The sequence below is a fragment of the Archocentrus centrarchus genome, chromosome 21, assembly GCF_007364275.1.
Source record: "Archocentrus centrarchus isolate MPI-CPG fArcCen1 chromosome 21, fArcCen1, whole genome shotgun sequence".
NCBI classification, from domain to species: Eukaryota; Metazoa; Chordata; class Actinopteri; order Cichliformes; family Cichlidae; genus Archocentrus; species Archocentrus centrarchus.
In genome coordinates, this window is record NC_044366.1 from 21,935,564 (window position 1) to 22,220,823 (window position 285,260).

Below are 285,260 nucleotides of genomic sequence, written 5' to 3' on the forward strand. Positions count from 1 at the left end.
AGCGTAATGACGCATCAGTGTGTAGATATTGTTTAATCTGGGTCAGTGAGAGAGTTCGCACATGTATTAGTGAATGAAGAATAAATGAATGTACAGTGGGCACAATCTATTCAAAAAAGAAAGAACAGAACAGTTTTTTAAAAGGAACTGTGTAGGAGGGTGTAGGAAGTTATCCATTCCTGTGTGTGTGTGTGTGTGTGTGTGTGTGTGTGTGTGTGTGTGTGTGTGTGTGTGTGGTGTGTGTGTGTGTGTGTGTGTGTGTGTGTGTGTGTGTGTGTGTGTAGCCTGCATTGATTGTTTTTGTAACTAAGCCTCAACTGACTTAACGGACCTCATATTCATTCCCTGCTCACACATGCTGTTTTCTCTGTTCTCTGCTTCCGTGACACAAACACAATCATGCTATGCACACACACACACACGCACACACACACGCACACACACACACACACACAGTATGTCTTAGCTGAATAGAAATGCCTGCCATAACCAGTGTAAGTTGTTTTACTGGCAAAACAAAGAGCATTGGAATGTAACCCTTATTTAACGAGGCAAATCCCACTGAGACTCAGTTTCAAATGAAACCTGAATAAATAAGCGTTTAAGTACGGTACAGCAAGATGCTGAAGAACAATAATATATATATCAAAAGGCATTCAAACTACAACAGGCAGAAGCATAGTGAGAAAAAGGCATAAAAGATATTACAGAATTAAAACAAGCATTTCAAAGTTTAGATCTGGAACTGACACAAAAGCTGCCACAATCTGCATTGAATTATGTTGCGACTTCTCTGATTGCAAAAGCACAGATGTGAATAAAGCTGATTACGGTAAGCATTACATGTTTAAGGGTGTTCCCGGCAACTGCCAAAAGCATGACCGCGTTGTGTTTATTCCTTATGAATGGGAGTTCAGCACGGGAAATGCCAACACTTTTAAAAACATGACAAATTCTTGGTATTATACAATACAATGATTTAAAATTTCCCTGTCTCAGTATTGGAGATGAACCCTGTAGGTGAATGACTTCAAGGCAGTTTGGCGTGGCTTTCAAACTTGCTGGAACTTATTCAGCTATAACCACTCTCTCTCAGTTCTCACACTCGGTGTCTGCTACTTTCAGTGAAGAAATTACTGGACATGTACCTCTCTTCCAGCAGTAAATCAAAGCACTGAGTCTCAACACTCTCCTCACACAGGGGCCAGCTTAGCATTTCCAGTTGGTGTTAAATTGGGTGTTAAAACAACAGGAAAGTTAAAGATGTGCCTTTATGTTGATGTAGCTTTGTAAAGTAACTACTTGAAGAATTGATTATTAAGGCAGTTGTTTATTCCCAGCTGTATCGTGCCTTCCACGTGAGTGTATCCCTGCTAACTGGGCTACTTTTACCTCTCCCGTTACTTATTAATCGCTCCCTGGAAGTTTCATTCTGAGCACTTATACTTGCCATTAGAGGTGGCAAAAGCACAGATTCTTCACTCAAGTAGAAGTACAGATACTTGTGTTAAAAAAAGACTCTGGTAGAAGCTAAAGTACAAAGTAAAATAAGTAGTAAAAGTAGAAAAGGTAAAAAAGGAGAGGCACTTCAAAATAGCTCTTTGAAGGACATTTATAGCAGCTATTTTTGTGCAAAGATAAATGACCAGCATCTTCATTTTCTGTCATGATGCAGCTGAGCGTGCTTTTCTCTGTCACAGATATATCTGTGCTTTGCTTTTTTCATCTCATCTCTCTTTTGCCTCTTTTATATCAGTTGCACACAATAACCACAGATGATGGATACACACAATAGGATTGTATTTTATGTCTTACTGTTCCTTTTTGTTTAGGTTCTAATCAGTTCTAGGTGAGGGAGGCACGCAGTGACACAAAATAATCAGCATCTCCTCTCAAATGCCCTAAAACTAAAGGAAAGAGTCTGTTTTAAAATGTAAGGAGTAGAAAGTAGAGATGTTTGTATTAAAATTGAGGGAGTAAAAGTAAACAACTATTAAAAAAATAAGTAGTTAAGTGGAATACAGATAACTGAAAACTACTCACTACTTCCCACCTCTGCTTAGTTTGTGCACTGGATCTCCTCCACTAAGTAAAAACGGTGACCTTTCAACTTGAACAACTTTTCAGGGAAGTGGCTGAATTTGCAGTAAGTCGCATGTGGCGAGCTGGGCGGGTTGTGGGTGAAGTCTGTGTTGGTGTGGACAAAAATCTTATGCCTTTACAATGCACTGTGAGAGGGCACAGAATAGCGTGATGACATGTGTCGAACTTTGATCCTTGACATCAAAGTTGGGTCAGAGTTTTAGCTGCAACGTGCTAAGCCAAACCATAATCACAAGCATTTACACAACAGCCTCACAGCAGGGGAAAGTTGAGCTGCTCTCCTGTGGTCCTGTTTGGCAGCGGGGGCAGATTACAACAAACCCATGATTACCCCGTCAGCAGCGTCCTCGGCAGCTAAACTCGTGTGTCTGTGCTCTCCATATGTCTAAGACTAGAGAGATGGGTCCATTTATAAAAAATTCTCTCTGTGTGCAGCTCTCACTGCTTTTGTAGTTCCTGCCTCAATCCCTGTGGTTAGGAGTTTGTGTTCCTGTTTGCACTTCCAAGCTGTGTTAACCTACTGCTGATACAAAACTTTCCCTGCTGCTGCTGCTGCTGCTGCTTCACAACTTTGACAAATTTTTTCCTTTGTTTGAGAAATGCATGCTTGTATAGATACGTTATTTGAAACGCAATGTCTTTATCACTGATACTGTATGTTTATCACTGATGTGTGTGACATTGATCAAACAGTGGTATCATCAGTGCAGGTGAGAGGCTTAAAAACTCTGATAGAATTAGAATAGAATAGAGTCTTTGGCTTTGTTTGGTTTATAGTACACTGAATAAAATCACAGTTATCTGAAAGGGGCTGCAGAAGTGACGAGCTTTTACTGTGATTTGTGACTAGTACACCCCCCAACGTGTCATCAGAGTAAATACTGCTACCTTGCTGTGAGGTGCAGTGGAAAAATACTCAGTGCCAGTGGAGGCTGATTGTTTGTGGCAGGTCATAGCATACCTCAGCTTTACTACCATGGAAAAACACAGAAAGTTAGTGACTGTGGAACTAACTGCTTTGCTCCTTTTTCTGTTATTTTTATTGAAGGAATGCAGTTGCGTGTGTTAGCTGTCTGCTCTGTTAGCTTGTGTTCACAAATTAGTGCAAAAAAGTCAACTCTTTAAATCTGTCACCATCATTAACCCACTGAAGGAGAATGAAAGCACATGAATCCCCAGCAATCAAACACAACTCAGTCAACTGTAATGAGTGTTTAAGCCTGTGTCCCATAGTGACATACCCCCCCCCCCCCCCCCCCCCCCCCCCCCCCCCCCCCCCCCCCCCCCCAAGTATTTAGAAAACATGCAGGACCTCCACACCCACCTGTGTTCACACAAAATCCATGCTATATCTTGACAAGTCTCTAGATAAATGAATCAGAGAAAACGTGCTTTTCTTCTCTTTAGAAGTAAAGGTCACACTTTCTCCCTGATGCAATCAATTACCAATGATCACTTCAGACACATTTAACAAGCATCCCAGTTGAAGATACGGAAATCAGAGTGTTCTAATTTCTGTAGAGACATGAATATGTACACAGGTATGGAGGACAAGGTCTTGAGGGTCAAAGTGGAATCCATGATTCAGGTCTCGTTGTGGGAAAGATCACTTTAAAGGTGTATTTTAGGTCTTTCTGTTACATTTTTAACCCACATACCATAAATCTTGTAGACACCGACGGACAGAAAAACATAATAAAAAAAAAAAAAAGAGGAACATTGCAATGTTATGACAGTGTTGCACATGGATTATAGATTTTTTGTTTTGCAGGCACAAGTTAAGTACAGACTCTAAAGCTTGTAAAGCCAGGCGGTTTTCTGGAAAAAGACATAATGGTTATGCTGGTTACCACTAGTTAAGCATGAGCTCAGCTGCTGGGCTCACATAACATTAAAGGTCAAGGTTTACCACCTCAGTACCAGATGCTTCAGCTGTGCAATTGAAGGCTTAAGGGGTCAGACTACAACACCAAGTGCTTTTGTGTTGGACATCTTTGTGCTGACCCTCTGACCCCTGCCAGTGACAACTTTTTGACAGTGTAGTAGGAAGGATGGGGCCAACCATTTCTGTCATTTCTGTCATCAACCAGTCACAACAGCTGCTTGTATTATTAGTCCCAGCATCAATATAGCCAACAAGCTTCTTGCAGAAGCACAAATTTTAGACAAATTCCTTGTTGTTACACAAGCAAAAACTCATGTAGTTTGTTGTCTAATTTGTCCTGTTTTCATAAATGTGCACATTTAGGCATTCACTCATACCCACTCTTTCTGTCACTCTCACTCACTGCTACCAGACTAAAAAGCTGCAACTCATGGCAAAAACATATGAGAAGTGGCTGAGCATAAGGCATGTATAAGGGGCAATTTTATCACCAAGTGCGGTCTTCAAACAAGCAATCTGTTTACACAGTATGTGTGTCAATGTGATAATTAAAATAATGTATTACTATGTGCAGTGATGGCGTTACAATCCACTAAACTCCTGCATATGTGTATGTGGGACTAATTTTAATGAAGAAAGAAAAAAGAGAGATGGGCCATAAAGTTAAATTATGCATGTAGTGCAATTAGCCAATCAAGTGTTTAAATTAGATGTTGATGGTTCTTTGTCACAAATGAGAACACAGCACTCTCAAGTTAAAGAGGGCTTTCCCCAACATAAAGAAAATCTGAGATACACGGTTACATCTGCTTCGTGCACGTGTTTTCCATCCCGCTAACGCAAAACAGTAATCATGACATACACTATGGTTGTTAATGCTTTTGTCTGAATGTAGCCTTTGTTTTGTTTTTTAATGATGCCATTAGAAGGTTATTAGCTTGTCTGATGTATTGCTTTAATTACATCCTCATCACATTCAGCAGTTGTAAACTTGCTCACCATCTTTGCCATTATGTTTGAATTAATTTACCTTCATTCTAAAGAAAAAGAAAAAAAAAACCACCGGGCATCCCCATTTCCATGTTAGAGGCAACTAAAATGTTTTTGTTTCCATGAAAATATCACATTAAGTCAATCTGGTAAATCACAGTCTAAATACCTGCCTTAGGAAACTGTCAGCTAAACTGCTGTAAGATAAACGGCTTCTGAAACACATGGTCTGAAGTCCTGAAGGCTAGAAAATGGCTTCACTTGAATTAACTGTTTAAAACTACAGACTGATTTAAGTGCAAACAATCACTAATTCATCAGTGTCACGCAAAGGCACATGATTTCATTTTACAGCTCATCTTTTTGATCCCACATTAAGACTTTTTAAGAAGACTGATCTTGTTTTGTTTGTTTGTTTGTTTTTTACTCAGCAGTAATACTTTGGTTTAGGTGTTCTATACAGTGTTGTGAAAAATAAAGTATGCCCTCATTGTTTCCATGGGTATTAACAGGGCAGCAGCCAGGTACTGCTAATTAAGTAAAATAGAGTAAGCGATCATTAGGGAGTGCGACCGCCTCTACAAAAACAGAAGTTTTGGCAGTTTACTTGTCTGGAGTATTTGTGCTAACTCTGCCACAGTCTTCCCAGGAGTAGATGTGCCAATAAATTCATCCCAAGGTCAGACCGTGCAATGCTCAGAGAAACTGCAAAAAATCCAAGGGCTACATTCCAGACTCTACACGCCTCAGTGTGCATTTTAAATGAGCATCAGAACTGAACCATAGAGGAATGGAAGAAGATGCCCTGGTCTGATTCAGTGTTTTCTTTTACATTATGCGTATGGCTGGCTGTGTGTGCGTCACTTACCTGGAGAACACCTGGCACCAGGATGCACTATGGGAAGAAGGCAAGCCAGCAGAGGAAGTGGGCTTTGGGCAATGCTCTGCTGGGAAACTTTAGGTCCTGCCATCCATGCAGATGTTACTTTGATATGTACCACCTACCTAAGCATTGTTGCAGACCGTGTGCACCCTACACTCTACACCCTACACTCTGCACTCACTGACTACTTTGTTAGATACAGCTATCTAATGCAAATATCTAATCAGCCAATCACATGGTATTCATTTAACTATGAATACGGTACATAGTCAAGACAACCTGCTGAAGTTCAAAACGAGCATCAGAATGGCACAGAAAGTGATTTAAGTCACTTTGAAAGTGGTGTTGTTGTTGGTGCCAGATGGGCTTGTCTGAGTATTCCAGACTTCGCAGCTGCACATCCATGATGAGAATCTTCCATTCCATCACATCCCAAAGGCACTCTACTGGGATGAGGTATGGTTACTCTGAAGGCCATCTGAGTACAGGGAACTCCCTGTCATGTTCAAGAAACCAGTGTGAGATGATTTGAGCTTTGTGACATGGTGGATGATCCTCCTGGAAGCAGCCATCAGCAGATGGGTATGCTGTGGTCACAGCGGGATGAACACGGTAAGCAATAATACTCAGGTAGGCTGTGGTGTTAAAATGATGCTTAGGTGGTAACAAGTGGTTATTTGAGTTACTGTTGCTTTCATATGTGCTCAAAGCAGTCTGACCTCTGGCAACAATAAGGCATTTTCCACGTAGAAAACTGCCACTGACTGGATGTTTTCTCTTTTTTGGCCCATTCTCTGTAAATCCTAGAGATGGTTGTGTTTCTGAAATACTCAGACCACCCAGTCTGGCACCAACAACCCTGTCACGCTCAAAGTCACGTAAATCACCTTTTTTCCCCCCATTCTAATGCTCAGTTTAAACTTCAGCAGGTTGTCTCAACCATGTCTATTTGCTTAAATCCGAAGTGCTCAGGGCACTTTAATTTTCTGATATTCTGCTTGTGATGACATCATCTAAAAAAACAAAAGAAACAGGGAACTCAGACACCCCGCTTGAGGATTGTAACAAAAGAAAAGCAAAAAAACAAATTGTCTCAGAAACATGTAGAATATTCCAGCAGTTATCAAGGAGCAATTTCCTGTATTCACACATTCTCCAGCATTATATGCATGACGACAACAGGCAGAAACTAACTGACTGATGACAGTTTTGTTTCTTAAATTAATTGTTATTGCTTTGCTATGTTATTACAGTATTATGAATAATTTGTTCAGTGTCCCTCACATACACACTGCAGCGGCTTGCTATCTAATAAATTGGATGTTGATAGAGTTTGCAATGAAAATCTATATGGAGAGAAACGGATTTGCTGGAAAACACACACAAGGGCACACAACCACATTAACATACATGCAAACAAGTCAGTGTATGCACGAAGTCTTTGCTAATGAAAGAATCACTCATAACGTATACCAGACATACATATGCAAATATATTCATCCAACACTCTAGAGAGGGTGTTCAAGCAAAGAATTTAAAAAATGAGAATATTTGCTTTAATGTTGCATTAGAATTATTAACATGAAGGTGATATGTAAGATCACTGGCTGCACTGCACACACAAAATCTAATGACTGCACCATCACATGAATATATCATGAGGTTCACACTGAAATTAGACGAATGGCGTTTAATACCCATTCCTTCATCTTTCTCACTTCTCCTCCCCCATTTCCTCTCTTTCCTCACCTCTATTGCTCAGAGGCCTGCAGCTCTTAAATATTTAACATATCAGAATTATCAGCATCCATCTTCCTTTTCTATACAGTGAGCTGGACAGCTTTGCTTGAACCCACTATCCATACAGAGAAATAAGCCATTTTTGCACGTTATCTTTAAACAGTCTGGAAGATTCAAAGGCATATTTATCTCAGCATGTGGTGGGTGGAGATCACAGAAGACCACATGTGTGTAGTAGGGTAAAACATTCTGTCTGCCTGCCTCCTCGTCGGTGAGGCTGTCTGTGTGGGTAGCGGCTAAAGGAGTAATGGAGTGATTGTGGAACCATGGGGGCGGAGGACATGAGGAGGTGGACCGACTTACCAGAGAACATAGGAAATATTGTGCTCAGGTGCTGGACACCCTCCGTGGGACAGACAACTTTGACTGTCTCCAATCTGTAATACTGATACTGGTGATTCTGGTTCATAAAAGGCATCCATACACATCAAGGGTATCGTGAACTGTAGCAAAATTTATAAATCTTTACTATAAATGTGTGGTCCGAGATTTTTTTCATTCCTTAAAATCTGAGAGAAAAGTAAAACGGGCTTTTTATTTTAGTTGAACCACCTTTTAATTCTGATATGATGAGGTGATGATGATGAGAAATGCTTTATTTAGCCTATATTTGGGAACTTAGTTTGTTACAGCAGCTGAAACAAAAATAATAGTAATAATAAGAAGAAGAATATCTGGCAGATGCCTCACTGTGAGACAGCCATATTCTATTATAGAGGGTGAAATCTGTGATATAAAAAATTTCCTGTATTTGTCCTTGTGGCAGCAGAGCTGAACCAATCAGTTAGGGAAGCTGGTCCGCTGCCTGTCCAGTAAGTTTCCGGTCTTTTAGTGTCACCAGCTCAGATGCTGTTCCCCAAGCAGACCACAGTAAAATGCACAGCACTCGATAAAACCGAGTGACACGAAATCTCGGCCAGCTTTCTAAAGAAATGGAGCCTGCTCCCCTTTTTATGTATAGCCTCAATGTTGGTCTTCCAGTTCAGTCTGGACTGGTTGATCTGGTTGCCCAAGTACTTGTATTCCTCCACATCGACATCAGGACAGGTGCTACAGCAATCCTCTTCCTTCTGAAGTGGATCACTATCTCTCTGGCCTCATTCACATTCAGCGTCAGGTGAATTCTCCCATACCACTCATCTTCCTGCCCATCGCTAGCACATCCAACCACCGCAGAATATTTTTTTCAGAAAGTGGCACGACCCAAAGTTGTACGGAAAGTCTGAGGTGTACAAGAAGAGCATGAATGGAGATAGCACAGCCCCCTGTGAGGCTCCTGTACTGCACATCAGCACATCAGACAGAGCACTGTCCAGTCTCATATACTGTTTGTCAGGTAGTCAGTAATCCTTGAGATAGTGGATGTGTTTTTGTGAAGGAATCCTGTGCACCAGATATTGAACTGATCATTTTTGGTGATCATTTGCTTTTAACAACACCAAATGTGCACAGCTATGGTTTTTGTCTCTGTAAGGCAGTACTTCAACACAGAATGTCAGTTTTGCAAAACAAACTGAGGAGAAGTGTGGCCTAATAATGAAGGTCATAGAGTCTCCAAAGTCAGTAGAATTCATCTGCTCTCCACCGTTTCATTGCAATCCGCCCAATTGTTGAGCTATTTCCAAAGTGAACTGTCTAACTGACATTGCTATCCAAAAAATGCCTCAGTGAGCCACATCATTGCACCAGATGGTAACGTTATTTGCGAAAACCATAATACCACATACTCCATCAAAACTTTCACTAGCAAACAAAAAGTTTGCCAAAAAATGCAGTGCACAGCTGTCTTAGCCTTAAAAAATAAATATTTATAACCTTTTTTAAAGACTTACATCCTCACTAGGAGCCAAAGAAAAATGTGGTAGCTGGACAGATTTTTTCTTTTTAAATTAACACATTGCTGATTTTAGTCTTTATGTTTAATTTTGCCAGATTTGCAAAATTATTTAATGATTCTATGATCTTTTAAAGGCATTTTTAAAGACACACTATTTAAGTCAGTAAATAAAAATTATGGAGATGATTTCTTGGCAATAGGTATGACATCCTGCAGTGTGGTAAATGGATATGGGTTACAGTATCCTATAAGCCATATCCATTTACCACTGGACACTGGATCATTTACTCAATAATAGCTTCATTTATATGACCATAACTAATTGATGAGACAGGCCTAATTGTGCATTCAGCACATATCTAGATTTCAGATATAATGATTTTGTCACAGAACGAAGAACAAGCTGAAAACTAAACCCCATCTGTGGCTTTGACATGAGGGGGCAGGGAGCCCGAGTGTCACATCATTGATGCTTTCTTTTTGTAGCCACCACAACACTGAAAATGTCTGGTGCCATTCAGAGTTTATTTGAACATATGCAGTCAATCTGTGTGACTGGGAGATGGGTAGAAAATGAAAGCGAGGTCCGCATATCTGCAAAGGATGAGCTGGCAAGACATACAACAGGACAGGAAATGCACGAGAAGGCATATGGTCAATGCATAGATGCGCTTATGTGCAGAATAAATTACACACTGAAGAACATATAAAGGGAAGTCATTAGTTATACACTGGACACCTTTGGAATCTGACAAATAGTAGTCTCGCAGGTTGCAGCCTCACGAGATGAGTCCTGACACTGATAGTGTGTGAAGGGAGTTTTGATATGCAAGAAATGAGGTGGCTGATGATCTGAGCTTTCATGCGTGATGGTACTCAAAGAGGAGTTTGCCACCATCTTTCACAGCTTCTTTATCAGCAGCATTGCCTGCATTCGGTTACACTCTGTCAACCTTTAATGAACACAGACTAGACGCAGCATGGGTCTGTCACCATCACTTGAGATCATTTGCGAAGTTGCAGTCAGGATATGCTTATAGTTAGTCAGGCCTCTCATGTGCTGGCAAAACAATACAGAAAATTGCTAGATAAAATAATTGGGTCATCTAATTGCCATTAAAGGATCAAATTTATCTTTGAAACCACCCATTTTTAAACAAGAATATCAGGATTGATCATTATGATGGTAAGCCTGATGACTTAATTTGTCCTCAATAAATTCTGCAGATTACAAAAAATGTGTGTGTGGGTGACAAAGGACACACTAGAATTCAAACTGACGCACAGAAATGAATATCGGCTTAAATGAACATGGTAATTCTAATCAGCATTGCCCCCCCCCCCCCCCCTCCCAAAAAAAAAATATGGGAGGGATTAATGGAAAACAAATAGTCCTCACCTGTATATACAGGCCACCTGTATATATTTAAAGCTAGTATAATCCATACAAACACCAGGTACTTGGCAAAAAAAAAAAAAAAGCTCATACCTGCAGGTGTAGCAACAGGCGTGTGCGTATACATGTGTGGAACGATAAGGGTAACTGGGTCAGTCAGTGAATCAAGTCATCGACAAACTATGTTGTTGCTTTATGTAACAATTTTGTCATCTGATTGAGATGCACTGGAATCAGTGGTGGAGTCTGTAAACATGGAAGTTTCCACAGTTAAAGGCCAAAGGTATCCTTTATCTCTCTGGAGGGGGCTGCAGTTACTGGTCTCTTTATAGCTTTCCCCTCGTGGCCTGCAGTGATGGAAAAATGATGGAAAAAGACTTATGGAACACAAATATGAAATGCCCAAAGCACATATGCAAACACAAACAGAAGGTAATTGAGAAAGGCAAAGGCTTATATCCTTCACACTCGCTGTCACCAACAGGGCTTCTGTATGCGATTGTGTGTGTTTAACATGGAGTCTCCTGAGATGCTGAAGGACAGCCACGCTGTGTAATACTGTTGAGCCAGCATGTGTTGCCACAGTGTAAGCACATTTCCTGACGTACTCAGACCACTGCTGAAAAATAACTAACTCCCATGAGGGTCCCCACACAACAACTGTGTGACAGCATTTGTGTCTGCAAGCGTACATGCGTGTGTTTCAGTTGATGCAGGTGTTACTCTGGCTTTTACAGACACTAATGGAAAGGCCCATTTACAGCACAACAGGCCTAATAGTATTGTAAATACTTGGTCTGCTGGTGTAATGATAGCTTTGATCAATAATTTAGCAGCTGCTGAGAAAATCCAGCATTCTGAAAGAGCAAACAGTATTGAAGGCCAAGCCATCAGATAACGAGGGGCACAACACACTATAGTATTGGACTCAGCTGATTTTGTGTCCTGTGTATAGCTCTACGTTCAATTTCAGCGCAGCCTTTAATCGGTGTACAGCGCATTAAAGTGAAAAACATGCTTTCGTTTAACTTTTTTTTTTTTTCTCTTCCTAAGATTTGCAGCAGTAACACACATAGCCATTTTATCCATTGTAACTGGACTTGCATTAGTGGGCGCACATTTGTTAATGGTGCTTAAGGTAGATGAAGACTTCACTCATCGTGTAAATGAAGCAGCCAAGTTAATAAGAGATCGCGCAGATAATATTAACCGAGGTAATTTAGCATGAAACACTGTAAAAGGTTATTAGTAAGTACAATATACTGCTGTATATTTTTTGCTGCTGGATAAATTGAAATGAAAGGGATGCTGTGATCTCTTAAATAGCCAGTGCACACTGGGCAGTAAGCCACGACCTACACCCCAACCTTTTACACTCTAAGCGACACTGAGACAGATGTCAGTGCCACATATAATAATAATAATAATAATAATAATTTCTCCTCAGCTTGTAGTTGAATTATCATTAGCTGATCATTTACATTGTGACGCGAAAAGGTTATGAATGCTGAAGATTGTGTTACAATCATTTAGTTTTACCATGAATGAAATAAAGATCATAAATGACAGTGAGAATCTCAGAGTACTATGTGTTTATATATCTCTATCTATCTATATATATATATATATATACACTAACACACACACTAGTCATACATATAAAGAAGGAAAAAACTTGTCTTCCATCAAAAATGTAATTTTAACTGAGTCTTCACGCACTTGGCTGCTAATGTTCACACATCTCCCACAATCTCTTCTCGCACTGGGAAAGAATAGTACCTAATCACTATTCCTCGCTGGTGTGAAGACTGGACTGTACAGAGTGTACCTTTTTTCCTCCTGTCTGTATAATCAAGGAACAAGGATGCATCCATCAAAATTCTGTTGTCCCCATTTACAAGGCTTACTTAACAGATCAGTTATTTCATGAATCACCAGGCGTCCACAAAAACATTCCTCTGCATATTCTGCAGCACATGCAGCACATAGAGTTTAATCCGGATCCAGGTTGTAATTGGAAGGAATACAATCTCTTAAAGTGGCTTATTTGGCCATGTCTTCCTTCTTGCCTTCATTCCTGTGGAGATAATGTCCCCCTTTTTGTCTCACACCCACCTACACTATGTCCCATCCTCTGTTCCCTGTGCTGGACATGGGCAGTCCATGAATGCCAACCATCTGATCATACTGATGGTCCAGAAGGGCCAAACAGACCGTCCTGTGCTGACTGCCAGTCATTTTACACAATAGTTGTCCTGAATGTTGCACTTCTTCCAAGTAAATTCTAGCATACTTGTGACAATAGCTTTCAGCATTTTAGGAACTCACTTTCCTGCCAAGCATAGGCCGCATACAAAGATAGACATAGTGAGGTGTGATGTCACTCACTGATTTGTTCAGGAGCTGGTTTAAAGCTCTGATTTGGCAGAATCTTTTGGAGCCAAGATCTTTGAAATAAGGAGCACTTGAATGTGCCTTTTACACTATGGAAACCAATGCTAAGTCTGGTCTGATATTAAGTTTGACATGTGTAAAGGTAATGCAAGATAGTTTGATCATTTCCTAACTATAGCCTATGCTTGTGACTCAAAAAAGTAATGCAGCACACATTTTTAAAGAAGTGATCCATTCCGTTACTTATTTACTACATGAAGAAAGTGATTTGTTACAATCAGAGGTGGGACATGACAAAGTACAAATACTTGCCATACTTTCATAGAATTTTCAGGTGTATTTTGCTTGAGTATTTATTTCTCTTTTCTGTACTTCAAGAAGAAGGAGCAGTAGAATAGAAGTACAGAAGAGGAGCGAGCATAAAGGGAGTGACATTTTGACATGTCGAGTATGTCAAATGCAACATTTCACACAGCTCAGCAAATGTTATAAACTCACAAACTGTTTCTGTGCAATTTGTCACACAGTGTGTCTGCTAGCTAAATGTACAGGTGCTGTATTTCCCAGGGAGAGATAACTTCACTCAGAGATGGAAAAAGGATGTCAAAAACAAAAAGGCCAGGACAGAGGAAGAGAGGAAGAAGCTAGATTATTTTCAAGACTAAGGACTGCTCAGTGGCATTTAACAAACTGGAAATGTAAAGCTTACATGTAATATTTTAAAGTTTTTTGTTTTTTTAAATTCCCTTTGTTCTTCTTTGGACTTTTTGCCACCTCTGGTTACAATACTTCCTGCATTACTTTTGAAATTTTTCACAACGTGGTCTGAGATGTGCTGTCACATACAGTTGTGGTCAGCAGTTTACATACACTCATCATCACTCATCTTTCAATGATTTCTTTGAACTGTTCAGGGTGGAATGATTATACAGCATACATCTTTAATGACTTAAACCAAAACAAAACAACAACAACAAGAATTAGGTGCATAAGTTTGAATTTGTTTGGGATTTTCTCTAATCCACACAGGGTCAAAACTATGTATACAGACTTAAATATGTACACACGCCCCCACTAATATTTGGGTAAATGACTCTTAGCAAGGTACACCTCAACCAGATGCTTTTGGCAGCCACCAACAAGCTTCTGGTATAATTCAGGCTGGATATTTGACCACTCTTTTTGGCATAATTGGTAGAGTTTATTTTAATTGGTTGGCTTCCTTGTAAGCGTAGTTTGCAAAATTTCACTAGGACTGAGGTTGGTGCTTTGTAGGGTTTAATATTTTTCCCGAAAATGACATGAATCAAATCCCGGGAAATGACGAGCCATTTCCCGGGAATCCCGGGAAAAAAGTTTATTTATTTATTTATTTTAATTAGGCCTTCTGTAGCCTGTGTCGGCCTTAACCTATTGTGATATTGTAGAGGTAGCTTTCCAGCTATGTCCTGTTATGCCCAGTAGGGGGCAACGTCGGCTTGATTAACGCAATAAAACCTACATCTCGACATTCGAGTGCTCGAGCTATTCGGTGTTGTATCGTTCCTCAACACTCCCTTAACAAATATAATTCGAATATTCCTCCATTGTACATGGAATTATAACAAGCTATTTTACAACTGCTGGTGCAAAACAATACGGTTCATCTCCACAGCATTGCTAAAGGCTCAGCCACGCTGTCGTGGCGACATCTGTTGCACTATATCTCCACCAGTGGAACGCTGTAATAGTCATTGAAAAGTTAACTACCGTACTACACTATAATATGACATAACACAGGGCCTTGAGTAATGCACTACGACTTGCTCATTGCCATTCTGGCAACAGCAAATTTATAACCCTAGCGATGAGGGTTAAAGTAGGTTCGCTGTGAATCGTCAATTGAAAAACTGGCCAATCCTTATAGCCTAAAAAATATACATTTTACTCAACTCCATTTTAAAAGCGAAATATGTTAAAGCAATCTATTTCATCATAATTTCTTCACACATTAGGCCCGCATCCTAATTCATGATTGTTAGTAAGCGGCTGCAAACGAGGAAAAGAAACACTCGAAGTTAAACAGATATTTCTTTATTGTTCAGGGCAGCCATATTTTATAGGCTATATAATGCAATATAACAATATATAATAATATAAAATTATATAATACAAAATACCTTAGGGTAAACACATTGCCTACGATTTCAACAAATTAAAGAGGAAAAAAGTACAACTGTGTAATACCTCTATTAAAACGCTTGAGATGAAGGCTGAAGCCTTAAACGGAGGCTGAACGTGCCTGAAATGAAGAGTAATGCTTTTCGCATTAAACGAACCCTTCTCTCAATATTTCCTTAAATTTAACTTTCTGAAGCTTTCTTTTCTTTCTGAAAGTCAAATCGACGCGCGCGACTTTTTTCCCGGTTTCCCGTCTAACGTTTCCCGGGAAACGGGAAATGGTTCTGATCGGATTTCCCGGGAAACCCGGATCCCGGATCCCGGGATTAAACCCTAGTGCTTTGGGAAGGCTTTTCCAGGTGTTTGATGTTATCCTGGTTTATCCATCCAAAACCAGTTTTGATGTGTGTTTGGGATCCGTGTCCTGTTGGAGCATCCAGTTGTCCTGAAGTTTCAACCATCTAGCTGTTGATTTGAGGTTAAAGCCCCAGAGCATAATGCTACTGCCACCATGCTTGACTGTTGGTACAGTGTTCTTAAGTTTGAAAGCCTCACATTTACTCCTCCAAACATTACCCCTTGTCCGTGTGGCAAAATAGTTCAATCTTTGTCTCGTCTGACCATAAAGAACAGTTCAAAGAAGTCATTAAAAACTACAAATTACCATGACATTCATGCCAGTGATGAGTGTATGTGGACTTTTGACCACAGTTAGCACTGGCAGTTAACGCTTAGGTTTTGGTGCTAAAAACCTGACTCTTCACTGCATTTGTTACCTGCTGAAAGTCAAGCTTAGTCTGCCTGGCTGGGGTCAGCACGCACTCCGCTTTAACTTTATTCTGTGTGCGAGGCTCTTCGCTTCTACCTTTGTAGTATGTTGTATGTTAGTATGTTGTCTTTGCAGGTGCAGTTTGGCCTCTTCAGAGATGCTCTTTTCATATACTGCAATAAAAATTATAGAAATGCTGGAAAATTGTAGACCACTATAGTAGTTTTCTCTTCCCTTGCTCCATGCAAACTGAAATCAGCTGATGTGCAGCAAGTGCCAATTTTTTTTTTTTTCTATTCGCCCATTCTGTAGATAATCAAAGACCTAAGATAACCATCTTCTGGCTTTATATTAAACGAGACAGGAGACCAATCTTCTAATCCAGCTCTCCACAGTAAAGGTATTGAGTGGATGCCAAACTTGATGTAAGCCTTAGTTTTGTCTGTTCATCATTTCTTCTTTTGTGTTTCAGTCTTCAAATGACAGTCCTTTGTCTTTTTGTTCAGTTCTCATGGACAAGTTGTGGCAAAACATGTAAATGAGTAAAAGAAAACAGGAGTGTAATGTGGCTCCATGGTGCTTGACGCGTTCACCAAATAACCCTGATTCAAAACCAGGAGGAGACTCCTCAGGGAGCTAGTGTACTCCTATTGGCAGTCCCAAGCCTGGATAAATGAGAGGGTTGCACTGGGATGGGCATCCGGCATAAAATTGTGCCAAAACATGTGGATCCATCTGCTGTGGCGACCCCTTGGGAAATAACGGAGCGGCTGAAAATATCTAGAAAGGTATTAAATAGCACTATTTAATTTATAGATCTGCAATAAATCAAGAGTATGGTAGTGAGGGAAGAGTTATTTGAAATGTGTAAGAGTTATTTAACTGAGATGAATAAAGATAAAAGACAGATTGAGAGAGTACTGGAATGCCTCCCACAATTTCACTCCCACTCTTCCTCTTGTGCCCACGCACTCTCTGTTACCGTGACGTTCACTCTTCTTTTTTACTCCTCCGCTTGACTGTGGAGGCGTACTGTTCTCCTCTCATTCATACACTGCCACGCTATTTCCATATTTCTGAGTGGACACTGTGCATTGACTTAAAATGTCTGTGGAGGAAGAGGAAGAGGAAGCGCCATGTTTGGCTCCATGTGAGAACATCAGATTTCCGATCATGCTGAGATCGTGATCAGACCTCACATGAGTGCCAGGCTGTACAGATGGAGTTACATTTCCAATAATCATGCTGAGAGATGAGCATGTCTGTGTGTTGTGGTGTACATCTTTGCTGATCTCATGGCTTACTGTGAATTCGGTTCAAGAAAATATAACCAATTACCACAGAGCTTTTTTTTTAATGACATTAATAACAACTTATGGTAAAAAATACACACAAGCTTGACAGTCATCTGATTATTAACCTCTACAGGATCCCAACAGCACATTAAACCCCAAATTCTGTACACCTGAGTGTGAGGCAAGATGATTGATTTCCCAAACCTGACAGACTTATACATTAGTCTCACTGCATTGCAATCTTTAATTAACACCACATCCTCACAGGAAACAGAAAAAGTAGTTGTGGTGATAACTTTTGACAGTGGGGACTTTATCCCATGGTACATTACTTTTTGCAATGTGTGCACTGATCGTGGAGAGGATAACAGCTTAAAGCATCCAGCACTAACCACAGCTTGCACCAAGCACAGTCAAGGAGGATCAGGCCTCTCAAAACCTTATCCTCTTCCCATCTGAACCAGCTGTCAGTAGGAATGAGGGAAGTGTCCGGCATTTCAAAGCATTTGCTGGAAAAATGGAGCTACAGAAGGGTGGAGGCATTAAAAAAGTGCTAAAGGTTTACACCTAGACCTTAAATGTGATACTGTGCATGATACTTAGCAATATGATAATTATTAGTGTCATTGGTATTATTGGACTGAGATGTTTGAGATTAATGGTGCTACAGATGCCTCCATAGTTATCCATTTAACTGTAAACATGAAAAACTTGACGGGTCAAAGTAATTACAAATCATCAGGGCGTTCTTTCAGTTTTCATGCCCTCATGTTCCAATAATATGAACACATGGCTTACCCTTGCCAAGACTCTGCCTTATTTTGTCTTTAGGTTAAAATATTTAGCCATAGAACCACTGATTCCTGCTAATACACATTATAATACTGCTGCTTGTTGTTTATTTATTGGTCCTCAACAATACTCAGGTAGGCTGTAGCATTTGAACAATGCTCAGCTAGTACTAAGGGTCCCAAAACGTGCCAAGAATACAGCACCCACGCCGCCACCACCCTGAACCACTGAGACAAGGCAGGATGGATTCATACTTTCATGTTGTTTACGCCAAATTCTGTGTGGAGAATTTGGCATGAACAACAGGACTGTGTGTTGAGTTTTCGCTTACAATGTCATTATAATTAAGCTGGGTGTCAAACAATTCCTGGCATAGCTCCATTCAACTTCCACCTGACTGGAGGTCTAATCAGGCAGAGCAATGAAAACAACTCTGCGGCTTTTAGCAAAAACACAATCAAGCTTTTCAAATGTCTTTTTGTAAGATTTGTGTGAGGGTCCACCCAGTGTAGAGCTGCTAATAGCATCAGCAGTCAACAGTAAAAAATTAAAAAAATTAAACAACAATAAACACACAAATTTGATAGAATTTACTCTTACTTGCAGTTTTCATCTTGCCAGTAATCACTGGCACTTATTCTGCTATAGTGTTCTCTTTCAACTAAAATGCTTCAGTGTTTGCAGGCACAGAGAAAAGAGAGAAACATGGAACAGTCCTTAAGTCAGTTGTTGAATAGTATTATATTGTATCCAAGAAACAATTACAGTGTATCCACATTATTTTGAGTTTTACTGAGTTCTTATTTTCAGCAGGGGGAAGGTGCAATCATCCCATCTGTAGCCTGCAGTGTTATAGAGACCTATATTCAAAATCAGTTTCTGGGACTGTACTGTTTTCTCAAAATAAAAACTGAAATCCATTCTAGTTTTTGGGGAAAGGCAAAGAATGTTAAGATGTTTACAGTGTGTCCATATCATCTCATCTCACCTGCATGGCTTTTGTTTTGTGGCATATGTTGTGTTGCAAGCTAATCTGTATTTGCCTAAGCTCTGGTCAAGGGGTGGTAAAGGTGTTCAACTCTGTCGCTAATCCACTCAAGATTTCAAGGTCATGATGATACAAACCTCCCTGGCAGGTTCCTGAACTGTACAGAGATGCTGAAAAACATGACATGTGTTAACATTTCCGTATTAAAATGCATCTCGTTCACTACAACCTCATGTGAGCAAAACACTGTCTCCATAAGGAACATCACAGACATGGCGGAGTTTCCACTGGCACAAAGCCCAGCTCTCTGAAGGAGATTGTAAGTCTTAAGCTGGGTCTCAAACAGTGTTAGCAAACAAGAAGTAGTATTAAGAAACTTAATGGGGTTAGTTTTGAACTCTAAAGCCCCTGAGCACAGCTGATTACCACCCCCAACCACATGACACTGACTTTGTGTGTGTAACTCTGTGCATGTGTGCGCGCACATGTGTGTGTATCTATATATTTGCATATGAATTACAGTGATTTATTCTTTTCATTGATAAATGAATGATTAAATATGAATGTTTCCCACGCTCAACAGAGTCTTCAAAGTTATCAAATAAATTAAATCCAGTCAATACCTTTTAATAGTGATTGATAAATAAAAGTGAAATTTATGTTAACTTAGTTAACTTTACGGAGTTAAATGCAGGAGAATCCATTTTTACTCTTTATGTGATGCAAAATCTTATATAACTTTAAATAAGCATTTATTTTAACAATTCAAGGTTATTAAGTATTTTGCTTTTTTCAAAATGCAACAAAATAAAAAATAAAAAATCTGCCATCCTGTGATTATCTAAAATCAAATGCTAGTCTTACTCGGCTAGCCAAAAATTCTCACTTGGTTATATCAAAAGCCCAGTCACTTCTCTTGAATGAAGCCCTTGGCCAAAGATCACATGTTCATAGATTTTGTAGCAAATAGTGATGGTCCTTGACCCATTGCTCTAAGCTGTGCCCCTCATTTGACCATCAGACCTTTCAGTGTGGTGACTATCGAGCCCGACTCCCACCTGAGTGACCTTGCACTGATCGGTCGGAGGTCAAGGCCCCACCTGACATGTTTATGAAGATAGCCAGGGGTCAAGGGCTCTGTTTGTCTGTCTGGTGACAAGAAAGGAAACAAGGGATAGGATTCCGGTAATAAATGAAAGACGAGACCTGAGTTGAAAGGAGGGGTTATCTAGTTCTCTGCAGAACGTATTGATCCATTTGTGTTTTCGTGGGGTGAATGGGTTTGTTGGCCACAGTCCCTGCAGAAGTGCTGAGGTGGTGGTTGCATCACACTATAGAAGAGTTGCTGCAAAGGCTGCCCTTAATTTATTGTTTATGATATGTCTAGGGTCAGCATTTGCTGCCTGCTGTTGCCTAGTGACTAGTAAAACAAAATGAGCTTTTGAGTCACACATACGGAGAGCTTTGAGATAAAAAATCAACAACCCAAAATGTGTGCTGTTGCTTCCCTCTACTGGCATTTTTAAAGTACTGCATTAGAAATGTTTGCATTTACTTTGGAAGACAAAGCAAAAAATAAATTAAAAAAAATGAAATGGGATTATTAATAAAATGTTCTACAAATCATTTTATTTAAGGAATTACACAGTTTGGGATGTGAAATCTTAAAAAGTATTTTCTGTTCTTGTAATCACTTAAAATCACTGTTAGGAGGCTTGCTTTATGCTGGAAAACACTTCTAAAACTCTACAAACTTCATTGAGCATTTTATCACAACTAGGGCATATACTTAAACAGAAACAGGTTGCAGTCAGTGTACAGTCATTGCCACAACTTTGCATATTTCAAAAGCTCTTAAATGGACACAGAAATGTCCCTTTCAGAGACATTGAAGCTATTTCAGAGGTCCAGAGAATGTTTGAGGTCCAATAGGCTTTCTAAGATCAACATATGCATGAAATTTTCTCCAAATGCTGTACATTAAGAAATAAATCTACACAACTCTATGCTAAGAACTTTTAAAGCATCTTAACCTGCATAGGCACTATATATCCTTGACTTGACTGTGTAACCATCACATCATGGAAACTTGGATCCATCTATTTTCTTACGCTTATCCAATTCAGGGTCGCAGTCGGGCTGGAGCCTAATGCAGAGAGGCGGGGTACAGGTTGCCAGTCTGTCACAGGGCTAACACAGAGAGACAGAAAACCATTCACGCTCACATTCACACATAGGGCCAATTTAGCATCACCAGTTAGCCTAACGCCATGCAAGTCTTTGGAGAGTGGGAGGAAGTACTCGGAGAAAACCAACAGAACGACTCTCCGGTCTTAAAGAAGACTAAATAAACACGGAAAACAAAAAAAAATTCACAAAGGGGAACAGTCAAGTAAATGTTAGGCTTCTATACACGTGCATCTCCATAGGATCAACGATGATAAGGATATGGTTCAATTAATGGGAAAAATTCTTGGAAGCACAGCTGTTATAAAAATGTTTGCACAAAGAAAAGATACAGGAAGGATTTTTTTTTTTGTCTAGTTCTTTGTGTGTGTCTGTAATGTTAACAACAGGGTTGTGTAACAATATATATGCAGACATTGTAGCACACATGCCATTTCCAAGCCACTCAAATACATATCTCTCTTCCTCTCACACAAACACACTCAGACACAGTCACACCTGCTAATGCTATTTCAGTGCTATTTTGTATGTTAATAAGGCAATGGTTGTCACACATTAACACATTCTTTTTTGGATATATGGCATTTCAGATAAACTCACATCAACACAAATCTTATAAATAGATGGGCTTAATAACACACAAAGTAACTCATTAATAACCTGAGGCGAGTACGTTGAACTATGTTAAAAAGGAATGCATCGTATTTACAACAGAGTGATTGGCATATATCTGTGTCTGCAACATTATGGTGGCATAAATGGCAAGCATCTGTAACCAGTGGTAAGTCCTATCTTTTACATTAATAGGTTTAACTAAGGTGTGAAAATATATCATATTGTGTTGCTATATCTTGGAAACACTGGTAGGGAATGAAAATAGAAACGATGAAAAGGAAAAGGCACACAAGTGAGATTCAATAGCACCTGACTGACACAAACAGCCCTTTCAAAATGAACACCAGTTTACCAGTTCAGGGGGCATGTCAGTGCAGTGGTAAACTAGGTGCCACTCCTAACTTGCTGTGGTTGTGTGTTTCTGCATGGAGCAAACAGCCACTTGGTCTCTGTGTTTTGGTTTTCAGTCTCTGGCCGTGATCCTATCATACATGCCATGCAGGGCAATAGCACCATCCTTTAGAAAACAGGAAGTAAAGCCAAGTCGATGACATCAACGCACGCCTTATTGCTTTCGCAATAAAATGGGGGCCTCTTGTATTGTTGTTTATGTCCTCTTCATGCACACCTGACAGCGGCTTATGTGTGTTCGAAGGCTGCCTGCTTTTAGTGTTGCTGGGACAGGTTTCCTAGAAGGAGGCAGAATTTAAAAAAGCATTATTTGAAGAAAATGTGATGATGGCAAAAGCTGACATCGCAGTGATTTTATCAAGAAAAAAGGCTGAAGAAATGCAGTGTCTAATTGTGAGAGTTCAGTCTTACGTAAACATCTCATCGTCTTCAATGGTAGCGAGCCAGAAGCTGTAGGAGTTGGCGTAATAGTTGCAGGTTCCACGACCGTGACACTCGATGAATGGAGCACTGCGGAATTCCTCCAGACAGGAACCGGGAGAGGCCAAAGCCTGGCCTGAGCCCTCAGCACCAGCACTGGTGTGCTACAAAAGCATAAAATTTTTTTTTATGAATTTTTATATCTATAAAACTATGCATAATGGAGTTACTGTTCGATTTACTATCTACAGTGAGATAAAGTCTTTTATGTCATCCCACAACAGCTGATGACTCTGTTAATAACACTTCTGCACATCCATTTGTCAAATCTCATATACTGCCCTATTTAACCACCTTTAAGCTTGTCCACAGATGCTGTTGGCTCTGCAGGCTGCTTTGCAACCCACCTTTACCCCAGCTCCTTTCAGTTCACGCTGTTTCTCACGTAAACAATGTCATTTCAGTTATTGTTCAGGTGTTCCTGCTGTTCTCCTCATCACTGGCTTTCCATGTTCATGACTTCTTCTTCTTTTGGCCTCTCCCTTTAGGGGTCAGCACAGCAGATCATCTGCCTCCATCTTACCTTATCCCTAGCATCCTCCTCTGTCATACTAAACCTCCTTCACTATATCCATAAACCTCCACCAACCTGGAAGCTCCATATCCTTTGCCCAGTATAGCCACTATCCCTCCTCTGCAGATGTCCAAACCACCTCACCCTTAGCTTTGTCTTCAAACTGATCACCCTGAGCTCTCCCTCTAGTTTACTAATTTCATAAAATCTTAACATCTTCAGCTCTGCCACCTCCAGCTCAGCCTCCTGTCTTTTTTGTCAGTGCCACCATCTCCGAAACATACATCATAGCTTGTCTCGCTACCATCTTGTAAACATTCCCTTTCACTCATCCTTCTATCACAAATCACCCCTGACACTCATCTCCACCCACTCCAACCTGCCAAATATAAATTACTACAAATGAGAAAACAATCCTTTTTTGAGTGAAGTGGTACTGACTGCAATGAATAATATTACAGTTCATAATGGAGTACACTGAGCCAGCACCCAAGGAATTCCGCTTGAATTCTTGATTCTCTGTAGTCAGCAAAAACAGATGGCATAGAAAACAGAAGTGCAGCCAGTGATCAGCTTCACAGTCACTGGCTGATTCATCAGTTTGTGTAATGCCAGTGCACAACACAGTCAGTAAAACTTGCACTATTCATAATTACTTTTCTAAAAGGCTCCTCCATGTCTTTGCATTACTGATTGAACTAACACGTAATCTGTGTTTATTAAGGAGGAATTACCAAGAATGCTTGTTGTGTAATTTCAGCACTTTAGCCTTTACCGCTAACCATTTTCCAGTTCTCTGAAGTGTTTCTGACCGAATCTAAAACCTCTCACTGAACTCAGGAGACATAACAATGTGGCCATGACTTCTTCATCCAGGGTGAACAAATGTATTCCTGAGAGACCACAGCTGTCTTACCATAACAAAGGAGTAGCCGATCCACAGAGAGTCCCAGCCTTGAGGGCACGGCGGGATCATAATGGTCTGACTGTGAACTGCTATCACCATGGCTGGAGCTTCGCATACAGCACACCTGTGCAAAAATTAATATGAGAACAGCACAGTATGTCTCACCAGTATTATACAAACATGAAACAGAGCAGTGTGCAAAGAAATTGTAACTTACCTGCTGATGAAGGGTTTAATACTTTCACCAGTGATAGGTGCCATGCTCATAGGCATGGGCTCAGGTGAGGTGAGCCAATAGGAGTAATCATTACGGGAGGCAAAGTTGCACACATTGTTGATATTACAGAACAGGAAGGGCATGGGGCTAAATTTTTTTAGACAGCTGCCTGCCGTACCTAAAATGCAGAACCAAAAATTACAAGTCAGCCTATAAAACTGCATTCATCCTCTTTTTCTCCATGTCCCTTCTTTATATTGATTCTTTTCTTCCTGTTATATTATCTCACCTAAGTCTTGTCCATGAGAGCGTTCATTGCCCTGTACATAGAGTAAGGAGTAGCCATCATATATGAGGGAGGTTCCCTCAGGACACAGGGGAACGTCCACTGTTTGGCTGTGACGTGTTACAAGGAAACCATGATCCATGGACGAAGGGCCAGGTGGACCCACTGGACCTGGAACACCATCAGGTCCGGGTGGGCCAGGGTGTCCTCTAGGTCCTAAATATACAAAGAAATCAGTAGAACCAAAAAAGTGGCAGCACAACAAGTGTACCAACTCCTTATATTAATCATTAGGAGCCTCTCACCTTGTGGCCCTGGGAGGCCAGGCTCTCCTTTGGCCCCGTGCTGACCATGATATCCAGGGAGACCTTCTTCCCCTTTTAGTCCTGGAAAACCTGTCACACCTGAGAAAAATAAACAAAAAAAATGGTACGGTTATTAAAATAGGTGTAGGTGAAAGGCAAGCAGGAGTAATGTGTCACAGGGGTTTAAATGGGGCACACTTCTGCATAAGCATCACCTTTATCTCCTTTCTGTCCAGGGAGCCCACTTGGCCCCTGAGGTCCAGGCAAACCTTCAGTTCCTGGGATACCAATGTCTCCTTTTATGAAGATTTGGGGCCCGGGTGGACCAGGGGGGCCATCAACACCTGAAATAAGACATAAATGTATAATTCAAAGGCATGAAGCTTAGGTGTAAGTTCAATAAGGCAGATCCGAAATCACTCATCTGCCTACTTTCCCAGGTGTTTGGCTGCTTCTCTGTTTTACATCAATCCCACTTTCCCACGCTGACCGACTCAATGCTGACTTCATCACTTCTAGTCCAATCATCTCTCTGCCCACCAGTCGATCAGCCTCCGCTCAGTGTATTTAACTATCACTGCTCATCTGTCATTCTCCCTTTCAGACTTCTTCATGCAACCCACCTCCTCCCCTTCTCCACCACCCAAGAGCTCCTTCCAAGCCTCCATCTTGGTCTCTACTACCACCAGGGTCTAGACTCCGGTGGGTCCTGCCCTAATTCCTATCTCTACTGGGAATGCATTCAATGGGCCATCACCATCTAATTGCCAAATAGATAATTGTATTTCTTATCAATAAATCATGTTCAATTTCTCCTAATGATCTCTCCTTATTGAAATTTCTGTTATTGGTGTTTTTTTTTTAATGTCCAGAAAGTTATCACATCTGTGGTGATTGTGTTAGTTAAGTTTTTTCATTCTTTTATTACCTTTTTGGCCTGGGTATCCTCTGTCTCCAGTTTCTCCTTTAACGCCAAAATTTCCAAGCTCACCTTTTTGGCCTACGGTTGAGAAAAGTTTGTTTTATTATAAGTATTTGTATAAAAATACATAAATTTCTTCCCATAATTGCTTGAACATACTGCCTATGATGCATAAATATAACACCCTGGATATATTCACCTGGGAAGCCAGTTACACCCTGTAATCCTTTCTCTCCCTTCTGTCCATCAATACCTGGAAGGCCAGATGGTCCCTGTATTCAAAAAACATACATATAGCTGCCATTGTAAATGTAATCTCTCATCTGAATGAATATTATCTAATGTTTACAGCAAAAAAGAACAAAAAAAAACCCAAACTCAAATGGAAAACTGCCTTATGACTTACAGGAAATCCAGGTTGTCCAGGTTCACCCTTCTGTCCCGCCTCTCCCTGGAAACCAGGGAAACCCTGATCTCCTTTCTCTCCCTTGTTGCCATTTCTGCCTGGCAATCCAGCAGGTCCTGGGAATCCTGGGGATCCTGTTGGATAAAGACAAAGAGGTTGGTTTTTTTATCTCCAATACGAATGCATTCAGCATTTCTACGTAAACACTTATCACTTGTGACAGCCTCCTTACGTTTGTGCTATATTTAAAGGTACAGTGTGTAAAATCTCATGGCTAGATGTCAGTAGATTGTAGATTGCAGTCACCTGAGTGCTGTTTTCTCACCCCTTTCAATTCAAGTGCATAATCCCAGCTACAGTGGCTGCTGTAGGACAGACAATTGTTTCTGTCATTCATCTGCAGTGAGTGTAGGCTGTCAGTCTGCTGTTTACCAGCTGGAAGAGGCTTTGTGAAAGGAGTCCGATGTCCTTCTCAGCCACTGTATTTAAGATGGTGGGGCAACATGGCAACTTCCACAAACTGTTGCCTGTTCCTGTGTATTTCTAATGGATTAATTCTAAGTTTAAAAGAACGCATCAATTTGTTGGAAGATGTAATTACACACTAATCAATGTATATTTATGTGTACATTCATTTTTTTTTTATTAAATAACCTAAAAAAACTTACTTACTGCACCTAGCAACAGGTTATAAGGATTACATGACTGAGCTCTTCCTGTGTGGCTACACAGTGAAAGAGGTTAGCTTTCATCTTGGGCACAGTGGTGAGGAGGGTGACGTAGTAGCATTCTCCTCTTTACGACACCTGCAGCTCCTCAGCAGGAAGGATGTTTCCATCACTTCCCTGCCATACTACTTTAGGCTTTGGAGAAGCACCTTGAGCCTCACATTCAGCAGCACCCTGTCCTTTGTGATATTCAGGATCCCAACAATCTCAGTCTTTCGAGGTAAGTTCAATGACAAGTTTAATGTTGAATTTTTGTTTTTGCTGCAGACGTGGAAAAACGCCGGTGTAATCGCTACTGTCAGCCACCTTGGTGTTTCTGATGGTTATGGAGGCATTACCAAACTCCAGCTTTATCTGGAAAATGTAAGACATCCTCTGAAATGCTCGTCTCGACCTAGAAGGTCATTATTGTAATGATAGCCTTCATCATACATAAACACCTCCTGTTCATAGGATGCCGTTTTCCTCCGGCCAAAAAGCTTTTGTTCAACACTCTGCTTGGCGCTGAGAGAGCAGGCTAAGATGGCGTCACTTCCTCCTGGTATAACCACTATGATGGTTCGACCATGGATCAAAAACACTCATGCCAGAGTAAAGCTGTCATCTTCTGAGCTTCCACAGGAGAGAACTGTGGCTCAGGTGGCAGAGCAGGTTGTCTACCAATCAGACGGTCAGAGTATGACCCCCACCTCCTCCTGTCCATGTGTCGAAGTATTCTTGGGATACTGATGCATCCATTGAAGTGTGAGTATGTGAATGTTAAATTAAAGTGCTTAGGTATGGATAAAAGCACTACATGAATGTGTGTGTGAGACTGGGTGAATGATACTTGTAGTGGAGTGCGCTCTAGTGTGCTCAAATTGAGTAGAAAGGTGGTATATATAATTACCAGTCCATTTACCGTTACCATAAGGTAAAAAATAATCAGCATGTTATTTATACCTGCTTCTCCAGCTTGTCCGGTTTCTCCCCGCTCTCCTTTAGGTCCCTCTAGAGAGAAACCTGGGAGACCCCGCTCTCCTGGCTCTCCCTGAGGTCCCTGTGGGCCTTGAAGTCCCTTGTCACCTTTCCCACCAGGGACACCTGGAATACCCGGGTTGCCAGGAAAGCCAGGGCCGCCTTTGTCTCCTGCAGAGGGGTAAAAAAAAAGTAGATGAAACTTTTCTGACATCCATCACCTGAAGGAATATATAAATCAGTGTTGTAAAGGCTCTCACCTTTGCTGCCAAGGTCGCCAGGTGGCCCAGGCAAACCTATGCCAGCCATACCTGCAGAAAACGGTAGAAACATCATTTTAATACATTAAAGTTCCAGCTGGTTTCAATCACTTAAATTGTTTCAGGATGAGAGTGTTTCCTTTTTATTTTTGACAAATATATATCATTAAAATACAATTAAGTAGAAAAATTGAGGTTTCAAGTAAAAAGGGAAATATTCTGATTCTGATTCTCTCTATATAAATACCTTTATACAGCAATAACTGGCATGTTAGTTTTTTTGTGCATGACATAAAGTACAGTGAGCCTTCCATGTTCAGAAGTTGTAGCTTCTCACTGTAGGGCTGTAATGGTGTTTTAAAGTAGGCGTATTTCACTGACATTAAAAAGTATTGATTTTCTAATTAATGTGGTTTAGGCTGCAGTTGTTTCACTGTGGCCCATGTGTTGGTGATGTTGTTAGATCCCACAGGTATTTTACCTCTGTGACAGCTACTCCGTTTCATAGGGTCCTGATCACATTTTCAGCGGGGTATTACCCTCTTCTGAATGCTGTGACACTACTTAAGCTGTGGCGGGGTTACTCGTCTGGTTCTAACCACTAGTAATCCTAACCTCTGCCTCGCTCTCTCTATACTCCGATGCCGCCGGTCAGGAAGGCTCACGCAGCCGACCCCGAAGTACAGTCCAAATTAAATTTGATTAGAAATCATACAGATTATTTGTTACATTCCGTAATCAATCTTCATTTTATATAAATCAGAATTATGATTGTCCACATAGTATCAGGTACAGGCCATCGAATAACCAAGATCTCAACTTCAACCCACTTCATTTGACATGTCTAAGAAATAAAAGTTAAAGTAACACCCTGCGTTAGCAGTCAATAATTGCTCTCATTGAATTTTATCACTTCTTGTAGTGCTATGTAGATGCTCTCCCTTGAGTTACACTATACTGCCAAATGTATTTGTTCATCTGCCTTCACACACATATGAACTTCAGTGGCATCCCATTCTTGATCCATAGGTTTTAATATGAGATCAGCCCACCCTTTGCAACTATAACAGCTTCAGCTCTTCAGGAAAGCTTTCCACAAGGTTTAGGAGCATGTTTATGGGAATTTTTTGACTGGGTTGAAGTCAGGACTCTGTGCAGGCCAGTCAAGTTCTTCCACACCAAAGTCATTCATCCATGTCTTTATGGTCCTTGCTTTGCGCACTGGTACACAGTCACGTTGGAACAGGAAGGTGTCTTCCCCAAACTGTTCCCACAAAGTTGGGAGCATAAAATTGTCCAAAAAGTCTTGGCATGCTTTCACTGAAACTAAGCCCAACTCCTGAAAAACAACCCCACGAGGACGTCTCCTCTGCTCCAGCGTCTAGTGGCAACGTGCTTTACACCACTGCATTTGACGCTTTGCATTGCTGTCAGTGATTGAATACAGCTGCCTATATGTGTGTCTGTGTGTTGCAGCCCTGCAACACACAGCTTGCTTGCTAACCAAGATAGAAAGTGTGATAACTCAACAACTTTTTATCCAAATTAGGTAAGTTTTGGTTCCTAAAAAAAACCTGGTCACAGCCACAATGCTAAGGCTGATGCTTCAAAATCAGTTTTTTTGCTGGTGTTGAGAAAAATTGATTTAAGGCTCTTTTCTTTCAGTGGAGGGAAACAGCAGGGTGTCTGCAGCAGGCAGTAAGGCTCTTGTCTTTCTATGCTCAGTCTCCTCTTAACTTCTTACGTACTAACCTGGCTGTCCTCTCTCTCCTGGGGATCCTGGGATCCCGTCAATTCCAGGATCTCCCTTCTCTCCACGTGGACCAGGAGGCCCCTGCAAACCACCTTCACCTGGAAGAGAACAAGTATACACACCACAGGTTTCAGTGTGTCAAATTGGAAGAGGCACAATTTTCACTTCACTCACTGTTGTTTATCTTTTTTTTATGAGTTTTTTATCAGTTTATCTTGAAACCCATAATTTAGTCACAGGAAGTATATTTAGTATTTCTGAATATACCTCATGAAAAAAGGTCAAGCACGGTTACCACCATTTGAAAGCTTTGAGAAGTGGCATGTCCACTTAACTGACACACAAATATCACACCTCAGTGATTACTTTTTTTTTTACCCAAAATGTATTCTACAAGATCATCTCAAACCTTGAATAAAAATAATGTAATTTTGCTCTAATTAAAATGTGGACATAGGTGTGACCAGCTTGTTAAATAATCCTCTTACTTACCAGGCCGGCCATCGTTACCAGGCTCTCCAGCAGACCCAGGAAGTCCAGGGCTACCCTTATCCCCTGGTCTACCTGCTTGACCTGTACAACACAGAGATCACAACACATCTTAAATAACAACATTTATGATTACTATACCTTGGGTTTACTAGGTTAACAGAATTAAATTGACAACAGGGACAGAAATCTGACCTGAATACCCAGGAATTCCTTGGTCTCCCTTGGGTCCCGGCAGTCCTGGCTTGCCAGGCATACCCTCTTGACCTTTCAGACCCTTTTCTCCAGTTGGTCCTGGGAGTCCTGGCTCACCAGTCTGACCCTGTACAAATAAAGCAGTAAACAAGAATGCTAATGAAAGCTAAGAAAGGGAAGTGGTTATTAACATTCAGGAACTACTCAGACTACTCAGAAAATGTTTCTCCTTCCACCTCTGCTGGGTGTCAGTTAACATCCTTTTAATTATTATGTTTAATTATATCAGATGTGTAGCGGACATAAGAAACAGAGTGTGTTGGTTATGTCATCTTCATACTTTTGACAAATAGTGCTGAAATTATAGGAATGTTTGGGATACAGAACTAAGAAGCTCTAACTATAAACCACAGTAGCATTTTTTTAAAATAGAAACGACCAAAAATTGAATTCGAATTTTTTTTTTATTGAAGGACTCTTGCTAGAAATGCTTATCAGAGGTCTTGTCTCCCAAATGAATGCATTTTGTAAATTTATCTGCTTAAAAAAAATATTTTCAACATACTGTACTGCTGAGTTCATACCTTTATTCCCGGAACTCCTGGGAGCCCGATACCTGGATCACCATCCGCTCCCCTGTCTCCTTTAATTCCACCTTCGCCTCTGAATCCAGGATGTCCTGGTGTACCTAGATCTCCTTTGGTACCCTTTGGACCAAGTGGGCCTTCAAAAGCACACAGAGGAAATATTTGCATTTAAAAGAGATGTGTTTAATTTGTAGAGATATTATTAGTCACTGTGTAATATAACTTTAGGTTTTCCCCTGCCTGAAAGTGTCTCAATAAAAGCACCCACACATCTGTCTTTACAGGACAATACATGAATGACATTATGTGAATACATGTATTACATGCTTGCATCCTCACAGTCTGTGTGTTATCCATGTGCCTCTACCTGGTATTCCCATCTCCCCTGTTCCACCTTTTGGTCCAGGTGGTCCCATACTGCCGGGCTGTCCGGGTACGCCAGAGTCTCCTTTGTCACCTGAGAAATATCAATAACATTACAATAACATCTGCTTAAAAAAATTACATATATAAAATTAGTACAAAAACACAATTTAAATTGAAGTTCGGGCCAGGCAAGTCACCAGGTTTTCCAGGTGATCCAGGTTCTCCATCTTTCCCTGGCATTCCAGGCTCTCCTTGAACTCCAGGGGAACCCCTATCTCCAGTGCTTCCAGGGAAACCTGAAAGAAAAAAGGAATTCCTTAAGCTATAGGCCAATATATAGAATCAAAAACTAGTTTATTTGTAATCTCCACAAAGGCCAGCATGTTGTTTTATACCTGTGTCTCCTTTGTCTCCCTTTACTCCCTTCATGTGCTCCATGTCAACATCACTCATGTTCCCAGGAGGTCCCTGAAGACCTCGCTCTCCTCTTTCACCTTTTTCTCCAGGCTCTCCAATATCGCCTCGTGGTCCAGTAAAACCAGGATCGCCTGAGAGGAATGGTGGGAAAGAGAGGTTTTTATTGCTGCCAAAGAACCCATGAAAAGCTTAAATTGTGACACTAATAAGACAAAAATAATGAGTTTTTATTTTTGGCATGCCTCACCTCTTAGACCAGGTGATCCAGGTGTACCCCGAGGCCCAGTAATTCCTGGTACTCCTGGTGTTCCCATGAGCCCCATTTCCCCTTTCGGACCTGCAAATTATAAGGGTGAAAAAGAGTGATAACAATTTTGAATAACCTCAGTGTATCTACTTCAACATGATTGCAGCAAAGATGTAAATTTTAATTTGTAAAATATTAAAGTAATCATTTTTCTTCACAAAAACTCACCATATTTAAAAGGTATTGAATGGAAAAAAAAATAGGAAGACACTCACAAACCCAAAGACACTGAAAATCCAAGAGACTGTTTGTCTTACCTTGGTTTCCAAATGGACCATCCCTGCCGGGTAAACCTGGAAATCCTGGCTGTCCTTTATCTCCTGATTGTCCTGGAAACCCAGGGCTTCCCTTTTCTCCCTGAGGCCCCGGCATGTCTAAACCAGGTGGACCTGGGTAGCCCTTTTCTCCCTTGGCACCTTCCCTACCTGGACCAGACACACAAATAAACACAAGTGCGCACACACACAGAGTATAATTTTACTGATTTCCACTGCACCAACTACCAGTCACAGAGAAAACTCAAGAATGCATTGAACACTAAATACAGTTTTTCCCAACAGACATTTGGTTTGTCATAATAAGAAACTGTTTCTCACATTAACAAGCTTTGTTCTGTTCCAGTGTTTCAGCTATACACAAAATACCAGGTTTGAACACACTTGTGTGTGTCCAAACTCTGGCCCTGTACTGTAGTGGTGTCAGAACAAACTAGTAAGCACAGGACTTTGAAACAAGTGAAAAACAGGCCTCGCTTGTGCTTTTCTGTGACATGCTACAGAATATCTACCATAAAAAAATATTAGTTTTATCAGTTTCTGGTCTGAGTTGGAGCTCACCATGAGGTCCAGGCTCTCCAGTTGGGCCATGTGGTCCAGGAGGTCCAGGGAGTCCTTTTCCTGGAGCACCAGGTTTGCCAACCAGTCCAGGAAGTCCCGGAGGTCCCACTTCACCTATTTTTAAAAAACAAAAAAAATTTGTAATCTTTGTAGCAAAGATGGCCCTTCTTGGCATCAACAAATCCCAAAAATGATTTAGAGCAAGTTTGTTTTCCTGCAACACCTTTAATTCCCTGAAGTCCCGGCGGTCCTGTCTGTCCTTCTCGTCCAGGAACACCAGGGAATCCAATATGACCCTTCTCTCCCTGGAAGCCAATAACGCCTTGGGGGCCTTGTGAACCTTTTGGACCCGGAAGACCTCGTCCAGGTTCACCCTGCAATTTATAGAAATAAGTACTGAATTGCAAATCTGACACAAATTTTCACAAAAAATCACATTGAAATTTCTCATGTTATTATAGCTGGTAATTTTAAATATATATATATATATATATATATATATATATATATATATATATATATATATATATATATATATATATATATATATATATATACACACAAATGGTGTCAAATACAAACCTTTTGTCCAGGTGGACCGGGTAATCCAGGCAAGCCATCCTTTCCTGATTTTCCCGGATCTCCTGGTAATCCTGAGTCTCCTGGAATTCCGCTGATTCCTACATTGATAAACAAAAATTTTTCTTGAGTTTTGTATTCACGTGCATAACCTGTATAAATTTCACTTCACTACACTTAGAAAGGAAAGTTGTAGTAAACATTGTGGAATAACTCACCTTTAGGACCAGGTGGGCCTGGAAATCCAATTCCAGGATGTCCTTGTTCACCCTTTTCTCCTGGAAAACCTGGTGAACCTCTGTCTCCTGGAAAGCCTCTGTCGCCTGAAGCCAACAACATATTGAATAGTAAACTAAGCAAATTTTTTTTACATATGTGAAATTTCTAAATCACATTTTGCTCCTCCCCTGGTATTACAAAATTAAGAACAAAGAAAGGAAAAAAATTGGGGATTGAAGTCGAACGGAAATATGTTGACTATGTTGCTCACCTTTAAGTCCCTCACTGCCTTGTTCTCCTCGTGGTCCAGGGATGCCCTGAGGACCAGCAATGCTCACACCTTTTCCTGGCTCACCTTTTACACCTGGTGGACACAAGGTATATATTATCAGCAGGTGTGCATATGCGCTATCACTGTCTTGTATTTCAGAGCTCATGCTTACCAGGTGGTCCAGGTGGTCCAGTAGATCCTGGGTTCCCCTGACTGCCCTTCTCTCCCGGCAGTCCCGGTCGGCCAAAGCCAGGCACACCAGGTGGACCCCTCTCTCCTTGAGGGCCAATAGGACCAGTGTCACCATTTAGTCCACGTTCACCCTTGATGCCCTCTCTGGCCTGAGAACAAGATTAGTGAAAAGGTATGTCACATTTACTTTGATTTTAGACAAATTAGCAACACATTACAGAGAGTGAACACATCACTGAGAATGCAAGAATCTCAGGAACTAATTTCAGAATGATAACTCATGTGAAATAGATCTTTATGTAAATGCAGAATTTGTATAGTATCATTTCTCACATGGACGTTTTAGGTTTTTGTTAGTAATGGATTATTTTCGTAATCACTTATCTTGGTTGCTCCGTTTGCTTTGCTTCCAGTGTTGTCAGAATGCAATGATGTGCAAATCTCATAAATGAATATTTTATTCACAGTAAATGGACTAGCTCTTATATAGCGCTTTTCTACTCAGTATGAGCACTCAAAGCGCTATTACAACATGTTTACATTCACCCATGCACTCCCATTCATACAAGCACTTCCATGTTTGCTAAGCTAAGTGCTTTTTAATTAACTATCATTCACACGCATTCATACTCCGACGGGACGGTCGGAGAGCAACTTGGGGTTAAGTATCTTGCCCAAGGATACATTGGCATGTAGCCTGGAGTAGCCAGGAATCGAACCGCTGACCTTCTGATCAGTAGGTGACCTGCTCTACCTACTGAGCTACAGCCACCCCAGTAGAACACAGAAAGAATACCATTTTCTTTTTCAGAAGTAAAGATGGGTAGAATTTACTCAATTTGCAAAAAACTGCATCTACAAATTATGGAACAATTTCAGAATAATTTTTCTCAATGTACAATTGCAAAAACTTTGAATATCTCATCATCTACAGTACGTAATAACATCAAAATTATGTCTTTTTCAGGGAAGGCCTTACATATCAGCAAGACAATGCTATTACAACAGCATGGCTTTGTAGTAGAAGAGTCCATGTGCTGATCTGGCCTGCTTGTAGTCCAGACTTTTCATCAACTGAAAAAATTTGGAGCTTCATGAAATGAAAAATACAACAAAGAAGACCAGGAGTGTTGAGCGGGTAGAACCCTAAATCGGACATGAATGGGACAACATTCCTCTCCCAAAAATCCAGCAACTGGTCTCCTCCGCTCCCGGATGTTCACAGATTTTTATTAAAAAAAAAGGGGATGCTACACAGTGGTAAACACAATCCTGTCCCAAATATTTTGAGGCATGTTGGTGCCATTAATTTCAAAACTAGCTAATATTTTTCTTGAAAGGGTGCATTTTCTTGATTTAAACATTTGATATGTTTTATATGTTGTAGTGTGAATAAAATATGGGTTTATGAGATTTGCACATCACCATATTCTGTTTTTATTTACATTTTACACAGCAGCCTAACTTTTTCAGAATCAGGTTTATAGTTCAAGCCCTGGCGTTTACTGTTGCACAGCAGTGCACACAGTTACGATGAATCACGCCCTTCAACTTAGAAACTGTAGCAAAATGCTGCACAGTGTTTTACACTGAAAGTGAAGCTCATGTTGTCACTTACAGGTTCTCCCTTATGGCCAGGAAGGCCTGGGGGGCCGTCGTTTCCTGGTAATCCATCCAGCCCTGGCTGTCCAGGTAAACCATCATGACCAGGCAAACCTTTGTCCCCCTTCAGACCAGGAGCCACAAAAATGTCCCCTGGCTCTCCAACAGGACCGGGGAGCCCTCTCAATCCAGGATTTCCTTGAACACCCTGCACACAGGTTAAAAAAAAAAAAAAAAAATACACAACTCCTCCTGCTCTATTTGCCTCAGTGAAACTGTAAAAAAAAAAAAAAAAAAAAAAAGAATCATTTCATTAGTGTCTCAGACATTATTCTACTCACAGGTTGTCCAGGCTGTCCAGATTGTCCAGGAATACCCTTTTCTCCTTTGCTGCCTGCTGTACCAGGAGGTCCTGACAGGTGAAAATGGACATTGTACATGCTTAGCTTATTAAATACTCAATAGAGTCGGGAAAAACAGAAGAAAGGAATGGTGAGATATATTTTGGACTACCACAACTGTAAAACGTTGAGGTCAGAAACACCCAGGAAACCAGATAAATATTCAAGAATACATATAGGGCCATATGTTTTTGGACAAGTACACTTTTTTTTTTTTTTTGAGATGCTCCGGTCTGCTAGGCCTTTACTGCAGCCACTATCAGTTGATGGTTGTTTGTGAGTCTCTCTGCTTTCAGTTTTGTCTTCAATGACTAAAAAGCATGTGCTGTTGGGTTGAGATCTGGTGACTAACTTCGCCACTGAAGAATATCCAATTTCTCTGCTTTGGGAACTCTTGGGTTGCTTTTGCAGTTTGCTTTGGATTATTATCCATTTGCACTGTGAAGCACAGTCTGATCAGTCAATCCAATATCATAGCAAAGGGTGTAATACAGCCACCTATCCACTCCAGCAAATCATGTGGATGTCACATTTTGCCTGTCCTAGATGTGAAATGGACACACAACTGAAGTTGCAGTAACTTGCACTACCAACAGGGTGTGATATTTTATTTAAAGCCAACAAGCTAGATGGCTAATATGTATGCAAAAATAGCCTCCATACACTTTTGGTGTCATCTTTTGTTGTTATTCAACAATATTTGTAATGTAGTATCGATTGTATGGCTGAAAATAAACAGAAAAAGCAAAAATTGCTAACAGTAGTCCAGAGACACAGTGGCTTTTGGAACACTGGGAATGTGGTGGCTGGATGTCACCTTTTTTTTTTTTAATTTGAAGTGACCACATTTCACTCACCTCTCTCTCCTTTAGGGCCCGGACTGCCAGGTAATCCAGGTGGGCCCGAGCCCTCACACTGAACACAGGTATCCCCTTTGTCACCTAAAAGGGTGTGCAGAAACTGCAATTTTAAAAAGTTATGGTTTCCACTGGTGTATATTCCAGCAGCCCCTTAGAGACAGACACGTTTCTATTGAATCTAAATGGCTCCATCATCAGTAACAGTCGTTATCCCTACCTTTCTGTCCTACTTCGCCTTGTAACCCTGGAGGTCCAGGTGGGCCAGGATTCCCCTTCTGAACGTCACAACTAATAACTGGGCAACACACACACACATTAGGTTATTAAACCATTGGCAGATACACACTGTATTGAAGTTTCACTTGTCATTTATTAAAATGATAGCAGCATTCAAAGATCAGACATACTCGGTGGTCCAGGTGGTCCAGGAGGACCAGGGGCTCCTGGTTGTCCTGGAGGTCCAAAGAGAGACTCTCCTTCTATACCTCTTTTGCCTTTTTCACCCACATCTCCTTTCTCACCCTTCTCTCCACGAGGACCTTCAATATGCTGGCCTGAAGTACAAGACAGGAAAGTCAGTTAGTCTCTTCCTGAGATTAGTATGTTTATGTATGAGATATGCAGAGATATGTTCATATGAGATATGTTTAAGTATTCATTTATTTATTTATACCTGGTGGACCTCGCTCTCCCTGAGGACCAGGAAAACCTGTTAAGAAGAAAGCATCAAGAAAGTGGAAAACCTGAGTGATCACAGATGAGCATTTTTGAGTTCATGACTGTGTGTCTGCCTGTGTGGATATGTTGACATATTATGGCATGCTTTTACCTTTCTCTCCTTTTAAACCTTGGGAACCAGGAGGGCCAGCTGGGCCAGGTAAACCACCCTAAAATTGCACAATGCCAGGGTTTAAAAAAGGGGTTTAATATTTAAGTTTTATGGTACTAAAATCTATGTACTATAGCTGATCCCACATCATTTAACAGCTAAAATTATGTTAATCCCGACAGTGCCATATCTACTTTACAAGGTAACTTAAGCTAGTTATCTGTCTTTTAAAAAACTTAATAAAAATGGGTCTGATGTTAAAAATAAACTCAAAATAGCCTTTATTAACCCCGTCACACTGACACAGCACTGAGTGCACTTCTGCATCGCTGTAGCAAGGTGAGAGGATAAAGTGCTAGACGTTAACAGAAGTATAATCTGGCAGATTAAGCTGCTCTTTAAGTCCATTGTATGAGTCAAACAAACATGCAACCCCTTAGCCAGTTACACCTTGACCAGAAGCCTTTGGTAGGCCTTGTCAAGTTAAAAGGCAATGTAAAACCATTAGCACCATTTATTAAAAGATTTGGGGGGAGTGTATGTACATGTTTGAGTCTGTATGTGCACTGTTGACCCTGTGTGGATCAGAGAACATCGAAAGAATTTCAAACCTGTGCACGCAGTTATTGTTTTTTAAAGTAATTAAAGACAGATGCTCGTTCCACCCTGGAAAAAGAACAGTTCAAATGAACCATTAAAAAGCCCCAAATTACCCTGATATTCATGCCTATGATGAGTTTATGTAAACATCTGACCACAACTGCAAATGATCTGTTATCGTGTCTAAAGATTGTACCTCCTTATATGGAGATCTAAATACTATTACAAAGACTGCTCTTCATACTTTAACTTGTGCTAAAACCACTAATTTTCCAATCCCAAGAGCAGGACCTTCGTCAGAGCTACAGCCCTCACTTCAACTAATCAAGGGTGGCAGGTTAATTTCAGGAAATGCTGAGCTCAGGGCCAAAAAGACAAGAAATGACACAAAACAATTAACACTGGTTGATGTGAGAAACTAAATGTCCATAAAAGTTTTGTTCTGTGGGTTAAAAGTTGGGTTTATCTTTATATACAGAAACAAATCAACATTCAGACATTCAAAGATTTAAAATTGCAGCAGCACTTCTCTCACAAAGAAGTTGGTTAAAAAAAAAAAAAAACAAGAGTCAGGACATTTTAAATTGAAAATTCCTCATCTCTTACATTTATCTAATGACTGATTGATGCAAATCATAGTGCTCTATGTATGAGACGGAGTCTAGAGTGGGCTTGTCAGTGGCCCCTAAAACCAGTTTCTGACTTCTTCATATTCTTACTTATTTACTTTCTTAAAAAGTGAAAAGAGGAAGGAAAGAAATCACTTACATAACCAGGTGGTCCCTTTTCTCCTTTTTGACCCTAAAACCAGATGAAGCAGTTAATCAATGTGTTCATAAATCCCCTTAACATAAATTAATTTTCAGATTAAAGCAGTAACTATAATATCAGATTAGCTGGAGTATTTACCTCTAATCCAGGGAATCCCGGAGGTCCAGGAAAACCGCTTTCTCCCTAAAAGAGAATATCTTGTACTTTAGCAATTTTATGTTATGTAATAAAAAGAAACAGCATTTGGTTATTGTTATAAGTTATTGTTACCTTTTGCCCATCCTCTCCATCCTTCCCAGGTTTACCCTAAATTACAAAAGCAGACACTCATGTTGATTGATTTTTGTTCTTCCTAATAATGTAACTCATACATTTATATGAAGCTGTACATGCTCAAAACAAATACACAAAGAAATCTTGCTTGAAAACAAGCACACTTTTTTTGTAAAGACAAAACAGTTTAAATATTGTACAATTATACCATCCAGCAGACACACTGATGATTTGCCGCTTACCTGTGGCCCATCTGGGCCAATATCGCCTTTGACATTGTGGTGATGAGGGATGCAGAGGCCCTGAAAAGTAATCAGGTGTCTCAAAACAATATAATAGAAAATATAAAATAGCATTCAGAAAGTTTTACACCTCAGTATTTGAAAGAAAAATACTAACTTTGTCTCCTTTCTCCCCCTGTTCTCCTGTGAACCCCTTCAGGAATGAAAACAGAGGCAGATTCAGAATAGACAACACAGAATCCAAGTTTTTTTTTCATATTAAGCAATGATTGATTGATTTATAGGTAACAACTGATCAATATCCATGGAGTGGCTAAGTACCCGTGGCCCAGGAATGTAAATTGTTTCAGGCGTTCCTTTCAATTCTGCTGCTGGAGGTCCAGGAGGGCCGGGTGGGCCTTGAAATCCTTTCTCACCCTGCAGGGAGAGGGCAACAAGAAATAAGATCCACAGACAAATACCTACATACACACGTGACTACAAAAACAGAGCATCCTCTGAAAACAAAGTATCTACAAAATTTAACATTGTAGAGTTCTTACAATTGATAATATACTATGGAAAATCACTGAAGGCCACCTACACATTACACCTACAGCAGCTGTTCGGCCATGAAAATCCATGCCATGAAGCACAGTTTTTGTCCTGACATTAATTCAGTTCCATTCAGATTAATTTATATAGTGCCAAATGACAGCAGCAGTCACCTCAAAGACTCAGGGAGCTAATGAAGAGAAGGGAGAAATATGATCTCTGTCTCTTGTCCCTGTTTGTACTCTTGCTGCAGTATTTGGGATTAAGTTGTGGCTTTTCAGAGATCTTTTAGAAAAACTTGGACATTATAATAATGAATTATAATAACCCAGTAATAAATGCATGAAATTGTTTTTCAACATTGCTCTGAGACAGGATGTTTCTAATTTTAGAGCTACTGTGCAGATGAAAGAAAGCAGTCCAACATTTTCATTTAATGTGGGTATTGAAGGACATATCCTGATTAAATGATTTCTTACAGTGTTACTGGAGGCCATGGTAAGACCAGAGTAAGGCATGCCTGAAATTTAATTGATTTGTGTCATCTGACTTCTGGGTATAACCATATCAATGAAAATGTATGCAGTGTTTTCTAATGATATTGTATGTATAATACACTCAGTATTAGCCAAAAAGAAAAAATGATCTAACAAAACAAGTTATTTTCATGGGAAAAAAAATTTAATTTAAAATTTAATTGTTGCAGCCAAACATCTGGGGTTAAACAATACTGAAAGCATGGCACCCGTTTACATTTTATTAAGCCTGAAATTTATGCATGTGTATGCCTTGATTGACAGGTGAGGTGGAGCTTTTTGAAACATTTTTAGTGAAGTTATTGGATATTTAATATGGCTCACTGTGTAGTGTAATGTTCTAAGTCTAAGAGTACATGAGAGAAGCTTGTGCTTCCACTTCAGTGAGTGAAATTCTAGTTATGCTTGTTAGCACTGGTGGTGCTCCAACCTGTCATCTAAATATGGCTTTTCTGGCTTCATAAAGCTTCAAAGGGGGTCCATGAGTCCATCTTTGGGCCTCTGAAAATGGAGGACTGTGTATAAAAATATGTGTAATTCCTAAACAGCTAATGCAATAATTTTGTCAAACCCCCTGAATTAAATCTAAAAAGCTGTACTTCAATCACATCTTGATTGTCACACATCAAACAAAAACAAAAAACTGCAACAACATGAAAAGACTGCGGTAACAAAAAGCCTAAAAAAATAACATCAACCAAAAGACAAGCCAAATGGTAGGGCAATAACTTGCCTGTGTGCTATGTAATTGTTTTTCATTAACAATTCACTGAATTTGAGGTGTAATAAGATCATTTTTATAGCTTATATACTAAATAAAGTGCTGAGCTTGCTGTCATTTTAAAAATTTACTTTTTTGTTTCATATTTATTTGAAAAATAAATCTTACCTTGTCTCCTTTTGCACCCACAAAGGCCAACTTGTCATCCTATAAGGAGGTCAAAAATGGAATCTCATGCAATTTCTTAGAAAGATGAGGATTTTTTATTGTTACATTTTCATTGTATACTTATTGGTAATCTCACCTTCTCTCCAGGCGGGCCAGGAGGGCCAGGATCACCCTGTCAAATAGTTATTAAATTTGTCAAATAAAATAAGATTAATAATATATTTAGCAGCCATTGCAGTTATTTGAGAATCTACAAAGATGATGTTTTTTTAATGGTGCTTTACATTTGTATATTTCTGATCTGGTTTAGAAAATTAAGTCTTTGACTGACTTTGTAGGATGATGAGCTGCACATCACTGCGCAAGTAACTTACTTTGGGCCCTTGATAGCCAGGGGGTCCTGTTGGTCCAACAGGTCCAGTGAGGCCAGGTGGTCCCTGGGAAAGAAAAAGACAAGTATGGGAAGAAAATTGATTGTATTATCTCGGGTTGTTACCGTTCCTTCCAGCACACAAAAACACATGACTGCATGTTCACAAACACACGTGCAGTACGCACAGGTCTGCCAGGTGTGCCAGGAAATCCTTTGTCTCCTTTCATTGGAACAATTCCAATCACACCACCAGGATCACCCTGCAGGACACAAAATAATAGTAAATGGTTTGATAGTACACATGTCTTATTGAAATGGGTAATTGGAAAAACATAAATTTATTGATATATATATTTAGAAACAGAATGCTTGAAAGCTTCAGAAATTTGAGCTTACCTTCATTCCAGGGATTCCTGGTATTCCCTGACAAGAGAAGAAAAAAACATTTAGAAACATTGCATAGTTGTTTTGTTCAATTCTTTGTTGTTGTTGTTCTTCTTTTTTTGTTTTTAATCTTGCTTTTTTGTTTATTGCTGTATCATGTAGATTTCCTGTACTGTAATTTCACTCTTATGGCTGTGATGTTAAATTTAGTTAAGGAGCCCTCTGAAAATCAACTGGACCAATCCCAAAAATGCTTGGATAAAAACATTTCTTCTGAGAAATCGCTAGTTTTTCACTATTGGTGAATGAACTGTGTGCTGGTCAGAGGCAACGTGGCTGATCGTCAGTGCTTACATTCGGTCCTTGAAGACCAGGAAAACCAGGAGCGCCATCTCTTCCTCTTTCTCCCTGAAACACAAACACAACAGAGTCAGAAACCACAAGTGATGTGAAAATTATATGACAAATATATAAGTATATGGCTTACTTTTGTCCCATTGCATCCTGGGATACCAGGTGGACCAGGTGGACCATCATTTCCATTGATGCCCTATGAATGGAGGTGCAGAAATTGATGGTTTTGAAACAATTATTAGTCACATCTTTTGTAGGGACAAAGTCCCTGAAGCTTCCATTCTTTACTGCTGTAATAAGCAAACTTCCCACAGATACCGTCAAAGTTAGACATGGAAAAAGAAAAATCAATGGCACCATATAAAACCACGATATTTGGAGGGGAGTACTATCTGGTGGGTGACTGCACGTTTCACAGCCATTCAGGGTGAATTTACTGTTATTGTTGCAGGATGTAAAATAGGAAGCAAATCAATGCAACTTACTGGTAGTCCTGGGTTTCCTGGGAAACCTGACAGACCAGGAGGACCCTGCAAAGTGATAAACACGTGAAAGGTTTACCCTCTCATGACAACACGACAACTGCAACATATGCAACAATGTTGGGAATACAAGTGTATGCCATATTATAGTGTGCAACTTATACTTACTTATGCTGCAATATAATTTTAATGGTTAGTTACTCACCCTCACTCCTTTCAGTCCAGGAGCCCCAGGTGCACCCAAATCTCCCTGAGAGGTTAAAAACATATATATCACAGTTAAAATAATAGAAAAACTTTTTTTTTTCTGAGAAATTTGTTTTGAAAATGACAAAATGATTTTGTTTTATGAATTAAAAATATGGGAACTTTGTTTTTGTCTTTCAAATTGAGCATTCATGGGCTGAGCAACATTACGTAAGCCACGTCAAATTAAGGTTAATTAATGTTACTAAAGGCATTTACATCACATGCTAACTAATCAGCAAATGTTATGACAGATAACAATAACTGGTTGGTTGTTTGTGAAATAAAAATGCAAAAAAGTGTTGGTTCCATCTTATATAAAGATTTGAAGCTTTTTTTTGTCCTACATGATTCTGGGCTGAATCTATTAGAATTAACAGGTTAACGTGTGGCAAATATAAACATTTTCACATTTAATTTTTTAAAAGCAGAATAATACTGCACATACTAACCAGAGGAAGCCCTGATGTCTCTCAGTAAAAGTTTGTACTAACCTTGGGGCCCATCGGCCCTGGAGGGCCCTCAGGTCCCTGCATCCCGGGGAATCCCATATTACCTTGAAGACCGGGAAACCCACGCTCACCCTGTCATGCACACAATTATAGTACTTTTAACACAAGGACAAAAAAACAAAACAAACAAAACTTCTGAATTTAAATTATTTTAAAGATGAATCCATTTTAAAAACAGATTTCAAGACATTTTATAATTTAAATTAAGTAAAATTATAATTTAACTTAATTTAAATAACCAAATAATAAGTACTAAAATTAGCTTTAAAAAAAATGCAAGCCACATTGTAAACCACATTTTCTATCATTACAGTAGCTGTCAAGCCAGTCAACTGTCTTAAATCCTCACAGAAGGAGAACTCAACAGAGTCAGTGAGAGGGGAGCCAGTTTATGATGACAGGGAAAAATCAAGATTTATGGTGCGGTGTTTAGCACTGTCACCTCACAGCAAGAAGGTTGCGTTTCAGATCCCGCCTGGGGCCTTTCTGTGTGGATGTTCTGCCTGTGCCTGTGTGCATACCTAGGCTTCTTCACACAGTCCAAAGACATGCATGGGATTAACTGGTGATTCTAAACTGATTTTAGTGTGTTTTTAGCCTGTTTTTATGCGTTAGCCCTGCGACAGACTGACAACCTGTCCAGGGTGTACCCTGCCTCTCACCCTATGACAGCTGGGATAGGGCTCATCTGTATCCAGTGAATGGATACAGTATTGCACTAATATATGTTGAAAAGAAACACAGATCCATGCATCCATTCTCTTCTACTTATCCTTATAAGTTAATTACATTCATGCCATATTTAGACTCATGAAATGCTTTTCGGTGTGTGTATTCAATCCATTTAGTCCACCTGTAAGAGCTTATTTAATACATATTAGTATATATTAATAACATATTCTCTTCGGCAGCACCTTAAAAGTAACCAAGAAAAAAAAGTAATCCAGACATATTACACTATCTGCCACTAGATGGCAGCATTGTTTCATCGGGGAGAACCTTCACAGTGGAGGGAGGGATGTGCAAAACAAAAAAAGGCCCCAACTATTACCAGTGATTTCCATCTCTGACCACAGCACCTGTCTCACATCAGTCAGGAGAGAACACATGCATGCTAAACACTAGGAATCGTCATAGGGTTACCATAGCAACTGCTGCAGTGCAGCATCAGGAAGTGATATCATTTGAAATAAGGCTCATATGAGACTTTGGGAAGGTTGTTTGAGGCCTTTCAGCAACTTTCAAAACGTGCTTTGAATCACAGCGATTGGCCGGACTCCACAGAACACAACAATCAGTACATCTGCTGTTGTCGCGCCAGCTGAACGTTTGGCTACTGTTGATGTTAGAATGAGCCTTAAAAGGCCAGACTGTTGCGCTAAGAGGATTGATAGCACTCTGCAGTCCTCTGATAAAACTGAGCCAATAGTATGCTCACACAGCACAAGCTACACTGAATATCTGCTTAGTAAAGAAAACAAAATCTGCCCATTATTTTATTTTATAATTATTTTTGTTCTGAGAGACTTTAAAGAATTTTTAGACCACAGATACAAATAATGTTAAATCAGGTATATCTGGATTTGGCTCCAGTTGAAATACTTGTTAATGGGGTGAATTTGTTTTTTCCTTTGGTCATTCACAGTGATTTTGTGTGGAGTTAGCACGTGCTCCCTGTGCCTGTGTGGGTTCTCTCTGGATACTCCAGCTTCCTCAGACAATACAAAGACATGCGTGGTAGGTTGACTGGTGATTCTAAATGTGAATGCAAATGATTTTGTGTCTCTATGATGTAGACCTGTGATGGTGTGATGATCTGTCCAGGGTGTACTCTGCCTCTCACCCAGTGTCAGCTGGGTTGGATCGATGGATAGAAAAGTAAATGTCAGTTTCTTATTTGTTTTGAGATTTTCCTTATTAAAGGTAATTAAACTGAGAGAAAACAGTGTCTAAGGAGCTCTCTGTTAAGACAAAAAGTACACTCACTGGCCACTTAGTAGTTACATCTTACTAGTACTATGTTGGACCCCTGTTTACCTTCGCAACTGCCTTAATTCTTTGTGGCATAGATTCAACAACATGCTGGAAACTCTCCTCAAAGATTTTAGTCCATATTGACACAGAGTTGGTGCTCTAGGTGTTCTATTGGACTGGGATCTGCTGACTGTGGAGGTCATTTGAGTACAGGGAACTCATAATCATGTTCAAGAAACCAGTTTAAGATGATTTGAGCTTTGTGACATGGTGTGTTGTCCTGCTGGAAGCAGCCATCAGAAGACGGGTACACTGTGGTCATAAAGGGTTGAACATGGTCAGCAACAATACTCAGGTGGGCTGTGGTGTTATAAAAGATGTTCAGTTGGTACTAAGGGGCCCAAAGTGTGCCGAGAAAAAGTCTCCCACACCATTACGCCACCCCCAGCAGCCTGAACCACTGATGCAAGGCGGGATGGAGCCATGCTTTCACTTTGTTTACACCAAATCGTGGCCCTACCATCCAAATGTCAAAGCAGAAATCGAGACTCATCAGACCAGACAATGTTTTCCAATCTTCTGTTGGTGAGCCCCTGTGAATTGTAGCCTCAGTTTCCTGTTCTTAGCTGACAGGATTAACACCTGGTGAGGTCATCTGCTGCTGCATTCAGAGAGGCTCTTCTGCATACCTTGATTGTAACAAGTGGTTGGTTGAGTTACTGTTGCCTTCCTATCAGCACAAAGCAGTCCGGCCATTTTTCTTTGACCTCTGGCTCCAACAAGGCATTTTCACCAGGGAAGAGCTGCCGGTCACTGGGTATTTTCTCTTTTTCAGACCTTCCTGTATAAATCCAGAGATGGTTGTGTGGGAAAATCCCAGTAAATCAGCAGCAGACCAGCCTGTCTGGCATCAACAACCGTGCCATACTCAAAGTCACTTAAATCACTTTTCTTCTGCAATCTGATGCTCAGTTTGAACTTCAGCAGGTCAACTTGACCATGTTGAGTTACTGCTGATATTTGCATTAACATGCAGTTGAACATGTGTACCTAACAAAGTGGCTGGTAGGTGTATCTAATTACAGAAAAACTGTCTTGCCCAAACCATCTAATATATAACTTTTTCTTGTTTCTGCTCAGTGATTAACACTAATACCAGAGTGCTGACAGCTTAAAGGCTCACAGCCAGTTCTTGGGTGGTGTCCCCACCACTTGTGCCTCTGTGGCTCAAGGCTCTCCTCCATCTGATGGGAATAAGAACTTCAGCCCAGCTGTGTGTCTGGACATGCTCTAATTCAAACTGGTCTTTGTTCCCGTCCTGGTCTCTGCACCGTGACTGAGCCCTCTGAGCTGACCCCATCATACGCAAAGAGAACCATTGTCATTTGTTTCTATTTGCTGCATTCACTGCATCTGCAAATGCAAACTAATGTGAATGCATGACATCAGGTGAAAAGGAAAAGGAAATATACATAAAGATTTATAGACAGAGATAAATGGAAAATCCAAGTTAAAATCTTACCTTCGCTCCTTTCACACCACTGCAGTCACAGTTTCCACATGATGTACCACAACCCTGAGGATAGAGAGAAGAATAAAAATGACCCCTTAAAGAAAAAACAAAACACTTAGAAACACATAAGTTTGTGAAACTGGGTGCATCTTAGACTTTTTCTGACTACTGAGGGGCCTTTTAATTCAAATATATAGACAGCCCCTTATTGCTAAATAGTCACATGTATTCACAAGTTCGTTGCTAACGCTGTTGTTTGGTGTGTGCAGTAGATTTGATTTTGCTGAAATGAACTGCCAGTTGTGTGAAACAAACTAAAACAGTAAAGGCCTCAAAACCCACAATTCAGCTGAAAGATGCCAGAAATCCTCACAGAAACTGCAGATTTGACCATTAATTATCTGTGGGTTTCTTAACTCTTCCAAACTCACTTTTAACTAATTAAAAAAAGTTGGTTGTAGCAGCTTTAATTTTACTGATGATGTTCCTGACACTGAACAAAGGTCAGGTTTCTTCTAAGCCACATCAAGCATTCACCAAGTAGCTTTGTAAAATTATTTGCTGGCTGTGGGACATCAATGCAGCTGGCCTCAGCCCTCCACCCCCACTACGCTTCCTCCTCCCTGGGGTCTCCAGAGGCCAGAGCCTGGGAACTGGCCTGCACTGCCTTGGCTCTGTCTTTCACTGCTCCTCTCTTCCTTTTCTTCCTATCTTCCAGCTGTTGCTAGACTCACGTGTAAGGCGCCCTGCCAAAAGCCTGTCAGGGTTTTGGACCAGCTCTGCAGACTTGGGGCGAGACTACACAGCTACTCCACTCTCATGCATTTCTGGCTGTCTCTCGCAGTCACAACAAATAAATAGCTCTATCACCATTCCCTGTCCAACTTTCAACCCAACATTTAGAGTCATCTTTCTCTATTTATTCTAATAGAATTCAATATCCATTTCAGCCATTTGTCTGCATCATCTCACTCTAAATCCATAATTGGCCCTGCAATCATGGGAAACAGCACTGTGAGTCCCATCTGCCCGCCTCAGTGCACTTGTTCTCTCTACTTGCAGTGCATTGCATGTGTGGCCTGCAATTCCTCACTGCTCTCTAAAACACCCCCCCTCACTCCGTCTCACTTCACCACTTCTGTTTGCTGCAATGCTTTCTGCCACACCACAGGAGAACTTAACAAACACCTGCTTTAGATTGGATTAGTGTCATAAGACAAACATGGGAAAAGAATATTGACTCTAAGAATGATGCACATGTGGGTTTTATTACGGCAAATCTGCTGGCTCGCACGAATGAGGGTTTCTGGTGCTGGATTAACATGACTTTTTTTTTTTTGGCAATTCACCAAGGGAGCTGAGGCATGCTAATGCAGTGGCGAAACACACTTGCTTATTGTCAGCACTGCTGATCACAGCTGTTCGTGGACGCATGTTCTCTCATTCACCTGTTGTTCTCTGTCTCAGAATTTTTCTGTCTCCAGCTTTTAAGTCATAACTTCTTCGGCATACACTCCTGCACGTCGGAGTCATGACCAAGAAACCCAAGCTTTAAACCATTACTCAAAAACCAGTGAAAACCACCCTGTGATATCCACTGCTGCATCTCCAAGCACCGCACAGGAATATGCAGGTAGATAAAAGTGGTGTGTCTTTGCTTTCTCACGCTTGTTTTTCATCTACACCCATTGTGCATCATCATTAACCCAAACATCAGATGGAAATGATGGTAGAAAGATCCAAAGTGACATCAGCACAAAAAGAACACCTTTGAATGACTGTAAGCACAGATATCACGGCTGTCTGATTCGGTATCTGCGCCTCAGGTATATATCATAATGAGGGCTCTGATTATCAAGCTGGACCACAAGATAGAAACCACATCACAAAGATAAAGGGCGGGGGAAGCCAAACTAATGCGAAAGCCACAAGACGGAAGAAGCATACAGACTGCAGTAGAATAATAACAGTAGTACTTAACATAATTTATTTTGTGATGCATTTTTATTTATTTCAGTCTTTTAATTTTATGCTTTTTTTTTTCATTTTATGTGCTTTTGTTGGAAAATATTTTAGAGAAACACTTTCAGCACTCCATCTGACAGTACAGATCCTAGATCACTTTTAAAAGGGAAACAGCCTCCACAACAAGATCACAGTGTCTACATTCATCTTTCATAAACAGTACAGATATTGTAGGGATGCATCAGTCTGGCAAATAGCAAAGGTTTGGATGTGTGATTTTGCCTGATCAAGAGAGTGTGACCAAATACATACTGAAGATTAAGTTACTCTGCAGAGGTAGAATGATCCTTCACAGAACAAACAGATGCAGGAGGAGAGTGAGGCCCACCAGCAATAAGTGTTAAGGTTCACTGTCAAAATCCGGCAGCCGGTGTGTCACTGAGCTTTGGAGAAGAAATGTATGAAATTCTTCACAGCAGACAGCCTCACGTGTCTCTGGATTCCTGTTTATGCCATTCCTAAACCTGGATGGCAGGCTGCAAACTGTGAAAAATCATTATGCTGTACCCTGGTAGATTGTTTTTTGTAGATTGTCTTTGCTGGGCTATGATAGATTTTTTTGTAATTGTTAACTGAAGACGTAATGAGCAGAGAAACGCACTGTGTTACATGTCATAGGTGCTAGGGAACACACAGTGTCAAGCCTCTTCCCAGAAGGCCCGATGTTTCAACAGCACTTGCTCGATATCTCTGACATCATTACGTACGCAAGTGAGAGACACTGAGACGAACCTGTGAGAGAGGAAGTGGTGAGTAATGTTTGCTCTAGAGATTAAAAGCCTCTGTGAGATCCTGACAATAACACAAACCCTCTCAGCGTAAACCAGAGAGCTGTTGCTAAAACAGTAGAAAAGCACAAACTGCAACAAGATAGACTCCAAGGATCAGGCTTTTAAAATTCTCACTGCCTCTGCCTCTGGCTCCTTTATTAGATGGGGCCTTGCATGTTGTCATGGAATTGCAGAAATGTTTGCATGCTGGCATAAAAGATTTGAAAATCAGAGCCTGGAACCATCATTTGACATGGTCCATTTCATAGCTTCTCCCAGGCTTTTGATCTTATCTCACAATTGTCCTCAGGAGTTTGTGTAAAGAGATTTTTTTTTTACATGTGCTGATGTAGATTATGTGATACAATCTGAGTCTGCATGTTCAAAGAACAAACTTTCATCTCTGACTGTTAAGTTTACTTGATTTGCTGTAATTGTCAGTCTCTTGGTGTAGATGCTGTTTTTTGTTTTGTTTTGTTTTTTTTGTACTGCACTGATGTTGAAACCTTTACTGAGCCCTTTACTAAATGATGTGTCATTACAGGAAAGAATTTCATAACTTTTCCATAACCAATCAATGCAGCATGCCATCTTAACCACACTGCATTAAACGGCATTCCTGACCTCACATTTCTCATGAAACACTCCCATACAGACTCCATACAGACATCTTTACTAAACACTGCGAAAAGGATAAACAGTGAGTGAGAAAGGGAAAGAAATGATTTGTATAGTTTAAAGTTTGCTTTGCACAGCCAATGCTGTTCTTCAGTCTTCTGTGGCTTTTGGACTCAGAACCTCAGCTCTTCCTGCCAAAGTGGGCAAATCCACATGCACTTCACTCAGCATATAAACATAACAAGTGCACCTCACTGCTTACCAAAATCTTCAACTCTTTTACAGTGCATTTAAGTTTTAACCAATATTTGCACAAATCTTACTGAACTTTTTTGCAGAGGTTCCAATAATGGTATTGCAGCAGTACTGAGTATTACCTCATGAGGGCAGGAAAATTCCTATCAGTGCAGTCCTCCACACTGACTATACATTCACAACAGCTGTAACAGTTTCACTGCATGTCTCCTTCCATGTTAAGGGGAACTGAAGATCACACAAACATCTGGTCAGTGTCATCTACAGACCTTTTTTTAAACGACGTGACATTCCCAGCACATTCCTGCCATAACCTCCCACCTCCAGGGTATTCTGGTGGGGCTGAACACTGAAGGAGGTTTTGTTGCACACACACACACACACACACACACACACACGCACACGCACACACACACACACACACACACACACACCTGTCGCATCAAGACATTAACAACATGGAAGGCTGTTTGCTGCTTTTTTCTTGTTTTTGGAACACAAAATGCAAGTTCAGCAGCGTGACAGTGTCGGAAATAGTTTGACTGGAGCTCTTCCCACTCAGTTATCTCTTCGGCTATGTGGGAGCAGAGAGGAGTCTTCCTTCCACATTGATATGGATTTCACTGAGGGGCAAAGCTGATAACGCGGCCGAACATTTTGCTGTTACTCTCATAAACTTTATCTAATTAGATTGTCGCAACATTCCCGTTAACTTACTTCATACGAAATTCCCCCGATGACTTACACCACATGGTCCTACACTTGAGTTGCAGTTGGCATGTTTTTCGTCATGGCTAGTATGGTGACAAAGAAAGCTGTAATAAACAACAGCCCCAAAATCTCTGCGATCTATCCTGCCACCATCCCTCTGACTCAGTTATTTTGCAACTGGAAACTGAAACTGTTCCACTTTTCAACCATTTCAAGCTAAACAGCAGCTGTAACATATGAGGTGAGTTGCATCACTTGCTTTTGTATTTATATTCTCAACTGTGTTTGGGGCGTTTTTGACTGTTTGGGTTTTGGCTCCTCTAATTACTCATAATCACATCTGATGAGGTGATCTGGCTTTGTGTCACAACAGTAAATATTATGCAACATTGTGAAGATGTTAACATATCGAGGAACTTTCACATAAACATCTTTTTTTTTTCTTTTTTGTGAAGCAACCAAAATAATCAGCAGAGTTGCACAAGACATTTTCCCCCCAAGACATTCGGTGTGCTGAAGTGAGTCTGGAGAGAATCCTCATTATGAGCCATCAAACGGGATCCTCCTCTGTGTCAGTCAATTCACCACAGTGGCATTGATGATTAACCTGTGTAAGCCACCCAGTAAAGATGTGCTCATGATGCTAAACCACAGATCACTGCTTCCATATGGAGACAATTAGAATAGTTTTACTCCATAAAGGTTGGTAGGAGCTCACTTGGCAGCAGGGCTCATTAGGCAGCACTAAACGAGACAGTTATGGAGCACAGAGGGTTACAATCAGAACAATGCTTTGGCCAGAGCTGATTTTTTTTAATGTCATGATAACCGTACAAAATTAGTGTCTCTGTGGTGTGGACTCATCTTTCCTGTGGTTTTACCTATTTGTGTTTCTTGTTCATGGCGAGCTCACAGGTGCTGTTCTCTCAGCATTCCTCAGCTACACAGGTTGAAAAGAGAGAGAGAGAAAAATAGAAACCGAAAAAAACTGAAATAATAAAAGAGATGAGTGGAGGAGGATTGATAAGCTTTTTTGGCATGTGCTGGGTTTGAACTGTGCTGCTCTAACATTCCTGGCCTTCTCTGGTACTGAGTCAAGGATGGTAGAATAGAATAGTGGAGGAGGGGAATTTTCTGTCTGACTGCCATACTTGGAAGACGAGGCTCCTGGTGCAACTTGCTCTGTAAACAAGCATGTCTGTGTGAGAGCAAGTTGCACGAGCACAAATTCAAAGAGCATTTTTTTGTTTGTTTTAAATTTGACGTCAAAATTACATTTTTAATGCGTAAAAATTCAACTTGTGCAATTTTGTAGATTTAAATCAAATTAGGCATATAAACTTTCAAATGTAAATAAATTATACCAAGTAATCTTAATCTCCCTGCTGTCCCACATCTAATACTTAATTCTGCTCAATAAAGTGTTTTATACTGTGTTAAACAATGGTGACCTCATTGCATTATGTTCTAAAATATCATTTTTCAAAAATGCTTCCTGTTCCTAGATGATGCTCAGTTTTTATACTTATTGGGTCCAACTAATCCCAAATAGCTTATGCTCAGTTTTTCTTTGGACATTGGCTGCTTCTTCACTCATTTTCACACCAGTCCTTGTAACTGAGCATTTTCACAGGAATGTTTTTTCTTTGTCACTCAACACTGATGTATGAATCATTCAAATATAGAAAAAGGCTCCTAACTCAGGTGTTGTTCAACCCAGTGTTGTGTCTACACATAACAGACAACTTAGTAAAGAACCAATTTTAAACTGTATCTTTAGGACCTGAGAGATGCATCTAACCCTTCAAGTGATCCATCTACTGTTCACTGAAGCCTCATCAGAAATGGTCTCAGTGGAAGGGTGGCTGTCAAGAAGCCATTCTTAAGGAATGGAAACAGGAGGTAAAGGCTGAGGTATGCCAAATTAGACAAAAACTGGACTTAGAATCAGCGGCAACTGGTCTGATGGAGCAATGAATCCAAATTTGAATGTTTTTACATCTAAATAGTCATCAATATGTACAGAGGAGGTCAGGAGAAAGGTACAACAATGAGTGCTGGCAGCCATCTGTACAACATAGTGGAGGCTCTGTCATGGTTTGGGGCTGCATTTCAGGGAGTGGTGTCAGAGAGCTTGTCAAAATTGATGATTATGAACACAGAAAAGTGCTGTCAGATTTTAATTCACCAGTCAGAGCCTTGTTAGAACAGTAGAAACTGTTTTTTCCTTATATACTGGATTTCCACCTGTGTTTGCATATGTGTGAATAAATTACTGCACCTGTTTCCCACTCTGATAAGTCAGATACAGCAGTGATCTAGCCTGCTTAAAACAGCTATCAGTGTGTTGTAGAGTTTGTAGAGCCCATTTTGTGTTCATAATTCAGCTTAAAAGTACATGAACAGAAACTTAGAAGAGCAAAATCCCAGCTCCGGAAATAGGACACTCTATAGAGAAGAGGAATAGATTAATAGCACTCACAAATACATATATATATATATATATATATATATATATATATATATATATATATATATATATATATATATATATATATATATATATATATATATATATATATATATATATATATATATATATATATATATATATATATGCTAAATATGAGGCTACAGCAAGCAGGAAGTTAGCTTGGCTTTAAGCTAAATTAACAAGGGGAAACATCTGGCTCAGTTAAAAAAAAAAATCCACCAATGAGCACCATCCATACACTACCACTGCTTTTCCAATTCAGGGTTGCAGGGGGACTGGTGCCTAAGCCAGCTGCCATAGGGTGAAAGGCAGGCTACACCCTGGCTAATCTGCTAACCACTGGAATAACATGATGAATTTGAACTCCAAGGCGAGTACTCAGAAAAAACCCACAGGAAGAAAAATGCAAACTCAGAAAATCATCAGCCAGCCAGCAGGTCCAGACCAGGAACCCTCTTTCTGTGGAGCCCCAGTGGCGCACTGCACCACTTTGCCGTGCCACCCTAAAAATGTAGTCCATTTGTTGAATTTGAAGGAAAAAAAATGGATAGAAGAGTCAAAAGCTATCCTGTCTTTAAGGTAAGTTAAGTTAGCAGGTGACCATCATATATGAACACATTCCACATGAGAGAAAGGCAGTAGTTGAGAGTCATACCTGTAGTCATATTATATTCATGTTCTGCAGTAAAACAAGGCAAAGTTTTCTGTTTCCTGTACTTAAGGACTCCTGCAGTGCTTATTAGCTGAGACCTGCCCAATGTAAAACATGTCCTGTTCTGGCTGCAGGCAGCAGGTATTAATCTGCACCACAGAAACAACTCAGGGCTTCTGTAACCAAAAGCAGACGCAACTGCAGAGACTAGTTCTCTCTCTCTATCTCTCTCTCTCTCTCTCTCTCTCTCTCTCTCTCTCTCTCTCTGTCTCTCTCACACACACACACACACACACACACACACACACACACACACACACACACACACACACACACACAAAGGCTCAATTATGCCTGCGCAAAAAGCCAAACGGATAAACATACACACATGCAATGGATGCAAACAAAATGAGAAACAGACACTGGAAGGTCTGTGAAACAAAAAAAAGGCAAACGTGATATCACATCCCTGAGTTCCCAGGGAAGATCTGAACAAAAATACATAAAAATGACTTAACAGTCAAGTCTTTGCTGGAAGACACATAGGCACACACAAGTACAAGTACACAAATGCATAAACAAACATTAGTCAACACACCAGTCAGCTGTTACTCTGTTAGATGCACAGCCATGTGTGATCAGGTGTTGAGAACAAGAGACCTTGACAGGTGCAAGTGGTGATGTTTTATAGTTAAGCATCTCAGTCCAGAAGTAGATCTATAATCTATGATAATTCAGTGAAGGAAAACACCGTCAACTCTGGACAGAGTAGCAAATATAACTCGTGCTCTGGGACTTCAGAAATTAAACGTGTAAGGACACATAAAACATGCATTATTAATAATACTGTGCAGTCCTCTTCACCCGAGCAGTACCAGCCATCTTGAGACCACCTGGGAACTGTCACACGCAAAATTAACTCAGCAAATGGGAAAATTGCTTTACACAATTTGTCAGGCTTTGCTGATTGCAAAAATGTTGCATGTGTGTGCGTATGGGTTCGAGTTGCAGATCTCTGTGCTGATCACTCGCTGCATGTGTTGAGAAATCAAGATGTCCTTTTTGACAGTTTTATAAATTATATTAAAGCCAAACACCCACGAGGCCTGCTAGTTCAATTAAACAATGCTGTAAATCGCTTCATCATTCCCAAGCCAAACTAAGCGGGTCATCTTTCACTCAGCTTCAAATCTCAATCTTAATGCTTCTAACATATCCTATCCTGTATCCCCGCTGTAGATTGCAAAGGTCGCTGACCTCTTTTAATCAGCTAGTCGACAGGAATTTCATCTTGACCTGTCACATGACCCAGACAGGAACACCCAAATGACCTGTAACCTCTGGTCCGGCCATTAGTGAGGATTTAGATGCTCAAACAGAACTTCAATACAAGGGTCATCTTGATAAATCAGCTCTTCCTCAGTGTTTGAGTGTGCGTATTAGGGTGTGAATGTGGATGAAATGTTACCTTGTTAGAAAATTAAGCCTGCTAATCTTTGTTAGAGGGGAATTTCCAGCTCTAACTGCTGCACATACACACTCCAGCACTCCACCTCTGCCCACAAGCTGGCTCTTTGTTGAGGAAAGAGGACACTTTTAGCACTCAAATGCAAAAGATTATGTGGCACGTTCATAAAAAAAATGAAGCCTGAGAAATGAGAAATCTGGCAAGGTAACTGTGAGATCTTGTTGCAGTTTTGCTGTCAGCCAGTGGGAGAGAAATGTGTTTATGGTTGCTATGCAAAAGCTCTGTTCATGTGCCCACACATCATTGGTCTGGGCAGTTACTGCTCCACACAAGTTAACAGAATAAATTCCTCTACAGTCCCACAGGAATGGGATTGGTCAAACATCCACAAACATCAAATCAAAAGCTGCGCTTCTTTTTGTTGTTTTTCTCAGTTTGACATGTCTGTGCTCTGGAAATAAAATATGTAGAACAGAGTTTGCACTTTTTCTCCAGCATATCTGCTGTTTAACCAGTCAGCGGAAGAAACTGGTCGGAAGGCGGTGATGAAAAGGGTGGCAACAATGACTCTTTTTTTAAGATGTTGTTATTCTTCAAAAAGGAGCCAATTCAGTTCATGCACATTTCAGCTCTGCCCGTGACTCCTCTGTGCAGCGCTGGACACAGGATATAGGCTTTGGGAAGCCATTCTTTCTCAAAGGAGGACGCCAGCTTCCTTGCCTTTTATGCTCACAAAGACAAGAAGGGGTTGGGTCACCATTACTTGTCTCTCAAGAGCGCTCTGGTATCTGGGAATAACGTCAGCGCGTGACATGCAATGACCTCTGTGACTTAGGTTCCACTGGTTTCATAGCCAGCGTGGAACATTCTCACACAAATTAGCATGTATAAAGAACAATTAAATAAATAATTTCACCCCATTGTCTTAAAGTTTAATAAGAGTCTTGTGAAAATGTCAGTTCTATGAGCTAACATCAGCTGCTGTAGTGATATTAACATGGTGCAATTGTGCACCATGTTTAGCATGTTGGCATTCTAAAATTCACTACATAAAATATACAGTACTCTGCATAAGACTCAAGCCACTCCTGATTTAATTATAATTTGCTTCCAAGGAGCCGGGGATTTTTAAAGTGTTCTTGAGCAATAATTCTCTGGGCTTTCTGAAGGTCTTTCAAAGTTTATCTTTTGACATTGGCTGCTTTTTCACTTATTTCCACTCCAGTCGTTGTACCTGACAATTTTCAAAGGAGTTTTGTTTGTTAAGTCACTTAACGCTGACCTATGAATCAATCAAGCACAAAAAAAAGTCACCTAACTCAATGGATGAACCAGTGTTGTGTCTACACAGATTTTGATCCACCATGGAATACCATCTGAGCTTTGAATGTCCTTCAAGAAGCCTGGAGAACTATTCCTGAAGACTACTTAAAGAAATGACAAGAAAGCTGCCTCAGAGAGTTCAGGCTCTGCTGAAGAATAAATGTGTTCATACCAAATATTGGCTTTCGAGCCTATTAGAATTGTACAGGCTCTGTTTTTGCCTTATATAACACAATTCCATGTATGTTTGCATATTTCAGTATAATCGCTGCACCTATTTTCCATTTTCCTAGCCAAAGAAGTTTCCTTCACCTTCCTGCTCTCAGCGGAGGTGGACGTGTTTTCCTCTTCTCCCCCAACCTCTTTATCTACCCCTGCTTTGCTGCTTAGAGCGTCTCTTCACACATCCCCAAACTGGAAATTAAATTATGGATCTGGTCAGCTGGTCTCTCAACACTATTGATGATCAAATTCTCATCATGAGGAGATTGGGAAAAGGAGAACCCTCTTTCCTCTGGTCCGACTTACATACCCGGCTGGCTACGTTATGGATTCCCATGGAGGATGGAAGATAACGTGCCTGGATGTACTGTCGATTGTGGACGTGGTATATATTGGTTTATTGATACCAGGATTTCTCCTGATTGGACTTGGAGATACCTGGTTTATCATGAAGTTCTGGGCAACCGTTCGGGCCTTAGTAAGGCTGCCTATGAGGGATGCAGAGCTGTACGAACTCAATCTGACTCGGTAGAGACTCAAGAGAGACTTAGTAGAGCGGAATCGAAATGGATTAGATCTGGAGGAGTGCTTGAGTGTCTGTTTCTGCACGGCAGAGTAGAATCAAAAATTCAGACGATTGGATTTTTCGCCACTGAGAGGTAACCAGAAAAACTGTAAGGTCTGTCAGCAATCAGTTATGACAGCCTGTACCAAAACAATTGCAGCATTTGGAATTTGGCTCCCAGATGACCTTGGATGGCCATGTATCTAAATCGTCTCCTGGAGATGTTATGTAAACAGATGCTCTACACCCCTGCTTGTCCCATCTTGTGACCTGTGTGAACTGGTATCCTGGGGACCAAGGCTGACTATTCCATCTTATCATGAACTGCTAGCCGAGGAAGCTTGCCTCCACAGTACCCTGGCTCACTCGTCTCTGCTGGCACAGCCCCTCCCCTCCCCACCCTAGTGCTCCCCATGCTGTTTATGTGCTACTACGCTATTATGCAGAGGTTTTGTAACCTCACACTGTACCCCCATTGTGGGGCAAAATATTACTTTTTTTTTTCTCCTCACAAATCCTATTGTTCGCTTTGTTTCCCTCTTTGTAAAACGGCAGCGCCTCTGTATGGCTGCAAGGCCGCAGGCACTTATCTCCCCTGTTTGTTCGATTTGTCTTTTTGGATCGGTGTTCTGAAAGTTCTTTTCATTACATGTCTGACATGTAATGACAATAAACTGATATATTGATTCTGATCTGAAAGGGGTGGCTTTTGCACAGCACTGTCTAAAATGCTGGTGGTAACCTGGTGTGATGGTTAGCACTGTTGCCTCACAGCAAGAAGGTCCTAGGTTTGAATCCACCTTAGCCCGGCCTTTCTGTGTGAAGTTTGCATGTTCTCCCTGTGTTTGTGTGGATTTCCTCCCACAGTCCAAAGACGTGTGGTTAGGTTAACTGGTGATTGGAAAATGTGAGTGTGAACGGCTGTTTGTATCTCTCTGTGTTAGTCCTGTGACAGGCTGGCAACCTGTACAGGGTCTACCCCCAACTCCACCCATGACCCTGAAAAGGATAAGGGGAAGATGATGGATGGTAAGCCAGTTCATGTTGCACGTATTTTGGAAATAAACCCAAGCATTAGACAAAGTACAGCCCTTAACAAATTTATTAAAGCACCTGTCATAAAAAGAAGAAAACACAAATGTGTTAGAAATCTTAAAAAAAAAAAAAAAAAACTTGATTAAAACTGACAACTACTGAACTGACTGAACTGAATTAATGTTTTATAACCAGATTTGAGCTGGTGCACTGGACTTCTCTGAGACATCAGAAATGAATCAAGCATAACCCTAAACCACTAGAACAAAATGTTCTGTTCATGAATGCATGTAAATAAACTGTAATTTGACATCTTAATCAACAAATATTAATGTGCTTTAGTATTTTTTTTTCTGCTTTTTTGTAAAACAGTAAATTTGAAAATTCATGGATAATAACAATAATTATATTTTACCATTAAAAATATCATTTTAATTACAGAGATTACACATACTGGTGGATTAACCATTACAGAAACATAAAAATATGATTTTGGTAATAGCCCAAACCCTTAAATTAATTTACTATAAACCTTTAAAATGTTGTCAGCTGTTTAAAAGCTCATACTTGCAGATGGGGACCATTTACTCAAAAAATAAATAAATAAATAAGCAAGCATATTGTGTCCATTACACCCACCTGCATTATATTTGGACATTGATTGCAACACATTTCAACCAAACTATTAAGGTTGAATAGGTTCAGAATACAAAATATCATAGAGTAAAAATGGTATTACAATATGCTTAACCAATGTTGGAATTATGAGGGGTTTCTTTGAAAATGTTGTTTGTAAGGAGTCCCTAGCCCCTAAAAAGTTTGAAAAACCATGCACTAGAAAAACGGTCAAGACATCACTAAAGTTGCATGCTTCACATAGCATGTCAACATTACTGGTCCTCAGTAACACAAAGGGCTTTGCATGATACACAATGTATGCATTAGAAAAAGAGGAAATTCCAAGGACAAGAGAAAGAAGGCCTTTATCGCTGTACTTCACAAACTAATGACTAGCTAATGAGGCCCATTACCATACCATACACTTCATCTGATAGCCAGATAATAGAAAGAGTTTCTTTCTATTGTTCTTTTGCTTCCTTATCTTCTATAACATCATTACATCCCTGCTGTTTGAACACAGGGAGAGATTGCAACTAACAGATTGTGCCGCCCTGAGGCTTTAAAGATGTGGAACCCTGGCAACAGATCTGACCTTGTATTTGTTAAACTGCCCCTGCGCGTTGAGAGATTGGCATATTTCCCCTTCTCCTAATGTGAACCACATCATGTGGCCTGCTTATCTTGTTTGATACTCAAATTTATCTGATTATGGCCTTTTCTGGAATACTTCAAGAGAATAACAGCTACAGTGACGTCTTGTTATCCAACAATATGGGGGAGCTCAAGCATCTGCAACCACATAAAAGGGCAACACAGGAGACGATGAGTAACGCATCTGCTCTTCCAGGAAAGCAGCTCAAGGCTCTAGGTATGGATACAGGAGAACTCTGAGGTCCTCCGCAGCTGGATCTGCTATTTTGATCAATCCCCCCTGAATCTTTAATGCCATAACCACTGAGTTTTACCACATCTGATAAAACAACAACAACAACAAAAAAAACAGTAACTCTAGCCCAGTTACAGTGAGAAGACCAGATGTAAATAAAAAAAAATGCATCACTGTCAGATGTCAGTGTTATGCTCAGCCTACAGAAATGTGATCCACTGATCTACTGCTCAGACATGTTGAAAGGCACCACACAAAACATAACCCACATTCTGGAAAGAGCCTTACTAAGTTAACATATGATAATGGGACAAATATGAGTATGTGCCTCTCTCATCTGCACTGAGATTAATCACTCAGTCCATCAGTTACTCCACCCACCACACAAGCTGTTTTCCTGTTCTTCTCTTATTGTTCCTAACTCTCATTTGCACCCTCAACAGAGGCCTCTGCTGGAGATTTTTATTGGGCATGACATCAAAATATTTAACCACTGCAACATGCTGCATTATATCAAGGAAATAAGTTTGCTTCTTCTTTAAAAAAAAAAAAAAAAGACAGCAAGCCTACAGGAACTGTTTTAAGTATGTTTTCCTCTTTGTTTTTGTTTTTTTTTTTTAATTAAAGAAGAAATACTTTATATCTCTAAGAACCTGTGGGTGGGGGATTAAACAGATTATTAAACCTAAATATTGAACAGCACTAAAAACTAATATAGAAATATTGGTTCATGTAGATGTTGAAGGGGATGTAAGGAAAAAGCCAGGTTATCTGTAACAGGAAATTTTTAAAAGTATTCATTGATACTTAAGCACCAAAAGAAGCCCTAAATCCCTTATATCCCCCTGGAGAGGGAAAGTGTAGGTTATCATAGAGGAAATGACCTGTATCTGCACCACAAACCTGACCAGCTGTGACACGTCTCAGCCCATTTCCCTCAATTATACAGACACTTCCACACATTTTTTAAATTTCCCCTTCTCATGTGGAGTATTACTCTGACTGAACTGATTATATTTAGGTAGGCTACATTAAAATATATACTTCAACAGGCATAGGCAGTCAAGCTTTAACCTGACTGCAAGCTAAAACGAGGAGTACCCATGATCATTTATTTAGCTATGAAACTCAAGATTTAGATAAAGAAAGCAACATTTTGTCCCAAAACCAGGAGCAACTGAGTGTGCAAACAGTGCCTGTCATGCAAAACCAATATATTTTGCCAAAATCTTATCTGTTATTTGCAACTTTTTACCACTGATCTGCTGACAGCAGCCCAGGAACACTCAGTTCTGTATAAAATAAACTGCTAATGTGAGCCAGTCCTGATGAGATCTTTATTTGATTTGGATGGATTTTTTTTATAAGAACAAACATATCCTATCAGAAACTGGAGTGAACATAAGAAGGTTTTATTATAAATATATCTGCTGCACATGAAGATGGTTCATCACACAAAAAGCAGATAAGCCGCTACATGTGTATTTATATTCAAGAATAAGGGGGAAGCTTGGTGTGCGTGTGACTGTTTCCATCAAGATCCTGATGCATTTTTACACATGCATACATTTTCTTAAGCTTCCCTACAAAGGTGAGGCCAGAACAAGAGTAGAAACAAGTCAGAAATCAAAATAAAAACTTTCCTTGATCCAGCATCTGAGATTGGTGGGTGAAAACAGTGTATGAAAATCATGATTCTCATTCTCAGAAAAATGTTAATTTGTTGACAGAATGATACAGATGGCCTGTAAGGGTTCCTTCAAAAAAGCCAAAGATATTGGCCCAGACCAAACTATAAACAAATTTTAGTCAGTTTTAGCTGCTTTGCTGGTAATGAAATTAACAACTGGTGCACTAGAGGGGCAACAGTGAGACAACCCCCAAAACAGGAATGGTTTTTCACTGGTGTTTTTTTCACTAGTTTTGAATTTGGTTAGGGTCAGTGTCACTACTGGTAGCATGAGGTGATACCTGGACCCTACCAAATTTCTACAGGTAGTCCACCACCTCCAAGATGGCATATCAATACGTGCCATTGCCATAAGGCACATCAATATGTGCCACTGCCATTGCCATAGAATGTCCCCACTGCTGTCGATAGCAATGGGGACATTCCAGGAGACTGGCAGGGCCATAGAAGGACTATAACCTATGAGCAGGACTGGTATCTGCTCCTTTGTACAAGGAAGAACAACATGACCTCCAGCAGGCCACTGGTGTGAATGTCTTTACAGACTTTATGAGGGTGTACCGAGGACTCGACATCCTCTATTAGGCTCTGTGCTCAGTACCCGGCACTGTGGAGCCCAAATTGCATTTGGAAATTATGTTTCAGTCCATCCAACACCGCAAGGTTGCACCTCAGACTGTCCAGGAGCTTAGTGATGCCCTGGTCCACCATCTGTCATCTTATTAGGAGCATGCGCCGACGCTGTCAGGTATGCATACAAGCACGTAGGGGCAATATACAAACTACCGAGTACCATTTTGAGTAGCTACAATGAAATTCTAGCAAAATGGACTAGCCTGCTGCATCATTTTTCTCACTTTGATTTTCGGGTTGTCTTTAATTTCAGTCTTTGTAGGTTGATCATTTTCATTTCAATCAAATGATGTGGCATCCCTTTGTTCCTAACACATTACCAGTCCATATCAGTATAGATATCTAACATGATTTTTTTTTTCGCCCATTGAGATTTCAAAGTGTTCCTTTAACACTTCTTCTTCCTATTGTTTGAGCAGTATATCTTTATAGGACTGCATCAAAACTGGGAAAAGTTGGACTGGTGCATCTCCATTGATGACTTGAGTCTTGCATCTGTCCTTTGCGCGCTAAAGCAAGATACAAATGCTTATTTCCACATAAGCAGTGGTAGCACCAGTTCTGTATTGGTGCCTTTTAAGACTCAGACCACATTTTGACTGCAGAACATTAATTAAAGGTTTAGATGGAGAAAGTTTGGGTAACTTCTATGGGAAGAATATCACGGCAATCTCCAGGCTGCATCTGCGATTCACTGTTGAGCTTCATGCGATAGCCACTGTCGCCAGTGACTCCCACTTTGGGAGCTGCAGCTAAATCAGTAGCAGCTTTTAGGCACCAGCATGAGTCATTTTTGTGGAAATTAGAAAAACTAGTTCTAGATTAGGCACCAGTACCATGCCAGTGTGAAAGAGCGATAAGACAGAAGCTTGCATAGCCAAAAACTAAACAGCTGAAGGAAGAGAAAGTCAACACTCCTTTGGGATAAGACAAATAAAAGCCATAAATCTAATGATATCATCATCATTGTCATATGCTGGACAATTTGGCAGCAGAAGGTGAAAGTTCAGGTCAAGGGCCAGAAAGTGAGACTAAACGATTTGCTACAGGGTATCATCACTGACTCCTAACACATTCCACCACTTCTGGGGCTCATAGCCTTGTTATCATCTCCCCTTAACCTCGATCACTCACCACCTCCCACCTCCCTGTTAGACAGACATATCCATTACACCATCTCTCCCCAAACCTCAGATGACATTTATGACTCACCAATTTCACACTTACAAGGCTAATTGCACTTTCACCATAGCAAGAACCTCATGGAAGTAACCAGTCATGTTGATCCTGAGGTAGTTAAAGTGCATAAAGTATTAGCATGGGACAATAAAGTGCCAAAATAAGTGTTTTATGTGCCAAAAGTAAACTGAAGCTGTGACAAATCTTAAAGAATAGCCTCCTTGATGATGCTTGGACCACAGGGAATTGAAAAGGGCTTTTCCATGCTTTGCCAACTTCTTAAATCCCCTACTCACATGATGCAGGGAAAGCACACACAGAGAAACACACGCATACGCACATAAAATAGGGCATACTTGCTACAGTACTTGAGTAAGGAGGTCAGGGGAGATTTTTCTTTGCTATGCAGAGACGCCTGTCAAAATAACGGAACGCCAACATGATTGCAAATCTTCCAAATGTAGGCATTTTTACAGCGCTAAGGCCAGGGGTCAGGCAGGTTGTGCCTTCCCAGGGCGCAATGCTTGGCTGGTGGTCAGTCAGCGGCAGAGTCAGCTGTTGTCTCTGTGGGAGAGGAGGTTGGTCCACAGGATCGTGCCTAGACAAAACTACATGCTTCCTTGTCGGCACTTTGGGCAGCAGCACTCCCAGATCATGTCTCGATCAGGATTCTTAGCTTTCAACAGAAAAAAGCATTCCTCGGGCAGTATGAGGATTAACAGCTCTAACTGTTGCTTCCCTCATTCATTTTGGATTCAGGATGATCCTTATTGGAATCCTGTCCATAGCCAATCCAGGAGATGGAACCATGACTTTCCCACCACTTAGCGTGTTTTCCCAATCCCTCCATCGAACATCCCACACACAAACTCTCACTCCAGGAATTTGCTCGTCTGCCCCTCTCTCTCTCTCTCTTCCTCCTAATGTTCCTCAAGGAATTACCGATGACTCACTCTGACCAGATTAAATGACCGCCAAGGGACAGAAACTCTCTTTTTGTTGATAAACAGTTGAGCAATTCATTCCAATGCGGATGAAAAAAAATGACAAGTAAAGATCTACCTAGAGGGGAATATCAGCTTGTTGCTCAGTCCTTACAGGAGAAACGGTCACTGCACCATTTCTAAAGTCACCCTGACCCACTCTCAGCTCAGACTGTAACATGAACATGTGCATGAATGCATTTGTGGCTGACTGCGTATACTCACTTTAGTCAGGAGTTTTCACTAATCGTGAAGGACAAACAGGATGCTCTGATAGTCAATCAAAGTCACATCTTAATTTGTGGAGCCAAATAGAGATAACCACACGCACACAAAAAAAGCATGTGGACATCAGCAAAGACACTGTTTACAGAAAGCTGTTTCCTCAAAATGTTTGCTGATATATTTAACCCTACTGACAGGGATGCATGTAGACCCCAGAGGTATATTTTGTCATTTGTGACAAGGTTTTTTTTTTTTATCTTTCCAATTTTTTATGACTATACCCATCAGTTTGATGTTTGATGTCATATCATTATTTTTTGTTTCTGCTTTGATTGGTGCTTTTTAAAAATACAAATATTTTGGAGTCCCTGGGGTTCCCAGTCAAAAACACCCAATGCCGCCTATGCAGTTCTAATAAATCCATCCATCCATCCATCCGTCCATTCTCTTCCGCTTATCCGGGGCTGGGTCACGGGGGCAGGAGCCTAAGCAGAGAAGCCCAGGCAGAGAAGCCCAGCCTCTCCCCAGCCACCTCCTCCAGCTCATCCGGAGGGACCCCAAGGCGTTCCCAGGCCAGCTGAGAGATATAATCTCCCCAGCGTGTCCTGGGTCTACCACGGGGCCTCCTCCCGGTGGGACATGCCTGGAACACCTCACCCAAGAGGCGGCCAGGAGGCATCCTAATCAGATGCCCGAGCCACCTCAACTGGCTCCTTTCGATGTGGAGGAGCAGCGGCTCTACTCTGAGCCCCTCCCGGATGGCCGCACTCCTCACCTTATCTCTAAGGGAGAGGCCAGCCACCCAGTTTTAATAAATGAAACTATTTATTCAGTTAATGTTTACTGTGGGTCCTAAATTAAAGCATCCCACAGTACCAAGAGGGGGCAGGTCAGTCATTTTAAAGACCGAAGACTCCATTGCTGTATTCATCATTAGGATGGAGAACTTTCCAGAATGGAAATTATCAGAACGTTGGAGAAATTGCTGGATCCACCTGAGACAGCTGGGTTGAGCCCTGCTCATGCCACACAAGAAAAGGAGAGCTGATACTGCCACACTGCAAGCCCCAATGACCTTCTTTGGAGACATCAAACTCTCTGCTATAACTGCCTGTGGTGTGTTTTTAGATTTAGTTGTTTTTTGCTTGTTTCCTGTCCCTGTACTTCCATGGTGAGACCTTGGGTGGAGGGTCAGGGACAAGTTGCTGCCCCAAGTGGAGGAGTTTCAGTAACTTGCAGTCTTGCTCACAAGTGAGGAGAGTGACAGACAGGTTGGTGCATCGTCTGCAGTTACTGGGGTGCTGTGCTGGTTTGTGCCGTACCCTCACCTATGGCCACAACCTGTGTGTAGTGACTGAAAGAATAAGATTACAAACACAAGTGGCACAAATGAGATTCCTCTGAAGGGTTTTTAGGCTCAAAGACAGGGTGAGGAGCTTGGTCAGGAGAGGCTCCCGAGATAGAAATACAACACAAATAATGTTTACTTGAAATTACTAAAAACTAAGTGATACCACTTTGGATAAAAGCTCCAAGCTGAATTAAAATGCAGATTTATGTTTTACAAAATATGCAAATTAATTGTAACTTTGTAAAAAAAAAAAAATGTTCTTGATGACATTAATCACATAACTAATAATACCTTGAGGAGAAATAAGCATTGCTTCTATTATTATTCTGCTATTATATATTCTTTTTGAGGTTGATTATTCTTGGAGTCTCCAGGGACCCCAGTCTGTATCTTAAATATGTCGGTAGGATGCGGGTTAAGTTGGTATCGGCTTCATTGTTCTGGATAGCAGATCAGGAAATCCTCTTCCTGTTAACTGTGCAGCTTTTGATGGATAAATGCCCTGAAAATATAACAAATTTCCTGTTGTGGAACCTCTCGTGAGCAATGGGAAAATATTCAAATCCCACCATCAAATCCAGAGCGTTAAATTACTTCAATTTCATTGATGTCATCTGATCAGTGACAAGATGTTCAGCCAGATATACACCTCCTCAGCCACCCGCTCCTCTGTCCAGATGTTCTGTGTTAGTCTCTCATTTGTGCTTCCAAATTCAGGCCCACAGTGGATAAAACGTGCACTCTGCTGTTTTGTTCAACTTGATATATTGGCTCCAACATAATACACTTTTGTCCCACATAGCTCCCTGAATCAAAGGTCAGTCTGAATGAAGGACTGAAGATTAAGCATGATTAATAAAGTGGACATTGACTGCTTTGGAGATAAAACATCCGGAGAAAGAAACATCACAACCAAACTTCTTGGCTTTCTGTCAGGACAACCTGGATCATGAGCAATATGAAACTTAGAGTAGGTGTTTCTGACAAAGTACAGCTTGAGGACAAAAGGCAGATGACATCCTCACCATAATATTTGGAAGCTTTCATTAGCTGGCATCAGGTAAACACAACAAACCAACAAATGCAAGCAGAGTTGAGCAGAGCCTAAACAAGTAAATAAATAACTACACATAACAAATGTTAGAAAGAAAAAAACATTGGCCAATATATAGAAATATCAGATTATTAAATTGCCAAATACTGAAATTAGTCTTAAAAATCCTGTATTGGTCAGTTCTGACTAAAAGTTGACAAAATGATCAAGCCAAGCTCCTTGGCAATGTGCTAATTTGCTCTAAAACATCCCATTTAGATCCATCCATCCATCCATGCATCTTCTTCTGCTTGTGCGATAAACTAATTAACTGCCTCTTCCTCCTCATATTTAAACTTGATAAGAGTTTCCTCCCACTCAGCTGCCAGTGTAATAGATATTTCTGCTGGAAACGCCAACTGTACTTAAAAATAAAGCCCAGATAGGGCAGGCTTTTCAGAAGAAGCTGAAAAATGTAGCATAGTTCAACAAAACTTCCAACAACAAAGCTGAACCTCAGCACACATAGACAAAAAAAGAAATTCTTACAGGAGATTCATCATATAGCTATGTTTTACTTCTCTATGGTGCTGCTGTAGTCTGCTAAGCTCATTAATTATCTACTTTTGAACTGATATTTATCAAACATTCGTTCCTGTGAAGGTTTAATATTAATGTCTTGATGCGGTTTTGTTCGGCTCATGTCTAAAGCCCTCTTTTCTCAGTACAAAAGCTCTGTGTTCACCATTGTGAGGAATGCACCGTTTCAATGTGTCGGATCATTTTTTGGTGACAGTTCACACAGTGCAGTGTTTTAATCAATGTGATTTTAAAATGCAGTGTCCTGTTAACATTCTTGCAGTTCTGCTGGGTCGCCAACTACGTTAAAAAATGATGATGATGATGATGATGGTGACAAAGCATATTTGAGAAAATATGTGCAAGATTGGGACTCATCATTCTGAGTAAAGGGACCAGCTTTATGTATTAGCCCATCCCTGTCTGAGTGTCAAAGCAACAAATCATTATCATAATAATGAGAAACTCTATTTTATTGGTAGTTCTTCCACCGCGGTGGCTAATTTTCATTTTCACTAACGCCAATTTTTAAAAATTTTTTAGAATAGCTGCTGTAGATATTGCATATTCCTCAGAGGTATAAGTGGACAGTTTAAAAGTTTCCCACCAGTTTTTTTTCATGGGATCAAGCAGCTCTTTAAGTCATTGTCTTCTTGATGACTTGTATATTCACTTGTAATAAACGCCTCACTCAAGAGCTAACAGGGATGTCTAGGAAAGAACAGTTAGTCTGGTTGTTGGCTGTCGAACTAGACCAGAGCACAAGAAAAGACCACAAGACCATTAAAAACTGTCTTTAATGGATTATGTAAACATAACATAATCTCTTTTTTTCAGTGCATACACAACTCTGTCTCTCACAGCCTTCATCTTTCTGTAAGACTCACAGAGGGACAGAGAAACAGGCTCCACCCTTTCGCTCCTCCTCAGACTTAAAGGATGTTGGAACTCAACTCGTAATGTTTACTGCAGAGTATGAAGGCGCTCTCCCGAAAAGTATATTTCTGATAAAAATCACCACACGCTCAGAAAGTACAAACAACTGGCAGCAAAATCCCAGTGCCGGTGAAATAAATGTTTGTAAAACGGATAAACACAATAAATGGAGTGTATTAAAAGGCGAGATTGGAGATACGGCTGTGCTGGTTGCCAAAGACCTCACAAGTCTAATCCTTATCCTTTACCAGAGACAGAAGATACTTAATCTGTAAATTCATCCAAAAATGTTGGAGAGTTTTCCTCCGCTTACCTCAGCTCCTGTCAGATCCACACATAGGTAGAGAGCCGCCAGCATTAACAGCGCGCCGGACGGTAACAGCATCGTGGCTGTGCGCTGTGGAAGCTGTGCGCGCAAAGTTGTGCAGAGAGTGCCGCTTGTAACGCCTTCGTTCTTCAGGTAATTCAAAGCTTATCGGCAGCACACGGGCAGCAGTTTGGTTGCATCTTTGTCCGAGGCGTTGTGAGACTCTGATCAATGCAACTTGGTCTTGTTTTTGATGCACCACACCCCCCACCCAGAACGACCACCCTCGCTCATGCAAAGGGTTTCCACCTTGCTGTTACAAACACTCTGACTCTTTTCGGTAAGGAGAGGGACAACGCGACACACTTTTGTGCTTTTGCAAGAATATTTGAGGAGGTTTTGGTGCCACAGGTAGCTGTTCTGAAACTTTTCAGACCGGGAGCCAGAGCATCTCTTCCCTCGCGGTACCCATTTCCTTCGTCTAACCATCGCACCAGTACCGGAGTGACAGTAAGTTGTGTATTTTACTAAACTGAAACTCAAGTGACAAATGAATATGAAATGAATATTCCTTCAGAAGGGGTCAGATATACAGACTCGTGATTAACTAGTATTATTAACGTTGTGCGTCTCTGCTCTGCCTCAGCTCGAACAGTCATGCTGTAAAGTGTGCTCCAGTGGAACTGTGTGGGACTTGAGTTTGCGGTTCGCATGAGTGGGACCATGCAAGAGCAACAAAACAGAGGACAGAAAAATCTGAGGTAAGCACAGTGTGAACACAGCGCATGATTACCACATCATTCATTTATCAGTATTTTAACTCAGCATTTTTTTTTTTATGAACAGGCTGCTGCTTCTGTGCCTCTTCGCTGCCATCCTCGTCTCAGGAGCGCACGCAGTAAGTTTTTTTTCTCCAGCGAGCTTTCCATTTCTCATTGTGAGCTTTCATTTGACACGTGCAACCTGTTGAGAATTAAAGCATGAATCTGACGCTGAACGTGCCTCCGGATTTGGAGTGTCGTGGTTGAGGCTGCAGAAACTCGCAGACCTCAGTGTGTGAACGGTGGGCGTGTCAGCGCGGGAGGGTTTCTCCGATAGGAGGGGTCTTGGCAATAATCGTTTTTTAGTGGAATGACTCATGTTGCAATTTTACAAGTTTAAATTGGGACAACTACATTTTGCTTTTGCAAAATAAATAAACAGAAATAGGATATATTATGGGTATGTGTTATGTTTTTCTTGAGCCCAGATTGAGGGGTGGGGTCATGACCTGTGCAAGCAGGATGATACTGTATGTTGTTGAGCTTTAGGGGTTTAAATTTGTCACCTCGTGTGTGTACATATTACAAAGTCAGTAGTAGATAGGCATTCATCCTTATATTTTATTTTACATTTTCTTGGATCCAGCCCGTCTCTTGTAGCCTGGTGGATGTAAATTTGGACGACATGCATTTCAATGATTTCTGGCTAAGATTGACTGTATCTGTGAGTTAAAGATATAAGTCCAATTTTTATTTTTAATTTTAACTTGATGAAATGCACACACACACACACACACACACACACACCACTATAGCCCATTAAAGATTTGTTACTTTTTTGGACGGTCAGCTCTACTACCTGATTATTCCTCATGTGAATAGTGGCTGTGAAGGCACCCCTTCTTAATGCCACTCTGCTGTTAAGAAATCTGGATCAAACTCCACAAACCTCACCCCCTGCTAGAAGTTTCCTGAAACTAATGTGAAGTTTCATCAGGCTTAGCTATGCAGAGCAAAAACTGTGAGGTCTTGATGGGGAACATGACATGAATGTGAGCATCCGCCCATTTGCTCTCTGATCAGTGGAATAGTTCCATGGATCCTTTTTGGACTTCTACATGTAGCCAAAAGTTTGAGGTTGTGCACACTGCCACAATAGTGAGTACAGCTGCCAAACAAGGAGAAAGAAACTCTTTTTCATATTGTTATACTCCTGATCATAGAGGTGCAAATCCTGCAGTCTGCACCTGCCTCAAGACACGGGCAGGGAAACCATCTTCACACTTTAACACACCTACAAGTGAACACCATCACTTAGAGTTTAACTGATGCTTATAAGATGTTGTATGATGATGATGTCTGACAGAGCCAAAGTAACAGCCCATAAAAATGGTCTGTAGTGTTTTATTACTTTTCTTTCTCCAGATCTTGCATGGGATGCTTTATTTTTCCTTTTGCTGTTAAAAACCCGACTTCAAAGTCGTATTTTTAAAATCTTAAGTTTAACCTTTAACTTAACCTTTACTTTTATCTCTAAGTCACTTTTGTATATATTTTGGAAGGGGTCTGAAATCCAAAATATGTTCCTTTATTGGAGGAAGACTCAATTTTTTTTTCACAGTTTTAAGTCCATCTATCCACTTCCACTTATCCTGTTCAGGGTTGCGGCGGAGCTGGAGCCTATCACAGCTGACATAGGGCGAGAGGCAGGGTACATCCTGTACAGGTCACCAGCAGGGTGTCGCAGGGTCAACACAGAGAGACAGACAATCATTCACACCTATGGGCAATTTAGAGTGGCCAATTAACCTAACCCCAGTAAGTGCATGTCTTTGGACTGTGGGAGGAAACCCACGCGGACACGGGGAGAACATACAGACTCCACACAGAGAGAGACCCGGGCCAAGGTGGAATCAAACCCAGGCCTTCCATAAGGTATTCTAACTGTGAGGCAGCAGTGCTAACCATCGCGCCACTGTGCTGCCCTTTTAAGTCAATAAAATATAATTGAGATCAGTATCTCTTTGAAATCTCTCTCAAAATAAATAATTCACAGCGTTGTAGAGGTATGGATACATAAGATATCTGATCAAGTGCCTCAGTGTTACAGTGCCTGAGGGACCACTTGAACTGCAGTAAACAAATTAATGAGCTGCTGAGCCGAGAGTTGAGACAAAGTTAATGTGTTGAGATGCAAAAGCCTGGCTGGTGAGTGGTCACGTAGTTCATTTTTGAACAGCAGATTGTGGATTAAAATCAGAGTGAGAGCAAGCTTTCCCTGATTAAGACACACAACGATTTAATGAATTGCGTTTTCGTAATTTAATCTTAAATTTGACAGTTATAAATAGCACTTTGACTGACTTAAGCTGACACAGCAGATTATTTCTTAGTTGAGTAAATCTAAAAAGCCTTTGTCATTGGTTGCCGTTTTAAATTGTTTATCAACACCTTTGGGATGCTGAATCCATGCGCACACTATTTGTGTCCACCACACCTATGTGTTTCTTTTTGTTTCAGCTGGCGCATGATGTCAGATATTTGGTGGTTATCTGAGTCTTTTAATATCAAACTCAAGGCACGCAGATAAAAGGTTATTTTCTCGAGTGATGAAAAGGCCCAGTTGTCTTTTACTTTTATCAGATTTGTTCGGGGCTCAATTGGAAGCGTGTGACACAGCTCGGCTCCTCTGTGTATTGTGAAGCTTTTTCTCCGAGGCAGGGATGCTGGGATACAGTCAGCTAATTTTAGTTTGCCATTATCCATGTGCTCTTTGCAGACAAAAAAACTGAATAAACAGTTCGCATGTGTCGTCCAGATAACCTGAGTAAAAACAAAATCTGCTTGTGGCTTGAAACCAGGAAATGTTTTTTGGTGAAATATTTCCATTACAAAACTTGTTGAAAGCATAATAACGAGTTACTGTCAGTAGCTATAGGCTGTAGGTAATTACCTACAGAGGTGGTTGAAGACATTTTACATCTTTACAGGCTTAGGGGGAAGTTACCAAATGAATGTCACTCTGACGTTTTCCATCTGACACAGAATTCCCCCAAATCTCAACTGCATCTTGCATCTGCACATGTTTCTGGTTAATGTTGTATGAAAATGTTACCCTGGGGACTGTTTCACTCTTTTATATAAAATTACTGTACAACTGATTCTCACCATCTGTCTCCATGTTACATGTTGCACTTGGAATTCCCAGGCCTCTTAAATCTGTAATTCTCAGGGTATTTTGTACATGAGAATTCATTTGTTATTCCCAGAATTTTCATGTTTTTCTGCTTGCAAATAAGAGGGTTTCCTTAAGTCGTGGCGTGACTAAAGGCAGAGTTATGCTAAAAAGACCAGCAAATATTATATTCAGCGGTGCAGTGAGGTGAGCTGTACATCACAGAGGAACGTGGGCGTGATATAATTTGACATGATGATAAAAACATACATTCTGAGAGTCTCTCCTGCAAATCATTTATACCACTGCATGCAATTAAAGGAGTGCATCACTTCCCATTCAGTCAGTAATAGCTTCACCTTCAGAGCAGACCCAGTCTACAAAGTTTTCTGATTGTGGAGATGCCATACAGTAATTTTGTAACCAGAAACAGTCAGCCAACAAGCATACCTGCTAAGGATGCAGCTAACAGTTATTTTCACGATTCATCATTATGAGGTGTAATCAAAAAGTTCGGCCCTTTAAAAATAAAAAATTTTGCCTGATAGAAATTTTGCTTCTCTCATCTTTTTTTTTTTCAGGATCATCTTCTCTTGCACCTCTGGGAAATTTTCAGAACAGCTGCTATTTATAGATCACTCTGTAGAAGTCCTTTTATGCTCCCGTGTACTTTGTGGAAATGGACGAAGTTGCAGGGAAGTGAATCTGGAGTCAGTCCAGGTGGATTATTAGCAGGCACAAGAATTCCAAATTTCCAAACCAAATTTGTTATTTGCTCTCTGTGCACATGACATACAGTTCAAGTGATTAATCATGGACACTTCCAGGGAGTGATCTAAAAATAGCATCTGTGCTGGAAGCTGTTTGGACATGCCTGAGATGATGATCTTGAAAGGGGAAATCAACCAAAATGAAACCAGGTGTGGTTTGTAACTTTTATGGGCCAATACACATATTTTTTTTAATCACATCTCATATTTGTTGCTTATTTTGGTTTGTTTGTATTTTGGTTTTCCTAACATTCTTTACGTTTCACAGATATTAGTTAACTAACATCAGTGTGTGAACACATAGCCGCAAAACCCCTTCAAGGTAGTCTCCTTGGGCCACTCAGCACTGCTTACAGCGCAGCTTCTGCTTTTATATTTCTCCCTGGAAGTCCTGTTCTGTCCAGTTGCATCTTCTCCGATGAAGTCAAAGACAGCCCTTTTCAACTGGAATTTCATTTTGTGGACGAGAACAAAGTTGCAGGGAGCCAAATCTGGCTTGTGGTGAGCTGCCACTGCCTTATGGTGGCACCACAGTTGGGTTGTAGCTGGAGACTCTCATGATTCCCAGTGATCCTCAAAGTAATAATCAAGTCACTTTGGCATAAAAGTTGATGTTACCTCCCTGCATAAGTTTGAGGTCACATGAAAGTGGCCAAAAACGGGACTTCTGAGAAGTGATCTGGACGTTGTCCAGAGCTGCACAGGGAGATAACCTTGAAGGGGAAATTAAAATTGAAATCAGGTATTTTTTTTCTTTATGATTGCACCTGAAAGCTTGTCAAGCTGTTACATTTAAGAGGCAAAATTTTTTGAATCTTTGATTTAAAATGACTGGCATGATAATTATCAAAATGCCCTTTAAATTCACATCAGGAGAGACTGTTGCATGTCTGTTCTGTTATTTGCATTATTTAATGCATTTCTGAATATCTTTGAGCAACACATCTTTTTTAAAGCCTACTGAGCCCTATCTCATGGCCTTCCATGTGGATAACCTCTATTTTCCTTGTTCTGAATTCTACATACTTTGGTGGGAAAATTAAACTTCCAGATTCGTGAGAGCAAAAAACACGATTATGTGGGCAGTCACTGCCACGACCCCGGCTTTGCACATGCAGAAAAATATTGTGCACAAATTCCTTTTATCCATGTCTGTTGGTGGAATAAGGAAGGCAGTAATGTTAACAGGATGTTTAAAATACAACCCTTTGAGAGGGTATATTTCCAGTGTGTTTGAGTATATATTTCAACATGTGATGGAATTCGGGGGTGATCCTAGCAGAGGATGGCGTGATCGTGGAGGAGACATCCTTGGCCGCAGATTGCTGTAGTACCTGGAGGCCCGGCAGCACGGTCTGCTTTTCCAATTACCGCCTCTCTGGCTAAGTGGATGATTTGATAAATGTTGTTTCTTCATGTGCTGTTTTGGCAAGGTATCCCACACGAGTGTGTTTTAAATATCCTTAAGAGGATAGGAAATATATGCAAATGATGGAAATATAGTCCACATTACTTACACAGTCATGACAGTCAAGGAAGGTTTTAAGCTTAGTATAAATGATTGCTATGCGAAGGGGTCTTTGGCTGAAAAACGGACACGTGACTGACCTCTTAAATGTGGTTGTTTCACACGAGAGGAAGGAGGGTGTCCAGGGCAGGAGAAGATGTCTGCTTGCGATAAGGGTTTGAAAATATGGCTAACACATCCACTGCCAAAATAGCGGCTTTGACATAGAAAATGCCTGGTTGTAACAATCGGGGGAAGAGCCCATTGTGCTGGTATGCAGGAAGCCACAGCCTCAGATGAGAAGTCCATGTGTGGGGCTTCCCTGTCACTGCTGTGTGTGTGTGTGTGTGTGTGTGTGTGTGTGTGTGTGTGTGTGTGTGTGTGTGTGTGTGTGTGTGTGTGTGTGTGTGTGATGTGTAATAAAAGATTGAAGTAGAGGTGGCAAGCGCATTCACACTCTGAGGTGCTGGCCCTGCCTCAGAGACACAGCTTGTGACCTTTCCGCCTTTGTATGGTGTGGGGTTTGCGTTGACAGATGGACATGTGCGTGTGTGCTCACGTGTGGGTGGATGTAGAATATGTGGGTCTTTTGTTTGCTTAAGTATTGTTTCCTCAGAAGTAGACTTTGAAAAATGTGACTTTGTGTTGGTGATTGTTTTATTAGTCCTTGCTGTTCTGCATTGCAAGCATGAGGAAAATTCTGGTACACTTGGCTGCTTGCACCACTGGTGTACAGTTTTCCTCCTTAAACAGTCATGCATGTGCAGTTTGGAACAGTACTCAGAGCAGAGCAGTGTGGTAGACGATTACGAGGACAGTAAATATGTCTGAAATGGTTTTGGAGTTTCTTGTGGGGCAGCGAAACATGTCTTAAATTAGTCAGACAATTTGCCGTCTCATTGGCAGGATGCGCTAGCCTAATTTTCTTTCTCGCATGTGCATGTGGGCTGTGTTTATCTGTAGCCTTAGCGAAGTTTGATTTTATGGGAAACATCCTGAGTTCAGAATTGTGTGAAGAGAAAATAGATTATCCAGAGAAGCTCTAAACAGGAAAAGGAAGCCGGGTGGAGCTGAATGTGTCGGAGTTTCTTTACAGCCCTACTGGACCCCACATAGTTTCATGACTCTGTAATATATAGTCACAGCATAAACTCTGCCCTGTTCATGCTTTACGTTAAGAATCAGGCAAAAGAGGAGGGAGTGTGAGTTAGTAGTGTGATTATTTCATGTTAAATAAAATAGCTTTGCTAAATCAAAAAAAAAAAATGTTTTGAAACTAATTCCAGATCCCAGAATTTTCTCACTCTTTATACAGACTTAAATCACAATTCATTGGTAAAGTTGGCTTCAAATAAAGAATCTTTTATTTCTTAAATATTCATGTGGTGATCCAAATTTTGAATACTGTTCCATGTTACTTCACTGTGCTCCCTCTTATCTTTAGTGTGACTTCCCAGAGCTCCTATGAAACCTAAGAGCCCTAAACTGTGGGAAATTGTGAAATGACTTAAAGTGCTCGCTTACTAAGTATACAAATGCATATAAAAGTCATCTTATATCGACCCTCGGTGCTTTTGTAGGCATACCAACTTTTTAATTATATTTTTGTTTGAATGATGGAAAGTTCAGTATACACGCCAAACTACAAGTAGGGATACTGGTGGTTTGATTACATGGATAATGACTGTTCATGCTTCATTTTCATTCCCAGTCATCTGTGACAGCCTGCAGACAGACACTACTTATATACAGTACACTCTACAGTGTTTGTCTAGACTCGCACACACAAGCTCACTGTCACTCTCTATTTGTCGGATTTTCTCACAGATCTGCAGTAGCATTTGTAAATGTTTTTTTTTTAATTTTTTTTTTTATCTCAGGAAAAAAAGTGTCTCCAGATGCCTCCAATATGTTTATTGTGGAAGTATATTTTAAGATTTCTTTAAGATAAGAATTATGATTCTGCTTATATAAGACCATGCCATAGCAGAAGCTGTACCATAAGAAGACTGGAAAGATGTTTGGATATAAATTCATTGTGGATGTAACCTCTGGAAAATCCCTATACACTATGCATGGATCTGCCCCTGTCCTTTGCCCTTACTCTATCTTGCAGTGATTAATGGAGGGACACAGGGGTCCCATCAGGCTGTGCTGAAAGAATTCTAAAACCTTCGTCCTCCCAGCATTCAGTCCCTCAGTATAACTCTGTCCCAAACTTCCTTTTATAGCCTCATTCAGCTCCTGGTTTTTATCTCCCCTGTCTTCTGTCCCTTTGCTCTCGCTTCATCTATCCTTGAAAGGGACCTTTGGCAGGCAGTGTGTCCTCCCGCTTCCTCTCTGGGCTTGTCTTCTACACATTTCATCTCTCACCCCCTTGGGTCCTCCTCCTACACACGCATCACTGGTCGTCTGTTTTCTCTCTGTAGAAGTACGTCTTCTCAATGAGCTCAACTGGAAGAACTGTGTCCACTGTGTTTATAGAAAGAACCTAACACGTGCTCCTTTCTCACAAAACCCATATGCACTATATTCTCAGAAGTATTCACTCACTCATCCAAATCATTGAATTCAGGTGTTCCAGTCACTTCCATGGACACAGGTGTATAAACCAAGCACCTAGGCATGCAGACTGCTTCTACAAACATTTGTGAAAGAAAACAGTTGAGTTTATTTCTTTAAGAGCAGCTAAACTGGACTTAACTATATTTATACTAATTTAGAATGAGGATACTGACTAGTATCTTATCCAAATTATTTTTTATGTATTTTTCCCTACTAAGTATTAGTACCAGTTATCACAAATCCAGTTTTCTGTCTCATGTATGTATATAATAACAACCATAGCATATTTTTGGGTGGGCTATGTTTTCATGAACATAAAATCTCTTATGGACCTCAAAGAGATTTCATCACCTTTGGGATGAGTTAGAGTGGAGACTGTGAGCCAGGCTTTCTTGTCCAACATCAGTGTCCGACCTCACAAATGCGCTTCTGCACAAGTGGTCAAAAATTCCCATAAACACTCCTAATCCTTGCGGAAAGCTTTTCCAGAAGAGTTGAAGCTGTTGTAGCTGCAAGGGGTGGGCTGACACCATATGTAACCCTATAGATTAAGAAAGGGATGTCACTCAAGTTCATATGCGTGTGAAGACAGACGAGTGAATACTTTTGGCAACATAGTGTATAAGATCTTATATACTGTTAGATTTGATTCATGGGGGTTTATTTTGGAGGGGGATAAAGCACTCAAGTGTAGACTTGATCATATCTTGCAGGTGGTATGAGGCCATCCATAATAACATAACTATGATCTCAAGCAGGGGCCATCTCTCACTGGTGTGCTTTGCACATTTTTGTCTTCTGGAAAAGAGTCATACACCATTAATTTCCATCCCAGCTGTGGTGTAATTGATTAGACTGAATTATTTCATGTCATGGGAAGAATGTTAACAAAGTTAAATGCGCACTTTGTGATAACATGACCATGTCCAATTTTGTCTGTCTCTCTCATGCCCTGTCTGTACTTTTTTTTTTCTTTTTTTTAAAGATCACTGCCATGAAGTTTGGCTCAGATATCCATAGTTCCCAGAGAATGGACCTGTATCATTTTAGTGATCATCTGACTTTTCCCTTACTGACACCATGAGGTTAAAATCTGTGTCACTGCACGAAATGTTTCAAAAACTTGTGAATATACTGTGATGCAGTTTGATACTTGCATTCATAATTGTAAAGTATTTTATAATTGCTTGATTTTACACTTATTAATAAAGATTCTCTTCAGCTTCTGCTAAATTATGAATTGGCAGAAGCTACAATGTTACACATATAACCTGTTTTTAAATACCTGCTTAGCATTTCATACAGTGAACAGACTTGGAGCAGGCAGCACGAATCCTGGATCTCAGTCCTCATCTTGATGACCTTTTCTCATGCTGTGGTCATAGTCTGCTCATAAAAAGGTAGAAAAACAAACTCTACTGGTGTCGTTCCTCTCAAGTCATGACACTACAGCATGGATCTTCCCATCTGGATGTCATTGGTGTCATTTGATGAGCAGCATAACTATCAACACAACAAAGTCTGAAAGGCTGACCTGTAAGCACCAAGGTCCAGAACAGAAATTGGAATAATCCCAGGTTGATTTAGCTCAGTGTGTAGCAGGAAGCCCTGATTAGAAGTGTGGCCCATAGGGAAATGGAGTCAAGCCCGTGTTTGACCCGAGGCCAGTTAAGGAGAGGGAAGGTCCCACTTTGTCAGGCCCGGAGCAGAAACCAGAGCTGTGTTTACACTGGAGCCCAGCCACAGCAGCATAGTGGGAGTTTGTCCTGCTGCTTTCAGGTCCCCCTGATTCAGGTCATGTTCTCCTTCACATCCTGCTCTCTGCTGAGTGATCTGGCCCTCTGCATGTCCTTTTCACTGCTCCATTACTTGAATTTCCATTTCTGTGGCATGCTTCTAAAATCAGTCAGTCACACATTTATTAGTTATAATACTGATTCCATCCAATGCATTCAATCCTTTTTTGCTTTCTAAAATCCTTTTTCACTTTCTCGTATCCAGTGGTGCTCCTTTTCTTGCATAATCAGGATTCCAGCAATTGGTGAAATCCAGGCAAAACAGTTGACGGCTATTTGAGGTTCCAGATGTGGCTCGCATTGAGAAGTTGATGATGGCAGGTTCTGATTCTGGAGTAGGATCTGGATTTTCTGTGTAGAAATGCACTCGCTGACTCGCCCTTCTTTTATCTGTGGCTTTGATTATATTGGCTCTCTCTTGTAGTTGGTGCTTTTTGAGGCCTTCTATAAAAAGTCCTCCTGATTCTTAAATCAGTGCCCATTTTCCTAGACTTTCTGACAGACTGTAGTTGCACTACACAACTACTACTACTACTACTACTACTACTACGACGACGACGACGACGACTATAAGAAACATTGTGCGTTTCTCTCTTTTACAGTACTACTTCTCAGTTTTTGTCCCATCTGTCTTTTTGCTCATTGTTCTCACAAATCTGTGATGCTAAAATTTTCCTATTTTAATTTTCCTGTTCTGTAGATGTATATGCTCTCTGGAGGCTTGTGAGTGCACACAGGCATAAGGGGACTTCAGCTCTGCAACAGGAAGTTGATGGCAGGACAGGAAGCACAATTAGCTATACAGAAGTGATAATGCAGACAAGCTATAATGTTTATCATGGGGAAAAAAAGCTGTAAAAGTCTATTATGACTGGGACATAATTGTCCTTTTGGGACATTTGGTGTTATATCAAGACATACCTCTGTTATCACCAGACCAAAATAAACATGGTAATGTTTGATGTTTTGATTTTCCTGCTTCTGTATGTGATGTATGCATATGTGTTTGTTTTACAGTTAAAATCTGATTATTTGATTTCAGTGCTGGACTATTGTCGGAAGGCAAAGCTCCACAGGCTGAATAAACTCTGGCTTTTGACACGCATTTTGTGTCAGGTCTTTTGTTAAAAACAATATTTTAGTACTGCGGTAAAATTTAAGTCAGTTTTCTTACACTGGAGATCAAGTTTTTGGAATGAAGCAATATCGTTCACAATTTTACAGGCTCATAATGTGAGGGAAACATACAGTGCGTATGAATCACACAGCCAGACAGCAACAACTGCCAGCATTATCTGGTCTCTGACTCTGTTTGCTTTTTTCTTTTCAGCCACTTATGTTAAAACCTTCCCAGTTACAGCCACAGGGGTTATTTGGATATGCATCTTTTCTCTTTTTATCCAGTGACTCACAAATGTCTTCACCCAGATTCTTTTTCATGTTGTTCTGGATTCACCGACATTACAGGGAGGCTTCAAACAGTGTTGGAATGAATCAAGATATTGTTCAGCATCTCCCAACAGGCCTTAGCATTAGCTGGAAAGAATCAGCCCACATTAACAGCGTTTTAAGCACTTCCCGAGGTTTAAACTCTGAATGCATATGGCAGCACTAACAAAAGTAATTTGATTTTAAATAGTTTAACAGTATTTGGATTGCTGTAACAGACTGATGAAATGAAAGCAAGAAAATGCTAACAAATTAAACACAAACAAATGTTGTGCTACTGTATTCTGCATTTGAATTACTTTTAATGTGATTGTAAGTCTACAGCCAGCCTGCTAACATTAGCATCCTAATATATGAAAGCAAATGAATTCAAAGAAGCTAATAAAATCGTAAATTGTCATCAGATAATAGACAGTTTTTGACTATCACGTTTACCCGCATGCAACCAAAGCATGCTCAAATGTGATTGGTCAGTAGAATTCTGACTATAAACAGAAGCCACAAATCTTGTCCTTTGCCAGATTTTACATATTCATATGTTGATACCTGTCTACAGAGGCTGTGACATAACCAAAGAAACTACAGTTCAGCCTAAGGAATGAATGGACAAATTATTATGACATTTAGTTCAGTGGTTGTCCAAACATTTTGAGTTAAGTCAAAATTTTGATATTAAAAACCCTAAAATGTCTAGCTTAGCTCTGCCTGGCAAAATTTTTTTGTTTGTTTTTTATTTTGGCAGAAACAAGCTTCCATACCATGTAGTTAACATGACTCTTTTGTTATTTCTCTGGAACTGAAGTTTCCTTTCAATTTACATCTTGGTTAGAGTCCGACTGTATCGGCTGCTATTAGCTGCCTATACATGTATATCTGTATCGACATTTATAACAGCTGATGACATTTAACTGGTAAAAAAGATATGGGAGAAACACAATGTGAGTATTGATTATGCATAGTTTGTTTACCAGAGGGCACTCTGCAACTTCCCTGTTGGCAACATAAGTTTGTAACGCCACAAAATTCCGAGCAGAGTCAGGCAGAGAGTAAAGGGGTAATCCAGGACTTCTTGTGACAATAAAGCAAGACTGCTTTTAAATTGCATTGTCATATTATCTATTAGGGAAATCTGTTTATGCCTCATGTGTCTGAAAGAACAAAAACTCAGCCGATATTGCGGAATATCAGATTTTTAAATTACAGAATATTGGTATCGGTCTTAAAATTCCTGTATCAGTCAAAGTCTACTCTTGATTCAAAGGTCATCTCCAGTTTGCGTGCTTGCAAAGAATCCTTCACTTAGATGGTTCTCAACTGGCAACGGGAGTATCACAGCACAGATATAGTTCAGATATGCATAAAGGCATATCACAGTATTTTTCCCATCACAGATTCATGCAAACTTGTGTCCAGGTGTTTCAAGTTCACGAGTTTGCACTTTCTCTTTGACGTCTTCATCATTAGTGTGATGAATGGCAGCTTTAGCCTTGACAAATCATAACAGTGAGAGATTAGACACTGTACAAATGTATACACACAGACACGCACCAGGGAGCACACACACACAAGTAGTGAAAGCGCACAAATTTCTATAGATGTGCTCTTTTCTAGGCCAGGTACATTATATATAATCTCTACCCATAAAGGTTGCTATGGTCCAAGTTAAAATATATTGCATTGCAGTTTGTTACATCCTCTGAATTTTAACAAAATGATGCTGCAACAAAAGGTGGGAAGAAGAAAATAATTTTTCTTTTTCTTTTTTACATCTAAAAAGCATGATTCAAAATATTACAGCATTCCTCTAGCTACACTCTTTATGAGAAGTAAAACATATGCAGGTTGTTTGTTTCATTTCATGAATGCACTCTATACGCTGACGCTTAAGGTTTAAGATGATTTGAACACGTGTTGTCTACAACATCATACAGTACATGTTGGTTTGTACTTTAAGAGTTTGGTTTAAAGTGGAATACAAATGTACATTATGCAATGTATGATGGTACCTTGCTAATACAGCGAGTTCTTTGAACATATCTAAAGCACTCAAACTAGTCCTGCCTAGCAAGCCAGTCAGCTAGCTGGTTAGCAGCATCTGAATTTTCAAAATAAGAGCAAGGGGTTTGTCCACTATAAGTAGACACTATAAGTTCAGGCTTTGGAGAAAGAGTACACAAGAAAAATAGGCACTCTCCATCCAGACCTGAGACCATGCAACCCTTGAAAGAGTGTACAATGTATGATCTTTGTCTTAAAGGGTTTTCTTTAGGAAATTTCATAATATTCCGAACAGCCCAGAAACTCAATTAAGCTGCTTTATGTTTCTTTTGTTCTTTAAAAAAAAAAATCAGCATTAGCATTTTCATTTGTTTTCTCTAGTCTACCCCTTTCAACCCCAGAAGCTGATAATTCACATCACACATATCTGTGCCAATTACAGCAGCTCTTTGAGGATCTAACAAAGCAGAAAAGTCCTTACAGAAGGACTGTAGCATCTACAAAGTTCAATAGTGGGTTCAGACACTTTGTTCCTTGGCCAAGGTCAAAGTGGAAAGGTCAGATTAAGAATAAGCAAAGCCCTCAGTGTGTTAAACATCTCACAAGTCAACCTCTTATGACCCTCATGGGAGAATTTAGTTTCTGTTGACTTTTCTGGTCTTGGGAATCTTCATTACTGTGATCACAGCAGCCTTATTTTACACCTCTTTCTCCGTAGTTTTCCCATGTTCTCCTTATACTGTGTCAACACCAGTCCCAGATCAAACACTCATCCTGCAGCAGTCTGTGATCTCTGTTCACCTGACACCTCACGTGAAACAGAGAAACCAGCTCAAAGGGAATTTGCGATTTTATCAAACAAAGTCTTCCTGCGCCATCAGCTTTGATTTGCTGATGTTTAGATGTTTTAATGAAGTTGTATCGATGTGACAAACAAGTGTGTTAAACATTTTTTATTTACAAAATTTCCTAACAAAAAGAAATTAAGTTCTAAGGGATTTCTTCCTTATCACACTCACTCCAGTCAGTCATTCTTTTTTTTACCATTTTTTATTAATGTTTTTTTCCTAATAACACTCTGTTGTCATAAGATGTTTCACTGAAAAATATGCCATGGAAGAAGTGGAATGTCCAGCTGTGTACTGAATCAAATCTGTCTGTGTTTTTAATGCCTTTTTTAGCTGCATGGAATCCATTGAGGTTTGCTTTATGCAACCATCTATACTAGTTTATGGCTTTAAAGATTAATTCATGGGGTAAAGATTTACAAATTGTTTAACCTTGTAGAACTTATTAGTCCAGTCTGTATTATCGCATGAGTCACGTGGACTGCTGATTGTTCTGAAATACCACAAATCAACCCCTGATCCTTGTGGTTTGGGAGGTCTTCCGTCTTGCAGACTGGAGGCCAAAGGCCTAGTTTTAGTCTCAGTCAGAGTCTGACATTATTTCTCTCCACATTTATTTACAGTTTCCCTTCAGTTTGTTTTGTCTGTATTTTCCTTCTGCTTTTGTCTTGTCATCATCCTGTCCTCCTGCCTGAGTTTCTTTGTTGATTCTGGCTGCTTTTGACATTCACAGGAAGTGCTAGGAAGCGGTTTTGTCTGTTGTAAAATGAACGTATACAGTACACGGAAAAACCAAGACCGTGGTGAATCAGGCTGACCACATGTGGTCCACACAAACCAACCAACATCATATCTGATTGAGCTGTATGATGGTGGTTCAGTATGACTGACTGGAGGCCACAACACTCACCGTATAATCAGCAGCGTCTTTGATAACTGATTATACTATTTACTGTTACAGTTCACTGAATTATAAGGTTTGGTGAAGCCTGCATTTTAAAGGATCTGTTTTCTACTTTCTTTATAAAGTACAGGATAAGAAGTGATAAGGAAAAAAGTTTATCAACTGGCAGAAGATTAGATTATTTTTGTACTAGACATAAACAAACACAATGAAAGGAAACGCTCACAAATACCTCAGAAATCTGAATGAAAATAATTACCTTTCTAAGAACTATCCTTCTAAATGATACAATATGATATTTTTAAACCATATCAATTTCTAAGTCTGGTTAGAGGCTCGGCAGATATTAGCAAAATGCACAAATGTCTAGTTGTCTGGTCGGGACAGACATGCATATAAACTACAACCTGACTTGTTGGTGGAGCTGTGCAGCCACAGTGTGCTTTAGTTTGCTTTGGTTAAAGGTTTGGTGTTGCGGAAATGCAACAATAGATTACAAAATGTTCTGGCAAAGAAAATAATAGACTCAGAGAAAAAAAAATGTGCAGTTTGTCAAATATTTTCTTTTATCGGGATGCTACCATGTGCATCATTAGATGATATAAGCATATCAAAGCACTGTTGCTGTTCCCAGTGACAAAATGTAATGAATATATATAATAGCCACATAAACACTGCATACAATTTGTCTTCATAAAGTTTTGGACTATGACACTTTTCATCTGTAGAGGATTTTAAATCAGTCCAAATGTTACTGAAGTGCAGACTTTAAGCTTTATTTCAAGGGGTTTCACAAAAGTATTGCATTGACTGTCTTTGGACCTCATGTTTTTTGGATCTTGTCCTTTTACAGTTCCAGTGAAAAGTTAATAAAGTGCAAGTTCAGCACTTGAAATCATCTCCAGATCTTTTATTCACTGCATTTGTTTTGAAATAATGAGGGAAGAGGTCAGGGAATAGGGAACAAGCAATTTAAGGCCATGAAACTGTTAACTATCCAGTTTCTTTGGAGCCGCGGAAAATGGGGGGGCTCTGTGTAATTCCTTAATTCAGTCCTTTAGTTAAACTCCTTGAATAAAGTTTGCACTTATGCACTTGCATCTTGACTGTTTGCTTTAAAAATCCTCTGAAGTGGTGTGCAGAGGCAAAATAACAACAACAACCAAAAAAAAAAAAATAAGTGCCATTGTTCCTGGTAACATTGACAACAATAATGAACTGTGTACGCATCAATCTGAGGCAAAGGGTGAGAGAAAAACTGAGCGTGAGAAAGCGTGATGTTGACCCAGCTGGATAAATTTCACTAGCTGTACATATTTTGAAGGAGCTGATTCAGAGTGAGGCAATAACTGCAGCCACAAAGAACAGGGAGGCAACGAAAACTACACTTCTCTTTGGGGAAAACAAATATTTTTATGAATATGGCAGCTTAGCATACTCTCCACTAAAACTGTGTTCACTAAAACTTTATCTACATGTGTGTGTCTTATAAATCGTGATTTAGAGTACTGTGTGTAGATACTTCAAGACAGCAACCAAGTGTATTTTACCAAATGGGTTTCTTTGAGCAGAAATGGTTCATTTCCTTCTAATGAAAGATCTCTTAATTGTTTTTCACATTAACATCTTGATGTTCTGTTTGCAGTAATAAATGAATTAATTGGCACACAGAGGCAGAGGACCGGAAGTGGAAATCTTTCTGTTGTTACTCGGTCTGACAGAACTTTTCGTCGTACGTGTGTGGGCTGAGTGGTACACACAAATGCAGAGGCTCAGTTATATCTAAAGAGGGTATCCTTTTTCTTTTTTTTTTTTTTTGTGGAACCAGTGTTTACAGCTACGCACGTGATTGCAATTGTGAAGCTGAGCAGACCGCTGAAGGTAGTTCACAGAACATAAAAGATGATCATGACTGCAGAGTCATACTGTAAACGAGAAGCTACAGATCACCAATCAAAGCAAACCGGATCCTAGGGAATTGCCCTGGCTTCTGGGAGTTGTTTTATGTCATATGCACTGTTGTGTGACAGTACTCAAAACACTGGCATGGGAAGAAGTGTTCCTCTATACTTTGAAAACCTTTCAAGAACAGAAAAAAAGGAATCAAATTAATGTTTTCCTTAATGAGAGGCATTTGCTCTTTGACTGTATCGGACTGCAAGGCCGTTTCTGTTTTGTTCTAGTTTAGCATGCACGAGTGTGAGATTTATGATTGTCGTGTGCAGGACCCTACCCCTACCCAGGGGTTAAAGTGGCATTTGTCAGGTGGGGAAACCCTAAGATCAGTTGTAGTGATGCATAAAGAATCACTTAGAAATAAGTCATGTAATAATTAATTTTGTGAGCTCCAGTAGATTTTTTTTTTGTGTGTGCAGACTCTTATTCACTGCTCTTTGTGGAACTGAATTAAACAAGTTAAATGAACATGAACAGCACAGCCTGCTCTGCACCTGTCCATCATAATGCATTACTGTAAACTTCACCACAATACTGCAAACTAACCAGTTTAGCCTGCATTAACTGTACCAAACTGCCTAGTAATTTCATGAACTTTCATGCAAAATTAGTATTTTTAAATATGTTTTGCAAGATGTTTTACGAAAACATAAATACAGAAACTGTGCATTAGCTCACCGACACATTCTATGACGCACTGCACACAAAAGGTTTGTGTTTGGTGATAAAATAAAATAAAATAAAATAAAAAGCTCCATCTGTGCTGGCTCTGCTTCTGTACTGCTAGCTAGATACTGAAGTAGCCTACCACCATGAATGCACCTTTATTTACATCTGCACCTTGAATGCATCACAAGGATGAGAAGAAAAACGGATGCATTGAGACCATGGGATTACTTTTTTTATTATTATTATTACTCTACAATCTCCACTGGAAGCAACACCAGGCTGCAGCACATGAAAAATTAACTCCTTTGACAGTAATATGCATTAATGTGCCTATCACATTTAACTGCTTATTAGTTTAAGGTGCCAGTGTCATGCCAAAAAGTGATTTTCGGTAATTGCCAAAGAATGATTGTCAGTATTTAAACAGTTGTAAATTACTTTTTGGCCTATAATTTGTCAAACATATCTTAAACATATCTCTCATGAATGATATCAAGTTTTTCTGAACCAGAAAAAAAACATTCCTGTCACAAGGTAGAAGCTGCTATTAGTTTTTGGCAAAGTGACTTTTATAGATCCTTTATATATCCAGGCAAAAAAGTCTCAGTGAAATTAAAAATGTCTTTTTTAAGAGGAGATCTGGCAAGAGGGCAGCAGCAATTGCAACAACATAACAGTTCTATAAAGCTATTTTAAGTGGCCAAAACAGACTGGATTGATTATAATATAGAAGAAAAGTAGGTACAATCCGGTTGGCTACAGACTATTTACCAACACAGGCAAAGATATTAGATCATGGAAAGCTGTTCCAGATCATTCCAACCCTCTGTAATCCCTGCCTACACCGTGTTCCAAGGTGGTCTGGATTTATTGGTTGCTTTTCTGGCATGGTGTGATGTATTATTTGATGTTTCAAAAGGCATAAAAATCACACTTTGAATCGTTTCCTTTTGTTTTCATATGTTATTTTTTGTTCTACTACATACTGTAGACTGATTCTCAAAACAGATTCCATGACCAGCATCAGCAGTAGTAATAGCAGTAGTAGCTTTTAAATTATTGTTAAAATCTACTACAAATTCATGTTTTGGGGTATTCTTTGCTTTCAAACCACAAATTAACTACACCACAGTTATTTTGGAAGCAGATGTAGACTTGTCTTTCGAAGTGGTGCCAGGATGGTTGTGTGGTCCCAAACACAGTTTTACTATCAGGACACGGGTTTAGTGAAAATCTGTTGCATTTGGTTGTGTTCTATTTAGAGTTTATCATTTAATTCTTAGGCACCAACCAAAATATGTGTTTTGTCTCTTGGTTTGTGTGTAGTTATAATAATGACTATAAACCCAGAATGGGCCAGAACTAAAATGGAAAATAATTCTTGGTCTTAGTAAAAGAGAACTGAAAGGTCAAAGGATCTAATGACAGGAAATAGGCTTCACATTTTTGAACACCAATATTCTCACAAGCATGTCTCTGTTTTCCATGATATGATGAATTATTGTTCCACTATTTGGACTTTGATTGAATGGATGCAAATGCACGTACCTGCACATTATGAGGAACTCTGTTTCCAAGGTGTGCCAAAGCTATGGAAAAGGTGATGTGACAAGCAGTGCGTTATTGTGACTGTGGGTGGAGAAAACAGGATACTGTAGCACAATCCTATTGTCCTCTGCTGATACAGCCATCAGCTATTTTGAGCCTGTAAACTAAGGTCGAATTGATAGTGCATTGCTCCACAATGTGTAATTGCCTATATGGGACCCATTCTTTTGTGAGTCTATCTGGAGATGACGCAATCTATTGTCTATGTTTTGGACTTCCACCTCAATGTGGAGAAAGGTCATTCCATGACTGTTACATCCTTATTCCCATTGAAAAGGGCTTCCTTTTTTTATGTCTCTGCTCCAACAGCCTTAAAAAAAAAAAAAAAGAGGTAATCCCCTGCACAAGATGATTGATGTGGATATGCTGTGTTTCACTTAATCAGTTGAAATGTGGTAAAGAATGTTGTTTGGTGGAGTCTGACACCACATGCAGGCTAAATTAAACCCATCGTGGCATCAAACAGTGGTTTGAAAGGAACTCCTCAGATCCACTGGTTGTTCACAAAGAAATGCAGCCTTGTGCATTCCATAAGGGAGAGGAAGAGGGTCTTTTTGTTGGAGATAGGGGACCATTAAAGGACGATATCTCTCTGGTCAAAGGAGGTCTTTGTGCATGAAGAAGGTCTCAATGTGGCCTTTGTAAATGGGGCTGCTGGGATCAGCTGTCAAACTGAGAAGGGAGAATTATTCTGATTCTTTATCTGCTGCTTTGTTGCCATTGTGGGCATAAATTGCTCATTTAGATTTTTTTTTTTTTTAATGAAAGGGGGTGGGGGGGTGTTGAGGCATTTGCAGGCCTATGCTGGCTATGGTATGGGTGTGTGGGTGGAAGACGTAGGTAGGCATAAGAGTGTGAGACGTCATAAAATACTTTAGGCAGCCTCTCTGTAATATCTCTATGTGCTACTAAAATGCCACAGAGTGGACTTTTTACCCCGTTCTCTAAACTGAGAAAGCCACCCACCTTCTATGTGTGTTTCATTAGTTTTTTTTCTCAGTCACACCAAGTAAAAGTTGAATGGAACATGTTAAACTCTGCAACTGCAGTTTTCAGGTTGCACAGTTCAATGGAAACTGTGCTGGATGGTTTAAGGCATCATAAACAAACTCGCAAATATATTAAAAGAGCAGCTGAATTCGGGGTCCCTTATTTATAGAAATTAAATTAAACTGATTTTTTTGAAGTCCATCTGTTTTGCGGTGTCACGGGTTAAGGTGTGGCTCCGAGCATGCTATGTTGTGTTAATGGTTTTGTCAAGAGTTCAAATGTTTCTGCTTCACAGGCACTGTGTCCAAATTGTGAATGGGGATTTTATTTCAAGCCCAAAATGAAAGTTCTCCAAGACTCTGTTCTGATGTAATTAATGTCTCAACCTATCTCAGTGAGCTTAGGGTCTTGACACCTGTGACCTGTGGGCTGGGAAAGCCAGCGTGTGACTACTTTCTTTTTCTTTCTTCTGGCTATGTTGTGCTTGTGTCATGTCTAGCACAGATGAGCCAGTGATGGTGGGTGGTTTGGTTGGTATGCAGACATCTAAGGACAGATTGTCCCCATCAGTGACTGGACCCAGTGACTCTTTTTTCTTTCTTTTTTTCATAAACAGACGGGTATCCATTATGAATGGATGTCCGCCGTGACTCATTTGAGCCATTTCCAAAACACCCTTTCCACACAACTGTGCAGACAGTAGTGCAACAGTCATCCGTGCTGATGTAACGGAGGTGCTGGCATAATCAGCAGCATGCACAAACACAGACAGTCTCACCTGAAGTGCACAATATGTAATGTGTTTTTTTTGTTTGTTTTCACAGGGTGGGAAGAAGCACAGTGTCCCCTGTGGTGGCAGAGACTGCAGCGGAGGCTGTAAATGTTTCCCAGAGAAGGGTGCCAGGGTAAGTTTCTTTCTTTAACCACTGTTCCAAATAGGTCTGCGAACACCCCTCTCTGTCTTTGTTTCTGTCTTTTCCCTTTTTAAGTTCAGTGTTAACCGGCTCTGCCCATTGCTTTTCGATCTGGAATACCAAATAAGGCCATGATCACACATGGTGGTGTGTTTTAAAATCTCAGGCAGAGGATGAACTGACGAGCTGCAGAATAAGAAAAATATACACATTTTCAAACTATGAATTCTGTGAAGTCCCAGAATTTAAAAGCAACCAGAATGGGGGCCTTTTGAGGTGATCACTTTTGATTAATCACCTCACAGGTTAATCACTCTTTCCAGCACAAATCAATATCAATGTCATACCTGATCATAGCCTACCAGCCCTCTTGTGGGTAATCAAAGTGTCACAACAATGCAAAGTTAGCATGTTAGATTACAAGTCTGTTATGAGTGTTTCACCATATGGAGGCTTGTGCTGCTGAAAGTCATTAGTTTGACATACTTATCACCCTTTCTTGCAGCCTAAGAGATGGATTTCACATCATTAACCTCTAAAAGAAAAGGTCAGAGAGGAAGAAGAAGTGTCTGGCGTGTGGGAGACCGAAAGAGAGAAACAAGAGAGGGTTTTAAATCAGAGAGACAGACTTAGACTAAACATATTGCGATAACGTGCTCAGAGTGTGTGATGGGTTTCTGCATGACTAAATGCTGTGTTTTGCTTCGGACACATGCTGCACAAATCATCAGATGGCTTTCTGATTATTCCACTGGGGGCTTTACATCCTTAAAATATCATAACTTTGACACGGCCAGCTCCTACTTTCCACAGAAAATCACGTATGTAGGAGTCGAACGACACGTGGTGTCATCTGTTCTGCAAATTCTTGGGTTTTTTTTCAATAATAAAACATGGGGATTAAGAGGGGATGTAAAGACTTGCTTTATGGGTTATCTTATCTTGCACAGGAATTGATATAAATACCTTTAAAATCTTAGCTACACACTGAGCTCATCTGCAGTACTGTGGATGAAACAAGGACCTGCTAGTTGAGCGCTGTGACTTTAGGTCATCTTACTAACCAAACCACAATCTTTCCTAATCTCAGTTAAATGTTTTTTGCCTCCTAGAGTTAACCACAGATGGTGTCTGAATGTGAACTCAAATCTGTGTCCTGAGTGTTGTTCATCACAGCTACATAAGTGTGTTCAAGTTCATAAATGTAGCTCTTCACTCACCCTTCCGAAAACGTCAACTCTGAACACCATTCTGCCTGTTAATGCATTGTTAAATACTCAAGAGACATAATGGATTTTTGTGCATTTCAAAGACAAACTTTCCAGATGATTAACTGCCCAGCTTTCATTGTTTCTCTTTTCTTCTAAAGACTCCTCATCAAACCCATAAATGTCCCAGTCTAGCTGTGTGATGTGGTAAATTTGAGGACTGAAATCCAGTCTTGTAAAACCTTCCGCCTACGAGAGAGAACATCTCCTGAGGGAGATGTTCATTCTGAGGTGACAACAGGAATGTCTAGCAACTGGACTTTGGCATGCACCGCGAATTTACCAGACCAGCTTTACTGTCAGTCTGACCTTTGCTGTGGATGCAGGAAACCCAGTAAAAAGTCTTGGAAAGGCAGAGCGGGAACTTCCACATTCCACATCTGACGGATTCAAAAATCTGATGATGGACTCAGCAGACCACTTAGGCTTCCTCCCTTCTTCTCTTTCACTGATTTACTGTGCCAACCAGAAGCAAAGGAAAACACTGACATTATCAAGTGGTGCTGTAAGTGCTAAGACAGTGAATGGTTTTCCTTCCTTGGCATGGTTTGTGCTTTTCCTGTGAAAACAAGAAAAAATATCACAGATCAGACATCCTGGTCTGTTAGGGATGAACTGTACAAACATTCGTCAAACACAAATGGTCCTTAACCCAGAGGAAACCAGATTCTGTTGCTAAGAAGACCGGCATTATTTCCTCATGTTTGTCTATCACTTCTCATCTTTGACTAGCTGTTTGCATATTTAAAGCTTAAATTCTCTTACTTCTAATAATCGTGTAGATATTTTGATTCGGTTAAAATGTTACAATGATTGTTATTTCACCCCGGTTATTGCGCTTGTTTATGAACACACTAGAAACCAAGTTAGGTTTTTAGAGCAAAAGGCAGGGAGGGGTGTTCACCCCTCCCTGCCTTTTGCTCTAAAAACACTTCTTCCAAAAGCTTCCTCCTGAGGTAAGTCATGGAGAAGAAGGCTTCACTGAATGGGTCAAACTCATCCTGTGCAGCTGTCTGCTTTGGCTGAGATTCCACACAGCTGCTGTGATTGGGTGATGGCTGCTAATGGGAAAATGGCATGTCAACATGATGCTTCAGTGGAGCAGAATTATCTTAGTCCAACTTTCCTTTTCACCTCAGTTTTTCTGTATTCTGGTTTTAAGAAAATAAAAAAATGGACCTCGTCAGAGTTTAGTGGAAGAAATGTCAAACTTGCTGTAGTTTTTTTTTTTTTTTTTAAATAATAAATCCACAGACAGTATAAAAGATGGACATAGATATCGTGGTGTCACCCGTTGATTTTTGAGGCCCCATTTTGGCACGTTGAGGTGAACGTCTGCGCCATCAGCATCTTGCAAAAAGAATTTTTTTTTTTTTTAAAGGGACGTAACAGTGTAACTGCATGCTGAGCGTGCGGTTTCATATCGCAGACAATCCTTCTTTTTGAAAAACGGTGTGACCAGGATTTACAAAATAATTTTTTTTTTAATTCAATATGACCCAAAACAAGTGGCTGAGACCATAAACTCAGCAGGGAAGTGTTCACAGAGGTCAAGACAGAAAGCCATTTTCCTCATTGACTTCTATAGGACCAGAGGTCTTTTTCCAACCACAGCTATCGCCACCTGGTGGTCTCCGGGTGGAATGCAAGTTTAAGGCTTATGCAACTTAAAAGTCAGATGTTTCCTTCAGGGGTGGGTGGAGATTTATCATATTCATGGTAACAACTCTGAAAAGTTATGTCAGTGTTTCATCTACACTTTGGTTTATTGATATAAAACAGCCAAAATCTGCTTAATGAAGGTTGATTATAAAAAGGTAAATGTGGTAATCTTTTAAGATTGAAAGCATAAGATGAGAGCAATGCAGAAGAGAAACAATAAAGTAAAAGTGCAGACAGATGAGAGACAGAGCGTGAGAGAGAGATGGAAGAATGAAAGAGATTCTTCATGGAGAATAAATATGTTAATTTTAGGGCTTTTCTGCTTGGGGGTGGGGGGGCAGCAACGGCACGCTTCCAAAAGTCCTCATTGTTTTTTGCGTCATTAGTGGATTTTTTTTTTTTATTTCCAGTCATGAGAATGGTAATAAAAAGGAGAATAAGTACCCTAAATTGTAGTAATGAGAGAAGAAATTAGGAACACAAAGTGTTTGAAGTAATTCACAAGACTTCACTTTATAGCTGAGGAACATGGGCGCAAGTGTAATCACACAGTGTGATCAAATGAAGGTGTAAGCCGTTCTGCAAGCAAGCTGGGGTTATAAAACATCCATTTTATGGCCTCTAAAGACTGGAGAACCAGGATGACATGAGAAACTGAACACAAGGCAGTGTACATATTCAGTTTGGAACTTATTTAACAGATCAATGATCTCTTTTGTGCTGGCAGGTTTTTTGTTTGTTTCTTTGCATTTTTTGGTTTCTAGAACCACCAACTTTAACACAGAAAACAAAACTTCGAGGTGAAAAGATGAGCAGTGTGATCGGCGTGAGCTCGTCATCTCTTCTCAGCTTACACAGTGAACATGGAGAGACGCATGCACTGAAAAAGAAATAAAGAAAAGTCCTGACTGGAAACCATTATAGCAGTACGGGGAAGAGACGCTGTCCTCTCCACCATGAGAAACACTGTCAGTGCTGATGAAGGACAGGAAATGACATTTTCTGAGGAAGCCGAGCACAATGACCGTCCACTGATCTTTTTTTTAATATAGACACGCTCTGTTTTTGTGAGAACAAGTTGGTCTGTGTGTTTGGGTTCATCTATAAATGGCAAAGATTTCCTCCTTCCATGAAAACAAGTGCATACCTGCATTCTTAATCCAGTGCCCGCGCCTGTCATATGCTTCCCTGTGTGCTTAGGGACGGCCACCGAGAGGAATGTTGTAGGCTTGAAAAAGATTGACCCCCCCACCCCTTGAATGTGACTGCATCAAAGGCCGGAACCTTTGACTGATGGTTTCCAGGTTTCAATTTAGTTTGGAGGATCATAAACTTTGTCCACTAAGGATATTTTATGAACCTTCATTCACACTTTCATGTTAAAAGCAAGGCTTTTTTCTTATTCCTTGAAGCTGTTTTGCCTGACAGTAGTCATGTGCTTACAAAGAGTATATTGTAGCCTTAGCAAACCCTCTGTCTCAGCATGCACTTTGTTTTCAGAATCAACTCTTGAACTTACATCATGCTGAATGCTATTTGAGCTCTTAGAGCTGTATTTGTCAGCAGTGGTCCGTAACATTGATCAAACATGGCTGATGGAATCTGCCTAAAAGACAGCAGAATAGGGGAGGGGAGTTAGTGAGCTGAGTCTTCTTACCAATATGTATTAGTAACCTGCTGTAGCTTCTTACATGATTTGTAATGGCAGTTTTAAACTGTAAGCCCATCTCCAAACCTGCAATCAGGAGCCTCATCCATGCCCGTAGTCCCTCTCCCTCTCCCGCTGGCCTTGACCTTGTCAAAGAAGAGCTACTAACTGTGGAGTTATGATGCAGTAGATGGGAGGGGAGGGAAGGAAAAACCTGCTGCTATCACTAAAACTCTTGGACAGAAGGATTTTCTTTTCATAAGAGTGCTGGAAAGAGGAATTCAGCAGGGATCACAGGCTGCCAGTGTCCTGTGTGAAAGTGCTTGACAAACAGACAACAACCAGCTGTTTGCGTGTGTTAATACAGCACAATGTATCGGGCAAAGGAGGTTAGAAAGTATCATTGGTAGCTGTTCTACAGGTCAAGATAAAGAAAGATATTTTGATCACTGTAAAGATGTAAAAAGAAAAAATAACGATGAGGCATAAAATTGATGAAATACAGTACAATGAAAAAGTGTTTGCTGCCTTCCTGATTTCTTAGTTTGTTTGTATATTTTTATTATGTTTCAGATCATCAAAGAAAATTTAATATTAGACGATAACCTGAGTAAAGACAAAATGCAGTTTTCTTAAATGAGGATTTCATTTATTAAGGGAAAAAAAGCTATCAAACCTACATGACCATGTGTGAAAAAGTGATCCCCCCACACACACACGCACCCCACCCTCCACCCACCCAAGCCTGATCAGTGTCAGACCTGTTAAATTAAGAAATCATTTAAATAGAACCTGTTTAGCAAAGTGAATTAGGCTAAAAGAGTTCAAAAATGCAACACATCATCCCACAGTCTAAATAAAGAACTGAGAAGGTCACTGACATCTATCGGTCTGGAAAGGGTTACAAAGCCATTTCTAAGGCTTTGGGACTCCAGTGAACCACAGTGAAAGCCATTATCCACAAATGGAGAAAACTTGGAACAGTGGTGAACCTTCCCAGGAATGGCTGGCTACCAAAATTACTCCAAGAATGCATCAAGGACTCATCCAGGAGGTCACAAAAGAACCCAGAACAACATCTAAAGAACTGCAGGCCTCACTTGGCTCAGTCAAGGTGTTTATTATTCAACAATAAGAAAGAGACTGGGCAAAAATGGCATCCATGGGAGAGTTCCAAGGAGAAAACAACTGCTGATGAAAAAGAACACAAAGGCTCATCTCACATTTGCCCAAAAAACCATCTTGATGGTCCCCGAGACTTTTGAGAAAATATTCTGTGGACCAATGAGACAAAAGTTGAACTTTTTGGAAGGTTTGCGTATTGTTACATCTGGTATAAAACTAGTACAGCACAGTCAAACATGGTGGTGGTCGTGTGATGGTCTGGGTTACTTTCCTGCTACAGGACAACTTGCTGTAAATGATGGAACCATGAATTCTGCTTTCTACCTGAAAACCCTGAAGGAAAATATCTGGCCATCAGTTTGTGCCCTGAGGCTCAAGCTCACTTAGGTTATGCAGCAGGACAATGATCCAAAACACACCAAAATGCCCACCTCTGAATGACTCAAAAAAAAAAAGAGTGGCCGAGTCAAAGTCTGGACTCAAATCTTATTGAGATGCTTCGGCATGACTTGAGTGGGCCGTTTATTCTGGAAAACCCTCCAGTGTGGCTGAATTAAAACAATTCAGCAAAGGCGGGTGAACCAAAATCCCCCCACAGTGATGTGAAAGACTCACTTCCAGCTGCAAATGCTTGATTGTAATTCTTGCTGCCTTGGTTTACACAACCAGTTATTAGGTTTAGGGGGCAATTATTTTTTCACACAGGGCCAGGTGTGTTTGGATATCTTTTTTCCCTTAATAAATAAAATCATCATTCAAAAACTGCATTTTGGATTTTCTCTGGTTCTCTGTCTAATATTCAGATTTGTTTGATGATCTGGAACCTGTAAGTGGGACAAATATGGTCTCTGGAGCTTGAAGCAACCTGGATGACTGAGAACCTACACAGACAAATATGCAGGAAGGGGGCCAAACACTTCTTCACAGTACTGTATTAACCTTAAAAGTCCTCACTGCACACTTGTCACCCCTGTGGAAATCACTTAGAGTGGATATACTTGAGATGTAAGGAAGACAGAGGTGTGTAAAATGTTTTTAATTATTTAATCATTATTTTTCCTTTCAAATAACACAAATCTATTTGTCACAGTCTGAGCTTCAGGCTTTAAACTTTTCTGGATCTCAGTGGGAGCTAAATTTTCCACACAGCATACTGAGCTTTGGGAACCAAAACAGAACCAGCTCTGGTGGAAATGTCCTCTCCGTGACCCCTTTCACATTAGGGTCCTTTCATAAACTGGCAGTACAACAGTTTTTAAAAAAAAGCAGCTTTGAATGTTTGCATGTGTGTGTATTTGTTAACTCAGTTCACTACAGAAAGTGAACTCTGATTTAAAGGACAACACACAGGAAGACACATGCAGTCCATAATTCACCGTAATGAAGATCACAAGACCAAATCATATTTCGCTAAATACGTCTCTGTCTGCGTCTACTAAAACAAAAAAAAAATCTCTTTCTCATTTTTTCCATTACTGTCAAAGCCGAGTTTGACCCGCTGTCCTGCACCCAGCTGTGCTCCAGTTTTAGTAACCTTAAAACGTGTCTCACATTTTCAGAAGATGGCTGCTTTCAGGAATGGGATTTGTGCTGCTGAACAATGATTATTTGGTCCAAGCTTAATGACAGAGTCCTTCTAGAATCAAGTCTCGGCAGTTGGCAGCCACCCTGAGAATGAGCAGGAATTTTATTTTGAAGCCACCATCTAAAAAATATCTAATTTCATCATCTTTGGGATATAAAACTCACATGATTGAAACCAACCAGAGCCGATTTAAAATATATATATTGAAAAAGTCCTGAAATAAGGTTGGAAACTGGCTCAAAGCTCTGTTGTGCTGTGCAACAACAACTGTAACAGTATTTACATTTAAGTTTTCGTTGAGCTGTATATTTGAACTTGCTCTTTTGCACCGCCTAGTGGTGGACTATAGAAAGTACAATTGTTTGTAGCTTGTGTTTCCACCCGAGCCCACTGTACCGATGCACATGCTATGCGGGCTGCGGCGGCTGGTTAGCTCCACACAGAGAGAAAGAAACGCGGAAAGTTTATAAGTAAAGAAAGAAGGGAGAAAGAAGGTGGAGAAGAAAAAACTAAGATCGTTAAGGATTGTTTAGCCCCTCCTGGATGTCAGTTCACGAGGTTTGTGTACTTATATGTTTTATTATCTGTGATTAATATCTTCGTTGACTGACACAAAGTACAAGAATGAGTTTTGATATGGTATTTTTTTGTTGTTTTCTTCTGTCGTGAGCAGTTCTCACGGGTTGTGAAGACAAGAATAAACCCTGTTTTATGATTCTACGTCGTGCGCTCGTTAATCCGTGAGGGTGCTACAGTGAGAACTCTTCTGCTCCGCGCGGGTAGATGAAAGGACGGTGCCGACAACAAGTAGCAGAGGCGCCACGGTCAGTCACGGCTATGCACAACAAGGACACAGCCATCGCAGGAAGGTTCAGGTGCCCCCAAAATAAATGTCGCCCCAGTTAAAGGACTTACTTGAGTTACTTACAAAAAATGGACTGTTAAAGGAATTAAAACCAGCTTCTCAGTATTGAGGAGCAAAGCAAAGGACTTGAATATTTTCTCATTGTTACATTTCTACCGCTTGAGTGACTGAAATTTATACAGTATTAATTTGATGTTGTGATAAGTAATCTGTGCAATGTGCATTCACTGTGTTTAAGTAAGTGCCAGAAGATACAATATTAATGGCTTGGTAAAGACGTGATTTAAAGAGTTGCAATAATTACTGTGTTTTAAGATCACAACAGTCAGTTCAAATAAGACCAATATTCATTTACTCCTCCTTACCAAATCAAATTCAGGCTGCTGCAGTCAATCCTGCACTTAAGGTTAATTTAAGAGTAAATAATAAAATAAACTCCAACAATGGCAGAGTTCGAGGCTAATCCAGAAGTTAATGAAGATGGTGACGTGGAACAACTTCCTGCAGATGAAGAATTACAAGCAGCAAAAGGCACAGCTGATGATGTCTCTACTACCTCACAAAGGGCACAAAGGAGCCAAAGAGTCCGTACGCTGACGGAAAAGGGCCAAGAACTGCACGATGAGCACAAAAGGAAGGCTGCATATCGTTTCAGTGTGCGCTATGAGAAGTGGAAAGCTGTTGTTAAGGATGCCAAAGGAGCCATAGATGGTCAGTGCTCAAAGGGTCTGCTACAGGAACATGTCTCCAAGGTTTCAAGTGCTTCTAAAGATGTGAATGCTGCCTATGTAGAGTTGAGACACATTGAATCTCCAGATAATGATACAAGACGGAGAATGGACGCGTGTGAAGCCATAACAAAGACAATTATCGGAGCACTAGCAAGGTGCCCAAGTAGAGCTGAAGTTCAAGGAGATGAATGCTTGAGGGAGACTGAGTCTATATCTAAGTTAGTAGCCTCAGACAGGATAAGTGTAAGGTCAGACAACACTAAGCTCTCCTCTCGTTCAAGAGTTTCCACTAGACACTCCAGCAGGCTCTCGGATAAAAGACAAGATGCAGCTGCTGAAGTTGCAGCAAATGAAGCTGCGCTGCAAGTTCTGCTTGAACAAGAAACTCATATGAAGGAAATTGAAAGACAAGAAACAGAAATAGCACAAAGACAGAGAGCTCTAGAAGCTAAGCGCAGAGAAGTGGAGCGACTTGAGACAGTAAAAAGGCTAAATGCAGCAAGGGCTCGACAACAGGTGTATGAACAAGGTGAATGCTCAGATGAAGAAATATACAGCCTACTTCATCACAGCTCTGACAAGAAACATGAAGTCAAGTCTGGAAACAATGACTCACATTTCAACCGGTGTCCTTCCCCACAAAATGTGACACTCCAACAAGAAGTGAATACAACAGACCTGGTCAAGGCATTTGCAGAGTCTCTCAGTGTAAGTCGTCTTCCAGCACCAGAGCCAACAATATTCAGCGGTGATCCTATTAGATATAATGATTGGAAGATTTCCTTTCAGACTCTAATCGGCAGAAAAAATATACCAGTTGAAGAGAAGACTTATTACCTGAGAAAGTATGTAAGTGGACCTGCAAGGAAGGCAATAGAAGGATACTTTCCGCTTGGCACAGAGTCAGCATATTATGCAGCATGGACAGTTCTCGAAGAGAGGTATGGCAATCCCTTCCTTGTAGCCAAGGCCTATAGAGATAAACTTGATGCATGGCCCAAGATAAGCTCTAAGAGCAGTATGGAACTTCAAGCGTTTGCTGACTTCCTCTGCTGCTGCAAGACTGCCATGTCACAAATGAAGGGCCTTGAAGTGCTCAATGACTGCAATGAAAACCAAAGGATGCTTGCAAAACTCCCAGATTGGCTCATTTCACGGTGGAACAGAAAGGTTATGGAAGTGCAAGAGGAGAGCCACACCTTTCCAACCTTCAGCCAATTTGTGGATTTCATCTCACGAGAAGCCAAAATTGCCTGTAATCCCATAACATCTCTTTTCACTCTGAAATCAAGTGAAATTGAAGGAGCAAAAACACCAAAGAACAGAAGCCATGGAGCGAAGGTACTGGCAACTAACTCAAATGAAAGATCTGTCAGTACTAGTTGTATGTACTGTGAGAAGTCAGGTCACAGCCTGCTTAAGTGTAGGAAGTTCATGAGTGAAAGCATTGATGAGAGGTTAAACTTTGCTCGAGACAAGCAGTTATGTTTTGGCTGCCTGAAGTCTGGTCACCATTCTAAGGATTGTGAGAGCAGAGCAACATGTGATACATGTGATAAAAAACATCCAACATGTCTTCATGACAATCGTACCAGAAAAGAAAGAACAATGAGAAATCAAACCAACAGTGACAGCACAAGACAAAGAAACCCAGACGCTTCACAAGACAACAGTTTCACACCAACAACAAGTGAAGCAACATCTAACAGAGTCGCACAGAATGTTGATGACACTCACACCTCCTCCATTGTTCCAGTATGGGTGTCAGCTGAAGGTGAGCCAGAGCGCGAAGTTCTCGTGTACGCGCTTCTTGATACGCAGAGCGACACGACCTTTATTCTTGAAGAAACGGCACGAGCTCTGCATATAAAAGGCGAATCAGCTCAGCTAAGGCTTACCACCATGTCTTCAAGAAACACAGTTGTGTCCTGTTTCAAGCTCTCAGGTCTACAAGTAAGAGGGTTTTACTCAAATAAGACAATTTCCCTACCTGTAACGTATGCAAGAGACTTCATACCTGCAAATCGAGATCACATTCCAACCCCTCAAACAGCCAAGGCATGGCCTCATCTTGAATGCATTGCAGATGAGCTTGCTCCAATACAAAGCTGTGATATTGGCCTGCTGATTGGCTACAACTGCCCCCAAGCACTTGTTCCTCGTGAAGTTGTGTCAGGAAATGAAACCCAGCCATTCGCACAAAGGACTGATCTGGGGTGGAGTATTGTGGGTTATGGCAATCCATGTCTCGATTATGGAGATGGCTTTGGAGTGAGTCATCAAGTCGTTGTGAAGCAAGTGGTGCCTGATGTTCAACCCTATTCAAACATCACCAACAAGGTCCACTATGTTTACAGAACTCAGATAAGGGAAACGGTCTCTTCTACAGAGGTCCTAAAAATGTTGGAATCTGACTTTGTTGAGAAGGCTTCAGAAAATGTAAAGGTCTCTCAAGAAGATCTCAGATTTCTAACAAAGATAAAGAAGGGCATTAGGCACAAGGAGGATGGTCATTTTGAGATGCCACTCCCATTCAAGAGCGAAAGGCCTAACCTGCCAGATAACAAGGCATGTGCTATTCATCGTCTCAAATGTTTAGAAAGGAGGCTGAAGAGGAACAAGCAGTACTACATGGATTACAAGAATTTCATGGATGAGATAATAGCCCATGGGGATGCTGAAAAGGTTCCAGACCAAGACACTGACAAAAGACCAGTTTGGTACATCCCACACCATGGGGTGTATCATCCACAAAAACCTGGAATGATTCGCGTCGTCTTTGATGCCTCTGCTAAGTTCCAAGGCACTTCACTAAATGACCATCTTCTGACTGGTCCAGAACTAACAAACACCCTGCTCGGAGTCTTGTGTCGCTTCCGTAAAGGCCCAGTGGCCTTCATGTGTGATATTGAACGCATGTTCCACCAGTTTCACGTGCGTGCTTGCGACCAAGATTACCTACGGTTCTTGTGGTGGGAGAACGGCGACCTTGAAACTCCATTCACAGTCTACCGAATGAAGGTACACCTATTCGGTGCAGCATCGTCTCCAGGTTGCGCCAACTATGGTCTCAAGCACCTTGCAGCTGAAGGAGAAGGAAGTTTTAATGAAGAAACCATCAAGTTCATCAAAACCAACTTCTATGTTGATGATGGACTAGCAAGTGTCGACACTGAAGATCAAGCAATACAGCTTGTCAACGAAGCACGCAAATTGTGCAGCACGGGCAACCTTCGGCTGCACAAGTTTGTCTCAAACAGCACCCGAGTTTTAGCTTCGCTTCCAAAGGAAGAATGTGCTGCGGTTGCCAAGGACCTTGATATAGCATTTGAGGCAGTGCATATGGAAAGAGCACTTGGCGTACAATGGTGCGTGGAATCAGATCAATTCCAGTTCCGAGTGGTTGTCAAGGAAAATCCACTCACCCGAAGAGGAGTATTATCTATAGTTGCCTCTGTGTTCGATCCATTTGGGTTCGTGTCACCTTTCATTTTGCTAGGAAAACAAATTTTGCAACAAATGTGCCGAGACAAGCTCAGTTGGGATGAAGCCTTACCTGATAGCCTTCGTCCCCAGTGGGAGTCCTGGCTGCGTGAACTGGGAAACCTTGCAGAGGTAAAGATTCGCAGATGCTACATCCCTCCGAACTTCAAGCCACAACACTATGAGCTTCATCATTTTTCTGATGCGAGTGCATCTGGATATGGCATGTGCACTTACCTGAGGGCAGTAAGCCCATCCGGCGAAGTTCACTGCTCCTTGGTGATGGGAAGATCGAGAGTTCCACCATCCAAAGTCACAACTATTCCACGGCTTGAGTTGTCGGCTGCCGTTGTTGCCGTTCGCATCAGTGACATGCTGAAAAGGGAATTGGAAGTGGAAATCTCAGAAGAAAGGTACTGGACTGACTCCAAGGTGGTACTCGGATACATCAGTAATGAAGCCAGAAGGTTTCATGTATTTGTTGCAAACCGTGTGGAACGCATCAAACAAAGTACAGAGTCAACACAATGGTGGTATGTAACCTCCGAAGATAATCCAGCAGATCACGCCTCAAGAGGCCTTACAGCAAAACAACTTGTAGCCTCAAACTGGTTCAAAGGTCCAGATCTTCTCTGGCAGAAGGTCATAACCAGTGGTGAAATCAAGGTGGGAGAGTTATCGAACAGTGACCCAGAGGTCAAGAAGGTTCAAGTCCACAAGATACAAGCAGAAGAACAAAGGTCACTGTTGGATCGGCTACACAAGTTTTCAGACTGGTTGAGAATGATTAAGGCTGTTGCCAGACTCAAGCGCTATGTCAAGGAAGTGAAGGATCACAAGAGGTCATGTGACATTGTCACCCTGCAAGAGAGAAAGGAAGCAGAGGTAACAATAATAAGGATGGTTCAAGAAGCGGCGTTCGCTCAGGAAATAAAAACCTTACAACATCATGAAGTGATGCAGACCAATGACAGGGTCAACAAGCTACACAAGTTATGTCCATTTCTTGACGACCATGGCATTCTTCGGGTAGGCGGACGCTTGATGCATGCTGCCTTGCATCCTGATGTCAAGCATCCTGTGATCCTGCCAAGAAACAGTCACGTGACTGCGTTACTCGTCAAACATTATCACGTGAAGACTTACCATCAAGGACGAGGAATCACTATGAATGAGCTTCAAGCTAACGGATTTTGGATACTTGGATGCAGTAAGATTGTTTCATCCTGTATCTATAAATGTGTAAAATGCAGGAGGTTCAGAAGACCCACAGAGCAGCAGAAGATGGCAGACCTCCCGGAGGACCGGATGGAAACTGCACCACCATTCACCTACTGTGGGATGGACTGCTTCGGTCCCTTTTTTGTCAAGGAAGGCCGCAAGGAGTTAAAGCGCTATGGATTGCTAATCACCTGCATGTGCTCCAGAGCAGTACATCTCGAGATGCTTGATGATCTGTCTACAGATTCCCTCATCAACTCTTTACGTGCATTCATAGCCATCAGAGGTACAGTTCGACAAATAAGGTGTGATCAAGGCACGAACTTTGTAGGCACCAGAAATGAGTTTGTTGAAGCATTTAAAGAAATGGATCAAGCAAAACTGGGAAAACTGGACTGCGAGTTTCTCATGAACATCCCAGCGTCAAGCCACATGGGTGGCGTCTGGGAGAGACAAATCCGCACCATAAGGAGTGTACTCACATCAATCCTGGAACAATCAGGCAAACAACTCGACAGCTCCTCTCTAAGGACGTTCCTGTATGAAGTCATGGCAGTTATCAATAGCAGACCATTGACTACTAACCAACTGTGTGATCCATCAAACCCAGAACCTTTAACACCAAACCACATACTAACCATGAAGTCCACGATCATCTCCCCACCTCCAGGAAGGTTCGTGAAGGAAGATCTTTATCTCCGTAAGAGGTGGCGTCGTGTTCAACTCCTCACCAACACTTTCTGGACAAGGTGGAAAAGAGAGTATTTGTTGAATCTCCAGAGTAGACAGAAGTGGACCAAAGAGCGTAGAAATGCTAAGGTCGATGATGTTGTCCTCCTGAAGGATGAGATAACTCCACGCAACCAGTGGAAGTTGGCAAGGATCATTGAAGTTTACCCTGGTAAGGACGGAAGAGTGAGGAAGGTGAAATTGTTGATAAGTGATCCAACTCTGGACAAAGAAGGAAAGCGTACCTCCAAACCTGTTCATCTGGAGAGACCAATTCAGAAGACAGTCGTTCTGATAGAAGCAGAAGAAGATTCTCAGCCTCACTCTGCCTAAAATATAGTTCATAATCCTTAATTCATAAGCAGTTCATTATTTCATTGTTAATAGTTTGTTCCTTTAAAATCACAAGTGATTGGTGGGAGTGTAACAGTATTTACATTTAAGTTTTCGTTGAGCTGTATATTTGAACTTGCTCTTTTGCACCGCCTAGTGGTGGACTATAGAAAGTACAATTGTTTGTAGCTTGTGTTTCCACCCGAGCCCACTGTACCGATGCACATGCTATGCGGGCTGCGGCGGCTGGTTAGCTCCACACAGAGAGAAAGAAACGCGGAAAGTTTATAAGTAAAGAAAGAAGGGAGAAAGAAGGTGGAGAAGAAAAAACTAAGATCGTTAAGGATTGTTTAGCCCCTCCTGGATGTCAGTTCACGAGGTTTGTGTACTTATATGTTTTATTATCTGTGATTAATATCTTCGTTGACTGACACAAAGTACAAGAATGAGTTTTGATATGGTATTTTTTTGTTGTTTTCTTCTGTCGTGAGCAGTTCTCACGGGTTGTGAAGACAAGAATAAACCCTGTTTTATGATTCTACGTCGTGCGCTCGTTAATCCGTGAGGGTGCTACAACAACAATGATGCCAAAAACATGTTGCCTACCCCCGGCTTTTGTGGCACAACATTCCCAAACAGCCCTCATTCTCAAAGCCTTTTTCTCTCATATCCATCCACCCACTTTCTTAACCACTTGTCCAATTCTAATAAAAATAAGTGTCTGTGCCTCCAGTGGTATAGTGGTTAATACATTTGCTTGTTAATCCAGCCAGAGACAAAAATCCCCTTTGGGGTTGTGTCAGGCAGGTCATCTGGTGTAAAACATGCAGAGCTACCTGCTGTGGGAACCCCTTGAGGCAAGGGGAGCAGCTGAATGGAGCTGTATGTTGAGAAAGAGTCTAATCGCATCAGAACTGTTTAGCTTATAGTAGTAAGGCTAAGTCTGTACCGCAATGCAAGAAGAAATCTCTCTTTATTTTCTTGTGTTCTAACAAGGATGTTGATTTTTGACTTTGCCTTGCAGCTTTAGCAGCTTTTATTCTGGAGCACAATATCATGCACATAGTAACTTCTTTCACATAAGTGACCTTTTACAATGGTCCAGCTGAACATATTAAAGGACTGATAAATCTGCTAGTGACAGTCATTCAGTAAGCAGACCAAGAAAGACAAAGAATTCCAAGCAGTAAATTTTCTGTCATCATTGTAAACTGCATCTATGCTGCATGAGAAGAGAAAGCGTGCAAGGCTTGGACAGATGTATAAAAACTCTGCTTCTTATACATCTTGAAATCATACACTGGCCAGGTTTCCTCATCACAGTAGGAAAAAAGTGCAGATTCAGTAGTCTACTTTTTATGCATGTGTTTATTTAGGCTGCAGACACTGACTGTGTGAGAGCCAAATGGGAGCATAATCATTGTCTAATGCAAGAGCATGGGTGGAGGATAAACTAATAAAAGTGTGCAGATCATAATCTTATGAGATTCATTTTCACTGTCGGTTGCTGGTCTTGGTAGAAGATGCTCCCTCCTAGTGCTCTTCTAGTTACCGTCTGTAGCTTGGCTGTGTTATCACCAGGCATCACGTGGTGTGAGTGGAAGGGAAAATGAAGTGAACAGAGATTGAGATAACAAGAATTACCCTGAGATATTCTGCTTCATGCTATCGCCATGACTGTGAACTTCAGCATACTTCAGCCATGGTTGCAGAGAAATGTGACATTACTGTAAGTTTATGTCATAAAATAAGCCTCATCCCAGTTTTGGAACTGTTTCCTGATTATTTTCCAATGGACACCTTCCGGTGCCATCCATCCCCCGCTGAGTTTCATTGAAAAATACATACAGACTCGCACTGCGATTGCGTCTGTCTGGACTGTCATCTCGTGATAGGAACACTGGGTCAGGAAATGTTGTGGTTGGCGATGAAAGGTCTCAGGGGTGTAGGAAAAATGTGACCAGAGTTTTGGGTCATGGCAACAATGCCATGTGTTCTCCATCAGGACTTGTTGTGAAACCTACACTGGGGGCGAGCTGCAAAGGAAACAATTAGATCTCCTCTAAGTAGTCGCGTATTTATTCAGTTTTCAGTGCAGACTCGGGATTTGAGAGATTTGGCCCCACATAGCAGTGTTTCAACATGTGCTCAGGGATTGTGTAAATGTTGTGCAATATGTGGTTAAATTTTTTCCCCACGGCCTAAAGTCAAGGTAAAATCCAATCCTCTGCTGATACTAGGACTATCAATTTGCTATAATTTACATGTAAACAGAGAAATCACGCGATAAACCATTCATTTAGTGAGTAAACCACACACATGCATGGACCTTTGGTCTGATTCGTTCTCTTGCAAACTATCCAGGAATCGCAGCTGGAATGGCAGCGGGTGCTACATTCCCACATGGGAAAAAAGCAAAGAAGAAAAAAACTCTTCCATTCTTCAATCCAAATTGGACTGTGGGCTTGGCCAGCTGGATGGGTTGGCGAGTGCAGAATAGGACCCTGAGGATTACATGGGTATCCCTGATAGTAATGTTCCATGTTAATCAGGGCCAAGATCACAGCTGGGAGTCTGACTCTAAATCTAATTTATCAGATTTGGAACCTTCTATTACCGTGTCTTTGTTTTATTATTTAATCATTTGGAAAGCACTAGTAATATTTATGAAAAATGCTATATCCATGAAGCTAAAACATACACATGGTACACACAGGTTACAGTGATTATTTTTATGATTTTCTTTGTCTAAATGTAATTTTGGCCTACTCAAACAAAAGTAATGGGATAAATAGCACATGAAATACCAGTGCCATTTCTAACCTTCTCCTGTCCGCCTTCTGTTCTCTGTTTTCAAGAAAGAGATCTAAAACAGGTGGACCTATCCACTGAAAGCAGTAAACTCTGCTGGCTCATACTGTATTTCACACACATAGTTCTAAATATCATAAAAACACACACACACCGAAAGTGGAAAAAACTTACTTTAGACAGAAATGAGCTACAAAAACATCGTCTCAGACAAATGAGAAGATGGCGGCATCTGTCCTCCCTTTCTGACGAAAGGCAGGTGTGCTCAAAAAGTTTTCGTGGTGCCATAAAATTGGCAAAGCTGGAGTCCCGCGGTGTGAAAGGTGTTAATTTTTTACAAGCATCTGTCCTCAAGCCAGTAACACTCTGACTACTAAGCTACTTTCAACTGCTTTCAGATGCTCCCTTAGTCACAAGGGGTCCCCACAACATACACTGCTCAAAAAAATAAAGGGAACACTTAAATAACACATCCTAGATCTGAATGAATGAAATATTCTCATTGAATACTTTGTTCTGTACAAAGTTGAATGTGCTGACAACAAAATCACACAGAAGTCATCAATGGAAATCAAATTTATTAACCAATGGAGGCCTGGATTTTGGGTCACACACAAAATTAAAGTGGAAAAACACACTACAGGCTGATCCAACTTTGATGTAATGTCCTTAAAACAAGTCAAAATGAGGCTCAGTATTGTGTGTGGCCTCCACGTGCCTGTATGACCTCCCTACAACGCCTGGGCATGCTCCTGATGAGCTGGCGGATGGTCTCCTGAGGGATCTCCTCCCAGACCTGGACTAAAGCATCTGCCAACTCCTGGACAGTCTGTGGTGCAACACGACGTTGGTAGATGGAGCGGGACGTGATGTCCCAGATGTGCTCAATCGGATTCAGGTCTGGGGAACAGGTGGGCCAGTCCATAGCTTCAATGCCTTCATCTTGCAGGAACTGCTGACACACTCCAGCCACATGAGGTCTAGCATTGTCCTGCATTAGGAGGAACCCAGGGCCAAGCGCATCAGCATATGGTCTCACAAGGGGTCTGAGGATCTCATCGCGGTACCTAATGGCAGTCATGCTACCTCTGGCGAGCACATGGAGGGCTGTGCGGCCCTCCAAAGAAATGCCACCCCACACCATTACTGACCCACTGCCAAACCGGTCATGCTGTAGGATGTTGCAGGCAACAGATCGCTCTCCACAGCGTCTCCAGACTCTGTCACGTCTGTCACATGTGCTCAGTGTGAACCTGCTTTCATCTGTGAAGAGCACAGGGCGCCAGTGGTGAATTTGCCACTCATGGTGTTCTCTGTGAGCACAGCCCAACACCAGAAGATTGTGCAGACACATGTACATTTGTGACCTGCTGGAGGTCATTTTGCAGGGCTCTGGCAGTGCTCCTCCTGTTCCTCCTTGCACAAAGGCAGAGGTAGCGGTCCTGCTGCTGGGTTGTTGCCCTCCTACAGCCTCCTCCACGTCTCCTGGTGTACTGGCCTGTCTCCTGGTAGCACCTCCAGCCTCTGGACACTACGCTGACAGACACAGCAAATCTTCTTGCCACAGCTCGCATTGATGTGCCATCCTGGATGAGCTGCACTACCTGAGCCACTCGTGTGGGTTGTAGAGACCATCTCATGCTACCATGAGTGTGAAAGCAGCACCAACATTCAAAAGTGACCAAAACATCAGCCAGAAAGCATAGGTACTGAGAAGTGGTCTGTGGTCCCCACCTGCAAAACCACACCTTTATTGAGTGTGTCTTTCTAATTGCCAAAAATGGATCCATGCCTCATGTTGTGTATTAAGCAAAATTATGACCCTGCAATCTGCTGCTGCAGCAACTGAGACTTTTCGGACTAGGCAACGTTTTTCCGATCGTTTGCTGTCCAATTTTGGTGAGCCCGTGTGAATTCTAGCCTCAGTTTCCTGTTCTCAGCTGATGAGCGTGGCACCTGGTGTGGCCTTCTGCTGCTGTAGCCCATCTGCTTCAACATGTTGCGCGTTCTCTTTTAACCTCTGGCATCAACAAAGCATTTTCACCCAGAGAACTGCTGTTCACTGGACATTTCCTTTATTTTTTTCTTATTTTATTTTTTTTGGAACATGAGAGATGGTTGTGAGGGGACAAAATTCCCAGTAGATCAGCAGTTTCTGAAATACTCGGACCAGTCCTTGTTGGTGTCAGCAAAACTTGAACTTCAGCATGTTGTCTTGACAATATCTACGTGCCTGAGTTGCTGCCATGTGATTGGCTGATCAGATTTGTGTGTTAATGAGGAGTTGAACAGGTGTATATAACAAGGTGGTTGGTGAGTGTATAAAACAGCCATGCTGCCAGTTACAGTATACAACTGGCATTTTAGCATTCATTTGATTTGATTTAGACATACCAGCAAATGTTCCCAGTATCCCAGTTTAGGGCAGCAGACTCATGTTTTTGGTTTTCCATGAAATGTCTTAATAGCTGTGAGTTAGATAATGCTGTTAGAGCCCAATATGACATCATGAAATTGCCCATTTTGGCCAAGCAACAGATATATTTCATCCAGTCATTGTGTATAGAAAGAGTGCAAAACCTGACATCTCAGACAGCAGCACCCGCTGCCAATAATCTTGATCATCGCTGCACTAAAATTATCATTGCTATTTGTTCTGCTTCCCTACTTTTTTTTTTTTTCTCAGTGACGTCCGCTTTGGGACAAAATAACTTTCTCGCTTTCTGTCATCGCTCCTGTGGCCTCTCAGACTGTAAATATAATTAAATGTAACACAACTTTGTGCCCTGGGGTGTGATGTATGTCAGAGTGCTCTGTGAGGAAACTGACTTTTCCTTTCTGGGCACAAGATGCACATGGTGCATCTTGGGAAGTCTACTATGTGGAAGCTTTAATGGCATTATAATCATAGTGATAAATGTAACAGTGGGATTATAGGGGTGTCACACCCATGATGGACCTCATTACTGACAGACATGCACTCAGACAAGCAGACACACGATATGCACACACACAGGTGGTTGATCTCTGAGGTGAGGGCAACACCTCATTTCAGACTGCAGACCACATATTGCTCTTTCACACATCCATATTTGCACAAACTCACACACTGCAGCTGTGTCCGGCCTTCACACACTAGCTTGGACCACAGACTGGAGACGTGTCATTCCACTTATATGAGGCAATAGCACAGGTGTCGGGCCCCTGAGACCCCTGGGATAGCACAAGGTCCAGGCTGTTCTGTTCTCAGTCTGGGTTCGCCCCCTCCAGTCTTGATCTTCACCATACACCCTCAGCACACATGCAGACTGTCTTTCACACACACACATGCACACACACACACACACACACACACACACACACATAGTTTAACCAGTGGTCATTAACAGTACCCTGTATGGTGGATGTTGTCAGATCTCTGGCACACTGGTGTGCACGTGCTGAGTAAAAAAGGGACCCATGTGCATGAAGAAATTAGCTCAGAGTCTAAACACATTAATTCAAATGTAAACGGGTCTTCTGTGCTAAATGGCTGAACGAAGAGCAGCCATGAGAAACAAAACAAGTGACAACAAATGACTGATGTTCTGAACGTCATCTGTTTTTATTCCTCTGCTTCATCTCTTTGTCTTAGCGCAAGAGAAATTTTAAGAGAATGAGTCACAGGAACCAGCTGAGAACATGAAGGCTCAAGTTTAGATGTCCTCAGAATTTTTGGCGGGAGGTTTGTCTCCATTGCAACAAAGCTTGTAACTTTCTCATGAAAAAAAAAATGTTATTAGACTTTGTTTTTTCATAAGACACTCTGCCATGTGTAGCCTTTCTTAAGTCTTAGTACATCATTTTATAGCTGCTCTTATCCAGTGTGGACATAAAGGATTTTTAGATACAGGATGTTTTCTTCCAGCAGGGGCTACAGAAAGCTGACCTCCCTGACTGCAGCCAGGAGATCCAAACACACGTTAATAGATATCTAAACATCATCTACAGATGTTTATTTACTCTGCCTGACTCCTCCTTGGGGTATCCAGTTGAGCTCCCTTTTTGTCCTCTAAGCAGAGCCCCTCATGCCGGTCCCCAGACCCCTAATCCCACAGTCACCCCTTCAGGGGATCTGGGCCCCACTTCCCCCCAGGGTATCATGAATAAGGGATGCAACTCTTGAGGAAATGAGTCCAGGAAAAATGTATCCAAGAAAAACAAGTCGGCAGGGCAACAGAGAAGAATCAACTCAAGTGTCTGAGGCCAACTGTGGGAGTCAAGAGAAATAGGGCAGACTTTAGTGTTTGCATGCTGTAAGTGACTTATTCCCTTACATTAAACTTCACTGTGTTTCCATGTTTTTTCTACTCTTAAATCAGTCTTTAGCCTTTCTCCTCCTATCTCCCTTTTCACACCACTTTTCCTTCCTTCTTTTGTTCTTAGCTGCGAAACTTCCTTAATTCCTTCCCTCCATTCTTCCTTTATTCCTTCATTCTAGTCGACAAGTTCAGGAGAGCTAAACAGCTGCTCATTTCCTTTAGTGTGCTTAAAACAAGTGGGTGGAGTAAACCACTTCTCCTTACACTTGTCAGACACTTGAGTAAAGAGGGTTACATCATTTTGTGACTTTCTAAAACTAGCATTCTAACGCTCACTTCCTCTCGTGGAGTGATCGGCCATTTGTAAGGCCGTGAGAAAATAAGCAGGGTTTGAATTATTTCAGAGCCTCTGTCATTTGTGACACAGCTACTTTTCTCAGTGCACGCACAAAGCAGGAAAAGTGAAGGAAGCTCTGAAGGAAAAGTTGGTCCATCAATATCAAATCAAACAATCATGTAACTTACACATGCACTGAAGCCTTCACTCCACAATTTTTGCCATTTATTTTCGAGTTGCCGTGGTTTAATGATTCGCTACTGGACCATTAGCACCAATAACTGCCTTTTCTGTATTCACATAACAGCATGAAGATATGTATTCCTGTGAATTTTGTTTAGCCAGTTTCTGTTAAAGTGAAGGCTACATTTGAGTTAAATCTTGGTGCTAACAAAGCTCCGCATTAATGGCTTCAGGAACAGCTGCAAAAACTTGGCTTTAGATATCTCTGGTTTACACGGCATAGAAATTTGTTTGTTTCAGTCAGAGCTGAGCCTTAAACTGTAATTATTCTAGAGATGCAGACTTCAGTATTCTGGCACTCCTGCACAAGGCAGCTTCCAGAGATAGCTGCACTCACCAAGAAAAGTTTATGTGAGTGAGTGTTGTGTGAATGTAATAAAATCCATTCTGTAGGTGTTTCAGAAGCAGTATGGGGCTGTCGTTCCCGATCCCACATCGGCGTGCTTCAGAAGGAAAAGTTCTTACTGCATAGCATCGAACACAATGGTTTCTGTTTAGATTATAGTGTTATTTCTGAGGAGATACATTATATACAACCATCAGGAGTGCAAGTCAACTGTTAGACATGAGACATTAACATTGTTGGAGATGGTGTAAATGCAGATCTGAATGAACACTGTGTATAGATGAAAAACAGACGTGGAAGCAATGTGTTTGAACTGTTCATCTGGAAAATAGCTATTATGTGTGCATGTGTATCCTGCAGATAGAAGGCATTTCATTAAATCAAGCAGTCGTAGATTATTGTGCAACATTTTGTACCCTCAGCATCACAGGAAACCAAGTAGGAAACAGGAAACTTTTAAATGAAATTGGTACATTCAAAATATTCAGTAAAGTGATGTTGGTAATGTCAAATTTTAGTTTGCTTCCAAGACACCACACAGGTAGTGTCCATAAGTTTCGGGACAATTTTTGCCTCTGTGCACCACCATATTGGGTTTTAAATCAAGATGTGATTGAAGTGCAGATTTTTAGCTTTAGCTTAAAGGGCTTTACAAAACTCTTATATTAATTGTAAACAATTAATATAATAGTTTTTATATTAATTGTTTACAGTTTTTATACACAGTCTTCCATTTTAGTAATTAGACAATTGACTGACAAGCAGTTTCATGGCCAGGTGAGGCCTGGTTATTATTATTATTATTATTATTATTATTCACTGATTTCTCACTGGTTACACTCAAGAACAGGAAGGCCAGAAACCAAGATTAAGTACCAGAGTGACTGGAAGAGAAAAAGTACGGGAAAAGGAGAGAAGCAGCTCATCGTCCGACATATGCAACGTCATCTGTCAATGGCGGAGGTGATGTTATGGTATGATACATGGCTGCCAGTGGAACCGGGTCAGTGGTGTTTATTGATGCTGTGACTGCTGACAAAAGTCCACCCAAATCAGGATGAATTGTGAAGTGTGCAGGGCTATACTCTCTGCTCAGGTTCAGCCAAGCACTGCAATACTGATCGGACAGCGCTTCGTAGTGCAACTGAGCCTCTCAAGGCAAAGAGAAGCAATATTCTTCTGTGGCCAAGTCTGGCACCGGATTTTAACCAAATAAAGCATGTTTTTTTGGATATTAAACCCAATACTGAAGGCAGAGAGACTCACAAAACCACAGCAACTGAAGGCAGCTGCAGTAAAAGCCTGGCAGAGCATCTCAAGGGAGGAAACTCAGGTTTTGGTGATGTCCGTGGGTTCTAGACTTCAGACAGTCAACAAATTTTCATCCAAATATTAAAAACATTGTGTTCATATGTTCAGTTAATTTTGAGCCCCTCCAAAAACTAACTGTAACCGCCGTCCGTGGGATTAATTAATTAATTTGTTGACGATTGTTGCCTTAACAATTAATCTTTTAATTAGTGACTGCTATTTTCAGAATCTCCCCCTTGTAGTTCCCATTTTTTGCAGACAGACGGGCAGATGGAATAACAGAGCAAGTTTCCGGCCGGTTGTTTATTGATTTGTTTTATTCCTCTCGGATGTCAGAGGTTTGCGCATTGGGCCGTGCGTTCCCATCCTCCTCTTAATGGGTCATTCCAAAAATGTACACCCCCAAAGGGACAGTCTGGACCCAGATGAAATTTATGGTGTCAGACGGGGGAACTTTTAATAGATCTGTGATTTAGGAATGAGAAATGTAAACACACTCGTGTACACTCAGGGGTTACTGCATTTTATACAGTATGTGAAGAGGAGGGATTTTCTCAGAGGTTTCTTGATATGGGTTATAAATCATAAAGCCACTCACTGCAGCTTACAGAAATAGAGCAGCAAAGCAGATGTGCATGCTAATATGGCAATTTTTAAATGAGGGAATAAGAAATGAGAAAATATCCTTTTGTGTAGAATTTAGGCCAACAGCTGCCTTTAATTGTTTGTGAGTGCAAGACTTTACCGATGCTAGCTGGTCCACACCTGCTGGTCCACAGCTGCTGGTCCACACTTGCACCTCTGCATCAGTCCTAAAAAGAAGTTCCCTTCAGCTCCTCAGCAGCACCACACAATTCAAAGCATTATATTGTTTGGAGGTTTGCTGTAAGCCTCTGTTGTTTAATGGGCACACAGATTTTCCAGTGGATTCCATTCTGTCATATTTTTAATGAAGGAGACTGTTAAAAACCATCCTCACACAGTCTCCTTCATTTGGCTTGTTCCAGAAAGAAATTGAACTTCTTTTTTTTTTTCTCCCTCAGACCAGCATCCCATCGTCCCACACTACTGACTGACTTTGTGCATGTGTGTGTTTGCATCTGTGTGTGTTTTTGCATGTGTTCAAGTGAAGTGCAAGTTAGTTTACGCCCCTTAAATGAGGTGGGAAGTGGCTTGATTAAAAGCAGACATCAGTAGGTGCAGGGTGAGTGTTTTATTACTTATCACAGTCTACCACAATTTCTTCCTGTTATCACTCTTTGTGTTACTGTTTTACTTTATATTTTTATTTTGTTATCTCAGCCTGTCTGTGTTTCAGTTTCTCTTATTTATGTGACTCTATGAAATCTTTTCTTTTGACAACAATAATTTTCGCTGGCTGCTGCAAATTACGCCTACATGTAACCCAACACTCTTGCTCTGGTGGTTTAAATCTGCTGTATTTCCCCTGATTACAATAATGAGGGTATTCAGCCACCTAGTACGCCTGTTAGACTAATTTTCAAAAATCACTACGTAGAAGGTAGTAAGCCATATTTAGAGTTAATAATATATTATCCAGTGAAAATGGGCAAATGGAGATAACACAAAGAAAGGTGGAAAGTTTAATGTGAAAAATGCAACTCGGTTCATATAAGTGAATGAAACTCTATAATGGCATTTAATGCAGTTAGTTTTGGGGAGGTTATTAATTAATCTGTTTGTTTTTGTATAATTGTATTTAAAAAAAAAACGGGATATAATATAAGACAAGGTGCCTAATAACATGACTGAAAGACTTAAATTTCTCGGTATGATTTTTTTAAAAAGTACACTAATCTAAGCAGAATTTTAATTCAGTTCAGTTTTTTTGTTTATATAGCATCAAATCACAATAAACAGTCGCCTCAAGGTGCTTTATATTGTAAGGCAAAGACCCTACAATAATAACAGAGAAAACCCAACAGTCAAAATGACACCCTATGAGCAAACACTTGGTGGTAGTGGGAAGGAAAAACTCCCTTTTAACAGGAAGAAACCTCCAGCAGAACCAGGCTCAGGGAGGGGCAGTCATCTGCTGTGACCGGCTGGGGCTGAGGGGAGAGAGACAGGACAAAAGACACACTGTGGAAGCCAGAGATTAATAATAACAAATGATTAAATGCAGAGTGGGGTATAAGCAGACTAAAGATGAATGAAGTGAAGAGGTGAGTTTAAGGAAATCATTGTCAGATGTGTTCCCATTGTACTTTGGAGCTCACAAGATTAGAGGCCACATATATGACATGAGCCGACTGTGACAGAAAGAAAGATAAAGCAGCACGGACAGCCGTGGTTTCAAAGAAGATCGCAAGACTCTGGTAGCTTCATACTCTGGTAAAGACATGACGAGCCTTCAAAGAGAGAAACTGAAAACTAAACTGACCAGCATGTTTGTGTGTTTGCTGTTCTTTAGTCAGTCCAAAGCATGTCTGTTTAATAACTACTCAACTTCCTCTGATCTCCCATTCTCCATTTAGACAGATTTGGGATTGTACAGGATTGCGAAAGAATTTCTAGTTCCCATTATGCCCTCCACTTTTCATGATCTCTATCAGTGGCTGATTGGTTGGTTATTCTTCCCCCAGTGGCGACAGGAAGGGCAGACAGACAGACAAAGAAGGGGAAGAAGACATGCAAAGGGAGAACACTTGAGAGTTTTCGAGAGGAGGAGAGGGAGTGCAGGGTGGAAGTAGTGAGGGGAGATAAGAATGGGGAGTATCGATGTGTGAAGGAAGTGGTACTGTGGAGGACTGGTTGTTAAAAACTGGGGAGGACTAAAGGGGGATTTCAGTGCAATTGAGAATTAAAGAGAAAGGAAATGGAAAACAACTGGCTACTGTGTGTGATGTGGAGCAAGTGTGGTTGGTTTAATTGAGACATACACAAGTTTTTAGTACCCCCAAAACTGACAAGCTCTAACAACCACATCTAAAGGCAAAAGTACCTGTTCCAGTTTTAAAAGGTAAAGTGAAAAGCTTGACATGGTGGTCTCCTTTGGCTGCGTCACTCTCCTTCCATCCTTAAAGTTTTCCAGACAAGGACCTTTTGTGCACATGACTCTTTGCTCACTCTACTACTGACAAATTATTGCTTAGCAGAACTATTTCTCTTAAGATGTATTGCATGGATTTCCAGAAAACATGACAGAATACATTTTAATGAGGTTTCTGAGGCATTTACTTACTAACACCATGAACTCGTCAAAATGTGAATTTCCTTAATAAAAACTGATACCTTGTGTGTTGTAGAACATTGCAGAATGGCAAATAATACAGTATGTTGTTATATGCTAGTTCTGGGTTGGATCCCGCTTTCGCCTTCAGTGGCGTAAATTCAACAGGATACTGGAAACAGTCCTCAGAGATTTTGGTCCATATTGACATGATAGCATCACACAGTTGCTGCAGATTTGTCAGCACGATGTGAACCTCCCATTCCACCACATCCCAAAGGTGCTCTATTGGATTGAGATCTGGAGACTGTGGAGGCCGTTTGAGTGCAGTGAACTCACTGTCTTGTTTAAGGAACCAGTTTGAGATGATTTTTAGCTTTAAGGCATGGCATGTTCTCCTGCTGAAAGCAGCCATCAGAAGATGGGCACACTGTGGTGGCGAAGGAATGGACATGGTCAGCAACAATACTCAGACAGGCTGTGGTGTTTAAACGATGCTTGGTTGGTGCAAAGGGGCCCAAGCTGTGCAAAGAAAATATCCCCCTCACCATTATACCACCACCAGCCTGTTGACACAAGGCAAGCTGGATCCATGCTATCATGTTGTTTATCCCAATGTTTTTCTCTCTCTTTTTTTTGGACCATTCTCTGTAAACCCCAGAGATGGATGTGTGGGAAAATCCCATCAGGTCATCAGTTTCTGAAATATTCAGACCAGCACTCTGTCTGGTACCAACAGCTGTGCCATGTTCAAAGTCACTTAAATCACCTTTCTTTTCCATTCTGATCCTCAGTTTGAACATCAGCAGATCGTCTTGACCATGTCTACATGCCTAAATGCAATTAGTTGCTGCCGTGTGATTGGCAGATTGGATATTTGTGTTAACCAGCAGTTGAAAAGGTGTACCTAACAAAGTGGCATGTGCGTGTATATTGGTGGTATATTAGCTCTTACAAAAAGTAAATGTAAAATTCACAGCACTGTTTATAGCCATCGTTCACGTTGGGTGTGAATTGTTTTGACAGGACTGTCGTCGATGGTCTGCTCTGTAGGCAACATCTGCAGGATCAACAATGTGCACAGCCAAAAACACACACACATCTTGCCTCCAAAAATCCGCCCATAGGCAAAGCTTTAACTGACACACACACACACACACACACACAGACACACACAGGATGCACATGCTGTATGTCCAAGTTCACAGTTACAGTTTCACGAGTTCTGCTACGGCCTTTTCTCACACTGTCTGCGTCTGATTGAGGCTTGTTTGAATTTTTGTTTGACATTATTTAGGCTCCCTGCGTTTTTATTCAATCTTGGCCCTAGCTTCATTTAACACTGCTCGAAGCGTTTCTGTCAGTGGACGAACAACATCACTGTGTTTGTTGGTTCTCACAGGGATACTGTTTGGCCCCCAAAACCTTTGAGATCACCACTTACTGACCCTGAACTCCAAGACCATACAAACACAGCAAATTCCCAGAGTATCTACACGTGCATGTGTTTTTTGACCCCTTCTTAAATTTTCTTCTCATTATTCATTATTCAGTTTCCTTCCCACCAACGCTTGTTGGTTCTCAGCCTCCATCGAGCATCTCCCTTGAGTGCGTGAATAACTGTAATGATATACTGTGATGGCGTGAAATACATCGTTTTCCATCTTTTAAGGGGTGCCCCCTGACCTTTTGGCGGCCCTCGCAATCTTGCACACTTTCAGGAGATTCTTTTTTTTTTTTAATGTAGCAGTCAGTCTCTCAGTTGCTTCTGCCTCTGGCAGGCTCACAATTTCTTACTTCCTATCTTCATGCTTCACTTTTGTCTTTCGTCACTCTGGGTATCATAATCAAATTGTTATATTTAGTTTGCAGACTAGGAGGGATGTCTGCAGTCTCAAACAGTCTGAGTATGGCTGAACAGCCATTTCAACTGCCCTTTCGCTTTTCATTACCGAGACATTTGACAGCAGAGTCTGCCTTTATTTACATTATCTTAATCTGCTTGCTGCTCTATCTCTGCCTTAAAACAACAGTGTGCATGCGTGAGTGGCTCTCGGGTCTTGCACGTGCCTTATTTCCAGTCAGAACAGATGTTTTAGTGTGTTTGAACTGTTTCCAGGCAGATATTTCTGTAAATGTGCTTTATTCTGTTCATTTAAAGTTAAAAGGAGCTGAAGTGAGCTCAAAGGCATGATAGCGGACATTTGCAGTGTAACGTTCAGCCACTGGATGGGTGTAAAGACCAAGAAACGCTAAGGGAGAGGATCAGAAGGTGTATGTCTCCCCCTGGTGATCAAAATCAAAAGTCCAAGTTGAAGTTTAAGAAACACTGTGGGGGGGTGTAGAAAAGTGGGAGTTATTTTTAAATCCAAATGCAGGTCGACAAATTTCTTTTGCATTGTTGTGATGCATTGATTTTTTTTTTTTTGTATTTCTTGATAACACCTGCTTTGTCCTACTTTCATCACTTCCTTCTAATAATGGAATTATCAACAGGCAAGTAAGCAGTTTTTCCACTATCACATATTTTGCCACCTCAGATATGATCAGTGTTTGCTTCAACACTCGTGACTGAAAATAGAAGATAATTGATAATTCATTATTATAGGTTGTGTTCCATATATGAAGTTCTTTTTTTGACGTGTTACATCCTTGACTTAAAATGTATCAACTCTGCTGTTCCTATTTTCCCAATTTCAGGGTCATCCTGGGCCTCTTGGTCCACAGGGCCCACAGGGGCCACCAGGGAGACCAGGAGATCCAGGCATCCAAGGACCAAAGGGGGAGAAAGGTGACCATGGCCATGGTGGAACCATAGGTCCTAAAGGAAATATGGTAAGTGTCCCTCTCTGTTATAATCAAGTGTTAAATACATGACAGTGACAGCTATTTTTGTTTAAAGTGTTGTTGTTATTTCACAGGGAATGACTGGCATACCTGGGTTCTCTGGAAACAATGGCATTCCTGTAAGTCCATCTTGCTATCGGGATGAATGCTGTGGAAGATCACTGTATGCTGACAGAGTGTTGACCTGCTCGTGTCACTCTCTCTGCAGGGACACCCAGGACAAGCTGGGCACAGAGGGAAGCCAGGTGCAGATGGCTGTAACGGGACTCAAGGAGATGCAGGGTTTGCAGGGTTTCCCGGCTCTCACGGCTCCCAAGGTTTTCCTGTGTGTATTGCCAAATCTGCTCGGATAGCTATTAATACAAAGAGACTGATTTCCTTTATGTTACTTCATATTTTATTTTCAATTCTCAGGGACAACCAGGCAGGAAAGGAGAGAAGGGAGACAATTTGGAGGTCAATGTGTATATGCGGCGCTTCAGGGTAAGACCAAACCTGCCTTATGTTGGGAAGAACATCCAACTCCAAAACATTACATTCATGACTTGATATTAGCTAAGGCACGTAATCTAATCTATATGATCTACTAACGTCATGCATCTTTGAACATCCCTCCTCAGGGTGATCCAGGCACACCAGGATTCGATGGAACATATGTAAGACCCTTTAACGAATCCAGAAAATTACTTTAATGTAGCTGCAATGTACCCCAAATGTTTGTGATTTGAACTTCTTTTTTTTTTCTTCAGGGGCCTCAAGGAGAACCAGGACTGAGAGGTTACAGAGGCTTGCAGGGGCCAAAGGTCAGTGTCAGCATGTACGAATTAATTAGTTTAGATGTAATTTTAGAGTTTATCGGCCATGTTATTATGTAAAGTGTTTGTTAGGAATGTCTTTGTGTCTTCTGCTAGGGTCCCCCAGGGCCTCCAGGTCCCCCTGGACCAAAGGTAAGGCAATAATATTATATAAACACTGACTGGACTCTTCATTAGTTACACTTTGCTAATACAGAGTTGGATCCCCATCTGCCTTCAGAACTGCCTTAATTCTTTGCGGCATAGATTCAACAAGCTGCTGGAAACATTCCTCAGAGATTTTGGTCCATATTGACAGGATAGCATCACACAGTTGCTGCCTCAGCCGGTCATCTTTTCTACATGCCTAAATGTTTCAAGTTGCTGCTATGTGATTGGCTGATTACATATTTGCGTTGATGAACACTGGAACAGGTGTACCTAATGAAGTGGCCATAAGTATATAATTTTTTAAAATAAACATACAAATACTGCTGCAATGTTGTCTTATTTTGTGTCTATCATGTGACATGTGACGAATAGATACATGAATTTATTATTTATGCTTTCTTTCTGGCAGGGTACTATGACCAGAGTGATTAAGGGAGTCAAAGGGCAAATGGTGAGTGACCTTTTTTTGTCAGATATATTTATGCTTTAATTATTGTGAAGTAAATATGTGAAAAAAAGTAATTTGCTGTTGGAAAACAATGAATTTTCATCACAAAACAACTCATTTGCTTCAGTTTCAGGTGTCAGTCTGAGTCTGCACCTTTAAATGCAATGATTTGGAGTGACGCTATTTAAACTACTAATCAGTACTGTCACAGCCTTCTAAACTCCAAAACCAGTATTAATCCGTGAAAAGGCCGTGGGTGGCAACAGGTGGTTTGTTTCTTGCATGGACTTCCAACTCATTTAGTTTGAAAAATAAATGTATTTTTTTTTCCAGCAAAAATATAAACAAAAAAAAGGGAAAAAACAAAAGAATTCTTACAAATTAGATGTAAACGAAAGTTAACTTAATCTGATCTCACAAGTTCAAAAGTGGTCAAAAAAATCATTTTAGAAAGACCTCCCCTCCCATGCCTCCCAGTGTGTTCTTAATCCCTTAATTAATGGGAGGGTCTAAACGAAACGAAACCAAAGTATTCATAACAAATCCAAATACAGTATTAACTTAAGTATAAATTGATGAATTGATAGAACGTAAGATTTGACAAAAATTCTGCATAAATGGCTACAACAAGTACTGTATTTAAGCCCACCAATTTTACTTGAGCATTTCCTTGTAGTGCCATTTTTTTCTTTATATGTCAGTGTTTTATTTTACTTTTAAATCCTGAATATTTGTCAGTTCTACGCTAAAACTCTGAGTTTCATTTAAACAGCTTTGTAGAGAAAAAAAATATCCAGTGTTACACAGAAAAGTCAAGAAAATCAATGAGAGAAGTCCAAAAAAACAAAGGTATTTTCTGGTATATCTATCTTTAAGCCTGTGATGCTTACAGTATTGTGCAAAAGTCTTGTGCCACCCCTTGTTTCTTTATATTTTGCTTCCAGAGAACCAGATTTGCTGTTTAGAGTGGGCTTCAGCAATAGTTCTTCAGGCTTTCTGAAGGTCTTATAAAGTTTTACTTTGGACGTTGCCTGCTTTTTCAGTCATTTTCAGTCCTTGTAGCTGACCATTTTCCAAGGAATGTGTTTTTGTTTAAGCCACTTAACACTGATCTATGAATCATACAGGCATAAAAAAAAAGCACCTAACTCAAGGGATGAACCAGTGTTGTGTCTACATATAACAGAAAATTTAGCAAAGAAACCATTTTAAATTGTATCTTTAGGCACTTTGTTATTGGCAGCCTGTCACATATACACATTTATTTAGCTGAATCTGTGAAAAAATTTGAAAATTTAACACAGTTTGGCAGGTATAAAATAGTAGTTTTGCACCGGCAAAGAACTATTAGCCAAAACTTGGCAGTGTGTCCTTAAGAATCTCGAGGAAGCTAAACAAGTGGAGGACATAAAGAAGAAGTAGCAGGTCTAAAAGATTATCTAGAGATGAACAGTATCAGAAAGCCATGTCCTTAAGAAGAAAAAGTCCAATGAGACCAAGAAATGGGCTCAGTTGAGGGGTGGCTGTCAAGAAGTCATTCATAAGGAAGCGAAACAGGGAGAAAATGCTGAGGTGTGTCACATTTCATGAGATGTGGACTGAAAATCAGTGGTAACAGCTCTGATGGAGTGATGAATCGAAATTTGAAATTTTTTTTTTTGCTTTTGGTATATTTTACTGCTAGAACTTCTGTATTTCTGTCATTTCAATCACAAGATTATAATTATTTTCTTTGTGACACCGCTAACCTTTATTGTACTTCCTGCTTTCACCACAGGGGGAGAGTGGACCACCAGGGCCACCGGGAAACACTACTCATCAGCAAATTTGGCGTAATGGAACTGGACAACAAGTACTCTTTTTTTCTTCATGAGCCTAATTTAATAACGTTTGAAGATAAAATATATGGGAATATTACAGACTAACATATATTGTGAAAATATTTTATTTTAGGGTCCTCCTGGACAAAAAGGTTTGAAAGGACAAAGAGGGGATCCGGTATGTTACTACTAATGACTGACCATGCAGAACATACACATGCACATAATTGCATTTCTTCATCTCACATGTCCACACAAGTGCACAGAGACATGTGCACATCTCAGCATATCATTCCTTCTGCTCATCATTATTGTTTTTCATTTATTTATTTATTTTGCTGTATTTCAGGCAGATAACAAAGGAGAGCGTGGTATAAAGGGAATGCCTGGACCACGGGTTAGCACTGCTTATTCTTAAACATGTTATCAAGCCACTTTCCTCTGTGCTGCTCTTACATCATCTGCTGCTTTGGATTTTGTTATAGGGTCTACCTGGTGTAAGTGGAAGACCTGGATCAAAGGTAAAAAGAGATGTCTCATTATTGTATTCTTCAAATAATATAAACTACAGTTTAATAATCACATGAGTGCATCTCTCTTTAGGGTGATGACGGTGAAATAGGACCAAGAGGCAGAGATGGTCCTAAGGTGAGCAGTTGATGCTGTTTCATTTCTTTTCTAAATGACTGACAGAGATATGGGCATTAAAATTGCAGAGCTGCTTAACATCAACAGATAATTACAAACATATTTATTCAAATCCTGTACTCAAGGAAAGATTTGAGTCTAACTAAGATATTACTGGAATAAACAGGAAACAGGAATCCAAAACTTCAGAAACACTAAACAGTGACTAGAACTCAAATAACACAAGAACTAATATTTGTGAACTAATACTAATAATTTTGAGAAGATGCAATCAAAACCTAACAATAATAAAAACTTAAAACCCTTGAATACTGAGAAAGAATAAAGAACTGTTAACAAACAACTCAAAACCTGGAATCCAATTTTTTAATTTGTTAAGCACGACAATTACTGTAAGAGTGGCTGAGGGCTGTTATATTGTATTGTATTGTATTGTATTATATATTCATGTTTGCTCCTTTCAGTAATGGATGGTTGTTATTTTCCTGTTTTTGATAGTGTCTTGATTTTGGCTTTTACTTCTTCCCTTTTGACTGTCCCCAAGCTGTGCCTTATCCCTAATCAGCCTACTGTGTATATAAATAGTCCTGTCTTCCTTGTGCTCATCATCAAAATGCCTGTTACACTCCTTAGTACAAAATAAATTCTTGTGTGAACATAAAGTTATTCAATAATGAAAATAATGAATCAATAATGAAATCATTTTTGATTCATGTGCTGTGCCACATGTAATACCATCTGCATCAGCGCACAGGACACTGTCTAATTATCTATTCTGGTTGCTTTATTTTTGTTGCATGAGAGAATTTATTGGAAATATTGTATATCAGAGAGTATGCATTATAAATACCAGTACATGTCCATGTTTCAGTATTCTTTGACCTGTTCCTGCTGTTGGCAAACTGATATACTTAATCAAATTGCTAGATGGTTGCTACATGTGTACAATTTGATTTTTCTTTTCTTTTTTTGTATATATACATGAGATGTTACTGTCCTGAAATTTTAAAAAAGGATGCTTTTGTAAGGTGTTGTAAGTGGATAAAGGCCCAGGTCATTTTAGCTGGTTTCTAGGCAGTGTTACAGCATCATAATATATTGTGCATAATTCAAGTTTTGAGATGTTATTGCTGTGATGTGAAAACAACACAATCCTTTATATCATATTAGCCGTGCGTAAATGCTAAAAAATGGCCATTTTTGCCGGTTGCTAGGTGGTTGCTAAGCAACATGATGGAGTCATAGTTTCTGATATAGTTAAGAACTTTGAGGGTCAAGTGTGCCAAGTTTGGTTGCCCAACTCCTGATGGTTTAGAAGGCGTTCCTGGACAAAGAAACAAATAGACAGAGATTTTGTGTATTGAGATTAGCTTCACACTGGTTGGAGTAAGATTTTTTTAACAGCCTAATAAGCTAATAAGAGAAATGAAATAAGCAAAACGTATGATATTTTTTAGGTTTATCTAGAATTTTGTGTTGTCACAAAAAACAAAATCTCTAAAATACGTTGGTAATGAGAGGCTACAAACTAAATTGCAGCATCCTTCAATTTAAAGTAAGTTTAGTGTCTCCTCAACTGGCAAAACCAAAAGTCTGAATGGACTGCTCAACAGAGGGTGCTGTAAATGGCTTAAAAACAGCAAAATGTACATGTGACAGTCACAACCAGACAATCAAATATTTCGTTAGTTAAACTACAGAAAGACTGAGGCTGTGTTTGTGTTTCAGGGTGTTATAGGTGACCCAGGTGACTTGATCTCATTTGGGCCCTCAGTGGGTAAGTAACTAACATCAGAGAAGCAGTCGAATAATTTTGATTAAGATCAATCTGGAACTGTGCTGACAGGCAGTGGGTCGCAAAACTCTTTGGAGTAAGTGAAGTTTACTAAGGTCAAACTTCACTCGTCAAGGCAAAAGGTTAAAAAAAGGTTAAAAAAAAAAAAAAAAGACCCTAAAGAGGATCATTAAACTTCACAACATGAGCTCAGTGGCTCTGGTGGCAATAGAGCTTCTCGTGTGGGAGGGATATCAGATGGGAGTTAGTTCAGGGTGTATTAGCTGTCCTTGTTATACTGAAAAGGAAACAAAGAGGGTATAGTAATATACCAATGCAGAAATCAGTATTACTAAGTATGTTGTATTGAAATGAAAGAAAAACTATAATCCTATATAAATAATTTGTTGCATGACTTGCATTTACCTTTCTAAGCAAAACATGCCTTGAAGTGCTTGATGTTACCTGTTGTATAAATGCTAAAAAATGCTTCTTATGTTTGCTTTGACTTTACAAGCTGGTCCCCCTGGTCCTCCTGGTGAGCGGGGTCTAGCTGGAGAGAGGGGTTCAGTTGGAGACCAAGGCTTTCCTGGTCTTCCGGGACATGCTGCCTCTGAAGAACAGCAACAAGGTATGTAAAATGAGGCTTTAAAGGAGACATAAGGAGACTGCTGCACAGTCATACTGGTTATTTTTGTCTTGACCTTCACGTGAATAGTCTGACCAGATCAGTAGTTTGGCTTTTCATGTTATATTCTCCCCTGTGAGAAATTTAAAAGTAAAATGGCTAAAAAACTCCACTGCTGTCACCTTCACCCAGTTACAGTAGTAGCAGCAGTTTCCCAGGCCTTATTGTAGTTGCATTTCCTTTTTTCTGTGTCGGTCCCAAAATCTGCATAACTTATGACTTTATGATGACTCACATTTTCCCCTTGGGTGTAGCCTAAGCAGCAAAAGATCAGAACAAGTTAACCTGCACTTGACCTTCGATGACAGCTTGTCCTACTTTCTGAATAAAAGATATACGTCAGAAAAGTGTCTGTCCTGCAGTGCAGTGACGTCTGAAAAGTAGCATCAGTCAAAAGGAGGAACATTGTCTCAGTATGTGGGATGAGGGACAAGAGATAGGGTCTCTTTACACATATGGGACCAGTATTTAAATGCGCAGTGGTCATTTTTTGATGTCAGCTTTATTTACAGTCAAGATAAAAAGAAAGCACACTTTCTTTCAATTCAAGGTAACTATCTTAAGATCCAGCCACAGCATTTCAGTCAGGTTGAGGTTCGAGCTCTGACCGAACCATTGCAATTCTTTTCTTTTTTAGCCATTCGGTTGTAGATTTGCTGCTGTGTTTGAAATCATTGTCCTGTTGTATGACCCAGTTTGGGCCAGGCTTTAGCTGTCAGACAGGTAGCCTCACCTTTAACTCTAGAATACTCTAAACTGAGGAGTTCATCGTCGACTCAGTGCAAAGTGCCCAGGTCCTGTGGCTGCAAAACAAGCCCAAATCATCACCCCTCCACTACCATGCTTGTTGGTTGAAGGTGTTTGTTCTGATATGCTGCATTTGGTTTTCACCAAGTATGGTGCTGTGCATTATAGCCAAGCATCTCCACTTTGGTCTCATCTGTCCAAAGGACATTGTTCCAAAAGTCTTGTGGTTTGTTTTGGTGCAGCTTTGCAAACTTAGGCGGTGTTGCCATGTTCATTATAGAGAGAAGGGGGTTTCTCCCAGCAACGCTTCCAAACATCTCATGCTTGTTCAGTCATTTTCTAATTGTGCTCTCATGAACTTTAACATTTAACATGCTAACTGAGACCAGTAGAATCTGAGATGTAGGGCTTGGGTTTTTGCAGTATCTCTGAGCACTGCACGGTCTGACCTTGGGGTGAATTTGCTGGGATGTCCACTCCTGAATGGCAGATTAGCATCTGTCTGGAATGTTTTCCACTTGTGAATATTCTTTTTTGCTGTGGAATGATGGTCTTCAAATTATTTGGAAATGGCTATAAAGCCCATGCCAGATTGATGGGCAGAAACAATTACATGTCTTTCCTCCTTGGCATTGTGTTAATACTGTACACCTGAATGCTGCAGACCAGCAAACTGCCAAAACTTCTGCTTTTATAGAGGTGCCATGGTTATAAATAACCAGGAGGCAGGTATCAACAAACTCTGACTCATCTGTTCTGAACTGCTGTTGTAGCAGCAGAGGTGACTTCTGAAAATGTACTTTGTGTCCATCAGTGTGGACTGTGTTCGGGCCACTTGGCTTCAGTGGTGATAAAGGAGACAGAGGCCAACAAGGTGAACCAGGACACCCTGCTGTCAGTGCAGGACCACAGGGAGTCAAGGGGCGCAGTGGGGAGGTGGGCCTTCCTGGACCAAAAGGGACATGTGAGTGTATAAGGCTACTATTAATGTTGTCTCCTTTTGTAAAATTTGTTAAAGCTCTATTTACTCTACTTTTATTTGCTTCTAGGGGGAGAGTACTACAAAGGAGAGCCAGGTGGGAGAGGAACACCTGGGACTGCAGGCACCAAAGGACTGAAAGGTAGTTATAGCATTCGTGGACCATACAGTCTTCTAAACTATTAATTTTTTTTTAATTGGTTATATAATCAGAACAATTTCCTATTGTGTACGTTTAGGTGATCACGGAATATGTCAGTGCACCAGTGTAAATTCTCCACCTGGTTTAACCGGCCATACTGGTGATCCTGGCGATCCTGGGATGGCTGGAGAGTTTGGTCGGAAGGGTGACCCGGGAGACCCAGGTCTCCAAGGAGACAATGGACTCAGAGTAAGGCAGAATAAAGAAAATCCTGTAGAAAATAAAGACAGAAAGACAAATTGTGTTTGTACAGACAAAAAAAAGAGCATTTCCTTTTTCCCCTACTCTTTGCTGTCTTGTGTTGTAGGGCCTTCCTGGGCTCAATGGTTTACCAGGCCCAAAAGGTCTAAAAGGGAACCCGACTTTTGCCAGAGAGAAAGGTGCCTGTTATATTATTTTGTCTTATTTAGAATGAACATTAAAGTTACAAGTGAGCAAGAAAACAAATACCATGTTTGTTTGTGTTTGTGATTGTATGCATGCCTGTCCATGTGTTTGTAATCCCAATAGGACATCGTGGAGACCCAGGGGATTCAGGAAAAGGTGGTGAGCCAGGAGCACCTGGAGCTTCAGGCAGAAGCGGTCTGCCCGGTTTCCCTGGCAGCCGAGGTCCTCCAGTGAGTCCATCACTTCTCTCCTTAATGACAGTTTCAAATTGTCTTTATTTATTTTTTTATTTTTTTAAAAGTCACCTACTCTGTGCATTGCATTGTATCCTAAACATTTGTTGTCTTTTAATGTTGCTCATGTGTTCTCTCGCTTTGTATATGTACTAACAGTCTTAAAGTACAGTGATTAAAATGCTCCATATAAATAGGGAGAAAGCCCCAGAGGAGAACGTGGAGACAAAGGTTTCCAAGGTTTTCAAGGTCGACCAGGTGCAGCAGGGCTGAGGGGAGAACCAGGTCAAGATTTTGAGGGCATCAGAGGTGTGCGTGGCTTACCTGGTGATGACGGCCTCGCTGGCTATAATGGAAATCCAGGAACACCAGGCAGTCCAGGTAATGAGCTGCCTCCTTCGCCACTTTTGTTCGGTCTTATTTGTGGTGTTGCATATGTCCTCTAAGGCTTTGCCTCCTCACAGGTGTTTTACTCATTTTCACTCTACTAAATGTTTTGTTTTATTTTGTCTTTATTAAATTATTGTCTTTTGCCACTTAATGCAAAGGAAGTAGAATGGGAGTGACGATTAATGGCCTGTGTTTAAAAAAGGGACGATGCATGTTGAGTAGACTTTGCCATTTTATTTACTTTTCTTTCTTTGCCTCCTGCTGTCTTTTTTTTTTGCAGGATCTCCATCTCTCAAACCAGCTGCAGCTGAGCTTGTTTGAGATAATGCTTGTGCTTTTGAATAACTCTTGTTTCGAATGCCTCTCTCTTTCATTCTCTCTCGTTTGCAACTGAAAGGCGGCTGTATTCTGACAGGAGAAGGAGGACAGGTGGATGTAACAGGTAGCTGGTATAACAACGTTTTCAACTTTTTGCTTTGTTTGTGACTTCTCTGTTGTGCTTTGCTTCTGGATTATTTGACTGGGATGCATGATGAATTGTGAATTGTTTAAGATAAATCAGTGCGTCAAGATACCAGCTAATGTAAAGTTACTGATAACGCAATGTTATGAAGACCATTCACGCTGGGCAGCGGTAAAAGATCACCTGCACCAAAATTGTTCTTTCTAAACACCTAGTCACACCATCAAAATCTTGTCCTGAAGATTTTACTTGTTATTTTCTTTTCAGGCCCTTGCGATACATTTGTAGGACCTCCTGGACCACCTGGATATCCAGGGCCTACTGGAGCTCCAGGAGTTAAAGGTAAAATATCAAGAACCTAGTCTATATGTTGCCTGTAGGAGGACTATATTTTGATTCTTTCTTTTATTCTTGATCCAACAGGTCTTTCTGGCCAAAAAGGACTACAGGGCTTATTTGGAATAATTGGAGAGAAAGGAGAATTAGGAGATCAAGGCAAAAGTGGCCCCTTTGGACCACCAGGTAAAGATTTTAAAGTTTTGCAAACAGTGCGCACCTGCAAAATCTTCTTTTAGTGTGAAAAGGTTGTTGTTGGTATTTACTAAAGAGGTGCAGTATCAGCTTTGCGACTACAAAGAATGGACACAGGGCTTTTGTTTTTGCCTTGCATATACATATGTGTTTGTAGGAGGTGCCCTTTCAGAGCACAAAATTGATAATCATCTGAAGGCAGTTGGGACCACAGTCACCAAGAACACCACAACACCATAATGGACTGTAGCGCCCGCAAGGTCCCCCTGCTCAAGAAGCCACATGTACAGGCCCATCTTAAGTTTGCCAGTTAACATCTAAATGATTCAAAGAAGGCTCAGGAGAGAGTGCTGTGGTCAGATGAAACCAAAATCGAGCTCTTGGTGGCATCAACTCGACCTGCCATGTTTGGAGGAAGAGAAATGCTGAACTGAGACCCACAGAACACCATCCCCATAGTCAAGCACGGAGGTGGAAACATTATGCTTTGGGGCTGTTTTTCTGCTAATAGTACAGGACAATTTCACTACATTGAGGGGCCAATGTGCGGGGCCATGTACTGTCAAATTTTGGATTAGGCCTTCCTTCCCTTAGCCAGAACACTGAAGATGGGTCATGGATGGGTCTTCCAGCGTGACAGTGCCCCAGAATATACCTCCAAGGCAACAAAGGACTGGCTAAAGAAAAAGCATGTTAAGGTCATGGAGTGGCCCAACCAGTCTCCAGATCTCAGTCCTAGAGAAAAACTTTGGAAGGAGCTGAAGCTTTGAGTTGCCAAGTGGTAGCCAAGAAATCCAAAGGATTTAGAGAGTCTCTGTACAGTGGAGTGGGCCAAAATCCCTCCTGAGATGTGTGCAAACCCGGTGACCGACTACAAAAAACTTCTTGCTGTGCTTGCCAACAAGGGTTTCTCCATCAAGTACTAAGTCATGTTTTGCTTTGGGATCAAATACTTATTTCACTCAATGACATGCAAATCAATTTATGGCTTTTATCTGCTGTGTTATTTTCTGGATTTTTGGTTGATATTTTGTCTCTCTCCATTGAAAGGTAACTAACATGAAATTAGAGACTTCCTTTCTTTGTAAGTGAGCAAACTTACAAATTCAGCAGGGGCTCAAATAATTATTTCCCCTGCTGTACAGTCCCTAAGTTTCTGTAAGAAGAAATTATGCTTGTATGATGATTTTCTTTCAGCTGCTTTTATTAATGACACTGTTTCCAAAGAGAAGCACATGCAGAAAAACAGCACTTACACTAACACTCTCTCTCCTTCCTCTCTCTCAATATCTCTCTCCTCAATCTCTCTCCTCTGCTCCATCTCGCGCGCGTCCTCTTATATCTCTCTATCCGTCTTCTCTCTCTCCAATCTCAATCTCGAGTATCTTTCTCCTCTCTCTCTATCTTCTCTCTCTATCTACTCGCTCTCTCTCTCTTCTCTCTCAATCTCTCTCTATCTCTCTCTCTCTCTCTTCTCTCTCTCTCTCTCTCTCTCTCTCTCTCTCTCTCTCTCCTCTCTCTCTCTCTCTCTCTCTCATTAACATGATGCTGCAATTAAATTTTTGCAATTGTAGCATCATGCTAATTTTCCCCACTTTGTAAATGTGGCTCCAACTGTGCAATAGTCCTATACATAGAATTGTTCTAATCTTTGGTTCACATATTATTTTTAGTTCATATTTGCTTTTATCGGTTCCCCAAAACAGGTTTTACAGGCCCTCGTGGAGACTCAGGAACTCCTGGCAGAAAAGGTTCAGTTGGGCTCCCCGGCGCATCTGGTATGTCTGGTCGGCATGGAGGACCAGGTGAAAAGGGTGTTCATGGAGAAATCTGGAATGCAATGCCTGGGCCACCCGGTGATCCAGGGCTGCCTGGACTCCGAGGGTTGAAAGGCCTACCTGGAAATGAAGGCAAGCCAGGCTATCCAGGTGAGCAATTTTTTTTTTCTTGTCACCTAATTAAATCTCTAATTTGAGAGATACAATTTCTAGCTTTATTCATCTGCTTGTCCAGGAATGCCCGGCATGCCTGGTATGACTGGCTTCAAGGGTGAGAGTGGCCCTCCAGGCCTGCAAGGAGAGGAAGGAAAGCCTGGACCAAATGGCACTTTTGGCTATCCTGGTGATCCTGGGAGGGCAGGTCCACCTGGGGTATATGGTGGAATTGGACAGCCAGGTTAGAGAAATATACACACTGGTATACTTTCGATATACAAGTGTTATTATTTATATCTGACATCTCTGTTATGTTTTGCACCTCATCTTGCTCTCCAGGTTTAACTGGAGAGAGGGGAACTGAAGGAGACCCTGGTCCTCCAGGTCCTGTTGGTCTAAAAGGGACCCCAGGGGAACATGGAGATGATGGTGCCACTGGACAGCGTGGTCCACCCGGTGACCCAGGACAGACGGGTGTAACTGGACATCCAGGCCTTCCAGGAATGAGGGGTTTGTTCCTTAGATAATGCTCATAGAACACAGACCATAATGATACAAAAAATAATGTATATGAACATGCAAACGACTTGTAAAAATGTTTTGTGGCTCCTCCCTGTTAAGGAGACAAAGGGTCGCACGGCATGTCAGGTTTTGAAGGGCGTAGTGGTAATCCAGGAGTGGAGGGCCTAAGCGGACTGAAAGGAGAGCTCGGACTGCAAGGCGAAGCTGGCCTGAAAGGAATCAAAGGCCGAGGTGGAGAGAAAGGTGAGACTGTCCACGGTAGATGTCTTGTGCTGTTTTGAAACTAGAACAAAAACTCCATAACGGACCACAACTGTCTGCTAGGTGATCGTGGTTTAACGGGACCGGCTGGGGAGAAGCCTAAAATCCCTACGCAAATGCTTGTTGATATGAAAGGAGTCAAGGGAGAGGACGGATATCAAGGAAATCAAGGTTTTCCTGGGCGAAAAGGTGCGCAGCTCCAGTCTATTTTAGGTTTCCTTTCGTCTCAGTTCCTCTGCCCCCTCACGCCTAACTTTGTCACATCTTACACTTTTCCACAGGTTCCAAGGGTTATCCCGGTGTGCCAGGGAATGAGGGAACTCATGGGCTCCCTGGAGACCCCAGCAATGAAAAAGGATATGAAGGAGATCCGGGTCCTGAGGGGCTACCAGGAATCAAAGGAATGCCAGGGATACCTGGAAACCGAGGAATTACTGGTTTTGGGGGAATGCCTGGTGTGAAGGTGAGATTGTCAATACTCTTAAAATTAATGTAATTCAGTTACCAAGCGACAACCTCCCAGGCGGATAAAGGAAGTCAGTGACAAAATCTGCAGTTCTTCCAATAGTCATTTGAGACAGACTCTAAAGCATGTCAGCTGGAGTAACTGACACATTATAATATCCCTATAATATCCCATTATTCAGAAATAATTCATATCTCTATGATCCATCTATGCAGCACACCTTGGACATTGCTATACTGCTGTGCATGAACATGCTAAAGTATGCACTCATTAAACTCACTAATATTTACTACATTCAACTAAACTGTGAGAAAAACTGCAGATCTTCATGCACTACTGATATGTTTTTAACTGTGCACATATGACTTTTTAGGGAACTAAAGGAAGTCCTGGTGCCTATGGCCCCTTAGGTGAAAAAGGAAGGAAGGGAGACCGAGGTACAACTCAGAATGTCTGAGATTTAAATACTGATTAAAAAGTAATCATGAGGGAAACTGTATGTGTTGTTAAATTCTGATAAATGTCACAGGTGATAAAGGCCTTCGTATAGACATTCAGGGATCTCCCGGATTGAGAGGAGAAGTTGGATTTCCAGGAGATCCAGGTACAAACTGTAGCTTATCAAGTTTCTTCTTCTCTCGTTTTGATTAGCAACAGTTAACAAGTGTTTGGCAGAAATAAAGGGTTTTATATCCCTCTTACAGGCCAGACAGGACTAACTGGAACAACTGGGGACAGAGGTATAACTGGTTTTCATGGTATTGAAGGCATGAAGGGAGAATCAGGTGATCTGGGATTACCAGGATTTCCAGGTAAAACACCTTTTCACTTCCTTGTGACACACTGACCAGCTAATTATACCATTTTGAATGGTACACGTTGTAATTGTATTTATTCTGTAGGCTCAGATGGGCAGAGGGGAACTCCTGGTAAACAAGGTCAAAAGGGTTTCCCTGGTACTCCTGGAAAGGAGGGACAACCAGGCTTTCCTGGTTTCCCGGGAATCAAAGGTATAAGGATCAGACCACTGTCATCCTGTTATTTCTCTTTAAACTAAATGTTTTTTTTCTACAATATTATTCTGTGCTATATTAATGTGCTCAGGTTTTCCTGGCCCAAGAGGTCTTGATGGATTGCATGGATTGAAAGGACACAAGGGTATCCTTGGATCATCAGGTACCAGATTCCAAGAACTTCTGGACATTTTTCTCTCTGTGCACTGCTAGAATATACAGAGATATAATACAGCTGCTGGAATATACTATTAATATTTCAAGATAAAAGTCGGATACTACTTTAGATAGATATAGAATAGTGTTTAAAGAACCCAAAAATATTTTCTCTAACTGATTTGATGTCTGGTTGGTAACTGCCCATCAAATCAGGTCAAACAAACTGTACAAATATAATGCAGCAAAACAGACTAGAATATTGAAATGTCTTTGTCTCTGTTTTTTGCCTATTTAATCATGTTAAAATATATTTAAGACTTACATTAGCCAGGTTTTCTGAGACATTACAGGAGCAATAAATTCAGTCAAAACTGAATCAAAACTATGTCTCACTTTTTCTGTGTTGAAAAGACCTCAATAAACCCATGATTCCTGGCTTTTTCGATCAGGTCCAAACATCACTGGACCAGCTGGGGAGACGGGAATTAAAGGACTGAAGGGAGACAGAGGTGACTCCAATAACCAGACAGGTGCTTCAGGTGCACCGGGTTTGAAAGGCTTCCATGGGTCTCGAGGTGAGCCTCTACCATCATGCATTAAGAGGGCCCAGTTAGACAAGAGAGCATGTGCCCTCAGAGTTTTCAATGTAGGAAAAATGTTTAGGAGCAAGACATAATATGACCATAATCTTGTAATGAACTTTCTTAAACAATCCCAAATTTCATTCAATTAGGTGATCCAGGTGCACCTGGGCTACCAGGATTCCGTGGCTCCATAGGACCAGAAGGCACTCCAGACAGACAGGGACCCAGTGGGGACCCTGGCTTTCTAGGACCTAAAGGATACCAAGGTGAAAAGATTCAATTTAGTGAAAAAAAATAATCCTTGATATATCACACTGGTACATTGGAATGCTTTATTTTTCAATTTACTTGTATTTATTAACCCATATTGACTCATTTTCCAGGTTTCCCTGGAAGTAGAGGATCTCCTGGTGTGGATGCTCCCCCAGGAGAGAAGGGTGTGCCAGGAATAAATGGCTTTCCTGGATTCCCTGGAGGGAAAGGAATCAAGGGAGATGAAGGTCCATTTGGATACACAGGTCCAAATGGTATTTCTGGAAAGAAAGGTATGGATTCAGTATTTAACTGTTTTCAAATTATTACCTGCAGTGAATGTCTGCAGTTGTACATGGTTAAATAATCAGCTAATAGATGTAGATACAATGGAAAGTGCTGGGTAACAAAATTACATGATTTTTTTTATTAAAGTTTATCAAGAAAGTACAGTCATGTGAAAAAAAAAAGTTTCACAGGATTCTCTGCAGTCTAATTCATTTAAGCTCAGATCTTAGAAGGTCCCACCACAGCATTTCAATCAGGTTGAGGTCTGGGCTTTGATTGGACCATTGGAACATCTTCATTCTTTTCCTTTTTTTTCCCAGTTATTCTGTTATAGATTTGCTGCTGTGCTTGGGATCACGACCTGTTGCATGTCCTAATTTTGAGCAAACGTTAGCTGTTTGACTCTAGAATACTTTGGCATATAGAGGTGTTTAATTAAATGACTGGACGGTACCCAGATCCTGTGGCTGCAAAACAAGCCAAAATCATCACCCCTCCACCACCATGCTTGACAGTTGGTATGAGGTTTTCACAAAATGTGGCTTGTGCATTCTGGACAGGTATCTCCCTTTTGGTCTCAACAGTCCACAGGACTTCGTTCCAGAAGTCTTTTGGTTTGTTCAGATCCAACTTTGCAAACCTAAAGTGTGCTCTTTTTAGAGAGAAGAGGCTTTCTCCCAGCAATTCTTCCAAACAAGTCGTACCTCAGTTCAGCTTGTTCCGTCTTTTTCTGATTGTACTGTCATGAACTTTAACATTTAACATGCTGAGGCCTGCAGAGTCAGAGATGTACTCTTGGCAGTTTCTCTGAGCATTGTACAATCTGACATTAGGGTGAATTTGCTGGGACGTTCACTCCAGGGAAGACTGTGGCATTGTATTAACACACACCTGAATGCTCCAGACCAGCAAACTGCATGAACTTCAAGTGCATTTGATTAGCAGCACCTGGCTGCATCTTACCTGCTTAATTCCTATGGAAGCAGTGAGGGTGGACTTAGTTTGTCACAGGACACTTGTGAAAACTTTTTCATTCACATGACTGTCAGTCATTTCTGCATACATGTAGAGAACTTACTGGCAATATAGGTCAAATAAATACTTTTGAAATACCTAAAATCCCACACAAAGAACTTTAAGTTACAAAAGGATAGTGGAAAAGATGGCCTGTGGAGCCCTGTAAAGGCATATTATGATGACCAATATCATGTGATTTTTTGTTACAGGAGTGAAAGGAGAGCAAGGATTCATGGGATTACCCGGGAAGAGTGGTGCAAAGGGAGAAAGAGGGCCAGTCGGTCCAAAAGGAAACACTGGATTTCCAGGTTAATTATAGATTCATGATATACTGACTGCCCTCTAGGTTTTATATCCTGTAGACATATATGTATGTTTTTTTTTTGTCTTCACTATTATAATATGAGCTGTCTGTGCTGCAGGTCTTCCTGGGCCCGCAGGAAACCGGGGTCCCTATCCAATTCCCATCAGAATTCCAGGAGAGAGGGGACCTCCTGGACCACATGGTATCCAAGGGCCCAAGGGGTATAGAGGAGATCCAGGTCCAAAAGGTCCTCCTGGGGATCCAGGTTAGCTATTGTAAAACTTGCTGTTGAGTGTTCTTGCATAAAAAAATCTCCAGCTCAGGAACTGACACACACACACACTGTTTCTGTACAGGGTTCGTGGGACCCACTGGGCAAAAAGGCATGCCAGGGATTAGTGGTAGACCAGGAATTCCTGGATTCCGTGGAGAGGTTGGACAAATGGGCCACCCTGGTCTGCAAGGCATGGAAGGTGCGTCTGATACTCTGGGGCAGTTTGGGATTAGGTTAATAAACCCAGATTAAAAGAATTAAAGTAGGTGAGGTTTACAGTTTTGTGTGAATGTTGATTTAATGAACAAACCACTAAATACTGAAATGAAATGTCAAATGTCTGTTTGTCTCAATAGCTTAGCGTAGATGATTATCAGGTTTTGAAAATACTGAATGTTTCATGTATGTTCAGATGTGAACGCATCAGCTCAATAAATTACAAGACCACTGAACAAACTCCTCATTGCTCAATAGGTCGCCGTGGTAACTCAGGTATCGCCGGTTTACCTGGAATGCCTGGCCGCAGCGTCAGTGTGGGCTACTTGCTGGTGAAACACAGTCAGTCAGAGCAGACACCCATGTGTCCCGTGGGCATGGCTAAACTGTGGGATGGCTACAGCTTGCTATACCTCGAGGGCCAAGAAAAGGCCCACAACCAGGACCTCGGTAAGTTGGGCTCAACAGGAAAATTACTCTTTATATGTTAATGCATTCAGGAACTACCATTTAAAGATCCTGTGAGGCCCAAACAGGATTTGCACCCGTTAGTCTGAACAAATAAGTCAGTCATCTGTGCTTTGTGTTGACTTCCAAGATAAGGTTTAGTTACCAGTAGACAGTACCAGCTCCTCAGGTACACCTGCTCATGCTTTTTCAAGATGCCTCCCAGGTAAGCCCCATGCAATTTGCCACAGTTCATCTATGAACTTAGGCCTTAAGTTTTCAGTCTCTCCATGACTTGCTGATGATGAAATCAGGGCTCTGGATATTGCGTAGCCAAACCAATAAATTGTTGCACCCATTTCCCATTTTCCTGTCAAAATATAAAGAAACTTGGGCTGGCTCATGACTTTCACACTGTACAATAATTTTGTTAATATGTAAACACATTAGATCAAGTTTATGAATCAAATGTGCTAGACCAATAAGAAATGCTTCTCTTTTTCACAGTAAATTTGTATTTTCTGTTTTTTCCCAGGTTTGGCGGGCTCCTGCCTCTCGAAGTTCAGCACCATGCCCTTCCTGTACTGCAACCCAGGAGACATTTGTTACTATGCCAGCAGAAATGATAAATCCTACTGGCTGTCAACAACCGCCCCTCTTCCTATGATGCCTGTAGAGGAGGGAGACATCAAACCATATATCAGCCGGTGCTCAGTATGTGAAGCTCCTTCTGTTGCAATAGCAGTTCACAGTCAGGATATCACCATCCCACAGTGTCCTGTGGGCTGGCGCAGCCTGTGGATTGGCTACTCCTTCCTCATGGTGAGTTTCCAGGTTTACGTTTCAGAAGTTATGAAATCAAAGGGAAACTTGAAAAGCATGATTGTACAGTACAGTGTTAAAGCTGCACTTTTTCTAACAGCCAGCAAGAGGCAACTCCTCTGGTTGTAAAAAAGATGCTCAATTGCATAGAAGTAGGAAAAGGATGCTTCTTGGTCATGTGATCTGTGAGCCTCTGACGAGTTTTTGGTCTCAGTTTCAAGTCTTATTAAATACAACATGATTATCATTTCTAAATTATGGCCCCATTAGAGTCATCAAGTATAAAGCAGGGTTTATCTTAGGATAGGACTACCTTCTTATTGACGTCATTACATCCAACTTATATTTATATTCATTAAAAGTCAACATACCTAGGCATACCTTTTTAGCAGAGCTGACTGATATAGTGGCAATAATCTGCAACAGATATGCATATATCTTGTCCTATTTTTACAGAATTACACACATGCATATTAATTTCCCTAAAAACTGTTGCAGGCATCAGCCCTGGCCCCAAAAATGTCAGACTGGTCGACTCTATTTTTGGCAGCAATCTTTCTGTGGGATTTGCTGACAAAGAGAAAAAACCTTTGCTGCAAGTAAACAGATATTCACCTCGACTTCACACCTGCCTGGTTAAAATTTCCTGTCACCTTTGTCCTTACAGCATACCGCAGCAGGGAATGAAGGCGGAGGTCAGTCCTTGTCGTCGCCCGGCTCCTGCCTGGAGGACTTCCGCACAACACCATTCATTGAGTGTAACGGGGCCAAAGGCACTTGTCACTACTTTGCTAACAAGAACAGCTTCTGGCTGACCTCCATAGATCAGCAGTTCCACACCGAGCCGGCATCAGAGACGCTCAAAGCAGGCCAGCTCCTGTCACGCATCAGCCGTTGTCAGGTCTGCATGAAGAACTTGTGAAAGACTCTACAGCGGAGTTCACATTGACAGTGGTCTAACACTAAACCAGTCAAGTAACAGGGGATCCAGAAAACTTAGATCAGTGTCAATGGGAAACGGTTTCCCTGAGCCGCAGAGCTCAGATATGCAATGACTGATGATCGTGACGCCATGAGCTTTGAGTTACACTGTACATCAATCAGGAGAGCCCCCCCCCCCTTGGCAAGAACAGCAGTATTGTGGAAAAAAATTATCATCTTTGTTTTAAATGTAGTTTGGTGCTTAATTTTTTAACTTATTACCTCAGTTACTATGACACATTGTTAACTATCGGAGACCCGTACAGTACAGCTGAACCAAAGATGCACGTATGTATGCAATGCTTAAGTTTAACTACATGCTTTTATTGTTTAGGGTTTACAGCCACTAACACTGCTTCTCAGCCAAATGAAGGTGAGGAAGGTTTCATCAGAGATCATAAGCGAGTGTTTGTAGATACCGTTGAAAGGATTATCCTGCTTCTTTTCAGTTACTCTTACAAAGCCTAGTTCTATAAAATTACCACACACTGCTAACTTGTTTTATGCTCGTCAGCTTCTGCAAAACCACATTTCCCGATACCATATGTTCATACAATGCACTGATTCTGTTTTAACCTTCTGAATGAACTTGACCCCACCCTAAGAGTTTTAAATATATATCCAGTCTAGTACCATTTGCATCACTCTTGTTTTCCTTTGCACGTTTAACCTCTTGATCAGGACAGAATGTAAACACAGAGGGCTGACCATAGCCAGTCCATGCTCTCGTCATTGACCCGTGGTAAGATTGGAGCATTTTACAGAAGTGAGAAAATAGGTCAGATATTCTAATTCACCTGCGTGCACTTCTTACAAAACACACAGAGCAAATAGACCAGAAAAATACAGAAAACATCTGATATACTTGTGCTATAATTGTGTTTTTATAACGTGATTATTTCATTGGATTGAAAAGATTAAATGTTGATTGTCATACATCTGCGTCATTTTCCTCTTTCTGAATCTGACAAATCAGACTGCAAATTGCAAAATAGAAAAAACTTTATTATGACAGGACACGTAAAAATTCCACTGCGGTATTCTTTACACTCATCAAAGTTCCAAAAGTCCCAATAAAATATAAAGATCGGCATCAACACTAGTGACAGAACTTCATTTTTGATTAATAAAAAACCTTAAAATCCATCATAAACAGTGCAAGGTGCAGCCTAACTAATTAGTGCTGTTACATGTGTGAAATTCTTGTGGCAAAACACTGACAAACAGCAGTGATCGACTTGTAATCTGCGTCTTTGGCCATCAGGCACGTGTTTGGGCTAAAACTGCAGTTTGAGCCCGAGTGAAAACTTTCAGAAACAAAGAGTGATACTGCAGCATTCATTTATGTCCCTTCCTTACAAAAAAATACAGAAAAGTCTCTCTGGACAGTATGAACTCTTCTTTGCTCCTCTGGACCAGCTTCACAGCATCAGAAATGTAGTTGCGTATGTTTTATTGCGAGGTCATTAATACAATTTGGTCTCAGACAAGGCAAAAAAAAAAAAAAAAAAAAGAAACAAAGACAAGTACCATCACAGTATGCATTTGGCTGTCAGACTATCCTGCTGATTTTCTTTGATTAAAAATGAGTCTACAGGTGGGAGCCTCCTCACCTCACTTTGGCCCCTAACAGCAGCCAGATCTGGCCTTCTTGCTACCGAGCGCCCTGCATTCCTCCAGATCCACAGTAGGAGATTGCTGGTTCTCGTGCCTCTTCCTCAGGATGGAAGGCAACACCAGATCAAACAGTGACTCAAACAGAGTGTCCACATTATAGCCGGTCTTGGCACTTGTCTCAAAGCACATCTTCTCTGCTGGTAAGCTGCTCTTTTCATCCAGGCCTTTGTAGCGCAGTATTCTCCCATAAAGAGCCACAGCATCCTCATTTATCACCTGTTTGCGAAGCATCACGCCAGGGAGGGATGTAGGAGAGGCTGGTGGGGTGGGACAGCCAGACAACACCTCACACTCCTCCTCACACTCAGTTCGGTCCTTGACGGGTCCATCTGAGTCCTGGAATAGTTGGGCTTTGGAGTCTGTGAGGTCTGTCTTGTTTCCCACTAACGCGTAGATGCAGTCATGGTTAGCAGTATCAGTCAGAGACAGGAAGCGCTCCTCCAGCTCAGCTAGGCTCTGCCAGTTGGTGACGTCGTAAGTAAGGATGACTGCGGCTGCACCTCGGCAGTACATGGATCCCAGACCGTGGAACTGTTCCCGGCCTGAGGAGACAAAGGCAGGTCAAAAGTGTCTGAATACCAACTCAACTCTTACATTACAAGCACACATTTAAAGAGAAAGGAAAGAAAGGGGGGGGGGGGGGGGGGTGAGCTTGTGTGTATGAGCAGCAGAAAGATTGTGTGTGACAGTCAGCAGTTTAAAAACAAAAACAATCTTTGTTGTTGAAATATGCAGAATTCTTGAGAGGGCACATTGAGAAAGGGCACTGTGGGAATGTCCCAGTGATGAACACCATTAAATCTAATACAGTCTAATGCAACAGTCGAGCTATTAATCCTACTTTTATTTAAAGTTATTTATTACAATTGCCCGCTACAGACTTTAATGAAAACCTTCACCACCAGGGGGCAGCGTTTTTACAGGTGGGTGTGCTGAGACGTTTTTGGTTGTGTGCTGCTGCTTCAGCTTTTCTCCTCCAGAGTTAAAGGGTGCATCGCTGCACTATCTCGTGGTACAAAGTAGGATCACACAGAAGTAAAACACAACCCTAGTTCAACTTCATATCTCTTCAACACAACCCAGAAGATGTTTTGGACATAAAGTCACAGCTGTCATTTCTTCACATTCTGCTGATGGATTTAGTTTATTTTGAAAGGTCTTAAATTATTTTTGGATACTGAATCCACATTGATTTCCATGGAGGAGGGAATTCAGTCTTCCCTAACCAATTACTAGAGACAGGGATGTGTGCATGACTAGTTGACTAGATGTTTAAATGTTGCTGCCATTGCTAGTTGGCACCAGAAATTATAGTTGACTAAACTTAATATTCTTGTATTATTGTAGAATGGTAGTTACCAGTTCAACAATGACCAGTCATTACCTGGAAGCTGGGACCGATTGTTTATTGTTTTGGGTTTTTTTCCCCCCATTCTGGCATTCTGACATGAAACAGCCATTCCATGCCAGAATGCCAGACCAATTAGTCAACTAAGTGGAGTGGGTGGATTCAGTGGTCTGGATCTTGGCAAATACTGCACTTCAACAGCACCCCAATCTACAGCCTAGAAAACTACCATCGGGTTCAGTAAATGCCTCTATCAAACCCATCCATCCATCTTCTTCTGCTTGCCCAGTTGAGGGTCACAGTGAGGCTTGAGCCTATCCCAGCTCTCACAGGGACAGAGGCGGAGTACATCCTGAACACGTCACGCAGGACTAACACACAGAGACAGCAAAACATTCACACCTGCCCACGCAGGCACTGTGAGAACATGCAAACTCCACAACAACTACCACATCCGGCCAAAGGATTCAAACACCAGGACCTTCTTGCTGTTGTTGTGAGGCGGCAGTGCTAACCACCACACCACTGTGCTGCCCCCCCTCTGTCAGACCATTTCAGGAAACAACTGAACATGATAACCCACATGAAGGTGGAGTTTGAGCAAGGCTGTATTGTCAGCATGCTTACTTTGCTATACAACAACTGTAAGCTGTGCATTTATGCATCTGCTGTGTATTTTCTCATATGACTGATGATTTATTACGTTGCTTTACCTGACCATCACTCCAAAACTCAGATACTGAGCAGAGCCTCATATATGAAAAAGAAAAGCAGCAAATCCCCCTTAAATAAATGAGAACAGATGCGTTTTCCCCTCATTAACCAATAACAAAAACAGTTCCTTTTTACATGATGTAAGCTTAAATGACAGGAATGAAAAAGAAGAAAAAAAAAAAAAAAAAACTTACTCAGCTCTCCTTCTACTTTGGGAAAATACTGCTGCATGCAACTTTGGAAAAGACAGGTTAGAGCGCGGGGAGTCAATTCCTCCTGACATAACCCCATCATGTGACTATTAAGAGGAACAGGGCAGGCAGCATGAAGGACCGCACACTAAACTGCAGTTGAAAGGACCCTAGGAAAGAAGCAGCAGGCTTAAAGCTCTACAAACTAACTGATATTAGGGCAACCCTCATGACTGCCACACTATCACTGCTTTGTGGTGCATATCTGCAACAACCTAAATGACTCAGCGCCAACTGAAATCAACAGGGACTTGTCACAGAGGTCATGGAGTTGGGGAACACAGGCAGGAAATGGCTCAGTGGTAACATGGCCAGACTTTCCTTATCTTGATGGTTCACCAGCTCTCTTTTTGTGAAGTACATATTTTCCTAAGAAGGTTTACCCTAATTCTTGTTTACACAACACTTGAATGCAGTGCAGCCTCGAGCTCATTCATCAGCAGTTACTGGATTGTTCCTGTCACATCCAACAGAAAAGGCCAAATCAGTTTATTTGAATATTATATACTGTGACACTAGATTCATATTAGAGTGAAAAGAAAAGCTGGTTCTACCTACAAGAAATCTTCTATATTGATGAGTGTTATCTATTTTGAACACAGTGCACTGACAAATGACGAATAATTCAATCACTAACTGACGAGCTGATCACACATCTTATCACACATCTATCACAGACAGTGATGCAAGAACTGGCCTATATTTCACTTACTATAGCACAGACAAGAGTATAATGGCTGACCTGCATTAAACTCAGTGAGTAATTTCTTTAGTCAGCAAGAAAACTATTAGAATTACACTAATACCATATTTACCATTTTCAGGTTACAGACTCACAATAACAATTATTTTCCTCTCAATTTCAAATCTAATGTTCAGTGGCTGTTTGTCAAATAAGTGAACAAGTTCAGATTAACATAAAAGGTAATATTTAGCTCTCTGGTAGAAAGCTCTTTAAATAAAATAAAAATAGCCTTAGCAGTGGAGTCTAAAGCACAACTAAACTGACTCCACACAGTCCAGCTTTAGAGCTTCATTTACACTTTTCCTTCAGACCTTGTTGTAATGGATGAAGCCTCAATCCTAATAGTTAAAAGTACAAATACATGCAAACATTTCCGCAGAAGCACACAGATGACAGTTTCTCTATTAGGTCATACTCGTACAAATTGAGCAATACAACTCAAGCATTGGCAAAGCATGCGGGAATTTTATGGTGTGTTGGTCAGCATGCAGGAGTCAAAGAGGGAACTGATTTAAGACATGTAGCATTTTCAGTAAATTAGGATAAAGGCCAGCACCTAAAAATAAACCGGGTTTGTTTATATAGATAGATATAGACAGACAGACACACACCAAAGTTACTACTTTTCAACTCCTCGTGGTTGAGCTTCTCAAATAAATGGGGAAAAATTCTTCTTACCTTTTTTTAACTGCAAAGATATCATTGTGTATCGCTGACAATAATTCACACTTACATCGTTTTGCTGTATTGTGATATCATTATCATGAGAGTACTGCATCATGAGTTACTCTGACTCCCATTCCTAGCCTATAATGAATCATTTTGATTTTATGATATATTTCAATTTAACATTTCACTTCAGAGTAGCATTTTCTTTAAATATTAAAGCAGCACCATCAAAGTGAAGTGAAACAGACTTTGTTACCATGCAGGCCAAATGAAAACCCAACTTATTTCCTATCTACCCACAGATCAATAAATGCAGTGTTTATTTTAAGGCACTCACTCAGCTTTAATGTTGTGATCAGCTCTAGAAATATTTTAAAATATTAATAAAGTGAAGACGTGTCAGAGGACAGTTTCTGCTGAGGCTGCATGTGCAGACTGAGAATCACATGCCAGTGATTGTCTCAGGTGAAGAGATCACACCTTATCAGGTAAACAGAGGTAGTAGAACTCTAGAGTAAACATTTGGAAAAGAAAGAAGGGTAAAGGATGGATTACCGGCTGTGTCCCATATTGAGATATTGTAAGGTCCCCACTGTTTGAGGAAAAACGCTCCTCCGACGGTGCTCACGGTCTCTTTGAACTTCCTTTCCATGTACCTGTGGAGCAGGGACGTCTTCCCCACGTTCATGTCCCCCAGGAGAACAATCTTGACGTCGGGCTTCTTCATCTTCGACATGACGCTGGCTCGCTGTACAGGGGAGCTTTATTTTCGCTGGTACTCGTCGCGAAGGCGCAGACTCTAGCTGGTGAAAAACATCACAATCTGGTGGCGAAATCCTCTGACAAACCCCATTTAATGAACGAAAAGTCGCTTACGACAACGTGACTGTCCGCTGTTTGCTCAGTCTCAGCTGTGCTGCCTGAGTCCGAACTTCAAAAAGTCACTGAGGTAAAACAGGAAGTAGATGATGAGCTTTAGACCCCAGAGGAGAATTTTCTCCCAGTCATGTCTGCCAGGGGCAGGACACGGACCGCCCACAGGAGACACTGTGTAATTGAAATGGGGGGGTGGGGGGGTATTTTCATCTTATGTTTACATTTTCATTTTTTTCTGTGCGTGAACATCTGGAGAATGTCTGTGGCACATATTAATAAAACTTATCTGGGAAATGCAAATCAGCTCGTATAATGACAATATTTATGCCAGTGAAATAGTCATAATAACTACTTAGTCATTATTTGTATTATTAAAAAGGATTGATGAAGGTAAACCTCTGGAATAGGACAACTTTCCAAAATGCACATGTGTGGACACAAAAGGGACAGAGTTGCACAGAAAATTTTTAAAAAGCCTCTCACATATTCTTTGTCTCTAATTTTTTCATTAAAATACACTGATGGCAAATATTATGTCAAATTGCAGCCTCCTCAAAACATTATAAATAAATATATTTATGCCAGTAGTGTGGTGTTCGACTTATATGGGTCTCCAAAGCTGAAGTGTGGCCTGTATAGTTATAGCTGAAGTTGTTTTGCCTACAAGACAAAACTCAGGGCGGGACATAAACTCGTCCATACTCCTGATTGGTCATCAACCGGTAGGTGGGCGGACGGTCGCTGTCGATTTTGAGTCACTCACTCACTCACACACACACACACACACACACACACACACACACACACACACACACACACACACACACACACACATTCTATTTATAAAAAAACACACACAATGACATTTTAGAGTCTCTTAGTTGTATACATGTAGCTCATATGCACAATGTACATAATTTGTTATTCAGAGGGACTTATTTATTTATTTTTATTATTTTTTTTATTGCATGTTTATTTTTATCTATTTTCTTGGTGTTCTAACATCAAGTGTGGGCAGCAGAGTAAGAATTTCATTGTACAGGGAAACAATGTTTCTTTACTGTGCATATGACAATAAAACATTGAATCTTAAGTATGTATTGTGCCTTCTTATGGAGGATTAAAAAATAGATTATATTTTGTTGTTAAATGGTGACAAATTGCCTGCAAATCGCTAATGTGGTCTTTAAAATCTGATCAAAAAAGAACAACAATCTTAGTTTATTTTAATTATCCTTGTGAGCTGAGAAATAAATCTTCACTCACAGAGACAGCCAACCCAGGATGGCTTGCTTAAGTTTTAGAGTCTGATATTTGTAAGAAACTTAAAAAGATGAAATAATCTTATTATAGTGTCTTTGCCTATATCCATCAAGACAGATACTTTATTGATCCCACAATGGACATTATCATTTCACAGCAGCAGAATGAACAAATGTTAGTGCAAATATATATATATATATATATATATATATATAAAGAACAGTGATTAAAAAAAAAAAAAAAAAGTTTAAAAAAATGTAAAAACAAAATGAGAAAAGACAGATTATGTAAGAGAGTGGTAAAAAATGCATTAATAAATAACAGGTACTCTGTAAATCTAAGAAACAGCTGTATGAAAGCATAATACCAAAAATTTGTGCGGAATCCGATGCCTGACAGGTGTGTTCACCTGAAGAGTTATTGTACGGTTTCACAGAAAACGGCAGGAATGATTTCCTGAGGCATTCTTTATGTCATCGGGGTTCAATAAGTGAACACTAATCAACACAAAACTTCTGAAAACATAGACAAAGGGACCAGTTATACTTGCAATATGGCTAAAGGGGCTTAAAACCGCACACATAGAGGCAAACTGCAAATAAATGTAAAAACATCAGCATGTTCTTACTCTTCGGTGTCTTTTTTTGATCACTGATTCACACTTCCATGAAGGAGGGCTGGGGGATAGGAGCTCTTACAGGTCTGTGCCCTTGGGGGATTGTTGTCTCCATAATCCGCCCGTGTTGGCCACCTTTTCTTCTTTGCTTTTAAATTTCCAGGCATCTAGTGGTCATAAAAAGGAGTGCATCCAAAAACTGCTTCCGGTTTGGCTGCTCCTTGGCGTCGTTGGATGTAGGAGTGTCCGAGCAGCCTTTAAAGGCATCATAAGCTTCCTGTACCGCCGCACTGGTTTAGGGCGCCTCATGATCAGGATCACTTGTGTTCACTTGTCAGCGTTGAAGCGCAATTTCAGTTTAGGTAAGGAGAGCTGTGAGCCACGAACGGGGTCTGTGAGTCGGTGGCTGCAGTCAGACAAACAATGAGAACATGCCTCAACAGATTCAGGCGCTCGCCTTTTGCTCGATCCCAGTTGCGCTGTCGGTTATCGCCGCCTTGGCCTGTTTAAACGAGAAAGGTAAAGAGACGGAAGTTATCTCAAGTTTTTGTTTATTAAAGCGCAGTCTTAGTGAGCAGCGTTAGACGAGCCGTTAGAATCTTCTGGTGCTGGCCATGTTGGTCGAGCAGCTGACAGTTGGCTCGTTATTCAGGGTCTCTAGGACCCCGCAGACACCAAGCATGCGTCCGCGGGGCGGAGGACCGGGCGGAGAAAGGTGAAGTTAACCTCAGAGGACTGATCAGAGGTCAGTTTGGACATTTACTCAATGTAGGTTAACGTTTGAAAACAGCCTGGGTAGCCGATCTCCAGTCGGTTTATCCCAAAGCTACGCATTTTGACAACGACGTGAGAGGATAAACATAGAAGGCTAGGGTTTTAGCTAGCATGCAAATAGTTGACCTATACGTGTTGTGATGATCTTCCAGTTTAAGACCAAAATTATTAACCACAGCTGGTCCTTGTACGCTAACTAAATGGCCGTTTGTCGTTGTTTCGGCTGACGGTGCCCCGCGGCTTTGATGCAGCTGAGAGCAAAGATCCAGAGCAGACGTCCGTCATAATCCGCAGTGTCAACATCTCCAATCAACTTATTCTCGGGGTGGAGGTTAAGCTGGGAGCCGGCCTGTTTGGATCAGCTATGCAAGCAAACACAACGCGGGGCTTCTTGTGGTCGGACGTAGAGACGAGGACGCTGCTAAACATCTGGGGAGAGCAGGACATTCAGGCGGCGCTGGATGGAAACTTCCGAAACAGCTTCGTGTACCGCGACGTCTCTCGGAGGCTGGGAGCGATGGGGTTTGAAAGGACGCCCGAGCAATGCAGGGTGCGCATCAAAAGCCTCAAGAGGCAGTACTTGTTAGCAAAGGAGGGTAATCTGCGGAACAACGGGCAGTATCACAAGATCTGCAAGTTTTATGACACCATGGAGAGGATATTGAGTAACCGACCGACTCTGGACGCCCAGGAGTTTATAGACAGCGGTGCGGGAGGAGAAGAGGCCGTGGATGGCCCGGAGGAGGATGGAGAAGATGCTCAAGATGCTTACTCGGAGAGCACAGGGGAGTGTCCTTACCCTGCTGAGACTGAAGTGAAGCTGGAATACCCAACTGTTCCCATCCCCATTCCAGTTAAAGTGACAGTGGGAAATAATAGTGAGTCGTCCTTACCCACAATCACTTTTTCACAATTTTATCATTTTTGTCTACAATGATGATTTAAGTATATGTGCTCACATAATGTCTCACCCCCTTCTCCACTTCAGGCAGCTCTGCGAAACCACTTAACAGCAGCCAGTCAGCCAGCAATTTGTCAACCAGAGCGTCTAAACGGCCCAGGAAGCGACGTGCTAATTTCCCCATGGAAAAACTAATGGAGCAGTTCCTGGAGCAGAGCGCCCAAGCTGAGGACAACTTCTACCGGATGGAGGAGCAGCGCTTGCAAGCAGAAGAGCATCGCCGAGAAGCCGAGCACGCCCGGGAGCTGCACATGCTTCAGATGCTTGCCCAGATGTTTGCCGGCATCTCCTCTGCCAGACCCGGCTCAGCAGCTGCTCCCTCCAAGACGGCGAATCCTGCCCGCACTCCCGTCATCTCCAGTGCCTCCCCATCACATACACGTGGCCACTCCAGTCATCTCAAACGCCCCTCAACCCAGGCAGACTGTCTCACACAGCAGAATCAGTTTTTGAACGCAGACCCTCAGACGTTAGGTATTTTAGTTCTGGTGCTACCCGTGAAACACTGATGTGGAGTGTGTGGAGGAAAAACCTGAAGGCAGATTAGCTGTAATTTGAAAGATCACTCTCCATTATTATTATTATTTTTGGATTGTGGTGGTGGTGGTGTTGTTGTTTTTGTCCAAAATAATTTGAAATCAGCTCATATGGCACAGTTTAACTGTTTCGCTTTATCTCCTCAGTGTTTGAACGCTTCTGCGGATTGGGCTCCACATCGCACAAAGGCATGGATGATGACATCCTGTCGCTAGTAAAGACCATAATCCCTCCGCTGACATCCAAAAAGCATAAGGGGCAAGACGGACGTATTGGGATCATTGGAGGATGCCAAGAGTATGTCCAAAAAAAAACCTCTTCCACCATTAAAAAAGCAAAACTTGCTCATGTAGTTGAATATGTTAGTGTGCGTAACATTTACTCTAATTTCTCTTCATCTGTAATCCTTAAAGCTACACTGGAGCTCCATACTTTGCTGCCATCTCTGCTTTGAAAGTGGTAAACAACAATTCTGATTATCAGTTTTGCTCATTCAGGATAGTGTTTTTTTTTTTTTTTTTTTTTATTATTTATGTTCTTTTCATTTTAGTCAAGTGACGAGGTGCTTTTCTTGTCTTCAGGGGGCTGACTTGTCTCACGTGTTTTGCACCAAAGATGCTGCAGCTGTAATCAAATCCTACAGCCCTGAGCTCATAGTTCATCCAGTTCTGTAAGTACAGATCCAATAATAGTCCTTTGTAGTATTTTCAGTTGCTGACAGCACTCAGATCATAGAGAAAGAGCGAGCGAGAACAAGTGCAACAATGAGTATTTATTTGCATTGTGTTATTAATATGTATTCACAAATGTGAAATATTTTGCTATTGCAAAGAAAACTCAAACATTTACACAATATTTGTGCTGCAGCACCCTATTATTACTCTGTTGCATTAAGTGTTACGTGTTATAATTAACATGGTGCTCACCGTGATTCCGTAATTGAAGAGGAACTTGGTTCAGTTAGGTTTTTTTGAAGGGGTGCTGGTACTCGGGAAGTTTCTGCATTAGATGTCTATCCTGATTTCTGGTGTCCAGATTTATTAAAAAAAAAAAAAAAAACTGCACAGAAAATTCTCACAATGCTGTAAATTTCTGAAATTGACCAAGCTCGTGATCAGTTGTGAAATATGCTCCAGCTATTCTGTCACTCAATACAAAGTGACAGTACAGACCTTATTCGCAGCTCTTGCTGACTTGTCGTGGCAGGAACGGCCTGGGTACCTTACAATAACTTTAATGCCTGCGTTTCACTTTAGAGAGCCTGTGCCAGTGTCCTCATGGTAAGCCATTATCAGCTTGTTAGAGCAGAAAATTTAGAGGACTCATTTCCATTAATTGTCTCCACAAGAAGCACTTACAGAAAACATTATCAACTGCTTTCAGTTTATGTTTGCTCACGTCATAGTCCTGGTACAGTGGCTGCATCGGTCTTCGCTTTGAGTGTGTGTGTTGTCGCCATGCAAATTGATTCAAACTTTGGGATTAAATTGTGCGTTCCAACGTGTCTGACACTGTGTCTGTGTGTGTCTTTGTGTCTTGTTGTGTGCATTTGTGCATGTATGAAGGGACAGTCCTAATGCAGTGGAAGAAATAGAAAAATGGCTTCCAAGACTACATGGCCTTGTGGTGGGACCAGGTTTAGGAAGAGAAGACTTATTACTGAAAACAGCAAAGGCACGTGGAACATTCATTCCTCCTTGCACTCAACACCGTCTCTGACACAGCTACTTGTGTATAACCACAGTGTACCAGCCTTATTGTTAGCACGTGTCGACAATAAGCATACACTGATAAATGTTTGTTGTTCCCTGTCATTGGTCGCTGAAAAATTACTTTTTAACTGAAGCCTTATTAAAGACAAAGCCTGTGCTCTCTCTCTTTTAGGAGGTCATTGAGAAGTCTAAAGCGAGAGATATCCCCATAGTCATTGATGCAGTAAGTCTTGATAACATCAAGTTCCAGCTGTGGAACAGATGGTGTTTTATTTGCTGAGTCATTGTATGTGTGTGTGTGTGTGTGTGTGTGTGTGTGTGTGTGTGTGTGTGTGTGTGTGTGTGTGTGTGTGTGTGTGTGATCATTTTTAATAGGATGGATTATGGCTGGTTACACAGCAACCATCTGTTATCCAAGGGTACCAGAAGGGCATCCTTACACCTAACTTCATGGAGTTCACTCGATTGTATGAGGCATTGGTGGGTTTCTCGGTGCAATTTAGTCTCTCACAGCTGACAGCATATACCATGATTCTCTGTGTTGATGTGTGTCTTTTTACCTTTTCTGTGTGTGTCAGCACCATGAGCCCATGGACAGCAGTGATTATCAGCGCAGCGTCATGCAGCTCAGCGTAGCTATGGGCAACCTCACCTTGGTGCTGAAGGGAGAGCAGGATTTGATTACAGATGGCAGTAAAGGTTGGTATCAAACACAACACGCTTTAAATTCTTCCAGCTGATCACTCACTTTCTTTATTCTGAGAGGCTTCAGAGCTTCTTTTTAGTGACTTCGTGTTGTGTGCCGCTGTTTGTAGTGTACTCATGCAGTGTAGAGGGCAGCGGGAGACGATGTGGTGGACAGGGCGATCTTCTTTCTGGGTCTATGGGAGTGCTGGCACACTGGGCCCATGCTGCCTCCACAGCAGGAATGATCAGAAGGTGAAGGCACGATTTCAGGCTGAGTCAAAAAAAATTATCACCACATATTTTGACAACTTCTGAGCAAATAGGATTTGTTGCTTTTCTTATGTAATGGATGCAAAAACAGCATGTGGTCTTTTTAAAGTGTAATATTGCACAGAAAAATTGGTTCATTTGGACATATAGCCTCTTTTTTTGTTGCTCCCCTATAGTGTGAATCCATCTGTGGTTGCTGCATTTGGTGCTTGTTCGCTCACCAGGCAGTGCAACAGTCAAGCATTCCAGCGGCATGGCAGGTCCACCACCACCTCAGACATGATCCAGGAGATCGGCTCAGCCTTCAAAAAGCTATTTGAAAGCTGAAAACAGTCAGCGACGCAAACTGTTGTACAACGCTAATTAACACAGCCTTTTTTTTGGGGGGGGGGGGGGGGGGGGGGGGGGGTCTCATGAAGCTGAATTTTAATGAGGGTTTTGAGCAGGGACTTGAAGTCTGGTGCAAAATATACACACTGACATTTTGTTTGTGGCGTATTTAATGGAACTGTAAAAAGAAAACCACTAGTAGGATAATAAATGCCTTCACCAAGCCCACCAAAGAGACTGGGATCTTAGGATAAATGGGCTCACAGTAAAACAGAAACCTGTTTTGAATTTTGAAATAAAGTATAAATGTGATTTTCTGAGTGACTTTTTTTTGACCAAGTTGTTAAAAGCAGCCTGCATGCTGCTGTATCATTGGGCATCATCTGTGATTGTAGAAAACATGACTTTTATACAGTCAGTGGGCAATATTAACGTGCAACGTGGAAAATACTACCGTCCGTGAGAGCTGATACCTGCCAGACAATAAGGATTGTTTTGGTAGTATATTAAAGCATGATGATAGTAAACCTAAAGGAGGAGTGGTGTGTGTGAGTGAGTGAGAGAGAGAGATTCGTGTAACGTATCTGAAGTGCGGCGCATGCGCATAACTGAATTAGCTAACAGCTATCGCCGCTTGATGCGAGTCCACCGTAGTTACACAACCTAGCGTTAGAAACAAGACCAACAGCAACATCACAGTCTAACGTTAGCTTCAGAGTTCCCACAGGTAAGTTTACCTGCTGTCCGCTTACGTGCTAAATAAACAAGTGTGGCGAGTCCGCTATTTGTTTCTGTAAGGATTGAGGCCGAATGTCGTTTAGTAACGTTATAAGCTAACCGGCTAATGTCGCTTACATACATACCGAAGCCAGCGTGTTAACATAAGACCAGTTTAAAGTGTCAAACTCAAAGTAGTTAAAACCTACTCAGTTTGTCCGTGTCTTGTTAGCTAGACTAGTCAGTAAGTGTTGAGTTGGTGATTAATGTGTTTGGGTTGAAAAGTATTCGCTGTTTAAAGCGTTGTGTTTGCCACATAAATAGGATATAACCTTCCTAAACATTTAGCAGCGACTTAATCTGTTAACACCATACTTCAAAAATCCAATTTTAATGCATGTTTGGTGTAGAGTAAGAGCCTCATAAACTTGCAAACTGGAAAAAGTTGAGTACCGTTACTTGACGTTAACGTGGACTCAGCAGCAGCAGCGGGGCATGATAGCTGCTGTGGTTAGCTTTGACAAGCGTTTGGCACACAGGGCGGCAGCTGCTGTTGATTAAATATTCAAGCACAGTAGTTAACTTGTGAGTGGTTGTTTGTGGCTGGCTTCGTGTTCGCAAAGCCGTTTGTGATTCTTCCACATGCCCAGAATTATTACAAGAAACACTGCTAGCTAACATTACAGTTGTCTACTCCGTTGTTGTGGAGAAGACCTTGCAGCAAGGTGAACTGGTGAACACCCGACCTACTTCAAGTTGTCAGCTATCCACCTGAGGTTATCGGCTCTTGTATTATTTTTTTTTTAAATCATGCTGTTTGCAGATTCAGAGTACACGTAGCAATTTTCTCAGGATGGTTGAGTGCAGATCAGCTGCCCCCTCTCTCTCGTTCACTTACTGACTTGCTGTGTCTGTATCCCAGAACTGATTTATGATTAGAGGTATTCGAAAACGCGATAAAAACACACGTCCTGATACTGCATATTCATGTTAATCAAAAGCGTTTGAAGCAGTTAAGTAATATTTGCCTTGTGGAGATATATTTACTTGCAAATGTGCAGCAGCGATGAACATGGTGATGTGTTGTTAACAGGTGCAGGTGTAGGAGTGTTAACGCCGTAGAAGCGGAATCCGCAATGCTGAACCCGACCAATGGTGACCCAGGTCATGTTGTCGTGAATTATGTGGAGGAGTATTTGGATCTGGTGGAGTCACTTCCTTTTGACTTACAAAGGAGTGTGTCCCTCATGAAAGAAATTGATGCCAAGTATCAAGGTAAAGAAACTACACAGTCTGGATTACTTACATATATTGAGGTTTAATTGGGAGGGTATAGTCAATGAAATTTAATTTAGCCTAGAAAGACTTGTGAATTCACTTGTGCATGTTACAGTTGAACAGATTTAAGCTATATCCAGACTGTTAGTATGTAAAAGTGTATAATTGCTGTTGTATGTACTACAATAGCAGTTACTATATTATATACTTACCAACTGGAGATTAAATACTGTATGATAATAATTCTCATTGTGGGATCAATAAAGTATCTGTGTTGCAACACCAGCATACAGAATAAAAGTAAAAAATACTACAGGCCCATAGCGAAGGCCTTATTATGTTAGGTAGTGTAAAGTCTCAAGCTTGAAAAACGGTGACTTAAAATGTTTTTGAAGACATTTCACCTCTTACCCAAGACGTGTTCTCAGTTCTAAAACCAAAAAATGGAGAGCCCCAGGTATTTAAACCCTAGATGAGGTTGTCCCCTTTGGATGTGCCTGTTGACCCACTATTAATCATGTGAGTCATCAAATGAGCCAAGGTGTGAAAAAAAGGTGTGAGTCATCAACACCAGAGGTTTCAGGTGAAACCACTGCGAGACCTTGTCCCACCCTATCATGTGACCTGTTGACATCACCTGAAGTAAGGTGTGAGGGGCAGCTGAGGCTCCTGGGAAGGGACCTAAAGACTAGTGCCTCTAGTCATCTTTTTTTAAGCGCTTAAGACTACCCTGACCTGGATGACTGAGTTTTATACAACAGTGATGAAATAAAATAATGCAGAATATGAAGTTACCTTACTGACATTTGTTTTCAAAGGCTTTTGAGTAAAACTGTAATATAGTAGTAATAATTGATTATTAACTGTACATGAGATATTAAATTCAGCTTAATGCAAAAGCTCTGCAATGAATTCTTTCTCTTGCATTTCAACCTGTAGTCATGCTACCATTTCATCTGTATCAATGAAGGTAAAAAAAATTACATTTATGTACAAGCGCATCGCAAACTCCACCCTTCAGAATCACAGTTGTATTCATTATTATAGTGTGATATACTGGCCATTCTTTTACAGCTATAACTAAGCATACCTAACAAATTGGAAATGAAGTATTGCTTAACAGTAGCAAGGGACTTTGAATGATGACACAATTACTTTTACGTTGCAATAGGAAGATGTAGCTCTTAGTTTAGGGGTTTATGGGACCTTCATAAAACACCCCTGATGCAACATGGTCAAAACACGTGTTAAATCTCTTTTTTGTCAGATGTTCTGAAGGAGCTTGATGATGCTTATGAACGGTATCGCCATGAATCCGACTCTCTTCAGAGGCGCAAGCTTCAGTTGTCTATCCAGAGGGCACTTATCCGCAGTCAAGAGCTCGGAGATGAAAAGATCCAGATTGCTGGTCAAATGGTACGTGGAAAAAAAAAACAAAAAACAAAAACAACAGGAAGAAACAGCTTTCAGGTCTTAACGTGTGTATTCGATGATAAGTCCTGTAAGATATGTGTGAGAACTGAAATGAAAGGGAGAAAAGGGGGCTTATGGATCTTTTTAGGCTCTTTTGTATAATGAACTTCGTATTTACATTTCATGTAAATCTGTAGTAGAAGAAAAAAATCCAAACATTTACAGGACTCCAGCTGTAAACACTAAATAAATCTATTGTAGATACCAACTAGAGTTACCAGAAATGTAACACTATATTTAACCTTCCTGTTTGAGATCTCTGTTATGTCAAAGTTCAAGTGGGTTGTGTCTCTTATGTAACACATGATTACAGTGGATAGCTTTGATAATTTTATTATAAACATTCACATTTATTTATCTTTTGGACTATTTTCAGACCTTTGCCTTTATATGGATGGCACAGTAGACAGGAATTGCGGTACAGAGAGCCAGGGAATGACACGCGGGGGGGGGACTGGTCGACCAGGAGTGGAACCAGATACACAGCTGCTAAAAGCCTTTTAGTCCATATGGCATGCATCCATCCATCTATAAACACGGGTTTACCCTTTGTAAACCTGTTTATAGTAACATTTGTAATCCCCTAGATGTCAGCAAAGTCTAAACTGTTGGAAGCATGCCTTTCTTTCTAGTTAATTCAGCAATGAAGGCAAATTTATGTTTAACAAATCTTAATGAGAGCTGGCTTTTTGAAACTTGATGTACTCAAAGTCTCAGAGTCCTTTAAAAACTTTTTCTACTGCAAGTTATACTTCTACTATGTCTGGTTTAGTTTACATGCCAAAAAAATCAGGTGAATCTGAATGTTCTTCGCTTCAGGTGGAGCTGGTTGAGAACCGAACACGACAAATAGACTGGCATTCAGAACTTCTCCTTTCCTCTCAAGAAATCCCTGAAAGTCACATTCCCCCAGCCACATCCATGGCAACCACTGCAACATCCTCGATGTCCTTAACATCAGCTACAGTTACTGTGGGCAAACCTAGCCACCATGACAAGAAACGCGATGAGGTCACATCAGGCTCAGGTGGCGGAGAAAAGGCTGGAGGGAAACGCTCACGACGTCAGAAAAATGGCGAAAATCGGGAAAGCTACGGGGGTCTGGAACATGCTGAGGAAGTGGGAGTGGGTGCGTCTCGGGAAAAGAAGGCCAAAACATCTTCAAAGAAAAAGAAAAGGTCAAAAGGAAAATCTGAGAGAGAAGTATCTCCTCCAGACCTGCCCATCGATCCGGATGAGCCAACATACTGCCTGTGTGAACAGGTGTCCTATGGTGAGATGATTGGCTGTGACAATGACGAATGTCCGATTGAGTGGTTTCATTTCTCCTGCGTTGGGCTCCATCATAAGCCCAAAGGCAAGTGGTACTGCCCAAAGTGTAGAGGGGAGAACGAGAAGACCATGGACAAGGCCTTAGAAAGAGCTAAGAAGGAGAGGGCCTACAACAGGTAGCTCACCTGGCCCCATGAACACTGCTGTGCAAAAATTAAGTTTTATCTGTATTGGTTTTCATTTACAGTTAACTAAAAAAAAGAAAAAAGTGAAGTTCATGATGAGAGGGGTTTTAAATAGTTATTTTTGTAACAGCTATATACCTGAGAAACAAGAATGCCACCTCCTGGTTGTTTACAAAGAATAGACGTAGTACAGTACAGTACATGACCATGTGCATGTTTGTAGCAAGCTGTCCTGCACATCATCCCGCTTTGTTTTCATCTTGCATGCAACATCACCTGCTGAATTACAAAACTGAAACAAATAAAACAGTGTTTAAGAAGAGCACCGCTGAGCGGTATGCATCTATGGTGTGAATTTGAACATCTTAGCATCCTAAGTTAAGGCCAATGAAAGTTTCTGTGGAACAGACACCGCCAAGCCTTTGACAATAACTCAACTTTTTCTTTGAAACAGCCGAGCTTTAAAAAAAAAAAAAAAGCATAATTTTGCCCTTTGACACTATTGCCTTCATAGTAGAAAACTGAGTCTGTAGTATTCCATAAAGAGCTGCCAGTCGAGAGTTTTTCACTTACATTAAGCATTTCACAGAATTTTGATGCTCTACTTTTCTGGCACCACAGTCTCCAGCTACAGATCTTATGAGAAGTTGTGCTTTACCATGGTCCCTTATCCCAGCATTCACTGGCACATATTTGGTTAGTGGTCTGTTTGCATATATCAGCTTACTTCACCTTCGACACCTATCAAACTAGAAAAGTATTCTTTAACACAGTATGTGCACCTACAATTAAAAGAAAAGTTTCCATAAGGATGAATTTGCCTTTTTTTTTTTTTATTTACAAGTACTGGAAAAGGTGACATGGGGGACAACCAGTGCAAAATCTGTACATAATATCAGTTGCAGGTTTCTTATATACACGAAAACTGAATGGGAAAGTGAATACACTCAGTCATGCATGTAACAGTTCACAACACAGCAAGGACACGATGTAAAGGTAATTTAGTTGTAGTCCGTGATGCTCGGGCTGCTCATCATCCAACTGCCTTGTGAAAAACACACAAATCAGGCTCACAACAGAAAAGGACCCATGACTTAATGCACTCTTGAGACACTAAACACAGTCATGGAGTTATTACAGCAAGTTAGAACACACCAGGGTTTTTAAGTAATGGCCCTCAAGTCCATAGTGACATAACATCAAGGCAAGATTCAGCACATTTCCCCTGATGAACTTAAAAAGGGGGCGAGACTAGAAAAAAGAAAAAAAAAAAAAAAAAAAAAAAAAAAGGCCCTCCTGGCAGGCAGGAACAGGATGTTCTATGATGGAAAGTTGAGGGTAAAGTGCATAAAAGCTTAAAATTAAAAGGGGGTGGGGGGCAAAAAACTAAGAGGTATTCCACTAAAACTTGCAGCACACACAGCTTAACAATGGAGAGAGAGAGAAGCGATGATGAGTGTCAGGTCAACTGTCTCTCCAGCTTTGTTCTACGATAGCAGAGACCCGTTTCTCGTACTCCCGTTTGTTCTCCTGGTACAGCTGAGCTGCCTGACTGTTGGCTGGACTGTTGGGGTTTGGCTCATCAAGCAGGGACTAGAAGGGGAGAGAAGATCAATACATAAGGTGAGAATCTTTGAATAGAAAATAAACCTGAATCAACTCACCTACTTGCTACTCCTGAAATTGGGGGGGGGGGGCCTTACGGTGTCATGCCCTTTGGCTATTGCAACAGGGTTGTTGCACAATGAGAACTTTCCAGAATGTCACCTTTTACATACACCAAAACGCCCAGCCTTCTACATGTAATGTGTTCTATTATTTATTATGAATATAATGCATTAATAATAACAGAACTTAATGAATAATCACTACATGAAAAGTGAATTCATTTATAACAAAGATATTCCAAAGTTCTAAGATGTTACTGGGATCTTGAATCTTTTATAATTTTATAAGAGATATACATTTTTTATAAATGAACATAAGGAAAATAAGGCAGGAGCCACAATAATAAAACTGATTCTTGTACTGCTGTGTATTGACACTTCTTACCTGGATAGATGTAAGAATAGAGGACACATCATAAGTGGGACTCCAACGATTCTGTAGAATGTCTAGACATATACTGCCATCTGCATAGACTGTAGAGAAAAACAATTATGTACAGCCCACAATATCACCAACACTATAATCAGGCAGTAGGTGATTGTGTGTTCTTACCATTTGGATGAAACATCTTTGACACAAATCGCACTGTAGGGGGTTTGTTGGGATATTCTTCTGTGAATTCTACAATGAGTTTAAATGTACCTGAAACAAAGGAACACATTCACATGGGATTTTACACCAACTGAGGAGGTTTTGAAGGAGTGACTCATTGTAACTTGAGCAAAACAGTTCATCTGACAATAAAAAGAAAAAGTATATACTGTCGGCCACCACTGCTACCCCTCAACCTCCTGCAGCAGAATCTTTAGGTGGTACAACTCATCTAAAATTTTTAGTAGATGCATCTATGGTATTAATGTGAAAATCCTAGGTGACATCATTCTCGAGTTATCACATTCACAAACTTGAAAGTTGGCAGCCTGCTCACCCGGCAGGGTGACAATAACCCCATCAGCCTTTTTAGGCTGAGGGGTAAGAAAATGTGTTTATTTACAAGCTGAACTGCAGAAAAGCTTGTGGAAGAAAAACTGACTATACTTAATAAATTTTGATTTACAATTAAACTATTAGGTAATTATCAGGTTAGGGTACATCAGAACCTTGAGTTTAACAAATCACTAAAAAAAAAAAGAATGATTATTCATGCGACAGGCAATACATATACATATTTAAATACATACACACACAAATAAGTTATGAAAACTGTGAGGTACTTACCATCCTCAAAGGGAGTTCCTTCAGGGCTGGGAGGTTAGGAGAAAAAAAAAAAAAAAAAAAAGGATATTTTGTCATTCTGCTCAAAAAAAAAAAAAATTAAATCTATTCTTTGGAAACAAATTCATTTCTTACCCAAATATGACTGCATTCCACACCATGATGTTGTTTTCAGATGGAGCACCACTGACACCAGCTGGAGGATCCTCTTGTAGACTGCAAAAATTAAAGTTAAAAAAAATAATTAAAAAAATTATGGGATCTTCCAACGTTATTCTAAAGACTAGAAACTGAATTTCTCTAGTCAGGCCACACCCATATTTAATTAGGTCAAACAAACAACTGTACTTGGAAACACATCTGTTGCCATGGTTTACTCTTCATAACATAATCTGTCAGTGCCACTGATAATTAGGAACTATTATTCACTAAATATAGCAGTTAATTTGCAAAGATGTTCCTATGGTGTCAGCTCCAAGCCAGCTGTTAAAATTTAGAATGATCTTTAATTCCCCAACTTTCTGTGAACCCTCACACACATTATATAATTATTTTACTGCGAGTTGCTCAATCACTGCACTTTTATTGGCACTTATCTCTACATAACTAAGTCGACTGCCTTCACAAAGTGTTGATTTTATTCTGAACTTAAATCTTGGCCCTGACCAACACCCTCAATATAACAAAAACTAAAGACTGAACCTAAAAATTTGTACATTTCCAAGCAATACACAATACCCTGGTCCTGAAACTACCTCAAACACGACAGTTTATCAAAGGATCAGAGCCTCGCTGGATTTACAGAGAGATGAAAATACGTTTAAGGACCCTGAAGAATAGTAAGTAGTGAATAGTAATTCACTCCGGTAAGGAAGGAAGACCGTTTACAAAGGAATCAATGTTTTCCGTGGGCACAGTGTTACATTACTATTATAAAACAGAACTGAACGCCAATACACTGAGTGCTTCCGCTTTGTTTTACTTTTGTTTCTCACCTTTGACATTATGTTTTCTACTGGAAATTGGGGGTAATAATGTCAATGTTAACTCTCGTTTCACTTCTTGCCATAATTAACTACCTTATTAAACCAAACTTCGGTTAGTTTGCGTCCGTGGGGATGTCTAATAGTTCACACAGCCTAACAACGCAACTATCAAGCGGAAATGTTACAGAAACGATAGGATTGCATTAGTAGAGCACTAATGATAGATACGTTGAAATAAATAGGTTTAAACCCTGAAACAAAAACAAAAAAAACCCCAAAAAACAAACAAAAAAAATCTACCTGGCCACCCCTCACGGACATTTAAAGCGACAGCTGGGAACTGTACGCTGACAGTCAACTAACATGCTAGCATCAGCTAGCTCTGTTAGCGTCATGGTAAAGGTGAAGCGCCTTGGAAAAAAAATTACGTTAATTCACGTAAATGATTCACATTTGCAGAAACACGGGATGAGTTTTAGTGTTTGCCCTGCGATTGTCTTTAACACCGGTAGCTCATAAATTAGGTATATACTGAAAGAGAACAGATTAACTATGTTGAGCTAACGCAAGCTAGGATAATGATAGCCGTATTGACAATTCGTAGCTAACGATGTCGGCATAATTCCTGTCCACCAACTCACCGTTTAAAATCTCTCATAAGTCTTCTTCTGGCCGGGGTTGACATAGCTTATCTTGTGGAATACGTACTGACAACACAAAATCGCTGACAGGAGCTTATTTGGCTGTATTTTAGTTAATGTAAATCGAGAACTTTACAGAAGCCCTACTGACGGGAGCCTAACTCTTCCGTCGTCCTATAAAGCTAATATGACGCTTCGGTTTGCCTACATAGGTTTAAGGGACAATACCACATCAAGAAGGACGGGGTGGATTCAGGTGCGAGGGCTGAGTTAACCTGAAGTTTCTATCATTGGAAATGTTCGTAGACATATTGTGTTGTTAGCAAAAGCTGTTTCTGTACATTAGCTGTACTTTTTTTCAGTATGATAAGTTTATGTAATACGGTCTTTTCGGTAATGGGAATTAACTTTGCTCCCTCATTCTAGTTAAGGATATCGTCTACTCCGGGGCGTGGTCATAGTGACGTCGTGAGGGTGACGAGGTGTTTGTGTTGCGCAGCAATGATGAAGGTTGGTCCCGTGACAGGTGCGCTAACACGTGAGGCTGCAACTTTTAAAACAGATTTTAAACCAAAGCTACCACACCAGCAAAGTTAATGTAGGTAACTAATGTTCAACTTATCTTAAGCCTAAATATGAGCGTATCCGTCTTACCCAATTCAGGGTCTCGGGGGGCTGGAGCCTATCCCTGCTGCCACAGGCAGGGTACACCCTGGACAGGACGCCGGGATGTCGCAGATAGACGAACATTCGCTCTTTCATTCACACCTATGGGCAATTTTGAATCATCAATCAACCTAACCCCACTAACTGGGAGGAAACTGGAGCACCCGGATAGAATATGCAAACTTACCGTGCTGCCCATTATAAGAATTAATAAAAAAAAAATAACAGAAGCAGAGAAAGAGTTGATGTCCCAAAGGATACTATGGTTTGTCTATGAAGCTCATAGTAAGTTAAAAATTCAATCTTCTGTGCAAATACTACTACACATTACTCCATGAGCCACATATGCGAAAATTTAAAGAAATTCAAACGTAACTTTTGGAAAACTTTTTTTTAATGAGTTACACCAGATGTGTTGGCATTTTTTTTAACGTGGAGACATAAACAAAACTTAAGTATTGGCAGTGGTTCATCTCAAATGCTTACTTTAGTGTACAATGCTATGTGCAGCATAATCGCACCAGGAACGAAATGTTAACATTTTTTCTTTAACACCACAAAAATCCACTTTTCAGTCCGCTTCTTTAATAAAATTTCAGATCCATCTGCAGTTAATAACAAATAATTTCAATGAACTGGACCACTCTGTGGCTTTAAGGCGAATTAATGCTTGTTTAGGCTTAGATGAGTTTCAGGCAAAAAGGAAGAGCTGTCAGATCATTTTGTACTTCAGGATCCATGGTAAAGAAGCATGGTGCTGAGGAGGATATGGTCATAGAACTGCTCTGCTTTCACAGACTTCTGGTGCTCTACCTGGCTGCCTGCAGTGCTATTGATCTCAGACGAGCTGCTGTGAACTTGGTAGCCAAGGAGGATTTCAGCTGTTGGACCATTTGAGAAAAAATCCTCAGAGTGTCTTTCACCTGCCGCTGTAAATGAAACAAATAGTCAAAAGGGCAAATTAAGTTTTGATCATGTTCCTGCCTCTATAAAGATAACAAACAAGGCCTGGGTGGGGGGCTGATTTTGTTTTGCACAACTATTTAAAAAAAAAAAAAAAAGGAGAGGGGGGGTGTTGGGGCAGCCAATTAAAAATGTTTAGAAGCTATTACGTGACCACATTTCAACACAGTTGAAGTGTTATCGAACTCTGGATTTTTAAGAAAGATCAATAAATTGTGAAATCCACTCCAGAACTTTATGTAATCTCAGAAGTTTTGACCTGAGACCTTATTTTAAAATAGGTCACATCCTGATCTGTGGTCATTCTGACATACAGTTTGCACTGTATGACACAGTGACCTAGTTCTGTGACTTTTCATAAGAAAAATCTTAAGTCTTTTAAGCTCCACGACCCAACATTGCAAGCAGAGGTGATAAGTTTCCAAGTTACTGTATAGTGGATGCTTATAGTCCTTCATTTGCATTCATCTGAAAATGTAAGCATTTTTTAAAAAAAACATTGTGAGACAGCCCCCCCCCTCCCAAAAAAAGAGCATTACAACACACCAAGAAAACAAAGGCCACCAGAAGCACATTTATAAAATTTATCCACATTTAATGATTCCAAGCAGTCAAGTACAAAGCCAAATCTGCTCAGTACTCAAAACACTGGATGCCCCAGATTCAAAGGCTATATATACACTCAAACCTTCTGCCATGTAAAACAAAAACAGAGACCACCTTCAACATGGAAAAGCACTACAAAATACAGTTTTCCTTAGCGTCTATAAAAGTTGAAAACAACGTACATTAAGTTACTGTTTTGATTATTCAATGCAGCTTAAGAAATAAGGCCTTTTGCAAAGTGTAGAAAACCATGCAAACTCTTTTCAGCAGGACTGTTTGTACACGACGACTGATTCCAAATTGGCCTGTTACCAATTTCAAAAACATACTGGGTATTATTCCGTAACATACACATATACAAGCCTTGCTAGTTGCCTTAAAACTTCGCTAACACACACACACACACACACACACACACACACACACACACACACACACACACAGTGTAAACATTCGCCACACTTCAGACCAATTAATCAAGATGAAAAAGAGGGATAACCAAATCCTACACACACGGACCAGTAAATGTTACTAAAAGACATCTAGAAACTCCAAGGAAGCTGCACAGTGAATAATGTCAATTTTACAAGCTACATTCATGTTGAGATATGCTTTGGCATAAAGTTATTCTTGAATATAAAATGTGTAACTTCTGGAGACTTTTTCTTTCAGTATATATTAAAGAGTACCAATTTTACATAAATGTCACCTATTAAATATTATTTTAAATCAAGGCTATTTATTTATTAATCCCGCTTTAAAAATTTATTAAACTGAAGGAAAAAAAACTGAAACATTACTTTTTTTGGCATTTGTAGCAGAAGGTTGATGTTCACAACATCAGGTGACCAATGAAGTTTCCTTATTCCAGTAATGCATACGTTTATAAGTGTTAATAAATAAAAGACGGCTAAATATTTTTTTAGCAAAGCCAATATAAACTACATTTGCACTTATGATGCAAACAATGTGGTATAATTGTGCAAAACAAAATCACCCTTTTATTATAAACCTAATAAAAAGTAAGGATTACGTGAGAACTATTAGCATAACTGGACATAGGCATCGACTACATATCTGTATAACAAAGAAATATTAATACCTTTATCTTTCCGAGTATAATCAGGTACATGGAAAAGTAGAAAATACAACACACATACTCACACTGCTAAACATCTTTCAAAGAAAGCGCTCCACCAAATCAAAACAAATGAATTTTTTTTATCTGTGCATTACTCAAAAAACAAACATACAATACAAATGGGAACATTAGAGTGCGCCATTTCACACACAAGCCCTTTACAAGTAGGCGTAAGAGTTGGTGCAGCGACAGGGGGTCTGCATGGACGCCACAGTGATGACCTCCAGCTCTTTAGCTGTTGGGCTCGACCTGTCCGGTCCCCCCTGCTCCTCACACTGATCCATGGGCCCCGGCCCTTGTGGTGGTGCAACCCCATTCAGCCCAAATGCAAAGGTTCCTGGCCCACCTGATGTTACAGTCGCTGCCAACTCCATGTTCATGCCCTCCATCTCTGCATCTCCAGCTCCATCTAGTGGCCCATTCCCATTAAGCAATTTGGGTTCCACGCAAAAACCTGAAAGTCAAGACAGGAGAGGAAAAAACTCACTCCTATCCATTTAAAGGGTATTTCTTTTGAAAATACAATTAACCCAGTTTTCCTAAAATTAAATGCTTGGTTTTGACATAAAATATTTTTTACATATAACTGGGGTAAAAGTAAGGTGAGAAATTAAGATGATGTGATTTTGAAAAAATACAATTTGTAGATGCCCTTGTGCTGATTGCCATTTCACCACAATTCAAATTAGATCTTTTTTTCTTTTTTTTTTTTGCTTACTGTCCATGAGGACATTGTGCATGCAAGAAATAATTTTGAGAACCACTGCTTGCTGTGTGTTGCTGCTCAGTTCAGCAGAGCAGAACAGAGTCTGGAGTAGTAATCCGACCAAATAAAGAGTAAAATCTGGAGTAAAGCAGCAGAATTAGATGGGTTGAGTTTTCTTTTTTATTTATTTTAGCGTAACTAATACCACCTATTACTCAAAATTAATTTTTTACTTTTCCATAATCATCATCATCATTTTCTTCTTTCAGCTGCTCCCTTCAGGGGTCGCCACAGCGGATCATCTGCCTCCATCTCACCCTATCCCCTAGCATCCTGCTCTGTCACCCCAACTCTCTGCATTTCCTCCTCCACTACATCCATGAATCTTCTCTGCGGTCTTCCTCTTTTCCTCCTGCCTGGCAGCTCCATATTCAGCACCCTTTGTCCAATATATCCACAATAATTTAATTATTTAGGTGTGTTAGCAGTTGTGTTGTTTGTGGTCCCCTTTGTTCATTAGTGTGTTCACTGGTTCATGAATATAATATAATATAATATAATATATATATATATATATATATATATATATATATATATATATATATATATATATATATATAAAACTGAGCAGCAACACACAGCAAGCAGTGGTTCTCAAAATTATTTCTTGCATGCACAATGTCCTCATGGACAGTATATATATATATATATATATAAAAATATATAAAAGAGGTTTATGATCTGTAATGAAATAATCTAATTCATTTGCAAAATAAATAAACCCCTAAAAACTTAATCAGAAATACTTGTTTTGTCAAATTGTTCTTATAATTAGAAACACTTTATGAAAATTTGCAGCTTAACAAAAAAATGATCTCTTTGCTGTTGCTGCTGTTTTAAGCCTCTCTGTTGCCTCAAAGGCTTCATATAATCTTAACGTCTTGATTGTTTTCAGTAGTAGTAGTACTAGAAGCTTAAACATACTGATTTTACTTTCCTTTAAAGGTAAAAAAATCGAAACTATAATTTTAGTGACTTACCGTTAGTTCTAGCCTTCTTTCCTGGGTTTGCTTCCATGCCTTCAAAAGATCTCTTTCTGTTAGGCACGCCATTCAAGAAGCTGCGTCCCTGGATGGTGGGGTAAGCATGGCACCCATTCTGGCTCATGCCATTCAGAAAAACCCCGTTATGGGACTGAGCCATGTTTTGTTGGAAGTTCTGGGCATTGGAGAGTGTTTCAGCGCACTCCTGGAATCCCTGCGCGTGGGCCAGGTCAGCAGCAGTCAGCCCATTGGCATTCCTCATACTGCACAACAGAAGAGGGAGTATTAGAAACACTCACTGTACGCTTCATTTACACAAATAAAACACAAACAAAATAAGACAAGCCCAAGCGCACGCACACAGGCACACACACACACACACACAGATACACACACACACACACACACACACACGCACGCACTCACTCATTAAGCAAATATTCCCATACGCAGACAAACATGTATAAGAAATAGCCTGTGCTGCTCTATCCTCTCACATCCTCTTCGTCATCTTCATGACAGATGACGACTGATCCCTTTGGGATCATCTGCATCTTGAGTGGAACTTAAAATTTTTTTCAACTGTTTCCATATAATTCGGGAAACATGCCTGCTGCAAAAGGACATGGTTAAGACAACTGAGGACATGCACCTGTACCTGAGAGAACCCAACAAACTGTACGAGATGATCCGCTGCATCCATACATCACTTCTGCAGAGAGTGCCAAAAAGGCCACATCAAGGAGCATTTTGCCAAGGATGAGAAGCCACTGTCGTCTCCAGCGATGATACTGTTTCAAGGATTTCTGCAAAGCTGCATCAGAATCGCAGTGATAGAATTTGCTATGTGTGAATGTCTATCTAGAAAAGCCAAGAAGAAAACAAGCTGCATTCTTGCAAAAAACAGACTGCCAAAGTGAAGAAATCCTCAGAGGTTCGGAAGTTGACTGTCTGGTGAAAACCATGATGCAACGTTTGTCTCTTCAGAAGAAACTCCAGAGTGAATTATGAAGGCGAGAATGAATCAGGGTCGAACTGCAGCACTCAAGCAACACTGGACTTCTTTTGCTGGGAAGGTGAAGATAAAGTGAAGTTGTCTTCATGTTGTTTCAAGAAAGACGAGCAAAGAGAATAAAAAAAAAACATTAAACAACTCCAAGTAGTGTCTGTGCACCTCATACAGTCGTGTTAACCATAACCAGTTGCAGCAGTGATAAAGTGACTTTCTGGGTGCGATAATGAATGAGCAAACAGTGCTGTGCTCCCCCCCCCCCACAATTTCCAGCATTTCAAAAGGCACAAAAGTATGGAAGCAAATCTCACTGGGAGGCAAAAATCATAACAGCAAAAAATACTACACAAGAATGAGCTAAAAACCTACGTGTATATTAAATAAAGTGCTGTTAATATAAAATTTGACAACTCTCGAGAAGGACACAGAAAATAAGCCACTAACCGAAAGATTTCTTTCAGCTTAATGATGGAAATTTCTCTCTTCTGCTTTGTCCAGTTACAAAAACAATACTGTCGTTGTTGTGGGCCTAAGCGTCATCTGAGCACACAGCTAGGTCTTTGTCAAAGAACTGGGAGCACGGGCCCAAATCCAACTTTACATTTTTAATTAAAATGTGAAGGGAAAAGAATTAAAACCATCTTTTCATGTACAGTGAATAAAAATGATATACCTGATCTTTATGAAGGAATATTGTTTTATTGTATTTTTACTTCGGTTAATACTGCTAAGCTAAAACCAAGTGATCTCAGCTTCCACACAAAGAGGCAGAATTTACCGCGCACAGCTTCTGTTTGGTCATTCATGAGGTTCAGAAATCGCTCATTCTCTGCATTTTTATCTAAACAGTTGTGCAGAAAGAAACATCTCAAGATCTAGTGCATGTGAAAAACATTTTTATAAAGAATTGAAGATTTTTTTAAAAAAATTAAAAAACAAGTAAAAATCACACAAACTTGTTGCACATTACCCGTCCCCTTCAAAATTAACGCTTCCAAAGGATTATTCCAAGAGATTACATTTAAGCTGAATATTATTTATATGTTATATGGTAGATGGATCAGTCTCACTCTAAGGAATAGAAATTCTCAAGTATCATAAAATATGCCACAATCCAAAATTTCTCTCTCTTTGAATGGAAACTGTTCCCTGAGTAAATCAGTGGACCCGACAGGCACAGAACAATATAATGTTACTGTGATAAAAATCTCACATTTTAAGGAATTATCATCTTAATCATTATGGTTTACTTCATTTGCTCTAAATTTGTTGCATATTAAATGGTACACCAAGTACTTGCCTTACTTCTGGTCTAGAGGAAGCCCAGTGGTTAAGCCTCTGTTTGCACAAGTGCGCTGCCATCGGATCAAATTGCACCTCAACCATCCCCAAATGAGATTTCCTCACAGAAGATATTCAGTGCTGAACATGACTGTAAAGTCACTGCTTGTTTTGAAATTTTAGATTTAATGCCAAATAAGCGATCAGAGAAACGCCCGTAGATTACTGCGGCTCAGCTGTGGGGTTGGTCAAAGGTACGGAGGAGGTTTCAGGTGCCGCGGCTTTATTGATATGACAGACATTTTAAATGTCAGACTAACATGAAAAATTTCAAGTTTTCAGATTCAGTGTCGCAAATTTATTCTCACTTTACTCCTTCATTCCTTTATCGAACTCTGTAGTTTCACGTCCAACATTAACTTGTGTCCAAACAGTCTCTCAGCTTGAACTGTTCTCTCTGTATAACTGAAACACACCAATCCTAATAATTTAAACCATTATTCCTTTAGTGAGACTTGACATCTATGGCAATCAGTAATCCAACAAAATGGATAACTTTGTATACTTAAAAAAAAAAACAAACAAAAAAAAACACAACACCTTAAAAAGGAAGCGTTAATTCTTTGTAAATGCCTGGTATGCTTTGCTTTTCGGTCCTAAGCACACAATATGTAGCTTCTCTAACTATTGTCTAACCTTCCAGAGGCAGCCTATTATCATGCTACATGTTGACATGGGACTCACGTGATTAACCCTGTCCATATAAAGGACTCCTATGGTTAGTTCACAAAATAATAATAATTAAAAAAAAAAAACAAACACAAATCCTAAAATAAAAAACAAAACAAAAAAAAAAAGAGCTAAATACAGGAACAATCATGGATAATAAGCAAAGCATGCAGGTCTAAAACTTTAGTTTTGATTCATTAAAAAACCTAGCATTAAAACCAATCACCGCAAGAAATACCTCAACAGTTTGCCAGTGTGTAGATAGGAAGCGATAGTGAGAACACTCAATGCCACAACAGTGCGGCTATCCCAGGGAACGGGGCAGACTCAGCAGTGTCTATTCTCCCCCTTTCTAGGATTACTTGAAAAAACCAAGTCATTTCCAATTCAATGGCTGCAAAACATTAAGACGTACGGTTCTGCTTCTGTTAACAGTATAGAAAACTTTTTTTGTAACTTATTGTCACTTTCATAAAGGAAAAGGTGACAAAAGATTAGATGTCAAAACAGACTATGATATTGTATAGGGTTAATACTGTGACATACAAAATAAAACATTTCTGTGTATAAAGTAAAATATCTGGTACAGTGAAATGACAGTGAATAACCATTGCAACAGCATGATGTTAGCATTAGACAGTTCAGTACATGATGTTATGCAAATCTAACCCATCTCACTCAGCTGCTCTAAGCATGTCTGCACTACTCTCATCACTGGCAGCCGCTAAGCACTGGCCTCCCTGCTGCTAGCTTGCTACTGGACCACCTTAACAGTTTGAGGCTCACGACAAAAGAGGGAAATTTGTTAGACATTTAAAAAAAAAAATTATTTTTTTTTCTTTTCTTAAATGAGAAGTTTATTTTAGGGTTCAAAGGTTGGCAGTAAACAAAATAATGAGAGCATTGTCAGATGCTTTTAGGATTTCAGTTAAATAATGGATTTCAAAAGGTAAAGTAAAGCTCATTTTTATATTGTTCGGTCAGATTTAGTTACCCTCTACTTTATGAGTAGTTATACACGTACTTTAAAGGCTCACTTAGCATTTTCTCTGTACTGTATTTATAAAGGGAATTAACATGGGATTTGTTCAAGTGACTTGGCAGAAAGAGCCAGAGACACTGAACCTGTCAGAACTGGGCACAAAGCTATAAACTAAACCATAATGAAATGTGACTTTGGGGAAAAGTCACTAAAGTTTTGAAGAGATGCATTTATATTTTTTTAATCATCTTTATGTTCCAGTAATGAATCAAATAAAAGTTATGGCTGTCAAGCCAATCCCAGAGGTGTTGCCAAGATGCCCGCTGTGTGTCAAAGCACGCTTCAAGAAGGACCTTTGAGGACCAAGTTGTATCCAACCATGACACCACTGGGTAAAATAAAACAAGCCCCAGGTTTCAGTGGACTTCATGCAGTTCTGTAAAGACACTGGATTCATAAAAAAAAAAATGCATAAAAGCATCTGAAGCTGACAGCTGAAGGAACTGAAATATGTCATAGAAAATTCAAGGCTTTCACTGTTGCTAGCAGCGGCTGTGGGGCTACTACTGATCGTCTGTGGTTCGTCCAGAGTCAGAATTTACAAGCAGCCAACCAAGTGTTCAGTCGGCCATGGAGACAGCTGGTGAGATGAGAGCACTTCCTTGTTATGAATCAAATGATCCACTTATTGTAAATATATCGCACTCTTCACCTACGCCTCTTCTTTCTTCAACAAGCAAAATGCCGTGAATGCAAATGTGAAGATGAGCAGAAACAGTCACAGCTGCAAACTTGTACTCAAAGCTTATAGTTTATTTGTGAATACTGACAGATAATTACTTCTCCCACTGAAAGGAAAGCTCAGATGGAGAGTTGCAGGACTTGAAGTGTGTTCAAGAGGAGGAGATGCAAAGTAAGCAGAAGACAGAGGTCTTTTACTCAACAATCCTCACAAAAGAAGTCAAGGGGAAAAAAAAAAAAAATATATATAAACAGCTGAAGAAAATCCTCAAAGCTGATTTGAAGGACTGTCCCTCTGTGGACAGGAGGGAAGAGGAAGTTTTTAGATGCCTGGCAGGGAACTTTAATCTGATGTGGAAGAAACAGCACGTGGAGACGGATGTTCAAATGACAGATCTCAAGGAGGAGACTGAATGTTCAAGTTAACCCCCAAAAAAAGAAAATGTAAAAACTGTGATTCAAGCTGAACCTAAAAATCAAGGAAGGACTCGCTCTGGAATGATGCAGACAAAAGCGCACTGTTCATACTATAATTCATAACTATAATGAAAATGCATGAAAGTATGATTTCCCTTTACTGGATTATGACATGAAAAGATTTAATTATGAAGGAGGGCAGTAAACCTAATATTAGGCATATATTACATTTAGTTCTGCAGTAACATTATTTATAACAAAAATGGCCAAAGCCCCAAATGAGTCAGCTTACAGCTGTGTCTGTACTGTGTAACAGATTGAAACTAAGATTATTTACACAATATTTTAGAATATAATATATTGCATACATTTTAAAAGTCAACTAAGAAATAGGTTATAAAAGCTAAAAGTGTAAGAGTATCATGTAGTTTATACTTATACCTAGTATTGCCTAGTTATAGAGCATTAACTGCATTACTTTTTGCTAAAAATCTTTTTTTATATATCAAACTGTATGAAAAACCTTTTTTTCCCAGCAAAATATTTTCTCTCTGATGCCTCAGATCCACCAACAGCCTGAATCACTGAATACTTACCAAATATATGAAAAGGCTCATTCGCTGCCTTGACACTAAATATTGCAAGAATTTTTATTGATGGCACATTAGAGTAGACTACTTTCTTTTTAATGCTTTGTTGAGCAACGTTTTAAACTAGATTTTTTTACAGTCTAATATACAAATATTGTTTTGGCTAAAGTTAGTCATTTTGTCATGAGCCTCAGTCCCACCTGCTGTGCCTTAGTCTCCCTCCCAGCTGCGCCTGCTACATTTCTGAGTCATAAAGTTAAATAAATGAAAAACAAACAAACTTGATAATAAACTAAACTAAATATCTGTGATCTGCAGGGAGAAAAAAAATAATCACATATCATTTTCATCAAAAATAATACTCATCAGCTGATAACCAAATGCACACTGCGTCAACTACTGTTGAGCTTCTCTGCATGAAAAGCAATGGGTGTCATTTGCAACCGAAGCGACCGGGGAGTTTATATGACAGGAAAATGTTTAAAAAGTTCAAATTGCAGTTTTACATAAGAAAAATCAGTAATACTGTGCCTAAGCTCTCGAGATCTGCTGTTCCCAATGAAAATATATACATATGTGTGAAACATTTCTCTATTGTTCCATCTCTACAGAGTGCCTTTTGTCACTTTGCGACATGTCCTCTGTGAAACTACGAGTGAGAGATTAACTCCAAAACCTTTTGAAAAGGCGTGTTAACACTGTTTGCATTCCTTTACTGAAACGAGGGCCAAAGTCAACAGTACTGCTCCCAGATTATGTTCAGTATTGTCATCTTTATACCTAAAACTCACACACAATATTTCACAGTAGTATTTATTTCTTTACAAAGATTTGACTAGACCTAAAAAAAAAATGTTTAAAAAGTATAAACTCCCCGGTAGCTTGGGGTTTCCGTACTCTAATTATCAAAAAGAAAAGGCAAAAGGTTTGTTGCAGAAAATGAAGCCGTGACTTAAGATTTAATAATTCAGTTGTGACAGAGGGAAAAAAATTATGCTGAATCTGCCATCTAAACTAGTAGGCCTGTCATTAAAATATGCAGTAGCTTTTAATTTCTTTCTGCATTTAAAAGCTGCTTAGACAAATCAAAAGCGCAGCTATTAGTGAGAAGCAACTCAAAAAAGTTTTTTTTTTACATTTGCATAACAGAGATAATAAGCTGGGAGTATGCTAACTGAGTGCTTAGTTCATTAAGCTGACTCATGCCCTTTGGGAAAATAACAGCTATGATCTACTGATTTATCTGTAGTTGTTTCAAGTCCCTGCAGGTCTTGAATCTAAATTTAACCAACAGGAAAGGTGAGCTGTGCCTCTCACTTCTTTGTTCACGCTTCAAGAGCATCAAGAGCGATAAAAGTGTTTTCTATAAATGGATGCGTTGGCAAAACAACTGTATGGCTGTGATTGCTCAGCACTGCGAGAGGAGATTATATCCACCTCCTAAAATACTACTAACAAACTTAATTTACAGTACAAGATTACCTTTAACTCCATTATCTACTCAGTACAACAGCATTGTTAAGTTGAATGATGCATGCAGAAAATAGATGAAATTTTTAAATTTCCCCATTGTGGGACAAATAAAGGGATTTCTATTCTATTCTATTCTAGACATGAGAGCAGCAAAAACTATTTTTTAAAAACTAAAAAAAAAAAAACCCTATATGTTCTGGCATTTTCTACCTAAAATGTGGAGTACAGCAAGTATGTTTAATCAATCCATTTTCATTCAATGCAACACCCTGCAGCCTTTTCACAATGACAGTAAAGATGTCTTCAAACAAAAAAATTAAAAAAAAAAAACGCAATGTGCATTTGGTCACCCAGTTATGCTGTGTATTTAAGACACTAACCAAAACAAATGTTAACAAAGAAAACCACACTCTAGATTTAACAGAGATCATGCAATATGGCCTACTCATTAAACAGTTTATCAACCTTTACATCAAGTTGCCCTCATTTCTGTGTAGTAATTGTGCTGGATTTACAAAGCCATTCATCAAGATGAAAGGCACCGTGTAGAGTTAATCATCTACTTTTACTATCAGGCGTAGCTCTCTCTCTTAAATTCCAAAGGTAATAAATGTCTGCTTATTAAAGTGCACAAACAGGTACTGAAGGGATATGTCTTAGCTGATAGCGTTACACATAGAGGGCAACTTAATGCGAATTGTTGCAATGAAAAACAACAATTTCTAAGGATTAACAAAATGTGTCACATTTTCAAGGGAGCGCCACCAATTCTGTTAACGATTAACATCTCACAATCAAACTCATTTCAGCGTCACAGATAAAACTCCGCCTCCTGTGTTATTACTGTTTCACAAAATGGATCTCTGTTACGTGTGGAAATGTTTTCAGGGCTGTAAATGTTTACACCGTTGCCTGGCGCACATTTTAAAGTTAACACAAGGCAACAGGACAAAGAGGTGTTTTACTTTATTGCTCTTTAAAAGGATTAATTCAGTGATTTGTTGGCTCAAATTCTGACAAAGTGGCTCACTTTGTTTAAAGTTATACACATACACAGCCTAAACCGATTTAAAGTAAATTAACTGTTTCTATAGCAGCTTCCTTTTCGGTTGGACTTGTGCCAACTATAACATCAAAAATGTAACATTAGGAATGACACAAATTCATCTTTTAAGACCTGCTCTGTTAATTTGCAGATCCTCTTGCCTGCAGCTTTAAAGAAACCAAATATAACATATGGACTTTACCGCTGCACTGATGTGAGTTTGGTGGCGATCCCTTGTAAAGGTGTAACTAAGATGTTGGATAGTACAGATGGAAAGAAATGAGGACACAGGACCGATCACAGGACTTACTCAGCTTTCGCTCCCTGAATCAAGAGAGTGTTGATACACTCCAGGCTGCCCGCGCGAGCAGCCTTGTGGATGGGCGTCTCGCCCACATAGTCCTGAGTGATGACAAGAGACTGCAGTTATATATAGAATGTATCAGACAGACATTACCAATTAAGTATTTATTAAATATATCACAAATGACTGCATCCTAAGCACATACTGGAATTCTAAGAGGGTGTAACTCTGCAGGGCAGAGCCTGAACTCTTCACCCAGACATTACCACCACCCACGCACATTTACACATTAGTAAGAGTGCAGCAGAGGGAAGAGGGGGGAAAAAAAAATACAATGAGGAAGCTTTCTCCAACCACAATGCAATGTAGGCTGCGCACAAATACCACTCTCCTACTGCCCAATCCCAGTGAGGATAAAATGTTAAGAGAATTTCCCCATGTGTTTATTTCCACATACGCTAAGCAGATTCAATGTGAACTGCGAACAATGTGCTTCGTGATGACGACAATATGTTATGTCACCGTGCCCCACTAATCTGATTCCTCTTAGTAGTGCAGTGGAGCATAAAATATAGCCTCAGTGCATGAGCCTGTCTGCACATGAAAACCCATGGAGAGGAAAAGATGCGACGAGTGAAGCTCTCAACAGTCTGACAGCAGCTGCTTCAGGAAATATGGGGGAAAAAAATGCAATATGAAGGCATCAGGGGGTCAAATGGAGCAGCAACACCTTGAGGGCCGTGACCCCAAGTTAGAATTATCCTCCATGATGGGATTATCTGAGCTCAACCCTTCATGCTGCTCTGCTCTTTTCACTCACCCTCTGCCTGCTTGAGTTTCACTGAACATCACTGTCACTTTTAATATGATCCCCCCCCCCCCCCCCCCCCCCCCCCCTTCACAGTCAGTGCACTTTATAAAAAGATGCAGTTTACATGTCACTCCAGGAAATTCTGTAAATAATGCTGATATCGTACCTGTTTGTTAATATCTGCACCAGCTTGAAGCAACCATAACAAACACTCAGGGTGGCCCCCAAAAGCAGCAATGTGAGTGGGCGTCTGTGCAAACCTGGAGGTCATGGCGTTCACACCACAGCCCACCTGAACCAGACGCATCACACACTCCAGCTGTGAAGACACGAGTCAATGTACACAGTCAGACGGGTCCATTAACTGCTTTCTGAGGCACAGGTACAGACAAGCCATAGTGTTACAGTAGCCGAAAAGGGGCAAAAATGAAACAAAGCTATGCGGACTGACTGGGTTTTCGAGACTCAATTATCAGAGTTTGCCTCGGGGCATGATTCCAGTTTATGTGCAAACGTGAGGCCTGGCTTTTCCCAATGTGTAGTTTGTTAAACAAGTCTTAGCACGAGTATGTTTAAAGTCAACAAACACTTCGTTAGAAATGAGTCATTAGTGCCTGCAAGTTGGCTTGAAAGTTGTTGGAGTGGCCACACGTTTTAGGTGCAAACCTACTAGTCTGTAAGGCTACGTACAACTAGTGTTTCTTAGGTCAGACAGCTAATAATTACGGTTCTTATAATGCTACAATTTCGCGTCAAACCTTTCGCCTAAGGCCGTTAGTAACGGTTTCCATTCAAAACTGCGTAAAAACGTACCGAAAATTTGGCGCACACTAAACATAATTGATGAAAAATGGATTAGCTAGAGAACAGCATTGTTTAGACTTCAATGAGCCATTGTCTGACTTCACTTAGCGATGGCTGCTTCTTCGTCTCTTCAGCTAACAGTTAAGGGAAACATCAGGAAATGGCCGAGACGAGGCTAGTGAAGTCGGAGAGCGCCGACGCTCCTTCTGGATAACGTTTCACCAAAATATTCATTCACAGAAATCCGGTCCGACAGAAGCGATACCTTTCCGAAGTGAGCAGCCCAGTGTATCGGCGTCCAGCCGTAGAAAGTGTCCTCCACCGTGAGGTCGGCCGGGTTTGATGTGCACTGAAGGAGGGAGCACAAGGCACCGACGTCTCCATCCCTGCAAGCCCGATGGAGAGGGAAGCGGCTGTTTAAGACCTCCTCACTCGAGAATCCAGACTCCACTCCCACCGACATTGTACCAAAATTTAGAAATATTAGCCGATTGTTGAAGAAGAGATAGGAAAATAACTAGATATTACTAAAGCCTCCGCGCCGACTCGGTGTCCGCGTACCAGGACACACGCCACCCTGAATGGTGCGTCTTTCTCTGCCTGACAACACAAAGCGGGCGGCGCGGAGCACGCGTCGAGGTGAAACCCGAGAACCGCCGAGAGAGAGCCGCAAACTCCGGACTGGATTTCACATTCCCGACTTTCCGCTTTCCCTTTGGGCACTGATGCGTGTCAGATTTTATTATAGATCAGTAACCCTTTCAGTAAAATGTTACGGTTTCTAATAAACAGATGTGCCACAGCCTAAAGGTTCACCGGCTACATACAACTAGGGCCACAAATCCTAAAAATTAAATGTTTATTTAAAAAAAAAAAGACTGAGCTACTGCCTGAAGCTAATCAGTAGACGGATGAGGTTTTAAGTGAGCAGCAGGGCCTTTTCCCTCATATCTATTATTTATTTATTTATTTATTTTTACATTCACAGGAGCACCCTACTCCACCCCCTCACCTGACAGGAGTCAGGAACAACAGTTTAAAGAAAGGAAGTGATTTTAAATTCACTCATTGTTGATGTAATTTGTAGACATAAAGATTGCATCTGCTAACTTATGCGAACTATCTTTTGTCAGGGGCGTTACTGTACATTCACACTCATATCTCTGAGTGAGCAGACCATCCTCACGCAGCTCAGTAAACCAGGGTGGAGACTATAAAAGGACAAGAATGGGGGAAAGGACACATGCCGTTCATTTCCCCAGTTTATTTGAGATTTACTTAATTATTTCTTTGTGGCAACTAAGTGCAGATTAAAAGACAAATGATACATCAAAATATAACTCTGCATGTAAGCCAAAGAAACAGAATAGAATGCTTTTATTGTCATTATACAGGATGTACAATGAGATTGGAGGGCCACTCCTGTTCAGTGCCATGCAATAGAAAGTCAAACTTTCTAAAATATAACATATAAATTACAACTTCTAAAAATATACAGAAAAATAAAACAGTATGTATGAAATATACAGAAAATAAAATGTATTAAAATATATACCGTACAGAAAATAAAATGTATTTTTTATACATTGTATTTTTTATGCTGTGCAACACCCACATCTCTGTGCAAGTTGCACAGTTAGAGTGGGTGAGTGTGTGAGTTCAGGGTGGCGAGTGCTCTGGCGAAGAAACTGTTCCTGAGTCTGTTTGTTCTGGCTTTGATGCACCTGTAGCGCCTGCCAGAGGGCAGCAGGTCAAACAGTTCAAAGCCAGGGTGTGAGCTGTCCTTGATGATGTTTTTGGCCCTCAGGAAGTGAAGTCGCTGCTGAGCCTTCTTGATAACAGCAGTGATGTAATCTGACCAAGAGAGAAATGCCTTTTACATGCAAAGGATTGGCACTGGAGTTGTTTTAACTTTTAATATTTCATGTTTACATAATTATTTATATAATTATATTTTATAAGACAACATGCATCATCACATTAGTGCACTGAACCATTTTGAAGTCAGCCGAGAGTCAGTGACAGTCACCCCTGCCCTTCTGTCCTATCTGAAAGTCTGAATGGACCAAAAAAAAAAAAATGTAGGTAGAAATGAATCAGTTTTGAAATGTTCATTTGTATCCATCCCAGTGTGTCAATAAAGAATAAAATAAGATAAGATAAGATAAGATAAGATAAGATAAGATAAGATAAGATAAGATAAGATAAGATAAGATAAGATAATTTTATCGTCTCCCACCGGAGAAAATCAGAATATCATTCAGTTTTGAGCTTTTTGACTGACAGAAGGACAAATGAATATTTATAGCTGTCATATTTACACAAAGGCATCAGAATTCAACAGCACAGACTCAGAGCACGACACACGTGAGGGGCCAGTCTCCTGTGAGTCTGCCAAACAGTGGATGGTACAAAAATACCTTGTGGGGTGAGGAGGGTTGTTGTTCTCATGATCCTTTACTGTCACTGTGTGACTGCCATTGATTAAATGTTAAAAAACAAAACAAACAAACAAACAAAAACAAGGAAAGCAGCAACTTGCTTTGAGCCATGGTAACACAAAATACATCAAAAAGACCAGTTAGGCTAACTGTGCCGACCAATCTTCAAATAGTTTGCATATAAATAGCTTTAACTGCATGTGCATGTCACTGTGCATTTATTAGCTACTAATTACTAAAAATAAATCACAGCTCTGTCTCTCTAGGCATTTCCTACTGAACACCTCCAGGAGCTATCTATATCCATCTATCTTCCCTCTCTGCTCAAGGGCTCTGATGAATGATTGGAAATGGACCAAACCACTGTGAGGCAAATGAGGGAGAGTCCAAGCTATAATTAGCACAAGAGCTTTTAATGCATGCTATAATTTTATTTGAGATCAGTTATATTTATAGTGCTGCACTGAGGAGGACAATGCCCCCCCGCCCCAAAGGGCTCCATTTAAGTACACCGTGTCATTCGGTTTCCCCCCAAATCCTCTAGTTTTAATTTTTACTTAACCCAACTAAAATGTCTTTGATGCCCATTGTAATTTTCAGTTTCGTTTGAGTTAACCTTGATAACCCTGCCCTGCTCTCTTTCACCTCACAGTTCCTTTGCTTCACGGAGGGATTGTTAATAACTGTAAATGTAAATATAGGCTGCACTAACATTTCTTAGGTGGAAACTTTCCGGGCAGTACATAACAAGTAAACTTTCTTCTTCTTTCTTTTTTATTCACCTGAAAACCATTTGATCATATCTTAATGTGAAAACCTGTCTAATACGATCTGGCAATACTGAACCTTTTAGGAGCAACACCACCCTCTTGTGGATTAGTGTGAGGCTCGACATAACCTTCAGTTTTCCACAGACACATTCAGATATGTGATATGACATCATCAAAGCAATTTTTATTTATTTATTTACTGTAGGCAGGTGGAACCACTTTTAACTTATTTTCTTAACTGCTGGGTATTTTAATCTCTAGCAATGCATCATGTTATATACAGTACAGTATTTGCCTCAGTAATGCAGTGCAGAGTATATCTATAATGCTACCCAGAAACCTCGTAAACCCCACACTGAGCCTGTTTCGTGAAGACATTCCCTCATTTTTGCCATTGGGCCCCGTAGTAAAAAAAATAGCCCATAGTAAAAACGTCAAAATATGATGGCTGCCGTGCCCAAACCTTTACTCAGGCACAAAATAATAAATGTCCACACCACCTGTAAAGATGCTGAATCTAAAATTGTTTAAGTCTAACTCTTTTTGTTTTTAGGTGAATATGCCATTGAAATCGCAACAAATAATTATAATTCTTTATGCTATAGTTCATCTGTACCACTAGATGGCAGCATACAACAATAACTGGACAAGTCCAAGCACGGTTTTGACAGCTGTCAACAGGGACAAACGCATCTACCAGTTACCAGCATACTTATTAAAGCAAACAAACAAACAAACAAAAACAAAAAAACGTGATGAATTAAGGTTATTGGTATGAAATTGTTTTTAAAATATAGGATGCTTTTTCTGTACAGAAGTCTGGGGCATGTGCTTCCTTCCTATACTGCAAATCTGTTTTGCTTGTTTCTGTGTTGTAGTATTATTTCTGCACGCTGGAGGGCGATATAGACCACAGTGCATTACCGCTATTGGATTACGTCATGTTTATGTCCTGAACCACAAAAAGACAAAGCACAGTTCGATATCTCTATATCAGTCTGTATCTCTTTAGTTCAGAGCACTTCAGGTCAGATAGAAGTCTAAATGTGAATATTCACAATTAAACCTTCAGTCTATTATTACCATTATTATTATTATTATTATTATTATTATTATTATTATTAAACTTTAATGATTCCAGTGGTTTCATTAACAGGTTGAATTCTTAAGCTACACTGACAATGAAAACAGACACCACTGCCATTGTACCTCCAGCACTAGTCCCCCTTTGGAATTAAGATTGTGTCCATTTGATGGATATATTTCCAAATATAAATATTCACAATATTCATACTTTGATCTATAGTAATCTTTAATAATCGCCAATTATTACTATCCAAAGCTCTAACCGTGTAGTAGAGTAAAAAGTGCAGCTTTTGCCTTTGAATTAAGGTGCAATCAACATATGAAACAGACATAGGCCTACTCAAGTACCTCAAATGGTACTTAACAATCAATAAATGCATTTATTAACTTGCCACTACTGAATAGCATATCTGCATATGCAGAGGCAGTTATGCTTTCCAGCTTGCAGTGCTGCCATGTAGACTCCATGGAGCCTGTCCCAGCATGCAGAAGCAAGCTCCAGAGCTGTTTTCAGTCATGAGAAAAGCTTTGGAATGAGGGGAATTTTAATGAAGCTTTGTTATGTGCGTCATCCTGATATCACTGCGATGATGTCATGCTCCACTTCAGCCATTTGCCATGCTCTGGTCCACACTTCATTACCCAGTTTCCTCCAAATCACCTCCTTATTAAGAGACCTTCAGCAAGTGACATCTAGGTCAGCGTTCATGTGGACATTTATCAGTATGACACAAAACAACAGTAAGTCGAGACATTCTGATCAGTTTGCAAAAGTACAACCACTCCCTATTCTAGTAATGTCCCTACTCCCTTTCCTGAAATAACATTGCAAATAACACATGGATGAAAAAATACACTATAGTCCACACATGCACTTATTTCACAGAGAGCAGTTTTTGCTCATTTTGCACAACTGAAGCTGCTCACAGTGTAGATTGCATCAAACAATGAACATATTTGTGTATAGCTATAATTAAGAGAAATAAATACTTCCTCAAGAATTTAGGGATTTTACATCCATTCATTTTCTTCACTGTTTATCCAGTACAGGGTCTCGGGGGGGACTGGAGGCTATTTCAGCCATCACAGGGAGAAAGGTGGGGTGCACTCTGAACAGGCTGCCAGTCTATCACAGGGCTAACAGAGAGAACGACAGCCATTCACTCACATGTTCACACCTACAGTTAATTAAGAATCAACAGTCAACCTAACATGCATGTCTTTGGACTGTGGGAGGAAGCTGGAGTACCTGCAGAGAGCCCACACTGCCACAAGGAGAACATGCTAATTCCACAATAGAAAGATAAAATGGAGAAATACTATAGGATAAACTCCTGTTTCAGTACTCCCTGTGGCACGAGGTTGGTTAAATGTCTTTCTAAAATATTATCCCAAGATTTAACATTGTGCTTAATAACATGAAGACCTGGTAAATCGTTGTTATTTCACATGTTCTGCTTTTCTTATCAAAACGGGTGCCTAATGCAGCCTTGAGCTGCTATCCTCAAGCAGAGTTGATGAGCGGGCCACAAATACTCCCTGACACCTGCAGACAGACACTGATGTGTACGGTTTCCCTTGAAGTAAACAGAGTATTCAGTAAAATACAACACAGCCTGAATTTGTGTGATTGTTCATAGGCCATTCCAATCTAGTTTTGTCTGAGCATTTGAATTGTGAATTTGATGTTTTTAATTTAACTGTGACACTGCATATGCACAGCAATCTCAACTACTGTTGTAATGTTCTTGATCAACAGAAATACTTTATGTTCAGTTTGAGCAAATATTTTGTATATATTTCCCAACTGACAGACTCATAATCCCTGAGTGTACAGCGAGTCCTCATCCCTTGTGACTAAGCGAGGGAATAAACAGATGAAACTAAATGCAACAAAACCCGATCAATGTGCTTTAATGATTAAACTAGTGATTCAGTTGTTAGTTGGCATCAGCACCTCTGCCTCTTTTAGAGCACTGTGTGCAACATTGTGCAATGTCAAATATGAAGCTTAATTTATAATTCTGGACACTCCCGATGATTAGGGCTTGCAAACAGCTCCATTTGTGTGTGAGTGTGTGTAAATGAGCGTAAATGTGCTGAATCAGTGTAATGAATGTACCACAAAAAAGGGATATTACTATTTACATTACAAAAAGAACAACCACAAACCTCAAATATTGCTTTATTAAACACATGCTGTAACTGTTTGCAATCCTGTGTCATGTTTTACAGTAATATGTGATGACAGAGATAGGAATCCATATGAGAGTGGAAAAACACTAACTTAGCTTTAACTTGTGTTTCTCTATTGTCACATGTACTCTAATAAAGTAATAATAGTGCTGCTAATACAAAATTCTTGTGAATGATTTTAATTTCTTCAATCATTCTCATGCTAATAATAAAATAAGTGTGTCAAAAAGACAGTTTATCCTGTGATGTTTTTGTGGGTCTTAGTAAATGTGTGCATTGCCCATTCCACATTGCCTACAACTCATTAATAAGAAGCATACTGACAGTTTGGAAGCAACTGTTCAGGAGAAATCCCAACTTACTGTAATCCCAAAGAACAAGTAACTTATTGCACATTGCAAATGTAACAGTACACCATAGCACACAACAAAAACAAGGCACTTTGCTAATACCAGGTTGGAGCCCCCTTGTGCCTGGACATGGCCAGCAGTCTGTAGAATTTAAACAATGCGCTGTTGGCACTAAGGGGCCTGAAGTGTGCCAAGAAAATACCCCCCACACCATTACACCACTGCCACCATCAGCCTGAAGTTCTGATACATGGATGGATCCATACTTTCATGTTTATCCCAAATTCTGAATCTGAGGCAATAAATTCTGACCTTGTCAGACCCCTGTTTTACAGTCCAACATTTCAGGATACTGTTTTCAGGCCATCATGCAAAATTATACACAACTGTAAAAAAAAATTCCACCATTTATATCCGCAGCCATGAACTTCGGCCATAATAAACCTCTTTCCACTAAACTGAAAGCTTCTTTGTAATCAATAAAAGCACAGTACAGACATTTCTTATTGTGCAAATATAAATCAATTATGGCAAACAAATATAGATAGATAGATAGATAGATAGATAGATAGATAGATAGATAGATAGATAGATAGATAGATAGATAGATAGATAGATAGATAGATAGATAGATAGATAGATAGATAGATAGATAGATAGATAGATAGATAGATAGATAGATAGATAGATAGATAGATAGATGCAGTGCTCAGAGAAACTGCAAAAAAAAAACCTGAGAGTTACATCTCAGACTCTACAGTCCACAGTTAGCATGCTAAATGTTTAAGTTCATGACAGTACAATTAGAAAAAGTATGGTATGGTTGGGAGAAAGCCTCTTCTCTCTAAAAAGAACAGGACAGGATGGCTTAGGTTTGTAAGACTGCATCTGAACAAACCAAACAAGACTTCTGGAACAATGTTCTTTGGACATATGATACCAAAGTGGAGATGTTTGGCCATAATGCACAGTGCCACATTTGGCAAAAACCAAAAGCAGCATATCAGCATAAGCTCCTCACACTAACTGCTGAGCATTGTGGAGGGATGATGATTTGGGCTTGTTTTGCAGCCACAGGACCTGGACACCGTGCAGTCACTGAGTTGACCATGAACTTCTCTGTATACCAAAGTGTTCTAGAGTCAGATGTGAGGCCATCTGTCGGACAGCTAAAGCTTGGCTGAAAACGGGTCATCAACAGGACAATGATCCCAAGCAAAGCCTGGTAAGTAATTGTTTGTTTTTTTTATTATGTCCTGATATGTAAAACTTTAGATGATTTTCTTTTTCACATGACAGCAGAGACAGCTTCAGCCTCAGAAAGAATGCATTTTGTTTGCACCATACCCCACACTCTTTGTTATTTTTCCCTACAAAAAAAATCATTCGTTTAGCTTCCCTCTTGAGTTTCAACACCCCACCAGTAATGCCTGCCCCACAGTTTGAGAACCACTGGTGCATATGAAATTATAAAAATAAGATCATGTTTAAATCTTACAATGTGGAAAGTCCCAAACATTTTCCATTGGATTCATTATCATCTGCACATGTTTAGAGACTTACATGTCTTGTGGGATGGATTACACACAGATACGGCTGTGAGCATAATTTTTTAATTGTAACATCAGCTTCTTTGTATCTAGTCAGTCTATTTAGATAGATAGATAGATAGATAGATAGATAGATAGATAGATAGATAGATAGATAGATAGATAGATAGATAGATAGATAGATAGATAGATAGATAGATAGATAGATAGATAGATAGATAGATAGATAGATAGATAGATAGATAGATAGATAGATAGATAGATAGATATATTATGGGTATCGTATCAATAAAGTGGTTGTACAGTATCAGCTGAATTTTTGTCAGGTGGAGTCAGGTACCAGAGGACTGTTAATCTCTAAGTACATAAGATTAGATAAATGTCAGCTGGTACATTTAGATTGCTCCTTCTGTTTGAGTATGATGTAAACCACTCGGACTATAGTTGAACTAAGCTGCCATGTTTGGCGAATAATGAAAAGCATTTCCTTGCAGATTAAAGTTAAAGATGAATCACTGAATTGCTTTTTCTTTTTTTGCGGGTGAATCACATCCAGTTCTGTTCAACGTCAAGTCATTTTAATGAGTTGTCTCTTTGTCTCTTCATGCGTCACTGCGGTGTGAATTTATGGACTCACTGCCAGCTCCTGTGTCTTGATCTCTGACACTGACCTTCACAACACATCTACACTGGAATGTCTGCTGATATCTTATCAGCCTGGGTCAATATCCCACCTGACTACTGTCTGTTTGCTCGGATTAGACAGAGTGGCCTAAAACGCAATCTTCTACCTCAGTTGCATCCACTTAATGCTGCTTTTATGTCCATACCGCTCCCTCTGACTTGATACAAGAACCACCCCAGCTCTGTGAATGAATGAATTCACTGAATGAGTCATTGTCCTGTTGACGAGATACAGCATATCACATTGGTGGTAAGTGCTGGTATGGTCTTCTTTGTCTCCCCTTTACACATTTTTCCAACGGTGTTACAGGTGTACAACGGATTTGATTTTTGCTGCTTGCTGACGTCTGATAACGCACCTCTGAGTCAACTCCACATGAAAGGGGAATGACGCAAAGGTGTTATGTACCACTTGGGTAAACAGCGGGGGGATTAGTGCACATACTTGGGCATGAGTGAATCTATCTCACAAAAATAAAGTTCTACGTTTTCTCCAAACCTCACAGTACGTTGCTGGGCTTATCTTCAAGCTTGTGGCCTGACTTTTGCTACTGTGATTTTATCCACAAAGTTGGCCCCTGAATTTTCATGCTTCAAAATGTTTTAATGCATAACCTAGACTTAATCAATACTAAATGAGAATGATGATACTTATAGATTCGAAGGACGTAGTTATATGTGATATCTGGCTTTGAATTAGCTGGGATATGCTTGTGCCCCCCCCCCCCCCCCCCCCCCCCCCCCTGCCCCACCCTCATTGCAGATAAGAAGATAAGTAATCTGAGGGGTGGATGTTCCAGTCTGCAGCCCCAAATCTTTAATCCTCAAATGTACACCTCATGAGTCAGGACTATATTAGATGCCTTATATGATTCATCCTTTTTTTTTAAGCACTTGTACTCCTCAGATTATTTATGCTGACGATGTTGATGATGTTTTTTCCTGTTTTCAGTCATTGTGGCAGCATCGTCTCACTGCACAGTGTCTAATCCCTAATTGTTACAACACTGTGGTTACAGGTTTTGTTAAAAGCTACATTTTCTTTGATGTTGGGGGATTTCAGTGGCAGCAGCTCTGCAAATGGAGAGTGCATCAGTCACTGGGTTTTGAAAGCAGAAGCAAATCATGAAAATGACTAATCATATGTGCTCGAAAGGGCAAAATGGTATCCCCGAGATTAGGGGAATCTCATGCAATCACCTCAGCTACTGTGACTATATCAGAAAATCTCACTGAAAAGCTGCATCCACAAAAAAAAAAAAACTGATACAATCCCTCACTTTTTGACTGATGCTCAAATGCAAAACACACAATAACAAATGCATAAAATGAATTTAGGTGTTTGTTACTGGTAATGACGGGCGGCATGGTGGCGTGGTACATGTAGTAGCACTGTTGCCTCACAGTCAAAAGGACCTGTGTTCAAATCCAAGCCTTCAATTTGTCCTTTCTGTGTGGAGTTTGCACGTTCTCCTCGTGTCTGCATGGATTCTCTCCGGGTGTTAATTGGTGATTCTAAGTTGTCCACAGCTGTGAATGTGAGTGCAAATGGTTGTCTATCTCTCTGTGTTAGCCCTGCGACAGGCTGTCCAGGGTGTACCCTGCCTCTGCCCCTATGGCAGCTGGGATAGGCTCCAGCCCCCCTGTGACCCTGAAATTGATTGGAAAAAAATGGATGGATGTTACTGTGCTATTACTTACTGATAATAGAAATCATACTGTCCCATATGAGGCTTAATCTGCCTCATATAAGTGTCACTAGTGACCAGAGTAAATGTTTCACAAAACTAGCCCATGTGTTTATTTACATGAATAACTTCTGTTTATACCAGAGAGACTGTGGCCTTACCTTTAAATGCAAAAAAACCCCTTTGATGAGGTATCATGCCTCACTTGGTCCAGACACTTTTGCATTTCCCAAAAACTGATACATGTTTTACATTTGACTATCACGCATGATTAAAGAAACAGCTTTCTCCTCTTAGTATTCACAGACCAGTGTATCCACGATGCCTTTTGAGTATATTTTGCTTCATAATTAGAATCCAAGGATCCAAGAAGCATAAAGTAATTTTGTATGTGTACTCTGCATATCTTACTGCATGTTTCACATATGCAGGATTCAACAGCAGTGGAGTATTCAGATCTTTTATTTTAGCAGTAGTAAAACACTGGTAGGATGTCCTGTATAAATGCTCTGTTAAAGGTAAAAACATATCATGTAAAAGCATTTAATCATCAGTAAATAAGTGAAAGTACTTTAAGGTTACATTGCTGTAAATGTACATCTACATGGAAAAAAAAGAGGATTTTTCTTTGTACTTGGCTGACGTGGAGCTCATTTTGAGCAGCAACAAGTTCTTGCATTTCTCCAGTACTTCCTGACTTTGTTGTTCTAGGTCAAAGGTAACGATCCCTCCCCAAAGACTCCAGGTTTGTCCTGCTCTAAATCCTTTCCCTGCCTCAGACTGGACAGTGTCACACATACTTACACTCCAGACTGAATAATAGGCTCATTAGTTACACTTAGACTGCCAGAAAACAGCTGAGATGGAAAATATTTTATTTCATTTTATTTTTTTTCAATTAAAACCGTCTTTTTTTCTTCACGCATTACTTTAATTGTGTCAAATTCAGCCCAGAGCTGCTCTGTAAAAACGACAGGAGCCTTTTTCAAAAAGTGTGATAATATGATTGAAAGAGCAAAATCCACAAAAGTATGGACAACATTAACATTAATTCTACATGTTGTTGTGTAATTTTGCAATTAAAAAAAAAAAAAGCTGCCAGCCTATAATGGAAAATACTTGGATCGGTGAGTGCCCATGATATCAGCTTATATAACAGTCATTCAGTAGGCTGATAACATTTGAAATAGGTGGTGGGTCCTCTGTGCACAGAGGAAGGGAGAGGACAAAGTGATAGTAAAGAAGGAAAGGATGTGATATAACAGATGACTGCATGACGTCTGTAGAGTTTAAGATGGACAAAGGCAATTTCTGTGATAACCTAAAACTCCTAAGGACTATAAACACTTCTTTTTCTCTGCATTTCTGTAATAACTTTTCCTGAGTTTTTGACTTTGCTCATCATGTTTGACCAAAGTTTTGACACTCCCGCTCACTGACTTGAGACATGGCTGAACAGTGTTCATCCCTCATGATCTCCACCTTCTGGACCCAGAAGTGCTGTCTCTTTGACAATCACATAAAAATCAGTTTTAAATTCTTAATGTTTTAAAAATTGAATTGCATATCATTTTTGTATTTTTTGCAGCTCTACATGTCAGCGTTGATTTTAAACCTCCAGCAGTCTGAGCCACTCACTGGCAATCAAATCACTATTCAGCGTGTTCAGTGAGTGAATCAGGAAATATGTTTGTTCGTGAAAGGATCTCAGACACATATTACACACATTCATATTGCAGTTTTCACCAGGCATTGTGAACTGTTAGAAAAGGTTTTTAAAAAGGTACATGATCAACAAGAGCTTCTAGCAGGCCTCAGTGTGAGTCTAGCCCTGCTCGCTACTATAAACTCGATCACTTAGGAAACAAATCATCTACAAAACAACACATTGGTGATTTGAATAACTTGCTTGCAATGTGCTCGAGAGCATTACTGGAGAAACTGAACTGATTCCGCTCACTTACCCGAAAGATTTGCTTTTTTGGATCAAGTCATAAACAGCAAATCCTTACCAGAAAGATGAGTACCATCATGTTTATTATTTGTCCTTTTGACATCCCTAATCTGATTTAGTTTTTCCCAGTAGATGGATTTTGTTCTGCTCATGACATCTGAAGACTTCATGCAATGCAGAATTTCACAGTGAAAAACATCTGAAGTTAATGGGCCAGTACTTTGTATTTCTTAATGTCATATTGAATTTCATGCGCTGTACTGAAGTTCAGAAAGACAACAACAACAAAACAGTTACTGCTGTGCTAGTTTTTCACTGGAATGCAAATGAATTAACACTTTGGGACAAAAGGGTTCTTTCATACACAAAAATAAGAACTACTTCCTGTTTTATGTAACCAGTATAGTTGGGTTTTTAACATGCACACAACTCTGAAACCTGAGTAAAAGCCAAACATTTCTTTTTTTTTTGTTTCTAAAGCCTGTCATGTCTGGCAGTTTTTGCAATTGGAACGATGATCCGAATGCACTGATGTACCAAACATATTTGTTTTTACAAGAACAGCTCTTTAAGTTTTCTATAGGCTATTCTTGTTAATGTTTGTATTTTTATTTTTTATTTAGTTATTTATGCCAGGCCTGACAGGCAATAAGGAAATGGATAGAAAAGAGGAATTAAAAAAAAAAAAAGAGGAAAAAAAGGGGGGGAGGGGAAACAAAGGGGAGAAAGGAAAGAAAAATACTCTAAGATGTACATACATACATACACACATTCACATATCTATACATATGCATATACATATACACACATACACACAAGTTTGCTGTTTACAGTAATGTGTGTATATGCGCCTCTGTCATGGAATGTACTCAATGGGGGTAAGAAACTGCAACCATGCCCCCCGCGATCCAGAGGCGAATAGGAAAGAACCCAGGGGACCCAGGGGACCCAGGCCAACCACAGCCCACTAGGAGCTCAGAAGACCTGAGGCCACACATCCTGATGGCAACCGAGCGCACACCCCAGAGGAGGAAGGAGGGAGACCCTAGACGGAGCCCCCACGGCCAAAGGGCAAGAGTCCAGAGAGCCGGAGGCAATGAGCCCCCCCCCCCCCCTCGCAGCAGGCCGGCACCCCCGGCACGAGCCGAGCATGCGGGCCCCAAGGCCCCAAGCGCCCGAGGATGGCCCGACACCCGGCAGAGCATCCCCAACGCCAAGGAAGCCCAAGCCACCCCCAGGCCACAGCCGCCAAGGGAGCGGGTCAGAATCCACGCCAAGACATCCGGCCACATACTCCGGGACACATGGGCACCCACACCTGAGGGGTGGCAGTGATGATCAGTGGGGAGGAGCGTGGAACTGTAGGGAGGGGTAACCCCTGCCCCTCCACAACCATATCCCACAGGTGCCAAGGCTCAGCAAGCCACAGACCCAGGCCCAGCTGTCCACACACACACACGCACACACACATTACTGCGTGAAAGCTATGGTGCTATTAAAATTTGAGGGACAGATGTAATATGAGCACTGAATAACAGTGCCCATCCACAATGCCGCCCCCCCCCCCCCCCAAGGCCCCCAATGTCTAAAATGTAAATAAAATTGAGGAGCAGGCAGCAGTGAGCAGACAAGTGGCGCCACCTCAGCAGCGCCACCCACTAACCACTGTGTGACACACCTGCCCTCCAAGGCCCTATATGTACTATGGTGTGTTGTGAACTGACTGATGCAATTAAAAGCCCCCCAAAAAATTAAATTAAAAGCCAAACATTTCTTATTCTGCCAATTGATTCCCCTCAAATTAACACACAGGAACTTTTTCCACCAGTATCGCCTGTTACTAATAGACAGGTCTACACATTTCTGATACACAGATATATGGAACAACTCACAATAAGCTGCCTTATTAAGAGTCTGATTGGATACTTTCACTAGAAAATCTTTAAATTTCAAACTACACTGTTTATTTATTTTCTTTGCAAATATCTGTACAGTCTTTATTTATTCAATTAAGGAAACTTTTAGAGGAGTAAAAGAATATTAAAAGAACAGCAAATCTGTCATAAATATAATAAATAAAACATCCTAGAACCTTTCCATTTATCTTCTAAAATTCAAAAGACACATTATATTATGTATATATACTTACCCACCCAAATCACAGAATTCAGGTGTTCCAGTCACTTCCATGGCCACAGGTGTATAAACCAAGCACCTAGCCATGCAGACTGCTTCTACAAATATTTGTGAAAGAATGGGTCGCTCTCAGGAGCTCAGTAAAATCCAGCGTGTTGCCGTGATAGGATGTCACCTGTGCAACAAGTCCTGTTGTTAAATTTCCTTGCTACTAAATATTCCACCGTCAGCTGTTAGTGGAATTATAACAAAGTGGAAGTGATTGGAACGACAGAAATTCAGGCACAAAGTGGTAGGCCACATGAAATCAGAGTGCGGTCAGTGGATGCTGAGGTGCATAGTGTGCAGAGGTCGCCACCTTTCTGCAGAGTCAGTTCTTACAGACCTCCAAACTTCATGTGGCCTTCAGATTAGTTCAAGAACAGTGCATAGAGAGCTTCATGTAATGGTTTCCATGGCCGAGCAGCTGCATCCAAGCCTTACATCACCAAGCACAATGCAAAGCACCAGATGAAGTGGTGTCAAGCACACTGCCATTGGACTCTAGAGCAGTGAGAAGTATCAAGCTTCTTTGTTTGACAATCCAATAGACGAGTCTGAGTTTGGTGGTTGCCAGGAGAACGGTACTTGTCTGACTGCCCTGTGCCAAGTGCAAAGTTTGGTGGAGGGGGGATTACAGTGTGGGGTTATTTTTCAGGAGTTGGGCTCGGCCCCTTAGTTCCAGTGAAAGGAACTCTTAATGCTTCAGCATACCAAGACGTTCTGGACAATTTCAAGCTCCCAACTTTGTGGGAACAGTTTGGGGAAGACCCCTTCCTGTTCTAACATGAGCGTGCACCAGTGCACAAAGCAGGTCCATGAAGACATGGATGAGTGAGTTTGGTGTGGAAGAACTTGACTGGCCTGCACAAAGGCTGTTATAGCTGCAAAGGGTGGGCTCATATTAAACCCCATGGATTAAGAATGGGATGTCATTCAAGTTCATATGCATGTGCAGACAGAAGAGTGAATAGTTTGGGCAATAATATCTTAGTTCCACTCTGGTAATAAGAGTCTCCTCTATAACCCTGGAGTCCTGTTTCTTTTTTTCTTTGTCTTATCATAGAGCTGCACATGCTAGAGCCAAATCAACCGCCCGCTTCCAAAGCATCAGAGTGATGCTTCTTCCCTCTGACAGCTCTTACTTCCTCCCACATTAGTCTCTCATACTTTGAGGTGTGCGTAGAAAGCCATGTGGTTTTATGTGATTCATTGTGGCACTGCAGAGAGGATGTATGCTTTATTGCTAGGCACACTGTTACACCATCTGTTCTTCAGAGCATCCATCATGCTGTAGTATGTTTCTTAGCTTGTTATGTTTGGTTATGTGCTGTTCTTTGCTCTGTCACTATACTGTCAATTTGCCTGCCTGACACAAGACTTTCTCTGCAACAAACTGCCGAGCACCTGGGACTGCACCATTTTGCAGTATATCAGGTGTTGTATTTGGCTTTGTCTACTATAGAAACACAGGACCATGGATATATACCTGTAGGATGAGGTCATTAGTCACTGAGTGAGGTGCCCTCCCCAGGAAAAAGAAAGGTGATCATCAGGCCCGGTGATGCAGTCTCTGTGGACATGTGAGAGAGGGGTTGGGGTGTGGGGAGACAGTAGTGGCGTGCAGCTTTAGAGGTGACATCAGCTGCTTCTGACGCCAGCACAGCATCAGCTCTTACACAGAGATTTTAATCAGCATCTTTCTTTCTTTCAACACACCACATTTAATTCTTCTATTTTGACAGATTTGACAGATTTCTGTGCTGCTTTAGTTTTTTTTTTTTTTTTTTTTTTTAATAAAAAATAAATAATTTAATCTCTTGTGACACACTCTTGGCCCAATTATTAAAGCATATTAAAACATGATTATGCATGTCAAATCTGCAGACATAAACCACATTAATGTCACACCTACACAGAGAAATTCTTCTACCATTTTACATTTTAGCTGTGTCCACAGCCACAGGAGATAATCCCTTTTTGCAGTGTGTTCTAAGGTGGTTTAATTAATTTTAGTTCGTCTGTTCTTTTCTCCAGGTATTCAAATTAAATGTTATATAAAACTACAGAAATAGATTTGTGCAGTAGGTAAAAAAAATGATTCAAAAGCATGCCATACTTAGACATTCATCATCTGCAGAGAACAAATCCAGTGAATACACCCTACTCACTTTCCCTGGGGCCATCATAAAGCCTTATATTAGTTATTTTGAATGCAACTTTAGATGGATTACCATGAAATTTGAAGACTGTGGATTGTTTATAAAAGTTGGATGTAGCCTCCAGGGCTGAAAAAAGAAGACTGTATATAAAAGATGTAAGTAGCCTGAAACATAGGTGCCTTAAACCAGAGACTGAGTCTACGTGGGTTTTCTCTGGGTACTCCGATTTCATCCCAAAATGTCCAGAGACATGCAGTTAGTGGAGGTAGGTTACTTGGTGATTCTTCATTCACATTAGGTGTGAATGTGAGTGCGAATTGTTGTCTGTTTCTCTGTGTTAGTCCTGCGACAGGCTGGCGATGTGTCCAGGGTGTACCCTATAGCAGCTGGGATAGCCTCCAGCCCCCCTGCAACCCCGAAAAGGATAAGCAGAAGAAAATGAATGGATGGATGGATGTTCAGAGCTGTCAAACACCAGTGTTTATAACTGGCACAAGCATGCACACACACAAGCTCCCACTTTCAGCAACATAAAAGATTCGTTCAGGTCATATTTTTTTCCTTTTCTCTGTCAATAGCAATGGAAAAATTCAAAAAGAATCAAGAGATGCCTCGGGGAAAATAAAATGAAGGAATAAAGTGTTAACAATGACCTGTTACCAACAAATGAAGATGTGCGTGTGGCAATATTTTGAAGTGCAGTGACACTACACTGTAGACGGGAGTGTGGATTACAATTCCTAATACAGCAGGTGCTCCAAATAAATCAATAAAATAATAATAATAAAACAACAGCCAGATGCAGATTTGTGAAATTTATGCACTAATTCTTTATTAATTTTAGTGACCTCTGATTGAACTAACCAGCTGTCATTACTGCTGACATGAGTTATTAGTGTGTTAAATCTACGTTTTTCCTCAGCCAGCAGTTTTAGATTTCCTTCTATGTTACCTGCTCTGGCCCCTGGAAGAAAATAAACTATGGTGTTGCTAGCTTCACGTTTCTCAAAGCAGAGTCACCAATAACCAGAGTTTGTTCATCGGCGGGTGTGTCACCAATGGTGTACTGGGGGCTTCTGTTTAGGGCGTCGCTTCCTCCCTATTACCCTGCCAGTTCAGAGAGAAGAGACAAATTCATCTTGTCCCTGAGTTGGCCTGATTTCCCAGCTGGCTCGGCCAATTGGCTGGGGGAGAACTAACGGTGGCTAAGCTACCTTCGGTCCGCACTGACTACAGAGGCCTGGCTAGCTACAGGATTTTAATCATGTTTCACAAACATTTCTGAAATCAGCAAACTCATTCCGTTCCACTGACCCTTATTTCGCTACATTCATTATCAGCTTGAACTCTGCTTATCACTATTCACACTCACTGACCCAGTGACTCACAGCATTGATCGCTCACTTCTCTTTGTCACTAAGAAATCAATGGAATCTGTACTTCTGACCTGCCCTGGGGTCAGTGGAAGGTTTGCTGTTATTGCTGCAATTGACAGCAAAATCAAGTGCCTTTGGTGATCATTTATGCAGACATTTAGGAAACCTTTGGACACTTGATGCAAAACACACTGAGCAAAACACCCCTAACCCTAACACCACACGACAGGCAAATATAAATGGCAGCATCGAAAGTCATGATTTAACAGGGACCTGTCGAAAAGCGTTACTCAGTCTCCTTAACTTCTTGTCTCTGCCTTAAACCTGAATTCTTTTTGAGGACCAGCAGGAGGCAACTCCTCTGGTTGCAAACTGTCCAGATAGATAATTAAATATATAGATATATAGATTTAGACATAGGTAGATGGTCATTTCCATTGTGACATTACCTACTGACTCTACAAAGTCCCATTTGAAGCCTCAATTAGAGCAATTAAGCCCCCAGTCACACAAACCTAGAGATTGGTGCATGGAAGTTGCTAACTTATCTGCAACCACTTGCCAACTACTCATGGAGTGGTAGTGAAACCGTGAAAAAGGAACCTTTTCTTACATGGTGATTGCAATGGTAAGGGACAACTTTTAAGATAACTATTTTCCATTTCTGGTCTGTGCTGCACTATTTCCAAGCTTCACTACTGTTTGGCCAGTTCATGCCTTCAATGCAAATTATGCACAACTGTGGCAATCTGCTGGCAACAAAAGCAATCACAAGGAGGTTCTTTTGGTGCCGCACCCTCTGTGCGACCAGTTTCACAAAGACAGCTAGGAATCTCCAGCGACCACTCGCCAGCCGGTTGGGGAATAGACATTTTTTACCAGCCAGTCTCTAAGTGAGTCTATGGGGATGCCACACCTCATGCTATAGCTTAGTGTGCTGTCCTTAAATAGCTACTAGAATGGGCTTTTAGTGCCAGAAGTAAACTTTGCTTGAAAATTATAAATGATTAAAATACCCAAGACAAGCTCAGTCTCTGTGGCAAACCTTTGCTTTAATCTCTTAGTGATAGGCATCTGATATACCAACTGTTTAATCTGTACTGATGTTCAAAACGACAAACCCACATGACGTCAGTGTGTGACCTGAAATGACAGAAAGAATGAACCATCAGAAATGTCAGAGCGCATCAGCAAACAGAAATGACAGCGTGCATTAGTGCAAACTAAACACCGTGCTTTAAGTACCTCAGACAGGTGCTGTGAAAGTGTGCATTGTAACAACTAGGGCAAGTGTTAAACAATAGGATGCTACACAACTGCAAGAAACAAACACAACTTTGTAGTGCACACTATTTCCTTAAGCTCGACCTAAATGCTTCAGAGCTTTTTTCACTTTTGATATACGAGCTGCAGTCTTGACCTGGTATAACCCACATGAGTGTCACATTATTATACTCACCCAATTACAATCCAGGATGGAGAAGCAATGGAGACATTGTGGGAAATGGTTTATGTTTATCATTACATTATGAATCACTGCTTCTAAATGAATGTATTGACACAGTTCTAGGAAACATCCAAAAAACAGCCCAAACTTCGCTTAGTTGTTGATGTTACTTGTTTTATTTAACACATCATTTCCTGATGAGCTGTTTTGTGTAACAATACCATCTAAGTTTGCTAGGTAATAGCATAAATATTGATATTGTGTGTCTTTAATGTCAAAAGATATGGACAACAATGTTTTGTATCTTCTTTATTTGTCAGTAAAAGTGAAGAAATATGCAAAAACAATAAATTTATCTCCTGTTACTGTCTGCTACTGTTTCTGTTCCACAGACCTCTACTGCTGTCCAAAAAAACTATTTTGAAAGTTCTTGTGTTATTTTTGCTGTGTCTGTTGTGTGCCTAAAACTCTGTCCTACAAAGTTACAACTGTGCATAACTGGTTATGGCATCACCATGCAGGACTGCATTCAAGCGAGTTTGACCTAGTTAGTAACCAGCTTTTGCTTTCCCTGTTGAGGCCACACACGCACACGCACAGATGCCTGCACACGTCAGTGACTCTGACAACAAACACATATTCTCTCCTCTCACATGATTCTAGTTTGAGAGGGAAATAAAACAACAACAGGAAGAAAAATAATACTGCGGGCCTGTACAGATGCCTGGTGATCTTCTCCTATGAGAGCCTTTGACCCTGAGCAGCTCCAGCACATTCTGTTTTATTCTTATTTTATATTCTCCTCTCCAGCTCCCACAGAATTTAGAGTGGATAATTTAAGTCCAGAGCAGCCGGCGCCATTCCATACCCTCCCTAATTAAAACAATAAACGCCATTTATGAGCCTGCAGCTGAGTATCTGACACCTGCACGCACACTTACGCTTGCTGTGAGACACTTGCAGGTTTAAGCCAGCATAATCCAGTTTTAAACATGACATGACACCTGTTATAAACGCTCAGCTGTGTGCACTAAATGCCAAGGAGGATTATAGCAGATGTCATGTCGTGGATTATGGAAGCTTTATGCATGTACGTGTGTGAATCTTTTCCTGTCACCTCCATGGAAATGCCACAGGCAACCACTTTAATCTCGTTTGTGTTTTTGCGTGTTGTGCACATGCATTGTAGAACATATCACCATGTATCCAAAAGCAAACACATAGCACTTTGTAGTGTTTTTCTTTCCCAGTCCCAAAGCCTGTCTGGCTGACTCTCATAGTATTGCAGGGGGAGGGATGAACCACAGCTGCTGTCTGACGTAAATGCAGCACAAACGCTCTGTTTGTGCGGTCACAGCCCCTCTGACAGCTCTAACCAGTTAATGGGTTACCTCACACTCCCTTCCTCTCCCCTCCAACTCGCTCCTTCAGGGCTGCTTCTGCAGGCTTAGTCAAGCCTGCGTTGACGCTAAGAGCCCACCGATGATAAAAAAGAAGCACGCCGTAATCTGTCTGTAATGATACCACCTAAGGCACTAAGTGCCTATTTACCCTGAGATGTATGCGAATGTAAACTCAGTATGCGTAATCCTAGCCAAGTCACATCAAGCGCTCACTTTGAGGTGCTATTCATCCTGTAAATAATAGATGTATAGTACCTTCTTTGCTTTTTGCTTTAGAGGAGCCTTTCTTTTGGGAACTCAAAGATTAACACTAATGATGTGATTAAATTTTCATCACTAGCCATGTCAGTCAGTCCATCATTTTGGCAACTAAGTAATGGAAATTTGTTAGTGCTTCAGCACCACAGACACCCCCCCCCCCCCCCCCCCTTTTTTTATTCCTCAAATCTTTAGTAAGTACTTTTAATAAACGTGAGCATACTAATATGTGTTGTTAAATTTATAATCAGTGGAAATATTAACTGGATTAAAGAGTTGTTTACTCATCTTAGTCTAATTTACAATACAAGGAGGGCATGAATTTTGAAAGACATGAGTGATCTAACAAGTCACAAATCATATGGGAGCATGACAATAACATTTTAAGAGAGTAAGTCACTGATAGAGAGATAGACATGGATTAATTAAGGCTGATAATTTGATGGGTAACTATTTAAACCGTTTAAATTTTTTTAGGGCCATGTGTAAGTAACAGCATAGAGCTGTGAAAAAGAGTCTGAAAAATGAAATACTCCCTTCCTACTTAAATAGGAATTAAGAAGGTAAGTAGCAGCTGGGTGCTGCTGATCAAATGCACTTGATTAAGTAACCACCTCTATAAAAGCAGATGTTTTGGCAGTTTGCAGGTTTGGAACATTCAGCTATGTGTTAGCACAATGCCAAAGAGGAAAGACATCAGCAATGATCTTAGAGAAGCAATTGTTGCTGCCAGTCAGTCTGGGATGGGTCATAAGTCAATTTCCAAACAATTTGAATTCCATCATTCTACAGTAAAAAAGATTATTCACAAGTGGAAAACACTCAAGAAGTTGCCAATCTTCTCAGAAGTGGAAATTCCAGAAAATTCACCCCAAGGTCAGACCATGCAGTGCTCAGAGAAACTGCAAAAAAAAAACCACCTGAGAGTTACATCTCAGACTCTACAGTCCACAGTTAGCATGCTAAATGTTTAAGTTCATGACAGTACAATTAGAAAAAGTATGGTATGGGAGAGTTGTTGGGAGAAAGCCTCTTCTCTCTAAAAAGAACAGGACAGGATGGCTTAGGTTTGTAAGACTGCATCTGAACAAACCAAACAAGACTTCTGGAACAATGTTCTTTGGACATATGATACCAAAGTGGAGATGTTTGGCCATAATGCACAGTGCCACATTTGGCAAAAACCAAAAGCAGCATATCAGCATAAGCTCCTCACACTAACTGCTGAGCATTGTGGAGGGATGATGATTTGGGCTTGTTTTGCAGCCACAGGACCTGGACACCGTGCAGTCACTGAGTTGACCATGAACTTCTCTGTATACCAAAGTGTTCTAGAGTCAGATGTGAGGCCATCTGTCGGACAGCTAAAGCTTGGCTGAAAACGGGTCATCAACAGGACAATGATCCCAAGCAAAGCTGCAAATCCACAACAGAATGTCTGAAAAAGAAAAGAATCAAGATGCTGCAATGGCCCAGTCAAAGTCCAGACCTCAACCCAACTGAAATGCTGAGACCAGACTGTAAAAGAGCTGTGAATAAATTAATCTCTGCAAACCTTAATGAACAGAAGCACTGTTATAAAGAAGAGGTGGACAAAATATCTACACATCAAGGTGAGAGACTGATAAAGCCACACAGAAAATGATTAATGCAAGGTATTGCTGCTAAAAGTGGTTCGCCAATCTTTCACATCACGGGGGAGTACTTATTTTTTCACACATTTTTTACATTTTGGCTAAGTTTTTGTTAACTAAAGAAATGACACAGTCATGTATTGCTGTTTGTTTTAGGTTGTATTTAAATCATTTAAAGCCTGGTAAGTAATTGTTTGTTTTTTTTATTATGTCCTGATATGTAAAACTTTAGATGATTTTCTTTTTCACATGACAGCAGAGACAGCTTCAGCCTCAGAAAGAATGCATTTTGTTTGCACCATACCCCACACTCTTTGTTATTTTTCCCTACAAAAAAAAATCATTCGTTTAGCTTCCCTCTTGAGTTTCAACACCCCACCAGTAATGCCTGCCCCACAGTTTGAGAACCACTGGTGCATATGAAATTATAAAAATAAGATCATGTTTAAATCTTACAATGTGGAAAGTCCCAAACATTTTCCATTGGATTCATTATCATCTGCACATGTTTAGAGACTTACATGTCTTGTGGGATGGATTACACACAGATACGGCTGTGAGCATAATTTTTTAATTGTAACATCAGCTTCTTTGTATCTAGTCAGTCTATTTAGATAGATAGATAGATAGATAGATAGATAGATAGATAGATAGATAGATAGATAGATAGATAGATAGATAGATAGATAGATAGATAGATAGATAGATAGATAGATAGATAGATAGATAGATAGATAGATAGATAGATAGATAGATAGATAGATAGATAGATAGATAGATAGATAGATAGATAGATAGATAGATTTCACCCCTTCCTTTGTCTCTAAACTCTGAAACTAAGTCTTGCACGGCTGCACTGAGGTCAGTGTTTATGTCACTGCATAATGCAGTCAAATATAAATGCAAACCATAATCCAGATGACTCATGTCACCGGAAGACCAACACTCCCAGTAAAACATTGACCCTACAATGAATCCTTAATGGGAAGCATTAGAGCTGTTGTGCAGCAAATTCTAATGAGGAGTTTGTTTCTTTCTCACCAAAAGCCTGCGGGGAGAATATGATGGATTGGCGCACGTCAAGAAGGCTTTAGTCATCACCAACACCCCCCCACCCCCCAACTGATCGAACACAAAACCCACTATTCAGTTATTTCAAGGTTACACACTGTTTTCCCCTAAGGACTGTGTATACGCGTGAGTCTCTTGGTTGCACTCAGGTGTGCCTGCATCCGTTTAGCTCGGGGTGCTGCATATTTGCATAGCGGCCATGCTTCTCTGTGAACTGAGTGATTGAACTGGAGGAGATAATTGACATGCATACACAAAGACACACTGCTAGCAGTGCAGATTTGATTAGTGCGCAATGATCTTGATGAAAGGCTCAGTTCGGTTAAGGGGATTGTAAACGTTTCCCTGAGACTTTGACGCAGGCTGCTGACATCATTGCCCATACCTCCTTTTGACCAAGCAGTCTGTTCACCGCTCACTCCCATGGAGGAGGGGGAGGGAGTGAGGAGGAGAAGGAAGAGGAGGAGTGATAGTGAGGCTAATATCTATGAGAAGAAGAGTTTGATTTGAAGAGATTAAAGGCAGAGGAATATGAAGAAACAGATGTGGCCTGTCAATTTATGTGAAGGAAGAAATTTGAACATTATGTGGCATTCAGCCGCCCACCTGAATCCTGTGACCAGATATTTATGTTGTCACTCTTGCATCAAAATGATTTCATACCTGCAGAGCATCATTAAGGCTGCAGAAATGTCACCATGCACCTGACAGTAATTATCATACACAAAAAGTATCACACTGGGATAATGATATTGGACTCAGAATGTAGGTGGAAGGGATATCATAAAAAAAGAAACTTTCCTAGGAAGCTGCAAACACTGCACATTATCTCATTGACGTCATTAATGCTATAGCTGGAGGTGGTGCTGCCCAGAAGAGAACAGGAGCGTATGCAAGCGAAAGCTCGGGAAAGAATTTTATAATGTAGTGATCATTTTGTCACAAAAAGCACTAAAGAGAGAGCTGTGATGAAATGAAACCTAGGAGCTCTCTTATCTCTGCTGCTAAAATTGGCATATGGTTTTACTGTGGCTTGTGCGCTTTAAGCCGGGTGAGCAGATGCTGCTGCACAGTGTGGCAGGTGACTCCTCTGGCTGCTTCGCTTTCTTGGATATTCATTTCCCTGCCCTAAGTGGCTGGCATTTACTGGCTGCAGAGTAGGTAGAGGGAGAAGATAAATGGGAGAACAAGGAATGGCCGTGGGAGGGTGAACGACAATGAAAACAAGAAGGGGTCTTTGTGCTGCGGTTAATCGGAGGTTAATCATTATAGGGCGCGGTGGGTGGTCGGGTGTTGAGTGAAGAGAGCAGGTCCTCTTGGACGAGGAACAGAGAGAGAACTGTGTTAAACTATCTGTTGTGTGCTTTTATCTCTTGACAACCCTAGCAACAAAATCAAAACACAATGCAATGCAATCAAATGAGGAACAACTGGAGAGCTTCCTGCTTGCTGGAGGGCTGACAACATGTTAGACAACGAATACACGCACAGGACACAACCAGTGCAAATGTGAAGGCTTTGCAGCATTAAAAACTGCAACAACAGATGCTAAATCTAACCAGATCTTCACCATAAAATGTAATAATTTATCTTTTAGGTGTTTTTTTTTAATCCCCAGAGTTTGACTGCCTAAACAGATTTATGTCCACAAGTGATGCAAGTAGACACCATCTGAGCAAACAGGAGATCGGCTGAGTTGTTTTGCTCATGATGAAGTGGATTTCATATGTGCAACCACAGAAACTGAGTCTAAAGCAGAACGCGATAAAATTCATATATAACACAAATAAATCCTTCAAAGCTCCACCAGACTGCAGAGTGGAGAAAGGGATAAGGGCGTGAATCTGTGAGAGCATTCAGGATTGAAAAGAACTGCATGAGAACAAATGGCCTCATGCTGGACCAGCTTGACTGCCCAGTACCACGTAGCATGACAGTACATTCAGTAGTATCTGAAACATTTCATTAAAAAGGAAAACACATACACACACAAATCTCAACCTAACAACTGTGCCAGAAGAACAATGAGAGGATCATCAAAATCAATAAAGATTCGCCCTCAAGGGAGCATGAATGTTTGTGCAAAATTTCACCTCAGTACAGCCAATAGTTATTGAAATATTTCAGTCTGAAGTCCTGAGGCATGCTGTACTTCTATACCATGTGCTGTTTCTGTCAGACATGAATTTCAAGTATGACTTGGAAGTGACATTGCAACAGTCCAGATGGAAAGAAAGTTACGAGTTTTATCCCTCCAGGTGGTGATGCATCTTGTGCTCCTGATCTTTTTGCTAAATGTCCATATGGCCTCTCAGCTGGCCCCTAAAGCTGGATAACAGTCCTTAACTCATCAGAGGAGAGTTGTAGGAGAAGGAGAGAAAAGAGAGGAGTAGAAGCACATACAGAGAGCTTAAGGAAAAATTAACAGTCAGTGGTTATTAAAAAGGAAGAAAGTGTTCATCTACTCGCCCCACTTATTTTCCCAGCTTATCTGCACTCGTCTTAACACTTCACCCTTTGTTGCACTCTAATTTACTTTGCTCATTTCCTCATTTTCTTTGCACAGTTTCTTCCACCTGACCTCCTCCATCTCATTTTGTTGCCTCAGAGCAGCAGGTTCAGAAAAATGCGTTTGTGGGGCCTTTAAGCTGAGTCTGTGAGAGAAAAGAACAGCTAAACAAGGATTAAGAGACCTAAGCTGGGTGAAGGCGGGTGTCTGACAGGCAGAAATGACGCTGAGGTCATGTATGTGTTCGCGGGCTCCAGCCATGTGACCGCTGGAGCTTCTAGCCTGACAAGGGGAGAGATGAGGAGTGGAGATCTTCTTTTGCACCAAGTCCAAAAAAGGAAAGCCAGAGCTGAAGGCCAAAGGTCAATCCTAAAGATTTGTAGGATGAGTGGTAGTGTCTACTAAATTTAATTTCAGACTAAATACCACCAGAAGCTGTTTTCACACAAGAAATCCAGGAATCAGGGAGCAGATAGCTTGTGATGGTTCACTCATAAGCACAAGTGACCATTACATGCACGGACTTTGCACTAGGAAGCTAACGGGTTTAAAGACAGATCTGATTTGACTGTGTTGGGCAACAGGAAGGAGTTTTATTTACCTGTCCAGCCACCCCAACCCACTATGACCACTAAAGGGTCCTGTTGTGATGAAAACTGTGGTTACAAGATGTTTTTATAGGAGGGCAGTCTCACAACAGAATAACATTATCAGGTAATTAAATTAGAGACTAATTTGTTTTAATTCCAAAGTATCATGCTTTCTTTTGTTTAAACCAACAATTCTAATTCAGTTATGTGCTACAACTGTTTTGGATAATTAAAGCAGCTAAACGGAAAGTGATGCATTTATTAGCTTGGACTCTTTAACAGCAGTTTCATCTTCAGCTTCCTTCTTATCTTCTGTGAAAACTCTTATGCAATCACTTGCGAGATAATGTGCGCGCATACACACACACACACACCCGGAGTTCATGCAGAACATATTGCTTGTTTCTCTCTCGCTGACTGACTCTCATGTGCTAGAACAATAAATCCAGTAAATGTGTTTCAGCTTCCCGTGGAGCTGAAGGAATGTGGGACCACTGAGTCTCTGATATATATTTTTCATTTAATTTTCCTGCGCTGTGCTCAGTGAGATTTCCCCGATTTAAAGGGATCAGACCATGCGCATAGTTCGTGTTTGTTGGAATGCAAATTGGTTTTCGTACTCGGGGGAAGTCCGGACAAAGTAAATCATTAAATTTCAGGCTTATCACTCGTAAGGCTTGGAATGTGCGAAAGGACAGAATGGGAAAGGAAAATAAGAAAAAAAAACTGAGTGATTCAGAGCCTCACCTTCAAAGCAAACACACAGGTAACACAGGCCCTCATGTATGTACAGTCAGTAAATATGACTGTTTGGGGTTATACACGGACAGCCCAAAGCAGGGGGAACACTTTCTTTGCTGTCTCTCTGAAAACAGCTTTGATTAATGAAATGTCCTTTAAGGTGACGCATGAAAACAAGCGGCTGTGTGCATTTTTCCATATGCAGCATTAATGTTCTTGCTGCACACAATCCTGAATGTTTGAATGAACAGAGTGGTGAGAGAAGCAGGACTCTTTTTTTGAAAAAAAAAAAAATCCTTTCGCTCTGTCATTTTTTTTGGAACGGTCGAATAAAAGCATTACATCACTAAACCACTATGAAAGGTGCACTATCCTGCTCCACTGAGTGCTGACCTCTTTCTAATGCTTTCCTCGCCACTCTCTGTTTGCATACCCTTTCCTCTCCGTGCCATCTCCAACCTCTTTGGTAGGCGCTCTCTTTAACTTCCTGCCTCTACTCTTTTTAATTACATGCACTCACTGACTGCCTATCATCGTTCTTTATCTCCTCCTCTTGCCACTCTCCCTGCCAAGCATACTATCACCTGCCTGTGCACCCCCTAGCCCCCTTCTCCTGCTGCCTTCAGCTATGGATAATAGGCTGAGCTGTGGTATGACGCACATGGCTCCATCTCTAGAGGGGCTTTTGCGCACACAAGCATTCATACAGGCTCTGTGTGGCCTGGGGTACAGCTACAGGCAGTGACCAGGTATTTACATCTTGAGATAACTGTCACCACAGGATTACTGTATCAGCCGCTCTGCTGTTAGTACAATGCACTGTGCATTCTTTGGCAGAAAAAGGCTTTTGTTCCTGTTATGAATAGAGATCATAAAAACAGATCAGGGTAAAGCCAACAGGCATAAAGAATGGTGTTGAAGATCATTTTACTTTTCCCTGAGTTTCGAGTGTGACCTGTTACTTCCTATTATGGGTTCGAACAAAACAGTTTGGCTACCGTATCTGCCCTTTAGGAAAAACAACTAGTGAAACTCCAACAAACCTGTGGTAAAACAGAGGCAGAGCTATCATCACGTTGACTGGGTCCATATGTTGGGCTCCCACTCCACACAGATGACTGATTAGTGTGGCTCTGTAACATGAAACAGTAGTTTATCAGTTAAAACAAAAAACAGGACATTTCCTGTTGTATTTTTATTGTATTACTTTCCTCACTCTCTGTAATCGCCTCTTATACCCTGACTAGTATATAAAGATGGACTTGGTCAGTCTGATGTTGCTCACATGTCTGTAAACTTCTATCCTGAAGGGTCTATTTTAGCATTTTAACCATCACCATCTTCCTGTTTTTGAGGCAGAAGGACTAAAGCTCGCCTTACCTTTACAAGCACACCTGTTTTCAGTCCTGTTTTTGGTTCCTCTTCCCTGAGCTCACTGAAACTACAACTGTTTGCTGAGAATGAAAGTGCCGCAAAATTCTGAAAGAAGCGGCACTTTTAAGAATGCAGCTGAACTTATCACACTGCTGACACTGAACCAAAGAAACTGACGTCGGTAACTAGAGCTGCAGTTTTTACCTGTTATGCAAACCTTTAGTTTGTGTTTGCAAGAGACTGATAAGTACTGATGAGAAAAAAAAGGCATATTTTAACAAGATTCCAATGCAGCTGCAGCAAACACAGCACCCAGCCCTAAAAAAACAACAAAAAAACTGCTATGAGGTATTGACTTATGAGCCGCAGCTAGAACACAGTTACCCAGGATGCTCTCACAGGGCCTTAAATGTGCTTCTGTACGTCGGTAAAATAAAATAAAATATCGAGCTAACAGTGGAATAGTTAAACAAAAATCAAAACCAAACAAAAAAATTGATATTTCTGTAAACAAAAACTGAAGTGAAATGAGGAAACTTTCTCTGGAAACTACCTAAATAAACTGAATTGAAAACCACAACCAAAAAAAACACAAACTAGAAACAATAACTGATGACTGCTTCCTCACTCCTCTGCTGCAATTTTTAAATAGTTGTAGTTAAGGTTACTGGAAACATTACACTCTTACATCACTAAAACTCAGTAAGCAGCATTGGGCCAATTATACTAAAACCTCAATCCAAGTTTATGGCAACACTTTGTGTCACGGTGGACACATTCACTACAGAATAATTGCTTATTAGCGTGAATATTAGTCCCATTTGCTTTTTAATTGCTACTATGAAACACTTGAAAATATTGGTTTGACTGAACAGAAGTTATTGTATAATAATTATGTTATTAATGTGCTTTGGGTGGCAGTGTGTGGTGAAGCTGTTTGCCCACTAATTTCATGGTTGGCAACCTTTCCACTGGATGGACTGCCTTTGGGAAAGACACTGAACAGCAAATAAATGTATTAAATGATTTGTTCAGATTAAATAATGTTATTTAAGTGTAGACTATTTATCATTCATCTTTACTCAGTATGGGTCTTATGTGGTAGTAACATAAGAAAAGTAATTCTTCCTTAATAATACCTAATATGATGATGTATTCTTATGCAACATAACACAAAACTAGTTAAAGTCACCATCTTTTAAACTCACTAATTGAGCAGTAATTTGAAGGCTATTGGGTGGAAACTCTCAACGTTCACATCAAGTAACAAACTGGAGTTCTTTCAAAGACCACTTGAGGCTGGTTCCAAAAAGACTCCCATGTTAAAATGCCACACTAAATTGCATTAAAAAGCCTGTTTACAGGCTGATACAAACAAACAAAGAGAAAAGAAACACGGGGGCCACTAGAGGAACTGCAGTGTTTGGTACTTCCACACTGGCTTCATTTTTCAGTTCTTGTAGTTCTTGTCTAGTTTAGTGGTTACCTGCTAGTAATGCGCACAATCTTCAAAACACACAAAACATTCTAGTCGACTGTGTGTTTGTGTTTGTGTGGGGTGGTCTGAGAGTCATCGCTGTTCACACTAGCCAAATTTGCTTTTTGGTTAGTTGTTCCTTCCCCAACATTCATGGTTCTTTGTTTTGACTTGTTTTAAGACAATCTGCACTTTTTTCAGTTGTTCTCACAGTTGCAATTTCTCATTTCTGATCAAATGATTTTAGTGTTAAATTTAAATTAAAAAAAAAAAGTTTGTCCGTTTGCATGTTCATGTGTGAATGAAAATGCTATGAAAATCATCCACATCCATCAAATATTTTGCAGCCTCGGTCACCCTCAGGATTTGTAACACTGAACTGCTGCTGTGGGAAAGCATCCAGCTGGCTGATTACCATAATCTCTTTCCTATATAGTAGATAGTTGACAGGAAATATTACACACAACTCTGTAAAACTGAGAATATCTCTACCTAATTGGGATGATTTTTCACTTCCAAGTGGATAAACAACTGAAGCTTAAATTAATGACTTTTTTCCCACATCACATATGGGAATTGCAACCACAAACCCTAAAATCACTAATGTGTGATTTTGTGTGAGTGAGCAATCTGTAAGGCCCTCATCACTGAAACTGTTTGTTTGAGCAGAGCTGGTTCTGGACCTCCTGGATGATAGCTTGACGCACAAACTCACGAGGACAGCCTCCGCCTGCCAAAGTCAACAAGTGCAGACAGACCAGCGTTAATTGCCAAGGAAGAATGAAACCCCTGTGCTCCACAAGATACAATGACACCAAATAATCTGACAAAGGAGCTTTTCACAGACTGTCGAAGTTTGCAAAAACAAGGAGCCGAATAAATGGGTCGAGGTCAGTGAACAGAGCATCAGCCATGGATGTCTGTTAGTGATGTGTGTGTGTGTATGTGTGTGCACGCCCAGTTATGCTTTAAAGTTATTGTAAGCTGCTTAATGTTTTACACATGAACAGGCCTATTATTTCTTCTGGTTTTGCCACGTTTATGAGAAAAGAAGCAGGAAAATTGCTTTTTTTTCACAGCTTGGGCTAACAAAGACAAGATGTCACAGCAGACCTCAGCTAAACTGCTTCTGCTGCTTTTCCGAGAGGTGTTTGGTCATATGTGTGAGCGTGGCGCATAAGGTAAAGAGAGTGTGTGTGTGTGTGTGTGTGTGTGTGTGTGTGTGTGTGTGTGTGTGTGTGTGTGTGTGTGTGTGTGTGTGTGTGTGTGTGTGTGTGTGTGATGATTACGAAAGCCAGCTGCTGTTCAGTTCATGTCAGACATTTGACATGGATGCAGGAGGCAGCTATTGAGAGCCACTCGAGGGAGCAGAAGGGGAGTGACCTGAGAGAAATTGCAAACAGTCGCGATGGTTACGTTCAGAACAACGCTGCATGCACTCTGTATTTTGATGACATTTCATAGGGAGCGTAATTACAGTTTAAAGGTGTTTACATTACCACAGTGCACCGTTTGTGACTGCTAAGCATCAATGGAAAAAGCAACACCAACAGTTTTCACTAACTTATATATTATGTATGACATTTGACATGGAAACATTTCAGTGTGCATATGTCTTTATGGGTTATGCTTCTTTTCTCCTTTTTCTTCTCCTTCCTTTTCATTTTTACCTCTTTTGAATCTTTTGTGTGAAGCAGACAGCAGGAGATACAGTAGTCTGCTTTAGTTGCATTTTCACTGCTGTAAATATTCTGTTAAGTTTACGCAAAGGGGTGCTTGCCTGATGGAGGTGGGAAAAAACCGGATGGCCATTCACCTGCTGTAAATTCACCAGATTGTTACCTGCACCTTTCTCACATCAATGCAAATCTGTACAATGAGGCATCGTGCAGAGTTTGTAGTAGTGAACTATTAGGTTAGAGACTGATGTTTGGGCAATATCTAGAAAAGTTAAAGTCTGCTGTGTATGCTTGAAAGGGATGTGAGGATGTACTGCTATGATTTTGGATCGTGGACTGGAGCCTATCATAGCTGGCATAGGGCAAAATTTGGGGTATACCCTGAATAGGACAGGATAGATCACCAGGGTTTTGCAGGGCTAGCACAGAGAGAGATGGACAACCATTCACACCTAGGCCAATTTACTGGTTAACCTACCATCCATGTCTTCAGACTGTGCGAGGAAGCCAGAGTACCTGGAGCAAGCCCACACAGTCACAGGGAGAACACAGAAAAACCTCATCCAGCGGATTTGAACTCTTGCTGCGAGGGAGTGCAAACAACCACACCACCGTGCTTCCCAATGGTAAATACACAGACCATAAAAAACTGATATAGCCAATGTGAAATCACCGCCTGGTTAGTGATGTCCCATCTTGAAGCCTTGAGCTTGTTGTGTTGAAACCCAGTGTGAAGAACAATGCATGGATCTGGCTGAGCAACCAAGGATACTGCAACCATAGTCAAAGGCTGGTTAGTTGGATAATGTCTACAACCCCAAGTTCCAAAAATGTTGGGATCCTGTGTAACATTTAAATAAAAACAGAGTGCAATGATTTGTAGGCCTCATAAATCAGTATTTTATTCACAATAGAACATAGAAAACATATTAAATATTTAAATTGAGAAGAACTGACAAAATGTATTTAAAAAAACAAAAAACAAACATTTGCTCATTTTAAATGTGATGGCAGCAACATGTCTCCAAAAAGTTGGGACAGGGCCATATTCATCACTGTGTACCACTGTCGCCCCTGTAAACAACTGAGGAAACCAGTTGCTGGACTTTTGGAGAAGAACGTTGTCCCATTTTTGTCTGATAGAGGATCCTAGCTGCTCAACAGTTCTGGGTCATATTTGTTGTATTTTTCATTTCATGATACTCCAAATGTTTTCAGCTGGTGAAAGGTCTGGACTGCAGACTGAAATATGCAAGGCCTTCCTTTTTGGAGATGTCACCTGAATGCTCTAAAATCTTTCAGCATTGATAATAAATTTCCAGATGTGCAAGCTGCCAATTCCATATACTGCTGAGCAGCTGGGATCCTCTATCTGACAAGAATGGGACAACATTCCTCTCCAAAAGTCCAACAGCTGGTCTCCTCAGTTGTTTACAGACTGTTAGAAGAAGAGAGGGCACATTGCTACACAGTGGTAAACATGGCCCTTCAGTTTTTGCGCTTACACTGTTAGAGCACAAGCAGCCAGCCCAGAAAGTGAAACCTGGGAAATCATTTAAGATTCAGAAAGATCCAGGGTGACTGTTTGGTCGGGCAAGGTCAGGTTCAAAAGATCTTTTTGAGAGCACCGTGTTACACTTAACTGTGATGTGTCACACTGAAGTCTCTGTAGTCGGTGGTGAGAGGTCTTTAAGGGGACAATCTACACTATATGTAAAACCTTTAGGAAAAGAGAGCAGTGATTTCACAGTGAGATGTTCAGTGGATGTTGAAGGTTAAAAACACTCAAAAAGGCATATTTAATCATCCTTAAATATGTGGTTTGTTTTCTCCCAAAGCACCAGGTTTAATCTTGTTTTGCAGACACACATCTCACTATCAAAGGATATGCTGCTGTCTTGTGATCCTCACTTTGAAGACCACGCTGGATCTTGATATAGTTTATTTGAAAACAGCAGCCAGAGATGTTTAAATTTTATTAGATTTAGCTAGACGTGATGGCACGACGCCCGATTAACGGAAGAAAATGTTTGATCTTCACTTTCGGGGAATCGCATCCTTTATCCTCTTTGAAGTTTGCAGTCCTGCTGTTATTCACGTTTTTCAGTTAGTGAGAAGGTGCAACCTAAATACCTCAGCGGGAGAAAATCCACGGGTTTGACAGTGTGACTCATGACTTCCTGTTATACACCCCCTGTTTACTGTCAGTCCGCAATATTGAAATAAGTGCTAAAAGCGGCTGAAATATCCCTTCACGTTGACCTTTGTGCGCCCACCTTTGATTAAAGGGCAACAGGTGCACATGAGAAACCAACCAACCAAACTCATGGCTCTTTCTTTGCGGTGAAATGTGCCTCATTAGTCACCTGCTTTAGTGTGCAGTAATAACTATCCTTAAGATAAAGAGCCGATATCAGTAAGCTAAAGAGATCATTAGTCAGCCAAACATATTTGCATTTTTTTTTGCAGATATTCTGCACATGACTGATAGCAGGAATTAAATTAAACTATATTCTGTTGTGCACGCACAGGAAATACCGCAACCTCTGCGGCATCGATGTTGACATGATAAACACCGACATGAAAAAGCACAAAGCCACACGGATGAAAAAAAAAAAAAACGTGAACTGTGACAGCGGAGATCATAAGAGATCTCACAGTGTGTGCGTTTGTCTGTGTGAAAGACACACACAAGAAAAAATGAGCCTCACACAAACCACTTCGTCATTTCCAGAAAGAGAAGTGTGACAAAGTGGCAGCTAATAAAGGCCTCACTTACGCTTACTGCAGCATATAGGAGGAATCCTCACATGATTGCTTCCATTATTAGCACATACCTTACTCTGTCACACTGTGTATTTTTTAAATACATGCATGATTATTCTTCTTTAAAGCCACTACAGTTATATGCATATGGACGAACCCTTATAGTACATAATTCTGCTGTACAAATAAGTGGAAAATTGGAAAGCTGGTGGAAAGAAAAAGAAGCCCAAATAAGTCATTAGACTGTACAATGGCAACTGTAAGACAATTAAGGAATATGCACAATATGTCAGTTGCAGCTTTATTCCTGTTTTGACTCCTCTGACAAATGCAAAAAGGTGCGTTTTGAAGCAATATAAACACAAAGCTAAAAAATGAATTTGATCTAAATAAGACCTTTTGATTCAAATGGCACATTCATCATTCTTACATTATGTGGTTTGCTACAAAGTGTCAGGGAAGGTCAAACTTTTCCTGACTTTCTGACTTGCGTCAGCCTAGAATCTTGACAAATAAAAGGGGAGTTTAATATTTTACCATGTGGCCACATTTGCTGCATTTTAAGTCCAAAATTTCGTGTTAAACATGGATCCAGAATACGCTCAGATAAGGGAGCCTGGGCATCAGCACAATACAGTTTATATAACTGTGTCTGTCTGCTTTGCACACACTCAGGAAATACAGCAACTGCAACATGCAAGTGAGGCGCATATTCAAATAACATCAGGTAGACATTTGGTTATGAAACTGGTGTGATGAGGAGCAGAGTGGGCTGTGTGGTTTTGTTGCAAGTGTGCATCAAAATATTGTGTGACCTTTCAGTTGGGACATTTTGCATGTGATTTGCATTCCTTTAACATTTCAGATTGTGTGAGGGCGTAATCTACATCTCTACTAAGTTTGATATTTGGTATTTTACACTGACTTTTATTTTATGGATGCCAGGCATTCTGTGCACATTATCCATCAATATGTTAGACATTATTGGTGCCTCCCTGTATATGGTCTCTGCCACTCTGTTTCTAACTTTAGTCATTATGTATATGTCCTCAAGTTTGACTGCTTGCTAATCAGGGTAAGTTTGCGTAGCAACAGCAGAAATACACTCAACCCCAACAGCTTTAACTTGCAGTGGATAGAACCTGGATTTTCTGCCATTGTACTAATGACCTCAGCTGTTTTCTTTTTCCCCCCATCTTGACTGGCAAAATTGCACGTCCACAGGAAAATCCCCCAATAAGCTTTAAACTGCAGCTCAAAGGAAAAAGCAAAGGAAGCCACACATAGCTCGTCTGATTACTGAAACTCAGCAGCACACAGCCACTAGTCTGTGTGCATCATTTGCAGGGAAAGGTGATATTTCACAAACAATCCAGAAGCAGTCTAGCTTACACTGAGATCCAGTAAGGCTTTCCTATCTGCCACCCACAGTTTCATTAAAAAAAAAAAAAGCTTTTCTTTTTGCTCACACAATTTGATTCATTGCAAATGAATAACTGCAACCTTGATAATTTCAGAACCCATTAACATTTTAATAATGGATTACCAGCAATTATAACAGCGAATAAATATTTAAGAGACAAATTTGTGCCAAATGTGTCTTTGTGATGCTTAATTCATGCCACATTTAATGATGTGCCTGAAAGCTCTGAACCAAACGACTCTTAAACTGTATTTAAAGTAGTCTAAATTTCCTTCATTTGCAACATTTTTAGCCAAAACGTTAGTGCTGAACAACGTTTGCAAAGTTTGAAGGGGTTTTTTTTCTAGCATTTTATAAAGCAGTCAATGAAGCAGCTTAATCAAGATTTATCAATCAATAAGCAGCTCAATCAAGATTTTTTAATTAAAATAACGCATTTTAACGTCGTGTTTATTGCTGTGCAGAAGAGAAAGTGCTCGGTGAACAGCACAAGTACCGGTTGCTTTCTGTTTCTCTTCCTGCCTGAGCCGCGCGCGCAGCCGGTCTGTGGAGACAGCCCGCGAGCTGCAGCCCGGCAGAGGGAAACATCACGTGGTGACACATCTTTACGACTGACGTCACCGTCCCCATCTCCAAGCAACCCTTCCATCAGCACTCGCGTCACCGTGCGCCCGAGCCGCGCGGTTACCCCGGCAACCCTTTCCTTGCGCTCGGGTCCGGCCTTGCCTTGCACCCAGCTCGGAGCTCTGACGCGGGTGTGACGTTAGTAAGGTGGGTATCAATTTGTTATGGTGGCGGAGAGAAGGAGGGAGGGAGGAGGAGGAGGAGTTCCCCGTGTGAGTGCCGAAGCCCTCAGCTCTGCATTCCGGCGGAGCTTACAGGCGCACACTGGCCGCAGCCTGGTCCCGGCCTGAAGACTTGTAGAAACTCAAAGGAAAAAGTTGCTCCGCGCGTGTTGCCCGCAGTTTTTCCTTTCTGTCTTGTTGTTTATCCGGAGCTCTGTTTGTGGAATGGTTTACGTTTTGTCCGAGAGCTGTCTGAAGAGTGAGAGAAGGCGGTTTATGTCTTTGTAAGGTAAGAATTACTCTCGATAACTCTCATTTTACTGGCTGATACAAAAACTGCTCATTTTCTAACTCACTCTAAGGCTCCCTCCCCCATAAATAGCTATATATATTTTTATATAATTTCACATTTTATTCAGTCGCTTTTATTTAATAATCGGGGAAAGTGCCGCATTTTCTTATAGGTTAATAAAACATCAGCTTGTGTAGAGCACTTTCTACTCAATGAATGAATATTATTAGCTTCTAAGCCTTGTTTAAACATATAATGCGTATTTGTACATTGGACGAAATTGCAGTCACATTTCCAGCTGAACTAATTTTTTATACTATTCATGTTTCGATAAAGTAATCATAATAACTTAAATCGTCTCTGGTCTCACACTGTCAGGACGAAATGGTTATAAGTGGAACAAAAGCTTCGAACAAGTGGCTTCATACACAAGTGCAATGAAATGTATAATATGCACCGCTTTCTCTGCAGGTACTACCCTTCATTTGTCACAGCGCTGTAACCCCAGACTGTTGGTACGCCATGGTGATCATGACAGAAACCAGCCGGGGAGCTCAGTCGAGTCCTGCCCAGGGGAGGCCGCTGCAGGTCGGCTTCTATGAAATCATCCGCACCCTGGGGAAAGGAAACTTTGCAGTGGTGAAACTGGCCAGACACAAAGTCACCAAAACACAGGTCAGCTGCTTTATTATTATTAAAATGTTCTTGCATTTTTTTTTTGAGGAGCCACTCTTTTTCCTTCCTTTCCTTTCCTTTTTTTTTTTTAATTTTGCAATTTTAACACTTTCTTACTGTTTTTAAGGTGGCAATTAAGATCATCGATAAAACCAGATTGAATCCGTCCAACCTGGAGAAAATCTACAGAGAAGTGCAGATAATGAAGCTGTTAAACCACCCTCATATCATCAAGCTGTACCAGGTGTGTATTATGGCTAATCTCTCTCTGCTTTCTCTGAAATGTTCCTGTTTGCCATGTAGATTGCTGAGTATGTAATTCGACCTGTATTACATCCTCACTGTCTCTGGACGGTATACTGGTCTACAGGGAGTGGGTCTGAATGCATGTATGAACATCTGACTAAAATGCTCTGGTGTGGAAGGAAGCCTTTGCAAACCGGGGGAAAAATATTTTTTCTTGAACAGCACTTGTGTGTTGCAGAGTATTATGAGCCATTTGTTGCCTGGTGTGAACCAGCTTTGCTGATTCTCAGAGCATGTTGAATCATAAGTACTGCAGAACAGCATTAGTGCAATCCCCTTTGACCTCCGTGTGTGTGTGTGTGTGTGTGTGTGTGTGTGTGTGTGTGTGTGTGTGTGTGTGTGTGTGTGTGTGTGTGTGTGTGTGTGTGTGTGTGTGTGTGTTAGACAGAGACAAAGAGTGTGTGAGAACAATCGTGGGTACCAGTTGCTGCTAGGAGCAGTGCATTTCTTGGATTTCTTCAGTTATATAATGGAATAGGTGACGGCAGAGATATGGGAAACAGTGCAGGCAGGAGACTAATTACCAAAGCATCCACAGGTCTGAACTTTAAGCCTAATTAGCACCTGTTAAAACCAAGTGCAATGTGTCTGCGTGTCACGTGAAGGCTACTCCACAAAGCGGTGCTTTACTGCTAATCAAATTGAAGACTTAAGTCGAAAGAATCCGCTTTTTCCCCCTCAGCTGACCTCGCAAGCACAGTGGCACGCGTCTGAAAACAAACACACACCCATGCAAACAGACACACAATGCCCTTTCTCTCTATTTCTTTTTCTTTTTTTTTTTTTAACTCTGGACTTTTTGTGCCCTTTGTTTTGTTCCCTGTTGTTTTGCTACCCTTGAGGATTACTTCATATCTGGTTTTAAACGGCTGAGCAGCTCTTACTGTGAAATCATGTCTGGACTGCAGAAATAAGGAAATAATATTATTCCTGGGAATTTCCGCAAGCAAGGGCATAACGATATAATGAAAAGAATCCAACTTCATTCAACGACAGTACAATTAGTGGTCCACTATTTTTTTTTTAATAATACTATCAGTGTAATTTTTTCATCTAGAAACAGCAAACCAAATCCTACCTTCTTCTCTTCATCTCATGACTAATTTTTTATGCTTTAGACTGATGGCACAAGCAATTAAAGGATGTAATCCCAGGCTATAGGAGAGCATAATTTCTAACTATTTTATGATTTGCCATATGCAAAAAAAAAAAAAGCCATCCAAACACTCTGTTAGTTAACCATAATGCTTGCTTTAAGGACAGAAAAATACATCACTTAATGCACGTAAACACAAATAAAATAGAAATATAAATCCCTATTACATGATCATCACCTCTGATACACATGGATATGCAAAATAGTTTAAAGGCAGTCACGTTTTATGCATTATTCAGATGCATCAAGCGAGTGTAAAGGCACATTAACCACCAAAGAAGCTTAACAGCTTTTCCAGTCAGGCCAAACAGTCCTGTTAGATTATGTGGAAAATCTGTTAATGTTACAGTTAAAAACACAAGATGAAACTAATTAATTTAAAATTGGACCGATAACAGATCAAATTTATGTTGTTTGAGTAGAAACAATTTTACTTTAAAGATCTTTTCGTTTTTTGTTTTTTTTACACAAACCAGTGATAGAGAGACATGGCAAACAATAGGTTTGTGGTGTTGTATCACTGCTGTGCTGTCTGCCTTTATCCAGTATGTTGTTAATCCTGCCCTTGTTAACTTCTCCCTGCCCTTGGGTTGTTCAAGGTGATGTTAGTCAGATGGTTGTTAGCAACTCTCATCACCTCCTCTTTCTCCTTCCTGTACAAAGGGAGGGTGGTGACACAAGACCATCTTGTGATCCGTAGATTACATCCTCTAGTATCCCTGCAGTTTTCTGGGAGACCTCACGATAAAACAGCTGCTGCTTCCTCTCTTTCATTTCGACCCATGGGAGCAAAAAAAAAAAAAAGAACAAATTCCTTTAAACTGAAAGGTCATTGAAGCCCCTCCCTCCCTGTTTGTCTCTCCCTGTGTCTCTTATCACTTTAAATTCCACTGAAGTCTCAAAGAAATGTGTTTTAATTTTTGTACTCCATTATACAACCTTAAAGCTACTTTACGGCAAATGAAAGCTGAAATATGGACGTTAAAGGGTTAATCTTTTTCGGGATTATTTGAGGGCCCTTGACGTGCCTTGCCTGTTCTTCGTGGCCGTGACGTCAGCTGCACCTCAAGGTGACAGAGAGCTGCCCTATCTCGCAGATAAAGACTTGTGCCTGCTTGGGGACCTCGATGTATTGAATCACCCTCGTCTGGTTTTCTAAAGGGGCCGGTGGCTGAAAAGAATTAAGCTCTGCCATTCAGTGGAATTTGGTGACATTCAATTTAGGAGTTGGCCAGCAGCATTATCCAGACAGGGCTTTGTCATCTGACAAAAATTGCTTTGTTGTGCAACCTTTTTAGCTCAACTGCTCTGGCCCCAAGGGTTCTCCTGGGAAACGGAGGCCTTGTGTGAGCTCAAGGAAAGAACTGGGAATTACGTCTTTCCGTCCCACAAAGTGCATTCAGCTTTGACTGATTGCAGTTTGAGTGTTTCTGATACACCATGTGAACAGGCCATGTGAATGTGCCTCTCTCTGTTTTCATAGATATAAAGTGATAGGAGAAGCTTGAAATTCAACACTGGCATCCGCTGCCAGCTTGTATCGCCCTCAGGAAAAACATTCCTGAGCATTTGATCAGCTGGTTTGAGTCGGAATGTTGCGCATTCCCTTTTGGGTTTGTATTGACGTGTGTAAACGGGCTTTAAGACATGATGAAAATGCACGCGGGAAGTCACTAACAGTTTACTTATGCAATAGGACATATAATGGAAAGCCAGGGTGTTGGTGTTTTTTTTTTTATGGAGACATTTGTAAAGTGGAATTTGTTTGGTTAGAAATGCTGGAACATGCTACGATGAAATACTGGGAACAGATTTAACTTTTAAATATGCTCACCCACAACCCAGTTGTTTTTATACTCATTGTCTTTTTTTTTTTTTTGGTCTTTCTCTCTCTTAGGTCATGGAGACCAAAGACATGCTGTATATTGTGACGGAGTATGCAAAGAATGGAGAGATGTTTGGTGAGTGCAGCCTTAAGCCTTTACACTTGTATTTACTTAGGTACATAGCACGCCCAGAAACCAGGGTGAATTTTAATCCTTAATGTCAAATAAAAGGCCACTGACAAAATAAAAGCATGGTAGAGAGGAAGTAACTTTATAATAGACTGTCCTAAGAGTCGTATCCTGATAGTGTGATAAATGAACACAATAACGTTTTCTCACATTTGTACTCAAACTGAAACATCCTCTCTCCCTGCAGACCACCTAACCTCGAATGGCCGCTTGAGTGAAGATGAAGCACGAAAGAAGTTCTGGCAGATCCTCGCAGCGGTGGACTACTGCCATCGGCACCACATCGTTCACCGTGACCTAAAAACCGAGAACCTGTTGCTGGATGCCAACATGAATATCAAACTGGCTGGTAGGTTGACCGCATACTTACTCCTGTCTGATGGGAAGGTGATGAGAGGCAGAGTGTTAATAGTTTTTAATCCAACACCGTTCCTCTGTACCTCCCTGCTGTTTCTGTATTCTGTTCAGTTTATGCCTGAAGAACATATTTGGTGCTTTGGGATTTTTAAAGTATTCTAATTAAATCATTGTTGTGCCGTCTATGTGCTAATTAAATGTTAATTATTCACTCATTTTACCAAGACAAGCACCAACCGGAGGAAATGAGCTCAGCACATAATCACACGCTCTTACATAAAGAAACTTTAGAGCCAAACTGTCATGAACAGAGGAAAACAATCAGCCTTTTGTGTGGCAGATGATATATTAACTCAAGCTTGCTATGAAGTGTCTGATGAATATCTCATGATGACAAATTACGTAACACACTGCGAACGGTAATAAATCTGCGCTATGGTGCCTGCAGCTCTTCGTGCTGGAAAGGAAAGCAAACAAGTTTGATTAACAAAGTTGTCGTACGCCTCTGTCTCTGTGTTGCAGACTTTGGATTTGGAAACTTCTACAATGCAGGGGAGCCTCTGTCTACATGGTGTGGTAGCCCGCCTTATGCTGCCCCTGAAGTGTTTGAAGGGAAAGAGTATGAGGGGCCTCAGCTGGACATTTGGGTAAGCTCTGGAATATAATACAGCATTACTGACAGTGGAAGCAATAACTAAATAACAGGGATTATATTCTCCTTTTTGCTCTTTGCTTCACAGAGTCTCGGCGTGGTGCTTTACGTCCTCGTCTGCGGTTCTCTTCCATTTGACGGAGCCAGCCTTCCTGCGCTCCGACAGAGAGTCACCGAAGGACGATTCAGAATCCCTTTCTTTATGTCACAAGGTATAAATTATCCCGACAGCAATTACCACAAATTACTAATCCCGTGTAAATCGCACACAGAGACTCATTCGTTGTTTACACCCTTCAGACTGTGAGAATCTGATCCGAAAGATGCTGGTGGTGGACCCAGCCAAGAGGATCAGCATTGCTCAGATCAAGCAACACCGCTGGATGCTGGCAGACCCAACAGCTGCCCACCAGACCCTCAGCCATTCCCTCACAGAGTACAACTCCAACCTGGGCGACTACAGCGAACCCGTGCTGGGCATCATGAACACACTGGGCATCGACCGACAGAGGACTATTGAGGTGACTGAACAAGAAGAAAAAAAAGTGTTTAGTGGGTTTATAAATGTTGTAGTTACAGTAAAAATACTCAGTTTTAGGACTTGAGGTGGGTGGGGCAGCAAAATAGGTGGCAGTTAAGTTTTCATTCTTTTTTTTATGTCAAGCCCACTGTGTGTTCCTTCAGAGACACTATTCTGTATTTAAATATAGAAACAAGTTCTCACTCTGTCATCACTAAAGTTTAATGAGGTGCTACAGAATGCTATAAAGAGAGAGCACTGGATGTAAATTGTCATTATGTGCCACAGAAAGTAAACAAAATGGCAAAATGACTAATCTGCTGACCTTATCTTCAGTCTCTGCAGAGCAGCAGCTACAACCACTTCTCTGCTATCTACTACCTGCTGCTGGAGAGAGTGCGTGAGCATCGCGCACAGCAGCTGAGCCGCCAGTGTGGAACATGGAGCCAGAGACCCAGGAGCACCTCGGACTCCGCAGGTCCAGAGGTCAGTACTCTAGCTGGGTGTAGCCTGCTCAGACTAGCACTGATCCAATCTCCATTCGGTGCTTGAAGTCTAATGTGCGCTGTGCTTTCTGCTCCCTTCTAGGTGATCATGGAGTCTACTGACAGTTTCAGAACGACAGCGTTTTCACTTCCAGCCAAAAGCACTCCTCCTGTGTACTCAGAGGTGGAGTGTGACCAAGCTGGATTGTTTCAGGTAAACCTCTTAAATAAAACATAATTTTTCTTCTGTACTAATAGACCGAATGCAAATGCTGCACCCAGCTCTGCTGTCAGTCACTGGCTAACAGTCGATCTCCTTCTGTTTCAGCGTGTGGTGTTTCCAGTGGAGGCCAGCCTGAACAGATTGCTCTGGAACCGCTCCATTTCACCTAATAGCCTGCTGGAGACGAGCATCAGCGAAGAGGTGCGACCCAGAGACCTGGAGGAGGAGGAGGCAACACAAACTCTCGGGCCTCTGCTCCCTCCAACGACCACTTCTCGCAGGCACACTCTGGCTGAGGTCTCTGCCCGTTTCCATCAGTGCAACCCTCCATGTTAGTATGATAAACATACGCACACACATTCTTCACTCTGGTAGCGACGCAGAACCCTGACCCGTCTGGTTTCTGTAGGTATCGTGGTCAGCCCCTCAGATGGTGCCTCCTCTGACAGCTGTCTGAAGTCCTCTTCCAGTCCTGCCCCCACTTTGCAAGCTGCTATGGGTGGGATGTCAACACTTCCAGCTGAGGGGGCTGAGGGAGGAGCTCTGCTAACTGCTGGAGCTCCCCTTGCACTCTCTTCCCACCTCCTGCCCCATGCTCAGGGCAGCCTGCCCCCTGCCAACTTCCAGGAGGGTCGCAGAGCCTCTGACACCTCCCTTACACAAGGTACAGAAACATGATCATGAAAGAATTTCATGTATGTCACTTACCTAAGCTGGTATTCAGGTTTTCTCACACGTGCTGTCACGTGCTGGATCAAAGCATGCATTGTATAACACTTTCCCATGCCTTCCCACAGGCCTCAAAGCTTTCCGCCAGCAGCTGAGGAAAAACACTCGCACTAAAGGACTTCTGGGATTGAATAAGATCAAGGGTCTGACAAGGCAGGCTGTCCCTCCACCCTCCTGTAACCGCGGTAGCCGGGGGTCTCTGGGTCCAGCACTCTCTGAGCATCGCAGCATGCTGGAGGAGGTGCTGCACCAGCAAAGGTGAGACACACTATTGCAGGAACCCACACTGTTATTAAAGCCCACGTATAAAATCTTGTAGCATTACAGGAATTGTAACAGATATGAGCTGTTGATAAAGAATCTGATCTTTCTTTCCCAGAATGCTACAGATTCAGCACCAACCGCAGCCTCAGGTCCAAGCCCCTCAGACAGGACCTCCCCAGAAGCCCCTGCTCTTCCTGGCACACCAACAGTCACCATCTCCTCCACCTAATACCGTGTTTACTTCCTCCTCCATATTCGACACCACCACCCAAACTGCCCTGCCTCCTCAGCAAGCTTCAGTCAGTCTGCAGCAGGGCCCCTGGCAACAAACCCTCGAGACCTCCGCCTCGGGCTGCTCATCCTCATCCTGCTACTCCTCTTCTCTGTCCCCCGTGGCCTCCGCTGCCTACCTTCTCGAAGCACGTCTGCACATCAGCCAGCAACCCCACCCTCATCCCCACAACGGCCTCTGCCAGCAATCTGCAGCACAAGGCAATTTCCCCATCCTGCCCAAGCCAGCGGTGTGGAGCATGGGCTCAGTCTCCGGATCCGCAGATCCCGACATGCAGGAGCTGGGTATGTCTGGACAGCAGCTCAGCAGCTGTGTGATGGTGAAGTAAATCATCGGCCAAGCGAGACCGGCGAATGTACTCTCAGTGGAAGAGCTAAAAATGATGCTGAGCACAGAAGAAAAGAGAGCAGAAGTGAAGAGGAAGAACAAAAGACCAGATGCGATTGACAAATTTGTGTTTGTGAGGTACACATGTGAGAATGTGTCTGCACACGTGTTTGCTGTGTGTATGTTTTTCTAATCATATAAGCTAAAGACTAAGCAATAACCAAACTCTGGGTGAGGTGTTAGATTCGTATCAGCCAGAGAAGCAATAACAGACTAAAAGACTCCTCCAGCTCTCTGATGGACTCACTTGAATAGCTGACGTTGCTGAGTCACTCTCACATTTTGATGCTGTCTAATTTAATGTTTTGATCTTTTTTTTTTTTTTAAAGAGGAAAGCTTGCTCTTCCACTCTTCCTTTTTTTTGTCACTTGTGTAAGCTCTCAGCGTTTCTCACTCACCTGGACAGAAGACCAAAATTCATACTATTTTCAAGTCTCCCCACTTTGTTGGCCTTCCTAAAGAGACATTTCTCTGTAGCAGTGCAGTGAACACGCAGTATAGTGCCCTAAGCTTACAAATGTACAACAAAGGAGACAATTTTGATTTTTACTGAAACTGTGATTTTTTTTTTCCTTCTGTGTGCAAGATTATAATTTTAGCAACGCAAAATGCTGCTTTTACCTCAAGCTGCAAAAAGACTGCTACACCCTCATCAGCCAAAACTGAGTGAAGACGGTGTTTCGCTGATTGAGTAAAGCACAGCAGGTAGATCGGTCAGCCTGGTAGCACCTTACACGTGTGGATCCATACCCCCCCCCCCCCCCCCCCCGCCCCATCCCGCCTCCTTGTCTGATAAGCACCTTCTTTTTAGATGCTTTTACTACCTCCTCAGGCAACAATTTGGAAATTTTAAGGAAAAACCTTTAAAATCTAACATGTAGGTCAGCAGATCCAGAACATCAGAGGAAAAACGTTTTTCATACGGAACAAAGACTGTGGGAACAGTGCAATATTTTACATGGGAAAACAATGGAAATGAGGCTCAACATAGGATGGTCAAAAATTTCTTATATACTTGCCTGAGGTTTTGTGTTTGTCTCTTTTTACCTTGTGTTTGATCTTGCCGTGCTGGCTAGCTGACTAGAAAAGGTACTTCTTATGTAACATACTGACGATACTGTAGTGACTTAGAAAAGAGGCATTTCAAAATGCTGTTTTTATTCCCGCAGCATGCTTGTAGTTCTGAAAGGAAGAATTTGGGTTTTACCAAAGACTCAACAGCACAAGAAATGGGTGATCTGTCAAAGACACACTACTGGCTTTCCTCTTTGCTGTCTCAAGATGTAGCGTGGTGGCGTAGCGAACCAATTTGACACGCTCTCCTTAGTTTCTGCTGTGAGAAAAAACTCCCGCTGCCACCAAATCCTAATGCTACGTGTATTGTTGGTATCTCTAGCTGTTACTATGAGGACCATGGTAGTGTTTGTTTTGTACTTTTCTAAAAAAAAAAAAAAAAAAAAATTTAAAAAGAAGAAGAAGAAAACAGAACATAGCAATACCATAATGTGCAGGAAGTGGAACTTTTCTTCAGTTGCCCATGTAGTGGCTTAAAATAGACACAAGTGACCTGCACTGAGCTGAGTTACATGTGCAGGCGGTTGAATTGAGGTGTTTGAAAGCTGTAATAATGTGAGTGTAGTTAGCTGTCTCATATCTGTGAAACATCTTGTAGGGGAGCTGCGTCTTTCCAAGCCCAGTTCTTTTTTGGAAACATGCAATGTTGATATTTCTGCCCAACTTTTTTCCTTTTTTTTTTTTTTTTGGTTGATTGCACTCACTTCCAACACCTGTGCCTTTACCTGAACAAACTGCCGGTCAGAGCCCCCCCCCCCCCCGAATGCCCCCCTCTGATCGGCATGATGAAGAAAGAACGATGGATGGCTCCATTACAGGACACTTCCTCAGACGCCCCCTTTGATATTTTCTTTGACCTTTGAACTTGCTATTTAAACAAGCAAGATTTGCACTTTATTCATGTTTCTTATTGCTGATTATTATTATTGGGGTTTTTTTTTGTTTCTCATGATGGAAGAAAAAAATCACAAAACTTTTGAAACACTAAGACTCTTGATGCAAAACTGTAAGATTACCCTTGTGATAAACTTTGGATAAGAAGTATTTCATGTTTTTTTTTTTTTCCTGATTTGTTACTTGACTGTGTGAGCATGAGCACATCTTTGTGTGTATGGATGCATGCATGTGGATTTGTGTGTGTGTGTGTGTGTGTGTGTGTGTGTGTGTGAGGTTGCGGAGAGGAACAGAAAGAGGAGGGAGGGAAAGAGAAAGAATGTTAGTTGAAGAAAGTTGTTTATTTATGTGGCTATTTATTTAAATAAAGTTCACTTCCTAAACTTTTTGTTTGTGGTCTGAACTCTCTTTAAATCACAGGATGTGCTTTTTAACTTTTTTTATATTATTTACATTTCTATACATGACTTTAAGTCCTTTTGTAGATCTCTTTGATTCAAGATTACAGCTTAAAGTTTGAGGTTAAACAATCAGACTCAGAAAAAAAAGGCTTTCAGGATGGTGAACTAAACTCTGGATCTGTTGCATTGCCTTGCAACTGAGCATATGTGATATTTTGTATGGTTTAATTGCTATGCCCTCATACACACTTTAGCATTTTAATATTCATATATCAAACTAAAAGTGAAAAATAAACGTCTTAATCACAGAAACACTGACACTAAGATGCTTCACCCTCTTCCACTAACTGATGATGATGCATTATCACCCCATTGTAATGGTGTGATGCATAGTGATGATGACTACAATGACTACATTGGCCCTGATAACCCTCCTGCTGGTCGATTATTCATAAACATAAGACAGGATATGGGATAGGTTTATGACGTTTGACAGGAAGGGCTATGTGGGCGTCAAGTGATAAAGCTGAAAAAAGAGAAGCCAAACCATCAATGAGCCAAGCAAAGCCTGCTGCCCTCCTGTTACCTGCAGACAGATCAGAAAGAAAGAAAAAGGGGAACTGTGAGGATTTGCGGCTCGCTTCATGTGCAGATTTACACTGTTTTGGGCCACTCACATTTACACGTGTAACCTATGTTTTGACATTTAGCGTTTGACTGTCGGGGAGCTACTCGTGAGAGCTCAGCCTGAAAGGAACTAGATGTCCAGTTGCTCCAAACATATCAGTCATCAGCTGCTGCCTGCTGCACGTGACTTTGTTGAATAAGATTTTATCTTGGAGCAACTGTGTGACCATCCGCAGCATATATGATGTATGCAGCTTGGACTGCCACTACGACAGCTCAAATGAGTTCTCTTCCTGTTAAAAAGGAGTTCTTCCTCCCCACTGTCACTATTGTATTTGCTCACAAGGGATTGGTGGCTTGCTGGAATTCTCTCTTATATTGTAGAGTTTTACCTTACAACCAACACACCCAAGCAAAGACCTACAATATAAATGTTTAAATTTTATTTACACAGTCTTGACATCAGTTTATCTGACATGATGAACTTACAGGGTTTCTTTGCACCATTTATTCACCAGAGTCAAATGCCTCTTCCCAAGAAGTCACACTACAGGATTCAAAAGAATGAGACAGGTGGTTTGTGAAACGAAACCAGATATTGTTCTCTTAGGACTCGAAATGCGGCTCTATGAACAGGTTTAACAAGCCTGTTACAATAAATTATTTGTATGGATTCTCTGACACGTAGGAGTAAGTAAATGTCTGAAGAATGTTATGTGAGTTATGATGTACTTCATTATGATCTGAGATTGTTACGCCAATAAATCACCGATAAATCAAGGAATTTCTACATGTACGTGTGTGTACGTGTGTGTGTGTGTGTGTGTGTGTGTGTGTGTGTGTGTGTGTGTGTGTGTGTGTGTGTGTGTGTGTGTGTGTGTGTGTGTGTGTCTCTCTCTCTCTGTCCTTTACTTATCTCAACAGCAAACGAGTGGTGCAATATGCTTCTCTCTGCAACATGCTGTATTTCCCCAATCCCCAAGGAGACAAGTATTTATGCCTTGGGTTTTTCTAGACACATATAATCACATTGGTCAATAGAGTCCAAACAAGTCCCAGTATGCAGTGTTCTTCTTATTCCTGTGAAGTCCTCGGGGAGCAAAGGGCCGCAATAGCACTCCTCCAGTGGACTTGATTCTGGGCAGTTCCCTTCAGCTGAGCTTGTATCATTCCAGCTTTAACTTCATACTCAACCAATCTTCTCCAGGTTTGCTTTGGCCACCCAACTTTTCTCTCTCCTTGCGGGTTCAATTCAAGGGCCTGTCTGGCAAAGGTACACATTGGTCTGTGTAGGGTGTGTCCTGTCCAGTCCCACTTTCACTTCCTGATGTGTTGGCTGATAGGTGCTTGCTTGGTTCTCTCCCAGAGGCTGGCATTGGAGATTTTCTCAGATCACCTGATAGATACGCCACAGGCATCTGTTGGTGAAGGTCTGGAGTTTGTTGGTGTTCATCTCTCTCTGGGTCGCTGAGCCATACAGGAGAACTGTCTTCACACTGGTGTTAAAGATGCAGCTCTTATTGTGGAGGGACAGTGCTCTGGAGCTCCAGATGGGGCGCAAGGTGTTGAATGCATGTCTGGCCTTGTTAATGCAACTTTGGATGGCGTCCTCTAGTGCATTTGATTGACTGATCATCAACAAATGTGAACACCTCTGTGGTGGCGTTTCTTCAGCTCTTTCCACGCCACTCCTGAGCTGCTTGCACAGTAACTCAATCCTGACATGTAAGACAGTAGGTATAGATCAGACAGTAGGTATAGATCAGACTTCAAACATTTATTTAGGAATTATCACAACATAGTCACATGGTAGAAAAACTGTATGCCCCCATGCCTCCACTCTTTTCACCTGACGTCACTCGCTATATTAAAAGGAACAACATTAACAACCAGTCAAATAAACATTCACAAATCTTTATATATCGTGCTTTAATTATGCAAGAGCTAGGAATGAGTAATAAAGTTTGTCCGAACTTCTTATAAAGTGGCTCTTATGTGGCTCAGATGAAAACAAAGCAGAGATGTTCGTCCATAAAGCACAGGTCCAGACAACCAAATGCAACACATCAGCAAAAACACTTCATACCAACTGTCAAGCACAGTGGCAGAAGCATGATGAACTTGTTTTGCAGCCACAGAACCTGGGCACCGTGTAGTTATTGAGTCAACTATGAACTCCTCTGTAGAACAAATTGTTCTAGAGTCAAATGTGAGGCCATCTGTCTGACAGCTAAAGCTTGGCCAAATTGGATCATACAACAGGACAATGATCCCAAGCACAGCAGCAAATCTGCAACAGAATAACTGAAAAAGGAAAGAATCGAAGTTCTGCAATGGCCCAGTCAAAGTCCAGACTTCAACCTGACTGAAATGCTGTGGTGGGACCTTAAGAGAGCTGTGCATGAACGACTGCAAACCTCAAGGAATAGAAGCAACACTGTAAAGAAGCGTGGCCCAGAATTCCTCCATAACAATGTGAGAGACTAATAAAGTCATAGAGAAAACCATTACTACAAGTTATTGCTGCTAAGGTTGGTTCTACAAGTTATTGAATCATAGGGTGTACTTAGACCGGCATGATTTATGAAAAAGGGCCAAAGAAAAATACCAATAATTTCTTAAAATGGGGCAAAACAGATTTTAAAAAAAATCAAGTGATGTATAATTCCAATATGTATGAGCGCATGTCTTTTATTTAAATTTTTTTCATTTGTTTAATTATCTACATATTTCTCCCTTACATGTAAACTGGGTGAGTTTCAGGTGTCTGCCTCCCAGCTTCAGTTTAAGAAGATGTTCAAGTGACACTTTGATATGAAATCAAACCACAGACCTTCCAAAAAAACAACCGACCTCCTTTGCCACAATCTACGGGCAGTAATCACTCACTTTAGCTGCAGCTGTTGACCTCCATTTGTCATACTGTGACAAGTCACCATGTCTGCTATGAAAGAGGTCTACAGACAGCTGACCGTGGAAACAGCTGCTCCTGCTGCAGTGCATCAAAGGAGGATAAGAGCAACTAAAAAGAAGTAATGGACGCAAAGAAAATCACAAGTGTGGATGAATTGACGAACACACCCAGGTAGTTTTTCTTTTTGGCAAGCTGCATAAAGGGCTCTTAGATAAGGGCTTGTAATGACTCAGCACCTGTTGAGAGCTGGATCCTGAGGTATGATCGCAGACACAACAGTAGTTTGCCCACTTTTCTGTTATCTGGGTCAGCAGATCCTCTGATAGAGGAGACAAAACATGAAAATATTACCCCAAATATGGAAGCACTTAACACAAATTCCAATGTTACTCTAACAGGAGAAAAACTGTGCATTTGTTTTACTGTACAGTTACCATAAAGGGGTAAACTATCCATAGAGGCTCAAACCATTTTTGTACCAGTCTCTAAATGATAGTTTAGAAATGGTAGCTTCATTTTAGCCTCTGCATGCAAAAAGACAGAATTTATAATATACAAATAATTTGTATATAGTGAAGTGAAACCGAGTTTTAAAAATAATGAAAACCACTGCAGACAACATGTTGCTTTTTTGATCTTTGATGGTTTTATTTTATTTTTTTTACTTCTTCCTCTTTGTGGTGAACTCTGCTGTCAGTTCCTTTCCTGTTCAATCCAGTTTTTCAACCACCTGCAATCTGTCTGCAGAGAGTGGCCATCGAGTTAGGCACGCATGGCTTTTTGGAGGGGAGACACATAATCATTTACCCTGCATACAGTCATGGTAAAAAGAAAGTACACCCTATATCATTTCCAAGGTTTTACATGTCAGGATGAAATAAAAATGATCTGATCATCAGCAGGTCTTTAAATCAGACCTGAAATGAAGAACAACACATGACATATTACTGTGTCATTATTTATTTACCATAACCAAGCCAAAATGATGAAGCAGTGTGTGAAAAACTAAGTATAGCTTTACTAGTAAGGGAAGCATAGAATGACCATCTGTCTATAGCTTGGCCAAATTGGGTCATGTAACAGGTCAATGATCCCGAGCACAACAGCAAATCTACAACAGAATAACCGAGAAAGAAAAGAATCGAGATGCTGCAATGGCCCAGTCGAAGTCCACTTGATTGAAATGCCATGCCACAATCTCAATGAACCGAAGCAACATTTTAAAGTAGAGTTGGACAAAATTCCTCCATAATGATGTGAGAGACCGATAAACTCACACAGGAAATGATTACTTCAAGTTAAAGGTGGTTCTGGAAGCCACTGAATCACGGCCTGTACTTCGTTTTTCGCACAATGTTTTTGCGTTTTAGATTTTAGATGATGGCGTGGTATAATATGTCATGTGTTAATCATTTGAGGTTATCTCATGATAGCATTAGAAATGAAGAAGGGTGTAGTTCCTTTTTTTATGACTGTAGCTACAGACCTCTGCAAACAGGCTCGAATATGGTGCCATAAATCTGTGGGGATTGACTCGTGTTTAGAGCCAGCATCAAGTGGCCATTAGAGGAACTGCAAATTCTGGCACTTCAGTGTTGGCTTAATTTTTTTAATTGCTTGATCCACACTTACATTATGTTGTCCACCAATTCGTTTCCTGCAGTTTGATAAGTCATAATAAAGGTGAATATATGCAGACTATTACTGTTTCCTCTGTGTTTAAACGCTCAAACAAACGATGTGAACAGTTTTTAACACTGAGACTGCAACAAGAGACAAAGCATTTTTCCTGTTTTTGTGTTCTGTGTGAGACCTTCAGTGGGGACCTTCCACCCAATCAGACTGAAATTTGCAAGAAATTTTAGGAAAAAGCACTGTTTGCATGTTCTCCCCGTGTCTGCATGGCTTCTCTCCGGGTACTCCAGCTTCCTCCCACAGTCCAAAGACGTGCAGTTAGTGAGTTAGACAGCTGGGATAGCCTCTACCCCCACGAGACCCTGAATTGGATAAATGAAAGAAAATGGATGGATGGATGGATGGATGGATGGATGGATGGATGGATGGATGGATGGATGGATGGATGGATGGACTCCAGTGAATATATCCAATTTCACCCCCTGCTTACTCAGAAAGTCAGAAACACACACTAATTTTTTTGAGTAACCCAGCTGTCAAAGGTCAAAGTGCATGGAGCAAAAAGGTTTCCAAGAATCTGTGTGGGTTTAAAGCAGAGAGGATGGCTAATCATGGGTGTGGAAACATATGATATTGAGAAAAGTGTAACTGTGCTAATGACATGAAAAGTAACTTCCTATTCTCTGGATGAGCTACAGATGAGAAAGGAGGAAGTTTAGCTCTGATGACAAAAAGGAAATTTAGACTCATAAGGTCAGTGATATTGTACCAGCCACCAGAACTGTTGCATAAGAAACTGTGAAGTGCCACATTTACTGTAAACACAAAGCCCTGGACGTGATGAAGAGCAAAGAAACTGGTATGCAGCCACTGTAGAAGCTTCAAGATCTCTCCCCTTGCTGGGAGATTAGCGCCCTGCTGATTGTGTGTACGTGAGTGAGAAACTGTACACATGCGTCACTGCCAATACTTGAGCTCTCTGGCAGGACAAGCATGAACACCAGAGGATCTGTGGAACTCTTGGACGCTCAGCGCAAAGTAAATAAACAACATTAGGAAGTGCTCGTCAGAGCTGTGCACAACCAAGATTGCTGCTCACATCATTCACACAAAAATCTGGTATAGGAGGCAGCTACAAAAACTTTTTTCCAGCTTTGGGATTTTAAAAGAATATGCTAGTTTCATTATATAAAGACTGAGTGGTAACAGGCACTGCAGATTTCTTCTGGGCAAAACTGCTTTAAATTAATGCTAGGTAATCTGGAAGTGCAGCACGAGTTATTCAGTGACAACCCCGTGTTGGGGGGTGGGGGCTGATTGTTGAGGTTTTCCCTGTTTTATTGTAGGATCTCTGCTTTACAACATAAAACACCTTGAGGCAACCGATGTTGTGATTTGATGCTATATAAATAAAATTGAACTGAACTGAATTGAGCTACTCTCACGTGTGCTGTTGTTGGTCTGTCAGCCAGCTGCAAAGAAGGAAGTTATAAATTACAAAGAGCTGAAGTGAAACCAAATGTTAAAATCCATGTAAAGTGTCCACTTCAGTCACTGATCTTTGGTGGGTTTTTGGTAGTCATGTCTCCGGCGGTGTCCGTGTCAGCATCAGAAAATAATCAAGGTTTTAGACCTCAGATGTTAATATTCTTGTCTCTTTTCACTTGCTTTACTTGTTCCTGCTTCGCTGAACTGTGCGGCCAGTATCAGCTCATTGTGTTGTTGTCTTGCTGTGACTTCACTGTTGTGGTTGACTCTTGCCCAACTCTAAATGAGTTATGTTTCTCTTTAAAGTTTTAATGATCCTCATCAAAAACCAAACCAGGCATTTGATCTCATTTTCATTGTTTTTTTTTTAAATAACAGACAGCGATGAATGCTGTTGGTGGTGATGATGATTCCAGGCTGACTTCATTACAACAAACTGGAGGAAGTGCATAACAAAGGCGAGGAAGGAACCCTCATGTCTGTTTTTGTTAACGTGGACAGGTTGTTAATCATGTAAGTTGCGGCTATTCTTTTTTTTTATAGGTCCTGTGTTGGAACACATATTCAAATATCAGGGAACTTGTCATATTTTTCCAGTTCTCTTTTCTATTTACTGCCTACGGCCACAGCAGAAATCAGGGAGGACGTGCTGAGGAGGCGAATGAGGAACATGTGTCTTAACAATGCAGGGGTGAGGAGGTGTCACCTTAAACATGCGCGGATCTACGTATCAGATCATGATTCATGGTGTCATTAAACACTGGCAGAAAAAGATTGGCACAAACAAAAAAGACACCAGAAATCACATATTGATATTATGTAGATAAAATGACCTTATTAATTTAAGATTGTACTGTACAAAGAATAGCCTCCATTTCCTGTTGTTAGCTGACAGAAGTGACACCTGGAGTGGTCTTCTGCTGCTATAGCTCATCTGAATCAAGGTTCAACATGTTGCATCTTCATGGATGCTCTTCTGCATACTTTGGTTGTAGCAAGTGGTTATTTGAGTTACTGTTTCCTTCCAATCAGCTTGAAGCAGTCTGGCCTTTCATCTCTGACCTCTGGCATAAACAAGGCATTTTCACCCAGAGAACTGCCGCTTCCTGGATGTTTTCGCTTTTGTGTAACACTTCTTGTAAATGGTTTAATTGTAGACTCATTTCACAGATTGCACAAAACCAGATATTTAAGATCAATTTTCCACACATCAAAGTATTTCTTTCCCCACTCAATGATTAATAAATACACAGAAGAAGTTCTGTTTTCTGCAAAAGCTATTGAGTGATCTTTTGGGAGAAGGCAAAGGTCTGACCTTTAAAACAACCCACACGATAAATTGGCTAACAGCTACAGAAAAAACTGTGGTTGAAAAAAACATGAAAAGCATTCACAGTGTGATTATCTTGGTAGACAAACTGCCTTAACCTTTGTTTCCACTAGGTACCAATCAAAGTTAAAAAAAAAAAAAAAGCATTTTCAGACACTGCACTCTGTAAAGGTTTCACCCACAATTGTACTGTCTTGAAATGAATCTAATTTGGTTTTGAAAGGTTTTATGGGAATAGAGTCACTTATTTTGTCACTTACATAAGAGGTATTCCCATTGTGTCAAATGGTAGCCAGCCTAGAAGCCTAATATGAATATAATAAGATGTGAAAATATATTAATTAATTATACCGATGGCTGCAGCAGGTCACTGTTTTGAAGGTTTTGACAGATAATGTAATAGTGATCACTGCCTTGTCTTACTGATCAGTATGCTACCTAATGCAAGGGGTAGCTCTATTTAACTCATGTGAAAAAGGAAACTTCTCAAATATCCTTTCTTTTAATCTGCTTTCCAATACATTTTTGGCTTTTGCATTACTCTTTGTACACTCTCTGGTACAAAGATCACTGAAATTAGCTTAATGTGAGCTTGCACAGATGAATGTGCAGTGATCGGCTCAGATGATATGCATTCATTGATGGCGGTTCAGGTGCAGCTGGAAAAATATCTGTTCCAGATGGTTACTTTCCAGCTTTATTCTCAGTCAAACCCAAAAACAATATTTAATATGTTTACTATAATTTTTTTTTTTTTTTTTGCCAACACTTATAGCATGACATATAAAGACACAATAGCCACATTAATGGGGAATTACTCTTTAAATGTCAACTTGTGCACAACCTCTCAGAACGTCTACTATAATGACTTGAAATGCTCCCTTCATCATTTAGCTTCATAAATCATCATCATCATAATCACCCCACAAAGTCTAAAAAGGACCAGAAGCTATTATGTCTTCAATGAGGCCTGAGGAACCAAAACACCACATAACTAATTGCCTTCTTTATCTCAAGCTCCATTCATAGCTCTAATCTTCCACGTAGCACTCGCCCCGCGCATTACGTTAATGCGCAGCACTGCCATTGTTCTCATCACTATGGCGACGCCACCCAATACTCTGATTTGGAGGCTCATACATCAGCACAAGACTGGTGTGGCACTACAGTAGAGAGAGATTAAAGGGAAGAGCATAACACAAAGACACACACACACACACACACTCGGGGAGACTGTCAGCTGTGAGAGCTATGACGCACGTCGGGCTCTGTTAATGTTGTGCAGCAGGCTTTGGCATCTCTATGAGCATTCCATTACAGGCATTACATTCCAGTACTGGCTCCTGCTGAGTCCGGCCAGCAGCTGCGTGCTGAATTAGCCTCTCTCCCGGTCACAAACACCCACTAAAACTCAGGTTTGCTCCAGTTCTTTTATGTTTTGTCTGGATTTTTTAATTAACAAATCCCACATATCAAACAGTCAACTCACCCAAGCCTGTATCTCCAAAGACCTCTATTGTTCGTCTGCAGCCATGCTTGCAGACGAGTTCTAAACTCATCATGTTGATATGCTTAGTAGGAACAACATTTGCCCTGTTAACTGTTGTAGTTTAGCTTGTCGTTAGAATGCTAACATTTGTTAACTGGAGCCTAAGACAAAGTAAAGCTGAGGTTCATTTTGCATTTATAACTACAGTCATGGTCAAGAGAAAATACAACCTCTGTCATTTCTTAGGTTTGACATAACAGGACATGATTTAAAAAAACAAACAAACAAAAAAACCTCTGGTCCTTACCAGGTTATAAAATTAAGTAAATACAACCTCAGAGGAACAACAACACATGACATATTACACTGTGTCCTTGTTTATTTAACAAAACTGAGCCAAAATGCTGAATCAGTATATAAAACTAAATACTTCCCATGATTCAGTAGCTTGTAGAGCTACCTTTGGCAGCAGTGACTTGAAGTAATTGTTAATCGTTTCCTGTTTAACTTTATCAGTTTCTCACATCATCGTGGAGGAATTTTGGCGCACTCTTCTTTACAACGTTGCTTCAGTTCATTGAGGTTTGCGGGCGTTAGTTTGTGCTCAGCATTTGTAAGGTCCCGCCACAGGCTTTCAGTCATGTTGAGATCTGCTTTGACTTTGACTTTGACCATTGCAACACCTTGGTTCTTTTCTCTCTTTTTTTAGCCATTCTGTTGCAGATTTGCTGCTGCGCTTGGGGTCATTGTCCTGTTAGATGGTATAATTTATACCAAGTTTTAGCTGTAGAACAGATGATCTCACATTTGACTCTAGAGTACTTTGGTGTACAGAGGAGTTCATGGTCGACTCAGGGACTGCAAAGTGCCCAGGTCCTGTGGCTGCAATACAAGCCCAAATCATCGCCCTTCCACCACCGTATTGACAGCAGGTATGAGGTGTTTGGCTTTCTCCAAATGTGGTGCTATGAGCAAACATCTCCACTTTGGTCTCATCTGTCCCAAAGACATTGTTCCAGAGGTCTTGTGGTTTGTTCAGATGCAATTTTACAAACCTAAGTTGTGCTGCCGTATTCTTTTTGGAGAGAAGACGCTTTCTCCTGGTAAACCTGTTCGGTCCTTTTCTAATTGAACTTTAAATAATAACGAACTTTAAAATTTAACATACTAGCTGATGCCTGTAGAGCTCTTGTTTTTTTGTTGTTGTTTTTTGGGGGGTTTTTTTCTTCTTTTTTTGCAGTTTCTTGATCATTGCATGGTCTGACCTTGGGGTGTCTTTACTGGGATGTCCACTGCTGGGAAGATTGGCAGCTGTCTTGAATGTTTTCTGCTTTTGTGCTGTAGAATGATGGACTGAAATTTGTTTGGAATTATTTTATAACCCTTCCCATCACTGCTGATGACTTTCCTCCTTGGCATTGAGTTAATACACACCTGAATGCTCAAGACCAGCAAACTGCCAAAATCTCTGATTTTATAGAGGTGCTCATACTCACTGATGATCACTTAATCTTTTGCTATTTATCCTATTATTTCCTACGGAAATAGTAAGGGTGGACTTGTGTTTTTCATATGCTTCTTTAGTGTTTTGGCTTAATTTGTGTTGAATAAATAATCCCACGGTGTAATATGTCACGAGCTGCCATTCATCTGAGGTTCTGAGGTATTTTGGTCCCATGTTGGAGCTTTATGTTTCACATCTTGTTTTCAGTGACTCTTTATTTTCATCTACACTACCTCATTGGGTAGGGTCAGGAAAAGATCACCTTTTGACCCATCAACCTTTCCAGTTAAAAAATATAGCTCTTGTTTATACCCTGTGCCTCTAAATGTGATCCTCAGGGGTCCTGAACAAACATCCACGCGTGATGAATTGAAAGCGACACTTAACACAACAGTCATAGCAAAAACCACATGATGTGTTGTGTATCTATATCATGTGATTCACTGCATTCTTCTACCCCTCTGTGCTGTTCACTTGATCCTTTCTTGTGTAAGTTCTTACTCCAGTGGTTTCGTCTTTCTCTGCAGGAACTTTACATAAGAGAAATGATCAAGAAACTGATAAACAGAGTCACACTGACTTGTTGCACCTCGTGGTCGTTATCATGACACAGGAGTGTCAGAAGTTGTGCTTTTGTGGAAACTTAGAGAACCTGCGGTCAGACAGTGAGTGCGTCAGTGAGACTCCGGCTCCTGTTACACATGGCGTGTAACACCAGAAGCGGTGTAATACACATGTGCATCATGCATGTCACCAATGCTTGTCACCTGCTGCCCCCGACACTGCACTGCTGCACAAGGAGGCCTGACTGCAGCTATCAAAGCCAGCTCTGACTTTAATAAAAACTTTTGAATGAATTACCCTATAAACTCTTCATAGTGCAGCATAGCAAGGTCCTGGTTCTGTGTGGAGTCTGCATGCTCTCCCTGTGTCTTGCGTGGATTCTCTGCAGGTACTCAGGCTCCCTCCCATAGTTCAAAGACATGCCAATTAGGTTAACTGCCAATTCTAAATTGTCCTTAGGTGTAAATGTGAGCATGAATGGTTGTCTGTCTTTATGGTGACCTGTCCAGGGTGTACTCAGAGTTGTGGGCAGGCTGCATAAGCTCCAGCCTGCTCACCAACCGGAATTAGATGGGCAGAAGAGAAGATGGATTTTTTTTTTTTACATATACTGCTCAAAAAAATTAAAGGAACACTTTTTAATCACAGTCAAATAAACTTCTGCGATATTGATCTGGTCAATTAAGTAAAAGAGGGGGTTGTTTATCATTTTCAGAAGCTTAGGTGTTAAGGAAATTAACAACAGGTGCACTAGACGGGCAACAATGAGACAACCCCCCAAACAGGAATGGTTTTACAGGTGGAGGCCACTGACATTTTTCCCCTTCTCATCTTTTCTGACTGTTTTTTCACTAGTTTTGCATTTGGCTAGAGTCAGTGTCACTACTGGTAGCATGAGGTGATACCTGGACCCTACAGAGGCTGCACAGGTAGTCCAGCTCCTCCAAAATGGCACATCAATATGTCCCATTGCAGAAGGTTTACCATGTCTCCCAGCACAGTCTCAAGAGCATAGAGGAGATTCCAGGAGACAGGCAGTTACTCTAGGAGAGCTGAGCCAGGCTGTAGAAGGTCCTTAACCCATCAGCAGGACCGGTATCTGCTCCTTTGTGCAAGGAGGAACAGGATTGAGTACTGCCAGAGCTACAAAATGACCTCTAGCAGCCACTGGTGTGAATGTCTCTGACCAAACATTTAGTAACAGACTTCATGAAGGTGGCCTGAGGACCTGACTTCCTCTAATGAGCCCTGTGCTCACTGCCATGGAGCCCTACTGGCATTTGCCATAGAATACCAGAATTGGCAGGTCCATCTCTGGCATCCTGTGCTTTTCACAGATAAGAGCAGGTTCACCCTGAGCACAATTGAGGAAAGGGTCTTGAAAAGCCATGGAAAACGTGATGCTGCCTGTAACATCATTCAGCATGACTGGTTTGGTGGTGGCACAGTGATGGTCTGGGAGAGATATCCACACAGACCTCTACATGCTAGGCAGCAGTACCCTTACTGCCATTAGGTATTGGGAGGAAATCCTTGGACCCATTGTCAGACCCTACACTGATGCAGTGGGTTCTGGATTCCTGCACGACAATACCCAACCTCATGTGACAAGAGTATGCTGGCAGCTCCTGGAGGATGAAGGAATTGATACCATGGACCCCATGCTCACCTGACCTAAATCCAATAGAACACATTATGTTTCAGTCCATCCAACACCACCAGGTTGCACCTCAGACTGTCCAGGAACTTAGTGATGCCCTGGTCTAGATTTGGGAGGACACCATCCATCATCTCATTAGGAGCCCCGATGTTTTCAAGCATTCATGAAAGCACACTGGGGGTCAAACAAACTTCTCAGCACCGTTTTGAGTTCCTGTAATGAAATTTTGGCAAAACGGATCAGCCTGCAACATAATTTCTTCACTTTGATTTTCAGGGTGTCTTTGAATTCCGCCCTCTGTAAGGTAATAAGGTAATAATTTATTTCCATCAAACAATGTGGCATCCTTTAATTCCTAACACATTACGTAGTCCATATTAGTATAGATATCCGTATGATTTTTTTCCCCAATGAGATCTGATGTTTACAATGTATATATATATATATATATATATATATATGTGTGTGTGTGTGTGTGTGACTCGTGTCAGGTCCATTAGAGTCCATTAGAGTCAAATAAAGGAGGATAAAGCAGGGCATGCTTTACCTCACAGCCTACAGGTTTTGCTGTAGACTGCCTGCCACAGTTTGGGCATCACATCACAACACAACAAACTGAAACTTAATGTGGATCTTATTTAATGTTCATTTCCCTCAAGTATGTTGATTTTTAGATAAATAAAAAGTTCTGGTATTAGAACAATGTTTTTGACTAGAGCTCCCACTGAGCACCACACACCTCACAGGGCATGCGATCACCCTCAGGTTTCACATGACTTTGTGCGAGCTGCTGAGAAAAACAGATGCGGCTCAGTCGTGATGTAATGCTGCATTTTAGCTCTTTGTTGGTACTTTTTGTAACAACATTATTCACGCAAAAATGAGCATTTCCCTGCTCCAGTATAAACACGCGTGCACTCCGACTGTTTTCTGCAGGGTATGGAGCAGGGCAGCCTGCCTCGCATCCTCTCCCCTCACTGACCGGCTGCTTATGTGTTTTTCTGTGTCACCTTTCTGTCTTTCTGTCTGTCACCTCCCCAGGCTTCAGCAGATGCATGAAGTCATCGGCTTGCACTGACGTCAGATACGCCAGCTCCACAATACAGCCAACAGTCTGCAAGATGTTTATAAGTCTGCCTTTCATTTCTCAGAACCGTTGGTTATACAAGACTGCAGAGATTGTGTGTGTGTGTGTGGGGGGGGTGACACAGAGAGAGTGTGTGAGCCTCTTTAAATGGGTCATGTGTGTTTGTACAGCCGCGCAGAGGGCAGGGAAGTGGGTTGAGCATGGGGGCAAGGGTTGGCATTAGTGGAGCTGATTGTTTGAGACAAGAAGCCCAGCAGTCACGAGGCTCTGTTGTATTTGTTAAGGTAATTAACAGTCTGAGCTGAAAGATTTGAGACATTTTCTTGTTTTTTCCATTTGCTCCATTTGTTTTCCTTCCCGCTTGTCGACCGCTGTACGATCCGTGTCACGTACTCAGATCCTCTCAGGCTTGATTGTCTGACACTTTTAAAATCCTCTGCCTCACTGTGTGCCTGTATTTACAAAACTGGGCTCCTACCTCCAAGCTGCTCATTTTTTTCTCACCTCTATTGAAAAAATTATTTCATGACATCAACCCCAAATGACAGGAACAAGCACTTAGTTTGAAGGGAAGTGAGCACATATCCTGTGGATGTCCACTTTGGCGTTTCACTAAGCGGACAAAATCACAAATTAGTTCACTATTACACTGGACAAAAACCTTCCTGGAAAGGCCCTTAACAAAGGAGAACAAGGAAGCTGTCAGGAAGTTTACTCACAGTTTCCACTGAACTTATTCTCTCTAGCATGTACAAAAACCCATTGGCCTGTGAAAATGCCGGGCCGGCAGCAGCTCTCGAGGGGCATCGAGCGGGAAAACCCTTTCACTCAGCCACAGTCGGGAGGTATTGACGTAAGAGAAGAGAGGACAGATGAGAGGATGGGGGCTCCCAAAATGGAAAAGCTCCTGAGTCTGAATAACAACAAGCATCTCTCCTGGCATCCGGCACAAACACACACAAATGTTTGCTTACTTGCACACACACACCTAGTGCAGCTATTTGTCTTTAATTTTTCCCCACTGAGTTCCAATATTTGCTGCATCAAATCAATCGTACGCCACACAGCCGACTACGTGGCTGCTGGCGTGTTTAATAGCAGCTCTGTATGAGAGCAGACACATGCTGCAGAGTGATCCCACTCAGGCTGTACCATGCTTATAGATCCCTGCCTGAGCTGTGTTGGTGAAAACAGAAACCACTGACGTTACATAAGCCTGTGGTAGGCAAGGTCACTGATAGCAAGTGACACAGAATGAGGTTACTGATAAACTTTAAGAGGCATCACAGCCATTACTGGTAGTGCCGCTACTTCAAATGTCAGTATTGTGGGATCAATGGGATGAGGAGGAAAAGAGGAATATGAAGTGGAAGATTGCAACATCTCTGCTGGGAAGATACAAATTGCAGTTATTAATGGGTTTTCTTTTCTTTCTTTTCTTTTTTGATGCTCCTCTTTTTTTGATGTTCTCTATACTAATTCATAAAAATTCATTAACCGTTATGGAGTGGGTGGTATATTTATCTGGTTATTTTAACTACAAAAAATGTACTATTTTCTGAGCAATAGCCAATGCTAACTACAAATAATTAAGACAGAATGTTTTTTAATGGTTAATTAATCATTAAGTTAATCACTAAGCCCACCCTCACTGCTTCCACAGGAAATAAGACAGTAAGTAGCAGCCACGTGCTGCTAACCAAATGCACTTGATTAACTGATCATCAGCGAGTGTGAGTGCCTCTATAAAACCAGACGTTTTGGCACTTTGCTGGTCTGGAGCATTCAGGTGTGTTTTAACACAGTTCCACAAGCAACACTGGACGTTCCAGCAAATTCACCCCGAGGTCAGGCCATGCAATGCTCAGAGAAACTGAAAAAAACAAAAAAAAAACAAAATCTACATCTGCAGGCCACAGTTAGCATGTTAAATGTTAAAGTTCATGACATTACAGCTAGAAACAAACTGAACAAGTCCAGCTTGTTTGGAAGGGTTACCAAGAGAAAGCCTCTTGTCTGGAAAAAGAACATGACAATGCAGCTTAGGTTTGAAGAGTTACATCTGATCAAACCCCAAGACTTTTTGAACAATGTCCTTTGAACACGTCTTGCCATGATGCACCACATTTGGAGAAACCCAAACAGCATGTCAGCACAAATAATTCATACCAACTGTCAGCACGGTGGTGGAGGGGTGATGAGTTTGGGCTTTGTTTTGCAGCCACGGGACCTGGGCGCCTTGCAGTTGACCATGAACTCATCTGTATAACAAAGTACTCTAGAGTCAAATGTAACTCTAGATCTGTCTGTCTGACAGCTCATGCTTGGCTAAAACTGGGTCATGCAACTGCAGCGGGACCTTAAGAGAGCTGTGCATAAATGAATGCCCAAAAACTTCAAGGATAAAGTTACTGCTGCTACAAGCTACTGAATCATGGGGTCACTTTTTCACAGGATCATACAATTAATGACTGACACTGTCGACAATCAGAGCTACAGACACAGACACCTCCTCCTGAAAGTCTACTTTCAGTACCTTGCAACTCTCCCCGAATGAACTGCAAAACAAAAATACCTTCCAGGCAATTCAACAGTACTCACTTTTTGATGACTGTTCCATCTTATAGTCTTATAAGTCTTTTCTTTTACTGCAGAAAATATAATAGGTCTGTCCACTTAAGCCTAAAAAACACTGACTGGCACTCAAAACTAGGGGTGCCTAGTTTTGAGTGCCAGCATGTGGCTGCTACTAGCCTTGATCGCACTGAGAGTTTTTTAATAAATGCAGCTTAATCAAGTAACTGTAGTTTCTGCAAATCTGCAACAAGAATCAACAAGAACTTTTTAAGCAGCAGCTTTGATAGCAGATGACTTTTAGCAAAGCAAATGTTTGCTGTGTGGAAACAGTTTCCCACTGATCACACATGAATGCATTTCGCTCAGGAGGATCATTGAGGTATTAGACGGAGAGCATGACTAAACTGTAGCACTAACTGTAAATGAGCAATGGAATCCATTAATCCAAAGAAGAAGTAGAAATTAAGCTTAAAACAGACTAAAACAGATATTGTGCATAAACAGTCTGACGTAATGAGGGATTCATAAAATAGCGAGGGCTGGAGATAATCTGTTAATGGATGTTTGATTTAAAAACCTTTTTTATTCTGCAGCACTGTGACCCTCAGATGAAGCACTCCACTGCGTCACCTGACAGGCACGGCTGGCTTACAAAGATGTTTTTAATACCGGCCCTTGCATCTCATAAAGTATTGAAAAGCTGCAGCGACTACTGGGCTGAACTCTGGGTTTCGTAACAGAAAAGCCTGTCCCCTGAGAGACACCTACACACAGCCTGGAGAGCAGCGTCTGTCTGGACGAGCTGACACGGCAGCACAGGCTGACTCACAGCAGCTCTACGCTCCATCTAATGCACCACCTCTGCCTTTCACTGCACATCAGCATCAAACTCCTCTCAGAGGCACAATGGGGTTTTCGTACTTGTGTACGTATGTGTCTCTGTGCCAGTGATCTTCTGCACTTGTGCGTCTTTGGCCCAGTAATCTTTTTCTTTAGATACTCTGTGCACTTTCAACAGTGCTGCATTAGAAGGAAAGAGAAAGTGCTGAAAGTGTACCCACCCATCATTTTTACAATTCCACATTTAGCTTGGCAGGCAGCTGATGGGTGTGTGTATGTGTGTTTGTGTGCCTGTGTGTGCTTAACTAAAAAAACATGACTATGCAGGTTTGTATGTGCTTGGCGGCATCATCCTTCTTTTTAACAAGGATGCTGTTAAAGCTACAACCAACAGGGTCAGAGCAGATTAAACATGGAGCTTTGTTTTGCATAAAAATTACTGCACATATCCACAGTGAAAATTGTCCATCCATCCATTTTCTCCTGCTTAACTGGGTCTGGACTGCAGGGGCAGCACTCCCTTCTCTGCACTCTCACCCCCTCCACCTTCTCCAAAGGGACATGGGGAGTTTCCAAGCCAGCCGTGAGACATAATCTCCCTAGCATGTACTGCATCTGCCCCTGGGTCTCCACCCAGTTGGACATGCCTGAACAACCTCACCAAGGAGGCAACCAGAAGGCATCCTGTCAGATGTCCAAACACCTCAGCTAACTCCTTTTGATGTGTAGGTGCTCCTCCCAAATGACTGAGCTCCTGTCTCAAAGGGTGAGCCTGACACCCTTTGGAAGAAACCCATTGCAATCTCATTCTTTCAGTCACTACCCACAACTCATGGCCGCAGGTGAGGGTAGGACCCAAGATTGACCAGTAAATCACCGTCAGTGCAGCATCTGCAGCGATGCCAGTCTGCCCGTTAATCTCCCCCTCCTCTGTTTTCCCTGCTTATGATCAATACCCAAATGAGACAAGAATTCCTCAGAGTGAAAAAGGGGTTACACGACCCTTTTCAAGTCGTGAACCGTGACCTCAGACTCGGAGGTGCTAATTCTCATCCCAACCATGTCGTATTCGGCTGCAAACCGACCCAGTCCAAGTTGAAGGTCACCGTTCAGTGAAGCCAACATATCGTCTTAAAAAAGCAAATATGCGATACTGAAACCACAGAACAGGATACCCTCCACCCCTTGGCTGCTCCTAGAAATTCTGTCCATAAAACTGAACAGACTCTAACAAAGGGCGGACCTGCCCAACACCACCAGGAAAGTGTTTGACTTATTGCAAATCAAACTCTAACAAGAGGGGAAAAAACAGGGGGAAAGTGTAAGTTGTGATTTTGGCATACCTGTAATTTAAATGGTGGTGAGTTGGTGGGCAGATGCTTCTGTTTGAACATTAATGCAGCCAGCTCGTGGGGCCAGATGTTGCTTATACCAGTCTTGCTGTAGCTTGCCATCCAAACTGTAAAGTCTGTTTTACCACTGTAGCTTTGTTTTTAATGAATTCATATCATGCTGATTATGCTTTAACTGCATGTACTATGACATATTTTTCACCTATACATGGTAGTGCATGCTCTTAACAGCTTAAAGCACTGTACTGTAAATAGATGATATCAGAAATATACAGTGTGGCCAGGATACTTCAGGTCCTGGTTCGTTCCTATCTGTGCATGTTGTACATGTCTGCGTTGTGATTCATTTCACAGGGTAACATCTAGCATTAAGATAATTACTTAAAAAACATAATTAATAACTCATTACATGTTACTCACTGATAAACAAAGGATATTACTATTATTCATCTGCAAAAACATCTCATCACATGAAGCCATTCTTTGTTAAGCAACCAGCAAACAGGTTCACATACGTCACGCCAATTATGAGGAAAACAGGTGAGGCAAAATGGGCGAAATAGGTGACTCCCGGCTTATTAGCAGTGTAAAATGTCACCAAACAAGTTAAACACATTAAACCTTTTTTAACCTGGCAGATTTGAAACCAGGCTGAAGAAATGATCTAATTGCAGCCCATTTCTATGAGAATGCTGACACAGGTTTCACTGCACAGGTACCCTGTACTACCATGATTAAAATGAACAAAATATTTATTGTGTTTCATCCATGCTGTGTCTAATTTGTTGCATTTGAGATTTTTAAGATACTCAGTAATTAATTGGTGATGCTAAATTGCCCATAGGTGTGAATGTGAGCGTGAATGGTTGTCTGTCTCTCTGTGTTCGCCCTGCGACAGGCTGGTGACCTGTACAGGGCGTACCACGCCTCTCGTCCTACGGCAGCTGGGATAGGCGGAAGAGAATGGATGGATGGATGGATGGATGGATGGATGGATGGATGGATGGATGGATGGATGGATGGATGGATGGATGGATGGATGGATGGATGGATGGATGGATGATATTTAATAATATCAGTGTCCACTGAAAGCTGTTTTTTTTTTTTATTATTATTTCTTGCTGTAACAATAGCGCTAACCATTGCACCATCATTCTTCTTCTTCTTCTTCTTCTTCTTGTGGCTGCTCCCTTTAGGGGTCACCACAGTGCATCATCTGTCTCCATCTCACCTTATTTCTAGTATCCTCTTCTGTCACCCCAACCTTCTGCATGTCCTCCTTCATTCCATCCATGAATCTTCTCTGTGGTCTTCCTCTTTTTCTCCTGTTTTGCAGCTCCATAATCAGCATCCTTTGTCTAATATATCCACTGTCTCTTCTCTTCACATGTCCAACATGCCACCCTTAAAAAAAATGCTTAAGAGGTTCAAGAGAAAGAAATATTTATGATTTCCCATTAAGCATATTTCTGTTCTCACAGGAACCATTTCCCTTCCCCTGCACCTGGCTGATGAACAGGTCTGTCATGCTGAACAGAGACAGACCAGCTGTTAAACCAAGATATCTGTAATTAGTAAGAGCAATCCAAACTAGCTATAATACTGAATTTCAATTCACTGTACTGTTATACATTACAGCAATGTGTTACTGTAACTTTACAGCCCAAAACACGCTTACAGAATCTGTTACAAACTGTTCTTTTATGCATGAAATACCAGTATAAAGTCACAGTTTTTTTTCTCCCAGATGCTGAATGCTGTTCGGGGACAGTGTTGTATAACAAACAAAGCTATGTAGGAGAAAATGTGTGCAGTTTTTCCCCCTTCAGAGGCTATAGAGGTCTGTGATGCCCTCTGGGCACTGTGGTCATTAAGAGCTTTAGTTTATATTTATGTAAATGAGGAAATGAGGTTAATGTGTGTGATTTGCACTGGAGTTTTTCAGTCTGTTCAGTTCTTCAGGATTCAGGAGCCAGGAGAGAATCTGGAGCAGAAACAGAAGCGGCAGGTGGGGGATTCAGCATTCACTCTCTCCAAAGGGACTTTGTCAAAACATATGGGAAACAATAAACAGATTTTGGCAACCAGCACAACTGTAAACTGTATCCCTCCCAAAAAAGTGCAAAGGTTAGCCTCAAACTGCTACAGTCTCCCCGAGGGGCCTGAGTGTGACGCACAACAGAAATCAGAGCAAACGGCTGCTCTGCCCGCCGTTCGTTTGACTGTTTTTCCCCTCTCTTTGATTCAGTAATTCTTTGGCTATTGGCCTGCCAATCAGTATACATTCCAGCTATGCCTGCCCTGGTTAAGATGACTTTTCTTCCATCTGTCTCCTTGAATAACGGCCATTGAACAGTGTGATAAAAGCATGGCGCAGGGAGGAGATGAGACGGGGCTGGGGTCTTCGTTTCAGACACATTTCTGATTTATATGTTTTGACGGAGGAGTGACGCAAAATGAGTAAGTTAAAACTAGGACGCGGTTTCTTCCTGTCAGCTACGTCTGTTCTTACTTCACAGTCTGCAACAAAAACCTCTCACACTGTTTTCCACTGGGCTGTGTTCCTGTTGGCCAAAGTGGCATTTCCTAACAGGAATCCCGGGACTCCTTTTTGGAGAGGAAACTGAGTGTTCTTAAGGGGAAAGTCACCTAAAACAGGAACCACAGTTGCTGTGCAATCAATCTGACCTTGGTGCAGTTGCACAGAAGTATTACTCACTGTATATAAAGGCTAAATACTCAAGTGGAAAACCAGCTGTTTGTCTTTAAGAAGAGTTGTGTAAGCGCTGCTGATGGATGAGGCTGCGGGCTGTCAATGTGGTAAAAAGATTAAAACTAAATGGATATTTCACTTTCATTATCAAACCAGATTCCACGTGTGTGTGTGTGCCAGCTGTCGTCACAAAGGAGCCCAGCAAGAGAAACATGCGAGTTGGTCAAAAAATGAGACAGGCTCTACTGTTTATACACATTATAATGACAGATATATTGAATTAGAAGTGCATTTGGACTGAAAGCTATGTTCAGTCCTCAAACAACATGTGCTGTCTACTTCTGTCTTACAGCTTCTCTGTGAGGATTTGCAATAGTGCTGGACTGCAAGGGCATTTTTGTCAGACAGTATAAAAGATGAGCGTAGCCAGCATGATATTAAGATGCTGTTATGATGCCTCAAAATGGGATTTTTCATGGTTATCATCCTGAGGTTTTGAAATCCTGGACAGCTCTCCTTTCTGACCCTAATATACACCTTAACTTACAACATGCACTTCATGTTTTATTCAATATGACCTAAAACTAATGGGTAAGCCCATAAAGTCATCAGGAAAGAATTTACTGAGGTTAAAAGACCTTTAACTCAGTATTGCAGGACCACATGACACACACAGGCCAAGGGTGGTCATCTACTAACCAGAAGGATGGTGATCTGAACCCCAACTTGCTCTCAATGCATTGGTGTGTGTGTGTGTGTGTGTGTGTGTGTGTGTGTGTGTGTGTGTGTGTGTGTGTGTGTGTGTGTGTGTGTGTGTGTGTGTGTGTGTGTGTGTGTGTGTGTGCGTGAGATACAAAAGTCCTTAAGGGCATACAATACAATGCTGTAATGTAATAGTAGACTTCATTGTCCTTTTAGAAATTACATTTGTATCTTATGGCAACTGTAAAAAAAAAAAAAAAAATCAGAAAATGATGTCACAATTGCAAGCATTACATACATTAAAAGCAAAAAAAAAAAGGCTTTGTAACAACAGCAACAACTTCATAAAAAATGAACTGGGTGCAAGCAACACATATGGCATGTGTCACTTACAGTGCTCAGTATGTCTCAGTTTGTCCCATTTATCATAATTAAGAAATAAGAAAAAACAGCTGTAAATATATGTGCATATTTTTATGAGCATTAAAAACAAAGCAAAAAAATTATGATATAATTAATCTGTGGAGGGGTGGAAGGCCAAAAGTTCTGGTGAAATTGAATCTTCTCAAATAGATCTGCATTTGTGTGTACATGAAAACAAACCTGAAAATAAAAATTTGTTTTCTTACATCCATAAGCTGGACTCTAACATTGCTGTGCACTGGGCTTATATATTTATATTTGTTATATTTGTTTGTTTTTTGTATCTAAAAATTCAAATAACATTTTTCTCAAAATGCAGAGAACAAAATGTAAAATTCCAATCTAAACACCAAAATAAAATATAAATAAATATTCAGCAGGATCCATCCATCCATCCTCTGCCACTTATTTGGGTTCAGGTTGTGGGCAGCAGTCTAAGCCGGGATGCCCAGACCTTCCCACCTCCTCCAGCTTATCCAGGGGAACACAGATGCACTCCCAAGCCAGCTAAGAGACATAATCCCTCCATCGTGTCCTGGATCTGCCCTGGGGCATCCTCCCAGACATGCCTGACACACCTCACCTATGAGTCATCCAGGAGGCATCCTAATCAGATGCCCAATCACCTCAACTGGCTGCTTTGGAATTCAAACTATTATCCTTCAGTTTAGTAAATACCTGGCAGCTGTCATTTCAATGCCATTTAATTTTATAATAAAAATATATTTCAGGTATGAAGGTAAGGTATGAAATGATCAATTACTTTAAAAAATTTGAGTGAATGTGTAATTTGTGTTTGTCTGTGAATGTGTCCCCCCATGAATGGTGCTCACTGAACTTTGACAATAATTGCCGTCCTCACTCGTAAGCCAAAGATGGTTTCTAGCTACTCAGTATGCAGACTGCAGGGATGCTGGAGTGGCTCTCTAGACACGGCGTATTCGTCATCATTAAACATTTAACTGTGCTATTTTCAACTTTATTGATTTCCCAAAGAGGATTTGCAATGATAATGGCTCAGAGGTCGAACCATTTACTGCCTTGATGCAAGTGTAACTTTCTTGGTGAGGGGTCGTGACTGCAGGTGTGTGTGATCCAGTGACTTCACTCAAGTGGGTCAGATAATGGTGGCCAGGAGGTGTGATGGGCTGTACCAGCAGGGCTGTTAGTGACACTGTCACCCGCACAGAGGGATTTGTGGCCTGTGTGTAAGTAAGTGACATAACTGAAGACAACAGGCCAGTGACGGGAGCTCTCCGTCACTGCCAGTAGTCGTGCACTGGCTCAGAAACAATGGGATTCAATTTGTACCACTTAGACAGAGACGTGTCATTCACACCCCAGTCTGTGTTCTCTGTGTGTGTCACTGTCGAGCATGTGTTGACAAGCACATCGATTACGTCTTTCCTGCATATCTCAGCATCCTCCATCTGATTTCTTGCACACTAAACAGAAAGTAGGCAGTCATTTTTATCATAGCTGGATAATCTCTGAACGCAGGTGTGAGAGTTGATGTGCTTGTATGTACAACATAATATATAACCTTTGCACGAGGGAGATCAGCACTTATGCGAGTGTGACAACACTAAGAGTCAAGGACAGAGCTCTCAAACCTGCAGCTGCAGAGCTGCATGGAGCTCTTTTGTCCATTTTGTCTATTTTCTCAGTTAAAATATATGCCATACATATGTGTATGTACTGTTTTTAAAACTATTGGGTTTCTGTATGTTTTATTTATTATCATAGTAGCTTTAATTTGACTCATTTGCACAAACACAGCATTCAAAGTGGCCTACGCAGCTTTATATCTGCTCCAAATCAAAATAGGCCTATACAAGCTAATTGGTTTTTCCTCCACTTTAGAATTGTTCCATGAAAAGGAAACAATTTTTTTTTATTTTAAGTCTATAATTTCATAAATGCAACAAAAACATGGTACTATTCTAAGAAATGTGCAAAGTTAAACTAACCAATACTCATAAATAGACCAGAGCAGCAGAGTAGTTGCATGTGGTTATAGATTTAAATGTTTACACCTCTTAGTAACGGGCTGGGTAACCTTCATTATAAGGTTCTTATATACACTATATTACCAAAAGTACTCACACGTCTGCCTTCACACACATATAAACTTGAGTGACATCCCATTCGTTATCCATAGAGTTTAATATGATGTTGGCCTACCCTTTGCAGCTATAACAACTTCAACTCTTTCTGCAAGGTTTAGGAGTGTTTATGGGAATTTTTGACCATTCTTCCAGAAGCACTTTTGTGAGGTCAGACACTGATGTTGGATGAGAAGGTCTGGCTTTAATTCTTCCCAAAGGGAAGGTCAGGACTTTGACTTGGCCATTGCAAACCCTTTTCTTTTTCAGCCATTCTGCTGTAGATATGCTGCCGTGCTTGGAATCATTGTCCTGTTGAGTGACACAGTTTCTGCAAAGTTTTGGTCTCACATTTGACTCTAGAATACTTTGGTGTACAGAGGAGTTTATGATTGATTCAATGACTGCAAGGTGCCCAGGTCCTCCAGCTGCAAATCAAGCCAAGATCATCACCCGTCCACCACTGCGCTTGACAGTTGTTATGAGGTGTTTGTTCTGATGTGATGCATTTGGCTTTCTTCAAACATGGCGCTGTGCATTATGGCCAAACATCTCTACTTTGGTCTCCATCTTTTGTTCCAGAAATCCTGTGGTTTATTCAGCTGCAGCTTTGCAAACCTAAGCTGTGCTGCAATGTTCTTCTTAGAGAAAAGGAGCTTTCTCCTGCCAACCCTTCCAAACAAGCCATGAGTGTTCAGTCTTTTTCTAATTGTACTGTCATGAACTTCAACACTTAACATGCCAACCAACATCTGTAGAATCTAACACGTAGACACTGGGTTTTCTGCAGACCCTGGTTGCTATTTACCCTCTTAATTCTTACAGAAGCAACAAGGGTGCATTTAGTTTTTACAGGACTGCATGTGGTAATAACTATTAGAACTGTTTGTGAATGTATCTCCCGTGAGTTCCCTTTTGGTCCTTTATTTTATATTTACTAATTCTATAATAAATTTATGTGTATGCACAAAGTACATTAATATTTCTACGTGTCCTTGCATATATATATATATATTACTTTCTATGTGGTACATACTGTAATTTATGTAAAGTTAGTAAAATATTTTATGGTGTGCTCACTGCCTGAGGTGTCTCTCTTCAAACCATGCAGTCTGTGGTTCAGACAGAGTTGTGCAATCTTGCATGCAGCCACTGCTTGAACACTGTTTGAATAGCGGCTATGTGAGCTTGCAGAGCGGTCAGCCTGCATGAGGGTCAGGGGTTTGAGGCTCAGGGTTGACGACCAAATGGGGGAAAGGGAGACGTAAGAAAGGCAGAGATGGAGAGTACAGAGCTCAAAGTGCTGCTGACCTGTTAAAGCGAGTGGAAAAAAGTGGACTTTTCCGAACACGGAGATGCTTGAGTGAAGGTCACAGGCTGATTTAATGTTTCTAGTCATTATGTAGAAAATGCTCAGATATTTTTACTCACTCAATCTTTATGCTATTTTAGTGGCTGCAAAATAGGAAGTGACATATGGAAAAAAGAGAAATAACAGAAAAGGATGCATTCACCATTGTGCGTCTTCCTTCCCATGTCTCACAAACAGTGGTGCACAGACAACCTCCTGTTCACACAGAATAAAGGACACTGCACCTGTGTGCTCACTGAGTGTTGTGTGACGTCGTTTGTGTGCAGTGGAGTTTGTAATTACAGATATGACACATAATGTTATAGACAGGGTTAGTTTGTGTGCGTCCAGTTAGTGTTTGCTTTATTTTCTTTCCTCCTAATTTGATGACGGCACAAGACATCTTTGGGTTACATTTATGTTCATATTAATGTCTTCCTTTCCAAATGGCATATACAAAAGTGACTGAATGATTATGGTGGGTGTGTGATCTCTTTGTGGAGACATTACCTGAGAAAGATCAGAGCTTGCATCTGCTACTATTATCTATGATTATTTGTGGGTTCGCAGAACAAGTCCGACTGAGATTTAGTGATTGGGCACATCGCTATTGCAGCTTATTGTTTGCAAACCAAACCAGGAACTGTGTCGCTAATTACCTGAAGGAAAGCTTTTCAGTCAGAGATACAAACGTCAGTTTCACAAGATCTTATCTCCCTTCCTTAAGTCTCAGTTGCCTGACAGCTGCTCCCAGCCAACAAGTGTCCCAGCACCTACCTCCACCCCCCGCCCCGGCAATCCACAAAATGCAGTTTTTACACTTTTTTTTTTGCACAAACAAGAAAAAAATGTGTTCATTGCTGACCTTTACAGATGCTTGTAGGAACATCTGTTTTCCATGTGCATCTAATTCACTGTGATGATACCAGAAAAACTGAACATATAGTTTTCCTTTAAGCTTCATTCAACACAGGGCAAATCCTCTGATTGCAAAAAGACTCTTTTGTAGAGAGTATAAAAGAACCTATAGTGACATCACCCACTGGTTCTCCTTTCAAAGCCTCAAAACCAAACTTGACGAGGAAGGGGCGGGTCTGTCTGTAAAACCATACCCAGATAATACGCCTGTCTGAAATCAATCATGACGAGATGGACTCAACTTTTGATTCAAAATGTGCAACTGAGCCCATAAACTCATAAGAAAAGTGTTTACAGGGGTTAGTGCCAAGGGCTGTTTTCCCATAGACTTCTATTGGACCAGAAGTCTATGGATGGTGTCGCCCTCTGATGGCCATTAAAGAGAATGCAGGTTCAAGACACTAGCTGGAAGCTACATGCAGCATTCTTTTTTTCCTATTTTCACAGATTTTTTTTTTGCCTTTTTATTAGATAGTGAACAGAGACAGGAAAATGGGAGAGAGAGAGAAAGAGAGAGAGGGGTGGGGGGGAGACAGGAGCTAAGGGCCACAGGTCGGACGCCTGCACCACAGCCATGCAACGTACATGGTCTCCTGCTCACCCACTTAGCCAGCTCCATTGTTTATATTTTCTGTGGTTGTATGAGAAAGGTTGTAAGCTATATTAGAAAAAAGTCAAAGAAAACAAACAAAATAATCTTGTGAACCATTAAGAGGTCTGACTCCCCAAATTCAGCCATGTGCATACTGTAATGTCCCTGAAAATTAAACTGTGAACACTCTCCACAGATGCATTGTACTAGCATTTAAAGGTCATTTAAGTGTTCAGAAGCCCCCCCTGCTGTCTGTGGTGAAACATTAAATCTCTGATTGCTTTTAAAGGTCTGTTTTGTGACTTAAAACTCACCCTCCTTGATTGGTAGATTCCAGCCTGTGGGCCCGAGGCAAACAATTAACCTCCAATTCTGCAATTATTCCCAGCAGGCAAAGGAATCATTGAAAGACTGAGAGGACCTGAGCTGGAAGTGCGTCATACTTCATTTTTGAACGCACCGACTGTTTTTAGTCGCCAGTCACACACTGGCAGCAATCTGCAGCACTTTGGAGAACCTGTTGATTCTGAAAATGGTTTCATTTTCTCATTGCGTCAAGAAGCAGCCAGATCTAAACAACGATCTTTCCAAACCAAATAGACCTGCACGCAGACATACAGTAATGTTGGGTAAAGAAACTCGCCCAGACATTAAAGATTGTAGTGATTTAAAACAAGGAAATACAAGTGTGAAAGCCCGTCTGTCTTTGTGACTCTGACACTATAAGTGACTAGAGTCAATTTATGTGATTTTCATCCCTTCGGCTTTGTGATAAAAAGTTTAAATTGTGCGTCTGATAATGCGGATAACCACTTTCTTGTGGCGGTAATAACACAGTTCATTTTCCACCTAAAAATATTTTTATAGCTGCTTTGGAAGGCTTTTCCTCACTACTTAGTATTTCACTCAAGGGGCTACTTTACCCAGTTTGAGTTTCTGAAAATCCACAGGTAAGCACTTTCATGGACACAGCCTGGTGTTAATGACAGAAAGAGACCAGCGTCATCATGGGATGCTGTCTCTGCCTGCTGATGATGACACATCAGGCGAGGCTGTGATGTGCAGAGGACAGTCAGGGACAGTGTGACAGTGGTTTTCCATCTGCTGTGATAATGGTTGTGCAATGACTGGTTTGCCCCGTTAGAGCGACAGTGTTGATGGTCAGTTTCCTGTGAGGGTCACCTTGTTAGTTTTCAAAAAAAGAAAAAGCTTTCAAAAGACAGGAAATAATCATGCAATGATGTAACACCTCGTTTTGTTGGGAAACAGTGTTGCAGGTATGTGATGGATTCCTTGATAACAACAGGTGAGACTGCAGGAAGGAAGCTGCAGGCTTTCAGTAAATAAACATGATTTCTCTTTAACTGTGCTCATTGTTGAGGTTTAAGTTTCGAAATGTGAAAACAGAAAAGCTGAGAAAAATGAGAGCTTAGCAGGAACAAATAAAACGTAAGTATAAAGTTTAAATATGGTATCAAGTTGTTTAGTGCCTCTCAGTGGTTGTTTTCTCTGTTTGTCCCGATTTTGCATCTGTTTGAAAGTTTTTAGTCATGTTGTATCTTTTGTATTTGTTTGCCCCTTTTGTGCAGTTGTTTGGTATCTCTTTGTTGTCGACTGATTTTCTTAGAAGAAATGCTACAAGCACACACTTTGGATCAGGGCTGCCCTTGCTTCCTTGGGCCAGTCCCTAATCCACTCATACAGTCAAGAAGCTGACACTGAGTTACATTCTTTTCTTTGAATTAAGAGCTTTCACAGTAAAATAAAACTACCATGGTGGTGGTGCTTGGTGCAAACTCAGTAAAGTAGGCAATATCATTAACCTCAATGTTCTTCTCACCACTAACAGCTGCACTTTTACAGGAAGCCCATTGATCCAGTTAACCAGCTTGTTTGTTTAACGATAATTTATATCGTGATATCAAGATATTGTTTTAAAGCCAAGGAGTGGCATTAAGTGAGCACCTTGGTGAAGAATAAATCACTGGCTGAAGGTCAGGAGCTTGAACTCTGTGTTCCCAGGAGGAACTGAAAACAGAGAGGTGCACCCCTGGCCTGCCTGAGCCAATACTGCCTCCCTCTGGTCTAATGAGGCATTACACTTCAAGGTAGAGTACTGAATAGAATTAGATTTATTCATAGATATGAGAGAAATGTTCAGTAAGAAAAGCACAAGCCAATGTTTGTGCAGTGGAGTTTTCATTTCACATATGTGCAGCTGTAACTCTAAGATTTCTTGTAGGTAAAGATGAATACAGATGGATTTTGTCCTCTTTTGCAGATGAATGTGAAATAAAAATCTAGTGAAATCTAGAAGGGGGAACAAACAAAATTTAAAAAATAAAGAATCTGAAACTAGAAGGGCACTCAGCAGAACGCATACCTCCTTAACCCCAAATTTTCTATGTGCCAGTAATAAGCTGCAATAGATCCCACCAAATGCTGTCATCATAAATTACTAGATGACAAAGATTAGAAATGTATTTTATTAGTTTTTAAAACTGTAAAATATGATTTATTTTTATTTTAAAAATTTGATTCCCATGAACATATAATAATATATACAGTCTGGATATATTCTCTTCAGTTTGTGTAGCCTGATAGCATCCACTAAAAAAAAAAAAAATTGCAGATATATGAATTGTGCATGTGTGTTATTTTTGTGTAGGGTTGGAGTCCACTTTGCATTATTGTATTTTAATTTAAAATAGAAAAATACAATGAATTATCAACAGTAATTGTTTATACCTGAGAACCAAATTTAATTGATAGATGAACAAATATTTTTTTTTGTTTGTTTGTTTTGGGGGGGGGGGGGGGGGGGGTGACTTGACGTTTTACCTTGAAAACCAAATCATATCTCCTTGGTCCCCTAAATTGTTCCACAAAGTTTCATCAATTATGGTTCAGAGGTGAGAACTTATGTGATGGCTAACTTACACTTACATGTGCAGGTTAAATCATGTATATTAATCTTTATGCCAACAACGTGACGTTTATGAACTTTATGCATTTAACATTTGCATTTAAACAAAAAAAAACAAGCTTCACAGAGTGCTTTGCTAGTTTAGCCTCAAATCATCTCTACAGAAGAAGCAGATACTTTGTCTTTTCACTGCACACATTTTCCTTTTCAAGAAAAAAAAAATGATGACAATATTTTCAATTTTTTCATCACTGTAGCAACAGCAGCAATGTGTTTTCTTATCTCAATTTTTTACCACTCCTCCCTCCTCTCTACGGTGGTATATGTTATGATTTCGATGAAACTGCAGGAGATCACGTGCTCTCTGTGAGCAGGCAGCAAAATCCGTGTTAAACAGCACACGGTCACTGGGATGCGCTGCCTGACTCCTGCCTGCTCGCCTGCTCGCGCTCAGATGGAGAGCGGTCCTGCCCCTCGTGTGCAGTGATGTAGGTGAGAAGGTCAATCGCCGTCACAACGGCAATTAAAATCTGCCTCTGGAGGGCTGACCCATCGGCCTCGTCTGGACAGAGACACAAAACGGATGTTAAACTGCCGTTAGACACAAAAGACTGCTGCGGTTTGTTCACTATGAAAAACACTAAGATTCAGGTTTGAGATTAATTTCAAATTAATCAAACGGACATATTTTTACTTTCATTTACTAAATATTATAAAAACAGACCCCATTCAAATGATGAGTGAGCAAGAGATCAGTGAGGTTTGCTGTCCTTCAGAAACTTGAGTGATCACATAATTTAAAAAAAAAAAAAATGAAAATGCAAATTTGGCAACTGCTCCAAAATAAAGTAGATTAAATGCATCTAAGATTTCTGATAACAGAAAAATAGAAGAACATTTCCCATTGGGAATGACATTTAGAAACCAGACAACAGTTACTGCACATAAAATGTGCTGCATAAACACTATTAAGGAAATGGATTTTCTCACATTGGATCTGATGGTGAACCACGAGGGCGAAGTTATCAGTTTTGAGGATATCAGAAAGCTTCCCCAGGCTGTCTGTCAAGTGCACCTGAAGGCACAAGTGTAGGAAGATTAGACAAGCATGTCAAAATGTTACGTCAAAGGTTGCCAGGAACTCCAGAGGTCTAACTGACCGATTTGAAGTCCTTGAGGAGCACCGTGCTAACAGCAGCTGAAAGGTCAACCTTTCCTGCCAACAGAGAGGACAGAACGGTCCTCAGAGTCACCATCCCCAGGATCGCACTGTGGAAATGCACAGAACCCACAAACTCCCATCAGATACAGGTGATGAGAGGACAAAACATAGTCTCTCAGTCTGCTTATGTCAACAAAATGTCAAATGTAAACATTAAGATAGAAAGTACACAGTCAAACTGGATGATCAATCAATAGCATGTTTATCTTCAGACAGGATCACGCTGAGTTCTCAGACCAGATCCAACTTAGATGGTTACACAGCCAAATAAAGATGCCTCACATGGGGCGTTACAAAGGAGAGATGAGGTGTAATGTGTGTCCATACAGCTTTCAGACTTCCAGCTGCCCACATCTTCAAACTTCATACCTGCAAAGTTTAACATCTGCATCTTTTTGTGATGCTATCATATTCAAAGTTACATCTAAAAATAAACTCACAACCAGAGGCGGCAGCGCTGCTCGAAGAAAAGCACTGATGACTTAAATGAACCCAGAAAGCATAAATAATCATTAAGGTTATAACAGATTGGGGGAATACAACCTCCAGACATGTTTGGTTTTTGGTTGGAGGAGGTCCAGTTATATAGCTGAAAAGGGTTTATGGTGAAATAAAGACAAGCAAAAAAATAATAAAATTAGACAAAACCACATGTGAAAACTGTGATATCATCCATAACTTCAGTTTCCTCCACCATCAAGTCGAGAACAGTGACAGGCTTCAGTATGAAAACGACCTCTGGAACATCTGCTGAGCATTTACCTGCCCTGCACAAGTGAAGATGATGGAAGGATACTGAGGCTGAGATCTGTTTGTCTGAAATCTGCATGGAGACTCCTGTTCCTGTAAGTTCATATTAATACGGTGCATTCATAATATTAGCCTATATACAGAAGATGACACATACCCTGACTCAGTGACAACCGGTACCTGATCCAGACCGTTCTCCTTTAGGATTTCTGTGGCTTTTTGACAAGACACAGAATGTGTGACAGTGAGGGGGGCAGACAGGTACAAACTCTGGACAGTCAGGTTCCACCACCTTGAAGACAGAAAGATGAAGGGGTTAGCATCCATCATACTCTGCTGAGGGGTATGAGATGTAGCTGATTTTTTTTGTTTTTTTTTTTACCAGGGTCTTAGGTCCGTTTGAGAATCCATGCAGAGGAAGCCTTTCTCACACATCCACTGATCCCTCAGGAACTTTGACCTGGAGGTAAAAATCAGTGAGTCTGAACAGGTGTGCTGAAGTTTAGTCAGGCTTCCACCTAAAACTTGTTTGATTCTAGACAATCTGTTACTCATCAGTGCTTTTCATACTTTTTAAAAAAAAAATTTTTTTTAACTACTGATATCTTTATTGTGGGACTTATCCATTAGGAATAGGACATGACTATATGACTGTACATGACTGTTCTTTTATAATGCAAATGCTCAAAAGAATTCTTTGGGATTTAGTCTTCGGAAATTTTGATATTTTCTTGCAACGACTTTCACATTTACAGTTCCTTAATATTATTATCGCTGCGGCCGGAACCATGAGTATGACATATCTCGTACATGTAGTTGCGCACAGAGTCGGCCAGGATGACCACACAACGCTGTCCCTCCTCCAGCTGCTGAGCCATCTTCACAGCTGCCACCATCACTGAGCCAGAGCTGCCGCCTGCAGACAAATGGGCAAATCGATCAGTGCATAGTTAAAGTGAACCTACCACACTTCACTGACATGAACTTACCGCACAAAAGACCCTCCTCTCTGATCAGTTTGCGTGACATAAGGAACGTTTCTGCATCAGTTGATTTGTACCACACATCAACAATCTGTACACATTTATGAGAGAAAGATGTTTAGCTAAAATATTCAGTGTACAAACGTGCACGCCAACAAAAATACTCACAGATCTGTCCAATACTGTGGGGATGAAGTCATATCCGATGCCCTCCACTTCAAATGGAAACTTTTTATTCCCCTCTTCTGAGCCAACTAGAACAGACCCTTCAGGATCCACACCAACTATCTAAAAACAGATAAGAGGAATTAAATAGGTGAAAATGTTTGATGGAGCTGCGGTACATGCATAGTTTCACTGGTGAATATGCAGGATTGGCTGTTTAGAGAAAACACTGAGTGTGAGTCAGAAACTATGAGTTTCATGAATACAATAAATGAAACACCATGCATTAAAAATTGTGGAATAGGTTGTTTATCTTGCCTTGACATTGGGACATCTTTCCTTTAACTTTCGAGCAACACCAGTGAGTGTGCCACCAGTGCCGGCTCCAGCCACCAGCATGTCCAACTTACCTAAAAACAAAAACATATATTTCCAAACTACCAATAAAAGGTCTATATCTATATATGGATTAGAATTAACACCTAATCAGTGAATGTAAGATAAGATAATCCTTTATTTGTCCCACATTGTGGGAAATTTGCAAGTTATGGGAATCTTGAGGGTTTAACAAAGAGGACAAGCTATATGCCCTCATTCATGTCATAGGGCAAGAGGCAGGGTACACCCTGTAAAGGTCACCAGCCCGTCGCAGGGCGAACACAGACAGACAGACAACCATTCACACTCACACACCTATGGGCAATCTAGAATCACCAATTAACCTAACCCCAGTAACTGTATATCTTTGGACTGTGGGAGGAAACCGGAGTACCCGGAGAAAACCCAAATATAAAATGTATATCAAAAATGAATTACTGATAGGAAGGCAACAGCAACTCAAACCACCATGTTAAAACCCAGGTATGACAAAGAGCATTTCTAAAAGCACAACACATCAAACTGAAGTAGATGAGCTACAGCAGCAGAAGACCACACCGGGTGTCACTCCTGTCAGCTGAGAACAGGAAGCTGAGGCTACAGTTCACATGGGCTCAGCAAAACCTCTGAAGAGTCTCAATTTCTGCTGTGACACTGAGATGGTAGGGTCAGAATTTGGCATAAACAAGAATAAAGCATGGCTCCGTCCTGCCTGGTATCAGCAGATCAGGCTTCTGGTGGTGGTGTAAGGGTGTGGGAGAAGTTTTCTTTCCACACTTTGGGTTCTTTAGTACCAACTGAGCATTGATTAAACACCACAGCCAACCTGAGCATTGTTGCTGACCATGTCTCTCTTTATGACCACAGTGTACTCATCTTCTGATGACTGCTGATAAGAATTAACTGTAGTACAAAACTACAGCAGGAAGGTGTAACTAATGAAGTGGCTGGTGAGTGTAAGGTAAAGACCCTACAATTTTAGAGGGAAACCCAACAATCAGACAAGCCATCATGAGACAGCACTTGGTGACGGTGAGAAAGAAAAACTCCTTTTTAAGAGTCCTTATGCAGAACCAGGTTCAGAACATCTACTTCAACAGGTTGAGGGGTGAGAGGGAAGAGAAGAGAAAAGAGGAACATAGAAAAAACACTAACAACAAAACAAACTGCATTAATGACACTGGGAAGACCACTGATCACTTCTTTTCTCTCAAAATCAGATGTGGAACAAAACATGTACATAAGAGCATGTACAGTAAAAAAGATAAGTGTTTATCAGTCACTCAATAAGAAAAAAAATGTAAAAAGGGAAGCCCAAACCCTCGCACTGCTCCAGTATCTCCTCAGCTGTGGTGTCGTAGTGAGCCAGGGGGTTGCTTGCATTCCGATACTGGTCAAGGATGTGCGAGTTGGGGATCTTATTCTTTAGACACCAGGCCACACGTATATGGGACTCTGGTGAATCAAAAGCTGCAGCTGTGGGTGTGCGGACAATCTCAGCCCCAAGAGCTCTGAGTACATCCACCTAAGACACACAGGAAGATCAGTCGATTTCCAACACTGAAGAGATAAGGAGGTGTGCCCTTTAGTAGAGTCATCTACCTTCTCCATGCTCATCTTCTCAGGCATAACAATAATGCAGTGGTAGCCCTTTACTGCAGCTATGAGGGCGAGGCCAATACCTGCACAAAGAGCAAGAGTTTACACAAACAACCTTTTTCCTTCATTATGCAGCTGCAATACTGTGATCAGCTCATTCTCTCATTCAAGCTGATGCACCTGTGTTTCCGGAGGTGGGCTCAATGATCGTATCTCCTGGTTTGAGGATCCCGGCTCTCTCAGCGTCCTCCACCATGCGTAGGGCAATCCTGTCTTTCACGCTGCCTCCTGCACTGAAGAACTCACACTTGGCCACTAAACACAGTCACCCATAAAAAACAAAATAAACTGCATCACTGAGTGTGTGCAATATTGATTCAAAAAGTTGTATCATAATGTTATATCATACATGACAGATTTAATGTGCATTTTCAGTGACTGGGACTGAACCCGTGCCGGGAAAAGAATAACCACCCTCCTAGTTAACCTCTTAACATTTACCGGGTCACTGGAGACCCATCTACAGTAATTTGAGAGGGAACATCTTCAGGTTTCTGAAACAAAACCCATCTCTAACCATAGATAGATCACCAGCCACCTGTTAAGAGGTTAACAAGTACGAAAAGAACACGTCTGTCCTTCGTTAACTGGATCCTGGTTCCCACCAGCCTTTTTTTTATATTAAATAAATTCATTTTCATGAGTTTAAACAGGTGTAAAATGGTGTTTCTTAGGAGGCTAAGACTGAAAGATCTCACTTTTCAGCATTAATATACCAAAATCATAATCAATGCAGGAAAACCTTAATGGTGTTCGAGTTTCCGGCTGCATTTATTTGCAGGTGTTTTTCTCTCTGTTGGATGAAGGAACAAAGAGTCTTTCAGTTTCACTTCTCCATCCATGGGAGCGAGCTGCCTCCTCATACAAAAAACCCAACAGTTGCACAGGGAAAAACACAAGGCCACAAGCTACATGATACTTCAATGCTCCCTTTTTAACAGCTGAGCAGAATGCCAAGAGGGACACAGTGGGACTAAGAGCCCTAACTTAAAAGAACAGCAGCTCTTCCACTTGGAGGCATCAACCTAATATGTTAGCCTGCATGACACATCCCCTGAAAGAAGTCCTTTTACCAAAATATGGCAAAACCAGGTGAGACTTGACTCTCTTATCTGCTGCTGCTCAGCTACAGTCTCATCAAGGCAGTTCTTTTTTCACCCCACTAAGTACAGTAAACTTCTCAGCTTACTTGCTGTTCTAGGAGGGAGAACAATAAAGCTGCTGTTAGGAGATTTGAAGCATCTTCTATCTTGAATTGCAGATAAAAAAAGGACCCCATTTTTGCTCATTTTTTTTACAAGGACATATTAGGGTCATTGTGGGGTGAGCGAAGGGGATAATATTCAGAAAAAAAAACAAATTTCAATATTTTATGGAATAAAGTTGCAGATTTAGGAGAACATATTTCAATATGTATGGATGTATATAGCATGCCTTCAGTGGATGACCTAATTTAACTTATAGTCAGCTTTTCAATCAGAAGACACAATAGGGATTTCCTCATAACTGTAGTTTAGAATAACTGTGCGTCCACAAGCATCCAGAGTTTGCAAAGGCAGTGGGTTGAAAGGATGTTGCTGGTTACCGTCCATTTATACCTCCTCACTAACATTGGTATTGCCTGTTTAGTGGTGGAGCCTATCCCAGCTGTCACAGGGCCAGAGGCGCAGTACACCCTGGACAGGTCACCAGTCTGTCACCACTAACTGTGCGAGGAAGCAGGAGTACTTGGAGAAAATCCACACAAATACGGTGAGAACATGCAAACTGCACACAGAAAGGTCCCAGCCGAGGTGGATCCAAACCCCAGACCTTCTTGCTGTGAGGCAACAGTGTGCCACCTTGCTTCCCCCTTAACGCCTAGTGTATCAAATTTGATACATGTGTTTTTGAGACATAATACATAAAATACATTTTTAAGCAATAAATTGGAATAAAAAAAAAGCCAGATGTAGTAAATATGAACTTAAAAGTTATTTATGCAAATTATATATGTATATATATATATATATATATATATATATATTGTCAGAAGGTTCGATAAACAATCCATTTGTAAAGGTTAATCAATGTCAAAGTTATTGTGTGCAGAGAAGCTTATAGATTCTGCTTTTATTGATATCTAAATATGTGTGCGTGTGTCACATTTATACTCACAAATATCACACTTGAGCCCAAACTCTTTGGGGATTTTGTTCAAGCGAACGAGAGGTGTGTGTCCAATTTTCTCTAGGATGCTGGAGAGGATGCTGGCGGGCTTGGTTCTGTGATGTAAGAGACATTAGACAATTAATCAACAAGCTGAAATGGAGTTTGTCAAATCAGCATGAAATCTTGCTGGTGACTCAACTCTAGCTGCAAAGACTGAAGTGGATTGGGTCATTAGTTTTATTTCAGTGCATCCTCTCCTTACACCATGATCTCTTTATTTCTCCAGACTCTTACCGTGCTGAGCGGCTATGAGGTGACTCTGAAATTGGTGTACCCAGCTTCCAAGTGCATCGGCTGGTCAAATCAGGACGGATCCATGTCTTCTCATCGCGAGTTTCGTCCGTGTTCTCGAACTCACTCTCAGCGAATGATTCATCCTCATCTTCTCCACTGGCAGATAACCTGTCACCACTGGTCACAGCTGCTGCATCCTGACACAAACTGGAAGACGATTCACCACAAGTAATGTCTGCATTTGTTAGGATGGTTGCAGGTGCGCACGGAGAAGGAGTATCTTCTGAGGAGGGACTATCAGAACCAGAGGGCATGGTTCACCTGCAGTGAGATGAGAGATCACAGATTTACACAAAGACTTCTAACATTACCAGCTTGCAAACCCTTCTGTGTTATGGCAGATGAATTTGGCTCATGCTGGAGCATGTCATCAGCCGACACAGGTCACGAGTCCAAACAGAGAAAGACAACCGCACACTGTCACATCACCACCTATGGCCAGCTTAGAATCACCAATTACCCTAAAAAGCATGGCACAGTATGATCACTCAGACTTCACACAGAAAGGCCCCAGTCAGCAGGTTTGAACCCAGACTGCGTTGCTGTGAGGCGACAGCGCTAACCACCGCAAACCTGTGTCTCAGAGTTAATTAATAATTGGCACATTTTTGCTTTGCTGCAGGACCACAAACACTTTTTTAGGGCTTCTTTTCGCTCGAATTAATTATATCCAAGAAAAATGTATTCATGTCTTACATAATTTTTTGCTCTTTAATTAGTTAATCTTTTTGTAGCTAAATTATATTTTATAGGTTATAATGGCTCCATAGTGTAGTGGTTTACACAACTGCCTAGCAAGCAAACGCTCCCTGATTTGATTGTCACATTTTTGTATTTTCTTTTTAATTGGCCGCTGTAATTTCTTAACTTTTGGGACAAATATTTCTTATCTTAATTTATCTTTATTATCAATATGTTTGCCTCAGTCCATCTGGAGCTACTTTGAAAGTGTGCTGATCCTTAAAAGAAATATCAAAAATCAAAAACTATGAATTACAGAAATAAGACAGACATTTTTTTCACTTTTCTTTCTACACTGTAAACCCAAATTAGTCATCATTACTAAAGCCGCACGTGGTAAGTGATTGCACTGGGATATCTAGTTTTTACAAAATCAAAAACTAAAAAAAAAAATCAAGCTCTCTTTACATAAAGTCTTGTGTCCAAGATAATACATTACTAAAGAATTCAATGTTTTAAAATTAATGCTTACGAGTAATTAACTTAACCACTGATCATGTGTATCAGTAATCATTACTCATGTTTATCAGTTAGAATTATTAAATGGAAATTATAATCATAATCAATTTGTTTAATTTATATTTCACAAAAATTGTATATTACCTGTTGTTCTCCACATAAAAATGACAATTTATTTATTTTTCATAAATTTATTGTAAAATAGTGCAACAGTAACATTTTAAACATGTAAATATGCGTAAACATTTCAATGTGTGTAACATTTTAAACATTAATACAAAACTAAATCAGTTTAAAGTGCTTTACTTTGGAATCAGTGTGAAATTTAAAAATTTTAAATCTTGTACAAAGGGGAACATGCTTGCATAACATTATGAACTGAGGTAGCATTTATCATTCATTAATCTTGTCAAAAGCCTAGCATGGAACCTTTGAATGGCTTTGACAGAAACAGGTAAATTGCCTAAGAAGAATGAGCATCCCTACTTTGTATAGCTCTTTTATTTTGAATCCTTAATGATTAGACTAAAATAAATTAACTAGCATGGTGGCACATAACAATTAAAACAAGTAATAATGAACAGAAAAGTTTCTGTATGACAGTTTTTCAGTCTGTAAACTTCACCAACCCATACATTACAACAATTGTTCACATTTTAATGAATTATGTTTGTATTTTAAAGATAGCTACAAACTTAACTTCAGCATTAAAAACAAACTTCTTGCTGCTAAATAAGAATGAGAAAAAAATAACTTTTTCCATCTAACCAAAAATAAAAACCCTGCACCACTTACACAAGTAGTTGATTTTTCAGTGTCTGAATTCTCGGCTTCAACTCAGTACTTCCCAAATGAAAAAATACCTGTTGAATGAACAGGAGGGTATTTCTGATTTTCTTTGGGTAGTTTAGGTGGAGTCCATATGTGAGCCCAAAAAAGAAGACCCACAGCTTCTGGCAGGTTCTTCAGCTTTTCCACAACAACTTCACCCTCAATGACAATTTTCAGGCTCGCCGGGTGAAGATCTGATGTTGGGGGAGAGACACCTTCAGGATTCACCAACAACATCCCAACGTCCATTTGGCCAAAGGACTCATCACCATCCTAAAAATAAACAAAAGATGATTTCCAGAAATACAACTATTACTAGTGAATAAAATTACTGAACTACAACAGAGTGCCATGAAGAATGATAGAACAGGAATTATATGAAATGCAATTTATGCTGACATGATAGCTACTACTTGGTCAAGCGTTTCAAATTTTCTAACATTAAACATTGCAAAATCAATATTGGTTTAAGGAATATTTGAGGGATCTTCTTGGTCCATTCGGTCACTATTTGACTGACACTGGAAAACTTTTAAATTACTTGTTTATACATAATATTATTTAATATGGGACCGTCACAGTCATCACTGCACATAAACACAGGGTTAGTCAGGGTTACTTGAGATTGTATATCCTATTCAGCAGACAGTGGGCAAACTGCTCACTCACTTCATCCACCTTTCCGCACAGGTTGGTTTATTTGAGAGAAATGGTAATTGGTATTAGATTTTCAGATCAAGTGAGTGCTTAAGAAGTCATATAAACATTACACGGGATCATGTTATTAAAATAAAACTCTAAAAAGGCTCCTGTCCTGTTCAAATAAACCCTTACAGACCCTTTCCTTCATTCCAACGTCTCTCATGCACTATCAGGGGTCCAAAAAATGAAAACACACAATGTAAAGGGGAAAAAAAAAAAAAAAACAGGGATATGTTGCTACAGGAAAAAGGTTACAATAATATCTAAACTGCATTATGACACTGACAATGTCATGAAGCAGAAAAACAAGTATTACAAAAACGAGCTTACAGCTAGACTTTCAGACGCAGACTTCTATCTTTGACCGGCAGATTCTGTGCTCTGGTAAAACTCCAACATATTATTTCTATTCTAATAACTGAATATTTTGATTAGAACTTGAAGTATAGTGGATGCAGAAAAGGTGTTGTAGAAGTCTATCCAGAATAATAAGCTCGTTTATGTATTGTACTTACTATAGACTGCTTGTCAATTTTGGTTTGTGCAAATTATACAATAAATATCAAATTATAAAAGCTGCTCATTACAAACAAAATGAATACTTACAAAACTAGATTTGAAGAACTCAGTGGGATTGTCTCCGAGTAGATGAGGAAGCCCTCTTAGTATGACTGTTCTTTTTTCAGTGGGATCCAGTGACTGTAAGACAGAAAATGGATAGAGAATACGTTAAAAGAAAAAGTCTCTCATAGACACAGACAATTTGTGCTTTGTTTTCTTCTCCCGGTATTACCTGCATTTGCTGCAAAAGCTGTGCCAAACGGTCACCCACGTTGCCCCTCTTGGCTCTAAAAATTTCCATAAGACGGGTAGTGTGATCATCAATAGCAGAATACAATTCCTGCAGCAGGTCTTTTCCCACAATCCTTTTGAATTCCAAACAAATCTTAAAAAAACAGAAAAAGAAATTAGTGTGCTGTACAACTGGAGAGCAAATGACAATACAGAATAGTTATGCGTACCTCACAATATTTACAGCTCCACAGCATGTTGGATAGCCACCTGTAAAACAGAAAATATGTTTTAGTGTTTAATTCCAAGTTAAAAAAAAAAAAAAAAAACCCACAGTTTTAGTACAGTTAGAACAGTAAATAGAAATAGAATCTCCATAACCTGTATTGTAGAAAAAAATTAGACTGAAACATAAATTTGTTCAAGTAACGACCAAATCTAGACAGCCTGCGAGGAGACATGGGTCAATTTTTATTTCTATTGCATTACCTCGCAATACTTTGGGGAATAGTTGCCGAACCAGATTCAACACCAAAAACACGTTTCTCACACAAAGAACAGAACATTCAGTCCCTTTATGTTTTCAGGCTTGATGTTTATTTTGCAATGATTAATAAGTGGTCACCTGAAATGATGTGGTTGACTAGCTAATTAAAAAACCTGCTCTACTAATGATCTGTCAGAGTGGGTGTGTGAGTCACCTTATATACTTTTTTTAATTGAACCGAAACTCGCCGAATTCCGCAACACATCTACATGTTAAGGTTGTCAAAGTCAAGCTAGCATAATTGACCTACTTCCCTCTGCCTCAGTATTTTTTTAATCAAAACTTTTTACTGACTTGTGAAATATAATACCCTTGGACCTTGTTTTCTAGTTGTCATAGTGTTGATAATTAATAGCAAAACACTGCGTTCCTTTTTCTTTTATATATCACGCGTACATTTAGCGCGTCATGTTGACAACTTGACAGCTAAAAGTAACGGCAGTCATCGTTGGTGAGGAGTTTTTTTTTTTTGCCCTCCAGTAGGGAGATGAGGAGCTGGAGCTGAGGAGCTAGAGCTTACGCGCGACGTCACGTTTCAACTTTTGCGAGGGAATGCAATAGAAAAAAAAAAAACATCCTCTTGCCCCCTCGCGGCATCCGCACAAATCAAATGTGGTGGTAGAAAAAAACTGAATTGAACGAGCTAACACAGCAACAGCCCTTGCTTTGCGTGTTCACTGTATAAGTTACAAAAAAATAAAGCATGTGGTAAATTATTTTTTACGCAACAGAAAGCTAACGTTACCAGTTGCTGATAGCATTAGCTATCTGTGCGAGGCAAGTCGCCTTTTGTACGCTGCAGGCATACTAATCCATTCAGTCCCAAAAGATTAACAAATATGATAGACTAGCTATAATGTTGGGCAAAATGACGCAGTTGACATTGCAGTGAAAGATTACAGTTAACATGAGCACCCCGAAAATGTTATTTTACCCAGCGAATACAACTATTATGATAACGGATTCAAATTTGTGCACTTACCATAAGACGCTAACGCTGATTTCCCCCACTTCTTCACATGCAGACAACAGTCAGAAGAAACTTGTTCTTCTTCGAGTTGGCAAACAACTTAAAGGTGCATTACTGCTACCTACTGGCTCACCAGTCAGGTGTGCACTGACAAGCCCCGTCCCAAAACTGGTAAAAACATGTAAATGAGAGTTGTCTCCACTCAGAACCATTAGTACAGCAAATACTCGTTTTGAGTAGTTTACAGTTCACATTTTGTTTAGTAATGGTCCCGCCTTTCGCAAAATAATGAAAAGATTAGTAATAATAGCTTGACTTATTATGTAAAAGAAAATTTGGGTTTACAGTGTAGAGAAAACACCTAATAGACTTATTTAATAATTAAAAGCATGATTGACAGATAATAATCATGCCTTGCTTCATATAATACCATTTCAGTTTAATGAAATTTAGTATTATAGGTTAAACAAAGACAGGCGTATTGAGACCGACACCTCACGGAAACAATTAATCGATAAATCACCTTTTGCCCTCTGCCTAATTATGTTTTTTTAAGATGAGATTAATCGAACAAATGTAACAGTTTAAAATGCCGTTAAATAGTCTAAATTCGGATTTTCCAGCGACATAACAATATGGCTTTAATTAACGTTATCTCAGCAAATAAAATCAGGCTCTGCTTTCGACTGATAACCAGTAGGTGAGTCCTACTTTCAGCAAAACGCAGCCTGGAAACGAAAAGAATCGTTGTTTGTTCCCAGCTGTGTGTCAAACTGCTGAATCCCTGCTAACTGTATTATATCATCATTTAGATCATTTAGAGCGTCAAGAAAAGCGCAGCGCACTCACCTATGTGGCTGACAGAACAGCTGCAGCTGGCTGACCGACACCGGAGGGCTCTGCGCTTTATTCTCAGGTCTTCAGCCAATCAGCGCACAGTGATTGGTCTGCCTCTGACCTTTTTTGTCCAATAGCCTGCAGTGGGGACGCTTCATAAAAAATAAATGTTCACTTATCACAGGAGCAGTGACGTGCAGTCAGGGGAGGCAGGTGAGGCACGGCCTCACCTGTCATCGTGGAAATATAAAATTAAAAAATAAATTAAATGGTTATATTCATTCAGTGATTTGTATTTTAAAGTTCTTTTCCATTTAACTACACCATTTTTAGATTAGTTTTTTCAAAATCGCTGAATTTTCGCATTTGCCGGTCAAATACTAAGAGACGAACGGTGAGGCACCAGCCCGGCGAGCCGCACCACGGATTGCGCAATCCGTGGTGCGGCTCAGTATAGTCATTGCCAATGACTACTAACTGTGCTGGCATGCTATGCAGTGAGACCGGATTACTTTCCCTTTGCATGTGGCTATTAAAATGTTCTAACACTTTTACTATATGAACTAAATTTCTATATTTTAGCTGGTGTATATAATGCACAGTTTTTTTTTTGTTTTTTTCATTAACAACTGTATGTGTGTGTAATGCATTCTTGTGTTGAGCGATCATGAAACTGCTGCGAAGAGACACTAGGTGAGGCACGCAGTTCTCGTGCCTCATGGTAGGGGGCGCTGGTGATCCCAGGGACTCTACGACTCCTCGGCGGCAAGCTACCATAAACAGTTAGCAAGGCCAGTTAGTTTTTCCTGTTGCTTGGCCTTATGTTCAACATGGAAGATTACATAACTCAACTGAAAGAATTTTCTACACTGGACTTTCAATCGAAGCAGAAGATAATAATTAAAGGAAGACCAACACCGGAGCTAAAAGGTTTGCTTCAGACTATGTTAATGTTAAACAAAACAACTGTTGCCAATCAAATGGTGAATAAGCTATATGTTTGTAAATCTGATGTGATGACGTCAGTGCCTCACCAGTCACGACCCTCACCGCACGTCACTGCACAGGAGTGTTTATTGCTATTTTAATAATACAGGGTGCACAATTACAAGTCCTGCGTCCTGAGTTATACTTCTATATAAGCACCATTAGATAAAATGTATTTTAGTGCTAAAAAAAAGTATTCATAAAACTAAAACGACTATTGTCAAAGTGTGCATGAACTGGATAATCACTATGATCCACTTAGCTGGATGAAATTTCAAAAACCCTATTTTATCCACTCTTTCTAGTTAGTATGGGTGATTTATTCCAGGCTTATTTATTTATTTATTTATTTTTGGCTTTGTTTACTTCAGTAGATGTATGAGTGCTACTCACATATATATATATATATACAAACACATGCACACACACTGCTCAAAAATCAACTTCATAATCAATTTGAGTATCGCATCAAGTTGATTAAACTTCTGTGATACTGATCTGGTCAGTTAAGCAGCAGAGGGTGTTGTTAATCAGTTTCAGCTACTTTGGTGTTAATGAAATACAGGAATGGTTTTACAGGTGGAGGCCACTGACATTTTTTTCCCTCCTCATTTTTTCTGACTGTTTTTTCACTAGTTTTGCATTTGGCTCGAGTCAGTGTCACTACTGGTAGCATGAGGTGATACCTGGAGCCTACAGAAGTTGCACAGGTAGTCCACCCTCTGCAGGACAGCACATCAATACGTACCATTGCCAGAAGGGTTGCTGTGTCTCCCAGCAAAGTCTCAAGAGCATGGAGGAGATTCCAGGAGACAGGCAGTTACTCTAGGAGAGCTGGACAGTAGAAGGTCCTTAATCCATCAGTAGGACCGGTATCTGCTCCTTTGTGCAAGGAGGAACAGGATGAGCACCGACAGAGCTAAAAAATGACCTCCAGCAGCCACTGGTGTGAATGTCTCTGACTAAACAATCAGTAACAGACTTCATAAGGGTGGCCTGAGAACGTGACATCCTCTAGTGGGCCCTGTGCTCACTGCCCAGCAGCATGAGGCCTGACTGGCATTTGCTACAGAACACCAGAATTGGCAGGTCCACCACTGACACCCTGTGCTTTTCACAGAGCAGGTTCACCCCAAGCACAGGTGCCTAATGTAAAAGGGTCTGGAGAAGCTGTGGAGAATGTTATGCTGCCTGTAATATTGTTCAGCATGACCAATTTGGTGGTGACTCAGTGATGGTCTGGGAAGGCATATCCATGGAGGGAACAGCACCCTGACTGCCATTAGGTATCAGGGTGAAATCCTTGGATCCACTGTCAGACCCTATGCTGGTGCAGTGGGTCCTGGGTTCCTCCTGGTACTTGACAGTGTCTGATCTCATGTGGCAAGTAATCACAAAAGCTGCCACTGTCCTAAAATTTTTGGACCTGGCTGTATGTTGTGGAGTAACGAGTACAGTATGCTTCTGGCACCATTACTGTTGAAAGTATTGCTGACGGATATCACCAAAATATTCAGAGATTTTGGAGAAATCTCTATGTGAAAATCAGGATTGCATAACTGTGGATTATAATCGAGTATTTCATTAATGTCTAAAAAACAGCTTTAGTTTTTATTCATTTATGTATTTATTTTTGGTGTTTAACACTAAGTAAAGAATAAATATTTAAATGTAAAAATTTGATACAAATTCAGCAAGAACAAATAGGTGTTCTGCCTTGACATCATATATTTGTGTTTATAGAGCAATAAAACTAACAGGGGAAAATAAAAAAAAAATCAAGCAATAAAGTTGCGTCTAAGAATATATATTTATTACTGATGCTCATCAGATACATACAAAGATTTTAGACCCTCCGTCTATCCATGCACAGAGGTCTGAGGGGTGTTCCGGAAATGGTGACGCTGTTTTCTAAAGAACTGATTGGTCAGAAGGCACTGATTTCATACCAGCTGATCTCTAATCTCAAAACTATAACTTGCTCCAGAGCAAGTACCACGGTAAGGGATTGTACCCCAGTAAGAAGTGAAGCATCTTCATAGTGCAGAAAACTCAGTGTAACCCTGAAGTTACCAGGATAAGACCAAATCCTGCTTCGTAGGACAGGCCTCTGGTCTCCTCAGTTCCCAGACATTTAGGTGATGCTACAGTCTTAAAAGTGACCCTGTCCCATCTGTTTTGAGACGTGCTGCTGCCATTAAACTCAAAATTTGCTTTTCTTTAAATTGCAATACAAGCATAGGCTTGTATTTGTATTCTCGGATGAAGATAATTAACTGATTTCTGTTTACAACCTCTATGAGATAAAAAGTCTTGACTCACATGTGATACAGAAAACACTACATCTCTTTAGAAAATGTGTAAGTGTAAATAACTGACAGCCGTGACGAGTCTCAGTGCAAGTAGATTTAAAAAAAAAAATAAATAAATAAATAAACTTTTAGTATAAGAAGTTAAGTTCTGGATTGTGAGGTTAAAGCTTCAGCTGCCATCTTTAACCAAAGTATTTATGGGGATGTTGATGAAAATAAGCAACCTCTGAGGATGAAGTTAAATAACACACTTTACGAGACCAATGCTTACTATGAAATAAGACTCAGGAATCAGGCACATTAGGTAAAAATTTTTAAATTTAATGAAGTGAAAGTCATTTTCAGAAATCAAGAAAAAACAAGCTCCTCAGTGGTTTCACATCTTCAAAACAGCTACCCTTCAGTTAGTCCCAAAACAGATCTGCAAGGGTACAAACTTAAAAAAACAGAGGGATGGATACAGGGAGTCATAGCTTGTAGTTCAGAATCGCCCTGAACGTTCTCTGTCTCTGGAGCGACGTCTCTCGTGATCACGGCCACCTCCTCGGCCCCTGTCCCTGTCCCTCGAGCGAGATCGCCTGTCTCTCGATCGAGAACGAGACCTGAGGCGGCTGTAGAAGCGAGGAGGGAGCGATTACAAACTGCGACAACTCATAAAACACCGCAAGATTTATCCAAGTTCCTGAAATGCAAAGTTTTTACCTCTTCCTTCGACGGCCGTAGAGCTCTCTCCTCAGTTCACGTGAGATGGGTTTCAGATGCATGAAGTTACAGAAACCACCACGAGTGCATTCCCTGTGGAGAAAGCACACGATGCAGATGGAAAACACGGCAGCAAGAATCACACCTGGGGTGTAAAAACGTCAAAAGGAAAGTCAAGCTTCACACACAGTGACTGCAGCAGACCTTCTGGGATGATTTTTGCCAGGACAAACAGAAGCTTCTGGTTAGAAACTTTAGGCTGGCCTGTAGAGCTCTGCTTTCAAATGTTTTACTTATACAACGTGTGATATACTGGAATGGAAACTAATTTGGTTGTAGGTCAACCATCACTGAGATGATACTTTTTTTTCTTCGCATTTTTGGCCACAGCAGCTTTTATGGGCAGTGGAGAGAGAGACAGGAAAATGGGGGAAAGATACAGGAGAAGACACGCAGGCAAACTGGCGACGGGCCAGGACTCGAACCCACACCGCCCGCACCGCAACACAGCATATATATGTGGTCACCGGCTTCACCACTAAGCCACCCAGGCGCCCCAAGCTGATGCTTTTTTTATAGTTTGCAAAATGTTTATAAAAAATTAAAAAGTCAAAAATCTGCCTCGCCTGCTCTGTAGAGCCTTACCAAAGAGTATCTGTGCCAAGTTTCAGAAGATTTCAAATATAAATGATCGAGGAGTAGCAAATTTTAGCAAAAAGTTGAGAGATGGGCTCGGTATCGGATCAGCTGTCGTCAGAGCTGGACTGTGCCAGCAATGGAGAAACCAATCTAATAGCAACATCAATATAGAATACCAAAAATAGCTTTTTAATTCTTTAACCTACGTGTCATAACCTGCTTCAGCTTCAGCATCTGATGTCCATCAGCTCGTTGACAAATAAGATTCTCTTGTGCCGGCTAAATGATCACAAATAGCTCAACAGTTCCCAGCTTCTGTTTTCCAGGCACAAAAACAACAATTGGCCAAAAAACGCTTCATTTACTATGGGCCCACCAGCAGGCCCATTTGACACACACTTTTCAAATGACCATATCTATTCGGTGAATCACAGTAGCACAAAGCATTCACAAGATACTGCTGTCTGAAAGCAGAGAGAGAGAAAAAAAAAAAAAAAAAAAAAAAAGGCTCCTCCTAGATTATACATTATGCTGACATCAGCATAATCACAGAGACTTTGTACTAGAAAGCTGTACTGATCTGACTGGTAATGACCAGAAGAGTTCAGGCCTGCAGGGCATGTGTGAAAACAATTTACGACGCTGCTTTTAAAAAGCTCTGTGTTGGTGGAAAAGTGAAGCTGATGGCTATTTTTGATATTAAATATTTCCTACATTTCTTTCTGCTCTTAAACATACTTTCATTCAGTGCCTTTGGGTGTTAGATTCTCTTCAACAGGTTGGTCTGAGCTTTATTAAACTGTTTTTCTATCAAGGGATCAGAATAGAAGCTTTAAACTTTCTATTTTACTTGAGGCAGGCCAATCCAGCTGTCAGTGCATTTAAAGTGTACACTGAAATTATTTATAATTCACAATAGTTATTTTATCAACTTGTTTTCTGGTTTTTAATACTTATGTCTATATACAGTAAGGTCCATAATGTTTTAGGCAAATGTTTATGAATTACAGCTATTTTTATACATAGTCCATCATTTTCCAAGATTCTTTAACAATCTTACTTTACCAGTGGAGATTTATGCATTTTTTTTCCCCACTGGTTGACTGAAAGATGGTGTTATTTTAAATCTCCATTTCTTACATCTTGTGGTTATCTTGACCAGGAAATTGCTGTAAAGGGATTTCTAAACTCTGTAAGCACTTTGAGTTAAATAAAATTTGTTTCTTTGATGTAAAACTCACCCGATTTCGTACTGGCGACAGCAGGCTTCTCTAAAGTCTGTGACAGGAGAGAGCTCAGCATGGATGGGCTGTCCATTAAACCACCGGTTATTTAGGTCTATCACAGCCTTCTCAGCATCCTCCTCTTTACGAAACTACAGAGTGCAGTCGAAAAGAAAAAAATAAAAATCCTGCCAGTGGATCAAATTTCACTGTATTTCAGTGAAGGTAATGTATGTGAATTTTAAGCCTGACACTCACCTTCACATACACATTCCCTACGAGGTGGTCACCGAGGTTGTCACAGACGTTCATTTCCTCGACTTCGCCGTACTTTTCTTCCATCTCTGTGAAGACCTCCTGCGAGGAAGGGAAGGAGAAGTGAAGTCTTATATTATGTGCTCCATGTGAGCATTTAACTACAACAAATCAGAGGCCATTAAAGCAAAATGTATGTGACTGCTTTCTAAGTGGAACGTTAGAGAAGATGTTTGAAACCACTCTTCTGTTTTTTCAGTGAATATGAAGTTGCAACCATCAGCTAGTTAGCTTAGGACGTAGCTGTTTTAATCCATCTGGAGTCACACGGCCTGGCAAAGAATTGAAAAAGCACCTTTAAACAAACCGTACAAAGTGTTTCAAGCCTTAAAGGTGGAGATGGTAGTTAGGAGAGAGCCAGACTGTTCCCTATTTCCAGTCTTTATCCTATGTTAACCAAACTGACTGCTGGTTCATGTTCACCATACAGACATGAGAATGACAGTAACTGTCATAATTCTCCAATAAACACTATATTTCCCATGATGCCACACTAATCCTTCAATTACAGCCAATAAATTTACATCTTTTTTGTGAAGAAATACATAAAAAGAGCAGCAACGATCACATTCACAGCAATGAATTAAACAATCCAGTGTAATCCATATAATCAGAAGAATTTTCTGAATACGGTAATAAATTGAACCTTGTATTCTTGTCACAATGATAAATCACTGGGCTCATTAGCCAGATGCTGATAAGTAAGATGCTTCAATAATAAAAAGGCATGTTGATGACTGATCTTAATTTATCATTATCCTTTTTCTTATTGTATGGGTGTTTAAAAGAATTTATTAACCTGTCAAACTAATACAAACAGCTACATGCTGCACATAGTTTTAGTTCTTGGGAAAGGATCTTTATTAATTACCTTAAACACAGTCACAGAAAATGCACCAGTGGAAAAGTGGTGCAGTCATGGTTTGAGGCAGAGAGGCACTACATGAGAAAATCTTCACAAGGGAATGAGTTACCTCAAAAAACTCATCATAGTGCTCCTGCATCTCCGTGTCACTAATGGTACCTAGTGGTTAGAAGAAAGAATAATTTACAATCAACAAGCAACAAATACTCTGTTACATAAACTGGCTTCTTGCAAAGACATCAATGGTCAGCTCACATTTACTGCCTTGTGATTAATTTAAAGAAATGCAAGTAAAGAAACAAGAGAAATGCCCTTCAACTGTGTTATCAGTGGCACTCTACAACTTCCCTGTTGGCAACGCATGTTTGAAGTGGCACAACAACCAGCTGATCCGAGCAGAGTCGGGCAGACTGTAAACAAGTACATAAATAACTACGCATACCAAACGTTAGTGAATCTGTTTGTTTCATATGTTTGGAAAAGAAAAACATATCAGCTGAAATATCAGATTTTTATATCACCAAATATCACAGTATCAGTCTTATTCCTATATCAGGTGGGCTCTATTTCAAACTCAACCTCAGGCTCGGATGTTCATTTAACTTTAATTGAGACAATAGTTTTAAATCATCCTAAACTTTAAACTACAGCTAAATAATTAAGAGAGCAACAGCCCCATGCAGCCTATTTCATGCTTTATTTTATTGTGTGTGTGTATGTGTGTGTAATATATATATATATATATATATATATATATATATATATATATATATATATATATATATATATATATATATATATATAGACACTTTAAGATGTATACAAAGTATAAACAGTGTATACACAGTGTAACTGGTGCTGTATTTCAGATAGAAAAAACTTTGCAGCTGACATGTTTCTGGACTATGTCAGCTAACACATTTTAAAAACATTTTAAATGCTTGAGAAGCTTCACTTCATTCTATCATCTTAAACCTGAGCTTCCAACTCACAGCAACACTGATGGCCAACAAGTGCAACACAGGTACATAATCATTTAAAAAAAAAAAATTCCAGATCACCATCAAAAATTTTTCACTTACAGGTCAGACCGTCCACAGACTGGGCGCTGTTCTGAGGGTTCCGGTAAATGTTCAGGAGGGCAATTGTCTGAAGCACAAAAGTTACATTTTTGGATAATGAACACTGATATGAGTAGGGTATCAAATTATAATATTTAGCAGAGCATGGCAAATATAACGATCTAAGCACACTTTGATCATAAAGCACATTTTTCATTCCATGTGCAGTTTATTAACTCTGATCCACCATTACTGTAAGCTCAGTGCTGCTCTTTTATAGGTTTGCCTACTAGAAATAAAAATGGAGGATGCAGAACTTACCTGGCTAAAGGTTGGCTTATTATGTAATCTGGAGCAACGGTCACCATGTCGGCAGGCACCGATTTTAAAATAAAAAGAGCAGTTCACCCTGTGAAACAAATAAAACTGATCAATGTGAAGCTGTGCCATGAGATGAGGTAAAACATAAAAAACAAAGATTTTCTATTGTTTGTCAATATAGTTGAAAACAAAACTGATAGCCTGGAAGGGACTTAGGACTTGGAAATTTACACCTAATGCCCAAGAATTTTCAAAAGAAAAGAAAAGCCTCCAGACTGATAACTCCTGCAGGTTTAAATACATCCCTACTGACATTAGCTCCTACTTTGTTGTTTCATCATCTTCTTGTTTCTGCTGCCCCCTTTAGAGGTCGCCATAGTGGATCGTCAGCTTCCATCTGACCCTATTCCTCCTCTGTAACACCAGCCCTCTGCGTCACCTCCTTACCTACATTCCTCATTTCTTCCTGCCTGGCAATATATCCACTGTCCCTCCTCTGCACATGTCCAAACCATCTCAGCCTTGCCTTTCAAACTGCTCAGTCTGAGCTGTCACTTCTGATGTACGCATTTCTAATCCTGTCCATCCTGGAAAATTTTAACACCTTCATCTCTGCCACCTCCAGCGCAGCCTCTTGTCTTTTTGTCAGCGCCACCATCTCAAAACCTTAGATTATAGCAGGTCTCACTACCATCTTGTAAACCTTCCCTTTCACTCTTGCTGCTGTCCTTCTGCCACAAATCACCCCTGATGCTAATCTCCACCCACTCCACTCTGCCTGCACTCTCTTGTGCACTGTCCGTTGTGTTGGGTTATGCCGCCCAACATTCAACAAAACCGTTTATAACATCGAATTTCTCATCAGACTAAATAACCGCGGATATTTCCATAATCTTCAAGCTGTCGTTAACTAACTAAAGTTCCGCCTCATCAAGTCCTTCATCTTACCATGCAGGACTAGTCTGATCTTGCTGTAATACACCCGCCTACTGCGAGTGGTAAAATCAAAATGAACTTAATTACTATTTACCCAGTTATTGAACCTCTTTCACTTATTACCATCCCCCTTCATTGAAAAACATTGCTATTAACAAACCAGTAGTCCAGTTTTTAATTATTTAACTTAATGTTTCTGTATGGTGACTTGATTATGCTTAACATTTCTAAGACTGTTTTGCTCCATTAGGAAGAAAGGGGTTTGTTTGTTGTCGGATTAGTTAACTGTTACAACTCCAGAAGAGGACAACATTTAATAAAACGATGTTCAACAAGAGTACAAAGCCAGAGTCTATTTACAAGAACGATTAAATTAAACAGGAGGGTATGCGATTAAGGATCTGCGCGATGTTTCCATTGTTTCAAACACGTGTGAGTTTTACAAAGTGTGGCATCTGCTAACGCTAACTCAAAGGTAGGTTTTAGTCAGCGCACCACTTACACTCAAGTCTGATTAGCGAATATAGTCTATTTTCATTCATAAAACTAACTCGCTGTGATTCTTTTCGCTGATCAGCTCAACACTGTTCAGCACCCAGATGTTGCTAGCTAGCTTTTAGCTCGGGCGGCGCGGTTTTTTTTACTTGCGACAGCTAGCATGTAGCGCTAGCAGTTAAAGCCAGTGTAACCACTGCACGCAGTGCTGCCAATCAAAAGTAGCCTTAAGAGAAATAAATGAAAAAACAAAATAACAATTACCAAGTTAACATTAAGTACTTACTTATCTTTTTCTGTCCCAAAAATGGATGCTAGGTACTCCGCCATCTTGGCTCGCTTGTAGCGTCAACAACTGCTTCCGGCAAAGCGCCTCCAAAATAAAAGCTCAACCTCTGCTTGCGATTACGCACACGATCACATTTTAATAGTTTGTAAGACACCCATTCATGATCATAAAAAAATACAATAAATCTTGTGTTTCTGTTGATTTTTTTTTTTTTTTACTTTTACTCTTTTCGTCTTTATTTTGAAGACTAGACACTCCAAAACGAAAATGTTCGACAATCCAAGAAATCTCTTTTTCGAGCATGGACCCTGAATTGTTTAAGTGGAAGAAAATGGATGGATGGATTTTCTATTTTTAGTTTATCAATCATATGTGAACAAAGCCTGTTTGTCTCATGGAAATACTCTGTGATCTATAAATGCCCTTAAAATAAGCATGAAAATGACAGTAAAACGGTTAGACTGTCTAATATATGAACATTATTTTATGTGCAATGAGCTCTTCCTTTGATCTGGCTATTTCAAATATAGTTTCAACATTATCTAATCAGGGACAAGCTTGTTTTAAATTCTGATAAAACTAGGTTCCAGATGCAATAGCTGGGGATCAGTCTGCCAGGCCCACCCAACACACATTGCACTCAACCCCTACAACGCCTCCTGAGGGTGGTGGGCCTACAGGAGGCCTGGGTGTTCCCCGAGAGATAAGCTGGAAGAGATGGCTAGGGAGATGGAGGTTTGGATTTCTCTGCTTAGGCTGTTGCCCCCATAATCCTGTCCGAGATAAGTGGAAGAAAATAGATAGATGGATGGAATAAAACTAGGTGTATGGTATTCATGAGGTCACTTAAATGAATCCAGCCTACAGTCCATATGAAAACTACAGATTCTTATAAATATTTAAGACTATGGCTGGTCTCACTTTTAAGATCCATGTAGAACACCTACCAAGAAAAATAAAGGCAAAGTTTGGATTTTTGTATAGAAACAAATCCTGTTTGTTTTTTTTACTAGTCTTAACATAATTTTTGTCTCTGATTATAATATTGTTCACATGCATGCTTCTGCATCCACCTTGAAGCTTCTTGATTTTGTGTCTCACAGTGCATTGCTTTCTTGGAGTGATTACATTTCCATAATACTTCATCAAAACAAAATGATAGATAGTACAACGTCCAGGGTGCAACACTTTAAAATACATGAACATGAGGTATAAAACCAAGTCATAATCTTTTTCAGATAAAAGAACCAAACATTAATGCTTTGGACTTTATCAAGACAAGTTTATTTAGTAAATTTTATACTTTAAGAGTCAGCAACATTACAGGGAATCAAAAACAAAACATCACAAGGGGACAGGTTAGCCAGTCCGGCACTTTATTTTGCTGTTTCTTTAACAAGAAAGGAACAGCAAAAACTCATCTAGGATCTGATACAATCAGAGTACATCTGCATATCAAAGGAAATGTTTGTTTTGTCAGCATGTGCCACTGAATATCACTTACCGGTTATAATAATGCACATCAAGAGTAAGTAAGGCACTTTTCACAGACATGTAATCACAATGTGCTGTAGGACAAAATAAACAAAAAAGTGGGAATAATAACAATAAAAAAAAATATATAATAAATACAAATACAAAACCATGTTAGGAAAGAGAATAAAAGAAATAAAAAACATAGAAATAGTAATAAAAGAATCTCATTAGAAAACCTGGTTAAAGAGAAATGTTTCCAGATGGTTTTTAAAGAGGTGGTCTGTGTCTCAAAAGGCAAATTTAACAACAACAAAACACAATGTGCACTCGAGTTAAGGCTAGGGATCATCTGGGGAAGCTCACAGCTCATTCCTGCCCAGGGGACCTCTCTCTGTAGCAGATATTATAAATAG

General features: G+C 40.7%; 11 protein-coding genes across 19 annotated transcripts; 5 read left to right on the forward strand and 6 right to left on the reverse strand.

The window, feature by feature from the left end:
* Window positions 1-20,892: 20,892 nt before the first annotated feature.
* On the reverse strand, window positions 20,893-70,871 carry col4a1 (collagen, type IV, alpha 1). The gene is made up of 52 exons (XM_030758254.1): window positions 70,641-70,871; window positions 48,083-48,136; window positions 44,569-44,658; window positions 44,034-44,078; window positions 43,832-43,876; window positions 43,480-43,542; window positions 43,347-43,400; window positions 43,005-43,031; window positions 42,794-42,868; window positions 42,610-42,672; window positions 42,372-42,407; window positions 42,236-42,274; window positions 40,598-40,693; window positions 40,434-40,469; window positions 40,277-40,336; window positions 40,032-40,067; window positions 39,900-39,944; window positions 39,759-39,791; window positions 38,391-38,448; window positions 38,235-38,270; window positions 37,969-38,115; window positions 37,779-37,856; window positions 37,559-37,642; window positions 36,642-36,712; window positions 36,317-36,508; window positions 34,679-34,847; window positions 34,507-34,599; window positions 34,235-34,339; window positions 34,020-34,117; window positions 33,661-33,811; window positions 33,438-33,551; window positions 32,859-33,026; window positions 32,542-32,631; window positions 32,273-32,425; window positions 32,075-32,173; window positions 31,879-31,968; window positions 31,509-31,648; window positions 30,925-31,051; window positions 30,733-30,813; window positions 30,240-30,338; window positions 28,488-28,538; window positions 28,213-28,398; window positions 26,543-26,676; window positions 26,336-26,408; window positions 26,143-26,214; window positions 25,430-25,558; window positions 25,215-25,313; window positions 24,913-25,125; window positions 24,624-24,801; window positions 24,416-24,530; window positions 22,917-23,089; window positions 20,893-22,783 (listed from the first exon to the last, which is right to left on the reverse strand). The coding sequence occupies exons 1-52, from the start codon at window positions 70,710-70,712 to the stop codon at window positions 22,702-22,704; spliced, it is 4,917 nt and encodes a 1,638-aa protein (XP_030614114.1). The 5' UTR covers window positions 70,713-70,871; the 3' UTR covers window positions 20,893-22,701.
* col4a2 (collagen, type IV, alpha 2) lies at window positions 70,734-143,334 on the forward strand. 2 transcript variants are annotated; one of them, XM_030758252.1, is made up of 48 exons: window positions 70,735-71,144; window positions 71,281-71,395; window positions 71,481-71,532; window positions 92,455-92,535; window positions 122,437-122,571; window positions 122,658-122,702; window positions 122,792-122,908; window positions 122,998-123,066; window positions 123,204-123,239; window positions 123,333-123,386; window positions 123,495-123,530; window positions 123,958-123,999; window positions 125,774-125,848; window positions 125,950-125,994; window positions 126,166-126,213; window positions 126,302-126,337; window positions 126,420-126,464; window positions 128,193-128,241; window positions 128,756-128,869; window positions 130,488-130,637; window positions 130,723-130,794; window positions 130,892-131,043; window positions 131,162-131,234; window positions 131,365-131,471; window positions 131,672-131,855; window positions 132,262-132,306; window positions 132,595-132,669; window positions 132,751-132,849; window positions 134,565-134,786; window positions 134,872-135,033; window positions 135,132-135,302; window positions 135,414-135,557; window positions 135,639-135,764; window positions 135,857-136,038; window positions 136,415-136,478; window positions 136,571-136,645; window positions 136,746-136,853; window positions 136,944-137,051; window positions 137,146-137,217; window positions 137,663-137,788; window positions 137,947-138,063; window positions 138,181-138,342; window positions 139,564-139,662; window positions 139,777-139,923; window positions 140,015-140,131; window positions 140,407-140,598; window positions 141,131-141,417; window positions 142,085-143,334. In XM_030758252.1, the coding sequence occupies exons 2-48, from the start codon at window positions 71,346-71,348 to the stop codon at window positions 142,337-142,339; spliced, it is 5,022 nt and encodes a 1,673-aa protein (XP_030614112.1). In that variant the 5' UTR covers window positions 70,735-71,144; window positions 71,281-71,345; the 3' UTR covers window positions 142,340-143,334. The 2 variants fall into 2 exon arrangements, with proteins under 2 accessions (XP_030614113.1, XP_030614112.1); XM_030758253.1 differs by lacking the exon at window positions 132,262-132,306 and having other exon boundaries at window positions 70,734-71,144; window positions 142,085-142,339.
* Window positions 106,105-107,767, forward strand: LOC115800755 (uncharacterized). Its single transcript, XM_030758255.1, has 2 exons — window positions 106,105-107,573; window positions 107,689-107,767. Exon 1 carries the CDS (start codon window positions 106,196-106,198, stop codon window positions 107,192-107,194), a length of 999 nt encoding a protein of 332 aa, XP_030614115.1. The 5' UTR covers window positions 106,105-106,195; the 3' UTR covers window positions 107,195-107,573; window positions 107,689-107,767.
* A 52-nt stretch (window positions 143,335-143,386) lies between the features above and the next one.
* rab20 (RAB20, member RAS oncogene family) lies at window positions 143,387-148,746 on the reverse strand. The gene is made up of 2 exons (XM_030758441.1): window positions 148,358-148,746; window positions 143,387-144,617 (listed from the first exon to the last, which is right to left on the reverse strand). The coding sequence occupies exons 1-2, from the start codon at window positions 148,536-148,538 to the stop codon at window positions 144,025-144,027; spliced, it is 774 nt and encodes a 257-aa protein (XP_030614301.1). The 5' UTR covers window positions 148,539-148,746; the 3' UTR covers window positions 143,387-144,024.
* Window positions 148,747-150,760: 2,014 nt separating this feature from the next.
* naxd (NAD(P)HX dehydratase) lies at window positions 150,761-155,884 on the forward strand. 5 transcript variants are annotated; one of them, XM_030758437.1, is made up of 12 exons: window positions 150,778-151,302; window positions 151,583-152,209; window positions 152,320-152,766; window positions 152,976-153,126; window positions 153,243-153,288; window positions 153,411-153,499; window positions 154,395-154,503; window positions 154,714-154,764; window positions 154,917-155,021; window positions 155,120-155,240; window positions 155,357-155,480; window positions 155,675-155,884. In XM_030758437.1, the coding sequence occupies exons 2-12, from the start codon at window positions 151,696-151,698 to the stop codon at window positions 155,823-155,825; spliced, it is 1,908 nt and encodes a 635-aa protein (XP_030614297.1). In that variant the 5' UTR covers window positions 150,778-151,302; window positions 151,583-151,695; the 3' UTR covers window positions 155,826-155,884. The 5 variants fall into 5 exon arrangements, with proteins under 5 accessions (XP_030614299.1, XP_030614297.1, XP_030614296.1 ...); XM_030758436.1 differs by having other exon boundaries at window positions 150,778-151,076; XM_030758439.1 differs by lacking the exons at window positions 151,583-152,209; window positions 152,320-152,766 and having other exon boundaries at window positions 150,761-150,919.
* Window positions 155,885-156,403: 519 nt separating this feature from the next.
* Window positions 156,404-161,194, forward strand: ing1 (inhibitor of growth family, member 1). Of its 2 annotated transcripts, none has more exons than XM_030757940.1 (4): window positions 156,404-156,555; window positions 157,639-157,820; window positions 159,091-159,239; window positions 160,116-161,139. In XM_030757940.1, exons 2-4 carry the CDS (start codon window positions 157,682-157,684, stop codon window positions 160,746-160,748), a joined length of 921 nt encoding a protein of 306 aa, XP_030613800.1. In that variant the 5' UTR covers window positions 156,404-156,555; window positions 157,639-157,681; the 3' UTR covers window positions 160,749-161,139. The 2 variants fall into 2 exon arrangements, with proteins under 2 accessions (XP_030613800.1, XP_030613801.1); XM_030757941.1 differs by lacking the exon at window positions 156,404-156,555 and adding an exon at window positions 157,161-157,321 and having other exon boundaries at window positions 160,116-161,194.
* Window positions 161,195-161,607: 413 nt separating this feature from the next.
* Window positions 161,608-165,936, reverse strand: ube2al (ubiquitin conjugating enzyme E2 A, like). Of its 2 annotated transcripts, none has more exons than XM_030757943.1 (6): window positions 165,918-165,936; window positions 163,772-163,852; window positions 163,640-163,665; window positions 162,974-163,063; window positions 162,806-162,894; window positions 161,608-162,346 (listed from the first exon to the last, which is right to left on the reverse strand). In XM_030757943.1, exons 2-6 carry the CDS (start codon window positions 163,795-163,797, stop codon window positions 162,218-162,220), a joined length of 360 nt encoding a protein of 119 aa, XP_030613803.1. In that variant the 5' UTR covers window positions 163,798-163,852; window positions 165,918-165,936; the 3' UTR covers window positions 161,608-162,217. The 2 variants fall into 2 exon arrangements, with proteins under 2 accessions (XP_030613803.1, XP_030613802.1); XM_030757942.1 differs by lacking the exon at window positions 165,918-165,936 and adding an exon at window positions 165,264-165,450.
* Window positions 165,937-166,339: 403 nt separating this feature from the next.
* ankrd10b (ankyrin repeat domain 10b) lies at window positions 166,340-181,209 on the reverse strand. Of its 2 annotated transcripts, XM_030757938.1 has the most exons (6): window positions 180,843-181,209; window positions 179,940-180,092; window positions 178,969-179,060; window positions 170,386-170,651; window positions 168,986-169,093; window positions 166,340-166,858 (listed from the first exon to the last, which is right to left on the reverse strand). In XM_030757938.1, exons 1-6 carry the CDS (start codon window positions 181,038-181,040, stop codon window positions 166,659-166,661), a joined length of 1,017 nt encoding a protein of 338 aa, XP_030613798.1. In that variant the 5' UTR covers window positions 181,041-181,209; the 3' UTR covers window positions 166,340-166,658. The 2 variants fall into 2 exon arrangements, with proteins under 2 accessions (XP_030613798.1, XP_030613799.1); XM_030757939.1 differs by lacking the exon at window positions 166,340-166,858 and having other exon boundaries at window positions 167,471-169,093; window positions 180,843-181,207.
* A 36,973-nt stretch (window positions 181,210-218,182) lies between these two features.
* Window positions 218,183-228,012, forward strand: sik1 (salt-inducible kinase 1). The gene is made up of 14 exons (XM_030757651.1): window positions 218,183-218,455; window positions 218,930-219,133; window positions 219,261-219,377; window positions 222,493-222,556; window positions 222,798-222,959; window positions 223,490-223,614; window positions 223,708-223,831; window positions 223,920-224,140; window positions 224,476-224,625; window positions 224,728-224,838; window positions 224,953-225,178; window positions 225,257-225,511; window positions 225,645-225,834; window positions 225,956-228,012. The coding sequence occupies exons 2-14, from the start codon at window positions 218,981-218,983 to the stop codon at window positions 226,458-226,460; spliced, it is 2,403 nt and encodes an 800-aa protein (XP_030613511.1). The 5' UTR covers window positions 218,183-218,455; window positions 218,930-218,980; the 3' UTR covers window positions 226,461-228,012.
* A 31,827-nt stretch (window positions 228,013-259,839) lies between these two features.
* On the reverse strand, window positions 259,840-267,601 carry cbsb (cystathionine beta-synthase b). The gene is made up of 14 exons (XM_030758344.1): window positions 267,288-267,601; window positions 267,000-267,106; window positions 264,963-265,097; window positions 264,786-264,865; window positions 264,504-264,708; window positions 263,124-263,215; window positions 262,809-262,928; window positions 262,647-262,731; window positions 262,468-262,573; window positions 262,040-262,117; window positions 261,815-261,949; window positions 260,846-260,954; window positions 260,676-260,760; window positions 259,840-260,247 (listed from the first exon to the last, which is right to left on the reverse strand). Exons 1-14 carry the CDS (start codon window positions 267,599-267,601, stop codon window positions 260,090-260,092), a joined length of 1,809 nt encoding a protein of 602 aa, XP_030614204.1. The 3' UTR covers window positions 259,840-260,089.
* A 9,224-nt stretch (window positions 267,602-276,825) lies between these two features.
* On the reverse strand, window positions 276,826-283,455 carry u2af1 (U2 small nuclear RNA auxiliary factor 1). Its single transcript, XM_030757952.1, has 8 exons — window positions 283,369-283,455; window positions 281,652-281,739; window positions 281,352-281,418; window positions 280,379-280,428; window positions 279,348-279,446; window positions 279,108-279,241; window positions 277,228-277,320; window positions 276,826-277,136 (listed from the first exon to the last, which is right to left on the reverse strand). Exons 1-8 carry the CDS (start codon window positions 283,410-283,412, stop codon window positions 277,007-277,009), a joined length of 705 nt encoding a protein of 234 aa, XP_030613812.1. The 5' UTR covers window positions 283,413-283,455; the 3' UTR covers window positions 276,826-277,006.
* Window positions 283,456-285,260: the final 1,805 nt, after the last annotated feature.

What these genes read in the sequence shown, in the direction of transcription:
- col4a1 (XM_030758254.1), bottom strand. Translation starts at nt 70,712, where the DNA reads ATGCTGTTACCGTCCGGCGCGCTGTTAATGCTGGCGGCTCTCTACCTA. An exon ending in TGGGTGCAAAAGGAGACAAG is followed by an intron (nt 40,694 to 42,235) that starts GTAAGATTTATT and finishes CTCTCCCTGCAG; the next exon opens with GGTGAGAAAGGATTTCAAGG. An exon ending in AAAAGGGACCACCTGGTTAT is followed by an intron (nt 38,449 to 39,758) that starts GTAAGTGATTTC and finishes GTGCAATTTTAG; the next exon opens with GGTGGTTTACCTGGCCCAGC.
- col4a2 (XM_030758252.1), top strand. Translation starts at nt 71,346, where the DNA reads ATGAGTGGGACCATGCAAGAGCAACAAAACAGAGGACAGAAAAATCTG. An exon ending in AGGTTTTCCTGGGCGAAAAG is followed by an intron (nt 135,765 to 135,856) that starts GTGCGCAGCTCC and finishes ACTTTTCCACAG; the next exon opens with GTTCCAAGGGTTATCCCGGT. An exon ending in AGGAAACACTGGATTTCCAG is followed by an intron (nt 139,663 to 139,776) that starts GTTAATTATAGA and finishes TCTGTGCTGCAG; the next exon opens with GTCTTCCTGGGCCCGCAGGA.
- LOC115800755 (XM_030758255.1), top strand. Translation starts at nt 106,196, where the DNA reads ATGGCAGACCTCCCGGAGGACCGGATGGAAACTGCACCACCATTCACC.
- rab20 (XM_030758441.1), bottom strand. Translation starts at nt 148,538, where the DNA reads ATGTCGAAGATGAAGAAGCCCGACGTCAAGATTGTTCTCCTGGGGGAC. An exon ending in CTCAATATGGGACACAGCCG is followed by an intron (nt 144,618 to 148,357) that starts GTAATCCATCCT and finishes TTGTCTCCTCAG; the next exon opens with GCCGGGAACAGTTCCACGGT.
- naxd (XM_030758436.1), top strand. Translation starts at nt 150,989, where the DNA reads ATGCCTCAACAGATTCAGGCGCTCGCCTTTTGCTCGATCCCAGTTGCG. An exon ending in ATCATTGGAGGATGCCAAGA is followed by an intron (nt 153,127 to 153,242) that starts GTATGTCCAAAA and finishes TAATCCTTAAAG; the next exon opens with CTACACTGGAGCTCCATACT. An exon ending in CTCGATTGTATGAGGCATTG is followed by an intron (nt 155,022 to 155,119) that starts GTGGGTTTCTCG and finishes TGTGTGTGTCAG; the next exon opens with CACCATGAGCCCATGGACAG.
- ing1 (XM_030757940.1), top strand. Translation starts at nt 157,682, where the DNA reads ATGCTGAACCCGACCAATGGTGACCCAGGTCATGTTGTCGTGAATTAT. An exon ending in AATTGATGCCAAGTATCAAG is followed by an intron (nt 157,821 to 159,090) that starts GTAAAGAAACTA and finishes CTTTTTTGTCAG; the next exon opens with ATGTTCTGAAGGAGCTTGAT. An exon ending in TCCAGATTGCTGGTCAAATG is followed by an intron (nt 159,240 to 160,115) that starts GTACGTGGAAAA and finishes TCTTCGCTTCAG; the next exon opens with GTGGAGCTGGTTGAGAACCG.
- ube2al (XM_030757942.1), bottom strand. Translation starts at nt 165,307, where the DNA reads ATGTCAACCCCGGCCAGAAGAAGACTTATGAGAGATTTTAAACG. An exon ending in TGGAATGCAGTCATATTTGG is followed by an intron (nt 163,666 to 163,771) that starts GTAAGAAATGAA and finishes CTAACCTCCCAG; the next exon opens with CCCTGAAGGAACTCCCTTTG. An exon ending in AGGAACTCCCTTTGAGGATG is followed by an intron (nt 163,064 to 163,639) that starts GTAAGTACCTCA and finishes CCTTTGTTTCAG; the next exon opens with GTACATTTAAACTCATTGTA.
- ankrd10b (XM_030757938.1), bottom strand. Translation starts at nt 181,040, where the DNA reads ATGTCGGTGGGAGTGGAGTCTGGATTCTCGAGTGAGGAGGTCTTAAAC. An exon ending in GTGCAGATATTAACAAACAG is followed by an intron (nt 179,061 to 179,939) that starts GTACGATATCAG and finishes GTCATCACTCAG; the next exon opens with GACTATGTGGGCGAGACGCC. An exon ending in AAAGAAGGCTAGAACTAACG is followed by an intron (nt 169,094 to 170,385) that starts GTAAGTCACTAA and finishes CTTGACTTTCAG; the next exon opens with GTTTTTGCGTGGAACCCAAA.
- sik1 (XM_030757651.1), top strand. Translation starts at nt 218,981, where the DNA reads ATGGTGATCATGACAGAAACCAGCCGGGGAGCTCAGTCGAGTCCTGCC. An exon ending in CATGAATATCAAACTGGCTG is followed by an intron (nt 222,960 to 223,489) that starts GTAGGTTGACCG and finishes TCTGTGTTGCAG; the next exon opens with ACTTTGGATTTGGAAACTTC. An exon ending in ACCAAGCTGGATTGTTTCAG is followed by an intron (nt 224,839 to 224,952) that starts GTAAACCTCTTA and finishes CTTCTGTTTCAG; the next exon opens with CGTGTGGTGTTTCCAGTGGA.
- cbsb (XM_030758344.1), bottom strand. Translation starts at nt 267,601, where the DNA reads ATGCCCTCTGGTTCTGATAGTCCCTCCTCAGAAGATACTCCTTCTCCG. An exon ending in GCCCACCTCCGGAAACACAG is followed by an intron (nt 264,866 to 264,962) that starts GTGCATCAGCTT and finishes CTCTTTGTGCAG; the next exon opens with GTATTGGCCTCGCCCTCATA. An exon ending in AGAGGAGGGTCTTTTGTGCG is followed by an intron (nt 262,574 to 262,646) that starts GTAAGTTCATGT and finishes ATTTGTCTGCAG; the next exon opens with GCGGCAGCTCTGGCTCAGTG.
- u2af1 (XM_030757952.1), bottom strand. Translation starts at nt 283,412, where the DNA reads ATGGCGGAGTACCTAGCATCCATTTTTGGGACAGAAAAAGATAA. An exon ending in GTCTGTGGACGGTCTGACCT is followed by an intron (nt 280,429 to 281,351) that starts GTAAGTGAAAAA and finishes TCTAACCACTAG; the next exon opens with GTACCATTAGTGACACGGAG. An exon ending in TAGGGAATGTGTATGTGAAG is followed by an intron (nt 279,242 to 279,347) that starts GTGAGTGTCAGG and finishes TGCACTCTGTAG; the next exon opens with TTTCGTAAAGAGGAGGATGC.